Raw genomic sequence first — 284,297 nt, forward strand, 5'->3', positions numbered from 1 at the left:
TTCTGTCTCTGTCAGCTCTGGAGGAAGCTCCTTGTCCTCCATCTTCCCACGGTCAAGAAGCTTCTCAGGTGCAGGGACCCCAGCTCCAAAGGACGCGCTCTGCTCTGGTGCTGCTTTCTTGGTGGTATGAGGTCCCCAACTCCCTGCTTGCTTCCCTTTCCTTTTGTCTCTTGAAATATGAAAGATGGTGCAGGTCACACCCCAGGGAAACTCCCTGACCTGAGTAATGGTGGTGTTACAATCCCACCCTAATCCTCTTAACATAAATTACAATCAAAACAGAGGACAACCACACAATACTGGGAATCATGGCCTAACCAAGTTGATACACAACTTTTGGGGGGAACATAATTCAATCCATGACAGGTCCCAGTGATGGGGGTGGGCCCAAGTTCCGGCAGCAGAAAAAAAAAAAAGCAGCTAATAATAATAATGTTCTTTATTTATTGAGCTCTTACTACATGCCATCATTGACCTGCTTTATTACATTTGATCCTTGCAACCACATGCTAGGAGATAATTTCTAAAGGAGTTAATATATGAAAAGCATTTAGAGCAGTGCCTAGCACAGTGTCAGAGATATATGGATGATATATTATTCTTATTAATGTTATCTTTATTGTTATCTCCAAAGTCACCATCTTGCCATGAGCCCATGGACCAGCTTGGGCTCACTGAGAAGCAGCCCAATGTCTATGCTTGTCAAATGTTGCAAATGTGAATTGCCTGCACTAACCAAGCTTTGTCTAAGTCGAAGCCTCTTGTCCCCTCCCACCAAACAAACTCTTCCCCCAACCACTTTGGACAGATTCCTCATACCCCTCATTTCTACCATCACTAGAGGGCTCCCAGTTTCCTTTCTTCCCTAGCCTCACAAACAAGGCCAATGGAGAAGGGGGAAGGGTTGTTTTTTCCCTGATGTCCAGGGGGTGTGGTAAAAGGTATGCTTGCAGTTCATAAAACAAAGCCCTTCTGCTTCCGTGAGGGGTGGGTGTTGGCAGCTGTATCACTGGCCAGCCAAGAGACTCATGTCAGAACCTGGCCATTTCTGATGAATTACAATGAGGTACTCTTTCTGCAGGAAGAAGGAAAACCATCATTTAAAAGGCGAGGGCTGCTTTTGCTTGGCCAGCTACAATGATAGAGCAAATGCTGCCTTGGGGGACAGGCAGGGAAGATTAGGGGTCTTCACCTACCGAAAGTTACATGAAGGGCATGCCAACAAGTCCCCCGCTCTGTGCCTTATCTTAGGTTGGGTACTAGGACATACAGGTGCGTTGGACACTGTCCCACAAGGAAACAAGCAACTACTAGACAGAGTAAAGATAACAAGTTAGAAATATGCACAAGGAGCTCAGGAGGGAGGAGGGCAACAGGAGCCACAAAGCCAGCATGGGACAGGGAGTATTTCACAGAACAGACAGCAGAAAATGTCTTGAAAGAAGAGTAGGAGTTGACTAGGCAGAGAAAAGGGCTTGCGGTGGGGGTGGAGAAGGCATTCCAGACAAAGGGAACATCATGAGCTAGGGCAAGGAGATGTGTGAAAGTCCAGCATCTCAGGAAATTATGAATTATAAGATCTTGTTAGTGCATGAGGGGATGGTAAGAAGTGGCAGTGGAAAAAAAAAGTTTGGGCCAGACTGTAAATGGTTGTAGATACCATGATAAAGACTATGGACTTCTTTTTTTAAAGGACTGAAGGATTTCAAAAAGTGGAATGCTATGATTCATTGTGTGTTTTAGGAAGCATGGTACATGGGTTTCAGGGGCTGTAAGAATGGAGATAGGGAAATAGTCAATATACTCTTGATATTTCCGGATTAGAGGGAATGAGGGTCTGATCTGACGTCCTGAACTGAGGCTGGGGGGAAAACAAAGGATGCTGAGACATTTTATCTGAGGAATGGGTGAATTAATATGGGGAAATAAAGAAAGTGACCTAGGATCACTCTCAGCATGGTCAACAAGATGAATGATGTCTGAGGACCAACAGAGGCCTAGAGTTTGAAATCAGCTGTCATGTGGGATCTGAAACCCTAGACTGGCAAGAGGTGGGCCATATTCCCCTGCATCCCGCATGGCAACTATATTTCATCTCAACTACCAACTCTGATGGATTGGTAGTGTCTGCTTAAATTACTATTTGAGAAGAATTATAAGACCATATCTAGGCCCAATGGAAAAGAAAGCTGTGACTGATTAGCAACATGTCGTAGGTGCTGGGTCGGAAGGGCAACACATGTGTCTCATACTTGTTTTCCCTGGACTACATGCTCAGGTTCCCCACTGAGAACTACTGAGATGAGTCTTGGGTCTCTCTTGCCATCATTCCAGTTAACAGAGAACAGTGGCTGCACATAGGAGATGGGCAGTTATGGTTGGAAGGACATGAAGATAACAACCTATGTTCTCTGGACTTCCAGTTAGTGGAATCTAGAGGAATGTCAGGCAGTATCTCCATTCCTGGGACTGGGCACCAGACATGGCACTGGTCCTGATATTCTGCATGAGACTCCCATGGAATCTCCCAGACACTGACCAGGTGCTGGAGCCTTAATGATGCCTGATTGTATAGAGGTCATATCAAGAGGTGGAAGTCATAAAAACTGAGAGAGTATTTCAGGTTAGAATTTCTCCATCTGGAATCCATGGATGAGTTTAGGGGGTCTGTAAACAACTTGAAATCATGTGCAAAATGGTATAAGTGTGTGCATTTTTCCTAAAGACAGTCTTTAGTTTTCGCCAATTTCTTAAAGAAATGTATGCTCAAAAAGAGGCTTCAGCCACTGCTCAAAATGAAGAAGAGTAATGAGATATGAGTGGATTCTGCTGGGAGAGGAAGGCAGAGCATCTGTTGTCTCAGTAGGAGTTGAGCCTCCAGGGTATTCCCTGGCTACTCAGTACACTACACTTAGCCTTAAAAAGTGTTCTCCGAAGCTGGGGTGTAAACTTGGGGCCACCTCTTTAGTATTGGAGGCTTGGGAGTCCAGGGAGGCATTTTTCTCAAAGAATCCCTTAGTTTATATTTCTCAAATAGATCCATGTCCAAACACAGCTTCAACCACTGCTCAGGATGAAGGAAGTAATGAAATCTATGATCACATAACCAGAGAGGTTTGTGGGGCCAGCAAAGGTGATAAAACTTGCCCTCACTGAGCTGGGAGCACAGCTAGGCTTGGCCACACCTGAAGGCGTTGCCCATATCAAGAGGATGTAAGGTGGTGAAGATGCTTTGGGCCACTACCTTGGGACCTGGGACTGATAAAACCCCACCCAGTACCGTCAAGTCAATTCCGACTCATAGCAACCCTACAGGACAGAGTAGAACTGCCCCGTAGAGTTTCCAAGGAGCGCCTGGCAGATTCAAACTGCGGACCCTTTGGTTAGCAGCTGTAGCACTTAACCACTCTGCCACCAGGGTTTCCCTGGGACAGATAGAAGCCCCTAAAAACTATCAGGCTTAGTAAATTGTATCTGATGGGAGTTTGAGGGTCTGGCTCAGGGTTGGGATTTGAGATGAGAGACCTGGGTTGTCAGCCCTAGCTCATGGGCTGTGATACATGGAGCTATGTTCCCTCCTTTCAGAGTACCTATGTCTGCCTTGTAAATACACATTAATTGACGTGTTAATTTACTACCTATCTGCTCCATAAAACTGTCAGCTCTAGGAGAGCAAGTACTCTATTTTTGTTCCCCCTATCACCTGGCAGAGTGCTGGACACATAGATTATTTAATAAATATTTGTTGAATGGAAAGATGGATGCATGGATGGAGGGATGGATGGATAGGTGGATGGCTGAACAGATGGATGGGTGGGTGGGTGGATGGATGGGCGGATGGATGGATGGATGGGAGAGCGAAGGTGGTTAATTGTAGAGACAGAATCTTGGTATAAAACTAAATCAAATGCCTCATTGGTTTAGCATTTGAAAAGCAGTATAATCTAGTTACTCAGAAAACAGGCTCTGAAGCTAAATTGCCAAGTTCAAATCTCAGCTCTGCTGCTTATTTAGTGTATGACCTTGGGCAAATATTAAATCTCTCTGTGCCTCAGTTTTTTCATCCCTAAAATAGGGATAAGAATAGTTCCTGCCTCATAGGGTTACTATGAAAATTAAATGAGTTAATACACATAAAATACTTAGAATAGCACCCAATACATAAAAATCACTATGTAATAAATCAAAGAAGCTAAATAAATTGTGCAGAATCTAGGTATAAGGCAAAGGTATGCAGAGGAGCAAGAGAGGCGAAAGCAGAAATAGTGCCTTCAGTGTTATAAGATGGCAGTGGCTTCTCTATGGTGTAGAAGAATCCACCAAAAGTATTGACCAGACCTGGAAAACAGTGATTTTTTTTTTTTTTTTAACAAAGGGGTGAAAGCAGGGTTAGAGGAAGATAAGCTAGTTTTTAGACATGACTGTGAGCATCTGCATGGTGATATCCAGTAGGGGAGCCTGAAGTTCAAGAGGGAGATTTTAATCTGCTCAAGCTTGGTGGGGAACATCAACTCTGCCCTTAGATATGGGGACATGGTGTGAGAAGAAGCCATCCTCAAAATCCTCCCAACCCAGGTGGTCCATACTCCAGTGCTAAGACCGCTGATCTCAGGGCCCTGCTGCTCCCTCCCCAACACCTTGCAGGAACCGTGTCAACCGAGTCTCTGAACTGACCCCAAGAAGCAGCCCCAAGGCTCTCGAGAGAAGTCTACCCTTCAGCTTTTGGGATTGATTATACAGAAAAGGAAATGGGACCCAGAAAACTGAATCCAGACCATTTCAGTCCCTAGTGAATTCTTGAGGCCTGGGATATTTGGGCATCTTTTAGTCCTCCAGGTTTGATGGTGATGGAAGCAACTACCTACTACAGAAGTAAGGACATGGATAGCGTATTACTTTCCCTGCTGTAAAAAAGCACCACGAATTGGGCAATTTATAAGAACAAAGCTTATTGTGTCACAGTCCTGGGGGCTGGTAGTCTGGGTTTAGGGTGCCGGCAGGGCAACGTCCTCTCCAAAGACTCGAGGGGAAGACCCCTTTTTGTCTCTCCCAGCTTCTGGTAGCCCCTGGCATTCCTTGTCTTGCAGCTGTAGCATAACTCTGTCTTCACGTGCCATCTTCTTTCCATCTGTCTCTCTGTTTCTTCCCTCTTTATGTCCCTCTGTGTCTCTTCTCCTCTTTATAAGGACACCACTCGTATTGTATTAGGATCCACCCCACTCTGGTATAACCTCGTGTTAACCAATAACATCTTCAAAGACCCTGTTTCCAAACACATTCACAGTTGTCAGGGGTTAGGACTTCAACATATCTTTTAGGGAGATACAATTCAATCCATAACAGATGGGAAAGGAGGAATGGGGACCCAGGATGCCAAGCTTTGTATATTTTGCCCCACACTATGCTTCCTCTGGCCCATATCCAACCAGGATACCAAATGCCACTTCGCCAACCATCATAAATAACAATAATTATAACCCCTCAAACTACCAGCTGACTTATCCACCTCCCTTGGTTGTCTTGTCAATAGAGAAACAAGCTATGCACCTTGTAAGAAATAATGACTCTGATCTACAGGGCACACTCAGTGCAGGCATATCCATAGTAACTTCTACCCACAAGTCAAATTATGTTGGAATCTGTTACAAATTAAAGACAGCATGTCTCTTTGAAAATGTTCATGTCAACTGCCATTTTGTATCAAGGTGGCAGAGTGAAGACATCATCACAGTGGCAATCTTGATCTTTTTGCTAGTCTCCAGATGTGCCAAAATAAATCCATTTCTTCTAAAATTATCAGAGTGTTGACAGACAGAGAAATACCAAGCTGTCAATTGAAACAGAGAACTTGCTTCAGTTTTCAAGATAAATGCATTCTAAAGAGGCAGTTCTATCATGGAAGTGGTAATGGACTGAGACCCAAAAGACCCAAGTTCTAGTCCTTGGGTTGGTCATCCCCAGTGGTATGGATTTGACCAAGTCATTTCACCCCTGTGGGCTTCAGACATACCATCCGCAAGATGAAGGGCTTGGATTCAATGACATGATGTTGAGATAAATTATAAAATCTGTAATACTTCTCACTTTGCCCCTGTGGAAAACTGGTGGCACAGTGGTTAAGTGCTACAGCTGCTAACCAAGAGATCAGCAGTTCAAATCCACCAGGCGTTCCTTGGAAACTCTATGGGGCAGTTCTACTCTGTCCTGTAGGGTCGCTATGAGTCAAATTCGACTCGATGGCAGTGGGTTTGCCCCTATGTAAGTTCTCTGACTGAGTCATCCTTTTCCTCATTCCCTCCCTCTAAAGTTGATTGGCAGCATAGCAAGCTGATTGGCCCTTTTTCCTCTGGCAGTTTGGGGGAGGTGCCATTTGTTATAAATAAGTGAACAGGGTGGGCAGGGTGGGACAAAGAGAGGGGCATCTGAAGCCCTCAGAGAGCTCAATAGTGGGAAAAGCTCCTCGACTTGTGACTTCTGATCTTCGGCCCTGACTCATTCAAGTAGCCACAACCAAAAAGAGAGGAACAGAGGAGCTGGGGAGATGTGTGTGTATGGAACATCTGGGACTTGAGGGGTTGGGGAGAGCCATTGAGTTGAGAAGCAACAGCAAGTCCCAGGTCAAACTTTAGTGGCCAGCTGATGGGAAGACTGAGTCCCTGGCCAGGGCCTGTTGCTCAACTAAAAATTCAGGGGGCTCAGAGGAGGAGGGGGGCAGTGTGGTTCAGTGATAGAATTCTCACCTTCCACATGGGAGACTCAAGTTTGATTTCCAGCCAGTGCACCTCATGCATAGCTATCCATCTGCCAATGGAGACTTGTGTGTTGCTATGATGCTCAACAGGTTTCATCAGAGCTTCCAGACTATGAGGTACTAGGAAGAAAGGCCTGGCAATTCATATCCAAAAATCAGCCAATGAAAACTCTATAGATCACAACGGTCTGATCCCATTGTGCATGGGATTTCCATGAGTTGGGAGCCAACTCAACAGCAGTTAAACAACAACAGAGGAGGACAAGGATTCCCCACCAACAAACTGCACCCTTAAAGGATGTGAACCACGTCAGGGAATCCCCCTCCTCCCAGGCAGGTCAAAATCATGAGAATTCCTCTGGAAACAGAGTTCTTGGAGGGGCTTCTTAGAGACCAAGCAACAAGGGGGCTTGCAAAGGCTCTTCTTGAACAGGTAGAGAGCTATGGGGGTTAAATAAGTCTGGGGATAAAAGCCTGGAACTGCAGCAATGTCTGGAAAACACGCTCTTCTAGAGCTATCTGTGGTGCTGGTGGCCTCTGCCTGAGGCTGCCCAACTGCCTCCACCTTCAACACCAGCTGTCACGCCCACTCCATGTCCTGCCTGACCTCAGTCAACTCCAGATCCAGATGCCTGCCCTGCTCTGCTTCCTGCCTGACCATGGCTCCCTCCAGCCTCCCTCAATTCATGTCTGGCCTGCCCCGGGCTAACACCTCTGCCAGCTGCCTGCTCAGAAGCATGCAGCTACTTATGTTAACTACTGCCTACGCATGTGGTCTATTTACCCTGGCCTTTCCCATCCTGGCAGCCTGAGTCTCTGCTCAGTTCCTGAGAAAACAGCTGTAGTGTGGTGAATCAGCACAGGGAGGGGCACTGGGCCTTGGCACAGCACCCAGAAGGCCAGGTTGTAAGGCCAGAAGCAAGAGATCCATCCCTTCCCACCCCCACCTCCACAAGTGAACCCTAAACAGAATGGCAGAGCAAGGCTTCCCTGCCAACAGAAACTCACTCCCACACACCAGCCAGCTAGGCAGGAGCCTAGGCCAAGCAGAAATTTCCCCAGAGTCTTTTTATGGCACTATTCCACCCTGCCCCACTTTGCCCCACAAATTCACTGTCTTTAAGGGGCTTGGGAAAGCCTTGTCACCAGCAACCATCAGGTGGCCAGCTGTGGGACAGTGAGTCTCAATTAGGACAGACGTGTACTCCTCCCCTTCCCTATGTCTCAGCTGATGACGTTGACCAAGGCACCAAATGTCTCCGAACTTCGGCTTCCCCATTTGTTGCTCAGAGTGGCCACAGGGCTGTCATGAGATGGTGGACATGAAAGAGCTTAGTAAATCATAGAGAATGGTGCAAAGCGCTTCTGCCATTACTCTCCAAGTCCTGCCCAGGCCTCCACACAGCTCTGAGTCTCGCCAAGGGGATTTCTGGAGGCTGGCTGGGGAAGGAGAAGAACACGTAAGTATTTCTATGTGCCACAGGCTTTCACACATACTGTCTCATTTAATCCTGTGAGACAGGTGTTATGTTATCTCACCATTCTACCAAAGCCGAAAAACCAAACCCATTGCCATGGAGCCAATTCCAACTCATAGCAACCCTATAGGACAGAGTGGAACTGCCCCATAGAGTTTCCAACGAGCACCTAGTGGATTCAAACTGCCAACCTTTTGGTTAGCAAGCCATAGCTCTTAGCCACTACGTCACCAGGGTTTCCCACCATTCTACTAAAAAAAAAAAACCATTCTGCAGATGAGGTTAAATGACTTGCCCAAGGTCACAGGGCTAAGATGCCACCAAACCAGGATTTGAACGCTGTTCTGTGTGGTTCCAAAGCCCACGGGTTTTAATCACTACTCTAACCAGCCTCCCTCTTGCCCAGTTTCTACAGCTCCTTCCATCAGGGCCAGATCTGTTTCCAGAAACCCAGAGAAGGAACCCCACCTCTACTCCTACCTGCCTTAGATCAGACCTCCTGGCTATGCTTCAGTTCTGAGCCAGACCTGCCTTTCCGTTTGCTAAGCTGGCTGGAACTTGGTTTTGGACTAGGGCCCCTGGGAGAGACAGCCTCCCCCCTTCCACAACTGCCTCCATCTCAACCCTCTCCCCCTACCCCAGCCAGACCTCCCTGTTAGCAGGAGTACTGGAGATAGAGCATGTGTTTTCAGGCCAAATGTTCTCCAACATTAGCGAGCATAAGAATTATTAGGGGAACTCAGTGAACATGCAAGGTCATCATCCACAGAAATTCTGAGCCAGCAGATCTATAGTAGGACCCAGAAATCCAAACTTTTAACAAGTTCATTCCAATGGGGTAGCCCACACTGCCCTGGGCACTCAGTTCTGTGGTCTTTTCTATGGGCTGGAAGGTGGCATGGTTGTAGATCCCAAATACTACATCTCTAAGGGGTTTTAAGGAAACCCTGGTGGCATAGTGGTTAAGTGCTATGGCTGCTAACCAAAGGGTCGGCAGTTTGAATCCTCCAGGCGCTCCTCGGAAACTCTATGGGACAGTTCTACTCTGTCCTATAGGGTCGCTATGAGTCGGAATCAACTTGACAGCACTGGGTTTGTGGGTTTTGGAAGGAATTTTAAAGGCTATGCAATTCTCCCTCTCTTCCCCCCACTTTACAGATGAGAAAATTGAGGCATAGGAAGAAAAAGTGACTCCTCCAAGGTCAGACCACTGGTTACTGTAGAGCCAGGACCCGGGCCTGGGGCTGCTGACAGTCAAACCAGCACAATGCCCGCAAAGCCCAGAGAGTGAGGATGGTGAAAGGTGGAACCATGCGAGCCACAGAGCTTTGAGCCACTTAGCTATGGGTCTACAGGATGACTCAGCAGGGGCTGGGACCCTTTCACACTGATTTATGAGATGGTCCCCACTGGAGAACCCCTGGGCTAAGATGCCATTTGTTACTTCCCCAAGGAAGGCCCCAAAATGATGATCACAGCACATGGCTCCCGCCCATGCACACGCCCCCACACACACACGCCCACACACACACACACACACACACACACACACACACACAGCATCTCTCATTAATAACTTCTGAGCCATCTGGTACAACAGCCACCAGGGCTCCCAGACCTGGGCACCAGGTGCAGGGGACGTGACAAGAGGCAGTGCAGGGCTGGGCTCTTTCTGCCAGCAGAAGAGGAATTTGAGCATTACACTGAATTAGAATTTGGAGAAAACACAGGTGCACCCATACTCAGATCAGAAGTGTACAGCTCATTCCACAGCAGAGCAGGCTGCCCAGTAGAACTTCCGGTGGTGGTGGAAGTGTTCTACATCAGCTCTGTCCGATGCTAGAACCACAGGTGGCTACTGGGCCCTGAAATGTGGCTAACGTGATTGAGGAACTAGGTTTTTTTTAAATCTTAATAAATTTACATAGTCACGTGGTGGCGCAGTGGTTAAGAGCTCTGCTGCTAACCAAAAGGTTGGCAGATCATATCCACCAGCCAGTCCTTGGAAACCCTATGTGGCAATTCTACTCTGTCTTACAGGGTTGCTATGAGTCGGAATCGACTTGACCACAACAGGTTCGGCTTGGTTTTTTGGTATGTAGCTCGCAGCTACCGTGTTAGACTTTGCAGGTATAGAGTGCACCGGTGGGATAGATGTGGTTAACAATAAATAGTTAATACTTACATGGAACTATAGATAGGCTAGAACCTGTCCTAAGCCCTTTACATATATTAACTTTTTAATTCTTACAAGAAACTTTTGAGATAGGTACTCTTACTTTCCCCGTTTATTGAATGAGAAAACTGAGGCAGAGAGGTCAAGCAATTTGACCAAGGTCACACAGCTAGTAGACAGTGGAGCTGGGAAAGGGACCCAAGAAGAGCTCAGCTGCTAACCAAAAATTTGGTAGGTTAAACCCACCAGTTGCTCCTTGGAAACCCTATGTGGTAGTTCTACTCTGTCTTATAGGGTCGCTATGAGTCGGAATACACTCAAGGGCAAAAGGTTTGGTTTGGATTTTAGCCTGGTTCCAGAGTCTATCTTCTTAACCACTGCACTACAGTGTCCCTGCTGGCATGCTGCTTTCCTGACTCAGCATCTGGGGCACAGGGTAATATACACATGTGCACATGTATACATACATAAGGTGTGAGCAAGGTAACCTGGGGTGGGGGAGTCAACTCTAAGGGGTTCAGCTCAAACCCTCCCTCAGGGGAACCTCAGTCTAATGAGTCAGACAAAGCTCCAGACCCCATGAATGCAGGCGGCCCAGCCCTAACTTGACTAAAACCTTGTTGGATGACCAAGTCCAACAGCATCCTCTGTAGCTCTAACTCGGCAGAGACATGGCTTCCTAACAACTGAGCTCCCAAGCTGAGAGCAAAAACACAGTTCTGCTCTAGGGAGTCGGGGGCAGCCTAATTTGATAGATGAGACCCCGCCCCCACGGCCTTGGCAAGACTGTGGTCTAATGAATAAAACGCCACTCTTGGGGTTTGGAGTCTTGACTCAGTGAAAGAGCCATGGGTGTCTGAGTGATGGAACAACCTGTCTCATGGGAGAAGCACATCTCTACCCTGGAGCATCTCCCAATCAGATGGAAGAGGCAGTGACACTACAGGAGTTTGAGCTGGGGGTGCCACGAATCTGAAGGGAAGTGCCTACCGAACTCTAGGCTCCCTGACTCCATTTCAGCTGGTCCTAAGACAGTCCTCAGGGCTCCTGGAGCTCCAGGACAACCCTCCCTGAGCTCTCTGAAAGTGAAGGTTTGGAGAAAACGTGGCAGCTCAGACGATCACTCCCACACTCCAGGGTCGGGGAGCCCTGCTACAGCTAATTAGGAAAATGCATTAAGAACACGACTTACAAACGGCCCTGCAGCTCCCCACATCTCATTTGCATTGAGCTGTTGTTACCTTATTGATTATATTAAATTAGGAGATAGACACACCGTCTGCAACACAACAATTATCATCATCAAACCAATTAGTAGCAAATGGGGATGTGGTCCTGTCGCTCCAGCTCTGCACTCGGCTATTTCCAACATTACCAGCCCAGCCTTATGAAATAATTGTCTTTCTATTGAAACAGCAGTAATCAGCAGAAGTCATCCCCAGAGACCCACCTTTCTCCGTGGCTCTGTGTCAGGCTATCTTGTCACATAAGCACAAGCAAAATGATACAACTGTTATCTTGGGGAGCATAAGCCTCAGGAATGAGGCTTTGAGGGTATACACCCCCTGGCCACAGAAATCCTGGATTAATCAGTCACAAAGTTTCATTCACAGACAGGTTCACATAGAAGCCCACCTCCACACACTGTCGCCATCCACGCCATCTCACAACAGGATATACACACAAAACCTGCTCGAGCCTACCCACACACAAGCACACACACACCCTCATGAATTTCATGAGTACACACCCACCAGCTCCGCCTCAAGCAAAGGCACAACAAACTCACACATACTCACCCAAGCCTCAGTCACACACTGTTACACTTTCTACTCAAGCTACATCCAGCACACTCCTGTAACAGCCACACACAACTCTTCCCCCAACACGTACAAACAACCACATGCTAAACAGTCAGACGCAGGCTCGCACACATGACATACACATGCAAACTCACACTGCCAACACACAAATGCCCCAACAACACACAAGTAAGCAAGCAAGGATACAGACTCATACACACATACAGCAGCATGGATAAAATGCACTCATCGTATTCACCCACAGCCACACATGCACACATTCACAACACACTCATGGACACACACCACTTTTAGGAGCACTTTAGACAGGATCCAGGGGTCTGGTAGAAGGACCCCTAAGATCCTTTCCCATCCCAGCTCAGGCACAGAAATCTCATTTTTGTCCACACTGACACGCTGCCACCCCAGGTCTGATCCATCTACTCTCAATGGCCTGGTCTAAAGATCACTGTCAGCTTGGAGGCTCTCTCCCTCAATGGTTTGGGTGGGAGGATACATAAGGGGACAAGGGCAGAAAACCGGATCCTTTGAGTTTTCCTATAAAGAGTAGCCTTTGAAGAGATACTTTGCCATATAGTGTCTTCATTGCCTTGGTGTCTGTTCCTTTCCCCACACAGTTTTAACCCATTTCTAACAGTTGCCATTTACTGAGCACTTATCCTGTGCTGGTCCTGGGGCTATTCACTCATTTCTTCAATAAGTATCTCCTGAGTGCCTTGTGTGGGCTGGATGCTGTTCCCGGCATTGAACAAAAATACAGTTCCTGTTTTTGTGACATTAACAGTCTAGAGGGGAGAGCCAATAACCACTCCATCTATAATATGTCCAAAGCCAGGAGAGAAAAATAAAGTAAAGAGGATTGAGCAGAGGGTGCTGTTTAAGATAAGGGAATTGGAAAAGTTCTCCCCAGTGAGGTGACATTTGAGCAGAGACATACAGGAAGGAGGGGTAAGCTGTGCAAATACCTGGGAGAACAAGGTGCCAGGCAGAGGGAACAACCAGTGCAAAGGGCCTGTGGCAGGCACATACACTCCTGGGAGCGGCAAAGCAGCCAGCATAGCTGCAGAAAGGAACAAGGGAGGTGCAGAGAGGCATTTCCTACCTCAGGTGCATAACCACATTAATCCTCACAGCTCTGTTGTTGTTGGTTGCTGTCAAGTCAGCTCTGACACATGGCAACGCCATGTACAACAGAACAAAACTTTGCCCGGTCCTATGCCATCCTCACGATCTTAGTAGGCTTGGGTCCATTGTTGCAGCCATAGTGTGTTTTGAGCGCCTTCCAACCTAGAGGGCTTACCTTCCAGCACTGTATCAGACAATTTTCTGTTGTAATTCATACTGTTTTCATTGGCTAATTTTCAGAAGTAGATCACCAGGCCTTTCCTCCTAGTCTGTCTTAATCTAGAAGCTCCATTGAAACCCATCCACCATGGGTGACCCTGCTGGTAGCTGAAATACAGGTGGCATAGTTTATAGCATTACAGCAACACGCAAGCCACCACAGTACAACTGACAGGTGGGTGGTGGCACAACTCTGTAGGGTAGGACTACAATGATCTCCAGTTGACAGATGAGAAAACTGAGGCTCAGAGAGGTAGGGTGACAGTGCCAAGTCACACAGCTCTGAAGATACCGAGTAGATACACATCCAGATCTGCCCTCTGCTACCAGCATGCACTCCTCTCCCCTCAGGCTAACCTGTATCGTTAGACAATATAGGTTACTGTTAGGCCTGTTACCATAAAACCACGCTCTAGTTAACACTCCCCGTAGTCATCAAAGTCACAACTGATCTATTAATTCATTGCTAGAGCTTTCATTACACGCGTTATTACAATACACATGATCACGGTCATTAGCGGAGCTTACAGCTACAAACCCCATGAATAACTCATAACTCTTCCCATCACCACTAATGGGCCCTTTGCAGAGTCCCTCACACGTATTCATGGAGCCAGGGAGGGACTCCAGTGGGTGCTGGGGAAACACTCTTCTCACCCATGGGTGGAGCCCCTAAATCTTCTGTTGTCCGCCCCAGCTACCTGCAACTGCCTTTTATCCATCCGGGGAGAAGACCATGGCTCCATCCACCTCAAAACTTTCCTCTTCAGTGTTGGCCTCTGCTGCCTACAGTTGTTTGTTTCACTTGCTTCTTTAGGTTTGAGAGGAAGAGAGGGCAAACAGAACCCTGAACACTGACTGCAGATAATCCATAGTTCAAGTTCCAGTCTTAGGCAAGAAGAAAGGATGCCCTTTAAACAGAAAAGGCAGCTGAGGTTCAGAAACACCCCCAAGACAAGGCTGAAAAGATTGAGAGTAAGAAAAATTTTGTTGTCTGAATCTATGAAGCCAGTACTAAATACAAACATTTTCACGCTTAATCTTCATTATGCATGTTTCACAGATGAAGAAGCTACAGCTCAGAGACATTCAGCCACTTGCTGGGGTCACACTGCTAGTAAGTGGCAGAGCTGAGATTTGAACCCAGGTCGATCTGACATCCAGGCCAAGGTCTTTGCACTAAGTTCCCCTCAGAAGCAGCTTTGCCTGAGTTACCCAGATCAAGGAGGTAAAAGAGGGAATGAGGAGGGTCCCGACCTGTCCAGCTGACTGTCCTGCAGTGAGACATCCCCTGAGCTGTACCCCTCGCCCTGCAGGGGACAGTGCAAAGAGATTCTGCAGGAAGAAAGGAGAAGGAAGAGGGGGTTGGGGAAGAAAGCAAAGGAGGAGTTAAAGGAGAGGAGGAAGGTATAAAGGAGACAAAGAAGGAGGAGTCCCTGCCCACATACCCTGCCAGCCTCATTCCTATCTTTTGCACCTTATCTGCATTTGCTACACCCAGTAAAACCCAGTGCTGTCAAGTCAATTCCGACTCATAGTGACCCTACACATGATCCTTAATTCATATTCTAACACATGGCAAGAATTTGACAGCCCATTTCCCGGATGGAGGAACTGAGATCCAGCTGTTTGTCAAGACCCACTGTGCACCAGGTGCTGCGCATTTAAATCTTCATAGCAACCGTTTTCGCAAATGCTCAGCTCACATGGCTAGTAAGGGAGCAGCCACACAAGACCCTTTCCCCTTTCCCACATACATGTGCTTTCCCATCTCCACGCCTTTGCTTACACAGGCCCCTTTGTCTAAAATTTTCCCCCCACCCCCCGCCAGCCCTTGCCCACTCCCCACTTCATTGTCTGGCAAACTCCTAATCATCCTTCAAGACTTAACTCCAATGTCACCACCTCCCTGAACCCACCCATGACTTTCCCAGGCAACATTAAGTGAATAATGCATAAATGTATAAAAAGTTCATTTCCTCCCCCTCACCAGTCTCAATCCCACCTCCCTGAGGTCAAAAGAGATGGTGCATATCCTTGCATATAATTTTCTAGGCTCATGCAAACACACACACACAAAAAGTGGTCGTTTTTTCTTGTTGTTTCTATTTATTTATTTAATAAAAAATAGGATTCACATTACTCTGAACTTACTTTGTCCACTTAATGTATCATGGACAATCCTCCCAGGCAGTGCATAAATGTAATTCCCTCTACATAGCTGTGAAACCATCTGCAGCATAACTAAGCCAGGAGTCTTTTAACTATTTCCCACCCGATGGACGTTTGGTTGACTCCTTTTCATCACTACAAACGGTTCTGAAATTAATGTCCTTGAATGTTTATACAAGGAGTCCCTGGGTGGAACAGTTGGTTAACCAAATGGCTGGTGGTTCGAACACACCCAGAGGCACCTCAGAAGAAAGGCCTGGTGGCCTGCTTTCAAAAGATGACAGGCTTGAAAACCACCATGGACACACATGGGGTCACCATGAGTCAGGATCAACTCAACACCAACTCGTACTTGTACCCTTATCCTTATGTCCTGATGCTTTTATTACCATTGGATGGATTCCCAAAAGAGGGATTCGTAGATTCAGGGAGTTCACACTTTAAATTTGCATTGCTACGGCTGATTTTGTTCCTAACATTTATAGGAATTCTCGCTCCCCAGTGATGTATGCAAGAGCCCTTTTCCCACACCATGACCAGAACTAGACATTATCCATCTTTTTTTTCACACCAACCAGTGAACGATAGTACCTATCTCATAGAATTGTCATGAGGTTTAAATGAGGCTTAAGTGTCAAATATAGTATCCAGCACATAATAAACCTTTAATAAACATTAGCCACTTACATAACTCTGATGTCACCTCACCTTACTATCATAAATCTATGGAAAGCCTGGGATACATGACGACTTCTAGGTTCAGGCTTTTTTTTTTTTTTTTCAGGTAGACCTGGATTCTAATCTGTAAAATGGGAATGATGACCCCTGCCCTTTCTCCTTCCTCAGGGAGTAACAGAGCTCAAATTAATTCACAAATGTGAAATCACCTTGAAAGCCTTAAGATCTCATGCAGGTGTGGGGAGTTATGACATCAGTTCCACCAACAACCAGGCATGATCTAACCAGATTATGTTAGATTCTGTTAGAGCGTCCAAAAAGAAGCCACTTCCTAGGAGAGCAGGGGCCACGGCCAGAGGCCTTCACAGTCAGAGAAGAGCTAGGAGGTCCCATGATCCTTGGTCCTCAACCCTTCAACCAGACATTCATGCTTCAAGGATCCTCAGGAAAGAGGCAGATGGATAGATATCTGCATGGGGCCATCTAAAGGGCCCCAAAAGAATCTCCTCCTACCCTCAAATGGCCCCTAACCCAGAGACCATTGTCAGCTGCCTGAAACGTCAGCATTAGAGACCTATTCCTCCCTATAGTGCTCCCTGGAGGACTGTCCACTTCTAACTTCAAGTCTTGTTTACCTAACCTTCCCTGAGTGCTTCCTCCGTGCTAGGCACTGTGCCCAGTACTCCATACCCAGAACCTTATGATCAACTCCAGCGGGACACTTTCCAAGGCTGCGCCTCCAGCCCTGACTTCGCTCTGGTGATGTATGCAGAGCCCTTTGCCCACACTGTGGCCAAAACTAGATGCTATCTTTGTTTTCTTGCCAACTGATTGAAAATAGCACCCATCTTCTTCAGACCCACATTCCCATCTGTCTACTAGAAATCTCACCTCAATGTCCCTCAGACACCTTAAACTCAATGAACCCCAACATGAGCTCACCAGCCTCCTCCCTAAGCCTGTCCCTCGCTCCCCCATCTCCAGCCTGGCCTCCCAATCCTCCAGGCCAACACCAAAGCTCAGCATCTACTCACAAAAGAAGGGTCTTACTCTCCCTCACTATTTGCAACCCACCAGTTACTCAGTCTTTTCAATTCGGCTGTCTTAGAATTAGCATATGGCCCAGCAATAAACAGATTTGAAAGCAGGGACTTGAACAGATACTTCTACACCAATGTTCATTGCAGCACTGTTCACACTTGCCAAAAGGTGGAAACAATCCAAATGCCCATCAACAGATGAATGGATAAACAAAATGTGGTCCGTACACATAAGGAAATATTACTCAGCCATAAAGAGAAATGAAGTCCTGATAGATGCTATAACATGGATGAGGCTTGAAAACATTATGCTGAGTGAAATAAGTCAGACACGAAAGAACAAATGATTCCACTTCTATGAAATACCTGGAACAGTCAAACACATAGAGACAAAAGTAGTTTCGTGGTTACGAGGGGCTAAAGGGAAGAGGAAACGGGAGTTATTGCTGAGGAGTACTGAGCTTCTGTTTGGGGTGATGTAAAGCTTTTGGAGATGGATAACGGTGATGGTAGCACAACACGGTAAGTGTAATTAATTTCAATGAATTGCACACTTAGAAATGGTTAGAAAATTTTTGCTATATGTTTTACCACAATAAAATAAAATCTAAGATGTAAAAAATGTATACAAAGAAAACTACAAGAAACTACTGCAAGAAACCAGAAGAGACCTACGTAAGTGGAAAAACATACCTTGCTCATGGATAGGAAGACTTAACATTGTAAAAATGTCTATTTTACCAAAAGCCATCTATAGATACAATGTAATCCCAATCCAAATTCCAACACATTTTTTAACGAGATGGAGAAACAAATTTCCCTTCATATGGAAGGGAAAGAGGCCCCAGATAAGTAAAGCATTACTGAAAAAGAAAAACAAAAGTGGGAGGCCTTACTCTTCCTGATTTTAGAACCTATTATACTGCCACAGTAGTCAGAACAGCCTGGTACTGGTACAACAACAGATACATAGACCAATGGAACAGAATTGAGAATCCAGGCATAAATCCACCCACATATGAGCAGCTGATGTTTGACAAAGGCACCAAAACAGTTAAATGGGGAAAAGACAGTCTCTTTAACAAATGGTGCTGGCATAACTGGATATCCATCGGCAAAAAAATGCAACAAGACCCATACCTCACACCATGCACAAAAACTCACTCAAAATGAATCAAAGACGTAAATATAAAATCTGAAACGATAAAGATCATGGAAGAAAAAATAGGGACAACGCTAGGAGCCCTAATACATGGCATAAACAGTATAGAAAACATTACTAAGAATGCATAAACACCAGAAAAGAAACCAGATAATTGGGAGCTTCTAAAAATCAAACACCTATGCTCATCCAAAGACTTCATCAAAAGAGTAAAAAGATTACCTATAGACTGGGAAAAAGTTTTTAGCTATGATATTTCCAATCAGCATCTGATCTCTAAAATCTACATGATACTGCAAAAACTCAACTGCAAAAAGACAAATAACCCAATTAAAAAATGGGCAAAGGATATGAATAGACACTTCACTAAAGATGACAATCAGGTAGCTAATAGATACATGAGGAAATGCTCACTTTCATTAGCCATTAGAGAAATGCAAATCAAAACTACAATGAGATTCCATCTCCAACAAGGCTGGCATTAATCCAAAAAACACAAAATCATAAATGTTGGAGAGGTTGTGGAGAGACTGGAACACTTATACACTGCTGGTGGGAATGTAAAATGATACAACCACTTTGGAAATCGATTTGGCACTTCCTTAAAAAACTAGAAATAGAACTACCATATGATCCAGCAATCCCACTCCTTGGAATATATCCTAGAGAAATAAGAGCCCTCACACGAATAGATATATGCACACCCATGTTCATTGCAGCACTGTTTACCACAGTAAATAGATGGAAGCAACCAAGGAGCCCATTGACGGATGAATGGATAAATAAGTTACAGTATGTTCACACAATGGAATACTATGCATCAGTAAAGAACAATGATGAATCCGTGAAACATTTCGTAATATGGAGGAATCTAGAAGGCATTACGCTGAGTGAAATTAGTCAGTTGCAAAAGGATAAATATTGTATGAGACCACTATTATAAGAACTCGAGAAATAGTTTAAACAGAGAAGAAAATATTCTTTGATGGTTATGAGAGTGGGGACGGAGGGAGGGAGAGGGGTTTTCACTAATTAAATAATGGACAAGGAATATTTTAGGTGAAGGGAAAGACAACACACAACACAGGAGAGGTCAGCACAACTGGACTAAAGCATAAGCAGAGAAGTTTCCTGAATAAACTGAATACTTCAAAGGCCAGCGTAGCAGGGGCAGGGGTTTGGGAACCATGGTTTCAGGGGACATCTAGGTCTATAGGCATAATAAAATCTATTAAAAAAACATTCTGCATCCCACTTTGGAGAGTGGCACCTGGGGTCTTAAACGTCAGCAAGTGGCCATCTAAGATCCATCAGTTGGTCTCAACCCACCTGGACCAAAGGAGAATGAAGAACACCAAAGACACAAGGTAATTATGAGCCCAAGACACAGAATGGGCCGCATAAGCCACAGACTACCTCAGCCTGAGACCAGAAGAACTAGATGGTGCCTGCTATAACTGATGACTTCCTAACAGGGAACACAACAGAGAACCCCTGAGGGAGCAGGAGAGCAGTGGGATGCAGACCTCAAATTCTCGTTTAAAAAAAAAAAAAAGCAGACTTAATGGGCTGACTGAGACTAGAAGGACCCCAGAGGTCATGTTCCCCAGGCCTTCTGTTAGCCCGGGACAGGAACCATTTCCAAAGCCAACTCTTCAGACAGGGATTGGACTGGACTATAGGATAGAAAATGATACGGGTGAGGAGTAAGCTTCTTGGATCAAGTAGACACAGGAGACTATGTGGGCAGCTCCTGTCTGGAGAGGAGATGAGAGGGCAGAGGGGGCCAGAAGCTGGCCGAATGGCATGGAAATAGAGGGTAGAGAGGAGTGTGCTGTCTCATTAGGGTGAGAGCAACTAGGAGTATATAAAAATCGAGTCGATTCCGTCTCATAGGACAGAGTAGAACTGCCCCATAGAGTTTTCAAGGAGCATACACAGCAAGGTGTATATAAATTTTGGCATGAGAGACTGACTTGATTTGTAAACTTTCACTTAAAGCATGATAAAAATTTTAAAATAAAATCTAAAAAAGAAATAAATGCATTCAGTTGTCTTCTCCACCCAACCAGGGCCAGGGCTGGAATGAAGAGAGTGCCAGCCCTGAGAGTGAATGTCTCCTTAAATTCTGTGCCATGGACTCCTTGCTCCATGCACTCTGGTCCCGGCCCTGGCCCTGGCCCTGGCCCTGCCCTCTATATGAGGTAGCTTAGCTCATCTAGAGCAAAAGCTCTTACTTGTTCTCCCTACCTCCCCACTCCCCCCCTCCAATCATCCTCTTCCCTGCAACCAAATTCATCTTCCCAAGTACAAGCTTTGATCACATCACCCCTGCTCAAGCACCAGGGACTCCCCAACACCTACTGAATTAATTACCAAGCCTTGCACAAGCAACTGTCATAAGGCTCACGGTACACTGAGGCAGACTCTGGATTTCAGATGGTGCAAGGACTCAGCAAGCTTTGCATGGACATGTTGGCCACCACATTGCCACGATCAGCTTCTGTTCCTTCCAGCTCTCTTGACGCAGAGGTAACATCTTACTGGACCATGAATGAGCCTCTGCCACCAGGGCAGTCCACCCATAGGCCACTAAGGGTCTACCCCATGACCTGACACCGAAGGCTCTGTGAAGGCACAGGAGTTATCAAGTGAGCCAATCAGCTGTCTTCTCCCAGAAATTCGAACTAGAAGAATGAAGAGAAGAATGGGTCAGTTGATAGCAGGATAGAAAAAGTAGACACAAGGAATTGAACCTAAGTCCTGTTCAGACAGTGAGAGTCCACCCTCTTCAGCTGCTGAGTACTGGCACCATCTTAAATCCAGAGTCTGCCTCGGTTTACCATGGGTCCCATGGTAGCTGCTCTTGTTGGCTTTCCAGAAGAGTGTCCTTGTTATGCCATTACCACCTCATTTGTATAAGCTAGCTTGAGTGGATCTCTGGTTCTTTGCAATACAGCCCTTCTTAGAGTCTCAGCTGCAAGTAACAGAAAACCCCACAAGCTGGCAAAGATACTGGGAATTGCTTGGAAGAGGACTGGAACTAGAATGTAGAAGGTCACCAGGAGTCAGTCAGTCTCTTCTCCCCTGTCTGCAGTCCACTTGGTCACCGGCCTGGGTAGGACCTGCCCACTTCCAGCCTTCCTGTAGCAGATCTAATCACCCACAGAGACTAACCCTACCTTCTCACAGTCCCAGTTTCCAGTTTCCAGAAAACAGGACCCATTTGGGCAGGCATCCAATCAACCAAGAACCAGGGGACCAGCGCGTGAGGGAGACATGTAGCTGCTGAGTCCATGAATTCACCCCTACCCATGACTATGTCCTCAATGCTTCGGTGGGAACCAGGAGGTTAGGCTCTGCCCTTCCTGACCTTGCAGCTGGGCTCACCCAGGCCTGGTGCTGGATGAGGAAGGCTGAGTCCCACCCAGACCCAAGGCAGGAGACAGCTGTCGGGAGAGGCATGTAAACCCCTGAACAACCACCTCCTGCCACACAGCCCTCAAGCTTGGCTGTGACACACACCCGTGGAGAAAAGGGCATCCAACGCTTCGGTTCAGTTCCAAAAAGCTGGAGACATCTCACACCCACAAATAATAATCATGATTTTCTGTAATTATTATTTGTGTATTTCGCATAATTGTCATAATTATTATCATCAGCCTCCCATCACAGCGTGCTCTCTTTCCATCCTCGGCCCTGAAATCTGATCACATGGGGCACACTTCCCTGCCTCTGACTTCCTCCCAAGAGCAGGTTCTCAGGACTCCCTTCAGCAGATGGGATGGGACACTCCCGAGGGTTCTTCTACAGTCCAGAATATTCCCAGGCCTCCAAGCTAACTCTGTGCTGGGCCTGTGCTCAGTGCTGAGATTGGAGACGGGGGAAATGAGAGAGCCTCTGCCCATGGGGAGCTCACTCGCTCGCTCAAGTAGGAGAAATAAGGCCTCCCTGTTCCCCTCAAGCCAGGGGTGTGCTGGAGCAGGCTCACACCAGCTCAGGAGAGCCGACTGTTAGCATCTCATTTCAGCTCTGCATTCGCTGACATCTCTTTGGTAGCTTGCAGTCAGCCATGCAGGAGTATTTACACCACAGAAATTGGCAAAAAGAGCTTTTTTCCCAGAAAACCAATTGTTGAACATTACCAGCACACACTCAAACCCACCCTCCACAGCATAGCCAGGGTGTTCTTTTAGGATTATATCCACAATAAAGTGACTCCCCTTCCATGACTCCACATGGCCCACAGGTAAACCCCAACTTTTTAAATGTCAGGGCTCCTAAGGCCTGCATGACTGGCCCCAGCCCGCCTCTCTGGCTTCCTCCCTTGCCATCTCCCTACATCCTTCCAGATCTCTCTATGCCCTCGAGCAGTGAGCACCAGGCCTCTCTCTGGCCTGCAGGTTCCACCACACACCATCCCTACTTGAAACACCTTCTCCATCTGCTGCCTTTTCCTGTCCACCCCTCGGGTCTTGGCCTGGACACCACCCCTTTCTGGAAAGACATCAAGGACCCCAACCTTTGCTTGATGCTCCCTGTACCCCTCTCTCACTGCAGCACTTTGTATTTTAATCATGCGTCTACCTGTCTGTTGTTGTTGTTGGCTATCACTGAGTAGGCACCCAGCTCATGCCGACCCCACGCACACTGGAACAAAATGCTGCAGGGTCCTGCACCAACCCCATGATTGGCGGCGGATCGGACTGTTGCATTCCACAGGGTTTCCCTTGGCTGATTTTTGGAAGTAGATCATCAGACCTTTCTTCCTAGTCCATCTTAGTCTAGGAGCTCTGCTGACACCTTTAGCCTCATAGCAACATGCGAGCCACCACCGACAGATGGGTCGTGGCTGCACATGAGGCGCACTGGCCGGGAATCAAACCCAGGTCTCTCACATGGAAGGTGAGAATCCTGTCACTGAGCCACTACTGCCTGGTACCTGTCTGTAGCCCCCACTGAACTACAGGCTCCACAGGGCAAGAAGCAAGTCTAATTCAGCTCCCTCGCTAGGATACATGCCAAGGCTGGGAGCCTCACAGTCCCTCGGAGATCCTACCTCTTTCAAGGCCCTGCCAGGGAACAGATACGAGCCCCCTTTGCCTGGACAACCCCAGACCTCTGTTCCCTCCCAGTCACTTGCGTCTGTAAATCTCCCTTTAGTCTGGGGGAATCCCTCCCTCTCTTTTCACTTTTCTCTCACCTCTCCCACCAGAACATCCCATTTAATCCCCTGGAGAGGCTCCAGCTTTCGGGAAACAAAAGCCAAACAGAGGAGTGTCTTGCAGATGATATCTCTTCCTGCCCAGTCACAAATCTCTCCAGAGGCATGGAAGCTCCGGCAGCTGCCCGTGTAGATGGAGGCATGAAAGAGAAAGCATCAGTATCTTCATCTGACCCTCAGCCCCACCAGAGTGGGAGTGGTCGCTGGAGCCTCTGCTCAGGGCAGACCTCTAGAAGTCAGAGTCTGGACCTGAGATACCAGGCTGGCCTGGGGACATCCCTGAATAGCCCCAGAGTAATCCACAGTTGGGTAGGGACACCAAGCCACCAAGTTGACCGTCACTGTGTGGAGTGCGCTCGAAGTGAGGAGCATTGCTTCTGCCTAGTAAGGGCAGAGCAGGCTTCCCACAAGGACAGATGTGAGCTCTGCCAGGCTGGGGAGGAGGAGAGGGTAAGGGAAGGGGTACTGAGATAGAGAAATAGATAAAGTCAGATGTGAGGGCCTTGAGGAGCCCCTGGGTGGTACAAAAGGCTGAAAGGTGGCGTCTACCCAGAGGTGCATCCAAAGAAAGGCTTGACAATCTGCTTCTGAAAATTAGCCATGGAAAATCCTTCGGAGCAGAGTTTACTCTGACACACGCGGGAGCACCATGAGTCAACTCCATGGTAACTGCAGGGCGGGGGGGGCAGTGGTCTTGGATTCCAGGCCAGGGAACTTGGCCTTCATCCTGTAGGCACTGAGGAGTCACTGAAGGGTTCTAGGTAAGAAGAGACATGCTCAGATCCGAGTGTTAGAAAAAACAGCCTGGCTCAGCGTGGGAAATGGGTAAGAGAAGGAAAATAGGAGAGGGAAGAAACAGGCGACATTGGCTCAGGTGACGGTGGCTTGACTGAAGGCCTAGGGGTAGGGGAGGGAAGAGGACTCTGAACGGGGCTTCCCAGACAGGCCTATGAGGGGCCAGGCGGGCTCTTGGATGGGCAAAGCTCCTATGCAAACCGCTTTCTGACCTCTTACCTAAAGGACCATTTCCTTCAATCCCATAGATGGAACCCTGTTGGCCCGCCAAGGCCAGTATGTTTGGAATAGCAGCAGGGTGGCGCCCACCCCCTCTCAGCTGCAGCCTGAGGCCAGGGACACAGCCAGGGGAGGTGCCCAGGGAGTCCTGCCCAAGGCTGAGCCAACTGTGAAGCTAGGCGGGAGAGCTGAGACCTTGAATCTGTCCCCCAGGAACCTCATTAAAAGGCATGTGTGTGCATACACACACTATACACTACACACAAACAGGCACACCCGATTCATCAGTCCACAAACACATGCACACACCTACCTTACCTGCACTACACAGCTCAGCCAGCCCAAACTAGTTGTTGTCAAGGTGACCTTGACTCATGGCAACCCCATGTGTGTCACAGTAGAACTATGACCCATAGAGCTTTCAATGGCTGACTTTTTGGAAGTAGATTTGCCAGGCCTTTCTTCTGAGGTGCCCCTGGGTGAACTCCAACCTCCAACCTTTCTATTAGCAGCCGAGCACATCTGTACCACCCAGGGATCCCTATCCAATCCAATATTCACTATATAACACCCACCCCATGCCCTCACAAATGGCCACCACCCTCATGAAACCCATTGTCCACTACACCTGAAACAACAGCCAGACAGCACACACACTCAGTCTAGTGCACACCCCACCTGGACCCACACCAACCACACAAAACAACGTACACTCCACGCACACAAACAGCAGATATCCTCCTAAAACACACAAGCAACACCCTCACAGATAAACCCAGCCTGCCCCACCACAGGCACACACACACACACACAGACACACACACAGAGGGAATTCCCACCCCATATACAAAACTCACACCACTGAACCGAGGTGGGGAGTGGGGCTGAAACCCCACCCAAAGTCCGCTACCAAAGCTGTGTGTCCATGGGGCTGTGTCTACCTGGGCAGACATCTGATTCTAACTGAGAAAAAGGCAGTCTATAGGTGTGGCCCTGCAGAGCTGGCTGAAATTCCCAGACAGCATTTGTTGCTGCTGTGTGCCATCGAGTGGATTCTGCCTCATCTCCATTCCCATTGCTGTTAAGTTGATTCCAACTGACAAACAGGCTATAGGACAGAGCAGAACTGCCCCATAGGGTTTCCAAAGCTGAAAATCTTCACAGAAACAGATTGCCTCATCTTTCTCCCATGGAGCAGCTCGTGGGTTCGAACTGCTAACCTATCGGTTAGCAGTGGAGTGCTTAACCACTGAACACCAGGGCTCCTTTGCCATCATAGTGGCCCTGTTTGACAGAGTAGAACTACCCCATAGGGTTGCCTAAGCTACAATCTTTACTAGAACAGATTGCCAGGTCCTTCTCCTGCAGAGCTGCTGAGTGGGTTCGAAGCTCCAATCTTTCGGTTAGCAGCCAAGCACTTAACCATTGCACCACCAGAGCTCTTGATAAAGTCCTGTTTATGGCACAGTGGTTAAGAGCTTGGCTCCTAACCAAAAGGTTGGCAGCTTGAATCCACCAGCCGCTCCTTGGAAACCCTATGGGGCAGTTCTGCTCTGCCCTGTGGGGTTGCTAAGAGCCAGAATAGACTCGAAGTTACCTCCTTAGATTGAGTGACACACCTCCAGTTATAATGACGGAAAAATGCTGACATCAAAGACAACTCTAAATAAGTTAAAAATGTATGTTAGAATCAGTACATGCAATAAATCGCATGTTTTACCATAAGCAGATGCATTGTTTTAACTAACAGAGTATCACTTTGGCCCCCTCCACTAAATAAATGTTGAAAAAAATCTGTAAGGAATATTGACATAAAAGGACATCAATCAGGTCCTTGGGTCTCCATCCGGCCCTGCTTAGCTCAGATCCCTCCTCTGGCCTCTCCAAGATGGTAGGTGGAAGGGAAGGTGGGCCCAACACACTCAGTGGGCCTGTGGTGCCTGGTGCTAGTTGCAGCACCCAGGAGAAGGCTCCCACCAGCAAGACAGGCTGCCCGCCTGGAGACAGGCTGGCTTTCCTGTGCCTGGAGGGGCAGCGGTGGATTTTTCTAAGCGCACACTTGACTCTGTCCACACAGAACCCGCCTGTGAGCGGTCTGTGGGGAGGCTGCACGAGAGCAGCATATCGATCAGACTGGAAGGAGAGAAAGAAAAAGGAAAAATACTACCTTCAAATAGCAGAGCTTCCAATCCATCATTGGCTCCCAAAGTCCCAAGAACAGGAGCACGCGCGGACAAGCCCCAAGACAGCCACACATGTGAGACACAAGTACACTGAGACTAAAGCATGTACAAAGACACATGTGCACACAGACACACGTGCAGGCACAGGGACCACTCACAGGCTGCGGGCAGAGTGACACCAGGTGTACCAACACATACGGGTATTCAGATGCCAGCACAGAGGCAAAAGGACACCCGTCCAGGCAACCAGAACAGGCCCAGAAGTGCCTGAACATGCCTGGAGAGACACATTTCTACGCATGTAGGCACCCAACAAGGAGCCCTGGTGGCATAGTGGTTAAGCACTTGGCTGCTAACTAAAAGGCTAGGGGTTCAAACCCACCAGCTGCTCCACAGGAGAAAGATGTAGCAGTCTGTTTCCAAGAACAGCAATGGTCTGGTTTTTGGCTAGGCACCCAACACCTTTACGCTATAACAAACCCACAGAGACACAATCACGTGTTCATGGCACATGCTATAGCCCGCCCCTTAACTCACCCCCAGGCAGGTGGGGCAGGTCTCTCCTTGGAGCTGTGCCCTGCTCATGAGCTTCTCTCAGCCCCTAGGTGTCCCAGCAGGAGCCAAGGGCCACATCAGACCCACCATTGCGACCTTCAAGGTCATAAGATGTAAATGACTCAGACCTACCCCACAGCAGGGAAAAGAGGACCCTGACATTTGTCAGTTCACTCTCAAATGCCTGCAGCCAGGTCATCCCATGCACACTAGAATCACCAGGGAGATTTCAGAAGCCCAGCCCCACGCCCAGAGATTCTGATTCAGTTGGTCTGGGGTTGCCACCAGGATTTTTTTAGCACTCCCCAGATGACTCTAACGTGCTTCCAGGGTTGAAAATTACTGAAGCAACCATCTGCCTCCGGATCCTACCAGCCCAGGCACCCTGGGTCACAGGCAGGACTGCCCCACCAGACAAATCCCTGAGGGTGTGAAGGTGCCCCTCCTGTTGCCCTTCAGCTCCCTGAGAAAGCCCCTGACATCCTAGGTCTGATCTCCTAAAGACCCATTTCTAAGCGCCAGTTATGCAGAGAACAGAGTAGCAGTGTGGGGCTCGCCTATCCATGCACTGCGGCTGCCCCCTGCTGGAAAGAGCTGGCCATGGCAGCTGCCTCCAGGACCTGCTTCTCTCCAACAGTGCAAGCCCCAGGCTGAGGCATTGGGGTAACCAGGAGCACGGGGTCCTGGAGAGAAGCCCCTTAATCCCCTCCAAGAGTCCCTCAGCCCTCCTGTTCCGCTCCAGCAACCTCTCTGGTCCCAGCTATCTCGGGCCTGGGTGACCACGACAGTCCTTCCCTTGGCTCATTTACTCTGTGGTGGCCAGGAATGCTAACCAGGGTCAGCCAGCCCTGGCAGCTAGGGCCACGGAGATGAATGATGAAGGGAACCCAGGAGGTTTCTCCTGCACCCATTCATCATCCACACAGCTGCCCAAGCCACCTTCCTCAAGCTGACCGTGTCCTTGTCCACTCTGCACAACCCTGCCCTCAGGACAAAGTTCAGGCTCATGGACACGCTGACCAGGCCCCTAACAACCTTGGTACTGCTGCCCAGTGCACAGCCTGGCCCAGTATCCCCAGAAAGCTTTCCACGCTGAGGCTGCCTGGCAAACTTTTACCACTCTTTCATCTTCTGCTCATGTCTCTTCCTCCAGGAAGCCATCCCTAACTTCCTCTCTCCAACCTATTTCCCCTGTTAGTTGCTGCCTTCTTTCTCTTTTTCCTCAGCATTATATACTGTTGTGGATTGAATTGTGTCCCCCAAAAATATGAATTTGAGTCCTAACCCCTATATCTGTGGATAAAGGGGCCCTAAATGGAGCAATGGTTAAGCGCTGGGCTGCTAACCAAACCCACCCGGCAGCTCCATGGGAGAAAGTCCTGACAATCTGCTTCCGTAAAGATAAACCCACTGCCGTCAAGTTGATTCTGACTCAAAGTGACACTATAGGACAAAGTAGACCTGTCCCAGAGGGTTTCCAAGTCGGTAATCTTTACCGAAGCAGATTGCCAGATCTTTCTCCCACGGAGCAGCCGGTGGGTTCAAACTGCCAACCTTTTGGTTAGCAGCCCAGCGCTTTAACCACTGCGTCACAAGGGCTTCTTCCTGTAAAGATTACAGCCCAGAAAACCCCATGCGGCAGTTCTTCTCTGTCACATGGTGTCACTATGAGTTGAAATCAACTCAATGGCACCTAATAACATCAGTACCTGTGGATAGGAGCCTGGGTAGCACAAGCGGTTTTCAGTCAGCTGCTAACTAAAAAGTTGGTGGTTCCAACCCACCCAGCTGCTCCGAGGAAGAAAAGGCCTGGTGATCCACTTCTGTAAAGATTACAACCAAGAAAACCCTATGGAGCAGATCTACTCTGTAACACATGGGGTCACCATAAGTGGCGGGGTAGGGGGGAGTGGGGGGACTGGAAGGCAGCCTCCACCACCCACATGCCTGTGGGTGAAATCTCATTTGGCAATAGGGTTCTTTGTTATGTTAATAAGGCCATTTGGGTGTAGAGTGAGCTCTAAACCTAATCACTAATCACTTGTGAGTTATAAAAAGAGCAGATTAAACACGAAAGCAAGCACAAACGGTGGGGGTGGGGAGAGGGGAGAGAAGGTAGATGCCACGTGGTGAAGATCACCCAGGAAAAAAGTAACATGGGGCCACAGAAGGTGAGACAAGGATGGTCCCCCAGAGCCAACAGACAGAGAGCCTTCCCTAGAGCCAGAAAAAAAAGAAAAAAATCTGTTACCATGGAGTCAAGTCCATCCCTATAGGGCAGAGTAGAACTGCCCCATAGGAATGTAGGAAAACCTCAAGGAGTGGCTGGTGGCTTTGAACTGCTGACCTTTTGGTTAGCAGCCAATCTCTTAACCACTGGGCCACCAGGGCTGCCCCCGGAACTGATGACCTGAATTCAGGCTTCTAGCATTCTAAACTGCGAGGAAATAAATTTCTCTTCTTTAAAGCCACTCCCTTGTGGAATTTCTGTCACAGCAGCACTAAATAACTAAGACACATCTCTTATAATAATGCTGTTTATCTATCTGTCCCCCCATCGGACTGGGAGTTCCCAAGGACAGGGACCAAAGACCTGGAATTGATAAAGGTTTGTAGAGTGAATGAAGCCCTCTCCCACTCTGGCTCCACCACACCAAGGGGCTGAGTCCCTCAGAGAAGCAATTCCTAGAACAAGTAAGAGAAGACTAATTACACTAATAAAGCACTTATTAAGTGCCTGGTGTATAGTCTGTTTCAAGTGCTTTACATAAATTCATTTAACCCTCACAACATCATTATTATCCCCATTTTACAAACGAGATGACTAAGGCACAGAGAGGTTAAGTAACTTGCCCAAACTCACACAGCTGTTAAGTCCAGAGCTGGGAGTCCACGCAGGAGTCAGTTCCAGAGACCACGCTGTTAACCACACTTCCCTTTCAAGAGAAGAAGGATGTTTGGCGGAGATTCCCTGTCCTCTCTGGGCCCAGCCTGCCCCCTCAGCACCTCCTATGGGATACCGGGAGGCTCTTCCCAGGAGAGGCCAAGGCCAGATTCTGTCTCCAGCCGGCAACGCTGCAGCTTCTTTCACTTCCTTCTTAATTTTTCTGACAAGAACAGATGCCACTGCAGCTGACAACCAGCCTGTCAGTGTGAACGGGAAGGCAGATCCAGACCCTCGTTTGTCTGGGAAGAAAATGGAATTGGACAAGGAGGCAGCTGAGCTTTGGGAGACCTGGAGGATCCAAGGTGGTAGCAGGATGGGAGGGCTGCTGATGGGGGCTGAGAATGGGTACAGGGACAGAGTAGGAGGTCCCAGATGGCCAAAGACCCTCTGGACCGACCCCTGCCTCTAGTACTCTCTTCCCTCCTCCCTCCTGCTTCCTTCCTCCTCCCTTACCACCCTCCCATCCTTCCTTCCATCCCCCTTTCCGTCTTCCTTCCCTTCCCCCTTCCTCTCTTCCTTTCTTTTCTTTCTTCCTTCCTCCCTCCTCCCTGCTTTCAGTCCTTCCTTCCTTCTTCCTCCCTCATTTTTTCACTCTCTTTTTTCTTTCCTCCTTTTCCTTCCTCCCTCCCTCTCTCCTTTCCTTCCTTCCTCTCTCCTTCCCTTCCTTCCTTCCTCTTCTCTCCTTCCCTTTCTCCCTTCCTCCATCCAAACTTGGTAAGCAGCTACCACGTACCAGCCTGTGCTGACTCCTGGAAACATAAGGATGAAGGAGTCCCTGCCGCTGCCCTCCAGGAGCTCCCAGTCTGGAGAAACAGGCAGGAACAGACCATCAAAATCCAGCACAGTGAGTGCTAACCGGACCAGATCCCTGAGGCCCAGCTGCCTGGGTTCCAACCAGCCTCCACTACTCTGAGCTGTGTGAACTGCACGGGTTACTCAAGTTCCACATTTGTGAAATGGGATGCTAATAAGACCTGCTTCACTGGGTTAAAAAGAAGAATTAAAGGAGCTAACACACGTAAAGCACTTTGGAACAGTGCCTGCTACGCCCTAAACTCCTTCTACGAATTCCAGGGGGCTCTTTGCTCCTCTGGGTTCCCCTTATTCTGCGTTGTTTCTCACACCCCTCCATAATCCGGAAGTGTCCCTGCTGTCTAACCACTACCCCTCCTGTTGCAAGGCTCTTCTTCACACACAGCAGATGCTGGCGTGCACCACCAGCTCTGGGCTCTATACTCAGCTCACACCCACCCTAAGCCTGTTAGGTGGGGGCCTCGGAGACTCTGAGACCCTGGTCTTGTAAGAGGGTAAGGGTTCTGCATGAGGCAAAAGAGCTCCCTCCCCAAAACCAGGTCTGTCCACCCACCTATCACTCAGGCCCGGGGTGGTGAGTAACACCCCTGTCTGTGAAAAGTTGCCTCACAGCTGGCTTCTTGGCTGGACAGTTCTTCCTGACAGCTGCCCTCAATCTCTCCAGCTGCAGTGCCCAGGGTCCTGTTCTGGCAGAGCAGAGGGCTGCTGGAGTAATCTGCTGGAGGATGTCCTGCCTGACTCAGCCCAGCCCTGCAGCCCTCGTCCCAGGGAGCAAAGTAACAAGACCGAGGCGTCGGGGCACATCTTTGCCTTAGCAAGCCCCAAAGGCCAACGTCAATCTGTGGACTGGGTGTGTTTGAGTGTGTCCTGAGGTGTCAGAGTGCTCCTGTCTGACTGTGCATGACTGTGTGTGCATCTATATGAATCTGCGGGCAGGGAGGGTAACTGTGTGCTTGTGTCTCTGTACTTTGTGCAGTTGTAGCTCACCTGTCTGTGTATAGCTGTGTCTCTGCGTATCCACATGAGTGTGTCTGTGTGTCCCTGGCGACACCAGTGTGGCAGTCCATGTGGTAGGGGGATACCCAGTATGTGTGTCTGTGCCCTGTGTGGTGTGTGTCTGTGAGAGGAGCCCTCTGCATTTGCATCACTGTGTGTGTCTGAGCATCACAGGCCTCCACGGCTCTGCTGGTGATCATGCTGAGGGCATCCATGGGACTGTGTGACATGTCTGAGTATATGCCAGGGCCTGGGTGCCTGGGGAGCTACGTGTGTCCAGGTGTGAATGTATGCGTGCCGCTGTGTGGTAGCATGTATCACTGTGAATGTAGGGTTAAGCATGATGGGTGTGGGCTTGTAAATGTCAGTGTGTCTGTGTCTGTGTGTGACTAGATGCGTAGGTCAGTGCATCGGGGTATTTCTCAATGGGTATCACTGTGACCGTGCCAAGCTAGCCCTGCCCCATCTCAGCCGCACTGACGTGCACCCAGGGGTGGCCTCTTAGTTCAGAGATGCCAGCTCTGAAGAGCCTGACTCCCACCAGCTCCCTGCTCAGCTGCCTTTGCCGGAATCCCACCTGGTCAAATGCCACACCTGACAGGGCACACACATGGGTACACACACTGCAGCCGAGGAGCGGAAGAGCCTAGGAGCCAGCTCCAGCTCCGGCAGAGCTCCCATATGGCCAGCACCTGCCCTGCCCTGCCCTGCCCTCAGCCTGTGCTGTCTGCTGTGTCTCAGCCCCACTTCATCCCCTCTCAGAGGCCCCTCCTACAAGCCCCCCAACTCCTGGAGGAAAAGACTATTTCAGTATTCCCATCTGTGCAATGGGTAACAACTGTTGTTGTTCGCTGCCATTGAGTCAGCCCCAACTCATGGTGACCCCGTGCACAACGAAATAATACACTGCCCAGTCCTGCACCATCCCCACTATCGGTTGCGGATTGGACTGTCGTGATGCACAGGGTTTTCACAGGCTGATTTTCAGAAGTAGATCACCAGGCATTTCTTTCTAGTCTAACTTAGCCTGGAAGCTCCGCTGAAATCTGTTCAGCATCGTAGCAACACACACGCCTCCACTGGTGGCCGCAGGAGGTGCACTGACTGGGATTCAAACCCGGGTCTCCTGTGTGGAAGTCAAGAATTCTACCACTGAACCACCACTGCCACATGGGGTAACAATAAACCCAGAACTCACTGCCGTGGAGTCACTCCGACTCACAGCGACCTCTTACGGGCTTCCAAGGCTGTAAATCTCTACAGAAGCCAACTGCCACATCTTTCTCCTGCGGAGCCTCTGGTGGTTTCAAGCCACTGACTTTCCTAGCAGTCAAGTACTCTAGCCACCACACCACCAGGGCTTCTTTGGAGTAACAATAGTGTTCCATAACTGCTTGCTGTGGGGGTCGTTGTAGTGACCCTTCCTCAGTTCCTAGAGGAGGCCGAGACCTCCTTACCGTCATCAGTATCAGCACTGGTATTGAGCATTGAGCGGCTGCTTTGTGCAGTGCTTTACCTACACTTTTTCATTTCATCCCTGTGCCAACTCTTCCCGACTCCAAGCCCTCCCCTGCTCTAAGCATACGAAGTCACAGAGGCCAGAGCATCAAGCCCAGATTCCATGGTGTGACCTTCAAGGCCCCCACAATCTTGTCCAAAGCAATTTCTCCCGTCTCTCTACCCTCCTTCTGGCCCCTTTCCCATGCTGTTCCCTCAGCCCAAATCCTCCCACCCTCAGATCCAGTAAACTACTACTCATCTTGCAGAACCCAGCAAACGTTGCTTTCTGTGGGGAGTCTTCCCCGATGGCCCTTCCACCTCCTCCAGGAAGCCTTCCCTAATTTTCCCAGAGTTGGCACCTTTGGCCTGAGCTGGATGCCTCTGACAACCACCCCGGAGCCTCGTTACTTCCTTGAGATCAAGGCAGAGTCTGATTCCCTGATGCATCCCCAGCCTGGCACATAGTAGGTGCTCAGCAGTGTTGGCTGCGTGTGTGATGCTTGGTTGGCTGCGGGTAAAGGGGAGCAGGGAAGAGACCCAACTTCCCTTCCCTTCAGCTCACCCAGCTCTGCTCTCCCTCTAGGCTTGTCTATAGGGTCAAGGAGCTTGTCAAATGCACACTGTCTGAAACTGCACCGGACTTCAAGGGGTCCAGGAACAGACCTCTGCTTGTGGCTGAACATCTTCTCCCCCAGACCTGGAGTCCATCCCTGGAACCCTACAACCACTCACCACCCCCCACCAGTGACTCACTGCCTTCACCATCAATGAGGCCGCCCTCAGAAGAGGAGTGAGGAGGCATGCATGGCAGGGGGAGCAAGGGGGACAGGAAAGGAAACCCAGGGCGGGGACAGGGCAGAGGGGCTAGAAAGCAGAAAGGAGCAGGAAAGGGGGAAAGCAGAAGGGGAGGAGAGAAGAGGAGAACTGCTCATGTTTCCTTGTCTTTGCAGGCTGTTACTTCCCTAGCTTACAGTTCCCAGCCCTGCACAGCCCCCAGCCCCTTCCAATTACCGTGATTAGCACTGAGCGAGCTGCCATACTCTATGACTCTCCTCCAAACCAAAAACGCAATGAAAACAATTACCGTCATTACCGCTCTGCCCTCTTCACCACCTTCTGTGAGAATGAGAAGCCAACAGGCCCCAGGGAGTCAGGATTGGCCCCCAGATGCCTCTCCTCCTCTCCCTCCTTGTCCCCTCCCACCACCACCACCACCGCTACTACCACGAGGAGACCAGGAGACCGACCAGCCTGAACTGGACAAGCTGCTAGCAAGGCTGGGAGGCAGCCAGGAAGAGCCCCAGCAGGGCCCCTGAGAGACCCTCTGCACACCCGGAAAAGCTGGGAGCAGACCTCTGGGAAACCGCACAGAGAGGGTTCCCCAGGAACTGCCCCCAAACCCAACATTTCCTGGCCACTGCCATCGTCCCATTCCCCACCCTCAGACAGGACCACCAGGCCTAGTCATCCCTGAGACTTGGCATTGTCCCTCTGTGACTCCTCAGTGGTAGGCCCCCTAATCCCACAGACAGGACCCCCCCCCACAGCACTGTTCTCTCTGACCTCCCAATTTCCCAACAGCCCAGCCCAATGTTCTACCACTACCCAGCTGGGTGACCTTGTCACCTATTGCCTCAGAATTTCAGTTTCTTTGCCAACAAGCGGGCTTTGAAATGTCTGTGGATTAATCCCTTCCGCAGGGGTCACGTGGACGGTTAAATGAGGTAAGCCACAGGAAGCACCTAAAGAGATACTTGGCACACAGTTGTTAGTTGCCCTGGAGTGAATTCGCAGTGCTCCAGGGGGTTTTCAAGGCTGTGACCTTTCAGAAGCAGATTGTCAGGCCCGTCTGCCATGGAGCCTCTGGGTGGCTTTGAACCACCAACCTTTTGTTAGTAGTGGCTGCCTGCTTAACCATTACTGATGATTCTCTTTGATCCTCTCCCAAGCAGAGAATGACTGGGGTAAGGCAGGAGGGTTTGCTGAGGGGGCTGGGGAGGGGGCAAGTCTCTGGGCTGTGATGATTTTGTGCACCGTGACGCCTGTGACCCTGAATCAATGCGACAGCTTCCTAACTGGTCTCCCTGCTTCTGTCTCTGCCTCCCTACCCTTCAGTGTTTTTTTTTTTTTTTTTTCAATGTGTAAGACGTAATGAATCTCTGTAAACATAAGTTAAATCATGTCCCTCCTTTGCTCCAAATCCTGCAATGGGTCTCCTTACCCCCCTCACTCAGAGTAAAAACCTAAGCCCTGCTACCCATCCCCCTCACACAGGCCTCAAACGTATCCAGCACACGCCTGCCTTAGGACCACCTCCTCTATCTGGAAAACTTTTCTGCCAGATGCTCACCTCCTTCAAGACTTTATTCACATGTCATCTTCCCAATGATGCAACCCTTACCAAGCACGGCGCCACACACTCCCAATCCCCCACCCTGCTCTACTTTTTTCTCCTTGTGCATATCACCTTCTAACATGCTTTGGAGTTTACTTATTTATTGTGTTTATTATTTATTATCTAGCCCCCACAAGGGCAGAGATCCTTGTCTATTTTGTCCTGATGTTTTCCCAGAGCCTGGATCAGTGCCTGGCACATAGTAGACACTCAATAAATATTTGTCTAATTAACTGAAGAGCTATAGCTTTAGACAGGGCATTTTGTTTCCTCGGGAAGATCTAGTGGAGCCCATAGAAGGATCAGAACCAATGGAGACATGAGCAAAGCAATGGAAAGTAGTGTTCATCAGGCTGTGCAGGACCAGTCTTCAACAGAGACACCATGTGGCAGAAGAAGAAACAGCAGTCATGGGCTTTCTTCTATGCTTGGTCTTAGAAGTAAGATTGACTTCATTTAAACTGCGTCTGTCACTGGGATTCCTGGTCAACTGAGGCAAAGGGAGGGATCCTAGGCTGGACTTTCTTTTAATAATCAGTTGTGCTTGGCAATTAATTCTAAAAATAAAAGTCTTTTGACTCTATTTATTTTATCCCAAATTGTGGAGCAGTGATACCAAGTTACAGGGAAGGGGAGGAGGAACTTGTTAATTAAAAACTGCAAGTTTCCATCAGGTAAGAGGTGGAGAATTAAATACCCCTTCAGGGAGGGCTCTTAACTTAGTTACACAAGTGTAAAGCAAAGACCCTCCTCTGAAATTGAAATGTGTTTCAGGGAACTCCAATTGCTTAGGAAGTGAGAATGTCAGGTTTCTCTGGAGGCGACCCTGTGGGGTGGAGGGTTAGGGGGAGAGAATGGGAAGCACAGGTTTTGTGTCCGTTCCTGGGTAGGGCCTAAGCGATGGAGGACTCAGTCGAACCCTGGACAGAAAATGATGGGAATATTTCAATAAAAGATTGGGAGACTCCTAGTTCTCAAAAAAGGACTAAATATTATATTATTACAGGACAGTGGTGGTTCAGGGAGGGAATATTCTAGTCTTCCATGTGGGAGACCTGGGTCCGATTGCAGCCAGCACACCTCATGCATAGCCACTGCCCACTTATCAGTGGAGGCTTGTGTGTTGCCATGATGCCAAATAGGTTTCAGTGGAGCTTTTAGACTAAGACTAGGAAGAAGGGCAAAAACCAGGCAACAAAAACCCAATGGATCACAACAGTCCAATCCCCTCGTGCATGGGGTCACCAGGAGTCAGTGGCCAACTAAAGGGTAAAACAACCATATTATTAAGTCTCCAAGTACTAATATGTGTTAATTCTAGGTGTTTGGCACATATATGTTTACGATATGACTCTACCTTACAGGTATGTTTGGAATTTTTATAATTTAAAAAAAAGTAGCAGAAATAAAAAATATCCCAGAAAACAAAAAGATTGGTACAACTCAGAGCTTCAAAGCGTGGCATGGGGGCAGATGTAGGCCATCTTCCTGCCCCACATGGGCCCCTCCAAGTCACTGGCACAGAGTGACTGTTTTTACATGCCCCACTTCACCATGCTGGACCCCAGCATTGGCTCATATTTCTTTTCAGGGCCCATCCATAATGATTTTGAGTCCCCGAAACTCAAACTGAACAAAAAACTCGCCTCTACAAGGACCCTGTCCCTAGTCATTTCTACGTTGAGAAAAATATTCAAAACTTGAAAATAAGGCAAAAGGGAAACTGTGAGTACTCTCCACATCAGGTGCCTCGTCCAAGGAGCCCGCCTAAAAGTCAGCTGACCCTCCAGGGGATATAGCTTTGTTTGACACTCTAATTACTATTGATTAGGGCCCAGACTCTGTAAAGTTAGATGTTCACTTGTAGAAAACTGATAAGGTACAAATGATTTCCAACCAGTAGAGAAAATAAGCCCAAAGGATACGATTTTATTGCCCTATAGGATATTAACCAATTTTATACCGAATTCAGTAATCTTACTCTGTCATGATTTTTTATATGAGCTTCTCCTAACTTCCTTTGAACCAGCTTTGTTCAAAGACTCTCTCATTCCTTAAGAGTTAAGAAATATTTTGATGGTGCTCACTAGGTATTGCAAGAGAATTACTTTTTTAGCATTTTGAGAATTCTGCTTTGGCATCTGAGGACCCTGGAGAGGTGCTCATGTGTTCCACGCACAGTCCTGGTGGCTTGGCTGCTTGTCACCCCACAGTCGCACTGCTTCTTCTCCTGGTCTCCCTCTCTCTCTTCTTTCAGAGTTTGTAAACCGCATGTATGGCTCCTGCACAGTTACTCAGTGTTACCTCGAGGCTCAGAGACTGCAGGCCCGATCCCAGGGCCCCTATTGTATGGGAGAGCACACTCCCCAGGAAAAGACTCTTCAGGCCTCCCCACACCTGAAAACCCCTGTTCAGCCCTGCTCCTACCCCAGACAATGAAACCAGGTCACAGCCACACCAAATTCCGCTTGAAACGCAATATCTAACATCTTGGTTTGTATTCCTGCACTTCAATTTCTTCTTCCAGGGCTCTTAAAAGAAAAACAGGTGGTACTTGCCTTACTTACATAAAGGATCCATCCTGGTAATTTTCTTAAAAGGCAGGGCAGAGGGGGAGGGAGTGTAATTCAAGGTCATCTGTATCTACACCTCCAGAAACCAACATGGAAAGCAACCATCCCCAACTGAGCTTCCTCATTAAGTTAAAAAAGACAAAATGAAAGACCCTCTTCTCCAAATAATCTGCCACAATATTTTATAACTTATTACTGCTACTATAGGAAAAAAGCTTTAAATTTTTATTAGTTTGTATCTGATATCTTACTAAACTGTTTCATTTGCCATAATTAATTGTTTTTAGTTAATCTTATTGGGTTCTGTAGCTATGAAATCATGTCTTTGGCAAATGATAACTTCCTTATAGTTAAATTTTGCAATCATGTTTTCTGTCTTATTACGTTGGCTGTAAGACGTGTTCTTTGTGATGATTAAGACGATGTTGAACTTTTGAACAGCTGTAGGAAAAAAATCATTGGTGGGCAAAGAGGCTACTGACTGAGAACCAAAACAGTCAGTTGCTGTTAAGTCGATTCCAACACGTGGTGACCCCATGTGTGTCAGAGTATAACTGTACTACAGTGGTTTTCAATGGCTGATTTTTTGGACATAGATTGCCAGGCCTTTCTTCTGAGGCATCTCTAAGTGGACTAAACTGCCAACCTTTCGGTTAGCAGCCACATGCGTTAACCATTTGTACCAGCCAGGGATTCTCATTAGTCATTCCAAAAAAAAAACGCTGCCATCAAGTTGATTCCGGCTCTTAGCAACCCTACAGGACAGAGTAGAACTGCCTCATGGCATTTCCAAGGAGCAGCTGGTGGATTCAAACTGTCCTTTTGGTTAGCAGCCATAGCTCTTAACCGCCCCCACTAGGATAGCTATGATTTAAAAAATGGAAAATAACAAATGTGGTGAGGATGTAGAGAAATGGGAACCCTCATCCACTGCTGGTACGAATGCAAAATGGTACGCAAAAAACCAAAACCCACTGCCGTCGAGTCGATTCTGACTCAGAGCGACCCTATAGGACAGAGTAGAACTGCCCCATGGAGTTTCTAAGGAGCACCTGATGGATTTGAACTGCCGACCCCTTGGTTAGCAGCCATAGCACTTACCACTACGCCACCAGGATTTCCAAATGGTACAGCCGCTATGAAAAACATTTTGGCATTCCTCAAAAAGTTAAACATAAAACTACCACAGGACTAAGGAGCCCTGGTAGTTCAGTGGTTAAGCACTCAGCTGCTAACTCTGCAAGAGAAAGGTCCATCACTCTGCTTCCGTAAACATTACAGCTTTGGCCACCCTGTGGGGCAGTTCTACTCTGTCCTATAGGGTCTCTGTGAGTTGAAATCAACTTGATGGCAATGGGCTACCACAGGACCCAGCAATCTCAATCCCAGGTATACCCCAAAAAATTGAAAGTCACTGAGAAAATAGCTTAAAAAACTATCCTATCACTTGAGCGATGGGGTGGTGGCATGGACCAGTATGATGCCTGAAAAGGAAAAGGTACAGAAAAGAGAGATTTTAGATGGTGAATCAGCAATGAAGGTAGAAAACCGAACAGACTCCAGGTCTGGATACTTGAAGCCCACTCATCCACCCAAGGGTGGGCATTGTGGTGCTTTTCCAGCACCCACTTCACCCTTCTCCTGACACACAGCCATTGTTTTAGGGGCAGGGACTTGATTCAGACCTAAGCCAATCATGCCCTGGCATTACCCAATCACATGACTCCACTGGGTCCAATCAGAAGTGAAGTTTAGGAATTTTGTTTTAAGGTTAACCAAAGGGAAGCTTCCTCTTCCTCCCAGAATTTGGAGGAAGAGCCCCAAAGGCCTAAGAGCTGTAGGCAACCAACAGAAAGAAGCTGGCCTGAGCATCAAGGGTAACAAACTCTGGGTCAAACCTGTCCTGAGGTTCATTCTACCCCTGGACTTTCAAATCATCTGAAATACACATTCATTTATTGGTTAAGCCAGTCTGTGGTGGTTCGTCTATTAGTTACTATATAAAGAGTCCCAAGTGATACACCAGGAAATTGACAATATTTTTAATGGACACTATAATTCTCTTACAATGTTTTCATCTGAAAAGAGGTGTGAGGGCGAAAAATAATTAGAATTCTCAGTTTACAAACATTTCCTAAAATGTGAATTCAAGAGAGAAATTAGCAGATATTTCAATTGTCTACTCCATCTCCACATTCTCACACTTAATCTACCTACTCTCTAAACATATTAACATTTTTAAAGAACGCTTTTCCAGTTTACAATGCAACTTCACACATCTCAACTCCTATGCTTCCCACAACAAACAGAAGGGATGGAGGGTAAGAGCAATGCCTCATTTTGCGTGGTATTCTTTCTCTTATATTATCTCATGCAATAGTTCTGTTTCACTCATGCAAGTTCTGGACTCCAGAAAAAAAAAAAAACAAAAAACTGGTGTGCTTGTAGTTCTCTAAGCCCACAGGGAACTCTTTCATATTTCTGTGCCTTCACTAAAGTCCTTTAGTCGGTATTGATCTTCCCTACCTTGTCCACCAGGCGAACTGTTCATACTTAAAAACCCATTTCAGGCAAGGTACAATGGTGTCTCTCCTCCAGGAGATCTGTGCAGGTGGTGCGGTCCTCAAGGGGTGTGTTGCCTTTGCAGGCTTGTCAAGGTCAGCCAGCTGGCTGTTGGAATGGAGTGGGGGGCTCTGGGCAACTGTTTGGTGTTTTGGGGTAAATTTCATCCATCACCAAAAAAAACACCAGCCACTCCACCAGCCCCTTGGCCGTAGGAACCTACTTCAAGCTTGGCCAAATTTTCTCTCTTCGTAGTAGGGAGGGAGAAGTGCCAACATTAGCCTTGACCTCAGGCCTTTTTATTAGTTTTACACTACTGGCCCTCAGGCCAACCCAGTCTTCAGGCTTTCAAAGAGGGCTCAAAGAGACTTATAGATAAACCTCAGACAGGCTTCCAAATTGGTCTCAAAGAGAGCCTTATCAGGATCCTCAGGCCTCGAAGGGGCCTTTGATGGACATGGATCAGGGGCAGACCTGCACCAGGAAGCCCCTTCCTCCAATCTCAGATGTACCTCAAGCACACCTTCCCCAGCTGGAGAGACCAGACCTAGCACCCACTGTCTGCATCCCATGCAGAGGTCTGTCTGGGGCCTAAGGCCCGCAGGATTCATTCTGGGAGTGTGTTTGCGGGTCCATCGGCCTGGTAGGTGAGCTCTAGGGAGGCTCGTGTTGGCCATGGTGACCAGCATGACTTCCTGACTCAGAGCAAGTGGGGCACGCTGCCTCCCCATCTTATTGCTGCTCTGAGGATTCTAGTAACCAGAATGGTCCTTTCCACAGAATCAGGGGTCAGAGAGCAGGGAGGGTGGGGAGAAAGTTGCCCCAGTAGGGGGCAAAAAGGATGGTGGAGGGAGGCAAGTGAAGGGAGCTGCAGAGGTCACCCCAGCCCTTTGCCCCAAAGCTGTGACGTCTGTTTCCTGGGGACTTCCTGGGGGGCTGTGGCACCACGTCCCTCTAATTACAGGACCCAACTGTAACTGTCAGTCTGAAACCCACTTCCTCTGTCCTCAGCACAGTGGGTCTATACACAGTTATCACAAACACACTCCTGCAGTTTCCCAACCTGCTTCTTCTCCAGGGCTCCCCAGCTCAGAGAAGAACCCATCATGGCTCCAGCTCCTCTCTCCCCTCCCCCAGCTGCCATAGGTCACTTTGCCCACCTGGTCTGAAGTCCTCAGCTCAGCCTGGGCTAATGCCACAACCCCCAGCTGGACTCTTCCTCTCCAATCCCTCCTACCAGCCTACAGAATTAGTCTCCCAGAACCTCTGATCATATCCCCTGGTCTAGAACCTCCTATGGTTCCCAGTGCCAACAAGACATGTCAAAGCTCCTTGTCCCACCCTTCACAACCAGCCCCTATTGATGTCTCCAGGTTCAGCTTCCTTCCTTTGGCACACCCTACTTTCTGGTCAGATTTAGCCATATCCATTTCTCACCACCAGACCTTTGCTCCTGCCAGTGCCCTGACCTGGGCTGCCTATTTCTCCAGTGCTATTCACTCTGTTGTTGCTTATCTCACCAAGCCCTTGTCCCCTGGTGATTCCACCTAGGAGTGCCCCTCCCTCCTGGGTCTCCTGTAGCATCTCACCATTTCTACCCCCAGAGCTCATCCTGCACTGGGTGGTAAGCACTAGGTGATTCACTGCAGAGTGGGAGTCCCAGTAACATTGGTTGCCTGAATGAAGTCATTCATTCAGCCAGCTAGTATTTGTTGAGCACCTATGATACTCCTGGCACAGTTTTGGGCCCTGGGAACAGCGGTGATTAAGATGAGGCCCCTGCCTTCATGCTGGAGACTGGAGACTCATATTGTCCCAGTGGTTAGCTACAAGATAGCTGTGCAACTGGACCACCCAGGTGGTCCTGGCTCTACCACCTACCAACTGAGTGATGCTGGGAGCCTGCACTCTGGCCTTTGCAGAGGTCTTAGCTACTTTCGCGGAAGGCTCTCCAGACCCCAGTGTCCAGGGTCCCAGACCTCCAAAGCAGCCATTCCCCAGTTTTCTCATTCCCATCTGAATGCACAGGGCAGGTGTGCACACAGGTACTTGGGCATGGAGTGCATTAGGGTGCATGGGGGGGGCCAACACCTGCACTTACACATGTGCCAGACCAGGTCTTGTGTGCGTACAGCTACTTGGGCATGGGGTACATGGAGTGGGGGCAAAGTCTGCACTTATATATGTGCAAACGGGTACCTGGGCATGGGGTGCATGAGGGGTGTGGGTTCAAGATCTTCTGGGGCCCGGTCCCCTGTACACACAGGTGCTGGGTGGGCCTGGCCATGACCCGCCAGGGTGGCCTCACCAGCTCACCTCCCTAGCCCCCCGTATTGCTGAGTCCCTGTGCACTGTGATCCTTTGTTTAATTTTGCTGAACCCTGAGTACCAACCTTGTGTTAATTGGTTTTACCCAGCCTTTTGTGTCTCCCATTAAATAAGGAAGTGCCACCTATAAAATTTTAATTTTAAAAGCCAACTTGTTTGCTTTATATTGAAACTCCCTGGGCAGCTCCAGCAGAGGGAAATAGACACATTTTCACTTCATTAAAGAAACTTGAGTGAAGATAAAAAAAGAAGCTGAAAATTTTCATTTAAAAACAGAGAGCAAGAATCATTTAAAGAAAATAAATGGAAACGAGGTGCCGCAGAGGGTGGCGGGGACCAAGGCGCTATCTCTGCCCTCCCTGCCCCTCCCTGCAGGGAGACAGCCAGCTTCTAGAAGCGGAGAGTAGGGGCAGGAGCTTGGCTGGCGCCCCCAGAAGGCTGGACCATGGACTTTCCGCACTGGAAAGTGGCCCACGCAGTGTTCTGGAAAGGCCCTGGCTGATGCGAGCTGTTTTCGATCAACTACTAACCAAAAGGTTGGCGTTTGGAACTCACCCAACAACTCAGAAGAAAAGGCCTGGCAATCTGCTTCCACAAAGACTGCTGTTGTTAGGTGCTGTTGGGTCAATTTCAACTCATAGTGACCCCATTTGACAGAGGAGAATTGCCCCCACAGGGTTTTCTAGGCTGTAATATTTACGAGTGCAGATCGCCAGGTCTTTCTCCGGTGGAGCCACCAGGTGGTTTTGCCCCATCAACTTCTCAGTTAGTAGCCAAGCGCTTAACCTTCACTGCCAAGAAAATCCTACGCATCAGTTCTACTCTGTAACACATGGGGGCATCATGAGTTAGGGACCAACTCAATGGCAGCTAACTACAACAGGTGTTCTGGAAGAAGCAGGGTAGAGGGAACCCCACCCCTGGGCCATCAACATCTCTCTCCCCTGAAGGACTAACTGGGTGGTGGTTAAGCTTGCTAGCTCTGAAACTGGACCACCTGGGTGGTCCTGGTCCCACCACTTACCAAATGAGTGATGTTGGGCTAGGGAATAACCATGTTACTTAGCTCAGAGTGTTGTTGGGGGGATTAAGTAGATTCAGACCTCAAAAACACTTCAAACAGGGCCTGGTATGAAGTAAACCCCCCAAAAATCAAACTGCTGACAAGTCAATTCCAACTCATAGTGGCCCTGTAGGACAGGGTTGAACTGCCCCATAGGGTTTCCAAGGCTGAAAATCTTTATGGAAGCAGGCTGCCACATCTTTCTCCCATAGAGCTACTGGTAGGATCGAACCACTGACCTTCTGGTTGGCAAATGAGTGCTTAACCACTGTGAAACCAGGGCTCAGGAGGGGCTTAGGAAAGCCCCATTCCACGTCACTACCCTTGTGGCCCAAATCAATCCATTAAAATTTTATTAAATTCCTTCCAAGGAAAGAAATATAGGACAGTGGTGAAAGTCAACCTCCCCAGGGTTCAAATCCCAGCCCCACCACTTATCAACCGTATGTCCTCGGGCAACCTTCTTCTGGGCCTCTCTCTCTCCATCAATAAAATGAGAATGATAACTGGATCAGCCACATGTGGTCATAAGGAGCCAATAAAATAAACACCGTGGAGTGCCTGGCACAGAGAAAGCCTTAACGAATGAATGGCCGCTTCTCTGCACCAGGCCAGAGAGACAACAGTGAAGGACAAGATCAGGGTCAGAGGCGATTTGGAGGTGGGGAAGGAACGAGCAGAGGGTTCCTTACGTGCCGAACTTCACAGCTGTTGCCCTGGAGTAATTATTAACAGTGCTCTCTTTCATTCTCAAAAACCTCCTGGTTTGGATGATTACGTACTCGGTCGTCCTACTCCAAATCCCCTAGCCCAGTGAGGGGGCGCTCAGAGCTGTCGGGAAAGGTTTCAGGCCATAGTGGTTGTTAGCTGCCATTGAGTCAGCCCTGGACTCATGGCAACCGCATGTACCAAAACTGAACACTGCCCACTTCACCAACCCCATGATCAGTTGCAGATTAGACCATTGTGATCCGCTGGGCTTTCATTGGCTGATTTGCAGAAATAGATTGCCAGGCCTTTCCTAGTCATAGTCTGGAAACGGGGCTGAAACCTGTTCAGCATCATAGCAACACGCAAGCCTCCGCCGACAGACAGACAGTGGTGGTTGTACACGAGGTGCGTTGGCCAGGAATCGAACCCGGGTCTCCCACATGGAAGAGGAGAGATCTACCACTGAATCACCAATGCCTCATTTCAGAGCCTTAGAATTGCCTAACTACTGAATCCTAACCCTGAGCCCTAACCCCACGCTTTGCTCTGGCACAGGAAACTCATGGCCTCAATCAGCATTATAAAGACCTGGGGTGGGGCGAGGCCTCCGGGAAAAGCTGCGGGGGTGCCGGGAAGGTGCTAGGATTTTAATCTGTCACGGTTCCAGGGCCCTATCACTGCCACTTACGCAACCCTTGATCCTTAATTTCCTCTTTTCTACAATGGGAATTAGTAAGAGCGCTGTCTCACCAACAATCGCTGGTGCAAAGATCAAATCAAACAAGCTGATGGATGTGAAAGCATCTTGTAAACTGTAAAGGAACTCGCACCATCTAAAGAATATCATTAGGAGGTCAGTAACAACTGCTCTAGCCATCAAAGCAGAATTCCTAGGCATTGTTCCTGCAGAGGAAACCCTCGTGGCGTAGCAGTTAATATTCGAATCTACCAGGCACTCCTCGGAAACTCTTTGGGTGCAGTTCTACCCTGTCCTATAGACTCACTATGAGTCAGAATCGACATGATAGCAACGGGTTTCGGTGTTCCTGCAGAGAGCAGCCCTGGTGACACAGTGGCTAAGCGCTCTGCTGCTAACCAAAATGTTGGCAGTTTGACCCACCAGCTGCTCCATGGGAGAAAGATGTGGCAGTCGGCTTCCATAAAGATTAAAAAAAAAAAAAAAAAACCCATTGTCTTCAACTCAATTCTGACTCACAGCGACCCTCTAGGACAATGTAGAACTGCCCTGGTTTCCAAAGAGCAGCTGGTAGATTCAAACTGTTGACCTTTGGGGTTAGCAGCCGAGCTCTTAACCACTACACCACCAGGGCTCCTTCATAAGGGTTACAGCCTTGGAAACTCTATGGGGCAGTTCAACTATGAGTTAGAATTGACTTGATGGCAGTGGGTTTGGGTTTTGGGGTTCCTGGAGAGGAGCCCTTCGGTGGTGCACTTACACACTTGGCTGCTAACCAAAAGCCTGGAGGTTCAAGTCCACTCAAAGCCACCTTGGAAAAATGGGCCTGGCGATACACTTCCAAAAAATCAGCCACTGAAAACGCTATGGAGCATAGCTCTACTCTTACCTGCACGGGGTTGTCCTAAGTTTGAACTGACTGGTTTGGGTTGCAGGAAGAGACCACGGAGAGGGCAGAGATGAAGTATAGAAGGCTACAAAGGGGGCGGGGGTGTCTACCCAATACCTTGGCACAAGAAAGTCCCTTAATGCACAGCCCATGTCCTGCAGACGCCGACCCATTTCCTGTGACCAGCTCAGAAGGACACCCCCAACACCTGTCCAGTACACTCTGGTCCTCCTCGGAAACCCCCTGCTCCAGGTCGGAGCATCTGCTGCCCTGCAGCTCCGGAGGTCCGTCCCACCTGTCCACCTATCGGCTGCAACATCTGCTCAGAGGCCTTAAAGGATGTGCTGCCTAACGGGCTACCTCTCAGAAAAGCCCGGAGAGGACATCTTAGATACCGTGGCATCTGTTCTATTCTAGGCTTTTCCAGTGGTTTCCCAAACACTGTACACCAAGGAATCCAAAGAACCCTGGGATTTAATGAGAGGGTGGGACCAAGTGGGTGAAGGTCCAGGCACCTCTCTCTCTAATCAGAGGGGCTCTATATTATATATTGGGTTTCTGTGCAAGGTTTTGCTTGTGCAAAAATTTCCACGGCTAAGGTTTTTTTTTTCCAGAACCACTGTTCTGTTTCTCTTCCCCCTTTCCCTTCCTTCTTGAATGATTCAATCCTAAAACCCTTGCAGTAGAGCAAGGGAGGCATCGCAGGAGGTCAAGCCTCAGGATCCTGTCTCCTCCTCCTGTTGTTGTTAGGTGCCATTGAATTGGTTCTGACTCATACAGACCTCATGCACAACAGAATGAAACACTGTCTGGTCCTGCACCATCCTCACAATTGTTGCTATGTTTGAGCCCATTGTCTCAACCACTGTGTCAATTCATCTCGTCAAAGGTCTTCCTCTTTTTCACTTGCCCTCTACCTTAACAAGCATCATGTCCTTCTCCAGGGACTGGTTCCTCTTGATAACATGTCCGAAGTAAGTAAGACAGTCTCTCCACCCTCGCTTCCAACAAGCACTCTGGCTGTACTTCTTCCAAGACAGACTCGTGGCAGTCTTCTGGTGAAAACAGTCCGTGGTATATTCAATACCCTTCACCAACACCGTAATTCAAAGGCACTAATTCTTCTTTGGTTTTGCTTATTCATTGTCCAGCTTTCGAATGCATATGAGGCGATTGAAAACACCACAGCTTGGGTCAGGCCTCCACAGCTTGGGTCAGGCCTCAGAGTGACATCTTTGCTTTTCAACACTGCAAATTTGCTGCTTCCATGGGTGTTGATTGCGTCTCCTTCTATGGCTGTCCAAATTCTTTCTAAAGTCAAGCTGAGCCAGCCCAAGGAAGACCTGGAGCCCCTTCCCAAGTCAACTGCAGTCATCACATATTAACTGAGTGCTGCGGAGTGCCAACCCACAAGCCAGAAGGAAGCAAGACAAAGATTCTCACCCCAAAGGAGTGCACAGCCTAGCAGGGAGGAGGGACAGGGAGCCTGCCATTGCAGAATTTGAGGAAAGGACCTGGGCAGGGGTGATGGGGGAATGTGGCGGGGAGAGCAGTGCGTGGCCTCTTCTAGGGGCTCAGGAAACACCACAAAGGAGCCCAGCTGAGAGGCGAAGAATGTGCTTGCCATGTGAGGAGGATGGGGACACGGATCATCACACTGACTCTGGGCCTGACTCTGGGCCTCAGTGTCTCCCCCAGCCCATCCTCATCCCCCAGGTTCATCCCATCCCCAAAGGCCACAGCCACCAAGAACCTCACAAGAGACCTTCCAATCCTGGGACCCCAAGATCTACACCCAGGGCACAGACCTCTGCAGACGGACAAGGAGCTTCAGGGGCCCTGTCTCCCTCTCTTAACCCACACCCCACTTCACCTGGAGGCTCTCCTCCACAGGAAGACCCCTCACCTAATTCCCTTTCTGGTGTCTTAGGTCCCTCACAATTAGAAGCTCTGCCTCATGTTTATCTCAAATCCCTCTTGCTTTCCCTATACTTATAAGCAATGGGTAACTGAAGGCCCTTCCACCAATACGGGTGAAAGCTGATGAAATCTCTCCCAGCAGGAAGAGGGGGCAGGAGAGGAAGAAGAGGACTCCAGGTTGGTGAATTGGGGCGGGTCAGTAAATTGAGGGCTGCACCAAGCCCCCCACCCCTCTTTAAGCCAAGGCTCTCTAGTCTGTGCTCCTTTTTCCCCTCCGCAAACCCTAGCCTACATCTTTCTTTCAAACGTCCCTCTCCCCTGCCCATACCCATGTGAAAGCGCCGCCTCATGCACCCTACCTTCTAACACACCTCAGTCTTACTCCCAAAAGGGTCCTTTCAGTACAGAAATCTTACCTAGGACCCATTCTATGTGGTTCCCTGTTTCACCCTCAAAATGGCACAGCCCAGCCTAGAAAACTAACCCCTTGGACCCCATATGACCTTATTTTCCAAGGTGAAGTGGAGAGTAACCTACAATTGGCCTCTCATGCTTCAGACTGTCCCAGAAGAGGTGGAAGTTAGACCCCAGAAAGGACTTCCCTTTGTTCAGGGATGCGGATATGGCTTCCCTGGGTATCCCTTGTCCCCGCAGTTACCAGGAGAGGGCGCCATAGACCCGCCGTGAGACGTGTCTGAGGACCGGTCCGTTCCAGTTGCCCAGGAGTTAGTGGGCGTCTGAGGGACCCTGGGAACACTGGGGCGCCGGGCTGTTGGGAGACCTGTGAGAGGAGCCGGGGCCACCAGGTTAGAAGGGACACGCCCTGCGCCAGCTCGGACAAGGAAAAAGGAGTGGCGTCGCGTTCTGCCTAGTCATTGCCTGCAAAGACTCCTTCACGTCACTTCTGATGTCAGGGCTCAAAAGGCTCCGGGCTCCAGGAAAGGGCGTCACGGAGCCCAGAGGTTATACAACTTCCCCAAGGTCACAATGGAAGTGACTGGCAAAGCAGGGATTCAAACCCAGACCTCAGCACTTCACTGCCCCCCGCCCCCCGCCTGCCCAGTGGGCCCAGTACTGGCTCGCACCGTCTGCAGGTGGCAGGATGGGGGGGAGCATATAACGCCTTTTAAAAACCAAGATTGGGAGCTGGGCCGGCCTTGGCCTAGCTTCCTTCTTTCTCATCTCTAAAATGGTCTTTCATGGTAAGACTTCCTTGGCAGCTTTATAATAAAAAACAGCCTCCTGAAACCACGAACGTTTTTAAATGAATTCGAGTCCCAAATTCCTGGGGGTGGTGTAAATCTTTCAACATGAAAGTTGCACACGAGGGGCGCGTGAGCCCTCCACCGACCTCAGACGCGTGCTCTGGCGCCAAACGAGGACCCTCGCAATCTCAGGAAGCGTCTCCTTTTGAAAGCTCACCCCGTCCTTGTACTCGGAGTGTTTTGAGTTCGGGCCATTATGAGAAATCTCCTTTTGAGGGTGGATATATCTGAATCCAGATGTTGTCCCTGTAGAACAAAAAGCTCCCTCCAAAGACTCTTTATGAAGAAGTAGTTTCTCATCCCTTAAAGGAATCACATCTCTTGATAAGTGGAATTTTTTTTTTTTTCCGGCCAAGAACCTGCGGCTCTGGATTTGTTAAGACTGGTTTAATAGCCTGTCTCCATTCTGTTTCAGATGCACGACCGGCCACAAGGTGCAATGTCACTGTTAATAGATCCCACAGATGGAGCACGGATTCACTCGGGAGTGAATGTTGGACTTTTAAATCTCTTTTACTTATTTAGACATATTTTTTACATTACATTACATTGTAATGGGAAAACTGTAAGATGAAATTTAAAAAACTTCCTGAATCAGGCACTTCATTTTGCTGATTCGAAGTTGGCATTGCTTGAATAACAACTTTAGGGGTAAGAAGGATCATTAAACAAACTTACTGGTTGTAAGATAGTCCCAATTTCAGGAATACTAATTTTTTAACATATTTCTTAAAATAGGGGAAATGTGTATTACATATCTGCCTATAATCTGTGTACGAGGCATTGGTGGCTCGGTGGTAGAATTCTTACCCCCCATTCAGGAGACCCCAGTTGGATTCCCAGCCAACCCACCTCATGTGCAGCGACCACCCGTCTGTTAGGGGAGGCTTTCATGTTGTTATAATGCTGATCGGGTTTCACCACAGCTTCCAGGCTAAGATAGATGAGGAAGAAAGGCCTGGCAATCTACTTTCAAAAAATCAGCCAATGAAAACCCTATTGGATCCCAACAATCTGATCCAAAACCGATCATGGGGGTGGCACAGGGCTGGGCGGCATTTTGTTTCATTATGTGTGGGGTAGCCATGAGCCGGGGCTGACCTGACAGCAGCTCACAACATAATATGTGTGTATACAGTAGTCCACCCCCCTCATCTGAGGTATAGCTTTCCAAGGCTTCAGTTACCCACGGTCAACTGGTCAACTGCAGTCCAAGTATATGAAATGGAAAGTTCCAGCAGCAAACAATTCAAAAGTTTTAAATTGCACACCATTCTGCATAGTGTGATGAAATCTCAAGCCCCCACTCCATTCGGCCCTGGACGTGAATCATCCTTTTGTCCTGCGTATCCACCCTGCATAACTACCCACCTATTAGTCACTTAGTAGCCATCTCCATTATCGGATTGTCTTGGTATCGCAATGCTCATGCTCAAGTGCCATGGATTGAATTATGTCCCCCCAAAATATGTGTCAGCTTGGTTAGGCCATGATTCCCAGGCACTGGCCTCCGTTTTGTGATCATAACTTTCCTATGTGTTGTAATTCTTAATTTCTGCCTGTGGTTAATGAGGCAAGATTAAAGGATTAGGGTGGGATTCCAACACCCTTACTAAAGTCACATCCCTGATCCAATGTAAAGGGAGTTTCTCTGGGGTGTGGCCTGCACCACCTTTTGTCTTACAAGAGATAAAAGAAAAGGGAAGTGAGCAGAGAGGCGGGCACCTATACCACCAAGAAAGCAGCACTGGGAGCAGAGTGCATCCTTTGGACCTGGGTTTCCTGCGTGGAGAAGCTCCTAGGCTAGGTGAAGACTGATGAGAAGGGCCTTCCTCCAGAGCCGACAGAGAGAGAAAGGTTTCCCCTGGAGCTAATGCCCTAAATTTGGACTTCTAGCCTACTAGACTGTGAGAGCGTAAGTTTCTCTTTGTTAAAGCCATCCACTTGTGGTTATTTCTGTTATAGCAGCACTAGATAACTAAGACATCAGGTAACCCTCATTTTACTTAATAATGGCCCCAAAGCAGTAGAGTAGTGGTGCTGGTGATTCAGATATGCCAAAGAGAAGCCATAAAAGTTCAAGGTAACAATTCTTATGATATTTTCAGAAAAGGAGAAAAACACCACATTCACATAACTTTTATTATAGTATATGGTTATAATTGTTCTATTTTAGTATTAGTTATTGTTGTCAATCTCTCATTGTGCCTAATTTATAAGTTAAACTTTATCATAGGTGTATATGTAAAGGAAAAAACATAGTATATGTAAGGTTCGGTACTATCCACAGTTTCAGGCATCCACCGGAGGTCTTGGAACATATCTCTTCCCATGGATAAGGGGGAACTATGTATAGTCAATAAGGATTTTTGTTGAGTCAGATATTTTGGTTGAAATCATCCGAGAGCCCACAGCAGGAATTCCTTCCACATCTCTGATGGGAGGGGAGGTGGTCTAACCTCTCTTTACTTGCACACCACCAGTGATGGGGAACTCACCACCTCTGAAGGTAATTCTTTTCATCGTGGGGCAGTTCTGACAGTCACAGAGTTGGGAGTGTCCGTTTTGCTCTTAAAGCCAGGCAGGGTTATACTACTGATCCTCAGTGTTCTACTCTGGGCCTTGTCTTCCCCAACATCAGTATCCTCATTCCTCACTATTCGTTGCCCTCTACAGATGGAACGCTGGTTTCTTCCTGTCCCCTCCACATCATGACAACCAGAATTGAATACAGCTCTCCAGTTATCAGCTTTCGTTCTTAGCTCTATACCTCTTTAGACGCAGCCTGAGATCATATTTGTTTTGGGAGCTGTCATCTTAAAATAGGATTATACTGAACCTTCAGTCAAAACCCCCAAATCTTTTCATGCAAATTTTTTTAATTTTATATTCATGCTAATTTTATTTTACTTCAGGGGTTTAGTCTATCATTTCATCTGTTTCAGGTGCTTTTGAATCCTGGTTTGACCACTGAAAATACCAGCCCCTTCTTCTAGTTTGGGGTCATCTGCTAACTGAATAAGCACAGCTTCTGTGCCTTTACCCCAGCTGCTGGTGGAAATGTTGAATGGTGATCTTGGTCTAGCCAGCCAGTGCCACTGGGAGCTGTTTCCCCATTTAATAATTAAAGAAGACTGAAAAGATGGCATCTGTTAATAGATCCCATGTACTACACGTCAGACACAATGCCAAGCCCTGTGCAAACATCATGACAGTGAATTCCTCGCACCAGTTCTATGAAGGAGGTATTATTGCCACCATCCCCATTCTGCAGATGGGAAAAACAAGGCTCCCCGCTGCATGTGACTTCCTTTTATAAACCACCACTCAGAAGGGATTAGGATTAGGATCCTCCCAACTCCGACATGATTTCCTGAATTTAACTGATAACATCTGTAAAGAAAAACCCCATTTCCCCAAACAAGGTAACAGTCACCAGCACAGAGGTTTTGGGGGGCACAATTCAATCAACAGCAAACCCAGGGGGTTTTCCCAGGCGATTCATGTCTTTAAATGTACTAGCATCTGTTTCTATTTCTATAATTTAATAAATTAATAATTGCTTATATGTTAATTTTTTAAATAAAGCACCCTGGTGGCGCAATGCTTAAGCACTTGGCTGCTAATCAAAAGGTCAGCTGCTCTTCGGGAGAAATGACCTGGTGATCTGTTCCTGTAAAGATTAAACCAACCAAACCCATTGCCATGGAGTTAGTTCCAACTCCTAGACACCCTATAGGACAGAACAGAACTGCCCCATAGGGTTTCCCAGGCTGTAATCTTTACAGACACAGGCTGCCACATCTTTCTCCCAAAGAGCGACAGGTAGGTTCAAACCGCTGACCTTTCAGTTAGCAGCCAAGCACTTAACCACTGCACCACCGGGGCTCCTGCTATAAAGATTACAGCCTAGGAAACCCTATGGGGCAGTTCTATCCTGCCACATAGTGTCATTATGAGTTCGAATCAACTCAACAGCACACAACAACAATTTTTAAAATGGAACAGTTTGAGATGCTCTGAGTCCTTATCAAACGGGGATTCAGTTTCTCTGTCCTTTTATCACTTGCTCAGCTGAGCACTGTCACCCACTGGGGTAGCTGTGCTTATTAAACAGTTTTACATTATTTTTATTAGTATTAGTACATTTACAGTCTATATTAATAATGGATCACTGATTAAAGACAAAAATTCTAAGAACTTAGATGCTGAAATATAAGTTGATAGGGAAATGTTTTAAATAATTTATTGTTGTTGTTGAGAATATACACAGTAGAACACACAACTCAACAATTTCTACATGTGTAATTCAGTGACATTGATTTTTTCTTCAAGCTATGCAAACATTCTCACCCTCCTTTTCCAAATTATTCCTCCCCCATTTAACATAAACTCACTGCCCCCTAAGCTTCCTAGCTAACCTTTCAAGTTGTTGTCAATTTGATCCCATATAGATAGTTCTTTAAAAGAGCACATGCTCAGGGCAGACATTCTTTACTAACTGAACTAAACTGTTGTTTGGTTTTAAGAAAACTTCAGGGGATACTTTTGGTTTAAGGTTTAAAGATTATCTCAGGGCAATAGCTTCAGGGGTTCATCCAGAAAGTCTGGATTCCATGAGAATTTTAAATTTTGTTTCACATTTTCCCCCTTTTGATCAAGATTATTCTATAGAATCTTTGATCAAAATGTTCCATAGTGGTAGCCAGGCACCATCCAGTTCTTCTGATCTCATGGCAAAGGAGGCAGCTGTTCACGGAGACAATTAGACACACAGACCATTTCCTCTTCAATAGTGTCATGGATTGAATTGTGTCTCCCAAAAATATGTGTCAACTTGGTTAGGCCATGATTCCCAGTATTGTATGGTTGTCCTCCATTTCATGATTGATGTAATTTTCCTATGTGCTGTAAACCCTAATCTCTGCCTGTGGTTAATGAGGCAAAATTAGATTCTGTTAAAGAGGATTAGGGTGGAATATAACACCCTTACTCAGGTCACATCCCTGATCCAATGTAAAGGAAGTTTCCCTGGGGTGTGGCCTGCATCACCTCTTATCTTACAAGAGATAAAAGGAAAGAGAAGTGAGCAGAGAGAGGGGAACTCAAACCACCAAGAAAGCAGCACTGGGAGCAGAGTGCGTCCTTTGGGCCTGAGGTTCCTGTGCAGAGAAGCTCCTAGACCAGGGGAAGATTGATGACAAGGACCTTCCTCCAGAGCCAACAGAGAGAGAATGCCTTCCCCTGGAGCTGACGCCCTGAATCCATACTTCTAGCCTACTAGACTGTGAGAGAACAAATTTCTCTGTGCTAAAGCCATCCACTTGTGGTATTTCTGTTACAGAAGCACTAGATAACCAAGACAGATAGGGAAATTTTTTTCTGAAAATATTTCTGTGAATTCCCCACATATACACACTGCTTACATCTGATTGCAGTTCTCACATGTTATTTGATAAATGCCCACCAGGTACCCATCAGGATAATTAAGTTGGGTCCCATTCCACACCTTAGACCAAAGTTAATTCTAATGGCTGAAAAGCTGTACATAAAAAATGAAGCCGCCACAACATGGATGAACCTGGAAAACAGTATGCTGAGCAAAGTTAATCAGTCACAAAAGGACAAATACTGTGCGATCTCACGTGGAATAAGCAGATGTATAGAAACCAAAGATTATTAGTGGTGACCAAGGGTGCCAGGGAGGGGGAAAGGGGAGTTTTGCCCAGGGACACTGAGTTTATGTTATTGATGGTGGAATAACTTGGAAAAGGGTCGCAAGAATGATGGCACGATTTAAAGAACGTAATCAATGTTACTGAACTGCACATGTAGAAATTGTTGAGACGGCCTGTGTTTTGTTATGTATATTTTTACCACGATTTTTTTTTTTAATGAAGTCATAAATGTGTTAGGAAAAAATTGGGAGAATTTGTATCATAATCTTAGAGTGCAGAAGGCCTTCCACAGTATCACAGTGAACCCAAAAACCATAAAATAAAATGACCCATTTGTCTACATAAAACAGAAACGTCTTTTCCAGTTGAAAAAAAGAAAAAAGAAACTCATATAAAAAATCAAACAACATTTGACTAACAGGAAAAAAATATCCGAAACATATCACAAAGAGCTAATTTCCCTTATCTTTAAAGGGCCCCTACAAATCAATAAGGAAAGAAAGACCAATATAATCCAATAGAAAAATAGGAAATAGATACAAACGACAAATTACCAAAAAAAAAAAAATTTTTTTTTTTTTTGGTAATTACAAAAGCAACACAAATCTGTCTTAAACATATGGAAAAAAAAAAAAAACCCTCCTCACTTATAAGGAAAAATGCAAACTGGACTACAGAGAGACACCACTTTTTACCTATCAGATTGGCAAAGGTCAAAGTGTCCAATGACTGGCCGCCCTGCCCAGGGTGTGGTGACACGGGCCATTCTCAGGGAAGATGCCTGGGGGGAAGGAGGGCGATGGTACAGTCTCTGTGAAGAGTAATCTAGCAATACTGCTTCAAAGACAAACGCTCAGCTACCCTTGGGCCCAGCGAGAGGAATTCACCCTACTATGTATCTGAGCTCTGTATTTATTTGCACAGGTGCAAAGTGGTGAGGGAACAGGAAGTATACACTGCAGTATTGTTTGTAGTAGCTAAAGGCTGGAAACAACCTTAATGTCTGTAAGTCAGAAACTGCCTAAATAAATGACGGTACATCCTTATATGGCATATTCGGCAGAAGGACATGTACCGACCAAGAATTCTCTCCGAGGTTTATTATTAAATAAGAAAAGCAAGGTGTGCAGTTGGGCGCCTAGAGGGCCTCTTGTGTGTAAAAATATAAAGAACCAAAGCAGGATACATATGTGCAAATATTTGCTTGCAGATGCCTGGATTCTATCTGGAAAGACACATAAGGAACTGCTCGCCGTGTTTGTTCCTGGAGAGCAGAGGCACTTTAAGGATCATGGAAAGGAGATGTCTCCACCATAAACACACCTGCGCATTTGAGGCTTTTACGTTGTTTGTGTATCACCTGTTCCCCCCGCCAAAAAAAAAAAAAATCTTATGTAGAACATCAAGATGTCTCTAGTACTTCAAAAACCAAGACTAAAGAGAGAAAATACAGCCATTTTAGCTTTTCATCTTTTGGAAATAACAGCTATTTATACCTGAGATGGGTTATTTGAGGGGATAATATCTTCTCTCTTATCTTTGTTTAGAAACAAAACACAAAGATTGTTTTTAAAATAAATCACAAAAATGAAGCACAAGACACAAGAATTCTGAAGCCCATGTATTGAAAGTATATTTATTTTTTTAATTTATAGAATGTAGTTAAATTTCAATTTATAATAATAATTTCAATATATATATTCAGTCCCCAAACCAAGCCTGACAAATTACTTTTAATTCATTTGTCTGTAAATCTTGCTTTTCCTCAAAAAATTAATTTAAAGTATATTCGATAGTACAAAACCAAAAACTCAGTGCCGTCAAGTCAATTCTGACTCATAGTGACCCTATAGGACAGAGTATAACTGACCCATAGAGTTTCCAAGGAGTGGACTGGTGGATTCGAACTGCCCACCTTTCGGTTAGCAGCTGAGCTCTTAACCGCTGCACCACCAGGGCTCCCATATTAAACAGTAGACATCATTTATTAAATAAAAAGGGTCAAAAGTAAGCTTTAAAAGTAATAAATCTTACTAAATACTGCACTGAATATAAACGTTTAAATACAATCTTTGGGGTCAGGCTCATCTAAAATAAAATAACTTTTCTCAAAATATCTTCTTAATCTTCCAAAAGTCATGAAGTGATATTTTTTTAATAATTTTTATTGTGCCTTAAGTGAAAGTTTACAAATCAAGTCAGTCTGTCATATATAAGCTTATGTACATCTTACTCCATACTCCTACTTACTCTCCCCCTAATGAGTCAGCCCACTCCCTCCTTCCAGTCTCTCCTTTCGTGACAATTTTGCCAGTTTCTAACCCTCTCTACCCTCCCATCTCCCCTCCAGACAGGAGATGCCGACACAGTCTCAAGTGTCCACCTGATACAAGTAGCTCACTCTTCGTCAGCATCTCTCTCCAACCCATTGTCCAGTCCCTTCCATGTCTGATGAGTTGTCTTCGGGAATGGTTCCTGTCCTGGGCCAACAGAAGGTCTGGGGACCATGACCACTGGGGTCCTTCTAGTCTCGGTCAGACCATTAAGTCTGGTCTTTTTATGAGAATTTGGGGTCTGCATCCCACTGATCTCCTGCTCCCTCAGGGGTTCTCTGTTGTGCTCCCTGTCAGGGCAGTCATCGGTTGTGGCCGGGCACCATCTAGCTCTTCTGGTCTCAGGATGATGTAAGTATGAAATGATATTTTTAATTTGAAAAAGGGCTTGCAAGCATCAATCACTGTGAAAGGATTTAAGTGTCCAAACATGAGAAAGGCAACCTAGGTCCACTGTGTATGGTTGTGCAAGTTGTGAGCTATACAACTCCAAACTAGACCAAACCCAGGTCCCGACTTTTCCAAAGTGCCTTAAAAGAAAGAGACAAATGCTCTGGGGGCTCCAGAAGGCTTTCTTGACTGTAATCTTTATGGAAGTACATCACCAGGCCTTTCTTCCGCAGCACCACTGGGTAGTTTCAAATCACCAACCTTTATGTTAGTAGTCAAACGCAAACCGCAGGTACCACCCAGGGACCTTGCACAACTCCAGGAGGTGCCATTCAGATTATAATCCAAGTTGTGCAGCATACCACCTGTACAGCCATTCACAACAGCCCTGTGGCTGCTGAAAAGGTTGGGGGGCCGTAGACAGCTTTTGGGCCAGGGAGAGGAGGTGTCAGAGCTGGGTCACATGGATTGTGAGGCAAGAATCTCATGCTTACGGCCCCGTCTCTCCAGGCTAGCCTCCTTTTTCGGGGCTCTGGCGACAGAATTATTCTAACCTTGCTTCCTCTAAGGTTGGGAGAGGGACCCATCTGCCGGGGCCCACAGTCGCCTCCTCGGCCTGTACAACCCCTAGGCATCTCCTAAAGTCCTCTCCAATCACACAGCAGCTAAGAAGGCAGGCCAAAAGAGGGCATCCCGCTATGCCCCTAATTTTTTCTCTACTCTGACCCTAAACGGAGGAAGAGGTGGTCAGCACCAGAGATGGTGCAGAGGGAGCCAAAACCTAAAAGGCATCCAGGACAGCTGGGCTCTGGATCAGCTCTACCACTGCCTTGCTGTGTGATCCTTGGCAAATCTTTGAGCCTCTCTGGGCTTCTCCCTCCCTATCTGCACAACAAAGAGAATTACTGCCATTTCTTCTCTGCCTCTTGGGAAAATTGATAAATGAGAGAAAAACACATAGCGATGATTTCACTGGGAATACACAGGATTCAAACTTCCAGTTACTATCACTTAAGCATCAGGAATTTGTGGGCTGGGAATCAGGAGGTCATGCGAAGTGGCTGTCAAACCTTGGGCAAGTCTCACGGCTTCTCCATGCCAAACGGCAAAGCTTCAATTAGATCAGGAGTTTGCTGACCTTTTCACCATTCAAAAGGAGCCCCACCCCTGGAATGGGACCATTTCTGCCCAGACCACATGGCCGGGGAATTTCCCAGTACTGTTAGAAAGGGGGAATCAGACAAAGAGTGCTAGAGAGACAGCCAGCAAGTCCACATGGTGTCACGCAATGGCTAAGCAGTGGTAACGAAAGATCGGCGGTTTGAACCTACGAGCCACTTGGCGAGAGAAAGATGTGATAGTCTGCTTCAGTAAAGATTACAGCCTAGAAAACCCTATGGAGGCAGTAGCTCTACTCTGTCCTATAGGATAGCTGTGAGTCAGAATTGACTCAACAGGCACAGGTTTGTTTTTGTTTTTTGTTTTACCACTAAAAGTCTGTTTTATTATTTCCAAACTATCCCTACAGACCTCATGTTTTTATCTCCTAAGCTGTATTTGGATAATTATCACATACTTAATAATTATTAATTACTGTTACCATTAGAGGGTATTTTTGGCTATAAGTGACAAAATTTATGGATTTACATAACCAAAAAAATCTAGACCTGGGAATAGCTTCAGGCAAAGCTTGATCCAGCAGCTGTCACCAAGGATGTATGTTCTTTCAGTCTCTTGGCACTCCCTCCTATGATGTGTCACAAGGTGGCTGCCAAAAGCTCCTGGCATGTTTACGTCCCTCATTTATGATTAACATGAAACAAAGAGTTTGCTGCCTAGTTAGCTCCAAGACAAGACCCAGAATTGAGACTCGTTAATTTGGCTTGCCCTGGGTGGTACAAAAGGTTAATATGCTCGACTGCTAACCAAAAGGTTGGAGGTTAGAGTCTACCCAGGGGCACCTCGGAAGAAAGGCTTGACAATCTACTTTCACAAAATCAGCCATTGAAAATCCTATGGGGGCACAGTTCTACTCTGGTATGAGTTGGAATAAACCCGATCACAACTGCATTCTGGAGCTTGGCCCGACTTGGGTCATGTGCCTTTTCCTGACCAATTATTATAGCTTGGAGGATGAGATATTTTGATTCGCTTAAGCCAATTAGGCCCCACCCCTGGGATGGAATCTTTTCTGCCCAGATCACATGGTTCGGGAATTTCCCAGTACTGTTAGGTTAGGTTAGGTTTGGTTAGGAAGGGGGAATGGGACAAAGAGTGCTGGAGAGACAACCAGCAAGTCCCCTGTGGCACTTTTATTAGCTAATACTATCTCTAGCTGCCCATCAGAACTTTTCACCAGCATTGAGTTACGCACTCATGACCTCCAAGAATTTATGAGGTGCTCACTAAGACCACGCCATCTGTGGGTGACCACACTGACCATGTGAGATCCTGTGCTGGTGACCATGTGAGATGCCATCATCGCAGCCCACAACCACCACCTGATTCTGTAGTCAGACCTGGCCTCATTGCAAGTTCCATCTCTGAACTTCTAGTTCTCCTGCCATCTGGGTCTTCACAGATGGCTCAGTTGAAGACCCCACATAAGCCTCAAGTTCCCTTTCAGCTCCAAGTTCCCAGACTATGATTGCCTTTTCAGGTACAAAGGGACCTTCATGAGCTGGATTTGGCAAAGAGGATTCAACAGAGGTGTGCACAGCCCAAACCACCCCAGCTCACTCATCCACTGACTCACCAAGCACTTACCCACATCCATGCCAGGCCCTGTGCCAGAATGAGACGCAGACCCCATCTTTAAGGAACCAGTCAGGTGGGGAGACAGTCGTGCCCATACACCATTACAGCTCAAATGTAAACCCAGGGAGGAAGGCAGCAGGAGCCCTGGGGACAGGGGTGCCCTCTTCCTGGGCTGGAGGGCATGGCTACCCACTCCAGCTCAGCCCCTAGTCTCCAGGCCTTGAGGAAGACCAGGGACTTCTCTGGCAGCCATGTTATGCTCCCTAGTACAGATTAGGGAGTGTTCAACCCCAAAACTCGGGACCCAACCCCTCTCCTCATCCTCAGGGCTATGCAGAATTCCCTCTGGTCCCTCTTCTGCAATGGCTTTGGGGCAGGGTTGTAGGCAGACTGACTCAACCTTTTGCCCACATTTGGACCTCAACTCTTCCTGGATCTTCTAAAGCAGGTGGATTCACTCATTAAAGGAGTGTGTAGGGAGACCAAAGGGAAACCTTCCACCCAAAATCACTCTCGCCAACACACACCCAAGGTCCCACATTTCAGTTAAGCACTGCACTTACCAGGTGCTCGCCCAGGTAAGCTCCCAGTACCCAGAGCCCCCTTGGGGATCTGATCCCTGTCACTGAGGTGAGAGGGACCACAACCAGACCATGATCGCTTGGTTAAGGAAGTGTTTGCCAGCTTTCTCCACTCTGAAGTTACTATTTTTCTCGTTCCCTGTCCTATTATCTGTTGTTGTTAGCTGCCGTGGCGTCAGCTCCGACCCATGGTGACCCCACGCACGACAGAACTAAACGCTGCCAGTTACTGCACCATCCCCATGATCAGTTTCAGATCAGATCATTGTGATCTATTGACTGATTTTCAGAAGTAGATCTCCAGGCCTTTCTTCCTAGTCCATCTTAGCCTGGAAATTTCCACTGAAACCTGTTCAGCATCATAGCAACACGCAAGCCTCCAGTGAATGATGGGTGGTGGCTGTGCATAAGGTGCGCTGGCCGGAATGGTAGGTGAGAACTCTGCCACCGAACCACCACTGTCCCCATTCTATTATTTGGAAGCAATTAACTAAGCCCAGCCCACACTCAAGTTGGGGGGTGGGCGGTAATTAAACTCCACTTCCTGGGGGGTAATTTTTTTTTTTATTGTACTTTAGGTGAAAGTTTACAGCTCAAGTTAATTTCTCATTCAAAAATTTATATACATATTGCTTTGTGACATTGGTTGTAATCCCCACAATGTGACAGCACACTCCCCCTTTCCATCCCAGGTTCCTTGTGTCCATTCTTCCAGTTCCTGTCCCTTCCTGCCTTCTCATCCTGCTTTTGGACAGGAGCTGCCCATTTGGTCTCTTAAATCTGACTGAACTAAGAAGCACGTTCCTCACGTGTATTATTTTTTGTATTATAGTGGTGTCAATCTTTGTCTGAAGAGTAGGCATTTGGTAATGGTTTCACTTCTGGGTTAACAGAGGGTCCGAGGGCCATAGTTTCAAGGGTCCTCCAGTCTCTGTCAGACCATTAAGTCTGGTCTTCCTACATGAATTTGAATTCTATTCTGCATTTTTCTCCTGCTCTGTCTGGGACTCTCGGTTGTGTTCCCTGTCAGGATGGCCATTTTGGTAGCTGGGCACCATCTAGTTCTTCTGGTCTCAGGCTGGTGGAGTCGCAGTTCATTTGGTCCTTTAGTCCTTTGGGCTAGTATTTTCCTTGTGTCTTTGGTCTTCTGCATCCTCCTTTGCTCCTAGTGGGATGGGACCAATAAATAGATGTATCTTAGATGGTTGCTCGAAAGCTTTTACGACCTCCTGGGGGGTAATTTTTACATATATTATTTGGAATTTTTCTGTAAGGACGATTAGGCTCTTCTCCTCCATTTATTTATTTATTTATTCATTCAATAATATATATCAGCCTGGACTTGTGGAAGGAGCCCTGGTGGCACAGTGGTTAAATGCTCCGCTGCTAACTAAAACTAAAAGGTCAGCAGTTTGAACCCACCAGGTGTTCCTCAGGGGAAAGATGTGGCAGACTGCTTCCATAAAGATTACAGCCTTGGAAACCCTATGGCGGCAGTTCTACTCTGTTCTATAAGGTCGCTATGAGCTGGACTGAATTATGTCCCCCAAAATTTGGCTGAGCCATGATTCCCTGTATTGTGTGGTTGACCTCCATTTTGTGATTATAATTTCATGTTAAAAAGGATTAGGGTGGGATTGTAACACCACCCTTACCCAGGTCACATCCCCAATCCAACCTAAAGGGAGTTTCCCTGGGGTGTGGCCTGCACCAGCTTTTATCGCTCAAGACATAAAAAGGAAAGGTAAGCAAGCAGAGAGTTGGGGACCTCATACCACCAAGAAGGCAGTGTGGGGAGCAGAGCATGGCCTTTGGACCTGAGTTCCTGTGCTGAGATGCTCCCAGAGCAAGGAAAGGCTGATGCATCACAAGGACCTTCCTCCAGAGCTGACAGAGAGAGAAAGCCTTCCCCTGGAGCTGATGCCCTGAATTCAGACTTCTAGCCTGCTGGACTGTAAGAAAATAAATTTCTCTCTGTTGAACCCATCCACTTGCGGTATTTCTGTTACAGCAGCACTAGATGACTAAGACAGTCAACATCAACTCGATGGCAATGGGTTTGGTTTTTTTCAGACTTACAGACATTTGTTTTATGCTTTTGAATTATAATCCAATACTGTATTACCTATTCTCTTGCTCTACGCATTCCAGCTCTGGCCACTGGACGCTCTCTTGACTTCTGTGTCCCTTTGACATGACCCATCCTTTTGTTTTTTGAGCACTTTCTTCCCCTCTGGCACCACAAGACGCTCCAAGCCTATCTTTTCCTGCCTTGGCCCTAGAAGTAGCCATTTCTGCGAGGAAATAACATATTTTTAAAGTAAATCCTCCAGTTGTCTTGTCAATAGCCCAAATGTATTGCGCTGTATTTGAGTATGTGATGAAAAGTTAATTTTTTCAATTATCGTTTAAAACATACCTCCATTTTCGTAGCTCTGCTTTAACAATTATTTAGTAAACCAAGAGTCTCTACACATGGAGAAGCCTGGCCCTTTCTCCACTTCCAAGATCCCTTGTTGAATTTTTCTTTTTTTTTTTAACATACGAAACAGACAATTTTTTTCTGGGATTATACTGGTAGTCATGCTAAAAAATCCTCTTTTTAAAGGGCAATAGGACTTCTGTACTGCACAAAAGCCCACCCTTTGTTTTACAAATAAACACAGGAGAACATCTTTACCTAACTGCATTCATCTGGAAGTAGTACATGAGCACTAAATGATCTCATGGCCTTGTTCAATTTAACTGTTATCTCTACTGCCACTCTGCTAAGGCTCCGGGCAGCCCACCCACCCGCTACTGAAGTGGCTGGACTCCTGTGTCCTTGCCACTGTCAGCCGGAGCTGCCCAGTGGAGCAACTGGAGGCAAAGGTAGTTCCTGCGGCCCTTCCCGCTCCAGCTCCCTCCCTCACCTCCAGGGCTACAGGTCCTGGAGTGCAGCAGACCCCGCCCAAGCTGGCCGGGCAGGTGTGGGCAGGTAGCAAGAGGGTAGGCAGGCTCCAGGACGGAAGTCAGCAAGCCCAGCAGGTGAGACGGGAAGGAAGGAGGGAGACAGGAGGTGCGTGGGCTCTGCACCATTAAGCTCCAGAGGGCACCCAGAGACTGGGGCCAAGGTTTGCAAAATCCAGCTTTAAGTGGAGAAGGGGTTCTCCAGGGCAGCACTGAGTTCTGCAGAAGGGAGTCGGCTTTGCTGGAAGGAGCCGGCCGCCTCATGAGCCGGAAGAGAGTGAGACTGCGGCTAACTCTGGGAGGGCAGGGAGCTGCGTGACTCATCGCCGGTTCCTCCGGCTCCCGCTGGCACAGCGCTGGGCAGCGCGGGGGGGGGGCCCCCGGGAGCAGGGGCGGAGTCCCAGCCCAGACCTGGCCCTACAGGAGGTCCCAGGTGGCAATTACAATACGGCACAGCATGTAGTGACAGAAGCTGGGTGTTGTGGGAACCTGGTGGAGGAAGCGACTCACCACGAGGAGTCTCGGCAGGCCTCAAGGTGGAGGTGACACCATCGAAAAGAAGAATGGAATCGGCTGGGCAGCAGTAGGGAGGGGAGAAGCGAAGGGCACTCCTGGCAGAGGGAGAGGCATGTGCAAAGGGACAGAAGCATCTGCAAGGCACCTGGCCCTGGCCCTGCTGTCTGCAAGTTAACATATTATTACTGGGATTGATATATCATCATTATTGTTAACTTGGACATGCCATTTAGTCACTTAATCTTTTTACTATCCTAAAGGTGGTTACTATTACTACAATGAATAAATGCCTGATGTCACTGAGCTCTCCTCTGTAAGAGGGGCTGTTGTGAAGACCAGAGATACAGTTATGTATAGCGCTCAGCTGGCATGGTGTGACACTTGTGGGGTGCCTAGTGTACAGGGTCTGACACACAGCCGGGGGACTTATGTTCCCTCTCTCCTTGGCCTGCCACCCCTGGGGTTGCTGTGCAGGAGTGGGGGCACAGAAGAGGGGACACTTTGGGGTCTTCAACGATGAGCAAGTAACAAAGCAGGCTAGGTCGAGTCAGGCAAGCCCAGAGGAACAGCATCAGGACCCAGCTACAAACGTGCACTCACTCCTGCCCGGGATCTTCTGTGACCTCCTAGAACCAGCAGTGTAGACCAGCAGTATAGACTAGGAGACGGGCTGCCTTGGAGGGAGCTACGTGAAGTCCACTCCACCAGCTCAGTGACTCTAGGCAAGTCACTTCACCTTTCTGAATCTCTGAGAGTCACTTTTCTCAACTCTACAATTGCATTAAAAGACACACACAAGAACTGAATATCCAAAGCACACTCTTTGTAATAACAACAACACAAAAAACCCAACTAGAAACAACCCAAATATCCAACAACAGGAGCTAGATCACTAACTAGTGGTATATTCACAAAACGGAATACTATTCAATAGTTAAATAAATGAATTCAAGGTACAGGCAACAGAGATGGATTCAAAAAAAATAATGCTGTGTGAAAAAAGGAAGTCATAGAACTATAGAATGATCCCAACTATATACACTAGAAAAAACAAAAAGCACAACTAAAATATCATCTAGAGATCCATACAAAGGTGGTAAAACTAAGAGAAAATCAAGGGAATTATTAGCACAGTTAAGACAAAATTAAGGAAAGTGTCCTTCAGGGTGGGGAGAAGAGGTTGTAACAGTAGAGGTAGAAGGGGAGCGCCCAGAGGACCTCAAAGGTAACGCTACTGGCCAATTTAAGTCATGTGATGGAAACATGAAGTCCCTGGGTGGTGCCAACAGTGAACATATTTACTGCCAACAGAAAAGTTTACAGTTCAAGTCCACCCAGAGACATCTCAGGAGAAAGGCCTGGAGACACACTTCCGAATGATCAGCTACTGAAAACCCTGTGGGGCACAGTTCTGCTCTGACACACTTGGGGTCACCCTGAGTCAGAGTTGATTCACGGTTTAGGGTTTTTTTTGAACGGATACATGGACGTTTTATTATGATTACTGTTATTCGTCAAGCTGTACGTGTGTTGTTGTTCTTAGGTGCCATCGAGTCAGTTCTGACTCATAGCGACCCCATGCACAACAGAAGGAAACACTGCCTGGTCCGGCGCCATCCTCACAACCCTTGTTATGCTTGAGCCCGATGTCGTAGCCACTGTGTCAATCCATCTCATTGAGGGTCTTCCTCTTTTTCGCTGATGCTCTACTTTACCAAGCATGATGTCCAGGGACTGATCCCTCCTGACAACATGACCGAAGTATGTAAGACGAAGTCTCGACATCCTTGCTTCTAAGGAGCATTCTAGTTGGACTTCTTCCAAGACAAATTTGTTTGTTCTTTTGGCACTCCATGGTATATTCAATATTCTTCATCAACACCACAACTCAAAGGTGTCACATACATGTATACAAATTTGGAATATAACACTAATACCTACCTTATAGGAGCCCTGGTAGCACAGTGGTTAAGCACTCAGCTGCTAACCAAGAAGTTAGTGGTTCAACTTTCCCTCCACTCCGCTCCATGGGAGAAAGATGTGGCAGTTTGCTTCTGTAAAGATTTCCAGCCTTGGAGACTCTATGGGGCGGTTCCATTCTATCCCACAGGGTCGCTATGAGTCAGGATCAACTTGATGACAGACAGTTTACCTACCTTATAGGACACATGCCTATGATAAAGGCAGAGATAATGTATGTAAAGTATGGGCACACAGTAAGCACTCAGTTTTGAGTGTTTTGGCTTACTGGGCCTCAGCTTCCCCATCTGCAAAGTGAGCCGGTAGCACCGCAGAGGCTTTGTCCTCTAGCTTGCGGGTTCTGTGTTTTCTTTGTCCTGCCTCACCCCCCACACGGAAGGTCTCTTTGGAGCAGGTGTCAGCCCCCCCCCCCCGCACCAGAAGAGTCTCCCCTTGGTCCTAGGTCACTGGTGGTCACAGACGTGGCACAGGAATGGGAGCTCTCGTTCCCAGTTTTAAGTCTTTCTAGCTGGGGCAACTTAGCCGTTTCTAGATTTGTCTTCTCTTCGGTTAAATGTGTATAATAACCTCTGCCTCCCTCACCTAAGCCCATACGTGGATACTGTGAAGTGCTGTGCATGTGAGGGGCCATGACTGATTGACCTGGGAACTTAAAAGCATCCTGGTGAAGGAGTGGGTGCTGCCTCTGGTGGGGGAGGAAGGGGGAGCCCATGAGTGTTAAGGCAGCATTCTGTGACCACTCACCTGGTGGTTGGTCTAAGTGTAGCTACCTTTGCCTGGTTTTCTCCTCAGTCATTGTGCATCTGCTGGTTGTACCTGTCTTTCTATCTCAGCACTGATTTCACAAAAAGTGTACCTGGCCCTGGGTGTGGTCCCACCTCTGTACACCTGCTTCAGTAAGGGTGTACCTGAATATACCTGCACCAGTCAGGGTGTACCTGTGGAGTGTTCCTGTCTCCATCTGGAAAGTGTCTGTCTGGAGTAACTATGGACTTACCTCTGTGTACCTGATTCACTCAACGTGTACCTGACTGTATCTTTTGTCCGTCAGGATGTACCTGTTAAGTGTTCTTAGGTCTGAATGTACGTGGCTGTACCCGTATTTGTATCAATGTATTTTTTTTTTTTATGACTACGTGCGTATACCTGGCTCTCTATGGCTTACCTCACCCTTACGGCCGGGCTCCTCTCCTAGTCTCCTCGTCTCCCGGGCCTGGAGGCACCGGGAAGGGGCAGCGTCCCGGAGCCCCGACTCCGCCAGCGCCCGACGCGCCCCCACCGGCCGGATTCCGGGCCTGGCCGGGAGCCCTTGGGCCGCGGGGGCGGGGCCAGGAGCCGGGGCGGGGCGGGGGCGGAGCAGGAAGGGGCGGTGGCCGCTCCGCCCCCTCCCTCCCCGCGGATCCCCCGAGCGGCTCTCGCCTCCTTTGCCCGGCTTCCGCGTCACTGTCCTTAACGCCACCTGCCCGCCCACAGTCCGGTATAAAGGCGCCGCCGGCCTCGCCCCCGGGACTCGGCCCCATGGAGACGCCGCGGGCCGCAGCTGGCGCACGGCGGGGTGAGAGCGCGCGGCGGGGAGGGGCGCGGGCCTTGGGGTCTGGTCGGAGGAGGGTGGGGAGGGCTCCAGCTGGGTCCGATTACAGCGAGAGGGACGTAGGGCTCGTCCCCCCGAGGCATATCCGTCCTCAGGAGCCCCTCCAACTTAGCTCAAGTTAGGAGAACCCGGGGAGCGGGGCCGAGGGACGGGCGGGGGAGCCGAGCGCGCGCGGGTCTCGGGGCCAGGACAGCCTTCGCGTCAGCGGCGGCCGGCGGCCAACCAGAGTTTCCCAGCAACTTTTCTCAACGGTGGGTCGCCTCGGAAACTTGCCCGCCCCTGGCCCGGGAGTGCGGCCCTACTGGCCTTGCGCCGCCTGGGCCTGGGCCCTGAGTGCTGTGCGGATAGGCGGAGGCGACGGCCGCAGAGGGGAAGCCCCGGCTTCCGAGCGCACGTCCAACTCTAGGTTTCCAGTGAAGGCTCCGCCCCGCAGCTGTCGGGGCGCGGCGAGGTCCTCTGAGGCCCCCCTAGCCTTTAGGTCCCCAGGGTTGGCGTGGGGGTGGGCGTAGGATAGGAGGTGGAGTCAGACCGACTGAGTTCAAACCCTTGCGCCACCAGTTAACAGCTGGAAGACGGGAGGAAGTTCTTAATGGCCCTGTGCCTCAGTTTCCTTCTCTATATGATGGGAAGAACACCCCCTCTCCCGGAGAGCTTTTGAGAGCACTGCATAAGGTAATACAGAAGGCGGCTCTAATCAGGGCCGTAGGTGGATGCTGCTTCATCGTGTTGGGTGGGGCAGGAGGGGGAGAGGAGGTGGGAGAGAGCACGGTTTCCCACCCCTGACCTTTACGGTTGTCTTGCAGGAGCTGACAGGTGCCTGCCAGGAGTCTGAACTATGAGCGCCCCCTGTGGAGAGAGGCCCGTCAAGGCAGCCAGCCCGGCCATGAGTTTTTGGGAGCCTGGGGACAGCCACAGCTGGCAGGGAACCTCCGGGCTGGCCCAGGAGCCGGCCACTGAGGAGGCATCGGCTGCGGAGCTACAGATGAAGGTGGACTTCTTCCGGAAACTGGGCTACTCATCGACTGAGATCCACAGTGTCCTGCAGAAGCTGGGAGTCCAGGCGGACACCAACACAGTGCTGGGCGAGCTGGTGAAACATGGTCCAGCTGCCGAACGGGAGCACCAGGTCTCATCAGACCCTTGCCCTCAGCTGCCCCTGGTCCCCCGGGGCGGGGGTACCCGCAAGACTGTCACTCTGGAGCCTTCACCCCCTGAAGAGGACAAGGAGAGCAGTGACCTGAGACCTGTGGTCATTGATGGGAGCAATGTAGCCATGAGGTATGTGTCACTTCTGTGGCCAAGACTCATGACTAGCAGCTGGGCATGGTGACCATGTCCTGGCTCTAGGAGTCTGACCTCTTCCCACGGACTGGTCTAGAAGAAGGGAAAGCCCTTTATTGAGGCCCTACTGTGTGCCAGCAGGCTCCCTTAATCTTCTGACATCTTGAGGTGGGTTTGAGAGGAATGTTTACAGATGAGGACATAGGCTCAAAGGCTTGCCTGTGGTTGCACTGCTGGTAAGTGGTGTGGCAAGGATTCGAACCCAGTTCTTTCTGACTCCAGCGGTCACCTTGTGCTGTGGATCTTTCCCTGAGTGCCACAACTCTTCACCGTCTCAATTCCTCTTCTGGATACGAGGCAGTGTAGTGCAGTGGATTAGACTGTGGACTCCAGTGTTAAAATGCCTGGGTTTGAATCCCAGCTTATTTGTGTAAGAGCTGTGTAAACTATAAGCCAGTCACTTAACCTCTCTGAGCCTTATTTCCTCATCTATAAAATGGGCCTAACAGTACTCCCCACTCCCCAGGTGATAGTTGTGAGGAGTGAATGCACAAAGCCTGGTGAGTAGTAAGTGCTCAGTAAACATTATTATTCAGGGCTGGGACTTCTGAGACTGTGTTGTCCCAGACCCGGGCTCCCAGCTGCTGAGGCCTTTGTGGTTGTGACCAGGAGTCACCTTGAGGCTGGATCTGGCTCTGTCACTGGGAGGTGCAGGTGGTGGCCTGAAGCTCTGACTTCAGGTGAGCTGTGACTCAAGTCCTTCTGATTCTGCTGGAACTGCCTAGGAAGGACTGGGCTGTGCCAGGCTACCCAGAGCCAGAGCCAGGACTGGGCCCCAGTACTCCCAGTGCCCCGACACAGGCTGTCACAGGGGGTGGGGTGGGGGCAGAGGACCAGGCCACTGGCCTCAGGGAACCCAGACTTCTGCCTTCACTCCAGGCCCCACCCTCTGGCCCTACTTTCTCCCAGTTTTCTCCAAGGCAGTGGGTGAGTCAGGGCTGGGTGGATCTCTCACAGGGAAGAGTTCCTGTTGGTGTGGTCAGGGAGACCCCAGGCAGGAAGGAACTCACAGGTGGGCTGCCTGAGGTGGCCATGACGTCAGCCTCTGCCCTCCACAGCGCTTGGCCCCTCCCACTCACAGCCTAGCCAGGCAAGTCAGCCTTCTGGCTGGTTCTAGCCCCGCTCCCTGCATTCATGCTGGCAGCCCTCTTGCTGCTGCCTGCCAGTCAGTCTTCCATTTCGGAAATGGGCTGAGATTGAGCAAAGCCAATTCCCATGTGCCAGGGCGGCTGGTCACAACCTGTGCTTTGCGTGTGCCTGGGTCAGGAGTTGGGATGGCACAGTGTCTCCTTCCTTGGGGGTGGGGGGTGAGTCTGGGCTGGAGTAGCTGAGCCCTTGGGGCCACCATGTGCTGTGTGTTTGTATCCTAGCAGGAGGAGGAGGGGCCTGGGAGGGAGGGGCGGGCGGTGGAGGGGGACCAGGGGAGCGGGCCTGAGAGGCTGAGCCGACGGGGCTTTCTGAGCTAGGGCAGTGGCAGGAGGGGAATTCCAGCCTCAAGCTTCCTGTCTGAGCTGCTACTGGGTTCCTGCCCTGCCGCCCCCTCGCCCCTAAGGGCAGGCAGGCCAGCCCCCACCATATGCAAATCGTGGGGAAATTCACCTCTGTTTCCTTCTAAGGGAATTTTTCTCCACTTGCGGGGCCCAACCCCGGCCTCTCTTCTCACCTGGAGAGCCTGGCCCTACCCTGCCCTCTGTCCTGGACCTGGAACGGCTGAGCTGGGTCTCCGCACACTCACACGTCCATACCCGTGCTTGCCTTAGCTGGCTGGGGCCCTGACCTAGTGGGTGGGGGGATGTCAGTTCTCTCTGCCAGCAGGGCTTCCTTTGTTGCAGGGAGAGGGATGAAAGCTAGCTGTAGGGAGGCCTCCAGCCAGGCCCAGGAGAGCAATGTCTGGGCTCCATTCAAGGTACTAAAACCTGTGTTCTACTTCGACCGACTGTAGGGCCCTGTTGACTGCTGAGAGGCTGTTCCAGGGGCTGGTGCTGCTGACAGCAGACTGGTCCCCAGCCAAAGTTTTCAGTGCCTAGAGGCAGTGTACTGCCCTGGAAGCCTTTGACATCCCACTAGGTCCCAAGGCTTGACAATGCTGGCCTAGGATGGGGCAAATGCGTGTACACACATGTGTACCAAGGGAGGCAGGTGGATGCATGTGCCGACTACATACCTGAGACGGGAGCCACGCCAGAGAGGACCGCACCCTCATGGGCTGTGGGGAGACCTAGCAGAAGGCCCAAAGGAGGGCAGTAATGTGATGGGGGAAGCATGGGGAATTGTGACGGCACAGACCAGGGGCCTGACCCCTCCCAGCAAGTTAGGGAAGGCTTCTTGGAGGCGGTGACACTCATATGGGTCCAAAGGAGGACCAAGAGTTTGCCAGGTGCACTATTTCTTCTGTTCCCAGCCTGCCCCTCCGTTAACACTTGTCCTTTTTCAAAGGCAAGTGGGGAAGCTTCTTTCTCCCAAATAAGGAGCCCTGGTGGCTCGGTAGTTAGGTCAGCACTTTGAACCCACCAGCTGCTCAGTGGGAGAAAGATGTGGCAGTCTGCTTCCGTAAAGATTTTAGCCTCGGAAAACCTTATGGGGCAGTACTATTCTCTCTTATAGGGTCACTATGAGTCAAAATTCACTTGATGGCAACAATTTTTTTAAGCATCAGCACTTGTAGTGGTTACGAGCACAGGGTCTGAATTTGCATCTCTGTTCTACCATTACCGTTGTGTGACCTGTTGTGTGACCGTGACAACCTAGTCACCCTCTCTGGACTACAGTTCCCTCTGAAAACAGGGGATGATAGAGTAATACCTTCCTTTGCGTTCTCTGGTTAATAAAATCTACTTTCTGGCTTTGTACCCCCCCAACAAAAAAAAGGGGGAGATATTGATAGTACCCTCCTCATAGGCTTGTTGAAGGTTAAGTGTTAAGCACCCAGAGCAGGGCCTGGCGCCTGGCTCTCAGTGAATGTTAACTTTTATTATGAGCAGGGCCAATGGATGGGAGATCATGCAGGAATAAGCGCTGTCTTGTGGTTGGACTTTGCCTCTCCTCCAGTTTACAGAGACCTTCAGCCCCTGGAGCCCCAGCCTCACCCCTGGACAGTCTCCATGACCCCCAGCTGCCCCGCCTGCCTCTGTAACTTTTCTGGGGCTCCAGCTGTCACCCCCCAAAGCCACCCACAGGATGTGGTCGGCCATGGACTTGTGTCTTTTGCGTAACGTTTATTCTGTTTTATTTACCAAATATGAGAGTCGGAGTTGCTCACCGAGGGGGCGGTGAGGGGGTTGGTCTGCTAGGAAGGGAGCCCCAGCCTGTCCCAAAGACCCTTCCCTGTCACCTGGTGTTACCTGAGAGCCCCAAGCCCTGGTCCGACTAGCACCCTCAGCTCCCAGGAAATCTGGGCTGGAACCTCACTTTGCTGAACTGTCTTTCGTCTCAAGCGAACAGGAGTTTTCTCACTGACACTGTTGTTGTCGTTAGCTGCAGTTGAGTCAGCCCCTGACTTGTAAGGACCCCATGCACTAGCCCTTCCTAATGAAGCTGCAGACTACTAGGCCCATTTTACAGAAACGAGAAACTGAGAGCCAGAGCAACTCAGGGGCACCTAAGGCTCTTTCCTGGATCCAGCCAGATTTGGCTGGGGGGAGGTTGTGGTCATCAGAGCAAGGCAGGGAGGACGTCCCAGCCTCCCCTGCTAGCCGAGTCCCCCAGTGTCTGCTGTCCTCCTGCCATAGGTCATGCCCTCCCTGAGAGGGGTAAAGAGAAGGCGTTTTGGGGAATTGGCAGTCTTGAGAGGAAAATAGCGTCCTTTCACTTTCAAAAGTTGAAGGTTCCAAAGGAGCGCTGCTAGTCTGTCATTTCCTGTTCCTTGTTTCAGGTCGTAATTGCTGGCCCCCTCCCCTTCACTCTCCCCAGGTCCCAGACCCAGGAGGTTTGTGCGAGCACTGAATTTTAATTCAGAACAATATGGTTTCTCTTCAGTTAGCCAGATCGGGTGCTTTCCCCGCCCCCACCCCACAGCACTGCCAGCAAGCGGGCCAGGATCACGGTGGTGCCTCAGTCGGCTCTTGGTGTTGGTGTGAGTCCCCTGTGGTCTCAGCAGCTGCCTGGAGTGGGGTAGGGCAGGGACCATCCCGGTGCCTTTCCCCCACCCCCAGGTGTGTTGCAAGCCTCCTGACCCTCCCCCACTGTGGGGAGCGAGTGCTGCCAGATTCCTGGGTGTTTCCTCACTTTCAGGAGATGGAACCTCAGGGAAAGTCCCTAGCCTGGCCATCCTTGTGAGAACCAGGGCAGGGAACAGGCCTGGGGGCTCCACAGCCAGAGGGTGGTGGGCCAAGCCCCAGGCTCCACCAGGAAGGCCAGCAGGGGCTGGAGTGCTCGCCGCTCCCTTCTACTGCTCAGGCCCAGGGGATGGTTGGCCAGCTGCCCCTGGGGCTGACTTTGTCCCTCTTCTGCCCCCCTAGCCATGGGAACAAGGAGGTCTTCTCCTGCCGGGGCATCCTGCTGGCTGTGAACTGGTTTCTGGAGCGAGGCCACACAGACATCACGGTATTTGTGCCATCCTGGAGGAAGGAACAGCCCCGGCCTGATGTACCCATCACAGGTGAGTGCTCCACTGCCCCAGGAGCCCTGCCCCAAGAGCCCGGGGCTCCCCAGAGAGACCCTTCTAGACCTCACACAGGGACAGGCATTTCCTGTCCCAGCTCTGGCTGTCCTCAGCAACCCTGTTCTAAACAGCAGTCACTGGGGGCACCTTGCCCAGCCTTCTGCCTCCAGCGTGAACAGTCCCCACATCCTCCTCAGCATCCCAGTGCAGGGAGGCTGTATGCATGGTGGTTACCTGTGGGCTCTGGGCAGAGGCTGCTGCCAGCGTTCTGCTTCTGGCTCTGTGACCCTGGATCAGTTACGCAGCCTTGCTCCGAGCCACTTGCTGTCATCAGTAATATAGTGGGGTGGGGTGATTAACAGCTCCTGCCTCACAGGGTGGTTGTGATGATCCCATGAGGAGTACCTGTGAAGTGCTTAGCGGAGTGCCTGGCGCACAGTAAGTGCTCAGTAAATGTTGGCTGTTATCACTGTTTTTACAAGGACCCCTATCCTTCTGGGGTAAAAACAGATCTGGGAGCAGGCTGGCTGGGGCCACCGGCTTCAGGGAAAGTAAACTTTTCCAGTTGGAGTCTAGCAGCCTCTTCCAGGCTAGGCAGGGCAGAGCCACGACACTCCCCGGGCGCGCTTAGGCTGGGGTCCTCCACAGACCCCTGCAGGACAAGGCTGGGTGACAGCAAAAGCCAAGACCACATCTGGCCCAAATAGACCCAGTGGACAATAGGGGATAAGGAAAGGCCCAGCTTCTGCCTTGGGCGCCCTTTCCGAGCAGGAGGTACAGCTCATTGTCAGGTGTTCTGGGTTTTCTGTCAGTAAGGTATCGTGCCCCTGGTGTGTGCAGGGCAAGTGAGGGGCTAGGGTGCAGCCATGGCCTCAGTAGACCTGGCTCCTGCCCTAGTGAACTTAGAGTCAACAATCCCTGGTTCGGGACCCCCTCGGGCCTGGCTCCAGGCTGGACCTGATCTCCACCCCCTCCTCAGACCAGTACATCCTGCGAGAACTGGAGAAGAAGAAGATCCTGGTGTTCACGCCGTCACGGCGCGTGGGTGGCAAGCGGGTGGTGTGCTACGACGACCGCTTCATCGTGAAGCTGGCCTTCGAGTCTGATGGGATCGTGGTGTCCAATGACACTTACCGGGACCTCCAGGGGGAACGGCAGGAGTGGAGGCGCTTCATTGAGGAGCGGCTGCTCATGTACTCCTTCGTCAATGACAAGTACGCACCATCCTGGAGGGCACCTGGTGGGCCTCTGGTCCTGGTGTAACCAGAAATGCCCTGGGGAAGGGGTGGGCTGGGAGGAGCTCTGCGGGGCACCCTCTGGCCCTGGGGGCACTGGCCTTGGATCCCAGCAGCTTCAGGAAAGAGAGAGACATCCACCAGCATAATGAACCAGGGTGGGACCTGGTGGGGCAGGGGGCTGGGGCAGTACCATTGATAACAGGATGTGTTCAGTGGTTCCAAGGCGACCTTCCTAGCTCCCAGCACTAGATCTCTGGTCCAGAAGCCAGTGGGGTTTGGACACAGGCCCTGGATTCAGATATTCGGGTTGCCGGTTGGAGTTCCCAGCATGAGAGTTGCCCTAAAGGTACGCGAGGTCTGGGGCCCGCTGGACTGAGGATGATTCTCCTCCACTACCTTGGAGAGACCCCACTGAGAGCTCAGAACAGTCCCGGGGGCCCTGCTGGGCAGCCACCGGTTTCAGGGGCTGTTCTCCTGTTCTTCCTAGCCAGACTTGCCTTCCAGCCCACGCACCCTCCCCACCCCGACATCTCAGCAATTAGAAATTCCCCTTCATGGCCCCCAACCCATTACGGGCTTTCTCCCTCTGCAGGTTTATGCCCCCCGATGATCCCCTGGGCCGACACGGGCCCAGCCTGGAAAACTTCCTGCGTAAAAAGCCACTCTCCTCTGAGCAGAGGAAGCAGCCATGCCCCTATGGTGAGAGACCCAACTCTACCCTCCTCGCGCTGCCCCTCCCTCTCTCACCTGTCTGCCTGTGCCCGCCCCCCGTTCTTCCTCTCCGGGTCCACCATAGCTGGCTGCCCCAGCCCCACATTTCCGTGCTGCCGCCCTCCCCTCCTGTCCTGTTGCCCCGGAGCTCCCCTGCTCAGAGTCCCTTGTCATTCCTCTTCCAGGGAGGAAATGCACTTACGGGATCAAGTGCCGATTCTTCCACCCAGAGCGGCCAAGTTGCCCTCAGCGCTCCGTGGCTGACGAGCTCCGTGCCAATGCCCGCCTCTCACCTCCCAGGGCCCCGGGCAAGGACAAGAGCGGCCGGCGGCCCTCGCCTTCGCCTCAGCCTGACTCACTGCCTGCAGAGGGTGACCAGTGCAGCACCAGCGGGAAGAAGCTGGGGGCCCGGGCATCCCCAGGGCCCCGCCGGGAGGGTCTGACGCAGACTTTTGCCCCAGCGGGCAGAAGCCTCCCACCTAGTGGGGGCAGTGGTGGAAGCTTCGGGCCCACAGACTGGTTCCCCCAGACCCCAGACTCCCTGCCATACACCTCCCAGGATTGCCTGGACTCAGGGATTGGCTCCCTGGAAAGCCAGATGTCAGAACTGTGGGGCGTTCGCGGAGGAAGTCCTGGGGAGCCAGGCCCCCCTCGGGGTCCATACACTGGCTATGGCCCCTATGGATCTGAGCTCCCAGCCACTCCAGCCTTCCCTGCCTTCGGACGGGCCATGGGTGCTGGCCACTTTAGTGTGCCTGCTGACTACACACCCCCGCCACCCACCTACCCACCTCGAGAGTACTGGTCTGAGCCATACCCACTGCCTCCACCCACCCCAGTCCTACAGGAGCCCCAGGTGCAGGGCCCGGGGGCTGATGGGCGCCCCTGGGGTGGGGCAGGCAGCCTCGCTAAGGAGCGGGCCAGTGTATACACCAAGCTGTGTGGTGTCTTCCCCCCACATCTGGTGGAGGCAGTAATGGGGCGCTTCCCGCAGCTCCTAGACCCCCAGCAGTTGGCGGCCAAGATCCTCTCCTACAAATCCCAGCACCTCAATGGGTAAGCCAGCCCTGGTGGCAGGCAGGGTGGCCATATCCAGCCTCCAGGGGTTGCTGGGCTGGGCTTGGGCAGCCCTGAGGCCCATATTGGCGGCTGGACAGACGGAGGACTAAAGTAGGGAAGGGAACCCACAAACCAAAGATACTGTAGGATTGATTCTGGCCCACGTGGCACCTCTAGCTGTCTGCCCAGTGGGTCAGAAGCGATCACCCTGTTGATACACATTGTATCTCTGTAGTTTAAGGAGACGCTGCCGGTAACGGCCGTCGGTCCGTGGCTGATGCCCAAACCCTCTTTTCTCTCAGAGGCCTGGGCTGGGGGCCCTGTGCACGGCCCCCTACCTCCGCCCCGTCCCTGGGACGCCGGCCTTGGCTGGCTAGTTGGGCACCATGTGCCTGCCCTCTAAGGGCCCCTCCTCTAAGCCAATGAGGCCTCATCCGTGCTCTGCCGGCACGAGGCTTCATGTTAGTAAGCAAAATGCTTCTTAATAACCCACCTCCTGTCCCAATGTGTTCACTTCGCTGCCCCTGTTGGGGGTGAAGGGCCTCTGTCCTCACCCTCTCTTCCTACCCCTTCCTCTGTACTGTCACCTTGCCCTTGCCCAAGGGTGGGGGGATGTGTATATGTGTATACAGGTATAAATGTAAAATACCCTCAGTGGAAAGTCTGTATTTCCCACAGCATATCAATAAAGTAAAACATGAGCCCTTTTGAGCGGTGATCTGTCTTTGTCGTGTTTGGAGGGTTGAGCTGGTCTGGGTGGCGGAAGCTCAGCAGGTGTGCCCCTCTGACCTGCCTTAAGCCCACACCAGCTCTCGGACCCCTTCTCTGGAACATTTCAGGGGCCCACCAAGAGTGCTGTCCGTTTGGGGCACAGGTATCTTTGCTGAGGCCTTGGGCTGGGGCTTGATAGTCAAGAAGAAGGATGTGGCCATTCAAGACAGAAGACACATGGGTGGGGGCGGACGAGCAAAAGTTAGGAAGCAGAAGTGTAAGTAGGCTTCCAGTCCTGTGGCAGGAGCCCAGGAAGGGTCTGTTTCCCTTTTCTGTGCTGTAACAAGACCGGAGGAAGGGGAAACCTGCCTGCAGAGAGATGGTGGCTTCTGGAGCGATGGATTGGATGGAATGTGTGTGGAGGCCTTGGACACTCAGCTCTTGGCCTGTCCTCCCAGCTATTACTGCATTCTAGACTCAGGCCTGCAGACCAGGGGAGTGCTGGGGCAGGAGCAGCCTGGAGAGGCAGCCATGGATGGACACAAGAGGAGGAAGACACGCTTCCGAGCAAGAGGTCAGGGGTCATGGTCCCAAATTCAGGAAATGGCTCTGCCACTGATTATGTCAGCTGCGGCAAGTGACTACCCCCCTCTGGGTCTCAGATTCCTCACCTATGAAATGGTGATAGTCATGGTGCCTACCTCACAGGGCTGTCACATTACATGAGATAGTACCTGTGGAGGCCATGACCCAATCCCTGGCACATAGTAAGTGCTCATTAAGAGGTGGCTGGTGTTACTCTCTGTGGAACGGTGTTTCTACCTCCACACTTCAACCTCATCCAACCTGAGAAGGAAAGAGGCTGCGCAGAAATACGTGTCTCTTCTTTTGCAGATGAAAAAATAAAGTGTGAAAGTTAAGTGAAAAGTTGGGCTGTCAAATGACCCCCACATAAACATCATCAGAAGAGAAAATAGAAAAAAAAATTTTTTTTAATAACTGTATCTTTGAATATCTCACCTAATTTGTCCTTTTTGTTTATGAAGCTTTTATGGCATCTGTATTTTTTTTGGAAACCGCTTTGCCGCAGAACAGCTGTGTGGCATGTTGGGGAAGCTTTTATAGTTGTCTGTATTTTAGAAACTGCTTCCCCAGGTAACAGCTGTGCAGCACGCTGGGGAAGATACCACACAAACGACCCCCTGCACACGGGGCCCCACCTTGTTCTGTACCCTGAACGTCCTGTAGAAGCCTGCACTTACAGCAGGGATCCATGCACAAGCTGGAAATCATTTCAGCCGACTTTAACTCAAAGCCTCCGCCCCCCACCCCATCTGATGCCTCCTCAGGAGGCTTGGTCTGCACAAAGAAATGTTGCCTTATTTATAAAATATTTTTTTCCAATCAAGAACTGTATTCCAGATTAAAATGCTATTATTTATGGCCCCTTGTTTGCTTTATGGAAGCTAAAATACTGGATTGTCCAATTCATTATCAGCTACCTGGCAGTGCTGAGTGACTTGCCCAAGGTTCCTCAGAGGAGACAGACTAGGGCAGGGCCGTCAGGGCTGGTCCCCTGGCCCCACGAACATTGAGGAGGAGAGATACATTCTCAGGCCCCTGCAGGGATGAGAGATGGGGTACCCTCCACCCCACCCTTCACAGCCCTCTTAGGTCTACAACATATTCACAGAGGCATCTTCCAGCACGGTAGCTGAGATGGCCACCACCTCCCCCCGCCACACCTACTCAGCAGCAGGGGCCCCAGCAGCCCCAGCCTACCAAGTTCCCTCTGCCTCTGCACACTGTGGTGAGCATGGAGGCCAGTAGCCTCATGGATGGCCTGGAAGGAGAAGTAGGGAGCTCTCTCACCTCTCTTCCTGTCCCACCAGCCAGATGGCCACAGACCTGGCAGCTCACATTTGCTTCTTGACCATAGCTGAACTCTTGGTCATTTGCTGCTTCTGCTTCCATGTAGGGGCCTACCAGCAGGTGGTTAGTGGGCAGTAGGCCCAGGCTGGCTGTGGTCAATGTCTGGAGGCTGTGACTGGCCCTGTGGTCCACTGACAGGCACTAACAAAGGAAGGCAGAGCCCACGTGGCAGCCCAGGCTAGGCTTGGCTTGGGGTGGGTTGAGTCAGTTCATCCCCAGTCGGCCTGAGCCTGCATCCTGTGCTTTCCCAGCAGATCAAGCCATCCAGAGTTTGGAACCTCCCCTCAAGCCTCTTTCTCAATTTGACTTCTAGGCAGAGCCATTCAGAGGCTGCCAGGCCTAAGGCCCAGGCTGTTTGTCTCCCATGACTGGAGTTTTAACTTGGAATTTCTCCCCCTACGCCTACTCTGCCCGCTGAAGCAGCTTAGGCCGGTAGCATTCAATCCCAGGGCCTCAGTTCCCCCACCTGTAAAGTGGAAACAATGACCCTTGCCTCTCTAGGTTTGACAAGAAGATGTCTCAGTTCACATGGTGACAGCAGAGAGGAGGCAGTCTGGGTTCCAGGGCCACTCACTAGCTGTGTAGCCTGGGCCAGTGTCACACACACCCTCACAAAGCCTCAACTCCCTTGCCAGCCTCCCAAGATGGCTGCCAGGTTCACAGGGGCTCATGTGTGTGCAAGCTGTGAAGGAGAGGGCAACAGGGCTGGAATGTGATCCCTGACACGGAAGCTCAAGCCACTTAGGCGCTGGGCGGGATCAAACTCCGAGTGGCTGCCCTGCTGCTCTTTCCTGCTCTAGTTTTCCTGGTTCCAGGTGCTGAGAAGCTGATGGGGAAACCAGTGAATATGCAAATTCTGGTGTTGTTGGGAAATGATCCTGGGAGCTGACAGAGGCTGGCCTCCTGCTGCCCTTCCTCCACCCCCACCGCCTGTCTCAGCCTGACAGCTCTCACCAGCAGGGGCTGACTCTGGGTTTTCTTGCAAGTCCTGTCTCCCACAACAATTAACCCCGTCTTGGGGTACAGACTGTGGAAGCCAGGACAACTGTGGCCCATTTAACCTCAGGAAACCTCAGGCTTCCCTGGCAGAGGACCAGTCCACACTGCATGAAATTCCCTGTCCTGGACGTCCCCGCCCACACTTCGTCCCCATCTGCCCAGCCCACTTCTGCGGCCTGGGGGAAACCCGGCAGTCCCTAAGGAGCTGAGGTCCTAAGCGAGAAACAGGGGAGCTCTAAGGCTCCAGGGGGCAGCTCTCCCAAGGCCTCCCAGTGCTGCTAACATCCAAACACAGCTGGTCTCCTGCAGGGTCAGAGGGAGTACGGTGGCTGGGAAGACCACTCAGTGCCACAGCTGCCGCTTCCTCCATCTTCCTACCAGCAAAGCTCTCTGCTGGCCCTTCTCTCCTCCCTTATGTCTCCTGGAAAAGCCAGGGTTTGGCACCCTAAAAAGTTTTTTTGTTTACCCAGAAGGAGCCTTGGTGATACAAAGGCTAAGTGCTAGGCTGCTAACAGAAAGGTTAGTGGTTTGTTGAACCCACCCCACTGGGAGCTGAGAAGCTGATGGCGAAACCAGTAAGTATGCAAATGCCGGTGTTGGCTCTGAGGGAGAAAGCCCTGGTGATCCACTCCTGTAAAGATTACAGCAAAAAAAAAAAAAAAAAAAAGCCATTACAGCAAAAAAAAAAAGCCCCATGGGACAGTTCTACTCTGCCACACGGGGTCACCATGAGTCAAAATTGACTCCATGGCACCTAACAACAACCCAGAAGGTCTTACCTTGCAAGACCCATGACCTGAAGGAGGTGCTGGGCAGGCCTCCATCAGAGGCAAAGAAAGTGAAAAAAAAAAACAGGACAGGTATCTAGATATTGGGGGTGGGTGGACATCTGGTCCCCAGGGGCTCCTGCCCCCAAAGGCAGCCGAAGGACTCAGCACTTTTACCCCAATTCTCAAACCTCAGGCTCATTTTTAACCTAGACCATAGCAGAGTGGGTGGAGCAGAGTGGGTGGAGCAGAGGGTGGTGAGTACGAGCCTGTTCTGGGGACCTTCAAGTTCATGGGAAGGGTGTGGGAGATTTGGCTAAAAGAGGCCGGAAGTAGGGCTCCACAGTTAAGGAAACTCAAGACATCCAAGGCCATGGCATGTAAATCCTTCCGGCTAGTTCCTGGAGAGGGGGAGGTTCCAGCTGTCAACCTGGGGTGTGACCTCTTGAAGCTCCTCTCCAGGCAGCTGCTGATGGTCTTAAACTGCTCACCTGTCTAAGAAATGGCTGCAACCATAGAGGGGAGAGAAGGACCAGGCAACTCAGCCCACCCCACACAGAGCTGGGCATATTGCTGAGAGGTCACTGGGAATGGTCCAAAGGCCCTGGTTCTGGCAGCTCTCCGGAGAAGAGCCTCGCTAAAGACCAGGGTGCTCGTGGTGCCCTGCCTGCCACCTGCTGGTACCTCCCGGTACTACTGCCTGTGGAGCAGGGGGGCCTGCTAGTTCCCAGGGCCACCAGCACCGGCAAGGATCTTGTGGATCCGAAAACCAGAATCTAAGGAGAGTAACATGGCAAGTAAAGTGCTAAGGCAAAAGCAGGGAATTCATTCTTAACAGCATTTGTAGGTCCACCCTGGAAAGCAACACCAGAGGTCAAAGCTACACCTTCTACAAAGTTTAAAGCGCCAGAAAATTCCAGCTGTTCTGGGTAACAGATTATCCCAGAAAAGTTCATAGATAGGAACTGGAGAAATAGGAAGGAAAATGAGAAAAAATACAAGTATTCATATTTAAAGTATGGCCTGAAGAATAAAACACAATGATACACCATTTTTTCAACCCTGTCTTGGGCACCATCCTATTGCTGGTGGAAGCATCAGTGAGGGAGGGTCAGCTGCGGCTCCAGGTTACCTAAGGTACATATGCCCTCCGACTCAGCAATCCCACTGCTGAGAATTTATCCTACAGGCACTCATGTGTGCAAAACAATGTGTGTGAGGCTACTCACTGCAACACTGCCTGAAACAGCAAAAGATGGGGAACAACATTACCACCACCAACAGAGGATTGCTTACAGAAATTGTGGTATATGCATGCAAGGGAATATTAAGTAGCCAGTAAAAACGAGGAGGCAGCTGTATACACGGAGCGTTTTCTAAGCTATATTGCTAAAGGAAAGAGGCAAAGGGGAAAAAAAGCAAGGGCCTAACACTGTGGATGGCATGCTACCCTTTTTGTAAACACACACATGTATGCGTGCATATTGTTTACCTATGTACAAAATTCCTCTGGAAGGACACGTGGGGAAACTGGTAGTGGTTGCCTCTGGGAAGAGGAACTGGGTGTCTGAGGGACAGACAGGCTGTTCGCTGAATATACTTCAGTACCATTTGCATGTATGCTATTTGCATGTGTTACTTATTCACATTAATAAGTTCCCCTTGTCGAGATAGAGAGAGGTCATTGGTGGAGGGGTGGAGAGGGTTGTATTGGTCAGGGGTCTTCAAAGTTCATTTCTGTATTCTAACAGTAAGAACTTGCCACATCATATGCACCCCCAACATACATATAATAAGTTGTTAACACACGGTTAACTGCCATGTTTGCAGGTCAAAACGGTCAAATATCAGCAATTTTTTTGTGGGTCGACGTTTTATTTATAAATCTTCTACATGTACTACGGGACCAATATTTATGTACACTGCATAACACATTCAAGACGAGGAGCTAAATAAAGCTAACCTTGAAATTAAGTATAAATCAACCATCTAATATCGGCTTCTCATAACCCATGGGCCCTCTGGCACACCCCCTCCCTTCGGGGACACTGCCCTAATGAATGAGGACCAGCATCCACTCCACCACAGCCCGCTTCAAAGGTGAAAACTTTTATTGGACAAAAGTAGTTTTTTTTTCAAGTGAAAATTTTGTTTCAAGTCATGAAGCTTACCGCTTATCAAATTCAGACACGATGCTGCTAATTTAGATGGATGCTGGAATTCGAATTCTAATCCCTTCTTCTCATCGTCTCTGCATCTCGTGTTCACACCACCATCTAGGCACAGAATGTGACCCCACCCTGGGAGAAATCATGTTTACAAAGAAGCACAACACCCCTCCCTCTCTACTTTACCCAAACCAGTGCAGTGCCACACACTCAGGGCTTCAGACGCGCATTTTCAAGCAAAATAATGCCTCAGTAATTTGGAGTAAGGTTGAAGAGCAGAGGAGGCAAAATAAAAGCAAAGACCAAGTCACAGAATGTTTTGAAACAGCATATTTACTGCTTTCAAGTTTAGGCCATTTAACACTTGTTTTCATTCCCTTATTAGCCACATAGTAAGAAACGTCAAGCATACTCTTTATAGAATACTTACAGAGTACTACATCACCCCAGCACCCAAAGGCTCAACCCTGAAGTTGAAAATAATTCTCATGCCTGCTTCCTACTCTTCAAAACTAGATTTTCTTCTAAGCAAACGGTATAAACTCAATTGTGGGGAGAATGTCTAACCTACTTAATTATCAATTTCTTAAACCACCCGAAAGGCCCTAAGGTCTATGGCCTGTTCAGATCAGTACAACAGCTTTAAAGTCCATTGCTCTCCCAACCGCACTGGCCACGTCCAACTTCATCAAGTCCCTCCCCTTGCCCCAAATGGCTTATTTTTTCCTTTGTGGATTGTTTCGGCTCTCCATCTTCAACTTACAGAATCTGATAGTATTTAGAACATTTTGAGTTTGATTAGAATAAACTAGCTTCTCAGCCCCATGAAACAGTATACTTGAGACTCCTCATGAACCATGGGGCAGGCACAAAGACATTATAAGGCATTTTTTAATGTCTTATAACTACCAAAAGGAGCAAAGGAAGTCCTATTCCCATCTTAGTGATGAGGAGGCTAAAGTACAGAAAAATAAATTCACCCAGATGGCATGAACAAGCTGGTATGGCTCCTCTCAGCCCACCCATTTCCTCCTCTGTCCCTCTGGATTACAGGAAAGGAAAGAAGGGAGGACATATCATGGGAGTCAACTTCTTACAATTAGGCCACAGCTCTTTAAACCAATTCGTTTTCTGTCCTTAAGACATGAAGCAAAGTACTGCACCAAACCAAAGCAACCCAGTGAAGGCATGCCTGGAGGAAGTACCTTCGCAGAGGTCCCAGCAGTCGCCCCAGTTCAGGGATCACTGATGGGCTGCTAAGATGGAGGGACTCAGGCCACACAGCAAACTCTCCCTACAAATGCTATCGATGGGTACTGTAAAGGTAAATGCCACCTCAATTAATGTCTCCCTCCATGTCAGCACAATTGTACTTCTTGGTTGGTAATACACTTGATCAAAGTCATTACCTCAGCCTTGTTCAGAGTCACGCAATTTTAATTTATAACTGAAGGAGTTACAAATATCACAAGGATGGTAGGCAGGGACCCCTTGGTGTTTTCTAAGCCACCCAATGTAGGGAAACTAAGCAATCTCTCAGGACTTGAATATCTCCAGTATTCCTGGCCAACATACAGGAAAATTGGGAGGTCCCCTGATCAATGATTAAACTTTATAGAGAAAAGAAGTATAAGGCAAGCAGCCTGTTTCTAACCAAGATTATATATACACTCGAGTATGTACATACACAGATATACTTTTAAATAATACATCTTTTTAAGAGTACTACTACTATGTCTCTAGCAAATGCCAAACTATGAGAGTCAGAAGTACGTGAAGGTTTTCTGTGTGTTTTCCTAAGAGGTGTCCTACCTCTCCCGACCCAAAAAGAAGACAAAGAAGGGTACAGAACACTTCAGGTTTCCATTGCTGCTTTGTTTTTTTAAAAAAAAAGAATAAATATAAGAAACTGTTTCCCTAAAAAACTCTGACATTGAGTTTTGCTACCAAAGACAGACATCTAAATAGCCAGAGTAAAAAAAAAAAAAAAAAGTTTATTTGAGAACAAGAGTAGTGAAAGCCTTTGCGCAACTGACAAGGCAGACTTGTTTTGACAATGCACTGCCATCCATATTGAGTTCTACTAAGATTATCACAAACGGAACACAGTGTTTCTAACAAAGATATGGGCATAAGTAAAGGACTATGGTTAATTAGAGTCAAAGGGAAGATGAAGCCCTAAACTTATCCCTTAGACTAATTCACAATATAGGATTTAAATCAGTCCCCTACTGCAGTAGCTCCAACTTGGCATCATATCAGATTCCCAGGGAACCTTTGACAGAAAATCCCAAGAACTAGGCTGTACCCTATCCAGTCTCCTGGGAGGGACCCAGGCATTCCAGGATTTTTTTAAGTTTCTCTGGAGATTCCAGGCAGCCAAGGTAAATCACCACTGCTCTAGAGGCATGCAACAATTACTAGTAGGGTCTGGGCCTAATCAACCCCCAGTAAGGAACAGCGGTCTGTGGGACATTTCACTCTGCTCAAGAAATCTGTACAAATCAGCATTTCTGAGCCTTTCCATATGCCTTAGTGATTTTCAAAGCAATATTTAATCAGGTAAATACCAGCAAAGATAGAAGAGATGGAAAAAGAAATTTCCATAAGGCATGATATGAATAAATAAATGGAAAAACAATCTCAGCTTTAAAAGTATAAGAACTCAAAGCCTGTGAAATTTTATTTATACAAAAGAATAAAAATATCTATTTTAAAAAGGACTGATTTAAACTCATGCTTTTCAGCTATTCCTATTCCCTGAACACGAAACTGCTTTCAACTCAGAAAGATTTAAGATAGGTAATTATTAAATAAACAATCTTTACCTTCCCCCTGCAAAAAGACAAAATAGCAAAGTTCTCCTTTTTATTTATGGAAAACCAGAGTATTTTCAGTTAAGAATATTGGCAACTTCACAAAACAGATTATCAGATATGTCAGCAGGAAGGTATGAGCTGTACAATGGCATTATAAAAAGTCCCAAAAGAAAATAAGATGGTAAAAACAATAGAAAAATAATAAAACACAAAGAAAATGCCAGATATTTACAGCCGCCATCTGAAATGCAACTTGTGTTCTATTTTCAGCACACAACAAAGCCAGTGAAGTTTCGGATGCGTATCACAGATGAAGCTGATGCCAGCCACGCTGGGGAGGCGTTCACTCCAAGAAGGGGGAAATGCACAGTTAGCAACTTGCTGGGATTATAACCATGTCTCGGTCTTGCTGCAGTTGTTACTAAAAATGACCCAAAGTAAATGATCCGGCCTGGTCTTATGGAAATGACTTTTTCTGTCACCACATTTCAGAACAAACTAAAGTCACAGGCACTGGGTGGAGGAAAGCAGATGTAGATGGCCACGCAGTCAGATGGGAGATGTTTATCTTTGTGAGGTCGGATAAGGGAAGCAGGGCTCTATAGCCTGGAAGCTTCTGTACTAATGAGTCTTCTAATAGTCCTAAAGAGAGAAAACAAAAGTCCCAGCTTACTCTCAGCAGAACATTGATTTGAACCTAAGAAAACAAATCTGATAAACAGCTCTGCTAGTAGGTTGCTCTACAGCTAACAGTTCTATTTCACGTGTAATGTACCATATAGTGCACATGTGAAAATGGCCTGTCTTCTGAGTCCACAGAGGGAATGGAACATCAGTACTGCCCTTATTAGGCCACCTGAGCTCACCAGTCAATAAAGGCTAGTGGTTTTAACTTATTGTTTAATTGAAGGGAATTTTTCTTCAGTAGAAATGTGTATTATCTCTTTCTCTCTCCCCAACAAGTAAATAACAGCTAAAATAACACCTAAAAGTTAAGGTGGACATTCCAGACGTTAGAACTAGAGTTGTGACCCCAGATGAGCATCGCTCCGCCTCTGAAGACTGGAATGACTTTCTATATAATCTACAAAATCGCCAGCCTCTGTGGAACGGCCTGGCTGATACTTACAGCTCTTGGTTTTTTGTTTAACTTCAGATCAATCCTGTGATAGGAAAGATAAAAGATATTTGCATTTTAGTTTATAGAACAAAGGTCCAAGAGTCAGCTACTGCATAGGGTACAAGCTATAACAAAGACTATTTGGTTAAGTAAGGTTCACGTTCTCCATCAGACTATGCCATATTTAGTTGTTTACCCAGATGTTATTAAGCAAGTATCAGTTTAAAAAATGAGCAGATATTCTTGCCACAAGGCAAACTGAGATGACTCAGAGAGAAATATACAGCAGTTATGAAAGTCATACAAGTTTTTCAAATTATTCCAAAAATTACATGTTACAGGGACTGGATTAAGAGAGCATGCTCTACATTAATGTGTTAGCTCTGTCACTCTATCACCGAGAATTACTGAGACACATGGTGATTAAGATCAGGAAAGAGACTAGGAGTTTGTATTTCTGAATAAGAAACACAAAAGAAATTAAGAGAATTTCAATTTTTAAAACTTTCCAAAACGTCAAAATCTTAAACTATTAACCTCCTTATGAAGCAAAGCCAGAAATCAATTTAAATATGAATTAAAGGTTGTCTATTTAAAAAGAAATTAAGATGCATAAAAGTGAAGTTTACTTAATTTTGCTTAAGTTATTAAATAAAATGTTACCTCCATCACGTTTTTCTGTTTTTAAAAAAAACTTCCCAGCCTAACCTAATATACATACCTACAATTAAACAGATAAACTATGGGTTAGAAAGGTCTCAAAAAGGCATACTGGTGTCTACACACTAAACAACACAGCACAAATACTAATTCAAATCAAACTTACTCAAAGTCATAATCAAACATGCCAGACGGGCTGAGGGGCAGCATTTGAAAGGAAGAAAGCAATAGAAATTAATATACTAATTGAATAAATTAGTCAATTAGCCACCCTAGCAAGATTCATAGAAACAAAATCAGCTTTTAGAATCTTAAGCCATAAAGTTTCAAATATCAAAGCACCAAAGATTCTGTGGTCAGGAGATCCCCTTTCCTCAATGGATTTCATATCAGAAGAACAGATTATGAAAGGAAAAGTTATTTCATTAGACAACTACAGACACCTGGAGTCCTTTTATTAGCTGCCAGATTCAGAGTTAAACTTTTAAAACATTGTAATGAAAAAATATAATTAGAGCATTAGAGGAAACAGAGAAAGACAGGTTTAGTCATACAATGAAAGGTGCTTTGAAGACAGTACTAACAACTCACTGTTAATATACTTTCACTAAAATTAAAGATGACAACACTCTAAGTTTTGAAAAGAGAAAACATTTTGCAACATTTTGCTCAAGTTACATGCTCTAAACATGTCCAGGGAACATGGAGTTCCTTTTCTATGGCATTCATCCTAGGAGCCAAGAGTTGAATGAATGAACTTCAGTGGTAGATCCTGTCCCAGAAACTGAAGAGCTGAGTAACGGTGAACATCACTCTGGTCCCTGTACTGGTGATGACAGTTAACTGTTCAGGTCAGGGCTACACTTAAAGCACACCAAAGTCTGCAGAGCCCCTATTAAAACAAAGGAAAGTGGACATCCACAAGCAGCCCCAAACTTAGGGCTCTGGATGGGGGCAGTACAGAAGAGGAGGCCATCTTGTGCCATGGCTGCTAGCAGATGGTGGTCTGGGCAGACTTCCAAAGTCAACATTAACCTGGAGCATGACACCAGTTCCTTAGCTGGCCCCACACCTTTCAGACTGTAGACAGGTGGTAAAACAAAATGCAAATAGCTACATTTTCCTCCTAGCCCATGTTTGCATGGTAAAGCAGAAAGGAAGCTTAAATTTCAGTATCTCTTATGTAATAGTTTCACTTAAGACACTTAGGAAAGAGTATACATACAATAAGTGTACAAAGCAGGAGTTAGCAAATATTTTCCTTTTAGTCTAACCTACCTTTGTTCACTAAGTCAAAATAGACTGTACCTAGCTAATGAAAAGTTCACAAACCACTTGGAAGAATTCTAGAGCTTGGTGTAGTAAAACCTACAAGAGCGGCTATATGTTATCATTTCAAATTTTTTCTTTAAAGACACTGGGACTTAATTATTGTTCGGATATCATGTAACACATAAGAATTCAGAACACCGTAACCATTTCTGAACTCAAAAAGTTGTTGGTTAGTTTTCACATTCTTGAAGAGGGCAAATTCAAGTTATTCCCTTTGGCTAAAGTAGCATATTTATTTCCACTTTGCTTTGTTCACCACTAAACAGCACCTGGCACACAGTGGGTAATCAAACATTTGTTGAAATAATCTACTACTGACTTTATCTGACTGCATGGGTGTGGCACCTTGGAGCAGAAACAAGTACTGTACTGGGTACAAACTTACAAACAGGTACAAAGAGCTCTACCCCCAACCCTGATCTGCCAGCCCCACTAAGACATGAGTCGGGGGCAAGGAGTTTGGGCCAGACCCAATTCCAGACTAAAGAAGGCAGAAATCCAAGAACCTTAAATGGCACCCTGGTGGCCCTGCAACCTGGCTTTTCTGGAAAGAAGGCAGCATGTGTGCCAAAGACGAAGGGAGGGGACTAGCCAGATATTAAACCAGGGGAGAGACAAAAGGACAGCTATCAAAGCAAGGTCCTGCTTTCCAAAGAGAAAACACCATTTTTGAAAGCAATAACTGACATCAAAGATCTTTATAAATCCTAGTATTTTTCTGGAAGGTGTTATCTTGTAGGGCCAGGAGAGGAAAGGGTATTATGAATTATTTTCCTATGGAAATTCACTAAAAGTCTGTAAGGAGAAAAGTTAAGTTTAAGACCTAACTCCCTTTATCAGTCATCAGCTGATTTATGCCATTAACGAAAATGATGTATTACCTGAAATAAACAATAGTCTATAATAGCAGTCAGTAACAGAAAAAAGTCCCAGAAACGTTCAAGGAATTTTCCCCTACTCTAAGACACTCTGAAATAGGAAAAGCATCATTCCTTAAAAATGACAGAGGAGTAAATTTAACGAAAGCAATACAGAGCATGGCATTTAATTATCTTGAATTCAAAAAAATATCTTTAAGAGTATGCTTCTGTGCTACCATCTGTGAGAAGCCAGCACCAGTCCCATCACAGTAATCGAACAACCTGTGGCCCTACAAAGAAAAAAACCGCATGCGGTTTTTGCTACTTTCACTACTGTATCAAGATCAGCATAGGAACTCTGCTTTGCAGACAAATCTTAAGGAAGCAGCAGTCCTTATTCACTATTTAGAGGAAACAGTTTCTGCAGTCTAAAAAACAACACAGCCATCAATTAGAAAAACTCTTAAAAGAATAAAAGATCAATCAGTTGATGCCAAAGAAGTTCAAACAAGACAGGGTTAATTCCACATTATCCCCACGTGCCATCTCCGCAAAGCTAACAATTTTCATACCTTGGGTACACAAAAGAATAGCCACAGGTTTGTAAGGCAACCAAACCCAGAAGCAAACTGGAGGGCGAATTCCACCCGTTTCTTGCATGCCCCCTTCCACCTCCTCCACGTGCAGATTTCCCATAGGAGCGGAACAAAAGCCACCTATGGGTACCTGGTTTCCATGCCTCCCCAAAGGTCTGAAGCCAGGGCAAGATTCTTTACTCTAAAACCATGCAATACCCTCTCTGTGTACATCTGCATAATTTCCAATTATCTTAGTTAATAGGTCCCAACATTATCATATAAACCCCAAGCAGAGTAAATGCTAAAATCCACTCTGGGCGACACCTGACCTCTCTGTCCACTGATGTCATTTCTATCTCATTACACACTGCAAAGAAACATGGTGGACAATGTTATCTAGGAAGGCACTCTCGTATTTTATAGGCTTTATATTGTTCTTCCAATACCCAAGGTCAGCATATCGCAGAGGCACATAAAAACAGAGAAACCACAAGCAATCAAAAACCTGTACTTAAAAAAGCAAAAAAGGCATAACAGATCAGTTCTCTCCATCCACAAGGGAATGAGAGGAGGCGGGGATCAGGGTTAAGAGCAAAAGACTTTATCCCACTTTGCACCTTTCCTACATGTCTTAGTGGCATTTTTCAAATACAATTACACAGATTCCATTTCCATTTCCCCTTTTTCTCATGTAAAAGGATTCCAAATACACCATATTAAGTAAAGTTTTAATGGAATAAAATTCTTCTGCGCTACAAAGAGTGAGACGGATGTCCTGGAGTCCTCCTTCATGGTTACCCTAACACCCACAATTCCTCCCCCTAAGAGAGAAAAATCAGCCCATTTCTTTTAGACCAAAGGAATTTCTTCCCACCAGCAAGAGAAAGACTTTGCATGTATCCTGAGGCATTTTATTCTAGGAAAGTCACTTTCCAGCAATGGCCATGGACGCTCTGGGGGGCGGTAGCACTGCCACTTACCTGTGCCGGTTTTTATTCTTTCGTTTTTTATGGCTGCTGTGATGACTCCCTGAGGAAGTGGAAGAAGCAGCCTTCTGAGGTTTCACTCCTTGCACAGATCCATCCAGATCCTCGGGGTCCTCCTGGCTGGGCTCATTTTCCTGATTGTGGAAGTCTGGAGATGTATCACTTTCTGTCCCACTTCCTGGCTCCCCTGGAGGGAATAAACACAAGTCCCTGAAAGCATCATCAGTACTCCTCAGGCAACCTGTCCATCAGTCAGGGAAGATTTTTGGAGCACTGCTGTTGTTGTTGTGTGCCATCGAGTCAACCCCGACTCAGAGCGACCACACGAGACAGAGTAGAACTGCCCAACAGGGTTTTCTAGGCTGAAATCTTTATAGAAGCAGATAGCCTGACCTTTCTCCCATGGAGCTGCTAGATTCGAACTGTCAACCTTTCAGTTAACAGCCAAGCGCTTAAGTGTTGAGCCACTAGGGCTCCTCTGATCACTAGTATGTAGAAAAAGACTATTCTCTATCCTCGAAGACCATACATTCTAATTGACAGAGAAAATCAAAGCATCAAAGTTCTTGGCGTTCCTGAAAAACATGTCATCTGTAAAAATTGTGCTCCAACAAATTTTAGAACTTAAAGGAAATGGACAAATTTCTAGAAACACACTGCCTACTTAAACTAACGTAAACTGGGATAGAAAAGCTGAACAGACACATAACAAGAGACTGAAGAGGTAAATAAAAACAAAAATCTCCCAACAATAAAAAAAAAAAAAAAAGATAAAAGACAGATTCACTGGAGAATTCTACCAAACATTCTGAGAAGAGCTCACACCGGTACTACTCAAACTATTTCAGAGCATAGAAAAGGGAGGAATCCTCTCAAATGCATTCTATGAAGCCAGCATAATCCTGATACCAAAGTCACCGCAAAAAAGAAAATTACAGACCAGTATCTCTCATGAATACAGATGCGAAAATTCTCAAAAAAATTATAGCCCATAGAACTCAGCATCATATCAAAAAAATAACACACCATGACCAAGTAGGATTCACACCAGGTATGCAAGGATGAGTCAACATTAGAAAATCAATCACCATAATCCACCACATAAATAGAACAAAAGCAAAGAATCACATGATCGTCTCAATGAATGCGGCAAGGCATTTGATAAAGCCGTTGATGATAAAAACTCTCAATAAAATAGGAATAGAAGGGAAATTCCTCAACATAATAAAGGGCACCTATACAAAACCAACAGCCAACATCATTCTCAATGAGGCGAGGCTGAAAGCATTTCCCATGAGAACGGGAACAAGACAAGAATGCCCTTTATCACCACTCCTATTTAACATTGTACTGAAAGTCCTAGCTAGAGCAATAAGGCAAGAAAAAGAAATAAATGGCATCCATATTCGAAATGAAGAAGTAAAACTATCCCTATTTGCAGATATGATGCTATACAAAGCGAACCCCAAAGATTCCATAAGGAAACTACTGGAAGTAATGGGAAGGTTCAGCAGAGTAGCAGGATACAAGATCAACATACTAACAGCAGCTGGATTCCTATACACCAAGAAAGGGAACTTCAAAAAGGAAATCAGAAAGACAATACCATTTATCATAGCCCCTAAAAAGATAAAATACTTGCTAATAAATCTAGCCAGGGACATAAATGACACAAAGAAAACTATAAAATACTACTGCGAGAAACCAAAAGAGACCTACAGAAATGGAAAAACATGGGCAGGAAGACTCAATATTGTGAAAATGTCAATTCTACCCAAAGCAATCTACACATATCATGCAATCCTGATCCAAATACCAACAGTATTCTTTAACAAGATGGGAAAACTAATCAACTTTCTAAGAAAAGAGAAGAGGACCTGGATAAGCAAAGCATTACTGAAGAAGAAAAACAAAGTAGGAGGCCTCACACTACCTGATCTCACAATCTACTATACAGCCATGGTAGTTAAAACAGCTTGGTACCGGTACCACGACAGACATGCAGACCAATGGGACAGAATCAAAAACGCAGGCATAAATAATCCACCTATGAGTAGGTAATCTCTGACAAAGGACCAAAGTCCATTAAATGGGAAAAGACAGTCTTTTTAACAAACGATGCTGACAAAGCTGGATGTCCATCTGTGACAAAATGAAACAGGACCATACCTTACACAACACACAAAAACTAACTCCCAATGGATCAAAGATCTAAATAGAAAATCTAAAATGATAAAGATCATGGAAGAAAAAATAGGGACAACGCTGTTGTCATTGTCACTGTCGTTAGGTGCCGTCAAGTCGGTTCCAACTTATAGCGACCCTACGTATAACAGAACGAAACACTGCCTGGTCCCGTGCCATGCCCACAATCGTCATTACGCTTGAGCCCATTGTTGCAGCCACTGTGTCAATCCATCTAGTTAAGGGTCTTCCTCTTCTTCATTAACCCTGTACTTTATCAAGCATGATGACCTTCTCCAGGGACGGATCCCTCCTGACAACATGTCCAAAGTATGTAAGACACAGTCACAACCATCCTTGCTTCTAAGGAGCATTCTGGTTGCACTTCTTCCAAGACAGATTTGTTCTTTCGGCAGTCCATGGTATATTTGATATTCTTCGCCAATACCACAATTCAAAGGTGTCAATTCTTCTGTCTTCCTTATTCACTGTCCAGCTTCCGCAAGCACACGATGCGATTGAAAATATCACAGCTTGGGTCAGGCACACCTTAGTCTTCCAGGTGACATTTTTGCTTCTTAACACTTTAAAGAGGTTCTTTGCAGCAGATTTGCCCAATACAATGCACCTTTTGATTTCTTGACTGCTGCTTCCAAGGGTGTTGATTGTAGATCCAAGTAAAATGAAATCCTTGACAACTTCGATCTCTTCCCTATTTATCATGATGTTGCTTATTGGTCCAGCTGTGAGGATTTTTGTTTTCTTTATGTTGAGGGGTAATCCATAACGAAGGCTGTGGTCTTTGATCTTCATCAGTAAGTGTTTCAAGTCCTCTTCACTTTCAGAAAGCAAGGTTGTGTTCTCTGCATATTACAGGTTGTTAAGGAGTCTCCCGCCAATCCTGATGCCCTGTTCTTCTTCATATAGTCCAGCTTCTCAGATTATGTGCTCAGCATACAAACTGAATAAGTATGGTGAAAGGATACAACGCTGACACACACCTTTCCTGACTTTAACCCACTCAGTGTCCCCTTGTTCTGTCTGAACGACTGCCTCTTGATCTATGTACAGGTTCCCCATGAGCACAATTAAGTGTTCTGGAATTCCCATTCTTTGCAACGTTATCCATAATTTGTTATGATCCACACAGTCGAATGCCTTTGCATAGTCAATAAAACACAGGTAAGCATCTTTCTGGTATTCTCTGCTTTTAGCCAAGATCCATCTGACATCAGCAATGATATCCCTGGTTCCATGTCCTCTTCTGAATCCAGCCTGAATTTCTGGCAGTTTCCTGTAGATATAGGCTGTAGCCGCTTTTGAATGATCTTCAGCAAAATGGGACAACACTAGGGGCCCTAATTCTGCCCAAAGCAATCTACAGAAGTGTTTTGATGAGCATAAGTGTTTAAGTTTTAGGAGCTCCCAGTTATCCATCTTATCTTTTGGTGTTTGTGCACTGTTAGTTATGGTTTGTATTGCTTCTTTATGCCATATATTAGGGGCAATGCTGCAAACCATAATTAACAATGCACAAACACCAGAAGATAAACTAGATAACTGGGAGCTCCTAAAACTTAATACTTATACTCATCAAAAGATTTCACACCAATCCAGACATAAATCTATCCAGAGATAAGCAGCTGATATTTGACAAAGGCCCAATGTCAGTTAAATGGGGAAAAGACAGTCTGTTTAACAAATGATGCTGGCATAACTGGATATCCACCTGCAAAAAAACGAAACAAGACCCATACCTCACACCGTGCACAAAAACTAACTCAAAACAGATCAAAGGCCTAAATATAAAATCTAAAACAATAAAGATCACGGAAGAAAAAATAGGGATAACGTTAGGAGCCCTAATACATGGCATAAAGAGTATACAAAACATTACTAACAACACAGAAGAAAAAGTAGATAACTGGGAGCTCCTAAAAATCAAACACCTATGCTCATCCAGAGACTTCACCAAAAGAGTAAAAACACTACCTACAGGCTGGGAATAAGTTTTTAGCTATGACATTTCTGATCAGCGTCTGATCTGTAAAATCTGTATGATACTGCAAAAACTCAACAACAAAAAGACAAATAACCCAGCTAAAAAATGGGAAAAGGATATGAACAGGCATTTTACCAAAGAAGACATCCAGGTACATGATAACAGATACATGAGGAAATGCTCACAATCATTAGCCATTAGAGAAATGCAAATCAAAACTATAATGAGATTCCATCTCACTCCGGCAAGGCTGGCATTAATCCAAAAAACAAAAAATAATAAATGTTGAAGAGGTTGTGGAGAGACTGGAACACTCATACACTGCTGGTGGGAATGTAAAATGGTACAACCACTTTGGGAATCGATTTGGCACTTCCTTAAAAAGCTAGAAATAGAACTACCGTACGACCCAGCAATTCCACTCCTTGGAATATACCCTAAAGAAATAAAAGCCTTCACACAAACAAATATATGCACACCCATAGTGACTGCAGCACTGTTTACAATAGCAAAAGATGGAAGCAACCAAGGTGCCCATCAATGGATGAACAGATAAATAAGTTACGGTATATTCACACAATGGAATACTACGCAATGATCAAGAACAACAATGAATCTGCGAAAATTTCATAACATGGAGGAATCTGGAAGACATTATGCTGGGTGAAATTTTCAGGTGCAAAAGGACAAATATCGTATGAGAACACTATTATAAGAACTGTAGATAAAGTTTAAACATGGAACAAACCTTCTTTGATGGTCATGAGGGTGGGGAGGGAAGGAGAGGAATAGTCACTAACTAGATAAAAAAAAAAAAATTTTTTTAACTAGATGGTAGACAAAAAATTACTTTAGGTGAAGGGCAACATACAACACAGGGGAAGTCAGCATAAGTGGACTAAACCAAAAGCAAAGAAGTTTCCTGAATACAACTAAACACTCCGAAGGCCAGAGTAGCAGAGATGGGTGTCTGGGGACCATGGTTTTAGGGGACATCTAGGTCAGGTGGTATAACAAAATGTATTAAGAAAACATTCTACATCCCACTTGGGTGAGAGGTGTCTGGGGTCTTAAACGCTAGCAAGCAGCCATCTAAGATACAAAAATTGGTCTCAACCTACCTGGAGCAAACGAGAATGAAGAACACCAAAGACATACGGTAAAGATGAGCCCAACAGACAGAAAGAGCCACATAAACCAGAGATTCCATCAGCCTGAGACTGGAAGAACTAGATGGTCCCTGGCTACTACCGATCACTGCCCTGATGGGAACCCAACAGAGAATCCCTGATGGAGCAGGAGAGCAGTGGAATGCAGATCTCAAATTCTCATAAAAAGACCAGGTTTAATGGTCTGCCTGAGACTGCAGGGACCCTGACAGTCATGGCCCCTGGACCCTTCATTAGCCCAAGACTGGTACCATTCCTGAAGCCAACACTACAGACATGGATTGGACGGGACTGTAAGATAGACAATGATACTGGTTGATGAGTGAGCTTCTTGGCTGAAGTGGATACTTGAGTCTATGTGGGCAACTCCTGTGGGATGGTGAGACGAGAAGGAAGAGGGGGACAGGAGCTGGCTGAATGGACACAGGCAAAACAGGGTGGAGAGGGGGGATGTGCTGTCTCATTAGAAGGAGAGCAGCTGGGAATGCATAGCAAGGTGTGTATAACTTTTTGTATAAGAGACTGACTTGATTTGTAAGCTTTCACCTAAAGCACAATAAATAAATTAAAAAAAAAAAAAAAGTCTTCACACCAGAAGAGTAAAAAGAGGACCTAAGGACTGGGAAAAAAAGTTTGGCTATGACATATCCAACAAGGGCCTAATCTCTAAAATCTATAAAATACTTCAACACCTCAACAATAAAAAGACAAATAATCCAATTAAAAAACGGGCAAAGGATCTGAACAGACACTTCACCAAAGACGACATTCAGGCACCTAACAGACACATGAGGAAATGCTCGCAATCATCAACCATTAAAGAAATCCAAATCAAAACTATAATGAGATACCATTGCACTCTGACATTAATGGCACTAATAAAAGAAAATAACAAATGCTGGAGAAGTTGAGGGGGGATTGGAGCTCTTATGTCCATTGGAACTCCAACTCTTATAAGAGTTCCAACGAGAATGTAAAGCGGTACAACCACTATGGAAAACAATACGGCGCCTCCTTAAAAAGCCAGAAATAGAAATACCACATGATCCAGCAATCCGCTCCCAGGAATATGTCCTAGAGAAATAAGAGCCATTACACGAATAGACACATGCACACATGTTCACTGCAGCATTATTCACAATAGCAAAAAAGACGGAAACAACCTAAGTGTCCATCAACAGATGAATGGATAAAAAATTATGGTACATACACCCAATGCAATACTACGCAATGACAGACAATGATGAATCCTCGAAACATCTCACAACATGGATGAGTCTGGAGGACATTATGAGGAGTAAAATAAGTTAATCACAAAAAGAAAAATATTATATAAGATCACTATTATAAAAACTCAAGAAAAGGTCTGCACACACATAAAAAAAACAATCTTTGATGGTTATGGCGGGGTGAGAAGAAAAAATCGCTAACTAGACAGCTGACAAATGTTAACTTTGGTGAAAGGGAAGACAACACACAATATAGGGGAAGTCAGCACAACTTGACCAAGGCAAAGTCATAGAAGCTTATTAGACACATCCAAACACCTTGAGGTGCCAAGGTACTGGGGCTGAGGGCCGATACCCAGGTCATTAGCATAACATAGTTCATAAAGAAAATGTTCTACATCCTACTTTGGTGAGTAGCATCTAGGGTCTTAAGAGCTTAAAAGCAGCCACCTAAGATACATCCACTGGTCCCATCCTGTCTGGAGCAAAGAAGAATGAACAAAACCAAAGACTGTAGGAGAATATTAGTCCAAATGACTTAGGGATCACATGAACCACAGCCTCTACCAGCCTGAGCCCTGAAGAACTATATGGTGCCCGCTACCACCACTGACTACTCTGACAGGGATCACAATAGAGGGCCCTGGACAGAGTGGGAGAAAAACGTAGAACAAAATTCAAATTCACAAAAAAGACCAGACTTACGGGTCTGACAGAGACTGGAGGACCCCCCCAAGACTATGGCCCCTGGACACCCTGTTAACTCAGAACTAAAGCCACTCCTGAAGTCCACATTTCAGCCAAAGATTAGACAGGCCTATAAAACAAACAATAACACACGTGAGGAACGTGCTTCTTAGTTCAATCAAGTATACAAGACCAAATGGGCAACATCTGCCCAAAAGCGAAGGCAGGAAGAGACAGGAAAACTGGACAAATGGACACAAAGACCCTAGGGTCGAAAGGGAAAGGGGGAGAGTGCTGACATATTGTGGGGAGTGCAATCAATGTCACAAAACAATTTATGTATAAATTTTTGAATGAGAAACTAATTTGCACTGTGAACTTTCACCTAAAGCACAATAAAATCTAAAAAAAAGTATCATCTGAAACAGCGTAACCAGAGGCAACAGATCTAAGTGCAGTTGGGAGATGGAAACATACAACTAGGATAACCTCACTGCATAAAGGTTATTTAAACACAGAATACACTAGTGGGATTAATGATCACATTAAAAGCATTACTGAAAACATCAGACAGATTTCCAGGAGGTGAGAGGTGGGAATACTGCCTACGGCTGGCCCTGATTCCTTCCCCAAACCATATAAGAAGCCCGTCTTTCTATCAAGAAAGAGGCCCAACAGGGAGAAGAACTCTATTCCCTTAATTACTCTGAGAAGTCTTAAAAATGTTTTTAAAAAGAAGTAACCGTACTCATCAGCTGGCGCATAGTCTCAATTTTAAAAGGTCACTTAGTTATATTAAATAAATTAAAGCAAGGTCAAAAACAACTTGTATAAATATATTATTTTTAAGGATATAATTACATTTATTTCGGTAAATGTATAATTTTTTTTCCCTGAAAAGAAATTCTTGAAACTATTCAAAGATAAAGATGGGGGAAGACATTCACTTTACTGAACCACTGAAAGTTCCTAAATTTGTACATTATCTGCTTCTAAAAATTGTCTGTAAGTTATGTGGGTAATGGGACCAGATTTCTTCTTTTTATGTCTTAATATTATAAACTGCTGGGAAGAAAGCCCAAACCGAGCAGCACATGGGTCAGAGAAATAAAAGAAAGTCTTCCAAAAAAAAGAAGATAGACTCAGATCTCAAGGGTCATGAAATTTTTTTGTACGTGCACTTCAAAAATGCAACAGAAGAGGGAGCTCTAAGGCTATGAAGCTAGAAAAAGTATACTAACCAATCCTGCCTTTTTAAAGTTCAGGAAAACTCATCTCATATGAAAATCAGCAAAAGCTTTCCAAAAGTTACCACGAAGCTACAATAATCAAGACTGTGTGGTACTAGCCTAAGGATAAACACAGATTAATGGAATAGAACCTATTCCAGAAAATGAAAGTACAAGATCCAGAAATAAGCAGTTACACTTAGGGTCAAGGGTGTCAAGACAATTCAATGGAGAAAAGAACAGTCTTTTCAACAAATTGTGTTGGGACAACTGGAAAGCCACATGCAAAAAAAATGAAGTTGGAGCCCCACCTCACACCATACATAAAAATTAACTCACAATGGATCACAGACCTAAATGTAAGTGTTAAAACTATAAAACTCTTAGAACCAATTGCGTTTCTTAGATACAACAACAAAAGCAAAAGTGACAAAACAAAAAACAGATAAATTGGACTCTATCAAAATATAACATTTTTGTGTACCAAATGATATCACAAAGTCAAAAGACAACTCATGGAATGGGAAAAAATATCTGCAAATCATGTATCTTATAAGGGACTTGTACCCAAAATATATAAAGAACTCTTACAACTCAATAATAAAAAGACAAAAAAAAAAAAATTTTTTAAAAATAGGCTAAGGATTTGAACAGACATTTCTCCAAAGAAGATATACAAACGGCCAATAAGCACAGAAAAAGATGGTCAACATTATTAGTCACTGTTGCCAGGTGCCTTCGAGTCGATCCTGACTCACAGCAACCCTATAGAATAGCGGAGAGCTGCGCCACAGGATTTCCTTGGCTGAAATCTTTATGGGAGCAGATTGCCAGGTCTTTTCTCCCACAGAGCTACCGGTGGGTTCAAACCCCAACCTTTCAGTTAGAGGCCAAGCACTTAACCATTAGGCTACCAGGGCTCCTTCATTAGAGAAATGCAGATCAAAACCACAATACCACTTTACATCCACTGGGATGGCTATTAGAGCCCTGGTGATAGAGTGGTTAAGTGTTCAGCTCCCAACCAAAAGGTCATCAGTTTGAATCCACCAGCCGCTCCTTGGAAACCCTGTGGGGCAGTTTTACTCTGTCCTACAGGGTCATTATGAGTTGGAATGGACTCAATAACAATGAGTTGTTTTTTTTAATATATACGTTTAACAACAATAAAAAAGAATCAGCTGCAAGAGAAAAAAAAAAGACTCTAACTGGCACTGAAGCCATTCCCAAAGACCATCCTTCAGCCAAACCACAGACGGGCCCGTAAAATAAATAATAACGCCTGAGAGGAATGAGCTCCTTAGAACAAGAAATGATACCAGATCGAAAGGGCAACATTTACACAAGGGCAAAGATGAGAAAGCAAGAAGGGGTAGCAATTCACACGCAAGGAAATGGGGACCTAGGATGGAAATCGGGGGAGTGCTGGCACACTGTAGGGGAACACTGTATGTACAAACTATTGAATGGGAACCTAATTTGCTTTGTAAACTTTCATCTAATACACAATTAAAAAAAAAAAAAAGTTGTCTGCAACCTACCCTAAGTAATCTGCAAAAAATAAAATAATAAGAAGGGTATACAGAGAAAAGGTCCTTGGGTGGCACAAACACTTGCACTGAACTACTAACAGAAAGGTTCGTGGTTTGAACCCACCCAGCAGTACCACCAAAGAAAGGCCTGGCAATCTCCTTCCATAAAGACTACACCCAAGAAAACCCTATGGAGCAGTTCTATTCTGTAACACGTGGAGTCGCTGTGAGCTAGAATCGACTCAACAGCAACAGGTTTGATTTTTTGTGGGGTTTATGTTGTAGAGAGCGAGTTAGAAAGCTAATGCATCATATTAGGAACTGGGGGCTCTAGGTAAAGGTTTTCTGCACTCTGAAATTGATCAAAGATGCAATCAGGATGCATCAATAATTACTGGTGATTGGAATGCAAAAGTCAGAAACTAAGAAGAACGACCAATAGTTGGAAAACACAGCCTTGGTGATAGAAAATGATGCCAGAGATCACATGACAGAATTTTGCAAGACCAACAACTTATTCATTGCAAATACTTCTTTTCAACAACATAAACAGCGACTATACACCTAGACCTCGCCAAATGGAATACAAAGGAATCAAATTAACTACCTATGTGGAAAGAGACGATGGAAAAGCTCAATATCATCAGTCAGAAGAAGGCCAGGGGCCAAATGTGGAAGAGACTATCAACTGCTTAAATGCAAGTTCGAGTTGAAGCTGAATAAAATTAGAACAAGTCCACGAGACCCAAGTATGACCTTGAGTATATCCCACATGAATTTAGAGACCATCTCAAGAATAGATTTGACGCAATGAACACTAATGATCGAAGACCAGAGAAGTTGTGGAAGGACATCATACATGAAAGAAGCGAGAGGTCATTAAAAAGAAAGAAAGAAAAGACCAAAATGGATGTCAGAAGAAATTCTGATACTTGTCTGGAATGTCAAATCTCGCCGCCGTCAAGTCGATTCCGACTCATAGTGACCCTAGAGGACAGAGTAGAACTGCCCCATAGAGTTTCCAAGGAGTGCCTGGCAGATTCAAACTGCTGACCTCTTGGTTAGCAGCCGTAGCACTTAACCACTACGCCACCAGGGTTTCCCATGAATGTCAAATAACTAAAACAAATGGAAGAAATGATGAAGTAAAAGGGCTGAATGAAGATTTCAAAGGGTGTCTTGAAAAGACAAAGTAAGGTATTAATAATGAAATGTGCAAAGACTTGGAGTCAGAAAACCAAAAGGGAAATACACGTTCTGCATTTCTCAAGCTGAAAGAACTAAATAAAAAACTCAAGCCTCAAGTTTCAATATCGAAGGATTCTACTGGGAAAAAAACTAAACAACGCAGGAAGCATCAAAAGAAGATGGAAGGAATACACAGAGTTACTATACCAAAAAGAACTGGTCGACATTCAACCATTTCAGGAGGTAGCATATGATCAGGATCTGATGGTACTAAAGGAAGAGGTCCAAGCTGCACAGAAGGCACTGGCATAAAACAAGCCTCCAAGAACTGCTGGAATACCAACTGAGATGTTTCAATAAATGGATACAGAGCTGCAAGTGCTGACTCATCTATGCCAGGAAATTTGGAAGATAGCTTACCTGGCCAACTGACTAGAAAAGATCCCTATTTGTGCCTATTCCAAAGAAAGTGATCCCACCAAATGTGGCAATTATCAAACAACACTATGAATATCACGCACAAGTAAAATTTTGCTGAAGAGCATTCAAAAGCGGTTGCAGCAATATACTGACAGGCAACTGCCAGAAATTCAAGACAGGTTCAGGAAAGGTAATGCAACGAGGGATATCATGGCTGATGTCAGATGGATCCTGGCTGAAAGCAAAGAATACCAGAAAGATGTTTACCTGTGTTTTATTCACTATGCAAAGGCATTCGACTACGTGGATCATAACAAATTATGGATAACATTGCGAAGAACTGCAATTTCAGAACACTTAATTGTGCTCATGAGGAACCTGTACATAGACCGAGAAGCAGTCGTTCGAACAGAACAAGGGGATACTGCGTGGTTTAAAGTCAGGAAAAGTGTGCATTAGGGTTGTAACCTTTCATCATACTTATTCAATCTGTATGCTGAGCAAATAATCTGAAAAGCTGGACTATATGAGGAAAAACAGCGCATCAGGATTGAAGGAAGACTCACTAACAACCTGCATTATGCAGATGACACAACCTTGCCTGCTGAAAGTGAAGAGGACTTGAAGCACTTACTGATGAAAATTAAAGACCACAGCCTTCAGTACAGATAACACCTCAACATAAAGAAAACAACTGGGCCAATATGCAACATCATGATAAATGGAAAAAAGATGGAAGTTGTCAAGGATTTCATTTTACTTAGATCCACAAACAATACCCATGGAAGCAGAGGTCAAGAAATCAAATGACGCGTTGCATTGGACAAATTTGCTGCGAAAGACCTCTCTAATGTGTTGAAAAGCAAAGATGTCACCTTGAAGACTAAGGTACACCTGACACAGGCCATGATATTTTCAATTACCTCACATGCATGCGGAAGCTGGACAATGAATAAGGAAGACTGAAGAAGGATTGATATCTTTGAATTATGGTGTTGGCGAAGAATACTGAATATACCATGGACCACCAGGAGAATGAGCAAATTTGTCTTGGAAGAAGTACAGAAAGAATGCTCCTTAGGAGCAAGGATGATGAGACTACATCTCACATACTTTGGACATGTTATCAGGAGAAATCAGTCCCTGGAGAAGGACATCATGCTTGGTAAAGTAAAGGGTCAGTGAAAAAGAGGAAGGCCCTCAAAGAGATGGATCGACGCAGTGGCTGCAGCAATCGGTTTAAGCATAACAACGATGGTGAGGCTGGCACAGGACCGGGCAGCATTTTTGTTGTTATACACAGGTTCGCTATGAGTCAGAACCAACTCGAGGGCATCAAACAACAACAGGTGAAAGTTATATGGGAGGTAACTGTACTACTCTTGCAGCTTTTCTGTAAGTCTGAAATGGTTTCCAAATAAAAATGGTTTAAAAAAAAAAGCAATCATTTAGAGACACATACTGAAATATATATACAGAAAAAATGGTATGATGTCTGGGACTTGCTTTAAAATAATACAGAGATTAAGGGGGAGAGTGGATGGAGTGTGAATAGGGCAGAACTGGCCATGAGTTGATGGTTTCTGGGGTAGGGTGATAGGTACATACAGCTACTCGCCAAATCAATTCTAACTCATAGCAACCCCATGTGTGTCAGAGTAAAACTGTGCTCCATGAGGTTTTCAATGGTAATTTTTCTGAAGAAGTAGATCACCAGGCCTTTCTTCCAAGGACCTCCAGGTAGACTCAAACCTCCAACCTCTCAGTTAGCAGCAAACAGCATTAACCATTTGTATCACCCAGGGACTCTGATGGGTACCTAGAAGTGTATTATTTTATTCTGTTAAAGGGTTTTAAAAAATGTATTTTTTGCTTATTCACAATGATATCCATAACAAGCCTTCCCAAGCAATGTTTTTCGGAATGTGAATGGCAATAATCTATTTGGAAAGTAATTAGGCTAACAAACAAAACTATACCTATGAAAATCACCCTTCGACACCGTAATGCCACTTCTGGGACACCATCATTCAGAAAGAAAAACTCCATTATGAAAAGGCATACGTGTGCAAAGAAGTTTACTGTACCCCTGTTTACAGTGGGGGAAAAATAGAGACAACGTGAATAGGCACCGACAGAGGAGGACACAACCAGACTGTGAAATATTTTTCAGCTTTTAAAAAGAATGTAAGATGATGACAGTAGCTAACACATACAGTGCCACCGTAAGCCAGGTGCCGTTCCAGGTACTTTGTAAATATTAATACATATAATCCTCACCACAACTCTGCAATTATAACGTCCGGTTTATAGAGGAGGGAACGGAGTCAAGAGAGGCACAGACTTGCACAATGTCACACAGCTAATGAGTGACAGAGTTGGGATTTGAATCCAGATGGTTTGGCTTCAAAATCCATGCTTTTAATCACCACCCTAAGCTGTCTCTCTCTGTATGCACTGAACTGACAAGGATATCTGTAATACAAGAAGTAAAAAACATACCGAGCCATGTGCACAGTCAGATCCAATTTCCAGACAAAGAAATCTCCAACTCTATGTGAGTTGTACGTATATGCATAAGCACTGAGAAAGACGTGTTAGGACAATATCAAGCTATTACACTGGCCCCCTCAGAAAGTTAGGACTAAAGTAGGGCAAGAGATAATCAACCTTTTCATACTATTTCTGAATTCCCTGACTTATGACAATGAGAATGTATTACTTTTCCAGTTAAAAAAAAAAAAAAAAAAAAATCTAATAAAGTACAAAAAGATGAGTCTAAGATGGAGAAGTATGATTAGGACAGTCTTCCTTTCTTCCTTTCCCATGCCCAATCCCAGTGAAAGCAACTGATTTAGGTAAAAAAAAAAAAAAAAAAAATCATCTAAAAAATGCAAATGGTGGAGGCCCTGGCTGGAGAAGGAATAGGCTGAAGGGGGCATAAGGCCACAGAAGCTTTGAATCACAAATAGGATGACGGAAGGGACACAGGATTCACCGAGTTGGGGAGGCTAACAACAAGGTGAGAGGCAGGTCCCTGCAGGGTGCAAACAGTTTGAGCTTCACTGCTAATCTAAAGATTGGTGGTGTGAACCCACCCAGCAGTAACACGGAAGAAAAGGCCTGGTGATCTGCTTCTATTAAAATTACAGCCAAAAAAACCCTATGGAGCAGTTCTACTCTGTAACGCATGGGGTCCCAAGAGTCAGAATCGACTCGGCCGCAACTAACAACAACAACTAAAAACACGGATGGGCAAAACCAACTGTCCACTCATTCTGGACCAGCTGCTATGACAGTGCTGTGTAAATGGACAAGCTGGTCATATTCTAGAAGGAAGACTTTGAGTCATACACAAGTGTACACACAAAGCATTGTAAATCAAATCAAAGCCCTATGAATAAAGAATCCTCCTGTGGACCTGAAGAGGTAACATCGCAGGCACCAAGAAGTCCCAAAGGACTTACATGGACGTTAAGGACCACAGAAGTCAGAGAAGAGTGGATTATTCAGGAAAAGCTTCCTTGAGGGGGTGGAATTTAAACTGGACTTTGAAAAATGAGAAACGAAGCACAAGAAAACAGCACAAGCAAAGACGCAGAGGTGAGAAAACACAAGGTGTACTTGGGACAAAAGGAATCGAACACTATCTCTTAAACAGAGATCTCAGGAAATGAGAGGTGAAATGGAAAGACAGGGTAAGAAGAGTCAAAAGCGTCAGCCTAAGGGACTTCATCTACAGAGACAGTACGAGGTGATGGTTACAAGAATAAGTTTGTTGCTTAACCTTTCTGAGCCTGTTTCCTCATCTGTAAGACAGGAATTCTTTCTCTCACGTGTCAAGTATGTATGTGTATTTCTTATGGGCCACACACTGGGCTAGACACTGCGGCTACAGCAATGGTTCCTACTTTTACGGAGCTTACAATCTGTATCTACCCTCAAGAAGTAGCTTTAATGAGTGTTTGTTCAGTGTCTGGAACACAGTAAGTGTTCAAATCTCAACATACTTGAGACGTAAGGGCATGCACATCAAATTATAAACAAACAGTAAAGACTGCAGTAGAAGTTATTAGCAGGACATAAAAAGGGGAAGCCACTAAGAATTTCTGAACAGAGGAGTGACATCAAACAATGAATATTTATTGAGACCTCTGTGTAAACCTATGTTTTAGGGTTATTAGGCTAGAAGTGGTTTATAAGAGCAGCTGAAGACAGGGAGACTAGATAAAACACTATTAAAATACAAGTGAGGCTGCAAAGTGAGAATGGTTTTCTTCTTTGGCTCATAGAAGCCAGAGAGGAATGACTGCAGAAGGAGCAAATTACAACAATTCCAAATGCAACAGCAAATCAATTAGTAAGTCGTGTAATGTTGCCACCGTGTGAAGATGCTTAAGTTTGTTTCTCATACATGAAAGTAAGCAACTCATTTTTACAGCAAAGAATGTCAAGATTTTGACTATATTTAACAAACCTATAAATGAGACTTTCTCCTTATTAAAAGAAAGGAATGGATATTAAATAGTGTCAAGGTATAATTTGTGACTAATACAAAAGTTTACAAGAGAAAGAGAAGATCTGAGAACGATGCTTCATGCTGTCATTTATTTACTCACTGGAATGAGGTAAATACCGAAGAGAGATTTGGCTTGATGAAAACTTCAGAGAAGTCCAGTAAAATAAACAGTTTTAAAGGAAACATAGCAGATTTAAAAAGAATAGAACCTCTGCAAACTAAAAATAAAACAATTTTCTTTTTTTCAATCAAGAGAAGATTCAATAGTAGATCAGGCGCAGGTGCAAAGATTAGTGAACTGGTATAGAGAAAAAAAATAATTCAAAATGCAGCACAAAGAGAAGAAAAAGATATGGAAGGGTTGGTAAAAGAAATAAAGGATACAGTAAGGTTTAATATACACTTAACTAGAGTATCAGAAGGAGAGAATAGAGAGCGCAGGGGGCAAATGCAGTATCTAAAGAGACAAGAGCTGGCAACTGGTATAACATAGTTTATAAAGAAAATGTTCCACATTCTATTTTGGTGAATAGCATATGGGGTCTTCAAAGCTTGAGAGCAGCCATCTAAGATACTTCACTGGTCTCACCTCATCAGGAGCAAGAGAGAATGAAGAAAATCAAAGATACAAGGGAAAGATTAGTCCAAGGACTAACGGACCACAACTACCAAAGCTTCCACCAGACTGAGTTCAGGAAAACTAGACAGTACCCGGCTACCACCACCAAATGCTCTGACAGTGATTACAATAGAGGGTCCGGGACTGAGCTAGAGAAAAATGTAGAACAAAATTCTGACTCACAAAAAAAGACCAGACTCGCTGGCCTGACAGAGATTGGAGAAACCCTGAGAGTATGGTCCCTGGACACCCTTTTAGCTCAGTAATGAAGTCACTCCTGAGGTTCACCCTTCAGCCAAAGACTGGAAAGGCCCATAAAATAAAACAAGACTAAAGGCGCACACCAGCCCAGGGACAAGGACAATGAGGCAGAAGGGGACAGGAAAGCTGGTAATAGGGAACCCAAGGTTGAGAAGGGAGAGTGTTGACGTATCGTGGGATTGGTAACTAATGTCACAAAACAATATGCATACTAATTGTTTAATAAGCAGATAAGTTTGTTCTGTAAGCCTTCATCTAAAGTACAATTAAAAAAAAAAAAAACCACAAGTGATAAGAGAGGCAGAAAGGGACAAGAGAGAAACATTTTATAAAATGAATACAAACATCTCATTAAAAATGAACTATAACAATGCTTTACATTGAAAATTTACTTTTCAATTTTAAAAAATTCTCCACATCTCATCTTATCCAATGAAGAAGAGTGCCAGTAGAATCCTACTTAATAGTGGTCAGTGCCCCTTCCTAATTTTGACTCAAACTGTGCTAAATGTATTTTCCACATTTAAAAAAAAAAACCATACCCATTGCCATCGAGTCAATTCCAACTCATGGCAACCCTACAGGACAGAGTAGAACTGCCTCACAGAGTTTCCAACGAGTGCCTGGTGGATCTGAACTGCCAATCTTTTGGTTAGCAGCCGTAGCACTTAGCCACTACACCACCATGGTTTCCACATAAGCCAAGTTCAATCCCAATAAGACCAATTGTGCTTTTTCATGATATGGTCAGAATTGTCAGTTTAGCTTGGTAAGATGGGGTGGGTCTGAGAAGCTCACTGTAAGAGCAGCAGGTGTGTGGGTGGGTGGGAACACTATAATGAAAAAAAACGTGTCGTCTAATATACAGCAGAATGTATAATCCAGAATGATGCCACTGGCTATGGTTCTGACAAGCAGTTGTTATCAGGTGGTTGAACCAGAGATAGGAGGATGCCCCATCCAGCCCATGAGCAGATAATAGCAACAGCAGGAAAAAGTCAACACAACACACTCTGTTAGTAGGTAATGGCTCCCTGTCCCCTGCTGAGTCTGGGTTTCAGATATCACCAGAACAGATGGGACCTGACAAAGAGGAGACTGGTCTAGGTAGATATGACAACTGGAAAAGATAGTTAGGACTTATTCCTAATAAAAAGGTAGCGACCAGGTCCCTAGGATTATCAAACAAATCCTGAACCAGTAGAGCAGCAGAGCTGCTCACTCGAGTGTTGCATGGCATCTTGGTTTCCCAGGACTGCCAAAATAAACTACTACAACGCAGGTGGCTTTGAAGAACAGAAATGTATTGTCTCACAGTAAGAGGCTAGGAGTCTGAAATTCAGGGTGTCTGCAGGGTTACACTCCCTCTGTTGGCTCTAGGGGATGGTCCTTCTTTGTCTCTTTCAGTTTCCGGAGCCCCACGGCATTTTCTGGCATCCCTCAGCTTACAGGGGGATCCAGATGTGTCTTCCACCTGTGTGTGACTCTGTTTTCATGTATGCCCTTCTCTCTTATAAAACGCAACTCAGAAGGGATCAGGATTAGACTCCCCTGTACCCCATTATGCTGCATTAACTGATTAAAATCGGGAAAGAAAAACCGTATCTCCCCAAACAAGGTCACATTGCTGTTGGAGGGAGGGTTAGAACTTCAACATATCTTTCGGTGGACACAATTTAATCTGTAAAAAATAAAGAGATAAGAGCTGAGAAATTTTCCAGAACTGAAGAAAAATACCAAGCCACAGTTTCAGAAGTCCAATAAACCCCAGGCCAAATAAATAAAGAGAAATTCATACTTAGACATATCGTAATGAACTGCAGAAAATCAAGACAAAAATAAAATCTTAAAAACGAGTACCCACCATATAAAGGTGGTAGTGGTAGAGGTGGTAACGCAGAGTGCAGGAGAACACTTTAGAAGGGCTCTGACCATCTGAATTCATGAACTCCAGTATTTATGTAAACTCTTGCTTTATTCCAAAAAGAATTCAAGGAAGCTTACTAAGCTTTATATAATTAAACCCAGTGAAATAAATTTTAAATGAGAAAAGCAAGCAAAGGGAACCAGGATAGTATGTGGGGTACCATACTAAGATTCATTTCCAAATGCTTGCTATAAATTCCTATTCACTTGCTATGAGGGAACCATAACTTTGGCTTTAAGCATTTTAGCAGCTATACAAAAAGTCAATTACAAGATTTTCAGTCAATGTCACCCAGTTGTTCAGAGAAAACAGCTATACCTAAAGAAGAGGATAGTTAGCAATGATAACAAATAACAAATGCAACTTCTTCTTACAGTAAATACAGTCCCACACTTTACAGGACCAAAGTATAATTCAGCAAAATCAACTTTATGAGGCAGACCAAAGAAGAGCAAGATGACGCATTCCAGGGGTGTAGCTCAATCCAGAAAGAAAGTTTTGGAGGAATGGATGGCCTGCATGTGCTCCAGAAAATCTTTAATACGTGAGTATTTGTCTCCATCAGGCTTCTGAAGGCAGTGACTTTAAGATCTTTTCCCTGCAAGTCCCCAGGTGCATCTATTCTGTGTGGGTAGTTCCCTACAGAGTGATATGCTAAAGTATGAGCTGAGCGGGGGTAGGATCACAGGCCCTCACGAAAACTGAGGAGTCAGTCAAGGATACCTGCCTGAACAGAAAGCCAGTCCATCTCACGTGAAAGGAGTAAGGTCCGGGATGCCCCTTAACCAGTCTCATTACTCAACAAAGAAGATGACAAAGGTCTACATTCTAGGTGTGGCAATGCAAGTGAAAAGAAGTAAGGTTTAGCTGGGAGTTACAATGAAAGAAAAATAAAATCAACTTGGTATGACTGATTAGGTTGGGGAGAAGGGAGTCAAACATGCCTACAAAGTTTTAAATACGGAGGAGCAGAAGTACTGTAATAGAAAAACTGGGCAGACAAATTTTGAAAGAAAAGAACGGCTTGGCTTTAAACAAAATGTTTGAATTTAAATACCTGCGTGGATATTTCTAGAACAAAATGCACGACTAAAGCTCAAGAAAGAGGTTAGGGAGAGAGCTAGAGATCTGGACATGGAGATGATAATTGAAGTCACTGAATGGTTTTAATTTCCAAATTACCAAAATCCTTTGCCTCAAAGCACTGCTCAGATGCAGTCAAAAGAACTGGATTCCACAACAAGATGTCCCATCTGAAGGAAGGATACAAACAGCACGCTGTATCTCAAAGCGATCCAGTGCAGACAGACAGCATCCAACACAGCCACACAGAGTCTGACGCAGAAAGATCAACATGCAGCTCTCTATCCTGCTGCCAGAAGTCAGAAAAGAATAGACTGTACGGCTTACAGACAGAGAATGACACCCTTTGTCTTCAAAGTAAATACTATCTCCACTCTATAGTTAGGGACGACTAAGAATACTTGGTTTACAGGATCAGAACTGTCTAAGACTCATTTTTAAAATTAGTTCACTGGGCTTTATTAAGTTTGAAGTTTTATATAATAAAAGATTGTTCCAAAAAAATGTTTAAAGAAGTTTGAGGGCAGGGAGGGTATTCCCTAAAAATTCATAAGCCTTCTGAGGGGTGCGGTTCCTGGGTGGCACAGTTTGTCCTAGACTATTAACCTAAAAGTTGACAATTTGAACCCACCCAGCAGCACCATGAAAGAAAAGCCTGGTGGTCTGCTCCCGCAAGGTTTACAGCCAAGAAAACCCTATGGAGCAGTTCTACTCTGAAACACACAGGGTCGCTATGAGTCAGAATCAACTCAACGGTAACGGGTTTATCAGGGGTAAAGACATATCTTTGTGTCTCCGAACAACTAAAGTCAACCTTCGTGTGACATAAAAGGTAGAGCATGGTAGTTTCTTTCTGAAAAGGCAGACATGATTAGACACACTCGAAATGGCTCCTAACCTCTACAAAGAACAGGCGAGGGTATAAGAGACCTAGTTCTCAGATACACAGTCAGACAGGAGTTAAATACAGGGACAGCGGTAGCCTACTGCAGAAAAAGATGGGGCAGTCCGCTTCTGTAAAGATTTACAGCCTTGGAAACCCTACAGGGCAGTTCTACTCCGTCCTATAGGGTCACTAAGAGTCAGAATCGACTCACGACAGCAGCTCTGCTTTGGCAGTAGCTTAAAAACGATGAAAAAAGCAAAAAAATAAACTTACTCTTTTCAATGAGCTGGTCCTGAACTCCCGCCAATGCGCTTACTGCCTAAAAGAAAAAGCCACGGTTACCAGAAAAATTACCACAGGCCTCAGGTGGTCACTCAGAATAAGGGAGGAAGGGAAGGAGAAAACTCACAGAAACTGAACTAAGGTCTTCCTCAACAATGGGCCACAAAAGGATCTACCCCCAACGTCACTTACAGCTGCTGAAGTAACCGAGGATTTACTGAAGAGCCGCTCAGCTTCCTTAAACTTCCGGTTCCTTCGATCATTTTTGCTATTGGAGTTTCTAAAACACACAGAATAAAGTCACTGTAAGCACCAAGCTGTGTCTACGGTTCAAGCTGGGGGTGCCCCAGGACAGGTTTAAGGAACTTTTTTTCCTACTATGTTCCATAAAGCAATTAAGGGCCACTCACACAGAAGAATTATCTTCACGTAGATTTGTTTCTTAGAGTAATATAAAACATTCAGTTCATCTGTTTTCAAAATTAAAAACAGGGAATATGAAATTTTATTTAATAAATAATTACAAAAAATATACATCATTTAACAGAAGGGAAAAGGGGGGGCAGGAAATAAAGCAGAGGGAAGAAGAGCAGGGAAAAGAAAAAGGGATTTAAAAAGACAAAGAATACAGATGAAGATTAACAGAAAACAAACTGGAAAAGAAACATACAACATTTAAAACAAACAGGGAAGAGATTTATAAAGAGGACACACACACACACACACACACAAGTACAGATAGCCCGCCAACTGGGTGAGACACAACATACAGACAGGCAGATACCTAGAAGAGTGGAGACCTACACACACTTACATGCCCTCAGGGGAGAGATGAGACAACCAAGAGATACACCTAGAATTAGAAGGGGGAGGATTCAGACAGACAAAGAGGGAGAAGAGAAGGAAAAGACAGACAGACAAACATACAAGGGAGGGGAGTGGGCTGTAGAGGCAAAGAGATCTATACCTACAATCAGGACAGAGACAGCTGTATCTCCCCAAGCAAGGAAATAAAGAAACAAAGTTACAGTGAGGTGTGGCTCAGAAGTAATAACCTAAACACACTGATATGAATGAATGAAACAGGTGAAGGGGTTGGCAAGAAAGCAAATCGCTTAAGAAGGGAACAGAAAGCAAGTATCAGGAAGAAAAATAAGAGGGGAGGAAACACTAGAAGAACTAGAAGGGTTCAGAAATGTTAACTGAGGTTAACTCTTCCCATTCCGCTTTGCATTGTCGCTAATCATTGTCTCCAACAGCTCAAGTCTATATTCTGAACTCTTTAATGGCTCCATTCTGAATGGAATGAAACATTACTAGGATGGAGTTTATTTACATAAGCAAAGGAGGATCTTGCAACCCCAAATCAAGCTTTACTCTAGGAATCACTAGTTCTAAGTTAAACTTGAGGAGCTGAGGCTAAAATAAACATTGTATTTCTACTACAGTGTTTGTTCTCAAGTCATCCCCAAACATGACAAAATCTGAATGACAATCGGACAACTCTAAGGTCTCCAGAAGGAGCCCTGGTGGCACAACAGTTAAGCACTCAGCTGCTAACCGAAAGGGTGGGAGTTTGAACCCACCCAGCACCTCCGTGGGACGAAGACCTGGTGATATGTTCCCATAAAGATTACAGCCTAGAAAACTCTATGGGGACGTTCTACTCTGTCACATGAGGTCACTGTGAGTTAAAAATCGACTCAAGGGCACCCAATAACAACATGGTCCCTAGAGGAAGCTGTGTAGTACAATTTAGATGAAATAGGGAACTAGGAATTAGGAGACTTGGGTTGTTGTTGTTAGGTGCCATTGACTTGATTCTGGTTCACAGCTTGGGTGCTATTCCGAAACTCACGAGTACCTAGCTGTGTCTCCATACAATACCATTCAACCTCTCAGGCCTCAAGTTTCCTTATCTGGAACAGGTTAGGTTAGGAGATAAGATCGGTCACCACAATTTCGTACTGTGTGTTGGAATTTGCGTTATGCAATCTATATATATTGCTTCATATTTCTTACAAAAATCTAAGAATGTAGGTGGTATTATTCCCATTTTACAAATAAGGAAAAAGGCATAGCAAGTTAAGTAACCTACCAAGTTCACAGCCAGTTAAAGTGGTACAACTGGGAAGAAACACAAGGCAGCCTGACTCCAAAGTCTGTGCAATTAACCTCACAGTCCCTCCCAGCTCTAAAATTCTATGATTTCACTCAGAAACGCTGACATCTATTGAAGCAGAATATGACCTCAGTTTAAAAATGATAACTACCACAGATAAAGAAGTTTGGTGAGTTTCGACTTTTGGTCATTAAAGGATCCACCAGACTCCGGCATCCAGCGGCTGGATATGAGAGAAATAAATGATTTTGTGCGGCGAGCAGAGCATCCCTTCATGTTTAGGTAAGAAATAACCCAAAGAGAGGCTACATTGTAACAAACGGGAATTAATGAGGATTTACCACTTGGCTTGCCCAAAACCTTCTTTATGCTGAATGCCTACAAAGCAACATTTTCCACAGTGTGGTACGTGCACCACCGCAGGACATGAGATCATTTGGTTGGTTCACAAACACTTTTAATATGTATTTATTTGAATGCTTATTATTAAAAATGGCTAGAACTAGTGACATGACACTATTTCTGCAAATAACCTTCATTTTTTAAATTTAAAGGAAAAACTAGGGTTCCTTAGAGAAATGGCTTATACAGGTCTGGGGCACAGAAAGGACAAGGTGAGCCTGAGACATCTTTTTGGGCCAGAAAGCAAGACAGTGCTCAAAGACTAATAGAGTTACGTCAAAGGGACAAAGGAACCAACCTGAAAAGGCTCCCTCTGGCCATGTTTGGGATAAACTAAACATTAAAAAGGATACTGACGGCTGCATTCACTCTGTGAAGTCACCCAGCTTATGATTTGTGCACGTCTCTGTATGTATTTCAAACAAAGGTTTTCTAAAAAACACTGATACGGCAGGCAGAGAGGGGGGGAGAAAGAGAATGAATGAAAGGTAGGGGAAGACAAAAGTAGAAGGCTCTTCTTTCAGAACACCAGTAAGAAAAGTAAAATAAACCACTGAATAAAAATTCTGAGAGAGGAGTATATTCATTCACACTGTCTAAAAGTATAACCTAAAATCTGTTAGCTACAGAGGGGCCAACATCAACTTTTACAACAGAGACATCAAAGGACCACACTTAGCAGCACCCCCAGTGATACAATTTGACAGTATGTGGCTCCTTGGTTAGAAGCTCGGCTGCTAACCAAAAGGTCAGCTATTCAAATCCACCAGCCTCTCCTTGGGAACCCTATGGGGACAGTTTTGCTCTGTCCCATAGGGTTGCTATGAGTCAGAATCGACTCGACAGCATCAGGTTTGGGTTTTTGTTTTGTTTTCCTTTCTTTTACCAAACACCAGAGGAGCCCTGGTGGCTCAGTGGTTAAAAGCTCGGCTGCTAACCAAAGAGGTCAGCAGTTCAAATCCAGCAGCTGCTCCCTGGAAACCCTACGGGGCAGCTCTACTCCGTCCTATAGGGTCACTATGAGTCGGAATCGACTCTACTGCAAGGGATTTGCCTTTTTTTTTTTTTAAACAAGAGGTACACAACATCACCTATATGCAGCATTTTTGCCAAGAATGTTTATGAGTTTCTCATGAGATCACAGTAACAAAAATCCTGAAGGTGGGGCATTCTACAAGACAATGTCATCAAACAAAAACCAAGGGTTAGAGACTCTCCTAAATTAAAACAGACTAAATAGACACAATGACCAAATGGAATGACTAAACACTGACTGGATTCAGGATCTAAACAAAGTAACAATGCATTCGGGGGATGATTGGAAATTTAAATAAAGACGGTGTATGACACTATTAACATAATGTTAATTTTCTAGGTGAGGTAATTGCAGCCAGGTAGGAGAAACAGTCTTAGTCTTAGGCAGTACATGCTGACATACTTATGGGCAAAATACCATGACATCTGTACTGAACTTTCAAATGGTTTAGGAAATAAACAGTGTACGGGGGAGGGAGTGGGTATGATGATAAAGAGGGAGTATGAGGGAGATCTCTGTGGTGATGGAATAGTTCTGTATCTTGATTGTGCTGGTGGTTACACGAATCTACAGAACTATACACACACATTATATCAATGTCAGTTTCTGGTCTTGATATTATAATGTAGCTGCATAAGATGTAACTGCTGGGGGAAACTGGGTGAAGGTACACCAGACCATCCTCTACCATCTTGAAACTTCCTGTGAATCTCCAATTATTTCAAAATAAAAAAAGTTGTTTTAAATTATGTATAGATATGTATTTCAAGCCCTGGTGGCACAGTGGTTAAGAGCTCGACTGCTAACCAAAAGGTCCGCAGTTCTAATCTACTAGCCACTCCTTAGAAACCCTATGGGGCAGTTCTACTCTGTCCTACAGGGTCACTATGAGTCAGAATCAGCTCAATGGGTTTGGCGTTTTGGTACTGGTATGTGTTTATATATGTTACAAAGAGAGAAAAAGCCAATGTGGCAACATGCTAGAATGTAGGTGGAGGGTAGCCAGTGCTTATGTACTATTCTGTCAACTTTTCTATAGATTTGAAAATTTTCGAAAAGTTGGGAAATTTTTAAATAATAATATTATTACATAAATAGTGGTACAGTGTGCACCCAGGTATGGCAAAAGCTGTGAAGGTGGAACTCATGACTGATTAAAACGTGGAAAACACTATTCCCCATGTTGTATTTCATTTACACTGCACACAACCCTGTGCCATAGGCTGGCTTTCTCTGTTTTACAGATGTAGAATCTGTCCAAGGTTACTCAGTGAGGCAGTGAGGCTGAGCCAGAGTTCAAGTCCTGATCTCCTGCCCACAAAGCTACTACCAAGAAACATATAGTCCTAAAAACAAATATTACTAGGGCACATTACAGAACACTACAGCTGCTGACACTCACTTCTGGTTGGTCAGATACCGATCCCAGCCACGAATAATATTGCCATACATCTGAGTGTCTTCCAGGTAGCTTCCTTCAAAAGCATAGATCTGTCTTTCCAAGTTTGCCAGTGTTTCCTGGTAGATGAAAAACAGGGAAATGGATAATGCCTTTTAAAAGCACGCATTAAGTCTGACCAAACCGAAATTTTGATATGAGACTTATAAACCTAAGCTCAACTACAGTAAAACACCCTTGTGGAGAGAAAGAGGATAATGGCAGGGGCAGATTGTTACGGTCTAAGGCAGTCTTGACCTTTTGGGGTAATGGACCACACTGAGAAGAGAATGGAATATACAGACTCTGTCCCCAGAAAAATGCATATACATGCTTAATTCTGCATATACATTAAAGGGTTCATGGAACCCCAGGTGTGAAAAACCCCCGCTGAAGCAGAACATGGGCAGTCTCCTCTCTCAGGCACAAAAGGTATCACCAGAGAGAAGGATGGCTGAAGAGCCTTCTAGCGCCAACGCCTCCCCTCCCCGCAGGCTCTGAAAGGCCGCCAGCCCACTAGGCTGCCAGGACTAGGCTGCCGGTTGCTATGGAAACCTGGAAGGGCAGCTGCAGGTGAGATGAGCCTCCCCCATGCCCAATCCAAAACGCGGGGAGGAGTGTCTTATCCACCAAGGCTCAGGGGACCCTGGATGAATATCACAACTCCCAATTCCCTAGCCGGAGTCTCCCCTCATCTGTCACCTTCCAAACGTTCCCAAACAAACCAAACCCTTGCCCATCAAAAATCCCATCCAACAGATCTACTCCTAGTCCCCAAAAGGTCACACCCCCTATCATCGTCCTAAGGCCAGACTGGGTGTCCTTCCCACATGTGCCTCGTACCCTATCCCCCTCAAAGCCCACGGACAAGCCCGAACCAACCACTCAACAGCCCACCGGCACGCCCGCCCCCCGCTCCTCAAACATCAAGGGGACGCCCGCCCCCCTCGCCCCTCCAAGGGCCACGGACACACCGCGTTCACCCCCAGAGCTCACCGACACTCGCCTTTTCTCGAGTCCCACGCACCCTCCCCCAGCCCCGGCCGCTTCCTTCTTCCACGCCCCCCTCCTTCCTCTTCCCCCTCCCCCTCCCCGGCTTCCGCGCCCCGCCCCCGGGCCCCGAGGCCCGGCCCCGGCGCCCAGCTCCGGACCCGCGCAACCGGGAAATGGAGCCGCCGCAGGCCGCGGAATGCGCAGCTGGGTCCCAGGTCCCGGGACTCGTCCCGCCGCGCTGCGTCCCCGGAGTAACGGCCTGGCGCGGCTGGCCTGGGACCCGGAGGCGGGGGCAGGCGCGAAGCCTCAACCTGGGCGCTCCCGGCCCTAGTCCCTCACCGCCAGCTCCTGCTTCCGCTTCACCAGCTCGGCCAGCTCCCGCCGGGTGTCCGGGATCTGCGGCGGCGCCGCCTTGTTGTGCATCGCCATGTTGGGCAGAGGCGGGCGGCGGCGGCGGCAGCGGCGGCGGCGGCGGCGGCGGCGGGAGGCTGGGGGCGGTCCCTGCGCGCCGCGGCCGGCCCGCGAGGGGGCGCCCGCCGCTGCACTGCGCCTGCGCGCGCGGCTTCCGGAGCCGCGCGCCACGGCGCCGGGTGCTCTGGCCCTGGGGTGCTCTGGCCCTTTGGCGCTCGCAAACCCAGCTTGGAAGGGTCCAGGGGTCCGGGCTTCTTCTGGTCGTTCTCCTAGCCGCAGCTCTACCCGTCAGTTGACAACTGGGGTTTAGAGATACCACAAGGTGACTACGTCCCAAGCCAAACTTAAGTCTGCTCCAGTGTTCCTCACCTTAGTGAATGATTTTCACTCTCCTTCCTGTTGCCAGAATTGGAAACCGGGGTATCATCCTTCCCTTTACCCCCTAATCTGATCCAAAAACCAAGCCCTGTGGACCCTGGAAGAGCTCCCAAATCCACTCACATGTCTATCGCCTCTGCTACCTCCCCATTTCATCCAGGCCCTCCCTATTTTTGACTACATTTTTCCAATAGCCTCCTTACTTCCACTCTTAGCTTCCTTCAATCCATTGTCCACAGTGAGGCCAGGGTGATCTTTCAAAATGGAATCCGATGTCATTCTTGTGGTTAAAATCTTTCAATGGCTGCCCTGTTACCCTTTTAGAGAAACAAGTATTATGTAGGGAGCACAAACTGGAGCCAGAACTACCTGGTTGAAAATCTTACCTGTCCACTCATAAGCTGTGCCACCTCTGGCAGGTAACTAAATTTCACTGTCTCAGCATCCTCATCTGTAAAATGGAGGTAGTAATAGAACATACATAATACAGTACACCACTCATCTGTCAGTGTGTCCTACTGTGGTGGCTTGCTTGTTGCCGTGATGCTGAAAGCTATGCCACTGATATTCAAATACCAGCAGGGTCACCCATGGTGGACAGGTTTCAGCACAGGTTCCAGACTAAGACAGACTAGAAAGAAGGACTTGGCAATCTACTTCTAAAAAAAAACTTTGCCAGTGAAAACCTTATGAATGGGCAAAACATTGTCTGATACAGTGCTGGAAGATGAGCCCCTCAGGTCAGAAGGTACTCAAAATACAACTGGGAAGGTTGCCTCCTCAAAGTAGAGTAAACCTTAATGACCTGGACAGAGTAAAGCTTTCCGGACTTTCATTTGGTGATGTGGCATGACTCAAAGAAGAAACAGCTGCAAACATCCATTAGTAATCGGAACATGAAATGTATGAAGTATGAATCCAGGAAAATTAAAAGTTGTCAGAAATGAAATGGAATGCTTGATGACAGATATCCTAGGGATTGGTGAGCTGAAATGGACTGGTATTGATTATTTGGAATCAGGCAGTCATATGCTCTGCTATGCCAGGAATGACAAATTGAAGCACAGCTTTGCATTCATAATAAAAAAAAAAATTCAAGATCTGTCCTAAAGTACAATGCTGTCAGTGATAGGATAATATCATATGCCTTCAAGAAAGACTAGTTAATATGACTATTACTCAAATTTACACACCAACCATTAATGCCAAAGATGAAAAAATTGAGAATTTTTTCCAACTTCAGCAGTCTGAAATTGATCAAACATACAATCAAGATGCATTGTTACTCATGATTGGAATGTCAAAGTTGGAAACAGAAGGATCAGTAGCTGGAAAATAGGATCTTGGTGATAGAAATGACGCTGGAGATTGCATGATAGAATTTTGCAAGACCAATGACCTATTCATTGGAAATACCTTTTTTCAATAACATAAACAGCAACTATACACCTGGACCTCGCTGTATGAAATACACAGGAATCAAGTCAGCAACATCTGTGGAAAGAGACAATGGGAAATCTCAATATTATCAGTCATAATGAGGACAGGGGCTGATTGCAGAACAGACCATCAATTGCTCATAAACGAGTTCAGTTGAAGCTGAAGAAAATTAAAACAGGTTCATGAAAGCCAAATCCAACCTTGAGGATATCCCACCCAAATTTATAGACCATATCAAGAATAAATTTGAAGCATTGAACACTAATGATCAAAGACCAGACGAATTTGGGATGACATAAAGGACACATGAAGAAAGCAAAAGGTCATTAGAAAGAAAAAATCAAAATGGATGTCAGAAGAGACTCTGAAACTTGCTGTTGAACATCGAGTAGCTAAAGCAAATGGAAGAAATGATGAAGTAAAAGAGCTGAAAAGATTTCTAAGTATTATAATAAAAATGCAAAGACCTGGAGTTAGAAAACCAAAAGGGAAGAACATGCTTGGCACTTCTCAAGCTGAAAGAACTGAAGGAAAAACTGAAGCCTCAAGTTGCTATATTGAAGGATTCTATGGGCAAAATACTGAACAAAACAGGAAGCAGCGAAAGAAGATGGAAGGAATACACAGAGTCACTGTACCAAAAAGCACTGGTTGACATTCAACCATTTCAGGAGGTAGCATATGATCAAGAACCAATGGTATTGAAGGAAGAAGTTCAAGCTGCGCTGAAAGCATTGGTGAAAAACAAGGATCTGGGAACTGACAGAATACAAATTGAGATATTTCACCAAACGGATGCAACGCTGGAAGCACTTGTCTATGCCAAGAAATTTGGAAGACAGCTACCTGGCCAACCAACAGGAAGAGATCCATATTTGTCCCATTGCAAAGAAATGTAATCCAGCAGAATGCATAAATTATCGAACAGTATCATTAATATTACACGCAAGTAAAATTTTGCTGAAGATGATTAAAAAATGGATGCAGCAGTGTATTTACAGGCCGGATTCAGAAGAGGAGGTAAAACAAAAGATGTTGCTGATGTCAGATGGATCTTGGCTGAAAGCAGAGAATACCTGTGTTTTATTCACTATGTCAAGGCATTCAACTGTGTGGATCCTAACCAATTATGGATAACATTGCGAAGAATGGGAATTCCAGAACACTTAATTGTGCACATGCAGAACCTGAACATAGACTAAGAGGCAGTCGTTCAAACAGAATGAGGGGATTCTGCATAGTTCAAAATCAGGAAGGCTGCATGTCAGGGTTGTATCCTTTCATGATATTATTCAACCTGTATGCTGAGCAAATAATCTGAGAAGTATATGAACTATACTGGATTGGATTGGAAGAAGACTTATTAACAACCTGTAATATGCAGAGGACACAACCTTGCGTGCTGAAAGTGAAGGGGACTTAAGCACCTACTGATGAAGATCAAAGACTACAGCCTTCAGTATGGATTACGCTTCCACATAAAGAAAACAAAAATCCTCACAACTGGACCAATAAACAACATCATGACAAACGGAGAAAATATTGAATTTGTCAAGGACTTCATTTTACTTGGATCTACAATCAACACCCATGGAAGGGGCAGTCAAGAAATCAAACAATGATTGTTCACAATAGCAAAAAGATGGAAACAACCTAAGTGCCCGTCAGCAGATGAATGGATAGAATTATGGCACATACACACAATAGAGTACTGTGCAACAATAAAGAACAATGATGAATCTACAAAACATCTCACAACATAGATGAATCTGGAGGGCATTATACTGAGTGAAATAAGTCAATCACAAAAGGACAAATACTGTATGAGGCTGCTATTATAAAGACTCATGAAAAGGTTTACACACAGAAAGAAATGATCTTTATTACTAGGAAGGGAGCCCTGAGGTGGGAAAAACACTAACTAGACAATTAAAAAAATCAAACCCGTTGTAATCGAGTAGATTCCAACTCATAACTACCCTATAGGACAGAGTAGAACTACCCCATAGAGTTTCCAAGAGACACCTGGAGAATTTGAACTGCTGACCTTTTGGTTAACACCCATAGCACTTAACCACCATGCCACCAGGGTTTCCAAAACTAGACAATAGATGAGTGGTAACTTTGGTAGCGGGTAAGACAGTACACAATTCTGGGGAAGTCAGCACAACTTGACCAAAGCAAGGTCTTGGAACCTTCATAGACACATCCAAATCCCCTGAGGGACCAAATTACTGGGCTGAGGGCTGGGGACCACAGTCTTGGGGAACATCAAGCTCAATTGGCATAACAAAGTTTTTAAAGAAAATGTTCTACATTCTACTTTGGTGAGTACCGTCTGGGGTCTTAAAAGCTTGTGAGCAGCCATCTAAGATACTCCACTGGTCTCATCCCATCAGGAGCAAAGGAGAATGAAGAAAACCAAAGACAGAAGGGACCATAACTACCACAGCCTCCACCAGACTGAGTCCAACACAACTAGGTGATGCCCGGCTGCCACCACCGACTGCTCTAGCAGGGATCACAATAGAGGGTCCTGGACAGAGCTGGAGAAAAAAGTAGAACAAAATTCTGACTCACAAGAAAAGACCGGATTTACTGGTCTGACAGAGACTGGAGAAACCCTGAGAATATGGCCCCCAGACACTTTTTGCTCAGTACTAAAGTCACTCCTGAAGGTCACCCTTCAGCCAAAGATTAGACAGGCACACAAAACAAAATGAGACTAAATGGGCACACCAGCCCAGGGGCAAAGATGAGAAGGCAGGAGGGAACAGGATAGCTGGTAATGGGGAACCCAATGTCGAGAAGAAGGGAGTGTTGATATGTCATAGGGTTGGCAATTGAAGTCACAAAACAGTGTGTATTAACTGTTCAATGTGAAACTAACTTGCTCTGTAAAACTTCATCTAAATACAACTCTCTCTCTCTCTCTATATATATATATATACACACACACATAAAGAAAATAAATAAACAACGTACTGCATTGGGCAAATCTGCTGCAAAAGACTAAAGTGTTAAAAAGCAAAGATGTCACTTTGAGGACTAAGGTGTGCCTGACCCAAGCCATGATATTTTCGATTGCCTCATATGCGTGCAAAATCTGAGCAATGGCGAAGGAAGACCAAAGCAGAACTGATGCCTTTGCATTACGGTGTTGGTGAAGAATATTGAATATACTGTGGAATGCCAGAAGAATGAATAAATCTATCTTGGTAGATGTATACCCTGAATGCTCCCCAGGAGCGAGGATGGCGAGCCTTTATCTCCTGTACTTTGGACATGTTATCAGGAGGGACCAGTCCCTGGAGAAGGACATCATACTTGGTAAAGTAGAGCGTCAGTGAGAAAGTGGAAGACCTTCGATGAGATGGATTGATACAGTGGCTGCAGCAGTGGGCTCAAACACAGCAACAATTGTGAGGTTGGTGCAGGACTGGGCAGTGTTTCGTTCTGTTGTGCATAGGGTCTCTATGAATTGGAACCAACTCGATGGCACCCAACAACAACTACCTAAAACAGTTGTGAAGGAGCTCTGGTGGTGCAGTGGTTAAGTGCTCAGCTGGACTGAAAGTTCTGGGGTTCTAACCCACCAGCCACTCCCACTAGCCACTCTGGGGGAGAAAGATGTGGCAGTTTACTTCCATAAAGATTTACAGCCTTGGAAACCGTATCGAGCAATTCTTCTTTGTCCTATAGGGTGGTTGCAAGTTTAAATTGACTCAGTGGCAAAGTGCTAATTTTTATCTTTAAGTCTAGTATCAACTTCGTTTCCATTTGGCCTCTATTTTCTTCTCCAGCCTCAACTCTCTCCATTTTCCAATATCCTACAAGTTCACCACGATGAATATAAGTGGGATTACTTTTTTTTTTCCTTGTTTGGGATCTTTAGTTTTTTAGAATCTGTTGACTTGTACCCTTCATCAGTTCTGGGAAATTTTCAGTCATTTTTCTTCAGACATGCCTTAGCCTGATTTTCTCTTTCTAGAATTCAAATTAAACATAAGAATTATTTTTTACTCTTAGCAAAATAGGAATAGAAGGAAAAGTCCTCAACATAATAATGGGCATTTATACAAAGCCAACAGGCCAACATCATCCTAAATGGAGAGAGTCTGAAAGCATTCCCTTTGAAATCGGGAACCAGACAAGGATGCCCTTATCACCACTCTTATTCAACATTGTGCTGGAGGTCCTAGCCAGAGCAATTAGGCTAGATAAAGAAATAAAGGGCATCCAGATTGGCAAGGAAGAAGTCAAAGTATCTCTATTTGCAGATGACATGATCTTATACACAGAAAACCCTAAAGAACCCTCAAGAAAACTACTGAAACTAATAAAAGAGTTCACCAGAGTATCAGGATACAAGATTAACATACAAAAATCAGTTGGATTCCTCTACACCAACAAAAAGAACATCGAAGAGGAAATCACTAAATCCATACCATTTACAGTAGCCCCCAAGAAGGTAAAATACTTAAGAATAAATCTTACCAGAGACTTAAAAGACCTAGACAAGGAAAACTACAAGACACTATTGCAAGAAACCAAAAGAGACCTACATAAATGGAAAAACATACCTTGCTTATGGATAGGAAGACTTAACATTGTAAAAATGTCTATTCTACCAGAAGCAATCTATATACACAATGCAATTCTGATCCAAACTCCAACGACATTTTTTTTAATGAGCTGGAGAAACAAATCCCCAACTTCATATGTAAGGGAAAGAGGCCCCGGATAAGTAAAGCATAACTGAAAAAGAAGAACAAAGCAGGAGGCCTCACTCTACCTGATTTTAGAACCTATTATACCGCCAGAGTAGTCAAAACAACGTGGTACTGGTACAACAACAGATACATAGACCAATGGAACAGAACTGAGAATCCAGACATAAGTCCATCCACATATGAACAGCTGATATTTGACAAAGGCCCCAAAACAGTTAAATGGGGAAAAGACAGTCTCTTTAACAAATGGTGCTGGCATAACTGGATATCCATTGGCAAAAAAATGAAACAAGACCCATACCTCACACCATGCACAAAAACTCACTCAAAATGGATCAAAGACCTAAATATAAAATCTGAAACGATAAAGATCATGGAAGAAAAAATAGGGACAATGCTAGGAGCCCTAATACATGGCATAAACAGTATAGAAAACATTACTAACAATGCAGACACACCAGAAGAGAAATTAGACAATTTGGAGCTCCTAAAAATCAAATACCTATGCTCATCCAAAGACTTCACCAAAAGAGTAAAAAGATTACCTACAGACTGGGAAAAAGTTTTTAGCTATGATATTTCTGATCAGCATCTGATCTCTAAAATCTACATGATACTGCAGAAATTCAACCACAAAAAGACAACCCAATTTAAAAAATGGGCAAAGGATATGAACAGGCACTTCATTGAAGAAGACATTCGGGTAGCTAACAGATACATGAGGAAATGCTCACGATCATTAGCCGTTAGAGAAATGCAAATCAAAACTACAATGAGATTGCATCTCACTCCAACGAGGCTGGCATTAATCCAAAAAACACAAAATCATAAATGTTGGAGAGGTTGTAGAGAGACTGGAATACTTATACACTGCTGGTGGGAATGTAAAATGGTACAACCACTTCGGAAATCGATTTGGCGCTTCCTTAAAAAACTAGAAATAGAACTACCATACTATCCAGCAATCCCACTCCTTGGAATATATCCTAGAGAAATAAGAGCCTTTACATGAACAGATATATGCACACCCATGTTCATTGCAGCACTGTTTACAATAGCAAAAAGATGGAACCAACCAAGGTGCCCATCAACGGATGCATGGATAAATAAATTATGGTATGTTCACATGATGGAATACTATGCCTCAATAAAGAACAATGATGAATCTGTGGAACATTTCATAACATGCAGGAATCTGGAAGGCATTATGCTGAGTGAAATTAGTCAGTTGCAAAAGGACAAACATTGTGTGAGACCACTATTACAAGAACTCAAGAAGTAGTTTAAACAGAGAAGAGTTATGAGAGTGGGGAGGTAGGGAGGGAGAGGGGTATTCACCAATTAGATAGTAGACAAGAAATATTTTAGGTGAAGGGAAAGACAACACACAACACAGGAGAGGTCAGCACAACTGGTCTAAACCAAAAGCACAGAAGTCTCCTGAATGAACTGAATGTTTTGAAGGCTTGCATAGCAGGGGCCGGGACTTCAGGGGACATCTAGGTTAATTGCCATAATCTATGAAGAAAATATTCTGCATCCCGCTTTGGAGAGTGGCACCTGGGGTCTTAAACGCTAGCAAGTGGCCATCTAAGATGCATCAATTGGTCTCAACCCATCTGGACCAAAGGAGAACGAAGAACACCAAAGACACAAGGTAATTATGAGCCCAAGAGACAGAAAGGGCCACATAAACCAGAGATTACATCAGCCTGAGACCAGAAGAATTAGATGGTGTCTGGCTACAAATGATGACTGCCCTGGCAGGGAACACGACAGAGAACCCTTGAGGGAGCAGGAGAACAGTGGGATGCAGACCTCAAATCCTTGTAAAAAGACCAGACTTAATGGTCTGACTGAGACTAGAAGGACCCCGGAGGTCACGGTCCCCAGACCTTCTGTTAGCCCAAGAGAGGAACCATTCCCAAAGCCAACTCTTCATACAGGAATTGGACTGGACTATGGGATAGAAAATGATAGTGGTGAAGAGTGAGCTTCTTGGATCAAGTAGACACATCAATCTATGTAGGCATCTCCTGTCTGGAGGGGAGATGAGAGGGCAGAGAGGGTCAGAAGCTGGCTGAATGGACACAAAAATAGAGTGGAGAGGAGCGTGCTGTCTCACTTAGGGGGAGAGCAACTAGGAGTATATGGCAAGGTGTGTATAAATTTTTGTATGAGAGACTTGGTTTGTAAACTTTCACTTAAAGCACAATTAAAAAAAAAAAAAAAAAACCTAGTGCCATCGAGTCAATTCCGACTCATAGTGACCCTGTAAGACAGAGTAGAACTGCCCCATAGAGTTTCCAAGGAGCACCTGGTGGATTCAAACTGCTGACCCTTTGGTTAGCAGCTGTAGCACTTAACCATTACGCCACCAGGGTTTCCAATAAAAAAAAGAGAAAAAAAATTATTTTTTACTCACTGTATTTTTTTTCTCTCTCTCTCTGTGCTATATTCTGGATAATTTCCTTTGTTGATTTTGTGTCTTGCGACCTTTCTAAGCTCCCTTATTAAGTCTAGGGAGTATTTCATAATTCCTTTGGATTTTTTAATGTAATCATGTCATCTGTTAACAGGGACAGTTTTATTTATCCCTTTCTAATCTGTATGCTTTTTATTTCCTTTCCAGGTTTTTTTTTGCCTTATTGTGCTGGCTGAGACTTCTTTCTAGTACTATGTTGAATAAGAGTGGTAAAAGTAGACACCTGTTTTTGTTTTTGTTTTTGTTTTGTCCTTCTTCCCAATCTGAAGGGGAAAGCATTCAGGCTTTAACCATTATGATGTTATGTTCTTTGTAGACACGCTTTATCAAATTGAGGTTTCCCTCTATTCTTAGTTTGCTGAGAGTTTTTATCATGAATGGGTGTTGTGAAGGGTAGGAGTAGTTGTCCCATCAGAACCTGTCTAACTTCAGGGGTGAAAATGACGAGGGTCGAGATCACCCTGATTCCCATGAGGTAGAGGTCAAACACACCTCCGCTCTCCAACCTTTTTACCAATTCTGACACCAGGCATCCCACCTGCACCACCCTCTATGTCTCTTCTGGGTTCAGTGACAGTTTACTGGTTAAGTGGTTTATTAAGGAAGTAACAGGGTACAACTCAGCACAAGGATCAATAGGCTAAATCTCAGAATCAGGGCCAGGAAGCAACATCTTCCTTCTTCAGGGCAGGACAGCTCTCTTTGCTCTTCTGGGCTATGCAAGCAAGCAGGCCCTTCTCTCTGCTCTTAGTCCTCTGGGCTGTGCAGCCCTCCTCTCAGCCCTCTGAGGACAGGCTCCTCTTGACCCTGCTGTCTGTCACCACTTACTCCGCTACAGAGCACTTCCCGGGCCTGTCACTCTTCAGTGTTATGGTCCTTGTTAGGAGGTTCCTTGCCTCTTCTCTCTTCTTTCTTCCTTCTGCTTCTGTCTGCCTCCTCTCTGAAAAGCCTGTGGGATTGGCTACATATATACACAAACTCCTCATCAATTTCAAGGCATGGCCCTCCCATCAGGGCCACGAACTGACCAATCCCCTCTCAGTAGACCGCAGACACTTCATTTGCATAGTAGGCTGTATTTTCATCTGCACGATCTATAGTCATTTCATTTGCATAGTATATTGGCCAATCCCTGCAAGGTGCATACCAATCGCAGGGCAGACAGCAGCCCACGACCAAACAAAAAGTATCAAATCACAGGTTGTTTAGGGCTTATCAGAAAACATAATAAACCCTCTAGGGTAGAAAACTAGGGCAAAGGTAACTCCTCAGGGCTTTGGGGAAAAAAATCTCTCAAGTTGTTTTTCCAAAGAAGCAAAAGGCCACATAAAGGAACTCATTTCACCACAGTTGTTGAATTTTGTCAAATGTTTTTTCTGTATCAGTTGACATGATCATGTGATTTTTTTTAAGTCTATTGATTTTGATGGATTACATAGATTCATTTTCAAGTATTGAACCAGCTTTGCATACTTGGAATAAACCCATTTGGGCATGTTGTATAATTATTTTTACATATTATTGGATTTGATTTGCTAATAATTTGTTGAAGATTTTTGAATCTATATTCACAAACAATACTGGTCTGTAGTTTTTTTGTGTGTGTGCTGTCCTCATCTGGTTTTGGTTATCAAAGTAATACTGGCCTCATAAAATGAATTGGGAAGTGTTCTCTGCTTTTTTATAGAATTTCTATAGAATCGGTGCTAATTCTTAAAATGTTTGGTATAATTCTCCAGTAAAACCATTTGGGCCTGAGAATTTCTTTTGGAAAGCTTTTTAATTACAAATGCCATTTCTTTTAATAGTATAGAGCTATTCAGATGATCTTTTTCATATCAGGTGATTTTTGAGGAATTGGTTCATTTTATCATGTTGTTAAATTTATGTGCGTGGATAGTTTCTTTTGATCTATCTTCCTGTTCACTAATTCTCCCTGAAGGTGTATCTAAAATGCTTTTAAACTCGTCCATTGATGGGTTTACAATTATTTTTCATTTCTAAAAGTTCTAGTTGACCTTTTAAATAATTTCCCATTTTACTTGTTCCATTTTTTGCTCCCTGTGGGTATTTTTAAGTTTGTCATTATTTCTTTGTAAATAGTAACCATGAACATTTCATAGTGTTTGTCTTATAATTCTAGTATCTAAAGTCTTTGAGAAGCAGTTTCTGTTATTTTTTATTGGTTCTGACCTATGGTACATTGTTTTGTGTGCTTTGACTACTAACCCAAAGGTGGGCGGTTTGAACCCACCCAGCAACACCACAGAAGAAAGGCCTAGTGGTCTGCTTCCATAAAGATTACAGCTAAGAAAATCCTATGGAACAGTTCTATTCTAATATTTGGGGCTGACACACATCATGAGAAAAGACTGAAGCTGTCGAGGATTTCATTTTACTTGTATCCACAATCAACACCCATGGAAGCAGCAGTCGAGGAATCAAAAGACACATTGCATTGGGCAAATCTTCTGCAAAGGACTTTATAAAGTATTGAATAGCAAAGATGTCACCTTGAAGACTAAGGTGCGCCTGACACAAGCCATGTTATTTTCAATCACATCACATGCATGTGAAAGCTGGACAATGAATAAGGAAGACCAAATGAGAATTGACACCTTTGAATTGTGGTGTTGTCGAAGAATATTGAATATACCATGGACTGCCAAAAGAACGAACAAATCTGTCTTGGAAGAAGTACAGCCAGAATGCTCCTTAGAAACAAGGATGGCGAGAATGCGTCTTACATACTTTGGACATGTTGTCAGGAAGGATCAGTCTCTGGAGGACATCATGCTTAGTAAAGTACAGAGTCAGCAAAAAAGAGGAAGACCCTCAACGAGATGGATCGACACAGTGACTGCAATGATGGGCTCACGCGTAACAACGATTACAGGGATGGCACAGGACCAGGCGGTGTTTCATTCTATGGTACACAGGGTCACTATGAGTCGGAACCAACTGGATGGCACCTAACACCATAGCAAGTCAGAATCAACTCGCTGGCAACAGGTTTAGCATACTAAGCTGACGGAGTAGAACTGCTCCATGGGGTTTTCTTGGCTATAATCTTTCTCCTGCGGAGCCGCTCGGTGGGTTCAAACCACCAACCTTTAGATGAGTGGTCAAACGCGTAACCATTTGCACCACCAGGGCTCCTTTTATGAATGGTAGAGGTAGGATTTTTAAAAAAGTTTTATTGAAATATAACTCACATACCATACGATTCACTCATTTAAGTGCACTAAATTATTTTTAGTATATTCACAGGGTTGTGCAACCATCACCACAATCTAATTTTAGAACATTTTTATTCTCACTAAAAGGAACCCTGTACCCAACAGCAGTCAATCACCAAACACGAGCAAATATGCTCAAACACATGTTGTGCATCTTTTTAGAGGCAGGGTTTTGAACCAGGTAGTTCTGGCTTGTGTTCTTCAGAGTAAATGTGAATAATCAATATCTTAATTAAGAGTTTAATAGATACACTGGAAACTTTACCCAAGAGACCAAATGAAGTTTTAAATTCCAAAACTTTAATTGAAATTGAATAGCTTTTCCACTTGATATAAACCCACATACCCAGGAACACTGTGGACTCAGGACATTATTTCATAAGCAGGCATTTCTGGTATGTTGTTTGTCACATTTAGGCTCTGATTAACATATCACTTCATTCTTCAGATCCAGAACTAATTTCCACAAAGGGTAGGATGTTAAAAAATATAACCATCTGTGCACCATATCAAACGATAATCAACTAGAAGTATAAATAAGTCCTAAGCTTTTTAAAGCCATGTTATATCCTATACTGGCATACATATTACAAATTAAAGAAAAAATCTTATCTGAACTATTTTCTGCTTTCACTTTAGTATCACCAGGATACGGTAAAAGTATGTGAAAGTTACATCCCTCATTGGACCTAATGAGCTGCCCTTTGTCAACGTCAGAAAGAGGAACTAGAAGATGACTACGAGGCTTACTCGGAAAATCTGAAGATTCTGTCCCGTATCTCAACAGACCCGCGGACTACCAAAGACTTGGCAGAGGGGAGCATAGGAAAGGGCTGTTTTGCAGTTCGCTTGGTTTTAACAGTGACGATTTGCAAATAAGCCAGCCAGGGTAGACAGAAGGTGTAGAAGGAAGAAGTCGCAAATAGCTAGATGAACAAGAGTTTCTAAACAGAATGAAGCCTTAGGATTGTGTCACCTTCAAATGGGAAATCTGCTGGTGATATCTCCCTTTGGAGATGGGTGGTGTCTTATCTTTGACCCTCTTCTTCTTCCAAAAAGGGAGGGGGGAGGGAGGGAAACACCTTTCTAGATGTTTGTCATGAAGAATCTTTTAATCCAGGACGATATTCCTCCACTAAAGCAAAAGCTGATTATGCAGTTGGGAACTTTTATTGAAAAATGTAGAGTGGCCATATATCACAGTACCCACCAGGATGGTGGTTGACGCCAAGTCCCAGGCCACCAGGAAGCAGTTGTAATAGCACGAACTGAACAAGGATGCCCTGGAGGGAGATGTTAGATAGAAAGAGTTCATCAAAACTGTATCCACTTTTTGGATATGCACCTGTGTAATATGTGATCTATGGCACACACAGCAGTTATAGTGGTCAACACAGAGCAAAATGGGAGGGGAAAGGCTAATCATCCTTACGTTTTTGCACCTTCCCTTCACCTTACCTTACATCTAATTGACCTTATTAGTGTTTGCTCTTCAAAGGGGACCTTTTAAGTTCATCTATTAGTCTGCTGTCCCCTTCCACACTAATCAATATGTAGCCATGAGTACATGTGGGCATATGAGACCATAATGTAAAAACAATGAAGACAATCTATAGTATCATAAGTTTCAACCGCTGAAGAATAATTAGTTGCAGCACTGACTGAGTTACATCATCTCTTCTTTCTCCTCCTCTCTCCCACCACCTGAGGGTGAAATGGAAGGGACAAGGATAAAGTGGTATGAGGCCAACCATGTACCTCTGCCCCAAGCTCTGACTCTTCCGGGAAGGAAAAACGCTTCATTGCCAATTCAGAACGCACTGCTGCTTCAACATGACCAACACTCACTCACCTAGATAGAAAAATCTGGACTTCAGTGTAGGTGCCAGTTCTAGCTTCACTATTCCTGGTCTCTCCTCATGATATCCTATATCATCACCTATTTTTACCTCAAAAATATTGATACGAAGACTCCTTTAGCAGCAAAGAGATCTATTAACACAAGGTCCTGTATGCTAGGAAAGTATTACCCTTGAAATGGGGCTATATTTACAAATTTTATTATTTTTTCCCAAAAATACATATAAATGAAAACCTGCTCTTCAAACGCAGGGAGGCCTTGGCCTATAATGTAGTATTACATTTACATCACAAAACATTCTCATATGAAAAACAGTATGCAGCTCTTTCATACAAATTTATATGCAGACACACACAATACATATGTAAGTAGATAATACTTTTCTACTTACACATACTCCTCTGGTAGAAAAGTAGGAAACTGGGCAACTGCCCTGCTTTCCAGCCTCGGGAAGATAAATACAACCTCTCTGAACATTTTTTCCAAAGATGAAACATGTAAAATACACGACCTCTTTTGGACATATACACATGTTGTTAGAATCGAGCAAGGACCCTGTCTGATAAGTGACACTGTACTTCTCAAAGAAAAAAAGATTAACATTTGAATAAAAATGTAAAGTTGAAGAACAAATAAGATGATCAAACTGTTTATGTACATGCTCCACAGAGGATCAGGAGTCCTCGCCCAGGAACAGGTCCATGAACCATTTCAGCCTCTCGTGACATTAAATCAGCACCTGCTGGCAGTAGTCATGATCTTCCTATCCAGTCATATGCTTAAGCCGGCTCCAAAAAGCAACTTTTTATCAGTCTGTATGAGGTCGTGTGGTAAATTCCCATCTCCCCCCAAAAAATTAAGTGCAAAATCAACTTCTATGACTCAAGAGCTCAACCAGGTCAAAGCTTTGGTATATACTGGAGGCTGTCTGGGCAATAACCAAAGCTTCAGGAGTTTGCTCCCAAAACAAAGCAGAACAAAAACAAAACCTGGTCCACAAAGCTTAACCAACTATATAAATAAAGTAACTGTACAAAGAGAACAAGCCACAACTCCCCCTTTAACCAAGGGTTTAGTTTCCTAGGCTGCAGTTTTAAAAGCACCAACTAAAACCACAACGCTTCTACTAAAACACGATGTGTTGTAATTGGTGAGACTGTTCCGAAAACAAATGCCCACAGGCATGGATGTGGCTGACACGCCACAGAAAAAAGCTGAACCAAACGTAATTCGGTTTTCTTAAATTGGAACACAAGCTGGTCAGCAACAGAGGAAAGACTTAAGGCAATAAGAGGCATTACAGAGAGCACCAAGGTGCTCTCTGAGTCAATCCCAAAGTCTTCCAAGAAGGAAAAGGTCTCTCAATAGTTTGAGTCATTTCTTAGTTTGCTAGCTGTCGGACACTTCCTCTTCCTCCTCGTCATCTTCGTCTTCTTTCCTGTCTACTTCAGAAGTGTCAGAGGACTCATGAAGCAAGACATACTCTCTGCTACTGAACCCAAATTTAAGCACATCCTTTTCTTTCAGTTCATAGTAACGCTGTGGCTCAATGCGCTTGTTGTTTAAGAAGGTTCCATTGCCTGAGCCAAGGTCAATGATGTAGGGCTTCACCCTTCGGCCAACTGTCCCATCAGCACGGGTATACTCCACCAGCCTAGCAGAGATAAAGGAGAGCATGTAAGCAAAATCCTGTCTCAGATCACCCAGCCTCTCTAAAGTTCTTTGCTAACACAGCCTAAATGATATAATAAGCTGGCCTAACACAATTCAAGTTAAAATTCTAGGAAATCAAGGCAAAAGAACACCCTTGGATCAGGAAGCCAGAAGGGAGTTTAGATATTCTTAGCAGAAAAAGTTAGACCTGGCCACTGAGGGAAAAAATCCATTGCAGATCAAAAGTTTGAAATGCAGAATCAAAACCAGACCCCGGAGTTCTGATCTGAAGCCAAGGCTTCTTGCCATGGTTAAGAAAATACACTTTTTATGTTGCTTAAAATCAATTTTCATCTATACCTCAATATATTTTAGGTCCTGTTCAAATAAGAGAATACAGTACACTTGGACTTTTGAGTCAAGGGAGCTGGACTTGAGCCACAGTTCTACTATGGTGATCAATTATTAGGCAAGTCACTTGTCTTTACTGAGTTTCAGTTTTCTCATCTGTCAAATGGGTATATTAACACCTGTCCTATCCACTTCACGGGACTGCTGTGAGGACCAAATAACGGTTGTACTATGCAAACTATCAAGATTCAGATTCAGCTAACACATATGCCAGGTGTTTTCAGTTACATTCCCATTTAACCCCCATAACAACCCTGTGAGGTAGGTGGAAACTGAGGCCCAGAGAGGGGCCTGCCCAAGGTCAAATACCTGCTAAGTGGCAGTGGCAGGAGTTAAAATCTGAGCTTCTAAAAGCAAGTCTAATGCTCTTATACAAATGTAAGGGATTATTCAAAGAAAAGTCAATTAGGTTAGTAGTACTCGATGAATATCAGATAGGTGGGATCTGGGATTCTCAGCATGTAGATGTACACAAATCCTAGTAATCCTAACCGAGACATTTCAGCTTCTTTCTGCACATATATACTTACCGATACTGAAATACTGCATGCTGCTTAGAACAAGAGGGATGGTCAATAGGAATGTCTGCGATCCGGCGGTGCCGACCCAGGAGGTAGGCGCTCTGTCGATGGATGTACATGACTGGAAGCACCTCATCATTCTTAAAGGGGTAGAGACGCCACCGTTTCTTTGGGATACGGGCTTCTGGGGGTTCGCTATATTTAATGACTACACCCCGGAAGGTGTTGGTGTCCTCAAGAAGTGCCCCAGAGAGTTCAAAGCTTGGCTTTTCTTTAACGGGAGCCTCTTTTTCTTTATTGTTGCTGCTAGGTCGAGGAACCAACTCCTGAGACTCATTATCATTGCCACTAACTTCATTCTTCTGGCGATGTTCCCGCCGTCTAGCATTATAAAATTCCCTCTCTGCTTCCTGAGCCTGCAAATTCTGAATGTCTCGATCCCGTCCCTGAGCCTGGCCACTCCCAGGCCTTTCATTAGAGGTCCTCCTCTGGTGGGAATGGCCTCGGTGTCTCTCTCGGTCACTATTCCTAGCTCGCCTGTGTTCCTGTTCTGATAGTTCCCGATGCTGCCGATCCTCCCGTCCTTTCCGGGGGTGATCTTCACGTTCCTAAAATTCCAACAGACTCAGTCAGTAAGAGGCAGCCCACCGCCTATCCACACGTTACACCCAAAGCTTCATTTGTGATTTGGACTTTGGCACTGAAAACAAATTTCCTCACAGGAATAGGGTTATCTGTGGTGGTTATGTTCCTTTGCCAGGCCACAAAGACTGTGTAATCAACAATGCTATTCAACTGTAGCTCTAACAGTACAAGCCCATGTTCAGAGTGCTAAAACAAGGGATTATCTGCTACAGAAAAGAGAAAGAAAAAAATTAATCCTTTCCCTTTCAGAACAAAGGCAGCTTTAGGCACACTTAAGGGGAAGACTACACTGAAAACAGAACTAACAGAGGGAGCTAAGTAGTCATGTATATTATAAACATAGGAAGGGGGAAAAAATCTAGCTTTCCTTTATGCCAACAATGAAAACATAATAATTTTAAAAGATCCCACTTCAACAGCAACAAAAATTATTCAATACCTAGGAACAAGAAATACAAAAAACATTTAAGAAAACTGTAAAAATTTTACTAATAGACTTTTTTTAAAGACTTAAAGACACGGAGGAATGCTTACCCTCACTAACAACCAAAGCATCAATTTTAAAAGAAATATAAATTTTCTCTTCTCAAAGTAACAAAATTTAAAAAAGATCAATAATATACAGTAGCAAAAAAGGTACAGGAAGATGGATATTCTCAGCCACTGCTGGTACAGGTGTAAATTGGTACAGCCTATTTGGGGCAATTTGGCAATATTTAATAAAAATTTAATGAATCAGTAATCCCACTTATAGGAATCTAGCCTACAAATATACTGGCAAAATTCAGAAAGACGTGTGTACAATATGATGTTTACTAGAATCCTGTTGTAATAACAAAATTGCAAACAACCTAAGGTCTCTTAATAGTAGAATGGTTAAATAAGTTATTGTACATTTATACAAAGAGATACTTTGTTAAAAAGAATGCGATAACAACATAAAAAGTTACCCAAAATAAACTTTCACTTAAAACGCAATAAAAATTAAAAAAAGAACTTATTAAAAACAAAAATAAAAAAAATAAAGTTATCCAAAATAAGTTGTTAAGTGGAGAGAGGAAAGTAGAGGGGGGCAAGTTTCACAATACATACAAAAATTTCTACCTTTACCATTAAGGCAAACCAGATACTCTGAGGGGTCCCCCTGCTATAATTCAACTAAATAAAACAAATCTCTAAGGGGAAAAAAAGATAAACTAAACATATGCTCATTAAAGCTCACTAGACACGTAAGAAAACAAGCCACTGTGAATCAGAGGCAGCAGACACAGCTCTTTTAGATTTAGACTCCCAAGGGCTTCTTCAGACATTGGGTCTTAGATACAGAATAAGGACATCTGTATATAAAAATGTTTAGATATAAAGGTTAAAAATTTGACAACATGCAACAGGCAATGACAAAATAACCAGATGCTATATGACCGGGAGACAGACAACCTGACAAAGTACACATCATCATCTATGCTTATGCTTGGAGGGAACAAAAAACAAAAAAAAAACCTGAATCTGACCAAGACTCTAGATCTATCAATTTATAGGAAATACAAGGGCCATAGGAATACGTTAAATGATTCCATAGGGATGCAAGTTATGAATATTATAAGGAAAAAGAAACGGAAATCTATCTACAGACAAAAAGATTTAAGAGAAGCATCAACCAATCACAATTTGTAAACCTTATTTTGGTCCTGACTTGAAAAGATAAATTTATATAAAAATTATAAGCTGATCACAGAAATTAGGTATTTAATGATGTTAGGCAATCATTATTAAAAAATTTAGGTGGGATAATGGATTTGTGGCTATGTTTTAAAAAATAATCCTTAAGATCCCACTTCAACAGCAACAAAAATTAACCCCTCCCTCTTCTTCCTGCCATACACAGGGGTTAAGAGGGGGGCTGCTTACTCAGAGTAAGACCCAATTTCTCTGGACTTTCTTACCTCAGAGACTACAGTGTTATCAAGAGGGAATCTCAGACATCCACCCCTCCCTATCCCAAAACATTTTCAAGCTTGCCACCACTATCCGCCTTGAGTTCACCAGGACTAATCTCATTATGCCCTTTATTCCCGATTAAATGAGTCATCACAAGAAGCCAGACTCCAGGTCATCACCCCCACCTCTCTGTACTCTCATCCTCATAAGGCTCTGTACATCCACTATTCTGTCCCTATCCTTCTTCAACTGCTGAAAGCATTTTACCATGCTCTCTGAAGTGGAAAGTTCAAAATATACACTCTCAGCCTTTCCCCTGATCGTTTCCTCAACTTTTGTACCAACAGAACCCTCACTCTGCCCTGATGACACTGCTTCCTTGAAGCACTCTGAAATGGTGGCTGTTTTTCCCCACAGCTCCCCCACTCCCATCCTTGGTCCTGGACATGAGGCAGGTACCCTCCCTGGTTCTCATACCCAATTCTAAAATGCTCTCCAAGCCTTCCTTGTTCCCTAAAAAGCCCTACTTTTGAATTCATATAAGACCACCATCACCCACTACTCTTATTAATGCTGTTATCTAACAACCCTAAAATCATCTGCCCTCATTTCTTGCCAATTTTACTTCTAACTCAAGCTGCTCTCTCCACCATTACTCTTGGTAATTTCAGTAGCACCCAGGAAGTCCTTCCAACATGCTGGCCTCTCTATCTTTTTGAGTTCCTCTCTCCCAAACATCTTATCTGTACTCCTTTCACCTCATCTACCCACTCTCACGGTTTTGCATACGTAAACCTTTTCATGACCAATAACTGTAACTCCTCAATTTCAATCGACCCTCTTTCTGATCACCATTTATCTTCCAGTTCACATTTTACTTCAACTTCTACAATTCTTCTAACTCCAGTAAGACATTCAGTCCTTTGCACAGTCCCTCAGTCTCTTAATGGTCTCTCTTCCCTTCTTGTGTAACTCGAATTCCATGGTCAAGCAGTGTGATCATCCCTCTGCGCACACATTCGAATCCCGTGCCCCTCCGTCATTCTGTTGTACTTGCTTGGCAAAACCACAACCTGCAATAAGCGGCTGAACGTAGCTGGAGAAAAGCACCAGACATTCTTACTGGTCCGACCTTAAGTGGATGCCCGTAAGTCTCCTTAATGGTGCCCAGCAATCACCCTGCATTCACTCGCCCACTCCCCCAGATAACTGTTTCAACATTCTCTCTCCTCAAACCTCCAACAAGTTCATCCCCCTCCTCCTTAACTCAGTCAGAGGGTCTTCCACATCTACCCACCTATGAACATCTGCACCAATATACTCTGCCTTTCCTTCCCGTGACCATAAAAGAACTATCTGTGCTTTTGCCTAAAGCTAGTTTTCACACCTGGGAACTTGATTCCATACCCTCACTGAGAATACTAATCTAGCCAATTCTCCCCTCTCCCCTGAACAATCTACCTCCCCCTCTCTACTGGGTCACTCCCATCAGCACAGGAACACACTCTTCTCTAGATTCCACTTCCCATGCCAGCTTCTATCACGTCTTTACTCTCCTTTGCAGTAAAACTCCTCAAAAAAGTTTTTTTTTTTTTTTTTTTTAAATCATTGTCTCCAATTCCTCTCCTCCCCCTCTTCTCCTTCCCTTCTCATCAGGTTTTCACCCCTATTGCTGTTATCTGCCATCAAGTTGATTCCAACCCTTGGCAACCCCATGTGTGCAGAGTAGAACTACTCCATAGGGTTTCCAAGGCCTTTCATAAGCAGATCGCCAGGCCTCTGAGTAGGTTTGAACTGCCAACCTTTTGGCTAGTAGGTAAACATTTGAGAAGCCCAGAGTGACCCCTATACTCCATTAAAATTGCTGGTCAAGGTCACCAATGATCTCCACATTGCTAAATCCAATGACAAATTCTCAGTCTTCATTTTACTTGACCGGCAGGGGCATCTGACAGAGTCAGTCATTCTGTCCTCAACACACTTCCTTCTCTTGGCTTTCAAGTCACCAGACTCTTGCTTTTCCCCAGTCTTTTTTATTGACTGCCCCTCTTCTCCCTGATTTCTTTACACTAGCTTGCCTCTGGGTTCAGTCCTAGTTCTGCTCACCTTTTATTTATACTCTTTTCCTTTGTAACTTACCTAATCCTTATGCTTCAAATATATCTAAATATAGAAAAGACCCAGATGTCTCTCCCGAATGCCACAGCCCCCCCAATATTTCCACTTGGATATCTAATAGACATCTCAAACGTAGCATGCCCGGAACAGCTTAAAAAAAAAATCAATTTTATGGGGGTATAAGTTATATACAATAAAGTGTACCCATTTCAGGTGTACATTTTGATGAGTTCTGACAAATTTATATACCCACAGAACTACAACCACATCAAGATATAGAACATTTCCATCACCCAGAACTAAAACTGAGTTTTTAAACATCCCCTAGAACCTATTCTTCCCACATACTTTCCCATTTCAGTTAAAGGCAACTCCACCTGTCCAGATGCTCAGGCCCAAAACCTTGGAGACAACCCTTTCGTTTTATCCCTATATCCAAATTCTAAACTTACAAGTATTCACCCTGCAAAATTAATAAACTATAGGTAGAAAATTACATAACCAGATAACCCAAAATAATCAAAACTTCAATCCGTGCCCTGGGTTTTGTCTGAGTTAAGCAGTCCAGGGTATATAATACCATCCCTTTTTAAATTAAAAACTTCTGCATGGAACACACACACGCACACACACAAAATACCAAAACATCAAGAAAAAAAGTGAACGTTAAGTGTAAAAGAAGCTTGTAGTATAAACATCAAGTTATTGTAGTAGTTACCCTGGGGAAGGAGGTTTTTTTGGGGGGAAAGGAGGGGGTGTGCAATTTTGGGGATAATGAAAAGAACAACCATATACTTCATACACCATATTCTCATTTTTTAAAATTTTACATACTTCTATGTTATTACAATGGGCACGCAATTAATACTTCCCTTTTGCTTGAGTCATTTCCAAGTTTCCAGCTGATTAACACACAGAAAGTAGCTTTTTAAGAGAACTTGGAGTAGAGAGGAAAGCTAAAATAAACAAGACATCCCAAAGTAATAACAACAGAAAAGTTCCATGCTGAAAGACCCAGGATTTATTATAAAATGCTGCTTCAGAAGCCAAAGGTAAAGAGTTGCAAGTTACCCGTTAGAAAAACTGAAGTGGTTTGAGAGGCTCAGTCTGGGCGCTGTGAATTCTGAGGAGGACAAAGTCCCTGACCAACCCATATGGCAGAATATCAAGACTGTCCTCCTGCTTTACATCTTCAGGATGCTAGAAAGCTGGCCTGTAGTCTCCCAAATTCAACGGAAAATCCATTTTCTTAATGCCAGTATCTCTACTCAAACTCTGTAATATAGGGTTTCTTTAAAAAGAAGGCTGAATACTCTCTCCCCCTCAGATTAAGAACAAGGCAAGGGTGTCTGCTCATGGCTCTTATTCAGCATTGTGCCAGAAGTTTTAGCCTGTGCAATAAGGCAAGAAAAGGGGGGAAAAATGGCATACGGATAGAAACGATGAAATAAAACTGTCCCTATTTGCAGATGCCATGATTGTCTAAGTGGAAATCCCTTGTAACCTACAAAAAAACTCCTAGACATAAAAAACAATATTTCTATATACTAACAGTGAGCAGACAGACACTAAAATTAAAAATACAATACCATTTATAATCACTCAAAAAAAAATCTTAGGTACAAATCTAACAAAAAACATGTATAGGACTTAAATGCTGAAAGCTATAAATGCTGATGAAAGATGAAAAAAGACCTAATAAATGGAAAGACACTATATTCACGGACAGGAAGACTCAACATAGTAAAAATGTCAATATGCCCCAAATTGATACACAGGGTTTAACACAATTTCTATCAAAATCTCAGCAAGATTTTTTTAAATATATATAAACAAGATTGTTCTAAAATGTAGAAAGGCAAAGGAATCAGAATAGTTAAAACTCTTGAAAAAAAATAAAATGAAAGGAATCAGTTTAACCAATTTCAAGACTTATAATATCATTACAGTAATCAAGAGTGTGTAGAACTGGTGAAAGGACAGACACAAAGATCAATGAAATAGAGAGTGCAGAGATAAACTCACACAAATACGCCGAGTAGATATTTAACAAAGCAGCAAAAGCAATTCAACAGGGGAAAGACAGCCTTTTCAACAAATGCTGCTAGAGCAAGTGGATATCCATTGGAAAAACAAAAAAAAACCTTGCCTAGTTCCACACCTTATATAAAAATGAACTGAAAATGGATCATGGACTTGAATGTAAAATGTAAAGCTATAAAGATTATGGAAATGAACACAGGAGAAAAACATTTGGGACTTAGGGCTGGCAAAAATTTTAGACATGACACCAAAAGCACAACCCACAAAAGGAAAAATGGAATAAGCTGGGCTTCATCAAAATTAAAAACTTTTGCTCTGCGAAGGACTCTGTTAAGAGAATGAAAAAGCAAGATACAGACTGGGAGAAGAAATCTGCAAACTACATACCCAACAAAGGACTAGTATGCAGAATATACAAAGAACTCTCAAAATTCAATAGTCAAAAAAAAAAAAAACATACACGACCCACTTAGAAAATGGACAAAAAACACGAAGAGATATCGTACCAAAAAGATATACAGACTGCAAATAAGCACATGAAAAGTTGTTCAACACGATTAGCCATTAGGGAAATGCAAATTAAAATCACAATGAGACATCACTACACACCTACCAGAACAGCTAAAATAAAACCCAGTGACAACACCAAATGCTGGCAAGGATGCAGTGAAACAGGATTACTCATATGCTGTTAAATGGTACAGCCATTCTAGAAACATCTGGCGGCTTCTTAAAAAATTAAACATACAAGTACCATATGACCCAGCAATTACACTCCTGTATCCGAATGTGGGTATAGTAACTTTATTCATAATAATCAAACACTGGTTAAACTGTGATAAATCCAAAACAGAATACTGCTTAGCAATAAAAAGGAATGAACCACTGACAGACGTTAACACCTGGAATCTCCAGGGAATTTTGCTGAATTAAAAAAGCCAATGCCACAATATCATATACTGTATGATTCCATTTATATACCATTCTTGAAATGACAAAATTATAGAAATGAAGAACAAATTAGAGGTGGCAAAGTGGTTAAGAGGTACGTCTGCTAACCAAAAGGTCAGCAGTTCGAATCCACCAGGTGCTCCTTGGAAACCCTATGGGGCAGTTCTACTGTCCTACAGGGTTGCTATGAGTTGGAATCGACTGTCCAGCAATGGGTTTGGTTTTCTCAGGGGCAAGGAGGGAGGGGAAGTACATGTGGCTACAAAAGGTAACACAAGGATTTTTGTGGTGATAGAAATGTTCTCTATCTTGGCTTTATCAATATTTTGGCTATAATGTACTATACTTCTGCAGGATGTTACACTGGGAGGAAACAGGGTAAAGAGTACACCTCTCTGTATTATTTCTTACAAATACATGTGGATCTACGGTTATCTCAAAATAAAAAGATTAAAAAAAAAAGAAGATTCTCCTTTCCCCCAGTTTTTAGAAAAGCTCTTTGCAGCTGCAGGTGAACATACACTTTAACTATGATGAGAAAAGGCTAAAGATTTGGACCTAGTACCAAAACACCCCGATCCAACTTACCTGCTTCACTTTGACTGTTGAGTGGTGAGGACTTCGGTTTCTCTTACCCCGTGGAGACTTGCTTCTTCTCCCTGAGGACTTGCTTTTCTTTTTGGCTGGGGACCTTTTCAGAGCATGGTACACTCAGGATTTTATCTCAACATCCCTTCCCCCATATAAATTAGCTTCAAGTATCGGACTTGCCTACCAACAGAAACACCACACCTGTGACAGAAACTAGGCATCAGAGGCTTTACCTTCCTAGGAATAACACCTCCCTTGAGTTCCAGACCAACATACGTAATGGCCTACCGAGCTTTATCAATTATGTAACAAAACTCTTTAACTCCCAACCCCCCAACCTTCCTCTCCCAGTCTTTGTCATCTTCGTAACTAGTAGTATCCAGCCTCTTCCACAAACCAAAAACCTAAAAGTCACCCTTCATTCTTTATTCCCTCACCACTAACACCTCCCCTCACCACCACTATACACACGCAATTACATTCAATCCATCAGCAAGTCCTGTGGCTCTATCTCCTCTCTCCCTCGCCACATTCCTACCACCCTCTCTATTGATCACTACACTCCATCATCACTGGCCTTTTTTCCATGTCTAAAACAATCATTGCACGTATTGTTTCTTCTGCCTGGATCATTCTCATCATTCAGGTCTGGGCTCAAATGGCATCTCTTCAGAGAAGCCTTCTCCCACTTTTCCCCAAACTCTCACTATCATATTACTGTACTGTTTTAACCTATCCCTAATACTTATTACTAACTAAAACTATTTTATTTATTTGCTTGTTATCGTCTGTTCCTCAGTTAGAAGACATCAATTCCATCAGGATAAAGACCATTCTTCCTGTTCACCCTTGTGGTCCCAATAGCTAGAACAGTCTTTGGCACATGAACAACAACCTGTTGCTGGAGAGTCGATTCTGACTAGTGGCAACCCTACAGGACAGAGCACAACCGCCCCACAGAATTTTCAAGGCTGTAATCTTTACGGAAGCAGGCTGCCACATCTTTCTCCCACGGAGCAGCTGGTGAGTTCAAACTGCTGGCCTTTCTGTTAGCAGCCCACCTCTTAACCACCGTCCCACCAGGGCTCCTTCTTTGGCACAGGTTGTTGTTAGGTGTCACTGAGTTGGTTCTGACTCACAGCGACCCTATGTACAAAAGAACAAAACACTACCATCCTCACAATTATTTCTATGCTTGAGCCCCTCATCGAGGGTCTTCCTTTTTTTCTGCGGACCCTCTACTTTACCAAGCATAATGTCCTTCTCCAGGGACTGGTTCCTCCTGATAACATACCCGAAGTATGTGAGACAAATTTCTCGCCATCCTCGCTTCCAAGGAGCACTCTGGCAGTACTTTTTCCAAGACAGACAGCAGTCCAAGACAGTTTTGGTTTGAGGAAGAGGGCGGATAGTGCCAATTACGAAGATGACACACAGTAAGTGCTAAACAAGGTTGAACGAATGAGTAAATGAGTCTACCAAAAGGCAGTATTTTTTCAGTTTCTATCAGTTAGACTTCCTAGATCCTCCTTGGGGAAACCTTTTGGAAAGAGAACGCCCATACCTGGCTTGGCAACCAGACGGGAAAAATCTTTCATTTTAATTGAACAAACAACGCTATCTACTAGGCCATGCTCTGCTAGGTGTTGGGAACAGAGATGAAGGGGCGGAGCTCTGTCCACTACGTGCTTAACGCTCAGCTATTATGCCATCGGAGGTGCAGGAGTAAACCTTTAACGCAGTCACTCCCATCGCTTCCAGGGTTAAGTTCAAGTTGCTGAGTCCAGCACCCAAGGTCTGTTTCTGACACTAGCCCGTATTTCTATCTCAATGAACAGACCTAAGGTCAACCTCAAGCTGCTCCCCACTTACCGGCTGCCTCCGCGGGCTCGGTTACCGCGGTGACTAGGGCGGCTGGGCTCGCCGGCCGGCGAGGACTGGCTGTGGCCAGAGTCAGGGCGGCGGTGGGCGGGAGGGACGGTTTCCGGGCTGAGGCGCTCCTGCTTCACCACCACCGTCGCCGCCGCCACCATGTCCCCGTCTCGGTGCCTTCGCCTGCTTCCCCGTTCCCGCTCGCTTTTCACCTCCTTCATCCCGCGATCCTGGCTGAGGAAAAGAACAAGTCCGTTGAGCTCCGCTCACTGAAGGAAATGACGTACTTGACCCGTTGACTTCCGTTTCCGGGTTACGTGCTCTCCCAGAAACCCTCGCGGCGGAGGCCCTGAGCACGTGACAGCCGCTCTCTAGGGGGCGGAACCGTAGCGACTGGCTCAGACGGCGGGAGTTTTAAGTTTCAAAAACAAATAGCTGGAAAAAGCTACACTCTTAAGGCTGTTGCCACGTTATTAGTAATTAAAAACACAGATACAACCTAAATGTCCAGCAGTATGGAATTGTTTAGCCAACTGATGGCATGTTATGTCGCCATTAGCAGTGTTATTTACAAACTGTATGGCAAATGGAGCCCTGGTGGTGCAGTGGTTAAGAACTCGGCTACTAACCAAAAGGGAGACGTTGGAATCCACCAGCGGCAATTTGGAAACCCTATGGTGCAGTTCTAGTCTGTCCTATGAGTCTAGCCTAGTCGCCATGAGAGGAATGACTCCACGGCAACTTTTTTTTTTTAATATGGCAACTGGGAAAAAAAAACAGTCTTGTTTAAACGAAAAAAAGCAGGATACAAAATTGTGCGTGAACTGATTACATTTACGTTTAGAAACGTGAAGAAAAAAAAGGAAATGTAGTCGTAGTTGACCGTGAGCAAATCACTATTTTTCCTTTATTTCCGGAATTTTCTGCAATACTGTCATTTCTCAGTTTAATTTAAAAAAACTAGATAAAAAACTAGGAATCTTCACAGGCTTTCCTTTGGGAATCATCCTCAACCCTTCAATGAGGAGTCAGGAATGACTTCCATTTTGCAGGTGACAAAACTGAGGCTCAGCGAAGGTGACATGCCCATTCAAATCGCGAGCAAGGAGCGGCGCAGGGACTCGAACCCACACTTTTCCTGCTTCCAAGAGACCCGGAGCGACCTGCTGAACAGAAGACCCAAAAAGCCAAGCGCTAAGAGAGCCTTTCTTGAACGCTGCGCGGGGAAGAAAACTGGCGCTCCGCTGGCCCCGCCCCCCGAAGCCCCGCCCAGAACATGCAGCTGGCCGAGGAGGTTTCCATGGTGACGGGAAACAAGGCCCAGACAAGAGGGCCAATTCTGGGCTACTACCCCCCGCGGCCGCCATGATTCCCCCCGCAGACTCGCTGCTCAAATACGACACCCCGGTGTTGGTGAGCCGGAACACAGAGAAACGGAGCCCCAAAGTAAGGACGGGTCTCGGGGCGGGGCAGGGGGGGGTGGGCGGGGAAGAGAATGGAAGGGGAAGCTCCGATGGGGAAGGACAGGTCCCTGCTTTGAGGGTTGAGAAACCGGAGGGACAGGGGATTGGGATGGGGGGGGAGGAAGGGAGAGGGCACAAGAAGCCCAGATGTTAGGGGTGACCCTAAAGGGCAGATTTAGGGTGAGGAAGGAAGTCACAAGGACGTGGATGGAGCTCACTCTTTCATGGTAGCTGGGTCCAAGCAGAGATGAAGTAGTGATTTCCCCATCACTGGAGGTATGAAGGAAATTCTGGTGGTGCAGTGGTTAAGTGCAATGGCTGCTAACCAAAAGGTCGGCAGTTTGAATCCACTAGGCGCTCCTTGGAAACTCTACGGGGCAATTCTCTGTCCTGTAAGGTCGCTATGAGTTGGAATCTACTCCACAGCAACAGGTTTGGTTTTGGTTTTAGAGGTATGAAAACAGGACTGAGCACCATTGCCAGAAACGTTGTTCAGGAGAACACAAGCATTTGGTTGGGGTGGGACCAGAAGCTTTTCATGGCCTCCTTCAGCTCTGAGACATGACTTCTGCTAAGACAAGGTGAAAGTGAGCTGGGAGTAGGGAAGCAATGAGCAGGAGACACAATCCAGGGGGCTGGTACATGTGGATCTGAGTGCCTAACTCACTGGCGCCCTAACCTGCTACTTCTTCTCAGGCTCGGCCACTAAAAGTCAGCCCCCAGCAGCCTGGACCTTCGGGTCCAGTCCCACAGCCACCAAAGACCAAGGTTCCTTCAACTTCCTGTGTCCCAGACCCTACAAAGCAGGCAGAAGAAATCTTGAATGCCATCCTGCCCCCAAGGTAAAAAAAAAAAGTGGGAGCAGGGGCTGGAGAAGACCTAGGTTTTTGGATCCCAGAACTTGGGAATGTGCAGAGATGCACCATACCTCTGTTCCTGGGTAGGGGTCCCCCCTACCAACCCACCAGCATTCCAGAGCTCCTCCAGCTTGCAGGTGACTGGGTCCTGGGAGGGTGAAGGGAGACCTCTTCTCTGTCTACCCTCACTCTGAGTGTTCTCACTCAGTCTTATGGTTTTAAATACCATCTATATGGTGATGAATGGTGGTGCAGTGGTTAAGCGCTCGGCCGCTAACCTAAAGATTGGCAGTTTGAACCCACCAGCCACTCTTCGGAAGATATGGCAATCTGCTTCTGTAACGATTTACAGCCTCTGTCCTGTAGGGTCCCTGTGAGTCGACCTACTTGACAGCAGTGGGCTTTTGGTTTGGTTATATGCTGATGAGGAGTCCTTGGGTGGTCCAAGGGGTTAATGGCCTTGGCTGCTAACCAAAAGGTTGGAGGTTGAGTCTACCCAGAGGCACTGCAGAAGAAAGGCCTGACGATCTACTTCTGAAAGACCAGCTATTGAAAACCCTGTGGAGCACAGCTGTACTCTGATACATAGGGGGTCGCCTTGGGTCAGGTTAACTCAACAGCAACTGGTGGAGGCAGTGGATGTGCTGGTAAGGCCTTGGTGGTTCAGTGGTGGAATTCTCACCTCCCACGTGGGAGACCTGGGTTCGGTTCCCAGCCAGTGCACCTCGTGTGCAACCACCACCCATCTGTCAGTGGTGTCTTGTGTGTGGCTATGATGCTGAACAGGTTTCAGTGAAGCTTCCAGACCATGATGGACTAGGAAGAAAGATCTGATGATCTACTTCCGGAAAGCAGCCAGCGAAACCCCGTGGATCACAACGGTCCAGTCTGCAGCTGATCATGCGGATGGTATAGGACCAGGCAGCGTTTAGTTCTGCTGTGCACGGAGTTGCCATGAGTTGGGGGGTGACTCCACGGCAGCCTACGACAACAGCAATATGCCGAGAACTCCCACATGTGTATTTCCAGCCCTGTTTTCCCCTTAAACTTCAGACCCACATATTCTGCTACTTCCTCATTATCTTCACGAAGATGTCCAATAGACATCTCAAACTCAACACGTTTGAATTAAGTCGCAATTTCTCCCTCCCTCTACTTGCTCATCCCCAGTTTTCTCCTTCTCAGTGAACTGTAACTCCTTTACTACCCGCTCAGGCCACCTTTCATTCCTCTTCTTCTCTCACACTGCATGTCTGGTCCTTCATCAAATTCTCTGGCTCCACCTTCAAATTATATCCCAAATCCAACCACTTTCACTACCTCTGCCTCCACCATTTTGTTCCAAGTCACTGTTTCTCACCTGTGGTAGCACATTGGCCTCCTAACTGGAAACCTTGCTTCCACTCTCTGCCCTTACAGTCTGTTCTCCATCCTTAAATCATAAGTCAGATCAGGCCAGTCTTCTGTCAGAAGCCCCCTAATGTCACTTAGACTAAAATCCAAAGTCCTTACCATGGCCTTGCCACGGCTTGAAAGACCTGGCATGATCTGGCCCATGATACATCAACCTTATCTTATTGTTCACTGTGCTCAAGCCACATGGCCTCCACTTGCTGTTTCTTTGTGTCTTTTTTTGGTGGCAATATAACAATCAAACATATATCCATTCAGTTTCTACATGTATAGTTCAATGATATTGGTTACATATTTCACATTGTATCACAGTTCTCACTGTCTCTACCCATATTATTTTATCACCGTTAATTTAGACTCCCTGCCTCTTCCAAGTTCTCATCTGTACTTTACATCAACATATCAACTTGAACACTTGCAGATACTTCTTTATAAGAGGACAGTGCTCAAGGCAATCATTCTTTATTAACTGAGCTGAGCGGTTGTTTAGTTTAATGATGGCTTCATGGGGTAGTTTTAGTTCAAGGTTTAAAGATTACTTCCAGGCAATAGATTTAGGGCAGTCTCAACGGATTCAGTAAATCTGGTTTCCATATGAATTAAAAGTTCTCTTCCATGCTTGTCTTCCTTTTGATTAGGATCCACTTATTGGATCCTTGATCAAAATGTTCAGTGATGGTAGCTGGGCACCACCCATTTTTTCTGGTCTCATGGGAAAGAGGTAGTAGTAGTTCACGGAGGCAACTGGACCTGTAGTCCAATTACTTCACTGATTTCTGGATCTCCTTCTTCCCCTGCTGCTCCAGGCGAATAGAGACCAATTGTGTGGCCACTTGCACTCCACTTAATGTTTCTGAAACACCTCCATCACTCTCCCACCTCAGGGCCTTGCCTTACATTGCTATTCTCACTCCCATGGATGCTCTTCTTCTGATATCCCCACAATTCCCTCCATTTCTTTACTTGGGTCTTGCTCAAATGTCATTTCCTTAATGAGGCCTTCCTTGAGTAATTCTGTATAAAAGAGCACCCCCCCCCAACATGATCTCTTACCCTGCTTTATTCTTCTGCAGCCATATTTATCACCACCTGACATACAACCATTGGTTCATGGTCTGTCCCTCCTTCCCCCACTGCTAGAATATAAGCTCCATGAGAACAGAGATTTGGCTATATCCTTAGTGCATGCAAAGTCAGCATTCAGAAAATATTTGTTGAATGAAAGAATAAACTTGGGACCCTTAGCACACCAGAAGGCAAGCCATTTCAATCGTAGGTGTCATTTCCTTCAACGTATTTCCTGCAAAAACAATCACCTTTGGCTTGAGAAAGATGAACCTCAGCAAATCTCTTCTAGTGATAATTGCTAATAGATAAAGCATCTCTGAATTTTTTCAGAAGTTTCTGGAAAAGTTTGATTCCCCCTATAGAAGTTAGGTTTACAAGCCACTTGCTGGGTCAGGTGTTCACATCCACCCAGAGCTCTTCCATGATCACCAAGACATGAGATGAGGCAGAGAGATGAGTACCAGCAATTAAGTGCTTCCATCCACAAGTGACACACAACACTTCTGCTTCACCTTTTGTTGGCGAAATCAAATCACACGGCCATGTCAGACCTCAGGGGGGATGTATAGTCATCCTGTGTCCTGAAAGAAGAGAAGAACTAGACATCACCAAACACTAGTATTGTGTGCCATAGTTAAAGAGGCAGCACTGGACTCCAAGTCCAAATCTCTTTGAGTTCAAAATCCATGTCCTCATCCCATGAGGCAGATCTGGAAGCCTACATGTATCCTTTTTAGGCATACAGATTTTGGACCCCTGCAGTGGGCTTCTATCTTTGCAGGTGGAGTGCTCTAGTTTGGGAATAAATATCAACTTTTTTGTTTTATTATGCTGTGTCCTCTCTCAATTCAGTACATGAGCTATTCATTGCTTACCATAAGCCAGACATTACGCTACGTATGTGCTAAGGAATTAGTCAATATTCAACCATTTCAAGAGGTGACCTTTGTTTCCTGAAGCCTGTTTCAGGGGTGTGTGTGCATGTGCGTGTGTGTGTGTGTGTGCGCACATGCATTTGTGTGTATACAGGATCATGAAGTAACCTTTAATTTTTACTGTAGATCACAGTCAAAAGGTCTGAAAGCTACGGCTGTGGCCACAGGGAACCCTTGAAGAGATTTCATCAAGAGAGGGTCCCCATCCAATCTGTACTCTGGAAAGGGCACTTTAGTACGGAGTGGCTGGAGGGAGGACTATCAGTCAGGTCCAGAGGGGATGAGGTTTTGAGCAGTACTGGAGCAAGGCCACCCAAATTTGGAGGACTCATTCAGCCCATGCTGATGAGGGCCCCTCTGGCTCACAGAGGTCAGCAAGGTGGCCAGGCCACTGCCACGCAGTCTGAGCTTTCCGATGAGACTGATACCCAGGCAGCCAAAGGCATGCCCAGAGTGAGGCCAGCATACATGTGAAGTGTGACTGGGGGGAGGCAGGCCGAGCCGTCTGAGCGCGACCTTCAAACACTGTGCCTTTTCAACTCTTTTTAAGGTGATATGTCGATGGCACAGTTTTTAAGGCCGTGATGAAAAGCTGCTGTTGGTGTCGTCAGTTGCTGTGGAGTTGATTCTGACTCATGGTGACCCCATGTGTGGTTAGTACACCTGCTGCATGGGGCTTTAAGGCTGTGACCTTTCAGAAGCAGATCATCAGGCCTGTCTTCCAAGGGGCCTCTGGGTGGGTTCACACCACCAACTTTTCAGCTAGGAGTCAAGTGCTAGCTGTCAAGTGACTGATGAAGAGGACAAACAGTAAAAGAGAGCCTGTGATCTCCTCAGAGGCCAAAGGAGGGGGTGATTTTCCAGTTGATTTCCTTCCATCAGTGGCACGGAAGTCCTCTCCCCATGGTGGGTTCACTCGCAGGCTCTCCTGATTCCAGAGTCTGGCCATGCCTCTGGCACAAGGCTCATTGTGGGGGACCTCATGCAGGCACACACCTTCAAGCACCGCCCACCCCTGCTCCCCCAGTACTCACGTTTGCCCCTCCTGGTTTGCACAGTGTCTGTGGTGTCCTGAATCTCTCACCTCACAAGCCAGTGCGAATTCCCACTGAGCCTCCTGTTCACATCAAGCAACAGTGCCCATAAATCTGTCCTCAGCACGAGGAGGGTATGATCTGGAAGAGTGGCTGAGGATTTCATGGAGGGGCCTTGAGAAATGGAGATTGGCCACCCACCCAGCCAGTGTGGGGCAGCAGCATAATGGGTGTGGCTTTGGAGCTACACACCCTCCAAGGGAGATCCTGGTGGGTCCCCTCCCTCCTGTGCAGGCACACTGCTCAAAGGGCCTCTCTGCTCTTGTCCCGAGGGCCCCCTCAGGTCAGCGGGTTTCACTCAGCCAGGCTGTGTCTGTGCCGCAGGGAGTGGGTGGAAGACACTCAGCTATGGATCCAGCAAGTGTCCAGCACCCCCAGCACCAGGATGGATGTGGTGCATCTCCAGGAGCAGCTGGACCTGAAGCTGCAACAGCGGCAGGCCCGGGAGACAGGCATCTGCCCTGTCCGCAGGGAGCTCTACTCACAGTGCTTTGGTGAGTGGACTGGGCAGGGGGCGGGGCGGGTGCCCTCCACACCTTACTGCCTCCTTGCCTTCTGCTTCAGCACAGATCTAAACTGAGTATCCATGTGCTGAAGCCTTCCCCTCTTGGAATCATCTCTTCCTCCTGTGTCTGACCCACTCAGGAACTGCTAAATGTGCCCTCTTCCCTTCCCAGCCCCACCTCTGCTATCAGTTCCCTGCCTGCCAGTTACTGTCTTCTGGAAACCTGGGTTCTTCACCCCTTAGCAGATTTTGGAGTAAGATCTTTTGGGTGGAAAAACATATACATACACTCCATTTTAAATCTTTGTTTTTTTCAAAGTTCTTGTAATAAGCATGTGTTAATGTCTTAATCAGAAAAATAAAGGTTCTGTATTACATACATTTGGCCCTCAGTCCAGAAAAATATTGCAGGATAATTTGTTGTTAACAGACGAAGTGATTTAAGATCTACCTTCTCAAGGGCTGGCATCAGTGGCTGTCCCCCAGCCCAGTCTCACAGGCCTGTGGCCTCTGCCCTGCAATCTACCTCCCAAGCCACAGGCATTTAGTCAGTTGGCTTCCCTGAGTCTGACTATGGCTGGCCCTATAGGTCAGTATTTACGGACGAGAAGGGTGGGCAAGCTATGTTGTTGGTAGTGGTTGCCGTCAACTTGATTCTGATTCATGGCAACCCCACGTGTACAGAGTAGAACTGCACTCCATAGGATTTTCAAGGCTGTGACCTTTCAGAAGTAGATTGCCAGGTGTGTCTTCCAAGGTGCCTCTAGGTGGGTTTGAACCTTCAACCTTTTGGCTAGTAGTCAAGCACTTACCCATTTGCACTACTCAGGGACTCCTGAGGGCAAGCTCTTGTTGTTAGGTGCCATCGAACCAGTTCTGACTCATAGTGACCCTGTGTACAACAGAATGAAACATACAATGGTTGCTATGTTTGAGCTCATTGTTGCAGCCGCTATGTCAGTCCATCTCATTGAGGGTATTTCTTTTTCACTGATCCTCTGCTTTACCAAGCATGCTGTCCTTCTCCAGAGACTGGTCCCGCCTGATAACATGTCCAAAGTACGTGAGACGAAGTCTAGCCACCCTCACTTCTAAGAAGCATTCTGACTGTACTTCTTCCAAAACAAACTTGTTCATTCTTTGGGTAGTCCATAGTGTATACTCAGTATTCTTCGCCAACACTATAATTCAAATGCATCAGTTCTTCTTCAGTCTTCCTTACCCATTGTTCAGCTTTCACATACATATGAGGTGATTGAAAATACCATGGCTTGGGTCAGACCGTAGTCCTCAAAGTGCTTCTTTGCTTTTTAACACTTTAAAGAGGTTTTTTTGCAGCAGATTTGTCCAGTGCAGTACATCGTTTAATGTCTTGACTGCTGCTTCCATGGGCATTGATTGTGGATCCAAGTAAAATGAAATCCTTAACAGCTTCAATATTTTCTCTATTTACCATGAGGTAGCTTATTGGTTCAGTTGTGATGTTTTTTGTTTTATATTGAGGTGTAATCCACACTGAAAACTGTGATCTTTGATCTTCATCAGTAAGTGTTTTAAGTGCTCTTCACTTTCAGCAAGCAAGATTGTGTCATTTGCGTATCACAGGTTGTTAATGAGTCTTCTTCCAGTCCTGATGCCTTGTTGTTCATATAGTCCAGCTTCTCACGTTATTTGCTCAGCACACAAACTGAATAAGTCTGGTGAAAGGATACAACCCTGACACACACCTTTCCTGATTTTGAACCACACAGTATTCCATTGTTCTATTCCAACGACTACCTCTTAATCTATGTACAGGTTCTGCATGTGCACAATTAAGTGTCTGGAATTTCCATTCTTTGCAATGTTATCCATAATTTGTTATGATCTACACAGTTGAATGCCTTTGCATATTCAATAAAACACAGGTAAACATCTTTCTGGTATTCTGTTTTCAGCCAGGATCCATCTGACATCAGCAATGATATCCCTTGTTCCACATCCTCTTCTGAATCTGGCTTGAATTTCTGGCAGTTCCCTGTCGATATACTGCTACAACCATCTTTGAATGCCCTTCAGCAAAATTTTACTTGCGTGTGGTATTAATGATATTGTTCGATAATTTCCACATTCTGTTGGATCACCTTTCTTTGGAATGGGCACAAATACAGATAGCTGTCCTCCAAATTTCTTGGCATAGACAAGTGAGCAGTTCCAGCATTGCATCTATTCATTGCAACATCTCAATTGGTATTCCATCAGTTCCTGGAGTCTTGTTTTTCGCCCATGCCTTCACTATCATCAGGTCTTCATGCTACCTCCTGAAACGCTTGAATGTTGACCAGTTCATTCTGGTACAGTGACTCTGTGTATTCCTTCCATCTTCTTTTGATGCTTCCTGCATCGTTCAGTATTTTGCCCATAAAAACAAAAACCCATTTTGCCCATAGAATCCTTCAATATTGCATCTTGAGGCTCAAATTTTTTCTTCTCTTCTTTCAGCTTGAGAAATGCTGTGTGTGTTCTTCCCTTTTGATTTTCTAACTCCAGATGTTTGCACGTTTCATTGTAGCACTTTATCTTTTTGAGCCGCCCCCAAAATCTTCTGTTCGGCTCTTTTACTTCATTATTTCTTCCATTCGCTTTGGCTACTCTACATTCAAGAGCAGGTTTGAGAGTCTCTTCTGACATCCATTTTGGTCCTTTCTTTCTTTCCTGTCTTTTTAATTACCATTTTCTCTCTTCATGTATGATGTCCTTGGTGTTGTATCACATCTTGTCTGGTCTTTGGTCATTAGTGTTCAATGTGTCAAATCTATTCTTGAGATGGTCTCCAAATTCAGGTGGGATATACTCAAGGTCGTACTTTGGCTCTCATGGACTCGTTTTAATTTTCTTTGGCTTCGACTTCAACGTGCATATGAGCAATTGATGGTCGGTTCTGTAGTCAGTTCTTAGCCTTGTTCTGACTAATGATACTGAACTTCTCTGTCGTCTCTTTCTACAGATGTAGTCGATTTGATTCCAGTATATTTCATCCAGTGATGTCCTTGTGTATAGTCACCATTTACATTGTTGAAAAGGGTGTTTCCAATGAATATGTCATTGGTTTTGCAAAATTCTATCATGTGATCTCTGGCGTCTTTTCTGTCACCAAGATCACATACTCCAGCTACTGTGATCCTCCTTCATTTCTAACTTTTGCATTCCATTCACCAGTAATTATCAATGCATCTCGATTGCATGTTTGATCGATTTTAGACTGTAGGAGTTGATAAAAACTTCAATTTCTTCATCTTTGGCATTAGTGGTTGGTACGTAAATTTGAATAATAGTCATATTAACTGGTCTTTCTTGTAGGCATACAGATATTATCCTATCACTGACAGCATTGTACTTCAGGATAGATCTTGAAATGTTCTTTTTGACAATGAATGCAATGCCATTTCCTTTCAGTTTGTCATTCCCAGCATAATAGACCATATAATTGTGTGATTCAGAATGTCCAATACCAGTCCATTTAAGCTCACTAATGCCTGTGATATTGATCTTCAAGCGTTTCATTTCATTTTTGATGACTTTCAATTTTCCCGGATTCATACTTTGTGCATTCCATGTTCAGATTATTAATGGATGTTTGCAGTTGTTTCTTGTCATTTTAAATCCTGCCACATCAGCAAATGAAGGTCCCAAAAGCTTTACTCTATCCACGTCATTAAGGTCGACTCTACTTTGAGGAGGCAGCTCTTTCCCAGTCATATTTTGAGTGCCTTCCAACTTGAGGAGCTCATCTTCTGGCACTACATCTGACAATGTTTTGCTGCTATTCGGGTAAGGTTTTCACTGGCAGATGTTTTTCAACTTAGATCACCTTAGTCTGGAAGCTCCGATGAAACCTGTCCACCTGAGTGACCCTGCTCTTATTTGAAATACTAGTGGCCTAGCTTCCAGAATCTCAGCAACACTGAAGCCACCACAGTACAACAAACTGACAGACAAGTGGTGGGGGCAAATTCTCTAGACCTGCTTTGTCCAGCCCTAGACCAGTCTAGTCAGGGGCACCTAGGATTTCCCAGATGATTTGGAAGAGCCACCGTCTTCAAACCAAAAAAAGGCAAATTTCTCTGAATAGCACCCAGTTTCTGCCTGAGGGTGGAAGGGGAGGGGCCCACTGCTGCAAACAAACCTGGGGCTCCTGTCTCCCTCTGCCCTGGCCAAACTGGGCTGGCTCACAGCTGCTCCCAAGGGCCAAGTGCAGAGGAGTGGCTGCATGGCTCAGCTCCTTGGGCCACTGAAGGCACCCTCCCTGAGGACCTTTCCTGAAATGTTATCTTCAAGTGAAGAGGACACACCCTCCATAAAGTCCCTCCCAGTAGAAAGGTGGCCTGCAGTAGATGTGGTGTAGTTCCCTCTCGCCTAGCTGCTCTGATCTGGCTGTGTTTGCATTGGAAGATGAGCTGATCCGCGAGGTCACCATTAACTGTGCTGAGCGGGGACTGCTGCTGCTGCGAGTCAGGGACGAGATCCGCATGACCATTGCTGCCTACCAGACCTTGTACGAGAGCAGCGTGGCGTTCGGCATGAGGAAGGCGCTGCAGGCTGAGCAGGGGAAGTCAGACATGGAGAGGAAAGTGAGTGGGATTCACCAGGAGCCCTTGGCCCTCTGTGACATCAATTTCAGGGCCACATGGTAGTCATCCCAGTCCTAAATTCTGTCCTAGGGTCCTCTCTTGACATTCATGACCCTTGGACCTGCGTCAGCTCAGGGAGGGCCCCTTGGTGTAATATAATGGCCACCATAGTCATAGCAGCTGCATCTTCCATCAGCGTTCCATGCTGGTCACTGATGTCCCACTGGGTGGCAGTACAGACCCTGGCAACATCTTGGTTTGGACATCTGTGCCCCAAGTCCCCTCACCCGGTTACTCACGCCACCCTGTCCACTTGGCAGCATCCCAGGATGACTGGGGCCTTCTGTCCTCAGATTGCAGAATTAGAAACTGAAAAGAGAGATTTGGAGAGGCAAGTGAACGAGCAGAAGGCAAAATGTGAGGCCATCGAGAAGCGGGAGAATGAGAGGCGACAGGTGGAGGAGAAGAAGCACAATGAGGAGATTCAATTCCTAAAGCGGACGAATCAGCAGCTGAAGGTAATCAATGCTCAGGCCCAGGTGAAAAGTGCTCCTTTCCGCTTCCTCCCTAACCCCCTCCCCCGTGCAGGCCAAGCCTGGATTCCTTCTCCCACTTACAGCTTTTAAACATTTGTCCACATGTGCTGCCGAGGAGTAAAGGAAGTTTTTTTGAGGGAAGGGAGGTTAGGATTCATTACCCAGCTTTTCCAATCATCTGGCTCTGGGTGGAGGCTCTAGTGTCACTCTGAATCCCCACGGTACCTCACTTTAGCTCTCCAGCGTAGGACTTTTTCCTTGGGAAGAAAGTCGCCCATTCTCAGGACAAAAAAGTGGCTCTTCTTCCCCATCACGGCTGGTCTTTTGGAGTCTTCCCCGAGTGGGCTGGATCTCCCCAGCGGGCTTTCGTGGAAGTGCCTTCCTGCTGACGGTCCCTCAGAGGCAATGTGTTTGAGGCATAAAAAAAAAAGGCTGGGAGAAATAAAAAATTGTTGGGCGGGCAGGGAAGGCCCTTTGACAGGGAGGAACCCTTTCAAGTCAGAAACCCCCAGGTGTGTGTGTGGTCGGAGGAACCTTATTGCCAGCAGCGTAATTTGATTCAACTGAGGTGATGGGAGGGAGGGGGATTGGTGAAAAGGGCTGGGCAGGAAACCAGGCCATAGGCCCCTACAACTCCAGCCTGTCTGGTTCAAAGGCTCTCAAAGGATGAGTCCCAGACCAGCATCCTCATCACTTGGCAACTTTTAGCAAAAACGTTCTTGAGCCCACACCAAGAATTCAGAAATGTTGGGTTTGGGGCCCAGCAATCTGTTTTAACAAGGCTTTAGGTGATTCCATGCTCACTAAAGCTCGAGGATCACTGTTCTAGATAGGAACTCCATGGACATTCAGTGGTTTCCCCATGGCCCCGGCCAGGAGCCCCTGGATGTCTCTCCTGCCCCTCACTGCCAAAGACCCAGGCCTATGGAAAGCTTACATTCTTGGTATTGGCAGGCTTTTTGGTTCTAAAACCAAGAAGGCAGAGCATTTGAGATAAAGGGTTTGTATTAACTGCTAGATGACAGGTTTTTTGTTGCTGAGAAGTTAAAACTTTCACAGCCAGATGCAAATCTGTTTACTTAGCAGCCTCTGAAGCTGCTTCCCTTACCTGCCATAGTTCTTTATCATAAGCCCCAGAGTTCCTGCTCTAGTATTAGCGGCAACAGCAAAGCAGACTACCTTAGCACTTTTCTAACATTTACAAGTAGGCTTGTAATCCCCAGGGTAAAGGATTCTTTAGAAGTGAGCTATTTTTATTGGATCAAAGCTGCACTGCAAATAAAGCAGTGTTTGCAGTCCCCAGGACAGACCTACTTAAAGATACATCTACTCACTAGGATAGTAAATTATTTTCCTGGCTGCCAGAGGAACAGTCAATAACTCCCAAGTGTCTTGAGCTTTACATACAAGATGGACAGTTCCCTACTCACTGGTAGCAATTTTCTCTAATTGGGTGTCAGGTTGTCTCACTGACTGAAAATCTGCTGTTTCTCAAACCTCTTGTCCCAGCAGAGCTCCCAGGATCCCAAACCAAACAGCAGACATATTCAGGCCTGAAATCTGAGCCATGAAAAACCACTATTTCAGCGACTTTTATTCAATTTCCTTTTCAGTGCTTTATATTATACACTGAGCTGTTATTGTATGGAAACCAGGGCAGCTCTGGTTTCTCCTAATGTAGCAAGACGGTACGCCAAGCCAGAAACCAGCTAATCTAGAAAATATGGAGTGGGGAATGAAGGGGGAGAAGAAAAAAGAAAAAAAAAAAAACCTTGGAGTGGCAGCATTTGGATTATCCTTCCCCAAGATTTTATCACCTCTCAGCTATTTGTGTTAGTTAGGCTGCAGGTTTCAAATATTAACGGAGTTTGTTTTTGTTTTTCAGGCCCAACTGGAAGGCATTATTGCTCCAAAGAAGTGATAATTTCCATATGGGTCTCACCATCATAAGCCTTTTGTAATAAAAAGCTGGTTTCATGAGTGAACAAGCCATACCCACCCCCGCTCACCACCCCGTTTCTGTCAGACACTTACATGATAGGGTTACATTTTTGAGGAACTGAGAGGGCTAATTCAAGTGTCTATGTGCCAATGGACTCCCAGGGGGCGAGGCAGCTCTACCTTCCCTTTCACTAGCACTGGTGAATGGCTGCAGCTGTCAAACCTCAGAACAACTGCATTATGGTCTTAGAAATGCCAAGTGTTATAAAGGAACACAATTCTCTTCTTGCATATTTTTGTATAATTTAATAAACAACTTTTTGAATGTTACTGCTTGTTATGCTTGAATTTTCTGTGTTTATGTTTCTGTCCCTCTGAGTCACTGGTCTTCTTTTTGTTCCTGTTCCTATTTTTCACGTTGTGTGTTTCATAGTAGCGTACACCAACTTTTCTGGAGTGCTGCTGCCGTGCTGCTCGCCTCCGCTGTGAAAAAAATGGCAAAAAACAAAGCCGGTCAAACACTGCAGGTCGTGAACAGGCCCCTGTATTTCTCTTCCCTGTGCTTCGCTTCTCATGCTGTGTCCACGGCTATTTGAAGCAGTGCAAACACCTCCCCGACCTAAGTTTACCTTTCAGTAAACTCCAAGTTACAGATGTCATTTGGTCCAACCCTCATCCAATGCTTGAATGCTTTCTACAACATTCCTGACAAGTGCTCCTCTGGGCTAAGGCTGAACACTTCCATTAACAAACCACTTCCTCTGAGGGCCCACCCCAGCTCTGAACTTGAGCTCCAGCTACCAAGCTGTTCTTCATAAATCAGTGATCTGTCTGCCTATATATTTCTTTCCATTTGGGTGTCATTTCCCTGGGCCCACACAAACCAGACTGACTCTTGTAGATGATGGGCCACATATTTGAAGATTGTGATCATGAGCTCTGAAAACGTAAGACATGAGCTCAAGGACCTTCCCTTGAAGCCAGCCACCTCTTGATCCTCGTTTAAAAGATGAGTTAAGTCACTTGGGACTCGGGCTTCTGGGATTCAGCTCTTTAGACCAGTAGCTTCAGAAAGAGTAGGTCTTGAGAACCGGGTTTCTCTCTGCTTTCTATACCTGGGTGGAGAGTAAGATGGAAAACACTTACTTCCTTAGACGTAAGCATCCGGCGAGTTTTATTTGAATGTTCCTCTTCTCTCTGTGCCTTTCTCTTCTTTCCCTTCTTGGTAGGTGCTAGAAACAAATACAAACAGAAAGGAAACAGGAGTTTTCAGTTCAAAATTTATCTGCAGACCCACCCTGGGGCTGTAAGGTTAATAATGGTATCTCTTTTAAGAGGAAATGTCCTTGAATTGACAATTTAATCCCAAGAAATGTACAGGATGGGAAGTGGACAATCCAATTTGTATTATACATAGTATGTGGAACGAGGGTAATCTGCCAATATGATAAATATCCGCATGGATACCGATAGTAAAAAAGATAATACGAAGATTAAACTCAGATTTTCCAAAGTTCTAAAGACGCACAGTGATTTAAATGAATGCTACCTTTATCTTCCACATCTTCTTGTTCTTCAGATTTTGCGAAGACCTTTTCACTTAGGCCCTTGGATATTCTGCAACAGAAAGGCAAAGTAAGGGAGGTGTCCAACATTCCCCTCAACTGCCCAAAGCACAAGCTGCTGTGGAGATAGCAACAACCCGGCTGGTTAAAGAACCCCCACTCCTCTTTATCACAGTGATCCCCCACCGGCAGAAGTCAATGCCCCACAGCGTCTGCAGCTCCAAGGGCATTTATAAAAACTGAGCAGCTAAGCTTACCGTACTTCAGGAAGCTGCATGTCACAAACCTTACAGACTACAGGCAGTCCCTGGGTTATGAACGTCTGACTTAAACAACTCATACTTGCCTTTTAATGTTCTATAAATTTGTTCTCACTTTGAAATAACTGAACCAACCCCTACTCGCAACAAATTCATCACAGTCACCTTCACCTGCTGCACCTGCAGCTTTTAAAGCATTGAAAAGCTTCGAGCCTTTTCTTGCACTAATGTAAGGCTAAATAAGAATTGTATGCACCTGTTCCAACTTGCCTACAATTTTTTAAAGACACTTAGGAATGGATCTCATGGGTCTCATTTGTAACCCAGGGACTGCCTATACTCTCTTTTCAGAAGGCAATAACCCCCCTGTAAATGCAGGAGCCCTGGTAGTGCAATGGTCAAGTGCTCAGCTGCTAACTAAAAGGTCTGCACTTCAAACCCACCAGTGGCTCTGCAAGAGAAAAGATCTGCTCCCGCAAAGCTTACAGCCTAGGAAAACCTACGGGGCAGTTCCGCTCTGTCCTATGGGTCGTTAAGAGTCGGAATCGACTCGGCGGCACTCAGCAACAACAAATACTGCTCCAATACTCATGTCAGCTTTCTGGGAAAGGAAGGAACAAACTGCAATTCATGAAAAAATTAAAACACTACCTGACTGCTGAAAACTTTTTAGCTTTGGCTTTGTTTAAAAACTTCTGATACTTAGCAATCTTTTCATCCAGGGCTTTAATAACTGCTTTGGTGTCGTTTTCCACATGTTCTTCCTGGGACTCCTGGCAAGACTCTTCCTCCTGGTCCCCTTGCTGCTCCTGCTCCTCCCCCTCTTCTGCAGAAAAGCTCTCAGGTTCTTCATCAGTATCTGACATCTCCAAAGGAACCAGGTCGTCCCCAGAAAACTGGGGTGCAACGTTGATTTTGCCGAAGTTCTGCCGAACCCGTGCAAGGATCTGCTGCATTTCCAAGTTAGCGCCACAGGGATCGTTCTCTCCTTTTTCCTTCTCAGTGACAGATTCTGACTTTTCAACCTCAGAGCCCGTGTTTTCCTCTTCTGGGTTGTTCTGGGTTGTTTCTGTGGTAGCTTCCAAAGACGAGGAGAAGGATGGAAGCTATTAAGGCCAAAAAGAAGGGAAGAGAAGGGAGAAAAGGAATCAGAAAATAAAGACTCAACTTCTAAACTCCTATCTTGCTCTCAAATGAAGCATTCCTCTTCTTAGGACTAAGGGAAAGTACAGAAAATACCCACCTTCGAGTTGTATCATCAAACTATTCTAAGTCAATGTGCATTAAATTCAGTATTAAAGGATCGAGGAATATATCTACAGTTTCAAAGGATGAGCCAACTATAATAGTACTTGACTATTAAAAACCATTAAAAGCAATCAACTGTTTCATGTAGATAGTAAGATTCCCTGCACCTTCGTTTACTATTGTAAGGAATAGGGGGAGAGTATAATTCAGTTGTTAAAATAAGCACATGTAAAGTTAGCACTTGCAACTACATAGAAATGAAAGTCAAGTTGAATGGCAGGAATTAAAACAGCACTAGTTTAGAAAATGAAAAGGACCAAGGTTAGTGTTCGAGGAGGCATCTTGTGGGAAGGGTATAATGTAAAAGGAGAGGGACTTCTTGAGAGAGGAGACTTCAGAACGAGCACTCTGAAAAGACCAGCTATTTTAGATAATGGTGCGAAGACAAGCACGTGCCAAGCTTTACACTGGTGCTTCACAGGCATAAACAGCATTTCATCCTTGCAACGGACTCACAGACCTTAAGTCATTTTCCAAAATCAAGAGTGACAGGCAAAGTGCTAAATAAACCAAGCATCCATAAAATTCAGGGAATTGTACAGAGAATTTGTGAGTACATTTGAACATTTTCCTGGTGAGGCAATCTTTGGCTTTTAGAGTCTCAAAGAGGTATCTAACCCTCCCTCAAAAAAGATGAGAATCACAGAGAGGGGTACACAATAGTTCTCAAGAATCATCTGAATTAATTATCTAAACTTAATTACTAGATATGGAGGAAGGGTTAAAAATAACTCCACCGTTGCCATACAGGGTCATAAGAGAGCAGTGACAGGCTCCCAGATAAGATCTTTTCATATCATATTAGTACATCAGACCTAGATGCTTGGGAACTCAAAACCCTCCAATGGCTTCCCACTGCACCACGTTTCCCCTTGTCTGTCACATTCCAGCCCCGGTGGCTTCCTTCCGGTACTCTGAACACATCAAGCACAGTTCCGCCCCAGGTGCTCCGGGTGTGCTCTTCCTTCGCCTGGAATGCTCTCACCTGAGGATGTCCACGTGGTCCTGCCTCACATCCTGAACGTTCTCCTCAAATGTCACTTCTCCAGGGGCCTTCCCTGACCAGCCCAAAAGTACTGCACTGTCTCCCTCAAACCCTTAACCTGGCTTCCTCACAGCACTCAATACTTCCTGACATTCTATATTTATGTTTACTGTCCGTCTCCGCCACTGGAATGTAAGTCCACAAGGGTAGGGACTTGTCTGCTTTGCTCGCTGCAGTGCCTTCAGGACCTAGAAGAGTACCTGGCACGTAGGAGATGCTCATTACATTTTTACTGAATGAATGAAGCACTGAATGAGTGACTTAACACAGAAGGTGGGAGAGGAGATTTTTTGTTTGGTGGTTTGGGGTGGTTTGGGAGGCAATGGGAGAAAATTGATTGTCAATTTCAAGTATGCTGATTCTGAAATGCTGGACAAAATATTCATCTGGAAATATCTAGCTGACAACCAAAGCTCTAGGAACGAAAGCTCAGGAAGAGGAAGCCAGAGCCATATAAAACCAAAAGATATTAGCATAGAAGTGAAACCAGAAGCCATCTCTTCAAAAGAACAGAAAAGCAAAGTGCTAAAGATAAGTCCTTTTGGAAGTCCACTGCTAGGGTAAGTTGAACAGAACAAGAAGCTTCTCAACTCTGCCTAGAAACCCCAAATCTAAAACTCCTTTCCCTGAGTATCGACTGCATTGAATTACAAGGTTTTTTTTTTTTTTTTTTGCCTTTTCTTGTCTTTTCATGTAAGTGAAGTCATATAATACTTGTCTTTTTGTGATTGGCTTATTTGGCTCAGCACGATGTCTTTGAGCTCCACCCATATGTAGCATGTATCCAGACTTCATTTCTCCTACTGGCTGAGTAGTATTCCATTGTATGTATGTACCTCATTTTGTTTATCCATTCATCTGTTGATGGGCATTTAGGCCGTTTCCATTTTATAGCTACTGTGAACAGTGCTGCAACGAACACTGGTATAGGTCTCTTTTTTTTTAGAGTCTCTGCTTTCAAATCTTCTGGGTGAATACCTAAGAGTAGAATTCCTAGGTCACATGGTAGTTCTATTTTTAGTTTTTTGAGGAACTGTCACAGTTTTCCACAACGGCTGTACAATTTTGCAGTCCCACCAGCAATGGATAAGGGTTCCAATTTCCCCACATCTTCACCAACATTTGTCTTATTATTTTTTTAATCTTAACCATCCTAAACCAAGCCAAACTTGTTGTCGTTGAGTTGATTCCAACTCATAGTGACTCTACAGGACAAAGCAGAACTGCCCCATACTGTTTCCAAGGGCTGCCTGATGGATTCAAACTGCTGACCTTTTGGTTAGCAGCTGTAGCTCTTAACCACTATGCCATCAGGGTGTAGCTATCCTAGAGGGAGTGAAATGGTGTATCATTGTGGTTTTGATTTGCACTTCTCTGATGGCTAATGATGCTGAGCATCTTGTCATGTGTTTGGTGGCCATCTGAATGTCCTCTGATGAAATGTCTATTCTCAAGTCCTTTGCCCGTTTTATGACTAGGTTGTCTTTTTATTGTTGTCGAAGTTTTATATATATTTTGATTAGGTTCTTGTTGGATACATGGTTTATGAAGATATTTGTCCAACTGACAGCTTTTCACTTTTTTGGTAGTCTTTTGATGAACAAGTTTTTAATTTTTATGAGGTTCCATTTATTTATTTTGACTTTTGCTGTTTGTGATTTTGTTTTATATTAGACAATCCACTGTTGAAAGCTAAGCCTGACAGCGTTGCCCCTGCTTGTTCTTCCAGAATTTTATGGTTTTAGTTTGCACATTGAGGTCCTTAATTCATTTTGAATGTTTTTGTGTATGGTGTGAGGCATGGATCCTGTTTCATTTTTCTACATGTGGAAATTCAATTTTCCCAGCACCATTTATTGAAGAGACTCTTCTTCCCCCACCAAATGGACTTAGCACCCCTGTCAAAAGTCAGTTGACTATAAGTGTATGGGTTTATTTCAGGACCCTCAATTCAGTTCCATTGTTCTAGGTCTATCGTTATACCAGTACCAGGCTGTTTTGATTACTGTAGCTATCTATGTTTTTAAATCAGGATGTGTGAGTCCTACTTTGTTCTTCTCTTTCAACGTTGTTTTAGTTATTTGGGGCCTCTTGCCATTCTATATAAAGTTGAGGATTGGTTTTCCTGTTTCTGTAGAGAAGGCTGTTGGAATTTGATTGGGATTGCATTAAATTTACAGATCACTGTGGATAATATTGACATCTTAACAATAATAAGTCTTCCACTCTATGAACATGGAACACTTTCCATTTATTTAAGTCTTCTTTAATCTCTTTCTGGGGAGAAACATGTGGCAGGCTGCTTTCCTAGAGATTCATACCTTGGAAACCGTATGGGATTGCTAGGAGTCTAAATCAGCTCTACGGCAGCAGGTTTTGGGTTTAATCTCTTTCAGCAGTGTTTCACAGTTTTCATCGCGTAAGTCCTTCACGTCCCTGGTTAGATTTATTCCTAGGTATTTTATTTTCTTAGATGCTATTGTAAATTGTCTCCCTAATTTCTCTTTCAGATTTCTCATTGCTAGTTCTTGTTTGTTGATCTTGTACCCTGCAACTTTGCTAAATTCTTCTATTAGCTCTAGTTTTCGCATGTACCCTGAGATTTCTACATATAGGATCTATTATCCACAAATAGAGATTCTTCTTTTCCAATCTGGATATCTTTTCTTTTTCTTGACTTATTGCTACGGCTAGGACCACTAATACTGAATAGAAGTGGTGAGAGCAGGCACCCTTGTCTTGTTCCTGATTTCAAGGGGAAAGCTATCAGTCTTTCTCCATTAAGTATAATGTTAGCTATTGGCTTTTCACATATGCCCTGAATCATACTTGGAATTTTCTTTCTATTCCAATCTTCTGCAGGGTTTTCATCAAGAAAAAGTATTGGATTTTATCCAATGCTTTTTCTGCATCCAGAGATGATCATGTGGACCTTTTCCTTTGTTCTACTGATGTAGTATATTATGTTGACTGATTTTTTAGTACAGAACCATCCCTACATTCCTGTAATAAATCCCACTTGGTGGTGACATATGAGTCTTATAATATGCTGTTGGATTTTGTACACTAGTATTTTGTTGAGGATTTCTCCATCTATATTCATAAGAGATATTGGCCTGGAGTTTTCTTGTGGTGTCTTTGTCAGTTTGGTATCAGGGTTATGTTTGCTTCATAAAACGAATTTGGGAGTATTCCTTCTTTAGCTATCTTTTGGAAGAGTTTAAACAGTACTGGTTTCAATTCTTCTCTAAGTTTTTGGTACAAGTCCCCATTGAGGCCATCTGGCCTAGGACTTTATTTTTTGGGAGGTTTTTGATCACAGATCTGACCTCTTAACTTGTTACAGGTCTTTTGAGACTTTCTATTTCCTCTTGAGTCAGTTTGGGTAGGCTGTGTGCTTCTAAGATTATTGCTGTAACTTTCCCTCTGAGTACTACTGTTTTCACTGCATCCCTGAGTTTTGGTATGTTGTGCTCTCATTTTCATTTGACTCTAAGAAATTTGTGATTTCTTCTTTGACCCATTGGTCGTTTAATAGTGTGTTGTTTCATTTCCATGTTTGTGTCTTTTCCAGGTTTTTTTCTTTTACTACTGATTTCTAGCTTCACTCTGTTGTGGTCAGAGGAAGTATTTTGAATGATTTCAATCTTTTTAAATTTATCAAGACTTGCTTTGTGACCTAAATTGTGGCCTATCCTAGAGAATGATCCGTGTGCACTGGGATAGAATGTATACTGTGGTGTTTTGAGGTGGAGTGTTCTATACATAGGGGAAGTCCTGGTGGTGCAGTGGTTAAAGTGCTCAGCTGCTAATCTAAAGATCTGCGGTTCAAGCCCACCAGCTGAGAGATGTGGTAGTCTGCTTCCGTAAAGATTTACATCCTTGGAAACCCTACGGGACAGTTCTACTCTGTCCTACAGGGTCGTTATGAGATGGAATTGACTTGATGGCAGTGGGTTTGGTTTTGGTTCTATATATGTTTACTGAGGCTAGTTGGTTCATAGAGTCATTCAGATCCTGTTTCCTTTTAGATATTCTATTGAACACAAGCTTCTTGAAAGCAAGAGTTATGTTTTTCATTTCTCTCTTCCCTGTGCCTGGCACACAGTTGATTCTAATAATGTCTGTTAAACAAAAGAATCTTGGGAAGGCTTGCTTTTTAAGCATAAGACAAGTGACACAGGTAGCAGAAGAGCATTTACGTTTAATGAGCCTTGTTCTTCTAAGTCCCCAAAGACTGGTATTAATGCTTGGAGTTCTAGCATACATCTATTTATTAGTCTCCACCCCCGCAAAAGGTCATGGCAATGGCACCTGGAATGAGAGACACTACAGCTGAAATTCCTTCAATCATGGAAGAAGGTGTTCCATAAAGGGAGGCAATCAAAGGACACTACCTCTAGGTCAGTAACCATGTTTCCCAAGAGATGGGTCCACTCTCTGCCAGTCATTGAGGATCATCTTCTTACCTGGGGGGCTGCCGAGGCTTCTGCATTGGGTGGCTTGACAAAGAAAGGAATCCGGCCCCTCTGCCAGTCATTGAGGACCATCTTACTCACAGTCTGCAAGTCTGGCTCGCCACCCTGCAATGCCATAGAAATGCTCCAAATTAAAGTCAAAGAACAAAATCATCTCCCGGTTTGGAAGCATTTCAGTTTTCCCAGCTATTCCTCATTGCCTGCTAGACAATTTCATACTGCATACAGAGTACATATAGAAAAGGTCCACACCACATACACACTGCCTGCAAGAAGCCACTCTTAACAGCATGTACGTGACAGTTTAAATTCTCACAGATCCTGGTGCACCTTTAATAGCTTCCCGGTCCGGAAAGCTAGCTTCTCAACGAAGTCCTCGGCATTCTCCCAAGAATCAATCTTATATGTCTTGCTGATATATTCTGGCTTTGCTCGTTCAAGTACAGCACCAATGTGGTCTTCGGGAGTCTTAACTTTTTCAACTTGAACCTAGATATTAACAGGAAATTTCTTGCTTGCAAACTTTATTATGGAAGCAGTGACGTTCCCAGTGTTTTTTGTAACCACATTTGAAAATCGATTTCAACACCACAGGGCAAGTGGAGCCTGGCGGGAGCCATCTCTGAGGTGGCTAGACGTGGTCGGTTGAAAGGAGCACCACCAAGAGTCAACTATAGCAGTGGGAGCCCAGAACTCAGCTTTAATCCCAGTTCACCACGAACTAACTGTGGCTTTCACAAACAGTTTAAGTTTGGAATGCTTCATGTTACTCACTTGCAGAAATGGTTAAAAGCCTGCCAATGCCAGGACACAAACAGAATCGAATAGTTTAAGAAAAAAGGGGAGGAATGTGCACAGGATGTATAGCCAGAAGCACTGGTTAAAGTTAAGTGGAACCATTTAAAGTTTTCGGTCGTATTCAGAAACAAGTGAGGAAATGACTGGGTTCCAAAATGACTCAACCCATAAACCCACGAAGATGAATTATCACTAAACATAAACAGGCCCTGCTTCCCTTTGGATCCCGTGTGTAAACTAAAAACTCTTTTGTGGGATGATATTGACCAGATATGCCCATGGTTTCACGAACTCCTCAAACAGGACTACGTGAAATGGAACGGCTGCCCTGGTCAGCATCATATTCCTAAAGTTTGGTCAGACAGGCTGACCCCAAGCTGCCTTCTGAATGAGTAAAAAGCAAAGGTAGCCAGGATTCCCCACAGTACACTTCCCCCAAAAGGCAAACAAAGGACCTATCAGAATCGTAATACTCACAACTCCCTTCAGCACAATGTCTGTCTCTGAGTCCTCGGAGGGGTAAACCACACCTGGACAATCAATTAGGAATATCCGACGCATCAAGGTAATATACTGCCAGACCTGAAGACAGAAAAATGTCAAAGACTTCCCTTTGTCAAGTACTGAGAGTCTAAGTTCACAACCCCTGATGCTCCTGCATGTATCTAGAAAGGAGAGGAGGTGAGAGTCACAGAAAAGTAACCTGCTCAGTAACTGAGCTATTAACCCTCTCTTCTATTTGCACCAGCATGAGACACTTCCACTAAGTAAAAAATACAGTTTCCATTGGCTAAGAGTCTAAAAATAACGCAGAAGCATGATTCCAACTAGCATTGTGCAACAATGCCTAGTAAACCTTTCTCTGGTTTTTAAAAGTACTCTTGGAAGCTTAGTACTCAATTTGGCCTCTCTTCTTCCAAGCAGAACCATGCTGCTCCCCAAACACTCTGTGTTCCAGGGTGTGACCCCCAATGGTCAGAATCTACTCTAAGGTTGAGTTTTCCTTCTAAACCCAGGCATCAAATATCCCTGTGTTAGTTTTGTTTGATAAACAAGTAAAAAGTGACAACAATTTAAAACGGACTTAAATACGAATTTTTTTTTTTTTTAAATACGAACAGCCTTTACTAAGTCATACCAAATCCACACTGGCATACACAGTACTCTTAGTCTCATCAAAGTGGGCAGACACAGTTCTGGTACATTCCAAACTACTACGTGGAAACCTAAACTCTCAATGGTGGTCTTCGATCAAGAGAAGAAGGTGTAAATCTTCATGTGCTAAACAATCACCCTCCCTGAAAATAAAATATGCAGAATAAGGCCCCCTGAAGCCAGACATACCTTGGTTTCACCTGCAATGGGGGCTACGTTGCAAACTTTCTTGGAGCGCAACGTGTTTATCACAGAGCTCTTGCCAACATTTGGATAGCCAATGAACCCAACGCTGATCTGTTTTTTGTCAGTGTGCAACTGTTCAAAAAAAGAATACACAGCATACGTGCAGTCACGAACAGCCCCTCAGACAAACAGGTTGTGTTACTTTGTTAATAAAGAATACAGTGCAAAACTGAGACCACAATTTGATTTGAAGCCTAGACACATGCCACCTACATCGTCTGAGTAAGCTGGATACATATCATCATTAATAAAGCAGAGGTGAGTCATTTCCTTGGTCATCATGTGAAATTACCTTTGAATGTTTTAAGGTTGAAAGTATGTAAGTCGAGAAACAAAGAAAGAAACAGCTTGTTAGTCATCAATTCAGAAGAACACCATCCACTGATAAAACGTCTTCAGGGAAGAAAACCTTACAGATTCAACAACTGACAATCCCATGACCTACTCCAATGACTCCCTTTCTTTGCACAATACATTTTGTATTTTCATTGCCAAAAATAAACAACAAAGGAAAAAAAAAAAAAACTCAGAAGTTAAGACTGCTGGGTGAAAGTCTCAAGGAGGCAGAGCTCAGTTTGTTATCAAGAGGAGAATCTATAAATAAATGAATGGGCCCTTCCGATTAAAGATGGTCTATTGAACATATATGCTTACCTCACCCCCTCCCCAAGCTCCACTAGAATGACAGCAGTGAGGGTTAACACATATAAACCCACAGGTCAAAGAACAAGTTGGAAATGAGACAGCAAGACTTAACCTGTGATGCTAACAAAATACTAGAAGCTAAAAAGTAGTATCTGGCTTGGCCCACGATAAAATATGAAAGCTAAGTGGCTGCAAAGGTAGAAATACTGAAAACTAAAATAAATAAATAGATAAAAATAATGCCAAACAATCACAAAAAGCCTCAGGACTTGGTGGTACCAGATACCTGTGAGGGCAGGGCTGAAAACCAGAGGGCTGGCTGCAAGTCCCGGTAAACAGCCACACGTCTACCCTCTCTCCTTTAGCATGGGCACACAACTTCCCTACCCAGAAGGAGAGCAGAGCCTTGGGTCCCCTCCCCTCCTCTTATACGGCTCACTCTTTACTTTTGATGAAATGTATCTTCTCAAATCCTCCCAATAAATGGATCTGGGAGATAATGTTCTTTAAAACGCTGCATGTTTCAAAAGGAACCCAAGATTTAGAATAGTAGCTGCTGAACGCAGTTGTTCTCAGAGTGATTAAGTGGAAGTGTAAATAGTGAACTGTAAGGGCCCCAGCCCCTTACTCCCACTGAGTTCCCAGAGGTCTGGTAGCTGGGCTTAGGTGCCGCCAGAGGCTAGAGGCTAGAAGAGTCCTTTCTGGGGAGAAACACAGGCCCAAGAGAAAAGACAGACAGATGCTGTTATCTAGAGTGTCCGCCAACAAAATAGTTGGGTCCCTATCCAATCACCCTACAGTGAAGTCTATCAGTCAACAAGCCCATCCCCATGCATAAAACTTTTACCAGCTTTTCAGTGCCTCACCCTTAAATATGAATGGAGAGCCAAGAACAGCCAGACATTTGAGTGTGACTTGAAAAGAAAAATAGAAAAACAAAGAAAGTTGGAGGAAACAAAGTCAATGTCAGGGGAGAGAAAAATTTCGAAATATCACTCTCAATAACATTCTCGGAGAGACAGAGAGAATACTGCATCCACGAAACAAGAATAGGATGTGAGGAGGGGTAGGACAATTCAGAGTAAAAGAAAGGGCTTCCAGAAATTAAAAGTGATAGGCAAAATAAATTGTGTGACAGAACAGCTGGAAGATCAAGTCAAGGAAATTGCCCAGAAAGTAGAGCAAAGTGTCGTATATATACTAAAAAGAAAACAAAGGAGGTAAAGCCCAATTCCTGAAAGACAACAGAGATAAAAGAAAAAAAAAAAATCCATTGCCATCGAGTCAATTCCGACTCACAGCAACCCTACAGGACAGAGCAGAGCTGCCCCATACAGTTTCTAAGGAGCGCCTGGTGGATTTGACCTGCTGGCCTTTTGGTTAGCAGCTGTAGCTCTTAACCACTACACTACCAGGGAGATGATGGTAGGGAGGAGGAAATTTCAAAGAGATAATCTGAGACAGTATCACAATAAAAGTCCCATCGGAGGCCTAGTTCACTGAACAATAAAAGACCCACCTCAAGGTACATCACTGTGAAATTTTAAAACAGGGATTAAAACCAAAAAAAAAAAAGGTCACAGCCAAAAAAGCTGAGGAATCAGGAAGGCCTCAGACTGCTCAACAGCAACGTCAGAAGCCAGAAGACGATGCAGTGGTGCCTTCAACATTCTGAGGAAAAATGATTTTCAACCCAAAGTTCTACATTTGGCCAAGCATCACCAAGTGTGAAGGCAGAATAAAGACGTTTTCAGAATGCAAGTTCTACAAAAATGTTCCTTTCAAGCACCCCTTCTCAGAAACTTCTGGGAAGTATGTCTCACGAAAAGGAAGGAGTAAACCAAGAAAGAGGAAGAAAAGAGACCCAATAAAGAAGGATCCAACACAGGGAAGCAGCCACGGGCATCCCAAGATGCTGGGGAAGGGGAGTCCCTAAAAGGTGACTCGGCAGCAGGCCTTGAGAGCCGCCCATCCAGACGGGAAGTAGAGGACGACGGGCTCATCACTGAAGCGGACTGACCGCCTGATGTGTCTGAACATTCTGTGAGTTCCCACACTGCCAGAGAATTTGGGGATACATCAGTGATAGGTACAAATTAAACAAAACCAATTAATGCCTCAGAAAAGAGAAGATTTGATGAGAAAGGAATTATAATCCTAGCACACTGTGTGGATGGGATGTGAGTAGTATTTTACTCAGTCATAATATAAACACTGAATGAACAATAATTTAACTAAAGATTGTTATATGATGATACAAGGAGAACAGATGGAGTGGGAAGAACATGTGGAGGAAGAGTGGCTTGTAAGAAAGGTACCTCTTCATTTGCCATAGCAGGAACTTAACAAATACCCAAAACTGGGGGGAAAAAATCAAAGATAAAATCGTAAGCATGCATTTAAACTACGGAGGAAATAACAGAAGTAACAGTGAAAAGCTGAAAGTGTTTGCTTCTGGGAAGTAGGGAAGGATGGGCCAAGGAACATGTGCCTTTTGTTAGAAGCCAGGTAGAATTTATCAAATAAGGACACAAATTCCAAATTACAGGTACAGGACGGGAAGCTCTGAGAACACTTAATAGGGTGATCTGGTCTCAGAGCTTCCCTGAGGAACTGACACCTGACCAGGGATCTGGAGCTTGAGTCTTGGCAGGGCACTCCCCAGGCAGAGGGGATGGGAACTGCACAGGCCCTGAGGGAGAAGGAACCACGGCAGGCCTTGGAAACACAAGGGACTGGGGGGGTGCGGCGAATACCGCAGAATGGGAAGCAATGGGTAAAGGTGGAGCTACAAAACGTTTCAGAATCCTTTCTAATCCTGACACACTCTGAGTTTTTACATCTCTACAGCACATTTTTCAATACCAAGAAGATCTGGGGGGTGAAGTTGGTACCTTTCCGACACACAGTGGGAAGAGGAATTCTCACACAAAGCCACAGCCACACAACCCCAGGAGGAACAGATCGAGTCTGAATACCTTTCCAAACTGCCGTAAGAGCTGAATAAATGCTCCTTTGCCAAAGGGGTTAGTAAGACTTGCATGGAAAGCAAGTGTCGGATAATCCTGGGAGAGGACAGCAACCCAACGTTTCTAAAGACAAAAAAGAAAAGATGCCGGTAAATGGCAACTTGTTTATTTACAATACAGAGAAGAATTGAAGCTTGAATTACAGAACTGCTTTGCAAATACACAGTTGTCTAAGGAAAATGTTAGCTATCATTCTCTGAGATGTTTTTCCAAGTATGACAGTTAATGCTTTGTCTTTGTTTTATAAATGCAAAACAATATTCCAAAAATGCCTTCATTGCTAGCTAAATGCAATTATCTTGACATAATGTAAAACAGACCAGTGGCTGTGGCAGCTGTCTCCTTCTGAAGGGGCACACCATCACTCATCCTCTGGGGGCACTGCAGCTGTCCCATTAGAAACCGTCAACAGATAAAAAGTGCCTCTCTCTCCCCAGCATCAACAAAGCACACTTTGATTTTGTTTTCAATGAGAACACTCCAATGACTCAAAACAATCTCAAGAGTGCAGCACTGTGACTAATGCCCCGAATCCTAGAAACCATGAAACTGATTTATGAACTAATAATTCAAAGTCAACACTAGCTGACTGGCCTCAGTTGTCTGTTTGGGATTAGGAGCTATACTTACTGTTGCCCAGGTTGGAACAAGGTCACATTTGTTAAGAACAAAAATAAGGTGTTTCCAGGGTTTTTCCTTTTTCAAGTAAGCCTCGATGTGAGGGGAACGGGTACCCACTGGATCTCTAGCATCAAGAACTTGAACTACAACATCTGAGGAATCTATCACCTGCAAATTCAAAGAGGCAAAAATGGTTTGCTCTAGAATAAAAACAAAATGAAAAGAGGGATGACATTTAAGGGAACCTGGGAAAAATATCTAGAGACGACTTCAAAAGTCTTCTGAGTAGAGTAGCTTGTAGCCAATCTCATGGCCCAGTGATCAGAATTCACGGGTTTTTCAACCTGTGGGTATTTAAAACATGCCACATTTCAAATAGGAAAACTAGCTTAGAGGAAACCCATCTTACTTCACGACTGCTATGCTTTATCGAACGGAATCATTTACTTCTTAAACTTCTAAGAGTTTCTACCGTTACAGGCTGTGTATTTTACAGAAAACTAATTTAGTTTGCCTTCATGATACTAGTTTCCTTTATTATGTTACTGTTTAATTATGTGACTTGCTTGAATGTCTTTGTTCCCAAGAATATTACTAGCCTGTGAACCTAAAATCTAGGTAGTTAAAGATCACTGGATGAGAACTCAGGATAACAAAGCCTCTTCCACTAACAAGCAAGGCAAGCTTGGGTAAGGTATTCAACCTTTCTAGACAGGCTTTCTCATCTTTAAAATTAGAGGGCTGGAGTCAGTAACTTAAACGTTTTCATGAGGTTTTAACTATGTATACATCTAAATAGGAATATCATTTTAGCAGGTAATCTAAAGAAACATTGACAGAAAATGTGAGTATATAGAAGGTTGTTGTTATTATACAAGGTATCTTTACAATGCAGTTACCTAGCACATTAGTAGTATGCACACAGCTACATCAGCCCTGGTTTCTTTGGGGGGGCCGGGATGGGATGGGCAGGGGAGTCTATACTCTACCTGACAGAGCTTCAATAAATCCCAATCAGTTTCTCAGACAAGACCATGAAAGCCAAAGGCACCACTCAATGAGAGAGAATTTAAGAGTCTTACCTTGTAGAGCTCACCCCATATTCTTTTGGATTGTCCCTTTTTATATATCTCTTCTTGGGCTTCATTTCTAAATAAGAAAGCACCCAAATGAGTAACTGAAGTACTATAAAAATTAAAACAATGCTTTAGGGAAAAGTCAACCATGTACCAAAAGGGGGAAAAAAAAACCCATTGCCATCAAGTCGATTCTGACTCAGAGTGACCCTATAGGACAGCGTAGAACTACCCCATAGGGTTTCGAAGGAGGGCCTGGTGGATTCGAACCGCTGACCCTTTGGTTAGCAACTGTAGTTTTTAACCACCAAAAGAAAGGGGTATCAAAAACACAGAGGGACTGAAAACAAACTGAATTTAAAGAGTAAATGTGATTAGACAATACAACAGAGAAATGTGAAATGGAATTGGCAGGACCTGAACAATAACCTAGGTTCTTGGTGGCACAAAGTTTGTGCTCAACTACTAACCTAAAGGTTGGTCGTTTCAACCCACCCAGCAACGCTGCGCAAGAAAGGCCTGACAATATGCTTTCTCCCATTACTTACCACACCTTTTGGAGGAGTAAAAAATTCAAATCAGCAGAAGGTTGAAAAGGCAACTAGAAAGTCCAAATAATTCTAAGAATAAATGAACTGACTCCTTTTTTGCTTGGCCTCAGATGGCTTGACATTGTCTCTGAGGACCAAAGCTTGAGAGGGGCAGACAACCTCAACGAAGTAATACAGCTGCAGTCAGTGGACGATGCCTCTTTACAGAGATGACAAAACTCTGGTTCATTGAAAAGACCAGTGAGGGATAATGGGACTCTCTAGCACTGCTAGGGGGAAACGAAATTGGCTAAGCCCTACTGCTGACAACGTGCAGTTACATATCAAAGGGCATGTATATCCTTCAACACTGTAACTTCCCCTCAGAGGACGTTTCACCCTCACGCTGTTTATCTATACACAGCATAAATGGCCAATAATGGACTGGCTACAACAAAATATTAAACATTATATTGTTATTGGTTATTTACTGACATGGAAATATATTCTTAATAATTTAAGAAAATGTATTGAAGTAAAAGGCAAGTTAAAATTCTTAAGGTATTATATTTGTAGAACAAAATAAGCATAAGGAAGACTTAGAAGGATATATACCAGGGACTGATTCTTAACCTTCTTGTGGGTTTGGACCCCTATGAGAATATGTTAAGGTTATCCTTTCTCTACCCAGCCCCCTGGATGCAATTCAAAACAAAAATAAAAACAACGACCAATACCCACCACCTTTATGCATATACATAAACTTCTCAGATTCTCTTCAGGGGGTCACAGAAACCTGAAATCCAAGAGCCACCTACTGGTACAGAGACTTCCAGTTACGGACACCATGATATTCCCAGGGTGTTAATGATGCCCTTAATTAACACGGGTAGTAGGATTATGAGTTTTTACTTTCTTTCTGTTGCATTTTCCAATTTCACTATATTTTCTAATTCGTCTATAATATAATACAACTTGTTGCCATCGAGATGACTCTGACTCATAGGAACCCTATAGGACAGAGAAGAACTGCCCCACAGGATTTCCAAGGAGCAGCTCGTAGATTCAAATTGCCGACCTTTTGGTTAGCAGCTGTAGCTCTTAACCACTGCGCCACCAGGGCTCCGTATAATGGAATGCTGTTACAATGAAGAAGAAACTGTTATTATTTTTTATTTGGGCTATGAAGAGACAGAGCTATAAAAGGCCTACTATAAAAACACATGGCAAACCAACCACCTGAAATCCTTTTCGGTCTGGGCCAATGTTATCAGCGCTTCTGGTCGGTCTAAGGAAGCAGGATCACTATCTATGAGTTCAATCACTGAGCTTCACGCAGGCAAAATAAGTTTAAAGAAAATATTTTGTTGTGGGACAGTAAATGAGAAGCTGTGCATAAACTTTAAAACCGCACCTCACACCAGTGTCCTCAGCCACCAAGTCACGATCCTTGCCCTGGTCATAGCTCTCCGTGGACGTTTCAGCATTTTCCATAAGAGACTGCATATCACTCGCAAATAAATTTGGTCGCTTCCTCTGTGACTTAGGGCCAAATGTCGTCTCAAAACTTTCAGTGTCAAGAATGTGCACTTTTGAATTCTAAAGAGAAAGTAGAATTACAGGTAATGTTAAGGGAGGCAGCGTTGGGAATAAAACAGGAAGTTAAAAAGCTACTTTTAGTTTTCCAAAGTTCAACCCATACCAAAATCTATAAAAACAGGGACTTAGCCTAGTTTCAATTCAGAAACACTTACTGAAATGGCGTAAGCACTTGTTCCCCTATTCTGAAGTTCTGTTAGCGTCCTTGGGCGAACACAAAAGTAATGCAAATAATCAAAGCAAACATGAATAGCTGTGTACGACTTGCCAAAAACTCTATTTTATTTCAGTCATCATAAACTTTAGTCAAATGTAATTAAGGCTACAATGATGAAAATTAACTTATCTTTTCTGATCACTTTTTTGAGCTTTCAAACAAGTGCATAAAATTCGCCAAATTCACAGATTGTGTCAAGGACAGTCATACTCAAATTTATGTTTTTTTTTTTAACCAACTGTAAATGCCAACTTTTTCTTGGAAGTTAATTTCTTTCATGGCTAAAAGGAATTGCTTGTTTTGTAAGATGCGTTTTAGTTTCAGATAACATAATTTAGGTAACGTTTTTATTAAATGCACATGGAAAGTCTTCAGATGAAAAACATCTAGCAAAAGTCCAAAGTAATAGTTGAGATGTGATAAAAGGAATCTGATACTAACTAGAACTTGATGTGCCTATAATGGAGTTACGGGCATAGGAATTTTTGAAGCAGGATTAAAGTCAAAGTCTGAGTTAGGATCTATCACGTAACAGAATGTTAACAGCCGGCAGAGACTATCCTCAAAAAAAAGCATTCTTGGCCCCTCAGAACAAGTTCCTTTGTAAGCACCAGCTACTAATACTAAACAGGATGATGGAGCGCCACTGTGGCTTCTGATCTTAACAGAGACCCCCGCTTCGCATATCTAAAGGTCCTGAAGTTAACACTGTCTCCTCAGGTTCTCTCGCTACCCATCGTCAAGGGACTGTCCCCAAACAGAGTTGCATTTTACATGGGAATTAGGTTATAATGTCACTGGATAAAATCAAACATGATCAAAATTATCCTTGAAAACCCCTTAAATAAACTACAGTATACATGGTTGTGTGTATATAATCCTATACACTGATACATATAAGGCAGTAATACCCAGTATATAACAAAGTACATATACAAAATGTTACAGGATTTTTACTCTATCGCCATAGAAGTATAGTAACTATAATATGCATTTAGCTGAATGTGCAAAAGTTAAAAGCATGTCTGATTTGATTCCACTGCACAGAGCAATCTCAGAATTCGATTTTATAACGACTGGGAGATATCACACTACAATAAAACAGGTTAAGGTTTTTATCAAGGCCAAAACAGAAAACTTGCCAATTACCCTGAATACCTTTCTGCATCACAATACAAGCTGACTGCTGCAACTGCAGATGCTGCATGTGACATCAGAGATTTAAGCACTGGATTTTATAAGCAATGAACAACTCCGAGGGGCAACAAAGCAATAAATCCGTAATAGAACCTCTCTGTTCTTCCCATAAACAGGATTCAATAGTTTGTTAAAAGATGGCTTTAGGGAGAACAGACAAAGAGAACAAGGGAAATAAGCAGCTTGTCTGTGGTTCATGAATTACACTCATGTGTTTCCCTGAAAGAAAAACAGTCATTCCACTAATAGGTGCCATTCTTCCAGTCCATCATAAAACAAAGCATAATTGACAAAGCCTGAGGCAATAACCAGGCATTAGTTTTTATTCCGTTCTTCAAGTAAACACTTTTCTTTGAACTGTTTAGTACATGTATGCTTCTCAATGTTCTCTTGCCCTCCTTATGCTGGAACTAAAGCTCATGTCCTCACTACATTTCTGGGAATTATTATTCAATGCAAGTAAAATCATGCGCACAAACATTAGACCATTTTTTCGGTTCTGTGTGAACCTCACTCCACTCAAGTCAGGTTCAGTTCTTACTATACTTCAAACTTCAACAATCTACAACCAGTCTGAATAGCACCCTTCCCTTCAGCTAAAAAGAAATTTCCAAGGCCTCACAAAAGCTGAAAAGTACACCCTCTCCTCACTTAATATGGTTAGGCTCTAAATAACAGGTTGTTACGTGAAATCGGCGTTACGTGAAAATGGATGACGGACAACCACGTCAGCTGACAAAATGGAGGATGACTACATCATTACACAACGGCCAAATTACATCATTACATAACTGCCAAGCCACTGAGAACCATGGCTGAGCCAAGCTGACATATAACCTTAACCATCACAGTTAGCATTTCTCTCACCTCGCACCTCAGTGTTCATTACTGCCAGATGTATGCTGTTAACACACAGAACAGTCCGGTGGTAGATTTTTCACTATTGTCGTAAATGCAAAATGTTGAACAAAGCGATAGTTGGTAAGTGAGGAGAAGGTGTATGCAACACCAAAGGTCTCCTACCCACCCAATCCTAATTCTACGTTCTTCCAAAGTTTGATGAATTACCACTTAAGGAAACAAGTTCTCCTACCAAAAACTAAAAATGAAAAATATATTACCAATAACTTTATCTATTTAAGGAGCCCTGGTGGCACAGTGGTTACAAAGCGTTCAGCTGCTAATAAAAAGGTTGGCGGTTCAAAACTACCAACTGCTCTGCAGGACAAAATGTGTCGGTAAGCTTCTGTAAAGATTTACAGCCCTAGAAATCCTATGGGGGCAGTTCTATTCTGTTCTATAGGGTCACTACGAGTTGGAATCGACTCAATGGCAGTGGGTTTGATTTTGGTTTGGTGGTGCAATGGTTAAGCGGTTGGCTGCTAACCAAAAGGCTGGCAGTTCGAACGCACCCAGCCTCTCTGAGGGAGGAAGACCTGGCAATCTGCTCCTATAAAGACTGTAGCCTAGAAAACCCTATAGGGTAGTTCTACTCTGTCACATGGGGTTGCTATGAGCTGAAAATCCACTCAACAGCATCTAATAACGACAACAGTATTACCTATTTGGCCCCTGGGTGTTGAGAAAAGTTTTTTTTTTTTTTTTAATTTCATTGTGCTTTAGGTGAAAGTTTATAGCTCAAGTTAATCTCTCATTCAAAAATTTATACACATATTGCTTTGTGACATTAGTTGCAATCCCCAAAATGTAACAGCATGGCCCTCTTTCCCCCGCCCAGGTTCCTTGTGACCATTCATCCAATGTCTGTCCCTTCCTGCCTTCTCATCATTTTTGGACAGGAGTTACCCATTTGGTCTTGTATATTTCATTAAACTAAGAAGCTTGTTCCTCATGTGTGTTATTTTTTTTATTTATAGGCCTATCTAATCTTTGTCGAAAAAGTGGGCTTCAGGAATGATTTCAATTCTGGGTTAGCAGAGTGTCTGGGGGCCGTAGTCTCAGGGGTTGCTCCAGGCCAGTAAGTCTGGTCTTTCTTCGTGCATTTGCATTCTGTTCTACCTTTTTCTCCTGTTCTGTCTGGGACTCAGTAGTGGTGGCTGGGTACCATCTAGTTCTGGTTGTTGAGAACAGTTTGTGCTCGACTACTAACCGTAAGGTTGGCAATCAGGACTCACCCAGGGTACCACGAAGGAAACACTTGGCAATCTACTTTCATAAAGATTACAGCCAAGAAAACCCTCAGTTCTACTCTGTAACACACGGAGTCACATCAACTCGATGGCAATGGGTTTATTATTATCTATTTAGCTCTTACTATGTGGCATACTATGTGCTCACTTCATGCCAACCGCTTCACAGACATTTAATCCATGTCAAATCACCCCATGAGGTGCGTTACCTCTGCTTTACAGTTGGGGAAATTAAGGCTCACAGAGAAACCTAACAAGCTACAGGAAGGGATGGAGCAAAACTCCCGCTTTATCCACGATGCTACTGTACCTTCGACAAAATGAGATCCACGCTAAAGGTAAGACCCCTTAACAAAGGTTCAAAAGAGAAGTCTCAGAAAGTTATTCAACAACTGCACTAAAGCCACTATTCTCTAAGAAAAGACAAAAGAAAAATATGTTAGGGAGGGAAGTGTGACCAAGAAATTCCACCACCAGGGGCACCCTACATCTTACATGAGGCCGGATTCGATCATGGAGAAGAGACATTGGTAACTTGCTTTGCTTCATGACAACTTTGTAGGGATCCCTCATAACTGTATCCATTTCCTCTTGAAATTTTTGTAACGATGACTGCTTAATCACACGCGTGTTTCCTGTTTTACAAATAAAGGATGCTGTCATTTAGTAAGTAACTCATTTTTACTTGTCTATCCATGTTCACAATGACATGGTGAAAGGTAGATTTCAAATCACTCTCACTCCCCCAAACACCTGATCATTCATCCCTTATAGACATTTTCAAACTTAAAAGAGACAGAGGCGGGGGTGGGGGGGAACTGCCTCTCCCGCACTCGTACAGTATGGCCTAATCCAGCAACCCAGACACACAAAAGGTTTCAATAGTTTTCCAAGCCCAATTTCCTGACTGGATGAAACTGAAAAATAAACATCCCTGAATAGAACTGAGATTTGACAAATGTCCTACTTCCTGTTAGATCTGGCAGAGAAATATGCAGCCAATCACTGCTCATCAGTAGTATGGACAGAGAATCCTGAAGCGCAGTAACTCTGTTCAACAGTTACACTATTTTCAGGGTTAAGGGGGCTTGAAGGAACTATTCAATTAACCAAAAACCCAAGCAAAGGAGCAAAATAAAGCCCTTATAACACTACCCAGGGGATACCATTTAAGTTCGAGATCCTGAAGGATGCATTCAGTTAAATAGCACATTGTAGCGAACGTCAGGGGGAAGAAGAAGAAGAGGAGGAGGGGTGTGTGGTGCTGGTGATGATGGTGATGATGGTGATGATGATAGCAGCTAATGCTTTCAGTGCACTCACTATTTGCTAGGCACTATTCTAAGTACTTTACATATATTAACTCATTTAATTACTATAATAGTCCTGTGAGATAAGTACTATTTTCCTCCTCATTTTAGAAATGAGGAACCTGATGAACAGACAGACTTTTAATAACTTGCTTGTGACCGCACAAATGGCAGAACTAGGATTCAAATCCAGGCAGTCTGGATCTGGAGTCAGAGCTCCTAGACACCATTATAAATGCTTCTCTAAAGAATTTTCTTTGGCACTTTTCTGTGATGCAGTATCCTAGGGAGTATCACACTCATGAAAAGATGCAAAAGATATTCAAAAGGAGTTGCCATTTGTCTCCAAGATCAAAGGTCAGCAGCAGGTAAACAACGGAGTCTGACCATCTGAAGAGCCCAAGCACCTAGCAGTGGCTAAGGGAAAGGTCAAAAGCCAAGACTGAAATAAAGGTTGAGTTTCTAAAGGAACAAGTGATGACCCCCTGTGATTCTGGAGACAGTCTATTCACTTGTGAGAAGGACCCACAATGAGGCCTTTAATTGTCACTCAGTTCAAACACAACCCAATTAAGAAAAAGGTTTGAGAAACTTCAGGCTAATGAACTTACTCTGCTAGGTAAGGGCACAAGCTCACCTGCAACGCCGCCTCTCAAACAGCAATCTCTCCAGGCAAGCAGAAATTAAGAGATTACAGTCCCATGGCCTGTTAATGCGAGTCACTAAGGATGCTCTCATCTTGTTAAGAGGGTTCACTTAAGATCAACCACCATGAGCTCGCTTCAAAAAAGAGATTACCTATGAAGTCCGTCACTACTAGTTTTCTAAACACTTCGCACAGCTACTTTTCTCAAATAATCCTTGTTGAGTTCTACTCACCAAAAACTGCTCTTAAAAAAAGCCAAAAAACTCGTCTCTCAGACACCTGAGCACTCTATCCTTTCCCATGGTGCGCACATTTTGTAAAGCAACAATAACAGGGCGCTAGTTGTTTAATGAGAAACTATTTGCTCTGTAAACCTTCATCTAAAGTACAAAACATATCTATATATACACATGCACACACACATATATATAAATAAAAAAGGAAAAAAATAAATAACAGGACACGATACTCACCAAACCACTTGATATTCGGCTCCACTCTGGCCACTGTGCCAGAAGCCACTGTTGATTGGTATTGCAGGGGCTTAATCACTTTACCACGACTGTTTCTAAATCGAGGAAATAACAGATTTTGGTTGACGACAGAAGACTGGCAACAGGAAAGTTTGGTTTACAGAGTACCCTTTCCATCAAAAGGACCTCTTCTTTTCTTTTTTGGTTTTAAACGATCGTGCAATAGATTTCAGTGAACAAAAAATACTTCTACATTTGAAACAGATTGCCCAAAAGCCATTTAACCTCTTGCAACAGAGCACATAATGGTTTCCGCTAGATGAATAGCAAGCAGTGCTGATGTTTAAAAATCTGTTTACTGTTTGTTTGCTTTAAAAAAATAAAATCACGTCCTTGAGTTTTTTTTGGTAATGATTTGAAGGCTGGTTTAAATAAATTTTAAGTAGAGGGTAATTTATGCTGGAACTCAAAATTCTAAATCAAACTGCAAAGTAGGTGACAAAGGCAGATTCAGTTCATTGGCGCTTGTGTTTTAGACACATCTTTTAGAATGGATGAAGAATCTAATTGCCAGACAAATTAAGGCCAGCTAATAAAACGCCACACTCAGCAAGTTCCTGTGGTAGAGGCTGCCTCAGCAGAACCCAGAGATGTGATGAATTTCTAAGTGCCAGAATGCTGTGATCTAAAGTTTGGCATTAAAAGAACAAGTCTTCTGGCTGCCTTTGTACCTACAGTCCTACATATTCATTGTTAAAGAAAACCCAATTTCTATCCGAAGGCTATCTAACTCAGACTGTGGCACTGGTGGAGGCTGAGGCTGTGAGAATGAAACATCTAACTGTTGTGGAGTATTTCGACACAATCACTATTTCACCAGCCACTCCCATGGCCTTAATCTTAAATGAACAGTTTATGATAACAATACCTATAGAAAAATTTTACGGTAGATATTTGAAAACATCCTACTTCTATTTGGGAAAAGTGCGGGTGGGAATATCAAAGGGTTAATAGGTCTCAGTTACAAGTGAAGAGCATGAAGGAAAGACAAGATGGCGGTGTCTGGTGCTCACCTGCGCTCCTTTTGCCTGTACATATTCAGGCGCCGGATTGTGGCCCGGTCCCTCATGTTTTGACCTCCTGCTCCCTGTACTCGATCTAGGAGGCAAAAGCAGACAACACACTATTTGACAACCAACAATTTTAAGTACGGTCACTGCTCAAAACGCACAAACCAGCTCACTCAAACTAGGCAAGCTGCTACCTTACCACAAAATCTCTATTTCCTCCTTATTCTGCTCCAACAAAATTATTATTATTTGAAGCTACATGGTCAAACAAAGCTATCTCCATCTTTGATGTTCGTTCAATGGGATTGTGTTTGATAACGATAACAGCTGATATTTTTTGAGCACTAATTATGGCACCATGTTGCCCACATTATAGACATTGTTTTATTTAATCTATACAATAATCTTATAAAGAGAGATACACTATCCCCATTCTTCAGACTCAAAAACCGAGGCACTGCAGTCGGGTAACTTGCCCAAGTTCGCACAGCTACTAAGTGACAGAGCCAGAATTTGAACCCCACCAGTCGGTCACCATCTGTGCTCTTAACCACTAAGTCACATACTTGTGTCTCAGTTTATCAAATACTGAGGGCCTAGTACATGCAATGCACCATGTAGACTACAACTTTGTGGTACATAAGTGTAGGAAACGTTTCATTTTGGTTGAATCAATTGTAAAATAGGTAGTAATTCTTGCTTTATATCTGAGAGAGAGAGACCAAACTAAACCCGTTGCCGTCGATTCCAACTCACAGCGACCCTATGTGACAGAGCAGAACTGCCCTGTAGGGTTTCCAAGGAGCTGCTGGTGGATATGAACTGCCGGACTTTGGTTAGCAGCCTGAGCTCTTAACCACTGTGTGACCAGGGCTCCCAGAAAGAGAGTGGAAGACTAACAAACAAGGTAATATTAACCTAGCTTCTTATTTTGGGAGCCCTTCAAATCCCATCTACCCCTGAAGTGGTATAGTTCAGCAGGCTGAAATGACAGAAAGACTAGTGGCTCTACGACTCACCAACTGTGTCAACTGCAACAAGACACTTTCCCTCTTTTGGCTCAGTCTCCTCAGCTATAAAATTATGATCTCTAAGAGCCTTTCAAAGGGACTCCCTGGGTGGTGTAAATGGTGAAGCACTCAACTACTAGCAGAAAGGGCAGTCTGAACCAGCCAGAGCCACTTCTGAGGACAGGCCTGGCCATCTGCTTCTGAAAGGTCACAGCCTTGAAAACCCTATGGACCAGTTCTACTCTGGAGGGCAACTAACAACAACAACAACGGCTTTTTAAGGTTTAACAGTCTAAGATTCCACTCTACGAAAATTGAATAATTTGTTAACAACCAGGGAAAACACTCAACATGCATTAAAGTCGTCAAAAACCTTTAAATCACATTTTAAATGAAAGTTTTATTGACTAAACCCAAATGGAAGGGACTCCCCACGAAGGCCATCTTGCTCATCCTCTAGGTGGAATCTCACCAAAGCGGATACACATTCCCAAAGACATCTTTATTGAAATGACCGTATTTATTCTATGGTTTTCTATGCATTTTACTAGATGGGATGATTCCAAGGGCCAAATCTGTAATTCCTTTCTCATTTAAATGATCAAAACTAAGGTGGCAGGTGACGTGGTATCCAGTGTAAAAGGCTCGCTGCGTCGGCCCACACCACTTTGAAGCTGACCTTATCTAATTTACGTAGCACATTCTTCAAGGGGAAAGCTGGAATAATATAAGACCGAAATCTGTTGTGGGCGGGGGGGGGGGGGGGGCTTCAACACCTGACCTAACTAACACAGAAGCACAGGAGGGCAAGTTTAACTGCGCCTTTGCCTTTCAACTCAGAACTTCCTAGTCTTTGGCTCTCTTAACTCGAGAGGCCCTAAGGCTGCCGGGCCTGGGTGTTCACTTTCCCCCTTTAGACCAGGTGCCTGGGCCTTGCCCTCCAGGCGAAAAAGATGTCAGCCTCCTCACTGCCGCCGGGTGAAGGAACTACCCCAAATGTCGCACTCCTTTCCCTTCTCATCGTCAACAGCCACTCAGTTCAAGATTCCTCCAAGCAACGCCACCAGGTTCCCCTCCTCCCCCTCGGTCCCCTCAGAGTCCTCCCTCCAGGCTTCCTTCAAGCTCCACCCTCGGCGAGCCCCGCCGTCTGTACCGGGGTTTGTGCTGGCCTTGGAGGGGTTGATGGTGCTCCGTCCTTTGTACTTGGGCTTCACCATCTTGCCGGCGGAATCTGGGCCGGAGCCGGGTCTAAGCGCTACGTCTGCCTAACGTCGGGTAAAAGAGATCAGAACTTCCCAGGATGGGCCGAAGCGACCCGCGTGAACCACTCCAGACCACGTGTCCCCGGGCTACGTCACTTCCGCTCGCGCCATTCCCCTTCTTTGCGCGACAACCTGCAAACGCGCAACGCGCGCCGCCGCACTCCTGGCTCCGCCCCCGCCTCACGCGCACAGCGTAGAGCCGCGGCCCTTCTCTCTCCCTAGCAACCGCCAAGCTGCCCCTCCATAGCAACCGCGTAGTTACCCTGGACGCGCGGCCATGAGCTCCTAGTTAGGTCCACCCCGCAACAAAGAAGCTTCTTCCCAGGTCAATGGCGAAGCTTAAGCTTAATTATCTTCCAGAAGTGACGACTACACAGCAGCCAAATAACAATCAGATCGTGCCACCCTTCTTGAAACTCCAATAGTCTATCACCATTCAGAATTACGAAGGAAAGAGAGAGAGAGGAAGGGAGGGAGAAAGGAAGAAATGTAAACTCTCTGTCATCCCTACAAGATTCTGCATGATTCGGCCCTGCCGATTTATCTGACCTCATTTGTACCTCTCTGTCTCTGGCTATTCTGACATTTACACTTGATGTTGCTTCTGTCTCAATCACTGTTTGCCTGAATCTTTGCATAGCTGGTTGCTTCTGGTCATTCAGTTCTCAGCTTAAATGTCACCTACTGGTAGAGTTGCCAGATATAGCAAATAAAAATATAAAATGCCCAGTTAAATTTGAATTTCAGATAAACAACAATTTTTTTAGTATAAGTATGTCCTAAATATTGCAGGGGACATACTTATACTTAAAAAAAAATTGTTGTTTATCTGAAATTCACATTTAATTGGGAATCCTGTATTTTATCTAGCAACCTACTCCTAAAAGTCTTTCCTGCCTAATCTGTTTAGTCAGCCACCCCTCCCCCATCCTCCTGCAGTTATTCTTTGACATTGTTCTGTTTTATTTACTTCGTGGCACTGATCACTAGCTGAGATGAGTTATTTTATTTACAAGTTTATAGGCTGCTTCTCCCAAGCTAGAATATACGTCCTTTGAGAGCAGGACCTTGTAAGCTTGTTCACCAGGCTGTGTCCCCAGGTCTTAGAACAGCACCTGAAACATAGTAAGAATTCAATAAATATTTATTGAATGAAGGAATGAATAAATGGAAATGCCCCTTGCCCTAAAGGGGAAGGGCGCGGTAAAACCAGTGGTTTCTACTTGCCAAAATAAAGTCTCTAGATGCCAGTGTTTCAACCAAGAATCCCTGCCTTCTTTTTTGGTACCTCAGGTTGTCAGGAAATAGCCAACGCTGTGCCCTGAGGGTAGGCCAAAGAAGAGACGGTTAGGCAGGAGGAAGGGTGGATTCAGGCCTGTGGTGTAGCTCATTCCTTAAAAATAAACAACTCGTTATAAAGTGAGGGAGGAATGATTGAGTCTTTATTTCTCTGAGTTTGAAACAAACAAACCCAAAATCACTCTTTTTAGAGCAAAAACAGGCCACATCCTAGACATGAGCTGGAAATGCCTTCTTTGCCTTGAGTCTCACTTTTATTGCCCCAAGGGCAAGTATCACGGGATTAAGCACAATTTTGCTAGGAAGCCCCTGACCCTGACATGGTGTCCTAGGGAATCTTCATGAACGGGTTGGAAACAACTTCATGCTCTGTGAGGATCCCAAGATACCCCCTTCAGCCTCACACTGTCATGTTGGTCCCCCAAAACAAGGGTACAATAACCCACTCCCAGAGAGACGAATAGGTTAATGTATTTCTGATGCCTCGACTTGGTGCAAACCAGAATAAACACAAATGGTAAAAATCAGTCCATGAGCTCATTCAGGCTTTGATCAGAGACATAATTTCATTATGAAATTTTGAATCAGGCTGTTGTGAAGTCTTGCCAAGGAGTTTCATTTTCCCAGATGATATGGTGGGTTGTTTCTCTCCTGTTTTCATACTCTGCTTGCATCTATCATACAACCTTCCCATCTATTTTTATAATCTGAGCTATCAATTCTTTTATAGCAGCATTTGACGATCCCTGCAATGAACCTCAGTTCTACCAGCAGATAATAAGCCTGGTCAAGGTAGGTAAAGTTAAAGTTATTGGTTTGGTCTGCCTGTGCTGCTTACCTCAACTGTGATACGGTGACTATTTTCACTCTCCTTCCTGATGTCATGGTGACCAGAAGAGGCAAGACATCTCCCCCAGCCTAATTCCTCAGCTTTAAAACAGACACAATAATCTGACTACCCTGAAAGACTGCAGGAGTGGTCACATGAATTATGGTATATGAAAACATGGCAGACATGGTATGCACATGCAGATGGAAGTTATTCTTTCCCTTCAGACCCATGGTTAGTTCCCCAGAATCTTGCTTCTAGTAACCACAGGGGTATATGAATTCAAAGACAGGCTGGGAAGGCCACCTTTCTGAAACAGCCTTGAGCCATGTTCATATGGCAAAGAATTGACTGGTGCTTTCATGGGAAGGAGAGAATTTTTTTTTATATATAATTTTTATTGTGCTTTAAGTGAAAGTTTACAAATCAAGTCAGTCTCTCACACAAAAACTTATATACACCTTGCTACATACTCCCAATTACTCTCCCCGTAATGATACAGCCTACTCCCTCCCTCCATTCTTTTTGTATCCATTTTGCCAGCTTCTAACCCCCTCTACCCTCTCATCTCCCCTCTACGCAGGAGATACCAACATAGTCTCAAGTGTCCACCTGATCCAAGAAGCTCACTCCTCACCAGCATCGCTCTCCAGCCCATTGTCCAGTCCAATCCATGTCTGAAGAGTTGGCTTTGGGAATGGTTCCTGTCCTGGGCCAACAGAAGGTCTGGGGACCATGACCACTGGGGTCCCTCTAATCTCAGTCCGACCATTAAGTCTGGTCTTGTTATGAGAATTTGGGGTCTGCATCCCACTGCTCTCCTGCTCCCTCAGGGGTTCTCTGTTGTGTTCCCTGTCAGGACAGTCATCGGTTGTAGCCGGGCACCATCTAGTTCTTCTGGCCTCAGGATGATGTAGTCTCTGGTTCATGTGGCCCTTTCTGTCTCACGGGCTCGTAATTACATTGTGTCCTTGGTGTTCTTCATTCTCAGGAAGGAGAGAATTTTGACCTCGCTTCATTCTTCATTCTGTAAAACCTTTGTCACTGGAGTCTAATGGGCAAGCAGCAGCATTTTTCAAGGTGTGGTCTGAGGACCACCACCAGCATCAGAGTCACCTGGGAAGCTTGTTAACAATACAGACTCCTGGGCTGTACCCCTGAGCTACCAAAAGCAGACCCTCTGGGAGTGATGCCCAGAGAAGCTACATTTTAACAAGTTCCCCCAAGTGATTCTTACATACACAAACGTTTGAGATTTTCGGAAAAACAAAGCCTTTTCCAAATGTCATCCTGAGGCTGGCTGATGAGCGGGCCAGAAAGGCAGCGCTAGAAGATCCAGCTGCTTTCCCACCTATTTTAAATCCTCTTGTTTTTCTCAGCAGACCCGGGGTGAGGGAGGCTGCGACAGTATCTACTGCACTCTGAAAATATATGTCTTGGCTCTGCCCCAAATGCCTTGATATTTATGCTGCAGCTGGAGGGTCATTATCCTTTGCCGAAGCTCCATTGTAAGACCATTAGCTCTTAATTAGTGCCAGCTTGTTGGTTTATACTTCCCAGTTGAACTGAGAGCGGAGACTCCTCTGTTCATTCTCCTTGAGTCTCTCAGGCCAGTCCATGATGAATTGACCCCTGCCTGCTGGGGCCAAGCTGGGCCCCTGGAGTGGCTGCCACTCAATGTGAAACCATTCCTAGTCCCCAAGCAGAAGGCTCTGAGGCCCTGGAAGAACAGAGAAGGACTCAGAATAAGTTTTCAGGATTGTTGTTTTGTTTTGTTTGTAGAAGACAAAAAAGAAATTCTTTGGTTATAAAATCTTAACAGTTTACAAGAAAATATAAGAAAAATGCTATTGTTGCTGTTGTTAGTTGCTGTCAAGTTGGCTCCGACTCATGGTGACCCTATGTATAACAGAACGAAACGTTGCCCGATTCTGTGCCCTCTCCATGATCATTGGTATGTTTGAGCCCATTGTTGTGGCTGTTGGGTCAATTCATCACATTGAGGGTTTCCCCTGATCCTCTACTAACCATGCGAGGACACTGAGCTCTCCTGATGACATGTACAAAGAAGGCAAGCCAAAGTCTCACCATCCTCACTTCTAAGGAGCATCCTGGTTGTACCTGTTCTAAGACTGATTTGTTTGTTCTTCGGGAAATCCATGGTATATTCTGTATTCTTCACCAACACCACAATTTGAATGCATCAATTTTTCTTCTGTCTTGCTTTTTCACTGTCCAGCTTTCGCATGCATATGAGGCAATTGAAAAGACCAGGCTCGGGTCAGGTGACATCTTTGCTTTTTAAAACTTAAAAGAAGTCTTTTGCAGCAGATTTACCCAAATGCAATACATCATTTGACTTCTTGACTGCTGCTTCCACGAACATAAGAAAAATAAATAAGTTGTATTAAATGGGAGCTTCATGGGCCAAATTGCCCTCAATTTTGAGTCTAGGATACCAATGTTTTTCCAGGTCACTGGGAAGCTTTTGGCACAGCGGTTAAGAGTTCAGCTGCTAACCAAAAGGTCGGCAGTTCAAATCCACCAGCTGCTCCTTGGAAACCCTGTGAGGCAGTTCTGTTCTGTCCTGTAAGATCGATATGAGTTGGAATTGACTCGATGGCAATGGGTTTGGTTTTGGGTTTTAGGGAAGAAGTGTTGGGCAAAGATATAGCAAACTGGTGAGCTGGCTGGCTATGAAAAGTGGCTAAGAAGTTCACCTCTGGGGACCCCAAGAAACTTCTTTTCACGGATGATGTATCTGGTCACCACTTCTAAATGGGGAAAAATATAGTCTATATTAGTCTTGGCATTCGTCTCATTGCTGAATAAGAAGCTCTTCAAAAAGATTTCTAGATTAAGCTTTGGAAAAATAACTAGCAGTGTTTTGCTCCTTTGTATCACCAAATCCCTCAGCATATTCTTCTTAAGAAAACCTGACAAGCAATTTTATGAGATGCTATTAATGGCCTCTAATTTTCAGCCTGGTTTAGATAACTCAAGATTGCTGGCTACGTCCTGAGAAATGGATGCAGAACACACGCTGATGTGGGAAGTTAAAGTATAATTCCAAATTGTAGATAATTGTTTAAGCTCCAAGGAGTTGGAAGGCCCATACTAAGTGATCTCCCCAGAATCAGTGTGTTTCCTATTATATTTGATATCTATCTGTCCAATGATCCTTTTGATTTTTAAGCTGTTAGACTAAATCTTTTCATAATTCTTTACCCCTTCATCGCTACCCTCCTCTCCCCTTTTCCTTAAGAAAACACTTTTTTAAAATGTTAACCAGGTCCCTTGTATTGTTTCCAGAAGCAGAATGTCACTTTAAAGAATCCCAAAAGTCAGCTCATGAAACCAGTGAGTCAAGAGTGCTCTGACTGTCAGTGGGTCAGCCTTGCTCTAGGGGCAGCCTCTGCACAGCAAAACACTGAGGTTGTCTCTGACATCCTCCATCCCTTCTGCTCCCTTGGTAGTCTAGTCTAGACTAAGAACAAAATCTTATTTCCAAAGTAGAGATTCAGGCTGAGGTGTGGAAGAAAGGTGGGATGAATATCTTTTCAAGCAGAGGAGGAAGAACTGGTCAAAGCCTTGATTTATGGAAACTTTTAAAGCCCTGAGTAGAAAAAGACAAGTCTACCACACCCTCATTTCAGGAAAAAGCAGTCCTTCCAACTCACTGCGTAACCCAGAGTGGAAGAATCTTCTAGATGCTGTAAATGTCTGAGGGACTTTAGATTTTTCAGTTTTTTCTTCCAGCTAGAGCTAGGCAAATCCCCAGGGTACCTGACCATTGTGCCTAGGTCCTGGAGATTTAACCCCAAAGAAAAGGCATCAACCACATAAATAGCTTATCTCCTAGAGCAAGGGCAGGCAAACTACAGCCCGAGGGCCACATCTGACCTGCTGCTTGTTTTTTGTATGGTCTACAAGCTAAGAATGGTGTTTGCATTTTTTAAATAGGTGAAAAAAAATCAAGAGAATATTTTGTGATACACGAAAATTATATGAAATTCACATTTCAGTGTCCATATATATTTATTGGAACACAGGCACGTCATTTATCTACATATTGCTTATGGCTGCTTTTGCGCTACAAATGGAGTGATGAGTAGCTGTGACAGACACCTTGTACCCTGCAGAAGCCTGTTTTACTAGCTTTCCGACCCCTGTCCTAGGGCTCCTGCATATGTTCTATGCATTGAATGGGTACGGAAGTGATTATTTGCTGACTATTTGCCATTGATTGCTTTCTGCAAGTGAACATTACCAATACAGAGACACTTTCATTTTTTCTGCCTTGAGGACTCAAATAAGGTGGTCCAGAGTGAACCCAGGCTACACATCCAAGTGTAAACCAATCATTGCAGAATTGATTCCACATCATGGCAACACCATATGTATCAGAGTACAACTGTACTCCATAGGGTTTTTGATGGCTGATTTTTCCAGAAGTAGGTCACCAGACCTTTCTTCTGAGGCATCTCTGGGTGGACTCGAACCTCCGACCTTTCGGTTATCAGCTGAGTGCAGTAACTGTCCATACTGCCCAGGGACTCATCTGAGTGTAGCTGATGCTTTAGTGGGCCAGCAGGGGGCTCCCTGGAAAGGTTTAAATTTCAGGGAGGGGGCAGAGAGAACCTGTGGTGAAGGAGAAAAAGGGGTCTTGAGGGTAGCTGCATTGGTCTGTCAGGCCCCTAGCCAAGCCCTGGGATTTTTCTCTGAGGCCAAAGGAGAAAGGAGCTTCTGACAGAAGTCCAAAGAGCCCCTTTGTCCTTAGTCTTTGTGAAACCAGCTTTGGTGACTTTGTAATACATAATACAAAGTAGAGAAGAGAGAGTGTATGCTTTGCACAACATGGTTCTGGTGCATTAGGGTCTTCAGGGGCTGCAGCTGGGGTGGGCAGCTTCAGAAGCATCCCGAGGCAGCCCCTGTGCTGTGTTGGCACACTCACTGAGGGCATTAGAAGCTGCGGTGGTAGTGGCCAGAGGACACCGATACGGGGGGCTAGAGTGCAGAGGTAGGGCCTGGTGGATGTCTGTGAGGACTCTGTTATTTGTGAACATATGTGATTCATCTCCTGGGAACCCCCACTTCCCGCCAGTAAATGAGTGAGACTCTGAATAGGCTAAATATCATGGTACAGAAGGTGGGGAAACAGATATGCAAAATGTGAGTTTTCACACAGCTAGTCAGTGGTGAAGACAAGCTACTTGAGTTCAAATCCTAGCTCTACCACTTATTAGCTGTGTGCCCTTGGTCTCATCCCTTAACCTCTTTATCGCCAGTGTCCTCGTCTGTAAAACAGACATAATAATGGTATCTACCACACAGGGAAGGAGCCCCAGTGCAGCAATGGTTAAGTGTTCAGCTGCTAACTGAAAGGTTGGCAGCTCAAACCCACCCAGGGCCCTGTGGGAGAAGAGACCTGGTGATATGCTCCCATAAAGTTTATAGCTTAGGGGACCCTACGGGGTAGTTCTATTCTACCATGTGAGGTTACTATGAGTCAAAAATTGACTCGATAGCACCTAGAAACAGCTACCACTACCGTACAGGGCTATGTTTGAGGATTAAATAAGGTAACGCAAATAAAGAGCTTAGGCAATGTAAGCACTGTGTAAATGTCTGCCATTATTATTATGTCTCCAACTGTACCCACAGGCTTGTGAGACTTAGGAAAGGACAGGCAATGCAATAATTAATTTGACAGTCCCTGCTCTCAAGAGCTCACCTTTGGCTGGAGGCACAGACAGAAGAGCTGATAAAAAACGTACGGACAGTCCATAGGAATGTAGATAAAGCACTGCGGGTTCAGTGGTAGAATTCTCACCTTCCGTACTGAACACCCAGTGTGCCTCAGGCACGGCTACACCTGTACGTCAGTGGAGGCTTGCATGTTGCTACGATGCTGAACAGGTTTCAGTGGAGCTTCCAGGCTAAGAGGAGGAAGGAAGGCCTGGCGAGCTACTTCCAAAAATCAGCTAATGAAAACCCGATGGGTCACAACAGTCTGATTAGCAACCTACTGTTCCATTGTGCATGGGGTCACCATGAGTCAGGGACCAACTTGACAGCAGCTGACAACAACAAGAAACATAGAGGAGGAAGAAACAATCAGTGAGAAGGTTCCTTCACGGAGGAAGAGTAATTGGATCTGGGTATGAAATACGAGTAGGAGATCTATAGGTGAGAAAGAGCATGGGGAAGCACATTTGAGAGAGAGGGAACAGCGTGGAGAGGCACTGAAATCTGAAAGTTCGTTCATGTCGGGTGCCAGTGAGTAATTCTAAGTAGAAGACTAGATGAGTTAGTAAATGCGAGTGGCAGGTGGCGACCCTGGAAAGTTGGGTGGTCACAACCAGTTGTGGTCAAATGACAAAAAGATCGAGGTCACTAATGCCCCAGTGAACTTTGGTGCTCACCTTATTTTTCCTCCCAGAAAGAGAAAGGAGTAAGAACTACCAGTAACTATGATCTCCAAGGACTATGTGAGAACAAACCCATTCAAGCAGGACCTTTTCATTCATTCTTTTTTTTTTTTTCATTCAACAAACATCTAGCCAGTGATAACCAAAGACAAAAGCAATTGGTCAAAGATAGAGGGAAACTATTACCAAGGCAATCTATGGCTATGAAGAGCCTGTGGCTACACACCAAAAGCAAAGCAGAAAGAGGAAGACCAAGGGTAGTAATGGGAGGGGCCAGTGAAGGCTCTGGGAGAGCAGAAGAGCCAAAGCCGGAGTATGTGGAAAGGAATCAGGAGGGACCAGACCAGTGAAGCAGGTTTGGAAAAAAAGAGAGGGAAACGGGAGAAGGGTAAGCCACGGGAATGCAATGAGAATGTGTTTGTGAGAAATTGAGGTGCAATGTCTGTGGACATTTTGGTTTGGTGGTAGGAAATCAATTGTAAATACATGTGGTAGGCAAATACCTCCTCCAATAAAATACCTTGTGAGAATGCGAGGGCATGTGAGAAATCAAGCACAGTCTATCAGCAATGGCCCTGCCCTTGGGAGACAGGCCAAGTATATATTCAAGGCAGTTGTAGCCAGACTCTCGGAGCCCCGGGGGCACATCCGAAGTCTGAGCCAGATGGCTTATGTGTATCTTGACCTGGCACGAGCAGCTGCTGAGTCGTTATCAGGCTTTTCTGTCCAAAGTGGGGAGGCACTCTTTCCTCCCTCCAGGCTGAGTCTAGCCCTTGAGGTGGCTGGGTAGGCTGTGATTCCACCCAGGTGCCACAGAGAGGTGGCTCCAGCTTCACGCCTATCCCAGGGTGCCGCTCACTTGGGGCTGTCTTTGCCCTTGGCTCTCGATCCCGTGGTGTATCAGATCAAGTGAGTCAAGAAAAGTCCAAAGCCCTTTAAGATGTGGCCTCCTGCCCCAGGCAGTGAAGAGACCAGAAATGAAACACTAGTTCACGTCAGGAGCCATTATCTCAATGCAAAGCCCTGTGAGAGAATTATAATCGTCCCACCAGTTGTTACCAGTTGTAGGCAAGTCAATTCCTATTCCTGGCCACCCCATGCGTGTCACAGCGGAATTGTGCTCCATAGGGTTTTCAGTGGCTGGTGTTTTGGAAGTAGATCACCAAGGCTTTCTTCCAAGGCACCTCTGGGCCAACTCGAACCTTTCAGTTAGTAGTTAAGCGTATTAACTGTTTGACTCTCAAATCAAGCTTGCTTTTCACTTGGCCTTGACACCAAATCCTCCCCCTTTGAATTCACCAGAATGAGACAGTGGAGTTCAACTGCCCAAATGGCCACCCTCAGGCCTGGGACCAGCAGAGCCAGAGCTCCCTGGCCCACCAACCCTGCCACCCAGCCTCTTTCCATCTCAGTGTCTTGCTCCCAGCTTCCAAGCCTTGAGAGGACACTTCTCATGGTCCCCGGGATTGTGACACCCTCATCATCACCATCTTTGCCAAGTGAGCCTTCCAGAGCTGGCCTGGGAGAGCACTTCTGTTTGTTCCTTGAAATGCCAGCTAATTTGGCAGGCTTGGATCTGGTCTGGCTGTTCCAGCATCACCTAACCTCCTTCCCTGCCCCCAAATCCCTGTCCCTCCTCCTCCTGTTCTCCTGCCCTGGAGGCTGCCAACTTATTCCTTTTGGAGATGAACTCATTGTTGACTTTAACTCACTTCGATGTTTCCCAGGGAAGCATGCTGGCAGGAAGCCCACCCCAGCTCCTTGAAGAAGACAGCCCGGCCAGTGCCAAGACTGGGTGCCAGGGGCCTTGGAACTGCCAAAATGCCTCCCATTTTATGGACAGGCCTGGCTTGGCCTGAAGGCATTCCAAGTATTTAATCAGCAGCCCATGGTACGTATTGGGTTGCAGAGGTAGCCCCCAGAAGTCAGCCCTTTCAGGAGACAAAGCTCAGCCAGAGGAAGGAGCTAGCCTTCTCTGTGGATCAGCCTGATGCGCAGCCGATGGAAAAAGTGCACCCCAATAACAATAATCAATAATCAAAGGCTGGCAGTCGCTGTGGCCTGGCCTGGCCTGGGGTGGGGGGTGGCTAAGGGCTTGCCTTTGCCCTCTTTCCCACAGCAAACTGAGTCCAGCCAGGAATCCATCTCGCCGCCTCCCTGCACCAAGCTCGAGGAGGGTGAACAGGCGAGGGAGGAACCATTTTTCACATACTTTCTCTTTCAAAATGTAGCTCTGTTTCGCAATTTCCTACTTAAGTTCTGGAAGGCTCTAGGGCAGAACCCAAGCCACCTTCTTCAGCCACTGGCCTCAGTCTCTTACCTTCCTCACCATCAACCTGCTAGGTTAGGGTGTCTGCGAAAGGTAGGGGTCCACATTTCCTAGCTCTCCCACTATCCCCATCAGTGCCTGCTCATTCAAGGGTCTATTTGGTGCAGGACTCTGTTGATGCTGAAAGAGCCTCAACCAAGTCTTCAGCCAAGACCCGTTTGTTCTTCACAGAGTGTTGGCTCTTTCCCTTGGGAGAGCCAGGAGGTATGCCACACCACAGCAGGTGCACCCAGCTCTGGTATGCTCACATCTCAGCAACCCCTGAGGCATCTACTCTTCAGATCTTCTCTACTCCCCTATTACTAGGCTTTTGTTTGGGCTCACTTCTGCTAGCCAGACAGACCTCCAGTCCCTTCACCAAGAATGGATTCAGTCCTTCAAAATGGAAACTGTTTTCACTGTTTTTCCTTCTACTTTACCACCTTTCACCAGGGTTTACACCTGTTTTCCATTTAAATCTGGTCTGGACTACGGCTGGAGGAGTCAGGGAGAAAAGCCAGCACCTGGGTTACTGGCCCTGTGTCAGGGACATGTGTCAGGGCCCAGGAAGCTGAGCCTTTCCTAAATTTCCTCTCAGGCCTCCTAAACCAAACCAAACAAACCAGAGGGAAAAAACCACTTAAAGAAACAAACCCAGAAAACAAAACCCCATCACCCAAAATATTGAAATGGAAAACAAATCCATTCTCTGGAGACTTGGTGTGAACCACACCAGAGCTGGAACTGGGTAAAGTGGCCAGAAATGTGTTAGTTAGTCCGGGCAAGTCTGTGACCCTGAGGAGGAAAAAACTAACATTTGCCAAATAACAACGTGGGCAGATAACAGCCGCATGCAAATCACGTGCTGTTGTTGCCTGAACCTGGGCAAAGGGGTTGGGCGCCTCCACATGGACTCCCTGCCTCTGGCACTTGCTCATTTTGACATGCACAAAGTGTGATTTCTGGATCAACTCTGGGCTGCCTTCCGCCCTCATGGTCTCTGGCTTCAGGTGGGATATGTCTAAAGCTGTGAGTAGTCTCCGTCCCCTCTTCCCACCTTGAAGTTCGCCTCCACTCCAAAAAAAAAAAAACATTCTTAGGCTTGAAAGGACAGAGTGAGAGAGATGGAAGTAGGTGGTATTAGCCTCTGTTAAGTCAGCCCCCGACTCCTAGCGACCCCATGCACAATAGAACGACACTCTACGCCAGCCCCGTGATCGGTTGCAGATCTCACTGCTGTGCTCCATGGGGTTTTCATTAACTGATTTTTGGAAGTAGATCTCCAGGCCTTTCTTCCTAGCCTGTCTTAGTCTGGAAGTTCCACTGAAACCTGTTCCGTATCATAGCCATACACAAGCCTCCACTGACAGACGGGTGGTGACTGCCCATGAGGTGCATTGGCTGGGATCAAACCCAGGTGTCCAGGGTGGAAGGCAAGAATTCTACTGCTGAACGACCACTGTCCCCAAAGGTCAACGCATTGCTGTTGAGTAGATTCCAACTCATAGCGACCCTATAGGACAGAGTGGAATTGCCCCACAGGGTTTCCAAGGACTGGCTAGTGGACTTGAACTGCTAACCTTTTGGTTAGCAGCCAAGCTTGTAACCACTGTGCCACCAGGGCTCCGAGGTGGGGCTAATTGTTCTCAGGGATGCACTGGGATCTCACCTGGAAGCCGCCAAAGTGTCAGCATCAGGGAAAACACCCTTCCACCAATAATTTTGCAGATAAAGAAGCTGAGGTATCAGGTGTGCCTCAGTGGACTCGGGACTCCTGAAGGTCATATTAGGTTCCTTCTCTTTACCTGCCTAGAGCCTCAGGGGCTTAGAAGGCTCAAGGAGGTGACACAGAGAATCTTGTTCTCTGAGCTTTTGAACCTCAGAGCATCACCTAGGTAATAAAGGAGATACAGGAGGAGCCACCCCCTTCTCTGACGTTGCTAATATTCTGGAATTTTGTTACTGATGTTGTTCTTTTAGAGGGTATCTTAATGGAGGTGCTTCTCAAACTTTTGTACGTGAATTCTATGTGTGAATGGGACTTTAATATGTACAGGAATTCAACATGTGAATGAGACTTTAATCTGTACGGGGATTCAACACGTGAATGGGACTTTAATCTGTACGGGGATTCAACATGTGAACGGGACTTTAATCTGTACGGGGATTCAACATGTGAACGGGACTTTAATCTGTACGGGGATTCAACATGTGAACGGGACTTTAATCTGTACGGGGATTCAACATGTGAATGGGACTTTAATCTGTATGGGGATTCAACATGTGAATGGGACTTTAATCTGTACGGGAATTCTTTTGGGCATCTTGTTACAAGGCAGATTCAAGTGCATTAGGTGGAGGTGGGGCCTGAGAGTCTGCATTTTTAGCACGTTTCCAGATGATGTGGCTACAACTTTTGAGAAGCGAGGGCTTAAGGATCTGGAAGATTGGGACAAATCAGAGCCAGAGATAGCCAAGACATATAAGGATTGAGGAGTGAAGCCCAGGAGAAGAGAGACAGAAACACAGAGAAACAATGGCACACATAAATGGAGTGAGACGCTGAGGTGGAAACAGAAAAGGACAAGGGGACAAAATGAGGGACAGAAAGTCAGAGAAGCAGAGAGAGGCGAAGACAGAGAGGCCAAACATAAAGAGAGACTGAGTCCAGCCAGAACAAAGACAGAGCCAGAGGGACAAAGATGTACCCAGAGTCAGGGACAGGACGCAAAGTGAGGAGCTAGGGGGAGAGGAGAAGCAGAGCTGACCATGGGCAGCCAGTGACCATGCCCTGGTTCCAACACAGGCTCCAAGTCCTGACCAGTAGTGAAGGCGATCACAGGTGTGGGTGGAACAGGACCTGCAGAGTGGCAGGCACACCAACCAGCCTCCCACACCTGCACCACCCTCTCCTTGCTCCTGGAGAGCTGCCCCTCCTCCTGGTTGAGGCCCACTTCTAACCTCGCCGTGGTAGCCATCCCTCTTGTGCTCCTGCCATCTTCTCAGGAACCTTCTACTACTGATTTCCCTTCTCTCTCCTATGTAGTCAACCTCCTTCCCTCAACTAGACCCTTCCCAGGAGGTTTTAAACATGCCCCAGTCTTCTATATCTTAAAAAAAAAAAAAAAAAAAAAGGAAGATTTTCTCTTGACACTACATCTTTCTCTAGCCCCTGTCCTATTTATCTCCTCCTTTTCACAGCCAACCTTCCTGAAGGGATTGCCTATGCTGATTTCTACCGTCATTGTTTCCCAAAGCAGCTCTCACTAAGGTTATTACTGGCACACATGTAGCTAACTCCAATGGTCATTTTCCAGTCCTCACTTTACATCTCTTAGCAGCTTTTGAACCTCTTGATCTCTCCCTCCTTCTGGCTAGCTCCTGGGACATCATACTCCCCCTGGTTTCCCTCTTATCTCTCTGCCTGCTCCTCCTCTGACTCCTTCGCCAACTCATCTTCCATGATCTGATTTTTATGTTTGGAGGGCTTCAGAGCCCTCTTTGACTACGACTCTCTTTTTAGTCCATCTTTCCCAAACCCACAGCCTCAGTTATTTTCTCTACACCAGTTTATATTCCAGCCCAGACTTCCCTATGTGCACTAGACCTGTACTTGTGTTTATGCAATGTCTGCTCACCATCTTCACCAGGATGCCTCCAGCTCAACATGGTCAAAACCAAATTTATATTCTCCCCTCTTGCTTTTCATCTCAGTAAACTGCATCACCATCTGGTTGTTTGAGCCAGATATAGGGACATCGTTCTTGACACCTCCTTCTCCTTCGCGCCCCTCTTCCATATCCAGTTTATCACCCAATTCTGTCAACTTTATCCCCCAAGATACCTTTGACTTTGTCTAGTTCTCTCCATTCCCGCTACAGTGAAACCTGTGAGAGTCGGAATTCGACGGGACTGCCTTATCTTTATGTGTCTCACAAGTTTTCTGTCTTTGGCAGGGTGCAGTCTCACCTTTTCTAGCACTCATTTTAGTGGAAAATATATGAATTTTCCTTCTCTGACAGGTTTCCACCTTACACGGGTTCTTGCTTTCGCAGGTTTTATTGTACTACTCTCTATTCCAAGCTTCCAACACCTCTCACCCAGATGCAGCAAAGTCCTTCTCACCAGCCTCCCTTTAATTTGTTCCCCACACTACAGCCACTGTGGTCTTTGCAAAATGCAAATCTGGTCGTGTTAGCCCCTGCTTTAAACACCTCAACAGCCTCCCTTGGCTCTGAGAATAAAGACCAAACTTCAGGGATCTTTCTGGCTCATCTTGCCACATTTGCCCTCTGGGCTTTTCAGCTATGCTGACCTTCTTACATTTCCTCAAACACCAAACTCCTTTCTGCCACAGGACATTTGCACATGCTATTCCCTCTGTACAGAACTATGTTGTCCAGCACAGTAGACATTAGTCACATGTGGCAATCGAGTACTTGAAATGTGGCTAGTGCAACTTCAGAACTGAATAAATGGTTAATGTTATTTAATTTTAATTAATTAACATTTAAATTTTTAAAAAACCCAGATATCCAATTCAGATATTGGAAAACTGTTAAATATACTTGGAACAAGTTGAGTACGTCAATCTCCTTTTGCAATTCTAATTTTTTTGAAACCTACATACGGATCAGGTGTTTCTGGTCAAAATTAATCTCTTAATTGATATGTGCTATGTGTGAACATGTGTAAACATACACAGTATGTTAAAGACATGGTTCAAAAAATAGAGTATGTGAAAGATCTCATTAATTTTTATATTGATTATATGTTAAAAGATAATATTTTGCATATATTTGGTTAGATAAAAATATAATTAAAATTAGCTAGAACATTTTAAATTATTTATGTAGCTCACTCACATTCTACATCCATGGGACAGCACTGGTCTAGAACACCATTCCTCCTTTGTCCTAGCTCCTCCTCATCCTTTAGAGCTTGGCTCAAACATCACCTCCTCTCCAAAGGCTCCCTGAGATAAAGTCTGATTTTCATTCACTTTCATAGCTATGTGTATGTGCTAGTGGTTGCCTGCTCTTGACTCTGCCCATTTATAATTATACATTTGTTTGTATGATTACCCCATTTCCACCTGTCTCCCCCACCAACCTCTATGCTCTGCGCAAGCAGGGCTCAGGTCAGTGCAGCTCCCACTGGGAACCAAACACCTAGTCCAGAGCCTGGCATACAAAGGCTGCCAGTGGACACCAGATTGCCACAAGAGGTCATTCCATCCCCTGCCCTGCCTTTGGTAGGACTGTCCCCAACCCATCTCAGAGAGCCAGAGGATCCCCATGCCCTAAGAGTGCCACCATATCCCTTCAGTGTATAGATTCTACCTCTTCCAGACGGAAAGCCCTCCTTTATAGTGGCCCAGAATCCCTCAGATCACAAGGTGGCTTAGGCCCTCTTTTTCCATCCTTAGATGGAAGCTTGTTGTTGTTAGGAGCCATTGACAATTTTGGCTCGTATTGACCTCGCGTGACAGAGTAGAGCTGCCCTATAGGGCTTCCTAGGCTTTAATCTTTATGGGAGCAGATCACCAGGTCTTTTCTTCCACAAAGTGGATGGGGGGTTCAAACCACTGACCTTTCGCTTAGTAGCCGGGTGCTTAACCATTGTGCGCTACCAGGCCTCCTTTTGATGGAAGCTTCAAAACAAAACCCAAACCCATTGCTGTGGAGTTGGTTCCAACTCATAGCAACCCTGTAGGACAGAGTAGAACTGCCCCATACCATTTCCAGGGAACAGCTGGTGGATTCAAACTGCCAACCTTTTGGGTTAGCAGCCGAGCTCTCAACCATTGTGCCACCTAGAGGTAATTCGTTAGGGCAGTGCTTCTCAAACTTTGATGTGCACGACATCTTGTTAAAATGCAGACTCTGCTTCATTAGGTCTAGGATGGAACCTGAGGGTCTCATTTGTAACAAGCTCCCCGGTAAAAACGTCACTGCTAATCCACAGATTAGCATATGTGCCCCACCAATCCCTGCACCTGAAAAGGAATGTGGTACCTATGGCTACTGCTGTCTTTTTTTTTTTTTTTTAATTTGAAATAAACCTTTAAGCAGTTTTCAGAGTCAGGTCAGCCCTGGTATGTACCATGGATATGTAACATACACTCTCCAATGATAAAGTCACACAGTTAGAGATGCTGAGCAGGGTCGGGAGAAGGCTTCTCCTGGGTCCCCAGCAGTCCTCAAGCTTTGGCTCCTGTCTGCCACACCAGCTGATCCCATCAGCTCCTCCAGAAGGCACCCACTCTGCCACGCTTCGGCCTGGGCACTGGGAAATGTTCTCTCTCTTGTGTCTACCGGGAACATTTTAAACCAAGCAAGTGCTGCTGGGCCCTCTGCCCCTCCCCTCCCCTCACTTTTTCACACGGTGATGTCCCAGGGATAGAAATTTCTTCCAGTGGTTTGGAGAGAGGGCATGTGTGTGTGCACATGTGTACATGTATGTATGGTTGTACATTTGGATGTATGTGCGTGTGTGTATATGTTGTTGTATATTTGGATATGGGGTTTGCACGCTTGTGTGTGTGCATGCATGTATGTGTGGAGTGTATGTGTATGCGTTGTCCCAGTTGCTCCAGTTCAGTAAAGCTTTCATCACACAGAGCAGTTCTGGACTGTTTCTGCATGGGCCTGGAGGCTGAACACCATCCCTAGGTGGGCCCCGCAGACGTGACCGGCCCCACTGTCCCTTGATGCTGCTGCTGTTGCTGCCCCTTGCGTTTCCTGGAGCCAGTGCCCACCTCCTTGCTCTCCTTCCTGTTCAGATTCCTGTTGGCATTCTCCCGCCGGCCCTGGCCTCCCTTCCTCCTCTTCTGCCCTGCAACCCCAACAGAAGGAAGAATCAACAAAGGGCGTCCTGCCGAAAGCAGCGAGGCCCTAGGCATGGCCAAGGGCCCCAGGAGGGGGGTGGTGAGGAAGCTGGGGGGAACAGGGAGGATGCCTGGAGATGCTCCTTTAGATAGTCAGGGTCACCTCAAGGCCTCCTCTGTCCAGCAGCACTTCCAAGGATCCTGCAACAGGAGTATGGAGAGGGGGTCCTAAGACCCTTTCACCGTACAACCGTCAAGTTCACACCAGACACCCTCCTCTTCCTCATGTCCTCCTCAGACCTTGATCCCAGTAGGCCAACAGCACTTCCCAGGAGTTTAGCACAGCTCTCAGGACAGGCAGGACAGCCTCTGCTCCTCCACCTCCCACCAGCCACCTCCATTTGGGGCCAGGCAAGGAGCCACAGCCACCTCATTGCCAACTGCAGGCTGTGTGGCCTTGGTCAAATCAGTATACCTCTCTGGGTCTCAGCACTCCCTCCTGTATCCCCATCTAACCTCCAAGGGCCCTTCTAGCCCCACCTCTGCTGACTCAGAGAAATAGGGAACTGGGGGGATATTGACCACAGAGTCTTTCAGAGTTTGGGGCACTGCTGTCTGCCAGGACAAGCACATGACTTGGCCAGAAAGGGGTCCTCGGTTGGGGACTCCCCATCCCGGGCTTCTCTTCCATCAATAGGAGCCCTGCTCTGAGGCCCTCTCCTGGGCAGGAGGCAGAGGTGGTCTGGTCCCTGTGTCTGGTGCCTGACCCCTGACCCCTAAGGGGTGGAGGCTGCAGCTCACCCTCAGGACACGGTGTCCTCTGCACTGTGCACCTGCGGGTCTCCTTGGTGTCGGAGCAGACGGCGTAGTCCCCCGTGGGGGCGTGGAGCACCCTCCGCGTCCGCTCCTCGGATCCCCTCCGGAAACCACAGAGCTTCTTCTTCTTGGAGCACGGCCCCCATGGGGACCACTCACTCATTTCACATTGTGCTGGCAGGATGGGAGGGAAGAGGAAGAAGGGGTCACATCTCCTCGCCTGGCCCAGAACACCCAAGGGGAGCCTTTTTCCCATTTGCTCTTGGCCTGGGCCTCAGGCTGGAGGCACCTTTGGCCCAAAAACCAGAAAACCAAACCAGTTGCCATTGAGTGAATTCTGACTCACGGAGACCCCATTTGTGTTAGATTAGAACTGTGCTCCACAGGGTTTTCAAGGCTGCGACCTTTTGGAAGCAGATCACCAGGCCTGTCTTCCAAGGCACCTCTGGGTGGGCTCTAACTGACAACCTTTCAGTTAGTAGTCAAGCACTTAACCTCAGCCTGGAGGCATGTTTAGCCCAAAAATCAAAAAACCAAACCATTTGCCGTTGAGTAGATTCTGACTCATGATGACCCGGCCCACAGCCTCCCTGACCAGACCCCCTCCTGGTTCACCCCTTGGATCCTGGACCTCTGCCCACAGCGCCTCGTGCCTTACCAGGGCTGCTGCACTCCATGGTGCCGTTGGCAGCTGCAGAACCCTCAGGACAGGCCGGGTAGCAGCGGCCCTTGTGCAAGTACAAGCTCTCCTTACACTTGGTGCAAAAGTTGTGGCTGAAGCAAGCTTCGCAGTGCTCAATCTTGCACTCTGAGGAGAGGACCAGATTGGGGCCCGGGCTGAGCATGGGACAGGCGTTTCCCTCATCCCTATGCCCAACACCCACCCATGCTCCCTACATGGAGGGCAGGCCTGGAGTCTCCATCACAGTAGAGGAGCCTTGGGAGGGAAAGGGAAAGAAGAGCAGAGAAAGCAGGCTGAAGTGGCCACTCTTGGGGGCTAGCTGGGACCTCCTGCTGTGGTCAGCCAACACTAATGCAAACGCCACCCCAGGCTCTAGAACCCAAGGTGAGGCCCATGATCGGTTTCGGAGGAGGAGGAGGGCAGGGCCTCTGGGGACTGGTAGGGGAGGGAGGAGGAGTGTCACAGCATCTCACGGCATCCCAGAGGTGAACTGAGGCACACGACGACCCCCAACAGTGACAGTACATCTCCCCTTCCCCCACCGCTGGGCATCTACAGCATCTCAAACTCTGGTTCTCCTCCTGCTCAGAGGAGGGGAGCAATCCCAGGGCAAATTCCTCCACTTCTACAAGGCTGAGTTCCAGGAACCAGCTTGGTTGGACTCCTGGATCCCTCCCTGATCCCCTCCTGCCAGCTCTCCCTCCTCTTGGGAAATGGGGCGGGAGGGGGGGCTGTGCAAGGGTTGGCTGGAAGCAGGCAGGACCTTTTACTGTCTCTCTCTCTTCCCAGATTGTGGGTGGGGTTGCCTTCCTCCCCATCTCTGGCACCTGAAGCCCAGGCTGCCAGTTTCCCAGAAGCTGGCACTGTCAGGAACTCCCTACCTCAAACACCCTGAGGACCAAGAGGACAGCTCAGGATCCCACCTCCATACTCACAAGCTCCTCATTCCCAATCCCACCCTCCTCTGTGCCTCCTAGCTTCTGTGGCTTTACTCTGTGTCACCTGCCTCCCTCCATCTCTCCCTGATGCTCTGATTCTTGGGTTTGGTTGCAGGTAAAATAAGAACAATAAGCAGCCACCATTTATTGAGTGTCAGACACAAAGAGCTCAGAACAATCCTAGGGGTCAACACTAATACTCCCATTTTAAACAAGAGGCTTTGAGAGATTGAGACATGCCAAAGGTCACACAATGAATAAGCAGCAGAGTTGAGATTACAACTCAAGTCTCCTGGTCTTGGGCAGTCATTTGGGGAAATGATGTTATCAGCCTTGGTGCTATCAGCTATAAGAAGGGTACCATAACTTTTATCCTGTCTCTCTCCAAAGGTTGTTGTGAGGCTCCAATGGTATAGAGCTGGGAATGTGTTCTGAAGTCCAAGGCACTGAGCACGTGGGAAGGGGGCTTGGCATGGTTCACCCAAGTGTGTTCACTGCATGTCGTTCACTGCTGCAGCTACTGAGACGGGAATGGAGAGATGACAGCTCGCGCTGTATGTGAGGAGCTGGCACAAGTAGAGGAGAGCAGAAGCCAAGTGAGGAGACTGGTGGGAGAAGAGGGTGGAAAAGCAGGCAGGGACCAGACTGAGCAGGACCAACTCAGTGTGGAGCCAGCAGTGGTTTGTAAGCTGAAGCATGATGAGACTGGCTATGTATCCCAGATATATCCTTCTGGCTGCAGTGTGGAGGGCGGGTCAAGGGGACAAGTGAACAGGCTATTGCTATGATCCGGGAGAGAGGTGATGGGAGCCTGGTAATACAGTGACAGTGAGGACGGAAAGGAGATGGAGCAGGCACAAACCAGGATCAGATGTGCGTGGGGGTGACACAAGTGAGAGGCTGGCTCTCAAGTCTGTGGCTGTGGTGGCAGGTTGGGGTACAGAAAGGCTCCTGTGGGAATACAGGTAAGTGCAGATTTAGAGGGAAGAAATGGGGGTTCTGATATAGACACAATGAGTTGGAAGTGTGGGTGGATATCTGGGGAGATGTCTGGCTGGGAGCTGGATACCTAAATCAGGAGCTCAGGTTGCCCGGTGCAGGGAGCCTCATCTTCCTTCTCTGCATCCCTTCTACCCCTCCCACAGACACCAACAGCTCAAAGCACATGCCCCCGTGCCTGGAGCCTCTATACCCCTCCCCGGCCCTGCCCACACTCACTGATGCACTTGTTCATGTCAGGGTTGCGGGCATCGAAGTATCCAGGTGGACAGGACGGCAAGCAGACGCCCACCTGGCGGATGTCGTTCCTCTCCAGCAGGATAAACAGCTTGGGCGAGCACTTAAGGCAGCCGTTGACCTCAGAACAGAGCTCACAGCCCTTGGCACAGGCCTGGTTCCCCTCAGCACTGACTGCAGGGTAGAGCAAGGGTGAGGAGGAGGGCATAGGAGAGACCCCATCCTTTCCAGGCTCCCACAAAGGTGGGAAGGGAGTATACTAGAGCTTCATTTGATCACGCTGGCCTTCTCGGAAAGCACAGGCCAGGCCAGCAGCTCTCTGCAAGGCTGCTTTATACATCTGCCCAGTATCCTCTCTCTCAAGATGCCTGGAGCAAGAGCTTCCATCCATTCCACCTGCCACCCTAGCTCCAGGCACAACGAAAGCTCACCTCCAGGCTTGCCCCACCAGCCCCAGAGAAGCAGCTGAAGCTGAGTCCTTCCTGGAACTTCCCGGTCCCCTCCCCAGAGAAAGCAAAGTTCAGTTCAGGTAGGGAAAGAGAGTTTTTTCCTTGAGAAAATTTTAAGGACAAGAAGAAAATGTGTTAACCTGTCTGAGAAAAGGACCACCTGCCCAGAAAAAAAAAAAGCAAAACCAAACCTGTTGCCGTCGAGTGGATTCTGACTCATAGCAACCCTATAGAACAGAGTAGAACTGTTCCACAGAGTTTCCAAGGAACACCTGGTGGATTCAAACTGCTGACCTTTTGGTTAGCAGCCATAGCACTTAACCACTATGCCACCAGGGTTTCCCACCTGCCCAGGGACAGGAAAATACCTGGAATAATGTATGGTTACATCAGTGATTCCCAACTGGGGATGATTTTGGCCCCAGGGACATTTGGCAATGTCTAGGGATTAGTGACATTGATTGTTAACAACTAGGGGGACGTACTACTGGCATCTAAGGGGTTGCTGCTAAATATCCTTTAATGCACAAAATAGCCCCTCACAACAAGAATTATCTGCTCCAAAATGTCAATGGTGCTGAGGTTGAGAAATCCTGGCTTAGAAGCAGCCCTTGGGCGCAGTGTCATCTCCAGCCCCAGCACCAAGTCTCAGCACCAAGCCTCAGGCCTTTGGATCTTGTTTTCTCGTTCACTCGTTCAACCAGTGCTCACCTAGCCCCTCTCATGGACCAAGTGTAGCACGAGCATTAGGGATAGAAGAAAAGAAGCCCAGCCTCTCTGTAGAGGAACTGATCTTCCTGTGGAGGAGGCAGACCTGCAAATAGGTAAATGCTGACAGCCACCAGGCCAAGCAATAGTGGACCCATAAGAAGAGAGGAAAAGGCTTAACAAAGAAGGTGCCATTTAAGCCAACTCTTAAACAATTAATAGAGTTGTGAGTTCTTAAGCAGAGATAAAGGCCTTCCAAGGAGCAGGACCATAGAGATGTAAAACAACCCAATTTTCCATGGCAGGCATTTGGAGGTAGGATGGGGAGGGGAGTAAGGTATCTGATAAGGTATCTGATCTTGAAGAGCCGTGTTTGTTACTCTCCTAAGGAGCTTAGGAGTCTCTGTGAGGTGCAAAGGGTTAAGTAGCTCAGCTGCTAACTCAAAGGTTGGAGGTTTGAAAGGCCTGGCGATCTGTTTCCAAAAAAATCAGCCATTGTTTAATGAGGAAAACTCAAGCCAGAAAGATGAAAGCAAAGAATAGAAAAAAAGAAGAGGAAAAGCTTAGTCAAGAGAACCAGAGAAAGACGCTGCATTTCATAATTAAAGCCCAAACTCCTTTCTTATCTTGATCATGCTAATAAATATAATTTATCAGTAAAAGCAAAAAACTCTATCGAGTACAGTTCTACTCCAACACACATGGTGTTGTGATGAGTTGGAGTCAACTTGAGGGAGCTCTGACTTCATCCTATCAGGCAGCATTTCCCAAAGAGTGTTCCTTGGAATACGGTTCTTCCAAACCTTAATAGGACGATCGGCATCCGGCAAAGCAGGAACCACTGGGTCACACAAACCTAAGCTGGATTCTTTGCTGCAGCGTTTCTCCCAGCTTTTATGAGGCTTCTGTACAAAATGAACTTCCAAGAGAAGGACCAAAAAACAAAAACAAAACCAAACCCTTTGTTGTCAAGTGGATTCCAACTCATAGTGACCCTATAGGACAGGGTAGAACTCTCCCCACAAGGTTTCCAAGGCTGTAATCCTCATGAACGCAGACTGCCACATCTTTCTCCCACAGAGCGGCTGGTGGGTTTAAGCCACGGACCTTTTGGTTAGCACCCGAGTGCTTTAACCCTGTGCCACCAGGTCTCCCTAGAGAGAGACAGAGTGAGCTGCATTTCCCAAACATTTTGGTCACAGAACTCTTGTTCTGCAGAGTTTTTCTAAGGTCCTGTATCTCTCAAAGGTGTTTCGACAACAGGGAAACATTGGAAGCTTTTAAGCAGGAGAGAGAACTGGTTGGATTTTCATATTGGAAAGATCCCTCTGGCTGCCAGCCTGGAGACCAGAGACCAAGGATACTTTGGGAGGAAGGTGAGGTGATCATACAGGTACGAAAGGTGAGAAAGCCTTAAAGTTCTGCTCAGCGTAGACAGAGAAAAAGACAGATTTGAGAGATGTTTAAGGAATACAATCAATAGGCCATGTTGGCCAACAGGAGGAGGAGTATGGGTGGGAAGGAGTCTGGGTGATTCCCAGGTTTCTGGCCTAGAGGATGGGTGATTGGTGGGACCAGTCACTAAAGGAAGCCCTTGGGAAGAGGAGAGAGTTGGAAGGAAAGGAGGGAAGGGGCGTGGTTACAAACCACTTAGAACTAGGTCGCTGCAGTGCTGGACACAGAGATCTGGGGGAGTCAGAATAGAGGGGGCAGAGGTGGTGCAGCATAGTGGACTCAGACCTCAGGCCAGAGTCAGCTGGACCTGGGGCTGAACCCCAGCCCGTGAGCCCCTGCAAAACACTGGACCTTGTGTACCTCCGTTTCCTCAACTGAAAAGGGGAGATAAGAGAGCACTCTGAGGGACTGTTGTGGGGAGTAAATGCTCTAGGAATGATTTCTAATTTCAGAACAGGAGAACCAGTAAGAGTACAGGTGAGCAATAGAAGGAAGGAGGAGAAAAACAAATACAACAACAATAGTAGTAGTAGTTTATGACTAAATGTCAAACACTTACTAGGTGGCAGGCACTGTTCTCAGCGCTTTACAAGAATTAACTCCTTTAATCCTTACAACAACCACACGGTACCCTGGGCTACAACCCCAGGTACCAAAAACCAAACTCACTGCCATGAGGTTGATTCCAACTCATGGTAACCCCATGAGTTACTGCATAGAACTGGCTGTAATCTTTACAGAAGCAAATCACCAGGACTTTCTTTCTTACGAGCCAACCTTTAGGCTAATAGTCAAGCGCAAACTGTCCACACCACTCAGGTAGGTACCGTTATTATTATCCTCAATTTGACAGTTGAGCAAATAGAGGGGTTAAACTTCTTGACTGAGGTTTCACAACGAGTATGTCTTCTAGGTCAAGGGAACAAAGTGTATGAAGGCCAGGGGGAGGTTGATACTAGGTGGCAGGGGGCCTGAAAATATGGCTCAAATGATTATTTTTAAATACAGAATTTATCTGTAGAGAGTCAATGTTATGATTTAGTTCGTCAATAAAGAATTAATATCTTTCTTGCTGATTTAGTCATTGTAAGAACAAAAATACTCCAAACGTTGTTTTAAAGCTATAAAAGAGTTTTTTTTGTTCTTGTTTTTATCGTGCCTTAAGTGAAAGTTTACAAATCTAGTCAGTCTCTTATACAAAAATTTATATACACCTTGCTATATACTCCTAATTGCTCTCCCCTTAATGAGACAGCCGGCTCCTTCCCTCCATTCTCTTTTGATGTCCATTCCTCCAACTTCTCACTGCCTCTGCTCTCTCATCTCCCCTCCAGATAGGAGATGCCAACATAGTCTCAAGTGTCTACTTCATCCAAGAAGCTCATTTTTCACCAACATCTTTTTCTATCCCATTGTCCAGTCCAATCCCTGTCTGAAGACTTGGCTTTGGGAATGGTTCCTGTCTTGGGCTAACAGAAGGTCTGGGGACCATGACCACCAGGGTCCTTCTAGTCTCAGTCAGACCATTAAGTCTGGGCTTTTTACAAGAATTTGGGGTCTGCATCCCACTGCTCTCCTGCTCCCTCAGGGGTTCTCTGTTGCGTTCCCTGTTAGGGCAGTCATTGGTTGTAGCTGGGCACCATCTAGTTCTTCAGGTCTCAAGCTGATGTAGCCTCTGGTTTATGTGGCCCTTTCTGTCTCTTGGGCTCATAATTACCTTGTGTCCTTGGTGTTCTTCATTTCCCTTTGCTCTACGTGGGTTGAAACCAATTGATGCATCTTAGATGGCTGCTTGCTAGCGTTTAAGACCCCAGATGCCACTCTCCAAAGTGGGATGCAGAATGTTTTCTTAATAGATTTTATTATGCCAATTGACTTAGATATCCCCTGAAACCATGGTCCCCAAACCCCCCGCCCCTGCTACACTGCCCTTCGAAGCATTCAGTTTATTCAGGAAACTTCTGTGCTTTTGGTTTAGTCCAGTTGTGCTGACCTCTCCTGTATTGTGTGTTGTCTTTCCCTTCACCTGAAGTAGTTCTTATCTACTCTGTAGTGGATACTCCTCTCCCTCCTTCCCTCCCTCCCCTCTCATAACATCAAAGAATATTCTCTTCTCTGTTTAAACTACTTCTCGAGTTCTTATAATAGTGGTCTTATATGATATTTGACCTTTTGCAACTGACTAATTTCACTCAGCATGATGCCTTCCAGATTCCTCCATGTTATGAAATGTTTCACAGATTCATCACTGTTCTTTATCGCTGCATAGTATTCCATTGTGTGAATATACCATAATGTATTTATTCATTCATCCACTGATGGGCACCTTGGTTGCTTCCATCTTTTTGCTATTGTAAACAGTGCTGCAATGAACATGGGTGTGCATATATCTGTTCATGTAAAGGCTCTTATTTCTTTGGGATATATTCCAAGGAGTGGGATTGCTGGGTCGTATGGTAATTCTATTTCTAGCTTTTTAAGGAAGTGCCAAATCGATTCCCAAAGTGGTTGTACCATTTTACATTCCCACCAGCAGTGTATAAGTGTTCCAGTCTCTCCACAACCTCTCCAACATTTATGATTTTGTGTTTTTTGGATTAATGCCAGCCTTGTTGGAGTGAGATGGAATCTCATTGTAGTTTTGATTTGCATTTCTCTAATGGCTAATGATCGTGAGCATTTCCTGATGTATCTGTTAGCTGCTTGAATGTCTTCTTCAGTGAAGTATCTGTTCATATCTTTTGCCCATTTTTTAATTTGATTATTTGTCTTTTTGTAATTGAGTTTTTGCAGTGTCATGTAGATTTTAGAGATCAGATGATGATTGGAAATATCATAGCTAACAACATTTTTCCAGTCTGTAGGTAGTCTTTTTACTCTTTTGATGAAGTCTTTGGATGAGCATAGGTGTTTGATTTTTAGGAGCTCCCAGTTATCTAGTTTTTCTTCTGCATTGTTAGTAATGTTTTGTATACTGTTTATGCCATGTATTAGGGCTCCTAACATTGTCCCTATTTTTTCTTCCATGATCTTTATCATTTTAGATTTTATATTTAGGTCTTTGATCCATTTTGAGTGAGTTTTTGTGCATGGTGTGAGGTATGGTTCTTTTTCCATTTTTCTGCAGATGGATATCCAGTTATGCCAGCACCATTTGTTATAGAGACTGTCTTTTCCCCATTTAACTGATTTGGGGCCCTTGTCAAATATCAACTGCTCATATGTGGATGGATTTATGTCTGGATTCTCAATTCTGTTCCATTGGTCTATGTATCTGTTGTTGTACCAGTACCAGGCTGTTTTGACTACTGTGGCGGTATAATAGGTTCTAAAATCAGGTAGAGTGAGGCCTCCCACTTTGTTCTTCTTTTTCAGTAATGCTTTACTTATCTGGGGCCTCTTTCCCTTCCATATGAAGTTGGGGATTTGTTTCTCCATCTCGTTAAAGAATGTCATTGGAATTTGGATCAGAATCGCATTAAATCTATAGATGGCTTTTGGTAGAACAGACATTTTTACGATGTTAAGTCTTCCTGTCCATGAGCAAGGTATGTTTTTCCGCTTATGTAGGTCTCTTTTGGTTTCTTGCAGAAGTGTTTTGTAGTTTTCTTTGTATAAGTCTTTTACATCTCTGGTAAGATTTATTCCTAAGTATTTTATCTTCTTGGGGGCTACTGTAAATGGTATTGATTTAGTGATTTCCTCTTTGATGTTCTTTTTGTTGGTGTAGAGGAATCCAACTGATTTTTGTATGTTTATCTTGTATCCTGACACTCTGCTGAACTCTTCTATTAGCTTCAGTAGTTTTCTTGAGGGTTGTTTAGGGTTTTCTGTGTATAAGATCATGTCATCTGCAAATAGAGATACTTTTACTTCTTCCTTACCAATCTGGATGCCCTTTATTTCTTTATCTAGCCTAATTGCTCTGGCTAGGACCTCCAGCACAATGTTCAATAAGAGTAGTGATAAAGGGCATCCTTGCCTGGTTGCTGATCTCAAGGGGAGTGCTTTCGGACTCTCTCCATTTAGGATGATGTTGGCTATTGGCTTTGTATAAATGCCCATTATTATGTTGAGGAATTTTCCTTCTATTCCTATTTTGCTGAACGTTTTTATCGTGAATTGGTGTTGAACTTCATCAAATGCCTTTTCTGCATCAATTGATAAAATCATGTGATTATTGCCTTTTGTTTTATTTATATGATGGCTTACATTAATTGTTTTTTGAGTATTGAACTATCCCTGCATAAAAAAAAATGTGATTATTGCCTTTTGTTTTATTTATATGATGGCTTACATTAATTGTTTTTTGAGTATTGAACTATCCCTGCATACCTGGTATGAATCCCACTTGGTCATGGTGAATTATTTTTTTGATATGTTGTTGAATTCTATTGGCTAGAATTTTGTTGAGGATTTTTGCATTTAAGTTCATGAGGGATATAGGTCTGTAATTTTCTTTTTTTGTGGTGTCTTTACCTGGTTTTGGCATCAGGGATATGCAGGCTTCATAGAATGAGTTTGGGAGTATTCCGTCCTTTTCTATGCTCTGAAATACCTTTAGTAGTAGTGGTGTTAAATTGTCTCTGAAAGTTTGGTAGAACTCTGCAGTGAAGCCCTTGGGGCCAATGGTTTTGTTTGTTGGGAGTTTTCTGATTACCTTTTCAATCTCTTCTTTTGTTGTGGGTCTATTTAGTTGTTCTACCTCTGTGTTAGTTTAGGTAGTTAGTGTGTTCCTAGGAATTCATCCATTTCTTCTAGGTTTTCAGATTTGTTAGAGTACAGTTTTTTATAGTAATCTGATATGATTCTTTTAATTTCAGCTGGGTCTGTTGTAATATCGCCCATCTCAGTTCTTATTTGGGTTATTTGCTTCCTCTCCTGTTTTTCTTTTGTCAGTTTGGTCAATGGTTTATTAATTTTGTTAATTTTTTCAGAGAACCAGCTTTTGGTCTGGTGAATTCTTTCTATTGCTTTTCTGTTTTCTATTTCATTTAATTCTGCTCTTGTTTTTATTATGTGCTTTTTTTCTGGTGCCTGAGGGTTTCTTTTGTTGCCCTCTTTCTATTTGTTCAAGTTATAGGGATAATTCTTTGATTTTGGCTCTTTCTTCTTTTTGTATGTGAGCATTTATTGATATAAATTAACCTCTGAGCACTGCTTCTGCTGTGTCCCTAAGGTTCTGACAGGAAGTATTTTCATTGTGATTGGATTCTATGAATTTCTTTGTTCCATCCTTAATGTCTTCTATGATCCAGTCTTTTTTGAGCAGCATATTGTTCAGTTTCCAAGTATTTGATTTCTTTTCCCTGCTTTTTCTGTTGTTGATTTCTACTTTTATGTCCTTATGCTCAGAGAAGATGCTTTGTAATATTTCAGTGTTTTGGATTCTGAATAAGGGAGTTCTTGAGATTATTCTTCTACTTGGGACCTTTATTCAACTGTATTACAATTAATAAGTCCTTGTAGATTTTAGGCACCACTTCCATTTCAGAGATATTAAATCCTCTATTATTCATACTGTTTTTACTTAATTCATTGTTGAAATGAATGCTCCCTCTAGGTTTGTGTCTTAGTTGCAGTAACTAAAGAGATCCAAGTGCCCCATTTGCTGGCCTCTACAGCTATGTTAAGGAGCCCAGAGCCCAGAGAACCCACCAGCAGTTCGACAGGGAGAAAAGACCCAGAGATCTGCTCCCATAAAGTCTAGGAAACCCTATGGGGCCATTCTACTCTGTCCTATAGGGTCTCTATGAGTTGGAATCGACTCGATGGCACACAACAATAGCTGTATTCCCACACTCATTTGTTCCTACATTTGCACCTTTGTTAACGTCAGATTTGCAAAAAGGTCTTCTCAGGATCCCACTGCCCACCTCCCACTCAACCAGCAACCCATCTCTGTATGCAGTTTTCTTCTGAGCTATCAATGACGTGGGCAGAGACTGCATGGTGCACTTGGGGCTGGGACATTAGTTCAGCATGGCTAGAGCATGGAAAGACTGGTCAGAGACGAATCTGGAGAGTGAAGCAGGGGCCAGACGAGGAAGGGTCTTGAACCCACATAAAGAGGTTCAGAGATTATCCTAAAGGCAACAAGGAACCATAAGCAGGGATGGGGCTAAAATGGAAGACAGCGTTGGAATTCCATTTTAGAAAGATCACTCTAGCATGAAGAATGGATGATGGCGAAGTAAAAGTGGAAGCCGGGAGACCCTTTAGGGGGTAGCTGAAGAACCCCAGGTTAGAAGTTGTTATAGATTGAATTATGTCACCATAGAGTTTCCACAGGCGTGGCTGGTGGATTCAAACTGCCGACCTCTTGGTTAGCAGCCATAGCTCTTAACCCCTATGCCACCAGGGTTTCCAAGGTTAGTAGTTGTTACAGACTGAATCATGTCTCCCAAAAGGACATGTTGAAGTCTTAACCCCTGTACCTATGAACATGACCTTGTTTGGAAATAGGGTCTTTGAAGATGTTGTTGTGTGCCACTGAGTTGATTCCAGCTCCTAGGATTCCTACAGGACAGAGTAGAACTGCCCCAGAGGGTTTACTAGGCTGTAATCTTTACAGGAGCAGATTGCTGAGTGTTTTCTCCCCTGAAGTGAGTGATGGATTCAAACTACCAACCTTTTTCAGTTAGCAGTTGAGCACTTAACCATTGCACCACCAGGGCTCCTTCTGAAGATGTTAAGATCCTTTAACATGAGGTCATACCAGAGTAGGGTGGGTCCTAATCTCATGTGAATGGTGTCCTTAGAGAAGAGAAGAGAGGACAGCCATGTGACATGAGGATGAGCTAGGCATCAGCTGTCAGCCAAGGAACACCTGGGGTTATCAGCAGCTCCAGACAGGAAAGGATCTTGAGATTAGTCTTCAGAGATTATGGCCTTGCCAATGCCTTGATTTTGGACTCTTAGCCTCCAGAAGTATGAGACAATAAGTTCCTTTTCACATAAGTCATCCAATTTGTGGTACTTTGGTCTGGCAGCCTTAAGACATGAATATACCAATGATGGAGCTGAGCTAAGAAGTGGCCATGAGAATGGAAAGGAGTAGACCCACGTAGGATACTCAGGTGAAGAAGGACATGAGGGTGAGGGAGAGAGAAAGCACAGTCAAGGATGACTTTGAGCTGTTGGGTTTATATAACAGGGTGGCTGTGGGGCCTTCACTGAAAGAGGGACCACAGGAGGAAGAGCAGGTTGGGTGGGGAAAATGACAAGTAGTTAAATTTTAGATATGTTGAGTTTTCTGTTTCTGTGGGACACCCAGAGTCCCTGAGTGGTGAAAAGGTTAACACACTCAGCTGCTAACATAAAGGTTGAAGGTTCAAGTCCACGCAGAGGCACCTTGGAAGAAAGACCTGGGGATCTACTTTTGAAAAATCAGCTATTGAAAACCCTATGGAACACAGTTCTACTCTGACACACATGGAGTGACACACACTCTGACCCCATGAGTTGGGGTCAACTTGATGGTAACTGATACTGGTTGGTGGGACATCTGAGGAGGGCATCTATTAGGCAGTTGAACACATGGGTCTGGAACTCAAGGGAAACATCTTGGGTAGAGATAGAGACACAGTCCTCAACATGAAAATAGTCATCAAAGCCATGGAGGCCCATGGGATGGCAAGGAGGCTGGGTATCAAAGAGTGACAGAATAGGAAGTAAACCTTTAAGGGGAAGGACAGAAGAGGATGGGCCAAGTAAGAGGTCAAGAAAGAGGGGCCAGCCAGGAAGGGGCTGCTCAAGAGCATATCACACCATGGTAGAAGCCAAGAGAAGAATACATTTAATGGAGAGATGGCTAACATGTCCAATGCTGCTGGATGCCATGTGAGAAATTAGCAACCAACAGCTTCATGGGGGTGGTGCGGTGGAGAGCAGATGGCAGTGGTCAGGGAGTAAAAGGGAGGTGAGGAAGCAGAGAGAGGATGTAAAGCCAACTCATTCGAGGAAACTCGGCATCAGTCAGTGGGAGCTATCCCAAGTAGTCAAATCCCTGGGAGGGGAAGTACATCCCTAGAAAGAAGGTGTGCTGGTAAGAAAACTAAGGGTCACCCCTGAGCAACACCTGTGCTTAACAGATGAGTGGAGGAAGAAAGGTGGAAGAGAAAGAGAGAGAGATCTGCAGGCTGGGGCAGGGAAGAGGCCAAGGTTAGCAAACCCTGAATCAAATCTTAGAGACTTGGCTATTAAGAGGTGATCAGGTGACCCTGAGAAAGGCAGTCTTGGTGGTGTGTCAAGGATTGAATTGTATCCCCCCAAAATGTGTGTTAACTTGGCTAGGTCATGATTCCCAGTATTGTGTGATTGTCCACTATTTTGTGATCTGATGTGATTTTTCTATGTGTTGTAAATCTTACCTCTATGATGTTAACGAGGCAATCTTAGAAGCAGTTATGTTAATGAGACAGGATTCAATCTATAAGATTAGGCTGTATCTTGAGTCGATCTCTTTTAAGATATAAAAAAGAGAAGCAAGCTGAGGGACAGGAAGACCTCATGCCACCAAGGATAAAGAATCAGGAAGGGAGCACATCCTTCGGACCAGAGGTTCCTGCACTGAGAAGCTCCTAGATCAGGGGAAAACTGATGATAAGGACCTTCCCCCAGAGCTGACAGAGAGAGAAAGCCTTCCCCTGGGGCTGGCACCCTGAATTCAGACTTCTAGCCTCCCAGACTGTGGGAGAATAAATTTCTCTTGTTAAAGCCACCCACTTGTAGTGTTTGTGTTATAACAGCACTAGATTACTAAGACATGGAGTGATGAGGATGGGAGCCAAACTCAGCCGACTGGGTGAGTGAAAGGGAAGAAGGTGGGGATAAAACAAAGCGAGGACAGAGAGAGTCAGAGACCACAGAGATAGAAAGGAGAGAGCTGCTGGGGGCCAGGAACGTGATTACAAGACTGGAGGCAAGGTACATTGATGGAGTGAAGACCCCAAAGATAGAGGGTCAAGATATAGAGCCCAGATGGTGGGATTGGCCGTAGTTAGAGGGAGAGTCCAAAGCCTGCGGTCAGGGGCAAGGAGCTGAGAGAGCTGAGCTCTGAGAGGGGTTTGGGGCTTTGGAAGGGACAGAGGGGCTTAGTGATGGGCAAGGGTCAGGGAGGGACACCCAGTTCAGTGAGCAAAGGGAGAGAATCCAAAAAGTCTTGTCAGCTTAGCAAGGCAATGGGCGGGCAGTGAGAGGATGGAAAGCCAGAGGGAATGGGGGACTCTGTGCGTGGGGCTCAACAATGGGGACGCGGCCTTGAATAGAGGGTCCAAGGGAGAGATGGTGGGTGTTTGGTAGGTGCATAAAGACTCAAAGGGAAAAATAGAGGTTTGTTCATTCCATCGACATTTACTGCACACCTTGCATGTGCCCAGAACTGCTAGAAGTTGTGGATAAGAAGGTATAGCCACAAAGGCCATCTAGAGATGAGGAAGCAGCGCTGGTCAATGGAGTGATGGAGGGCACTCCCAGACCCAGCAGGAGGAACAGCCGGTGCAAAGGCTCTGAGGCACGGAGCATCCTGGAGAGTCTACGTGTCATGGATTGAATTGTGTCCCCCAAAAGTATCTGTCAACTTAGCTGGGCCATGAGTCCCAGTATTGTGTGATTGTCCACCATTTTATGGGATTTCCCTGTGTGTTGTAAATCCTATCACTATGAGGAAATGAGATGGAATAGTGGCAGTTATATGAGATATATGAGATTAGATACTGTCTTAAGCCAATCTCTTTCAGATACAAAAGAGAGAAGCGAGCAGAGATAGACAGAAGGACCTCATGCCACCAAGAAAGCAGTGCCGGGAACAGAGCACATCCTTTAGACCCAGGGTCCCTGCACAGAGAAGCTCCTAGCCCTGGGGAAAATTGATGAGAAGGCTGACAGAGAAAGCCTTCCCCTGGAGCCAATGCCCTGAATTTGGACTTTTGGCCTACTTTACTGTGAAGAAATAAATTTCTCTTTGTTAAAGCCATCCACTTGTGGTATTTCTGTTATAGTAGCACTGGATAACTAAGACACCACAGAATGGAAAGATAGGGCTTTGTCTACTGGTGAGAAAAGAGCCACCAAAGGGCTCTAAGCAGGGGAGTGACATGACCTGACTGACAGTTAAGAAAGTTCATTTGGGCCGCTGTGCTGAGGACGAGAGGCAGATGTGTGGGACAGGCAGCCTTGTAGGAGGGAGATGGGACCTCCTTCTCAACTTCTTCACAGAACTCCTCACCCTGCTCTGCCCTTCCCACCTCCCACTGCTCCCAAGCACTCTGCTTCCCTAACTCCAGCCCACTCCACTGAGCCAGGAAGACGGGCTGTGCTCTCAATTCCTCTATCCCGCCTTCATCCTCAGGGGCCTCACTTCTCCTATATCCCCAACTTCCTAATCTCCAGGGATCTTTCCGAGTGTCATATCCCTGCCTAAAATCCATCAGTGGCTTCCTGTCACCTACAGAATTAAGACTCAGCTCCTCTGCCTGCCCTAAAAGGCTTCCATGAGCTGATCCTACCAGTATTAACCCCCACTGTCCCCAAGCAAGATCAAACTATTATTGTTTCTCTGGGAACTATTTCACACTTCTGTGCCTTTGGTTAAGCTGGTCCTTCTGCCTGAAAATTCTCCGCCTCCTTCTGAGCCTGGTTAACTCCTTTAAGCCTCTGAATAAAAGCTGCCTCCTCCATGAACCCTTCCCTGATCTCGCCTCCCTGCAAAGCCTGCACGGAGTGTTTTCAGGGTTTCAACACCTTCAGTGCTCGAATCCATCATGGTAGACATCACCTCGTACCTGTAAATACGTCTTTTTCTCTCACTAGAAAGAGCTTCAGAGGGCAGAGCCCATCTTATTTTTGACTAGGAGACCAGTGAGGGGGTGAAGCTCCACAAGAGGGAGAGGGCTCTACCAGCATGTAGGGGAGAGGATGTGGTGAGACAGGTTCAGGGAGGTGGGGTGTGTGGACAGAGCTCACTGAGCTTTCATAAGGTTTGGGGAGTGGTACTGGATATGGAATGGAGGGGTTGGATTAGGCCAGGTCAGTGGGGAGGTGTCAAGAAATTTTCCATGACCCAAAGGAGTGATAACCTTGTTTTGGGTGGTAGTAACTAGCCTCAGAGAGACTAGATTTGGTCAGAGACCTGAGTTTAGTTGTCAGGACAGGCAACAGTGAAAAGGGGCCTTACTAAGGCTATGGACCCTCCCAGGAGATGTATCTCTTCTCCTGGCTTCCTGGTGACCCGGGTAGTCTCCTGTATGTTCAACAAGCCCTAGGCACGCCCCTGGGAAGATCCAGGGTTCTCTAACTCAACCATGAGATTGGTTTGTTGTTAGCTGCTGTCGAGTTGGCCCTTGACTCACAATGACCCTATAAACAACGGAACAAAATGGTCCGGTTGCAGAGCGAACGGTTATGATTTTTGGAAGTAGATTTCCAGACCTTTCTTCTAGTCTGTCTTAGTCTGGAAGCTCTGCTGAAACCTGTTCGTCAAGCAGCACACAAGCCTCCCCTGACAGATGGGCGGTGGCTGTACATGAGGTCCACTGGCTGGGAACTGAACCCGGGTCTCCCACATGGAAGGCAAGAACCACCACTGGTGCCCCCTGAGCTTAGTATAGACCTTCGGTTTTTCTCTCCTGGGCCATAATAGCCTTTTTACTGGTCTTTTTGCCTCCTGCCACCAATCCCTGTGACCAGGCCATGCCACTGGCCTGATTAAAACCTCTTAGTGGCTCCTGGATCCCACATATCAAGTCAGGTCAAGTCCAGATCCCTCAGCCTAGCAAGTATAGAGAGCTTGATGACCTCTACCATCTGCTTTAATTTCCCCAACGCCTTTTCCTCAGCCCCGGCAGCTTTCATTACTCTAGGCTCATGTCTCTTGTTTTAGCAGCAGAATGCTGCTTTTCAAAAGAAAAGATCACCAATATATAAAGCAGCTGCTCCATTTAAAGCCCAGGGCTCCCCAGAATTGGTTAATCAATAATTTTTCCAGCAACTCCTAACTATAGTCCATTTGCTGAACGAACATTCCCACGGCTTTGGATGCACTATTCCCTCTGCCTGGAATACCCTCCTCCTTCTACCTTGCTAGGAGATCACCCACTCATCCTTCAAAACACAACTCAGAAGTCACCCCCTCTGGGCTTGCACAGGCCCTCAGGTTCCTCCTGCCGCCACGTTCATCACATTAGACTGAAATTGCCTCTTTCCCCCCTTGGCCACAGGCTCCCCAAGATTCATCTCTGGGATCCAGGGCCAGGCTCTGTAGGTTCTCAGTGACCCAAGGAATGAGTGAGGGCTCAGGGGTCAGAGAGAACTGTAAGGGTGGTCAGTGCCGGAGGGGATGGAGGCTCCAGATGGAGGGTGGGGGCAGTGAGGAGGGCAAGATAGGGGGCCTCGGCTTCTGGAGGAGTCAGAGCTCGGTGAAGGTGTGGGGAAAGGACTGAGTGGGGGAGCCCAGAGACCAGACAGGAGAAAGGTCTCTGTAAGGAGATGGAAGACTCAATGGCGGGATAGGGAGGGGGCAAGAACTCAGCAAGGGGTGGGAACTAGGTGGGCAAAGGTGTTCCTGAAGGCTTAGTGAGCAGGGTGGGGCATGGTGAATGAAGAGGGAGCTCAGATGGGGGCGATCCTCAATGAGCACAGGAGGACACCTTGCTGGGTTCGTAACTCATAGCTAAAGAGATGTTCTTCCAATTTGCTCTATAAACTTTCACCTAAAGCACAATAAGAATGCAATAAAGAGATGTTCTTTGCTCAACTTCTTCTCCCCCTCCATGCAGGGAGCCCATCACTCAGCTGTTTCTGAGCTGAGAACTAGTCCAGGGCTCAGGTCAGAACTCTGTTGGTGGCTTCTGGGACCCTACAGACATGTAGCTGTTGGATGTTGGGCAGAGCCTACAGGCTGAGGCCCACATACCCAGCAAGCCCACCTCTGCCCTGCCCAGTCCTTCGCATGGTTGGGGGTCGGGGGAGGCCAGAGCAGCCAGCACAGGTGGCTCCATCTTCTTTCTTCCCTTCACTGCTCCACAGAAAACCCTGGGGCAAAATGGTTCATACTCTCTTTATATAACAACAATACACATCCCTGGGTCTATACAGAGTTTGGTATTTTACAAAAGGTTTTAATAGACAGAAAGAGAGAGCAAGCGGTTGGGAGCAAGATTGGGCACGCACAAGCTCTAGTGGTGCAATGGTTAAGCACTTGGCTACAAACCCTAAGGTCGGTGGTTTGAACCCAGCAGCCACTCCACAGGAGAAAAGACCTGGCAATCTGCTCCTGGAAAGACTACAGCCTAGGAAAGCCTATGGGGCAGTTCTACTGTCATACAGGGTTGCTAGGAGCTGGAGTCAACTCAACAGCACACAACAACATACATATATATGTCTCTTACCTGATGTAAGCCTTACTATATTCCTATACAGTTATACTTTCAGCTTTATGATTATGCTTCTTGTGATTATTATTTAATAAATATGGCCTACCAGCATTTTTTTTTTTTTTTTTCCAGCATATACTTCATCCCTCCCTGAGCCTCGATCCCTTTTGGACCTTCACTGCACCCCTAACTCTTTGCTCACACCACACCCTCAAATCTCAAAGTGCATCTGCTGCTGACATGCTCGTAGTTTATGTGCTGCCCAGGCTGTTGGATGTGACCGTATCAAAAGTGGGCGCGTCCAAGGTGCTGCGTCAGGTTGGCTACTTCGGTGGCCTTGCTGGAACCAGGCCCTTTCTGATGGCTAGCCTCATACTTTGTTTTTTGCATAACAGACTTGAACCCAGGTCCTCTGACCCCTGGGTTAGGTGTATGTGTGGCTCTGCATGTGTGAGTGTGAGTGAGTGTGACCACAAGTGTGTGTCACGTGAGTGCTGAGCGGATCCCCTCAGTATCTCTCCCATTCTCTCATCTCAGAAATAGAGGAGACTGATTAAAAACTGCTAAACCGCATCTGGCTCATGGAGTCCAAAATACTGGCCACAGCAGATGAGACGGGACGAAAATCAAGGCCTTGCTGCTAATTAAACCTAACCGTCTCTAATTGTTTGTTAAGCCAGGGATTTTCAGCTTCACCAATTCTCTGAGCTTCTCTCTGGGCTGAGTTCTGGCTTTGACCGCTCCAGTGGGGACTCAACCAAAACCTACTGCCTTTCAATGTTACCGGTAGGCCTTGGTCCAGAGGGAAAGGCCTAAAAAGTGAAGCAAGAGGTAGTTCAGCCAGACTTAAGGCAGAACTTCCTGCCCGCGGAAGTGATATCTCTTTACAGGGGATGCTGAGAGAGACAAAGCTTGGGGAACTAGAGCCTTGAGTTTGTAGCCCAGGCCCCCAGCCCACTCCCCAGCCAGCCACTCACTGCACTGGCCTAGTTTCACCTTACGACAGTGGGCTGGGAGACTCATCACTGGAGCCATCGAGCACAGGCCAGAGGGCCTTATGTCAGGAGTGCCTAGGTTGGGATTTTGTGAGGGACAGGGATTGGGGTGGGAACAGGTTAATCTTGAACTCTGTCAAGCTCTGTTTTCAAGGAAACTGGGCTCACAGGAATTAGGAGACCTGGGTTCTAATATTGGCTGTGTGTCCTGAGCCTTATTTCTTCCCTCTTTCTTTGCCCCAGTTTCCTCATCTGTACAATGACAGGATTTAATTTTTTTTTTTTTAAGCTGTGAGAACCCTTTCTTCCATGTCATCACATGGAAGCTCATTACTGAAAGCAGGTAAAACAAAGCTGCTCTGGTTTAAGGCTGGAAGGCCAACCCCCGCCCCCACTGCAGCTCCCTGGATCTCACTGGACATCATTTCCATAGCACAGGATGGAGGGTCCTGAGGCCGCCCTGCTCCACTGTTCCTGCCGTATGATCTGAGCAGTGAAGTCTTGCTGCCCCCTGCCCAGCCATGCAGAGTTCCCAGCCCAGGGGTCCAGGGCTGTACTTCAGCCACCCCTAAAGGAAGCAGCCCTGGCCACCCTCCGCTGACAGTGAGGGGGAAACCGGGCATGCTGGGCACGGGGCACCAGGTGGCAAGCATTGCCATGGACACCACACAATACTGGTATTATGTCAAAGGGCACAGTCCACAACTGGATCCTCACAAGAGAGGGGTTAATCTAGAAAGCAGAGAGTCTACAAAGGGGATAACAGACAAAGTGAGTAATATCAGCAAGTCAATCCACAAACCAGTACATCCACTGAGTCATCTATAAAACTAACAGACAAAGTAGAAATCTGAAGCTGGTCATCACGGAATAAGACTAAAAGGCACTCAGGTCCCCAGGCAGCCCCCTCCCACCCCCAAGGTCAGCAGCAGTCCAGCCCCACCCCGTTACTCACTCCGCCTCTGCCTCTTCCCCTTGATCCCCCGGCTCCCAGCGCTGAGATGCATCCAGCTCAGAACCAGGGCCACCACACACAGCCCAAGCCGCATAGTCACTTGCCAGCTCCGGGCCCCTGGGAGGAGGGGTGGTCTCTGGTGGGTGGACAGCGCAGGGCTCTCGCACTAACACCTCCGGGGCTGGGTCAGCAGCAGGAGGCCCAGGTCTGGGCCCAATCCCAAATCCACCATAATCTCAGCTGGGGACAGATGGGGTGTGGGGAGCCCAGTTCTCCATCAGCCCATAGGGAGGTCTGGAGAGCTTTCTTCAAAGACACCTCAGGGTGTCACATGGGAGAATGCCTTGTCACTTCAGCAGCCACCACTCCAAAAACTAACCTGTGGGGGGAATAGAGAGAAGGATCAATGCTGCAGTGCTATGGGGTCCCCCCAATCTATGCTTCCTGCCCTCCCCTTGTGGCCCCCCTCCCCCGAAAGTGTGTGAACTCAGTGTCTGGACATTACAAGTTACGCCCCTAGCACCCCTGCAGAAAGAAATGTGCTCCTTTTCCTCTTTTGCACAATTTTCTAGGCTGAGACTGGGAGCCAGCCACCTGACCAGATCCATGTGGTGAACACTCAAACCAAAACTTGTGGATCACTGGTGAATTCTCAATAATGGGAGCCTGCTGGGCCCACCCCCATATAACCTCGGCCAGTTCTGACTGGAAGTCCTTCTTTAAGTCTACTCTACAGGCCTCATGCTGCAGTAAAATTCTCTCTCTTCAAGAGGAGCTTTCTCTGGCCTTCTCTGAGTGATCACCCAGCCTTCTCTTCTCAGTACTGAGTCACCCCTGCGCCTTTCACCTGTCCTGGAGCTACAGCAGTGGTCCCTGGTAAGCTGGCAGACTCTGCGTGGCTCTCTGGACTTGGCAAGAGGAAAGGAAGTAAGGCTTCCCCTGACCACAGAAACTCTGACACAGCAGGCTTGGCGGGCCGGGCTTTTGTCAGAGGATAAAAGAGGCAGCGATGCCCGCCCTGGCCAGAGACACAGAGAATGAGGATAATCCCATAGCCCAGCGAGAGCCAGGTCTCTGGACCCGCTGGCCAGCCAGGATGATGGGCACAGCAGGAGCGGGTCCCTCCCCCAATGAGATGTGTCTGGGAAGTTGGACGCCTGAGCCTTGGAGCCCAACCTGGGAGTTGGGATGAAGACCCCGTTTTACACTCATCCAAACTCACCGGGCCACATACTCATGATCTGACGCCTCCAATGCGGTCCCAGCAGAGGCTTCCCACACATCAACCCACATGCTTTTACAACACACCCCCAAGCCCACACAGGACAGGAGACCTCCCCACAGGGAAACAGTTAGCCTCCAGGTCTGTAGCACGGGAACCTACACCTATAGGAAAGCATCCACGGGCTGTGTGATTTTGGACACGTCATTTAACCTCTCTGAGCCTCAGTGTCCTCACCTATAAAATGGGGATAAATATGCCAAATTCCACAGGATTGCTCTGAGTCATATACGCTCTGGCTTACAAAGAAGAAATCTAAAATGCTGGAATTGGGGTGCCTCAACCCACCCCCATCCCAATCCTTTTCCCTCTAGGCTCCCCAGGGCCCAGCCCACCCCCCCCACCCCCCCCTCTCAGCCTGGCCCCAGTCAAGCCCACCTGCAGGGGAGATAAATCATTATCCCACAGGGGAGTTCAGCACCTCCTCCTTGGCCTCTCCCACTGGCTTTGAAGGCCAGACACACTCAAGTGGTTAAGCTGCCTGTGAGAAGTGTTTACACGAGGCTGATGGATCCCACCTGGTTCTGCAGCCGGAGCCAGTGGAGATGCCCCCAGCCACCCCAAATGCCCCGTCAGCTGCCAACCCCCTACACACCCCTCCAGTACACCCTGCATGACCTGCCAAAGCTTCCCATCCTCCCCAGCCCCCAATACACACTTCCATCACCCACAAATTGTGGACATCCAGCCAAGTTTCTCAAACTGGGATCTTTGGCCCCAAGGATGTAGCCTCAGAGGTCTGTCTCGCATGGTGGTTAAGGGCATAAACTTCAGAGACAGACTGCCTGGCTTTGAACACTGGCTCTGCTAGTTATTAGCTGTATTTTCTATGACCAAGGCTTCATTTTGTGTCTACATTCCAATGGTCATCTAAAAGCAACATAAACATTTTCTGCAATCGTCTGATTACCAACCTTAATACTGAGAACTGTTACGCAATTTCCATATTTGCATTTATCTTTATGGTTGATTGCCTTGCCATCCAAGTGATCACTCAAAATGATAGGGTTTGCCTTTAAGTGCAGCGTTTCTCAAACTGAGGTTTGAGGAGCCCCTGGAAGGCACATTCTCAGGGTTCTGTTGAGTCCTTACATTTGACCAACACTGGAGAAGAAAACCCATCAAGCACATCTGGTGTCAAGTCCTGGGACTGTGAGATTTTGGTCTCACTGTGTGACCAGCCTCCCTGGGGCCCTTGGGGCAGAAAAGGTTTCCTATTCATTTTGCTCCCCTCGTGCCCATTGGGCATGGCGCCTGGCACATCAGGGTTAGTGCTCAGCAAATGTTAGCTTCCTTTCCCTCCCTCCCTCCCTCCCCCTCTAACCCCCTTCCCTCTCATCCTCCCCCCTGCTATTCTCCCGTTCTTAGCTTTCAGCACTGCCTACAGTCACCCAGTCCTTGCCAGCAAAGAGCTGACCCACTCCCACTTGAATCTCCATGGAACCACAAGCTCAGCTGGAAAAGGGGAAGGAGGATCCAGGTCTGAATGTCACTGGAGCCAATGGCACTGACCTCCCTTACCCCTGGGATGAGAAGAGTTTCAAAGGCTTTTTAAAAAATACATAAGAGAACCAATCCTGAAAAGGAGCTAACGGTTTCTCTCTACTGGGGGGTACAAGCAACAAACCTGAGTGAAGCTGGATTCTGAAGTGGCAAACTGGAGGGCAAATGCCCCATCTAAAGGGCCTGATTGCTGACAGGCAGGAAAAAAATGGCTCATTACTGCCAGATCTTCTGATTTTTTAGGAAACAAAAGTTGAAAAATCAGAATTTTATGGTAAAGCTGATTTTAAATGCTGGACAGGTCTCTGACTAGGAATCCTAAGGTACCAAGCCCCAGAGGCCACAGGACCCTGCCTCAGAGGCTCCACCTCCCCCAGTTCCCCCCTACCCCCCACACACCCACATAAGGGCTAGGGCTGAGGGAGGGGATAGGAGCTGGTGCCTTCTTTTAAACAGTCTGCCTCATTCCTCTTGCTCCCTGTCTGATTTCCTTTGGGCCTTGGGCTCTATGGCACCAGGGCTCATTTTTGGAGGCCCAGGACTCTGCACAGAGTGGGGACTGGGAGGCACTGGCAGTGATCAAGGCCTCAGGCGTTGGTGGGGATGAGGAAGGGGTGAGAGATTCACATTCCTGTGGTGCCTCACACCACCTGCCAGGTGCTAAGCCCTCCTCTATTCCTCCAACTCTAGAAGGAAAGTAGAATCATCCTGCCTTACAGAGGGAGTAACCTGGCTGTGAGAGGGCCAGGATCTTGGGGTTACAGACCTAGTCAGTGGCCAGTGGGTTTGGTCCCCAGGACTGGGTGTCTGAAGGGTAGGGCAAGAAGCAGGGAGCTGGGGGATGTGGGGCCTGACTGGCCTTAGGGAAGGGACCCGTGGAGGTGGGGAAGGAGTTAGCAAAGAGACAGAGCTGGGAAGGGAGACCGAGGAGGAGGCCCCACGTGCTAGGTGGTCGGGGGAGGGGAAAACACACGGTGGGCGAGGGACACAGCTGGGGGTGAAGCTGAGGGCGGGGCCTCAGTCCCAGCAGCAGGCTGGAGTAGCTTTCACCTTCTGGCCCGCAACACTACCGGGATAAATTGGTATTCTGTCGAGGGCTGGGTAGGACCCAAAAATGTAAACCATCCCGATACATTCTCATTAGCCCTTCCCGGGACCGGCTACGGGCTGGAGTGTTTGGCCGCCGGGTTGGCGGGCGGGTAGGGGAAGAATTGCTGGGCGGGGGGCGGGATCAAGTATGCGCCCGCCTGACCTGTCGGGATTAGCTTGTCGGCCAGAGCCAAACCAGGTGCTCGGGCGCCCCCAACACCAAGGGCACTCCCCTTCGTCACCGCCCCGGAGCGCGCAAATTCTTCCCTCCCCACTATCCTGGAGGCCCAACAGGTGTCGGGGGAGGGGAGGCGGACCTGAATCCCCCTCCGGCTACCCTCCAAGATCCAACAGAGTCGCCCAGGTCACGAGAGGACCCCTAGCCCCAAGCACCCACAGCCAGAATCCGTCCTTGCCCTCTAAGATTAGTCTGGGAGCCCCGGGCCAGCACAGGGCCCACCTCTCCGCAACCAAGCCATACCATCCGTTCCGGAGCGTCCCAACCCGCGGGTCAGGGAGCCGCGCCACCTCGCAGCGCACCCTGGGCCGCAGCGCACGCCTCCTGCCACGTCGGACCCGGGCCCAGGCTGCGGGACTGGGGTGGGGGAACCAGGGGCCGTGGGTCTGCGGGGAATCCGAGGCTGTAGGACCAGTGATCAAGGGCTCCTGGAATGGGAGGAGGATGAATAGGGCTGGTGGGCTTGGGGAATTCAGAGCTGGGAGTGGGGACGATCGCCGGGGACTGCGAGGTTGGGGGACTCATGGCAGCAAAGGGGAGGGAGCTTGAGAGATGACGGGGGCAGCAGGACCTACAAGAGGGGGGCTCAGGAGGTGCCCTCTCCTGCCTTCGCTGACCGGAGAGCAGTCGGACTACCCTTCCTCTCTCTGTGTCCCCCTGCACCCAGCTCGGCCAAGCCTCGACGGGAGGGCCCAAGGCAGCCTAGGTCCCAGGAAAGGGGCGCTAGGAAGGAGAACAGGGCAGCTAAGAGGGGACTCACCTCTGTGCTGCCAGCCGCGGTGGGGGCAGGCCCGAGAGGGGCGAGGGCGCGGCCCGCTCACCCGCTTGCCGCACGACTGTTCTGGGCGCCCGGCTTGCCTGCGCTCCTCCCGCCGGTTCCCAAGTTGCTCAATCTGCGGGCGGCTCACGCCCTCCGGGGCCTGAGCCCCACCCGGCGTATGGGTCCTCTGGGGAGGCCGGGTCTGGCCCTCGCTCTCCGCAGCACGCGAGTCGCAGTGTCCGATTCTGGCGCTCCGGGCTGGGCTCTGCGCCTCGCTCTCCGTGCTCTCCGTCGCGCCTCCGCTGGGCCGGAGCTCGCGGCTGGGAGAGGGGCCAGTCCACTGCTCGCACGAGGGAGGGAATCCCCCCCTTTCCAGTCCCACCCCCGAGCCGGCCCCCCTTCCCGGGATCCGCAGCAAAAAACGGACTGGAGCACCGGGCCTGGGAGTCCGCAGCCCCCTCCCGCACTCCTGTGTCCGCAGCCCCGGCGTTGCGCTCTGAGCGCTGGGCCCGCCGAAGGTCAAGCCTTCTGGACGCTGGCGCAGGCCCTCTGCCCTACTCCCTGCACTCTGGGGGTTCGCTCCGCACATCTTGGGTCAGAACAGGGCTGGGGGCTCTCGCGAAGTCTCAGTTTCCCCGTCAGGAACCTGGAAAATGCCAAGGAACAGGCTCAGCAGGACCTTGTGGTCCTGGCCACGCCCTCCTCCCCTTCTGGGTCAAGTCTTCCTCGCATCTTCCCAGCTCTGAGGCTCTTAAGATTCTGAGCGCTCAGGTGAGGACAACGCCAGAGGCAGCTGGTGTAGGACAGTGACGAAGATTTTGGAATGAAACTTGGATTCAAATCCGTGCTCCATCACTTACCAGCTGTGTCGCCGTGCCTGAATTACTTAATCTCTCTGAATTTAAGGTTTCTCATCTGTTTTGAGGGTTCTGTGAGATGAAGGATGTAAGCACTTAATAAATGATAGGGGCTTCATTAATGTTTGTGGAATGAGTCTTGAAGGGTGCAGACACCTGCAGTGACCCTGAAGGAGGGAGGGAGTGAGAAAAAGGGGAAGGGAAAAAGACTCACTTCTTAGGGTGGCAAACAGCTGCTCTCCATCTTCACTTCAGCGTGGGTAAAGGAAAATGGGCTAAAACTGTCCTTAGCCGGAGTTAAGTTAAAGCAAAAAAGATGTATTGATGGGGGGGAGGTAATCAAGACAGGCTGTGGAGGCTCCTCAGGAGAGAAGGGGAGAGCCCTGACCATTGGAACAAGGGCTGAGATCTTTTACTGTGACAGGGGAATGGATGGAATGATCCCTGACATGTTCTGATGACCAGGGGGTAGGGATGGTGGCTGGCCAGAGAAAGTGGAATAGTTGGGCCCTAAACGCCCAGTGTCTGGGCTCATTCAGCCAGAGGGTTTCTAAGTTCAGAGAAGGCAAACAGCTATTTCCGAGTGGGTCCTGGGCCCCCTCCAGCCCCCTCTCCAGCCCCTTCCATCTTCCGTCTGCCCTAGTCTTCCCTGTGTTTCACCAGCCCCTGGCGCTGCTCCGTGCCTAATCAAACAGCCCAAAATGCCGAAAACTCAATGTTTATTTTATTTTATTTTTTTACACACTTGCATAACTCCCTGACAAGCCACGCCAGGCGTTGGGCTTTTTGTTTGGTTTTATTTTGTTGCATTTAGAAAAAAAGAGGGAGAGAGAGAGAGAGAAGAAGGAATAACACAAACCACCCAGCCCCAAAAGCTGTCTTAGGTCAGGCAGTGGGCTCGGGTTTCCTGCCTGAGGAAAGGTCTGTGGGAATTGGGGGCCTAGCTACTAGGCTCAGGAATGAGTGTGAAAGGGAAGAAAGGCACCTGGGTCAGAGCAGATAATGAATTAGAACCATGTGACAATAATGAGTAAATAATAAAGAGCATTACTTGTGCACCTAATATATGCCCAGCCCTGTGTGAGGCGCTTTGCATACATTGTTACTTAATTTCATAACCATTTTGTTAGTTTTTCTTTCTTTTCCTCTTTGTCTTTCCTTTACAAATGTAAATTCTGAGCCTCAGAGAGGTCAAGTGAATTGCTTAGAGACACACTACCTGTGAGTGGCTAGCCCAGCTCCAGTTACGCCAAACGACTGGTGCTTTCCCCAAAAGAGCTGTGTTGCCCTGAGTTTGCTATGCTGTTCATTCGGCAGTTATTGTTGTTGTTAGCTGTCATCAAGTAGGCCCTGGCTCATGGCAACCCTATGTGTTGCAGAGTGCAACTGCTCCATTGAGTTGTCTTGGTTCTTTTTTACAGAAGCAGTTTGCCAGGCCTTTCTTCTGTGGAGCTGCTGTGCGGTTTCAAACAGCCAACCTTTAGGTTAGCAGCCCATCACAAACCACTTGCACCACCTAGGATCCTCGCATTCTGCATAGAAATGCCCTTTTCTCTGACCCTTCTCTAATCGTCCTTCAAATCACCCACACAAAGCTTTTCCCGGCTGCCTCACAGGTCAGTCTCCAGACCTCTGTAAACCTGTCCATCATTCATCCCTGACCTGGGATCGTCTCCCCCACTGCACGCGAGCTTCCCAAGGGTAGAAACTGTGTCTGATTCATCCTTATGGCCCAGCACCCAGCATGGCCCCCACCATCAAGAAGGTGCTTAATCAATGTTTGGTGAACTGAACACCCAGGGGGCAAGGGCTGTTCCTTTTTTAGGTCCTGCAAACTTATTTAAATGATGTCTCAGGTCATTGTCACCGCTTACCCAGACCAAGATCATCATTCTCATTGGAAGACCCAAGGTCAGTGAGCCCAGGCCAGGGTAGCATCTCTTAGAAATTTGCAAAGTTCCTTCATGCTGCTCTTTACCAGGCAAGAGCTGTTTTACGACATACATTATCACTGTAGCAGGATACTTTTGGCTACAAGTTATAGAAAAAAAAGTTATAGAAGGCTAACTCAAAATGGCTTGGACAATAAGGTGATTTATTATCTCATGTATCAAGGAGGGCTGAGGTAGGAGTGATCTAGCAGCTCGACAATCTCAAGTTCTTTCCTATCTTCTCATTCTACCATCTTGAGTGTCTTGGCTACTGCCCTCATGATCCCAAGATGGCTACACCAACCCCAGGCACACATCCTTACCCACGAAGTCTAGAACAACGGTAGCTGTCTCTTGTTAAGAATTAATTAGGTCATGTGTCCATAAAGAACCAGTCACAGAAAAGGTGCCACAAAGATTGGTTTAGAAGTCAGGATTTACCTGAATTACTTGGGGGAGGGTTCACGGACAAAAGTAGAACTCTGTCAGCACTTGTTAGATGCCATCAAGACAATTCTTACTTACAGTGACCCCATGTGACAGAGTAGAACTACCCCATACAGCTTCCTAGGCTGTAATCGTTACGAAAGTGGATATGCCAGGTCTTTCTCCTACGGAGCCGCTGGGTAGGTTTGAGCAGCGATCCTTTTGATAAGCACCCAAGTGCTTAACCATTGCACCAGCCCTGAAGGAGGAAAAATGGGCTGTTGGGTAGGCAGCTAACAGTGACTGTGATTATCACTGTTACTTCAGGAAAAGCTGACCTTTTTATTGTCAATTTACCACAGACTTCCCTGAAAACCCTAGTCTCGGTGACCCTGTTGTCCTTTGAGATCTTGTCATTCTTTCTTTCATGGAGATAATATAGAATAGTGGCTAAGTGCATGGATTCTAGAATTATCCCTGTCTGAGTTCAAAGCCCATCTCTACCACTGACCAGCTTAATGTTCTTGGACAAGTCACTTCACTTTTCCAAGCCTCAGTTTCTTCATCTATAAAATGGTTATAGTAATATACCTACCCCTCACCAAGGTTCTTAACCCGTAAACCAAACCCATTTCTGTCAAGTTGATTCTGACTCATAGGGACCCTATAGGACAGGGTAGAACTGCCCCATAGGGTTTCCAAGGGGCAGCTGGTGGATTCAAACTGTCAACCTTTTGGTTAGCAGCCATAGCTCTTAACCACTACACCACCAGGGCTTCACCAAGGTTCTTAGGGGAATAATATAAAATAATGCATTTAAAGAGCTTAACACAGTGCTAGGAATTATAGTAAGCACCTAGTACATGCTGGTCTTCATTATTATTAGCTAAAAATTTGTCTTTTCATTCATTAAATATTAACTGAGTGCTCTGCATCGCAGGCACCAGGCTGGCAGTGGAGGATGGGCAATGAATGGCACACTGTCTTCCTAGGGAGTTCCTGGTCTAGTGAGGGAGGCAGACTCCTCAGATGAGGTGGGGGAGGTAGAGTGAGAGCACAAAGGAAGGCATGATTAAGACTCCTGGATGAAGTTAAAGAAGGCTTCCCTGAGGAGGAGATGGAAGCTGAAAAAGGCATTTCAGGCAGAGGGAATAGCATGTGCAAAGACCCAGAGGCCTGATGCATAGTAGTGCCCATAAGTAGTTCTGCTTTGTGGTGATTTCGGATGAGATAGGTGGTATCATGGAGTGAATTATATCCCCCCAAAAAATGTGTGTATCAATTTGGCTGGGCCATGATTCCCAGTATTGTGCGGTTGTCCTCCATTTTGTGATGGTAATTTAATGTTAAAGAGGATTAGGGTGGGATTGTAACTAAGGTCACATCCCTGACCCAACAATGTAAAGAGAGTTTCCCTGGGGTGTGGCCTGCACCATCTTTTATCTTAGGAGAGATAAAAGGAAAGGGAAGCAGGCAGAGTTGGGAACCTCATACAACCAAGAAAGCAGTGGCAGGAGCAGCGCGTGTCCTTTGGACCTGAGGTTCCTGCACTGAGATGCTCCCAGACCAGGGGAAGACTGATGACAAGGACCTTCCTCCAGGGGCGACAGAGAGAGAACGCCTTCCCTTGGAGCCGGCACCCTGAATTCAAACTTCTAGCCTACTGGACTGTGAAAGAATAAACTTCTCTTTGTTGAAGCCATCCACTTGTGGTTTTCTGTTATAGCAGCACTAGATGACTAAGACAGCTGGGGAGGAGGGCAGCAGACAACGTGGAAGACCCTTCCGAACGTGCCTTGTCTGCCAGATTAAATAGCAGGAACTTTACCTTGAAGGCAATGGCAGCCCCTGAAAGGTTTATAAGGTTGGTGAGAGATAGGATTAGGTTGTGCTTTAGAAGGAGCACCTGGCAGCTTTTGTAAAGGCTGGATTAAAGGGGAGAGACTGGAGGGGGTGAGGAGCCCCAATGAGAGATGATGAGGTAGATCATTCCCAAGGATGCTATTCTGGTCTTCCCCTTCTTCCTTCTCTCTCAACCTCCCTTCCAGATGCCCTCAGGAAGCCCAGTGGCACCATAAACACACACTGTCAGATCCCCCACCTTGTAACTGAGCTGACTCCCCCATCACATCCACACTGCATCCCTCGCCCAGCGGGCTCTGGCAAAAACCATTCAACCTCCCACGGGACCATGCGACATCAGCCTTGTTCTTGCCCCTCCCCCCATCTCCCTGACCATTCCTTCACCATCTGTAGATGCTCCTGCTGCTTGGCCATTCTTGCTGTTCTACCTCCCTCCTCTCCTTACCTGGATTATCTCCCAGGTGTCCTGTTGTGCCTTCTTCGCCCACACAGTACTTTGACATCTATATCAAGGTCCTTTTCTCCAGCTCAGGTTCAAGTAGCATCTTAGGAGACCTCCTTCTCCATGTCAGTGCCACACCCAACACCTCCTTGACCTCCTGGACAGTGTCAATATTCATGTCCACCCCACTTTAGCCTTCTAGTCGCATGGCCACTCCCTCTGGACCTCACCCAGACTGCTCTACCCCTGAAATCATAGGCTGTAAGACCCCGAGGCCCCCACACCCCACCAGAACCTCTTCTTGCTCTGGCTCTCTTCCTTCCTCCTAATTCAGGTTTTTGACATTTTGATTATCAGTAATGATTTCTATGCTGGCCTTGTCTCAACATCTCAACTGCCCGCACAAACTCTCCATCTTCTCCTGCTCACTTCTCCTGGAGAGTCGCAGCTTCATGGGATGGTGTCTCTGCAAATCCATAGCCAGCCTCAAGTGGGCCCTAGGCCACTGGTGCTGATGGCCCTGCAGGCTCCCACTCTCCAACCTCTCAAGTCACCCAGACCCCACTTTCCTCACTCCCAGCCTTAGCCAAGACTGCCCTTCTTCAGTTTCCTGTTCCAAAAAGTAAACTCTTGATCCCCACCCCCCAAGAACCTCTTTCTCCCCAGATTCTCCCCTTCTTGGTAAACAACAATGAATTCAAGAAAGCAGGAAACTGGGAGTCATTTTTCATTCCTGCCTCTCTCACCTCCCAGCTCCCCTGCATTGGCAAACTCTGTTTAGTCTGTCTCTGGAACATTTCTCAAGTCTATCTACCACTCACCTCACTGCTACTGAGTTAAGCCATCTTCACCGCTTACCTGGACTATTCTAAGAGTGGCTTTACAGGTTCTCCTGCTTCTGTTCTATCCTTCCACCAAAACATGCTTCAAACAGTAGCAAGAATAAATTTTAAAATTAAAAAAAATTTAGAGCAGATCCCATCACTCACTTCCCTGCTTAGACTTTCCAGTGATTTTCCATCGTACTTAGAATCAAATCCAAACACCATCCCTTATAAGGTCACAAACCTCCAGCTTCTTATATCGCCTCTCTCTCTCAGCTCCAGCCTTACTGGGCTTCTTTCAGTTCTTTGAAATTCTTTCAATTCTCTTTCTCCTCTCAGGTCCTTTGTACAGGCCCTCTGCTGGCTTGTCCTTCCCACGGCTCTTCACATGGGCAGCTTCTTTTCTTCCTTTCGATCTTGACTTAAACGTTAGAAGGGCCTTTTCTGACCTCAACATCCAAGTTGTTGTTAGTTGCCATTGAGTCAGCTCCGACCCATGCACAATAGAATGAAATGTTGCCTGGTCCTGTACCATCTTCACTTCTTGGTATGCTCAAGTCCATTTTTGGAGCTACTATGTATTTTGAGTGTCTTCCAACCTAGGGAGCTCATCTTCCAGTACTATATTGGATGGTGTTCTGTTGTGATCCATAGGCTTTTCAGTGGCTAATTTTCGGAAGAAGAAGGTTACCAGGTTTTTCTTCCTAGTCTGTCTTAGTCTGGAAGCTTCACTGAAACCTGTCCACCATGGATGACCTGGCATTTGAAATACTAGTGGTACAGCTTTCAGGAAAAGGAAGAAACGATAAAGTAAAAGAGCTGAACAGAAAATTTCAAAGGGTGGCTTGAGAAGACAAAGTAAAGTATTATAATGAAATGTGCAAAGACCTGGAGTTAGAAAACCAAAAGGGAAGAACACACTTGGCATTTCTCAAACTGAAACACCTTAAGAAAAACTTCAAGCCTCGAGTTGCAATATTGAAGGATTCTACAGGCAAAAAAATTGAACACTGCAGGAAGCGTCAAAAGAAGATGGAAGGAATACACAATCACTGTACCAAAAAGAATTGGTCGATGTTCATCCATTTCAGGAGGTAGCTTATGATCAAGAATCAATGGTACTGAAGGAAGAAGTCCAAGCTGCACTGAAGGCATTAACAAAAAACAAGGCTCCAGGAATTGACAGAATACCAATTGAGCTGTTTCCACAAACAGATGCAATGCTGGAAGCACTCACTTGTCTATGCCAAGCAATTTGGAATACGGTTACCTAGTCAACTGACCAGAAGAGATCCACACTTGTGCCCATTCTAAGCAAAGGTGATCCAACAGAAAGCAGAAATTATCGAACTAAATCATTAATACTACATGCAAGTGCAAATTTACTAAAGATAATCCAAAAAACGGTTGCAGCAGCACATCAACAGGGAACTGCCAGAAATTCAAGCCATGTTCAGAAGAGGACATGGAACAAAAAGTATCATTGCTCATGTCAGATGGACCTTTGCTGAAACCAGAGAATACCAGAAAGATGTTTACCTGTGTTTTATCGACTATGCAAAGGCATTTGACTGTGTGGATCTTAACAAATCAAGGATAACATTGTAAAGAATGCAAATTCCAGAACACTCAATTGTGCTCATGAGGACCCTGTCCATAGACCAAGAGGCAATCATTGGAACAGAACGAGGGGTTACTGTGTGGTTTAAAATCCGGAAAAGTGTGCATCAGGGCTGTGTCCTTTCATTATACTTATTCAATCTGCATGCCGAGCAAATAACCCCAGAAGCTGGCCTATATGAAGAAGAACGCAGCACTAGGACCGGTGGTAGACTCATTAACAACCTGCGTTATGCAGATGACACAACCTTGCTTGCTGAAAGTGAAGAGGACTTGAAGCACTTACTGCTGAAGATCAAAGACCACAGCCTTCAGTATAGATTACACCTCAACATAAAGAAAACAAAAGTCCTCACAACTGGACCAATGAGCAACATCATGATAAATAGAGAAAAGACTGAAGTTGTCAAGGATTTCATTTTATTTGGATCCACAATCAGCATCCATGGAAGCAGCTGTCAAGAAATGAAACGACATATTACATTGGCAAATCTGCTGCAAAAGACCTCTTTAAAGTGCTAAAAAAGTAGTCACTTTGAGGACTAAGGTGCACCTGACCCAAGCCGTAGTATTTTCATTGCCTCATATGCATGGGAAAACTAGACAATGAATAAGGGAGACTGAAGAAGAATTGACGCCTTTGAATTATGGTATTGGCAAAGAATGTTGAACATACCATGGACTGCCAGAAGAACAGAGCCCTGGTGGTGGAGTGGTTAAGCAATTGGCTGCTAACCAAAAAAGGTCTGTGGTTCGAATTCACCAGCCACTCCTTGGAAACCCTATGAGGGAAGTTCTACTCCGTTATATAGGGTCACTATGAGTCAGAATGGACTCAATGGCAACAGGTTGGCTAGAAGAACAAACATATCTGTCTTGGAAGAGGTACAGCCAGAATGATCCTTAGAAGCCAGGATGACGAGACTTCGTTTCACGTACTTTGGAATGTTATCAGAGGAACCAATCCCTGGAGAAGGACATCATGCTTGGTAAAGTAGAGGGTCAGCAAAAAAGAGAAAGACCCTCGTTGAGGTGGGTTGACACAGTGGCTGCAACAATGGGCTCAGACAGCAATGATTGAGAGGATAGTGCAGGAATGGGTAGTGTTTCATTCTGTTGTACATAGGGTTGCTATGAGTTGGAAGTGACTCAACAGCACCTGACAACAACAACGTAGCTTCCAGTACCATAGCAACATGCACACCACCACAGTATGACAAACCAATAGATGGCTGTGGCTCCATCTAAGTAGTTTCCCCTATTATTCTTAATCGTAGCTTCTGTTTCAGTCATCTAGTGCTGCTATAACAGAAATACCACAAGTGGATGGCTTTAACAAAATTAAATCTATTCTCTCACAGTCTAGTAGGCTGAATTCAGGGCTCCAGCTCCAGAGGAAGGCTTTCTCTCTCTCAGCTCTGGAGGAAGGTCCTTGTCATCAAACTCCCCATGGTCGAGGTGCTTCTCAGCACAGGGACCCCAGGTCCAAAGGACGCACTATGCTCCTGGTGCTTTTTTCTTGGTGGTATGAGGTCCCCATGTCTCTCTGCCCGCTTCTCCCTTTTATATTTCGAAAGAGATTGGTTCAAGAAACAATCCAATCTTGTAGATTGAGTCCTGCCTTATTAACATAACTGCCTCTAATCCCACCTCATCAGCATCATAGAGATAGGATTTATAACACATTGGAAAATCACATCAGTTGACAAAATGGTGGACAATCACACAATACTAGAAATCATTGTCTAGCCAAATGGATATGCACAAATTTGGGGGACACAATTCAGCCCATAACATCTTCCTTTCTATTTTATTATACATTGTATTTTGTAGACATCTGTTTGCTTGCTGCCTTGTTTATTTCTGTCTCTCCAACTAAACTCAACGTCCTAGTAGTTGCATGTAGAAGGGCCTTTTCTTTCCACAGTCCTCATTCTCCCTACATGATCCATTGCTAAGGTTACAACCCCTTGATCACCAAATTCTGTAGCTCCTTCACCTTTCTCCTTCTCTATCTGTCCGCAGCTCTTGACATGCCCTCCCTTTGGGGATGCTTCTCTCCACTGTTCTGTTCCTGTTCCTTGTCCCTCTGCCTACCTCTCCTTCCAGCCCTTAACTGTGGACAATCCTAAGGCTATTCCCAGCCCTCTCCCCATCTCTTCAACCATGGGCTAATATAAGTAAGAAGCACAGTGCCAGGCAGGTAGTGTTAACTATATGTTAACTACAAACTCTCCAACTCTTTCCCCTAGTGAGATCATTCCCACAGATCTAAACATGTTGGGCCTGAGAGTCAGGAAACCCAGGTTCTAGTTCTGGGACTGCTGCTTGCTGGCTAGATGACCTTACCCAAGTTCTTTGACATCTCTAAGTTGGAAGTCTTTCGCATCTTAAGAAACAGCACCTCCAGTCCTCAGTTGCTCAAGCTAAAACCCCAACAGTCATCCTTAGTTGCCATCTTTCCTTTACTCCCCACATCTGATCAGTCCATCAAAGAGTTGTTTTCACTTCTGCGTCCATGCATTGGGCTCCATATCCTCTACTGTCATCCTGGTCCAAGGGTGACCATCGCCTGCCGGGTGAGGCCTCAGACTCTTTGCTGGTCTCCCACCTTCTCCCTTTGCCCCTGCAATCTGTTGCAGCCAGACTGATTTTTTTTTTTTTTAATGTAAAGCAGATTCTTGGCTCAAGTAGACCCATGAGACTGTGGGCAACTCCGTCTGGAGGCGAGATGAGAAGGCAGAGGGGGACAGAAGCTAGTTGAATGGATATGGGGAATATAGGGAGGAGAGGAGGAATGTGCAGTCTCATTAGGGCGAGAGCAGCTAGGACAATCCCAAGGCTAATCCCAGCCCTCTTCCCCTCTCTTCAACCATGGGCTGATATAAATAAAAAGCACAATGCCAGGCAGATAGTGTTAACTAAACTTTAACTACAAAATTCTCAAACTCTTTTCCCTAGTGAGATCATTCTCACAAGGTGTGTATAACTTTTTGTACAAGAGACTAACTTGATTTGTAAACTTTCACTCAAAGTACAATAAATAAATATTTAAAAAATGTAAAGCCGATCATGGCACTTGTATAAGTTTCCTATTGCTGCCAGAACAAATTACAACACGTTTAGTGGTTTCAAACAATGTGAATTTATTATCTTACATTTCTAGAGGTCAGAAGTCTAAAATAAGTCATCAGGGCTGCATTCCTTTTGGAGGATCTTCAGGGAGAATCCATTTCCTTGAGTTTTCCAGCTTCTAGAGGCTGCTCACACTCCTTGGCTCATGGCCCCTTCCTTGTATCTCTTTGACCTCTGCTTCTTTGACCTCTCCTCACCTCTCCTCCTCTGACTCTCATCCTCCTAAAACCAAAACCAAACCCAATAGCATCGAGTCGATTCCAACTCATAGTCACCCTATAGGGCAGAGTAGAACTGCCCCATAGAGTTTCCAAGGAGAACCTTGTAGATTCCAACTGCCAACCCTTGGGTTAACAGCTATAGCACTTAACCACTATGCCACCAGGGTTCCCCTGATCCTCCTGCCTTCCTCTTATAAGGACCTTTGTGATTATATTGGGCCTGCCTAGATAATCCAGGATAATCTCTCCATCTCAAGGTCCTTATCTTAATCACTTCTGCAAAGTTCCTTTTGCCATGTAAGGTAACTGGTTAGTTTCCTAGGTCTGCTGTAACAAATTACCACAAACTGGATGATTTAAAACATAGAAATGTATTCCCTCACAGTTTTATGGGCTAGAAGTCCAAAATCAAACCGTCAGCAAGGACATGCTTACTCTGAAGACTTTAGGGAAGAATGCTTCCTTGCCTCTTCCTACCTTCCAGTGGTTGCCAGCAATCCTTGGCATTCTTTGGCTTGTAGCGTCATCACTCCAGCTTCTGCCTCCATCTTCACAAGGCCTTCTTCTCCTTGTGTATGCCTCTGTGTCCTTCACATGGCCTTCTCAGAAAGACACCAGCCCTTGGGTTTAGAGTCCACCCTAACCCAGCATGACCTCATCAAAGACCCTATTTCCAAATAAAGTCACATTCTGAGGTTCCGAGTGGACATGAATTTGTGGGGGATACCATTCAACCCACTACAGTCACATATTCACAGGTCCCAGGGATTTGGTGTAGACATCTTTAGGGGGGCATTATTCTGCCTATTTTTTTTTTATTCTGCCTATCACAGCACTCTTAAAACCTTTCAGTGGTTCCCCACTGCACTTAGAATAAAAGCAAAACATCTCACCCACAAAACCCTCAGTAACCCACCCCTGCTCGCCCACTCCACCCCCTCTGGCCTCCTCACTATTCCTTCAGTGCAACACGCCCAATCCTGCCTTAAACTCTTTCACTTGCTTTTCCTTCTGTCTTGAATGCTGTTGTCATGGATTGAATTGTGTCCCCCCAAAAATATGTGTCAACTTGGTTAGGCCATGATTCCCAGTATTGTGTGGTTGTCCTCCATTTTGTGATTATAATTTCATGTTGAGAGGATTAGGGTGGGATTGTAACACCACCCTTACTCAGGTCACCTCCCTGATCCAATGTAAAAGGAGTTTCCCTGAGTTGTGGCCTGCACCACCTTTTATCTCTCAAGAGATAAAAGGAAACAAGCTAGCAGAGAGTGGGGGAAATCCTACCACCAAGAAAGCAGCACCGGGAGCAGAGTGCGTCCTTTGGACCTGGGGTCCCTGCACCTGAGAAGCTCCTAAAGCATGGGAAGACTGAGGACAAGGGCCTTCCTCCACAGCTGACTGAGAGAGAAGGCCTTCCCTTGGAGCTGATGCCTTGAATTTGGACCTTTGGCCTACTTTACTGTGAGGAAATAAATTTCTCTTTGTTAAAGCCATCCACTTGTGGTATTTCTGTTATAGCAACACTAGATAGACTAAGACAGCTTTTCTTCTGGATCTGCCCATGGTCAGCTCCTTCTTGTCATTTAGGTCTTAGCTCCAGTGTCACATCCTCAGAGAGGCCTTCTTTTGTCGAAAGTAGCCTTGGTAGTAGATCACCTTGTATTATTTTCTTCATAACTTTATCTCTACCTGCTGTTTTCTTGTTTGTTTGTTTTCTGTCTCCCCTGTAAGAATATAGGCATCTTCAAAGCTAGGATCTTTTCTTTCCTGCATACCCAACACTGGAGCTCAACCAGCATTTGTTGAATCAGTCAGTGGGCCTCAGCTTCCTTGTTTTTCCATAGGTATAATGAATGATACCTCTCGTCTCATCAGCAAGGAGCCCTGGTGGCACAGTGATTAAGTATTCAGCTGCTTACTAAAAAGTTGGCAGTTGGAACCCACTAGCCACTCCGCAGGAGAAAGATGTGGCAGTCTGCTTCTGTAAAGATTACAGCCTTGGAAAGCCTATGGGGTAGTTCTACTCTGTCTTATAAGGTCACTATGAATGGTAATCGGCTTGATAGCAGTGGGATGGGTCTCATCAGGTGAGGATTAAATAGCTACCGTTTTTAGTGGCCAGTAATGAACTAAGCATGACCCTAGGAACTCGACACTTAAGATATGATGTTCATGTCTTGGTTCAGGGTCATTTGGTTTCAAGAAGCGGAAACCCTCTCAAGCCGGCTCAAGAAAAAGGAGGTTTATTGTAAGGATACAGCAGACCATCTAGTAAGCACCCAAAGACAGGAAACAAAATGCAGGAGGGATGGGCTACTTCCTGGAAATGGAAGAGATCTGGTCATCACTCTTCTCCCTCTATGGGGCCACATGGTCCCTTATCACTACTCCTCTTTGTGCAGCTGTCTTCTCTTTGAAGACTTGCTTTTTCTGCTTACACATGGCCACTCATGGCCCAAGAAAACCATGGGCCTCAATTCTCTGACCTTATGACGTGGCTTCATCATAGTCATCTACTTCCATCCCTCAGAGTCCCAAGCCCCATTGCAGAGAGCAGGAATCCAGTTGGGCCAGATTAAGTCTGGTGCAGACCCTCGGTGCAATCATCTGTGAGGCGAGATGATGAGGTCATGAGCATGTTGGCTGCCTAGGTGCATGCCTTCAGGAGGAATTGTGCATGGGGAACAACTCCAAAGAAAGGAGCGTGACTGGGCAGGCATCCCAAAACATATCTGCTATTTGCAAAGCATCCACCACGTAGTACACTCTTAACAAACGTTAGTTCCTTCTCCTTTTTCCAACCACCTTTCCATTCTACGAGTCCATGGTTAATATATACAAACACACACATTTATACCAGTTACCATCAAGTTGATTCTGACTCATGGTGACCCCAGATGTTTCAGTTTAGAACTATGCTCCATAGGGTTTCAATGGCTGTGACCTTTCAGCAGTAGATCACCAGGCCTTTTTTCCAAGGTGCCTCTGAGTGGTTTCAAACTGCCAACCTTTCAGTTAGTAGCTGAGCACTTAACTGTTTGTGCCACCCAGGGACTGTATATATCTCTAGCTTGGTTCTCTTATCCTCACACCTGTCAACACTTTAAGCTACCTGCAGTATAATTACATGTGTATCCTGCCATCTCTTCAAATTCAACTTATAAATAGACTACTCTTGCTCCAGAAAATATCTCATCTCCCTATTTTTTTCTCTCTCTGACACAAGCTTGACCTCTTCCAGGCATCCCAGCTTGGAACCCCTGGGTCTTCACTCGTCTGCTGTCATGGATTGAATTATGTCCCCCCCAAAATGTATGTATCAGTTGGGCTGGGCCATGATTCCTGGTATTGTGTGATTTTCCTATATGTTGTAAACCTTGCCTCTATGATGTGAATGAGGGAGGATGGGCAGCAGCTGTGTCAGTGAGGTAGGACTCAACCTACAGGATTGGATTGTGTCTTGAGGCAATTGCTTGAGATATAAAAGATAGAAGCAGGCAGAGAGACAGGGGGACCTCACATCACCAAGAAAGCTGTGCCGGGAGCAGAGCAGGTCCTTTAGACCTGGGGTCCCTGTGCTGAGAATCTCCTAGTCCGGCAGAAGATTGATGAGAAGGCCCACAGAGAGAAAGACTTCCCCGGGAGCTGACAACCTTAATTTGGACTTCTAGCCTACTTTACTGTGAGAAAATAAACTTCTCTTTGTTAAAGCCATCCACGTGTGGTATTTCTGTTATAGCAGCACTAGATGACTAAGATAACTGTTTGGGGGCCTTAGAAGTGGTCCTGTGCCCCCTTATCCTCTCTCCTCAAATTTAATCTTCTCACCGATTCTTGTATTGATCAACAGAGCATTACTGAGTGCACTAGCCCATGGTGCAAAAGAGCAAAGTGGTCAATACCAGAGCTTTGGCGTCAGACAAACTTGGGTTCAACTCCCAACTCTGCCTATTAATTTTGTGACCTCGGCAAGTCTCTTGAACTTGTTAAGCCTCACTATCCTCATGTGTAAAGTGGTGATGGGAGTCCCTGGATGGCTCAAATAGTTAACTGCTCAACTACTAGCCAAAACGTTGGCGATTCAAAACCACCCAGAGGTCCCTCGGAAGACAAGTCTGGTGATCTGCTTCCAAAAGGTCACAGTTATTGAAAATCGTGTGGAGCAGTTCTACTTTGCACACGTGGGGTCACCATGAGTAGGAATCAACTCAACAGGAACTAACAACAACAGAACAGTGGTAATTATAGTTCCTGCCTTACAGGATTGACGTTACGGTTGACAATGCATGTAAAGTATGCATGTACACATTTGCTTGTTTATTTGTTTATTGATTGGTTAATCAGGTGCCAGTGATGTGCCAGGAAAACAAAGATAGATAAGACGTAGTCCCTAACTTCAAAACACCTGAAGTTTCTTGACAAGTTTGTGCCACTCACTGCAATAACCTTCTGACTCCCTGCCTGACAAGGCCCCTCTGGGAATACATTAGCCAATAATTATATTATATAGCATTCATTATATAGAACTAATTTTTAGTTATAAGAGCAACTTGTGATTATTTAGAAAACATAGAAGAGAATTAGAGTCACCCTTAATCCCCTGCCTCCTGGCTTGTGGTAGAATTCTTTCCTTCCTTCCAGCTATGCTGCTTTGCAGGATTATATCATACATCACATTCACTTTGTAGCCATTGCTCTTTTGCAAGTATTTGGATATGTCACCGTCATGGTTAAGGTTGTGTATCAACTTGGCTGGGCCATGATTCTCAGTGGTTTGGCAGTTACGATGTAGTTTGGCAGCTATGTAATGATATAATCACTTCCATGAGATCTGATATAATGTAATCACTTCCATAATGCTATGAGCAGCCAATCAGTTGAAAGGGCTTTTCCTTGGGGGTGTGGCCTGTATCCAATATATGTGGACTTTCTGGCAAAGCTCATAGGCTTTTTCTTGCTCTGGATTCTGCCTCTGGCTCCTGGTTCATCTGACCGCCAGTTCTCGGGACTTGAGCTAGCCACCAATCTTGGGATTTGTTAGCCTCTGGAGCCCGTGAAGAAACCCTGGTGGCGTAGTGGTTAAGAGCTATGGCTGCTAACCGAACGGTCAGCAGTTCAAATCCACCAGGTGCTCCTTGGAAACCCTATGGGGCAGTTCTACGCTATTCTATAGGGTCCCTATGAGTCAGAATCGACTCGATGGCAATGGGTTTGGTTTTTTCTTTTTTTTTTTTTTGGCAGCCTGTGAACCAGTGGCCTGTCAACTTACCTGCTGATTTTGGATTCATCAGCCCCTGCAGCTACATGGATCAAGATAAACCTTCAGCCTGACCCGCAGGCTTGGGACTTTCCAGCCTCTACAACCGCATGAACCATCTCCTTGATATAAATCTCTCTCTATATATAAATATATATGCATACATGCTTCACTGGTTTTGCTTCCCTAGAGAACCCAGCCTAAGACAGTCATTAGGAAGCTTTGAAGTACCATTTTGAATGTATTCTATAGGTGACATGGTGGATTTAACAACATACATTTATCTCCTTTATTACAGACATGGGTAGTTGTTCCTGGGTTTTCCCCCAATGATAAATAATGCCCTATAGACATCTTTATTTAATAGGCTCTGCCACCGACTGAGCACTCATTTTGTGGTTAGTTGCCCTTGTTGCCATTAAGTCAGTTTCAACTTATGGCAATTTTATCTGTAACAGAACAAAACATTGCCCAGTACTACGCCATCTTCATGATCATTGGTATATTTGAGTCCATGCGTGATCCACAAGGTTTTCATGGGCTAATTTTCAGAAGTGGATCACCAGACCTGTCTTCCTTGTCTGTCTAAGTCTGGAAGCTCTGCTGAAACCTGTCTGCCATAGGTGACCCTGCTGATATTTGGAATACCAGCGGTATAGTTTCTATAGCAACACACAAGCCACCACAGTACGCCACACTGACAATGGGTGGTGGGAGCACTCATTTTAGGCCTCACCTTTCATAGCTGTTGTTTCACTTAGTGCTCATAACAATGCTGGGATTCTTATTCCCATCGTAAAGACAAGGAAACAGACGACTGAGCCGACTCAGCAGCTCACGAAAGGTGGTACAGCCACTAACTGCAGACTGTGTTTGGATCCACGTCTATGTGAACCACTACCCCGCTCAGTCCTGGCTGTTAGTGCCATACTCTCTATTTCTTTTTGCGTTGCTGGTGTGAGTGCTTTTAAAGTTCTTCATTCATATTACCAGCGTGCTTCCCAGCACCTAGAACAGTACCTGTCACACAGTATGTGCCTGATAAATGATGAATCGATGAATGAAAAACATGGCAGTATAAGAAGTTGCCTTTTTCACTATGATATCATCTGTACTGGATATTCTTATTTAAAAAAAACTCTGCTAATTTGATAAACAGAAATGTTACCATTGCTTTAATTTGCATTTCTTTGATTATTAATAAGATAGAATATGTCTACCACTAAACATTTGTAATTTCTCTCCTGTGAATTACATATTCATATCGTTTGTCCATTAATTTACTGGGGTCTTTGTGGGCTTTTCCCTTTATATTGTATAAGCTCATTATATGGCAAGAATATTAGTTATTTGCTTGTTGATTCATTGTGACTCCCCCAGGCTGCTGTTTTCCCTTTACTGGGGTTGTGTTATTTAGTCCCTGAGTTTGGATCCACTCTCCTGGTTACACCATGAGTCTCATTTGCAGCTCAGACTCTTCCTTCTAGATCCTTCTCAGGGGCCTGAGCACAAAGCAGTTTATAAGAAGTCATTCTTTAGGACACACGACATTGAGTGTGCTTTGTGGACACACTCGCGTCTGTATTATAACAGGTCACCCTGCAGGGAAGGTATTACCTTTTCCATTTTGCAGATGAGGAAACTCGGAGAAGTTAAGTGACTTGCCCATGAGCACATGAATTTTACGTGGCCAAGCCTGGGTTTGAATCCAAATCATCCAACTCTATATCCTGTGCTTCCTCCATCACGCCAGTTGCTGGAGAGAAAGCCCAGGTCAGTAGCTGGCAGATGGTACAGACCTCAACTCCCTTTTTCTTCCTAAGTGGGACTCACAGCCTCTGTGTGAATGTGTGTGTGCGTGTGCTGGGCAGAGTGTTGCGTGCGATGATGGAGGGAACAAAATAAGGAAGCAGGTCGGGTTGAGAATGGACTATGGGAGGCCTTGAGTGCCAGGCCAGAGTGCGAGGCTTTATTCTGTAAATGGCAGGATACTCAGACTCTCCACTCATGTCCTGTGCCCTCCCAGAAAACAAGGGCCAACCCTGCCCCGAAAGCAAGATCCATGACTAGAAAGCCTGAGACTCATGGCCCATGAGGTGGCAGAAAAGCCTTGAGAAGCAATTGTCCATCAGGTTTTTTCCACCTCACAGACCCAGAGAAACAAGGGGACTTGCCCAAGGTCATGTTGCAGTTTAGGGATTAGAACCCAGCTGTCCCAACTCCCAGCTGAAGACCCCGTCTTCGAATCACACAGCCTCTCTGAGCCAATCCAGAGTGGCTATAAGGAGAACGGGGTGAAGCTCACATTCAGTCGCTCACTCATTTCACTTACTCAAAAGAATGAACAAATCTGTCTAGGAAGAAGTACAACCAGAATGCTCCTTAGAAGCAAAGATGGGGAGACTGCGTCTCACATACTTTGGACATGTTATCAGGAGGGCTCAGTCTCTGGAGAAGGACATCATCAAAAAACAGAAAGACCCTCAACAAGACTGATTGACACAGTGGCTGCAACATATGGGCTCAAAGAGCAACAATTGTGAGGCTGGTGCAGGACAGGGCAGTGTTTCATTCTGTTGTGCATAGGGTCGCTATGAGTTGGAATCAACTCGATGGCACCTAACAACAACAATTAATGTTTATTAAGCACTTACTATATACCAGGTTTTCACTGGCTAGTTCTTTTCAGACGTAGACCGCTGGGTCCTTCTTCCTAGTCTGTCTTAGTCTGGAAGCTCAGCTAACACCTGTCTACCATGGGTGACCTTGCTGGTGTTTGAATACCGGTGGCATAGCTCCCAACATCATAGCAGCACACAAGTCCTCACAGTACAGCAAACTGACAGATGTGTTGTACGTAGGGTGGCTGTGAGTCGAATCAAATTGACAGCACCTAACGACAACAACATATACCAGGTTCTGGAGCCCCTGGCCTGTTAACTGAAAGGTGGGGATTTTGAGTCCACCCAGAGGGTCCTCAGAAGAAAGGCCTAGTGTCCTGCTTCCGAAAAAATCAGCTACTGAAAACCCTATGGAGCCGAGTTCTACTCTGACACACATGGGGTTGCCATGAATCAGAATTGAGTCAACAGCAACTGGTTAGTGGTTATGTACCAGGCTCTAAGCTGAAAGAAGACAAAATCTAGACGACAGTGATAAACAAGACAGACTTGGTCCCAGCCCTTGGGGGCCAGATCAGTGGAGGAGAGGAGAGGGACAGCAAATGCAGCAATGACAGTCCAGAGGAATGATGCTCCCTTGGGCTGTACTGGGGCAGTGGGATCCTGAGCAGAGGTGGGCAAGCCCCACATTCCTGGAGAAAGTGACCTCAGCTGGGACCAGAAGAATGCAAGCTGGTTAAGCCGGGAATGGGAAGGAAAGGTCCGATATCGACAGTAAGAGCACGCGGAGAGCTCTAGAGGTTAAAGGTAAGTCGTCATCAGAGACGTGAAGGAAGGAAGAGATGGCGGAGGAGCAGACACAGTGAGGCGGGAGTGATGAAGGAGGGGCTGCTGAGGAGGGCCTGAAAGCTGTGTGCAGGAGTCGGCTCTTCTTATTGAGGGCAGTTAGGAACACCCTTCTTATTAGTGGGGGTGCTAAGCGGTCAGACTTCTGTGAAAGACAGGTCACCCTCACTGCCATGTGGGGGACAGATTGGAGGGGACAGCACGCAGGCAAGGGTGCCGGAGAGTGACAGGTGCCATGGGCAGTAGAGAGAGGGCTTGGTCCTGGGGTCCCCTGGAGACCAAGCTGGAGAGCTGCCCTGGCCTGGCGTGAAGATGGCTGAGTCACAGTTTACAAGCATGTGCGTGCCGGCCCCTCTTCCCGCCTGCCCGCCCCAGACAGGAGTTAGCAGAGCAGGCCGCACAGCTAATTAGGTTCAGGTGCTCGGCCCCCTGGACTTTGTGCGGAGGAGGCGGGCAGTGGAGGCCCCCACACCCTGCAGAGTCAGCTCTCTGATCAGTTCAGGGCCCTGAGCTCAGGTTGGGGAAAGGGGGGTATTGGTGGAGGGGCAAGGTGGATGAGGAGGAAGAGAAGGGGGAAAGGAGTGCCTTGCTGGGACTGAATCTGTTCATTGTGCCGTGTGTCTGTGGATCTGGGTGTGCTTGTCAGTTGTGTGTGTGTGTGTGTGTGTGTGTGTATCTGTCTGCTATCAGTGATATGAGTCTGTGCCCATGTGGATGTGGGCCTGTGTCAGCATGTGTATCTGTGCCCATTGGCACATATGAATATGTGTGTGTGTGTCTGTGTGTGTGAGTCCATGGTTATGGGAGTGTGCTTGCATCAGTGTGTATGTTGTGTGCTTGTGCATATCTGAGTGTGTATGTGATCTTACTTAACTCCTTGGTCTGATCAGTTCCCCTCTTTTGGGAGGGCTGAGGAGAGTGAGAATTTGTTGACCAGTAGCCTCACTTCCTGGGTCACCAAGCTTGTCTCCACCCCCAGCAGTCCCTCTATGATGCCCTCCCAGACTGAAAGCAGACTTCTTCCAGCTTCTTTGTCCAGCTTCCCCAGGACCCTGTTTTGTCTGTGAAGAGTCAGGCCCCGAGGTGGGGCAGGCCAGGGTCCTTGAGGCAGAAGCAAATCAGGCTCACACGTATACACGTACATCTAACACATGCATATGTGCAAGTATGTGTGCACACATGTGCACACTATGCATAAGTGCAAATATGCACATCCATGTCCTCTGGGCACTGGCTCAACAGAGGCAGAAAGAGTCAAATAGGGTACAGGGTGTGCAAGAGGCCTGGTGCCCTGTCCTGTGTCTAGCATCCTGCATCCTGTATCCGGTTCATATGCAGTGGGGGTGCACAGGGCCTGGCAAAGAGGCAGATTTCTGTCCACAGAGTGTACACGAGTGCCCTCACGGGTACACTGAGGCACAAGAACACATAAGATCTTCTGTGCTTGTCCATGTGACTGTGTGGATAATCACCCCATCACATGACACTCATGCCCAGGCACCTCCCCACATATCCAGAGCAGCTGTGGTTGTCTGGGTCTGCTCATGAGTACAGTGGACAGAGCAAGGGCTGTACAGCCAGGCAGGCCCAGTTCTGCCATTAATTGTCTATGTGACCTTGGGCAAGTCACTTAACCTCTCTGAGCCTCAGGTGAAGATAATTTAAAACAGATGATAATCGTGCCTACCTCACAGAGCTATGATGAAAATTACAGATACAAATTCATTCATTCAACAGACATTTACTGAGTGCCTACTAAGTGCTAAAGGAGCCCTGGTGGTGCATTGGTTAAAGTGCTTGATTACTAACCAAAACATCAGCAGTTCAGACACACCAGCTGCTCCACAGGAGAAAGATGTGGCAATCCAATTCCGTAATAATTACAGTCTTGGAAACCCCATGGGGGCAGTTCTACTTTGTCCTATAGGGTCGATATGAGTCAGAATCTACTCAACAGCAATGGGTTACCATGTGCCAGGCACTGCCCTAGGCACTGAGGATCAACCGTAGATAAAACTGAGAAAAATCTCCGCCTACGTGGAGTTTACATTCTGGCACATACATACTGTTATGGATTGAATTGTATCCCCTCAAAAAAAATGTGTTGTGAAATAAGGGGCAAAAAAAAAAGAAAATATGTGTTGTAAATCCTAACCCCTATACCAACTACACCCCTTGTCATAGAGTCAATTCCAACTTATAGTGACCCTATAGGACAGAGTAGAACCACCTGCCCCCCAGGGTTTCCAAGGCTGTCATCTTTAAGGAAGTAGGACTGCCACATCTTTCTCCTGCAGAGCAGCTGGTGGGTTTGAACCATTGACTTTCTGGTTAGCAGCCAAGAGTTTAACCAATGCACCACCCAGGGCTCCTTCCTAATCCCTATACATGTGAATATAATCCCATCTGGGAATAGGGTTTCTTTGTTATGTTAATGAGGCCATAACATGTAGGGTGTGTCTTAAACCAGTAGCCTCTGAGATATAAAAAGAGCAGATTAGGCTCAGAGAAGGCAGCACAAATGGAGGTGAAGATACACACCATATGAAGATCACCAAGGAAACAAGGAACAAAAGCTGAGAAGAGACAAGGACCTTCCCCCAGAGCTGACAGAGAGAGAAAAATTTCCGTAGAGACAGCACCCTGAATTCAGTCTTCTAGCCTCCTAAACCGTGAGAAAATAAATTTCTGTTTGTTAAAGCCACCCCCTTGTGGTATTTCTGTTATAGCGGCACTAAGAACCTAAGACATGTACTAACATACGCATTGCCCTCATGCCATGCCTGGCACACAATGAGCGCCCAATAAATGCTAACTTCTTACCCTCTCCTCCCATCTGATACTCTTCCTGGATGAGGAACCAGGCAGGGCCCCATCTCCTCTCCCCCTCTCCTCCCTCTGCAGTTCACGACTCCAGAATAACTTGCAGAAGCCTCCAGCTCCTCCTTGAAGGGTAGGAAGATGGTGGGTGCATGGCTACAAACACTGCGGATGTGCGATAATTAAAAGCATAGCTGTAGCAAGTGCTGCCCTTGGCCTTGGGGTAAGAGGGGAAAAAGGTTTTATGTACTCATGGCCCCTCTTGTAGCTGGAAGAAGATCCCTGTGGGAGGACACTGGGCAGATCCAAGCTTTGCCATCACACCACCGTCACCGTCACCATCACCTATGATCAAGGGACCACCTCTCCCCCCGGCCACCCCACACACCACCAGAGGCCTCTAGTCCTTAGGATACAGGGGTTTGACAGGAAAACTGGAAGATCCTGGAGTTGTTCTCAAGAGGGAAGGCAAAAGGGTGGTGTCTGACCTTGGGGAGATGCCATCCATCCTTACCCAGACAGGACTCCCCCACTGAGGTGGAGGCTCAGTGAGGAGTCTTTGCTGAAGGAGGGACTTCCCAAGGGCTGCAGCCTGCCCTGGAGTAGGGACAGGCCACCTGTCCCCAGGACTGAGTCAACAAATGTTCACTACGCACCCCTTAGTGGCCACTCTCTCCATGGGTCCTCACCACAAAATCTATATTCCACATGGTTTTCAGGGGAGAAAGGGAAGCTCACAGAAGTTACATACTTTGCCCAAATCACAGAGCAAGGCAGCTACTGAGAGGACCTGAGGTTAGGTGTGTTCTATCTGACTCCAAGCCCAGGGACATAGGAAGGAGGAGAGGCCACTTGGCCTAAGAGCAAAAAGCATATCAGGGGAGGGGAGAGGAGGGAAGCTGGGGAGGCTCTGGGAAGTGGGGCTCTGACTCAGGCCCCCAACACACACATACTGAGCTGGCTGACAGGAAAAGGGGTTCCCCAGCTGCTCCAGGGCTTATCTCTGGGGGGAGCTAATACAAAGAAAATCCCTCCCCCCATCTGTTCTGGGGATCCTAGGGTGGGGGAAATAGGACTGTGACTCACAGACAGCTGGAGGGTCAGTTGGTCGTACCAGGTGCTTGGCATCTGAGGGAGGCATGGTGAGTCCTTCAGGACACTTCTTATTCACTGGTTCTCATGAGCTTCTCAGCCCCCACAGCAGTCTGTCCTACTAGGGGGCTCAGGGGGCCTAGTGGAGGGGTCAGCTGAGCCCCCTGGAGCACCCCAGGCAGAAGAGGTCCCAGTTTGTCTGACTGAGTCATGATGGAAACCACCTGTGGCTGGTGGGAACTGAGGGTGGGTTGAGGGCAGTGAGAGGTGTATTCTTGTTCCCAAGTTCATGGCTCAGGTCTGGGTCCTGGGGTTGGTGCACAGGAGGTGCCACTCAATGAACTATCTAGGCAGAGAAATAATCACCCTGGCCTTTCTCTCCACTGACTCTCCCCTTCCCCCAGAGCCTCCCCCTTTTCATCCAGAGTTCCTCCAGAAGTGGGGTGAAGTGGGGAGGATTCCTAAAGGCACTGCCAGGCCCTAGAAGAGGTGCTTATCATCCCCACCCTCCCCAGCCCAGACCCCCAGAGATGGGTGGGCATGGTCCCCCTACCATCACTGCTTCCAGCCTGCCCAGAAGCCAGAAAGTGGTTGGCTTCCTCCTGTACCCCCCACTAGCATGTCTGGCCCTGATCCCTATGAACCTAGGCCCCCACCCTTGTCCCCAGCCCCTCTGCTGGTCATTCCAGCATGTGGAGCTATGTGTGAATGTGTGAATGAGCTGAGAAAAACAGGGTGAAGTGAACGCATGCACCATGGATCTGTGTGTGTAAGCGTGTAGGTGAGCGGGTGTTACAGAGTATGTACCTGGGAGGTTTGGCTTTCACTTATGTGTGCCTTTGTTCACATATGCATGTGTTGGATGGGTTGCTGAACACGTATGCATGCGCACCTGTGTACATATGTGTGCATAGGCCAAGAGTCACAGAACCTCAAGGTTCCCAGGGACTCTAGAGCTCTTTTAATTCCACCCTGTACCTTTGCATTTAATGTAGAATCAAATACGTATGTGTGCGTGTGTGTGTGTGTGTATGTGAGGGTGGCTATCTCGCAATCACCAGCCTTCTGGAGCACCAGCTCCCTACCAGGCACCATGCCAGGTACTTAACACATGAGGTTTTAACCAGCACGATAGTCCTGTGAGGCAAGGAAAGTGATGAACCCACTCCATAAACAAGGAAACTGAAGCTCAGAGATTTGGGCAAGGTCACATGACTCAGAAGGCTCAGAGTCTAGACTGGAATCCAAGACTTGATCCCAGGCCACCCTGTGGTGCTGTGATGCTCATGTGTGGGCGTGCCTCCTTGAGGGTGTTCAGGTGGTGGAGGACCTGGTGTGGGGAGGTGGCGTGAGGCCCCATGGGGGGCTGGCGTCAAGAGTGGCACAGGTATGAGGGCGTGGGTGTTAGGGTGTGCACTCAGGTGAGTATGTAGATTTGGTAGATCAGGGTTTGAGCGTGCACATGGAAGCCGTGGCAAGCGTGGGAATGTGCGGACCAGCAAGTGTGTGTGTTGTCTGGGTGTGGAGGAGGACGAGGGGTGCAGGGTGAGGATCTGCAGGGGGTGAGGGGAAAGAGAGGAAGTGGAAGCACAAGTCGGTGTGCGGGTGTGCGTCTGAGTGGGGTGTGGGAAACGCATCGGGTTCTCTCCTTTTTTCTTTCTCTTCTCTGACTTCAACCAGGAACAGATGTCTGAGCAGGCTGACGAATTGGAAACATCTGAAACAACTGTCGGCGCTGAAGTATAATAAATAGACCTTTCATCACATTTCCCGGAAGGGGGTCGCTGGGGACAGGCTCCAGGGAGCACTTAGAGGGGCTGGGGTTAAGAGTGACCCAAGGATGGGTGGGTGGAAGGACAGACTGACCTTCCCTTCTCTCAGGAAGGACAGACTGCCCTGGGAGAACAGGAAGACAGGCTTGCCCCCAGCCCCTCCTAGTGTTCACAGGCCTTACTTTTACTATCTGTGCAGTGGGATTGGTGTTCATTCTGGGATCTGAGACCTGACATCTTGGGAAGAAGTATTTTTTTTCTTGGAAACAGGCTGAAAGTTGGCCCAACAATGGCCATCACCTGGCCCTGAGCATCCCCAGGCAGACATATCATGGCCCTCACCCCCTGCCTTTGCCTCCTGGTCCTGGCCTCTGCACCCTGCCCCCAATATATCCACACAAGTCTTCTTGGGCCCCAGAGCTTGCCTGACTTAAATTTTCCAAAGGAAGACACATTGTCCTCCTTCCTGCCCCCAGATGTGTTGGTTTGAAGAGTCTGGTAAGAAAATTACGGCTGGGGGTGGCACAGCAGACGGGGGCCTGGAGAAGGGAGCTCTGCTGGGTGTTGGACATGGGGTGTCCAGGCAGGCCTCACCCCACCCCTCATCATGGCCTCGTCCCAGGCCCACATCTGCCACAGCTGCAGAGGCATGCTCCTGAGGACGGCCAGGGAGCAGAGGGGCCTCGTTCTGACAGGAGCCAGATGCAGTGCCCAGGAATTCCAGGGAGGGGGAGATGAGCAGAGGTGGGCCCTGCAAGTGGGTGAGGGAGGAGGTCAGGCCACAAGGCTCAGGATGGGTGAGGGTGTTCCAGAAATTGGGCTCCAAGGACTTTGATCATAGAGACCCCAGGGCTTGCATGTCAGAGGAGAGGGTCTCAGGCCTTGTCCCCAGACTACTAGGACACGCCTGGCCCTTTGTTTGGGGACAGTCCATGGTAGCAGGGGAGAAAAAAAATACCCCTAAACCTCCAAAGCCAGATGAAAGAGAAGATAGAAGGTCTTGACTCTACCACTGACCCAACAGCTGTGAAACCTTGGCCACCTTACGCAAGGTGCTGAACCTCAGTGTTCCTCTCTGTGAAATGGGGGTGTGTTAGCTCCAACTCTCAATGTTGCTACAAAGAATCCATGGGATGAAACGTAAGTACCTGCTGCAGGAGCTAGTAAGTGACCAATGCTCCATTCAACAAATATCCACCTACAGCTTATTATAGGCTAGACCTAGACCTAGACATCCTGCCCTCCAAGCCTTTGCACATTCTATTCCCTCTGCCTGAGACATCATTCCTCCCCCTTTTCACCTGTCTACTCCTACTCACCCTTCAGGTCTCACCTTGAACAGCTCCGCCTCAGGAGACCTGTTCCTGATCCAGAACCTAGGTAAGGGCCTCCTTCCTTGTTCTCCCCTAAAATCCTGCCTTCCCCCATCACAACAGCCATCATTCATGGTTGTGATCACTTGATCTAGAATGATGCCCCAGCCCCCAGACTCTGAGCTTGTTGAGGGTCGGCGCGTGTCCCCAGCATCTCTCAGCATCTGCTGGTGTTGCTCTTGTTTTTTAAGCTAACACTGACATGGCACTTACTTTGTGCAGGTGGTGCTCCATGACCTTTACACATGATAACTCACCTAATCTTCCCAAAGGGAGAGGTGCTTCCTTTCATGAGGAAGACACTATTATTATCCATACTTTGTTGTTCTTTGTGATTCCGACCCATGACCTTATGCGACAGAGTAGAACTGCCCCATAGGGTTTTCTAGGCTGTAATCTTTACGGAGGCAGGTCACCAGGTCTTTCTCCCATGGAGCTGCTGGGTGTGTTCAAACCACCAACTTTTTGGTTAGCAGCTGGCTGCTTAACCTCAGCAGGGCTTCTATCCATGTTTTAGAGAGGATAATAAATTGTCCCAGGTTATGCCATTAACGATGAATGAATGAATGAACAAATGAAAGGACAGACATAAAAGAAGCTCACTGACTAGTGAGAGAGGCACGTAATTGCTTCTAATAAAGTGATGTGTCCATGCCCTGGGGGAGCCCAGAGGAATGGCTCCAACCCAGGAACCAATGGGAGTAAATTTTTGGAGCCTATGTGACCTAGAGCTTAGGCCTCAGGCCCTGAGAGAGGCAAGTCTTATTCCAGCTCATTCTCAAGGTGCCACTCTGGTCTCTCTAGCCCCGGATGGGATGGGGCCTCTCTGCTCCTTTGCACAACTCAGGCCTTTCTGGTTCCCTCTCTCAAAGCCGAGGACTCCCTCAAGAAGGCATTCCGTCTAGCCTGGGGGGCCACAACAGCCATCCTGAGGCTGTTGTTTACCCTGTCTGCTGAGGGCACCATTGGACAAATCGGCTGGGCCTCTTGCATCTCCTCCTTGTGTTTAAGTAAACAAATAAAACGAATGTTCTCAGCTTGGACAGGACAAGGTGTTCTCCCTAATCTAAGCCAAGGCTTCTCTTTGGAAAGGACTCCTAGGAATCTTCCTGCCCTCCCACCCTCAAGCCCCTTCCCTTTGAGAGCCAGGCTTGGGCTCCACCACCTGAGGTTTCGAGTCACCAGAGGTGGTCTCCAAAGGGCCAGGTCAACAAGGCCCATCTGCAGCATGCAGAAGAACAAAAGTCAGTAGCCTTGGGAACTCCTTGACCAGAGGCATCCTGGGCCTTGCACCCAGTACCAAGGGCTGGCTCTCTCCTTGGGTGATATGGCAGCAGCTGGGGAAGGCCAGCGGAGGGTCTGCCCAGGCAGGGGCTGGACAAGTTGCACTTTCAGTGTCCCTCCCAGCACTGGAACCCTAGAGTCCTTTGCATGTAATGTTGCCCTGAAAATGAGGGTGCACATAAGTGTGTCCACCACAGTGTGCCTAGGCCACGTAGGTGAGTGTTAATGCGTGTCTGTGAGTGTGCACAGCGGCAAGTGCATGCCTGAATGTGCTTACGCCGTGTGTGTGAGTGTGCAAGTGACTCTAAGTGCCTGTATAAACAGTGTGGCTGTCTCTGTGTGTGCATGGGTGTGAGTACATGGCATTTGTATGTGACTGCAAATACAGACACCTGTGTGTCAGTGTATCTCGTGCATGTGTACATGTCAGAACCGGGAGTATCTCACATGGGGCTCTGTGTGGCCTTGTGACCGTGACAGTGTGTTTGTGTGTGGTGGGAAGTGATGGGGAGCTTTGGCGGCCTGACATTCACACCCTGCCTGTCCCTGGCAGTCCCTGCCTCGCTCAGGGCCTGGCTCAGACTCTGAGACAGAATTTCGGAACATTTGCCAAGGCGGCATCCCGGCCCTTCATAGTCACCCAGAGAGATGGCTGGGTGGGGAGGAAACCAAAGCCTTCGGAGGCTCCTGTGGGCCTAACTCAGTTACACGCTCATTACACAGCTCCTCCGCTGTGAGCCCAAAGTTGCTGGGCCCAGGGCGGGGTGCAGCATGCCCCACCCCACCCGCTCTGCCACCCCCATGCTGTTCTCCTGCTGGGTATAGGGCAAGGCCGAGAGAGGAACCTAGTCCTGGAAGACCTAGCCCTCAGGGAGTCCCAGTCAGAGGGGAGGTGACTGGAGGAGGTTTGGTTTGAATGGCTGATCTATCCCCCGGGGAAGCAGAGAAAGGCAGCGTGGCCTGGGCTGTCTGAGGAAACCTGCCTCTTGCCCCTTCTGGGCTGGCCCTTGGGGAAGCCTGGGGGCACAGCTGTCTCCAGATGTGCTAGCAGTCACCCCAGGAAGGCAGAGAGGCCTGATTGATCTCCCCCTCACACGAGATGCGCAGTTACTCACACCCCACAAACCTTCACAATTAGATGTGTGGTTTGAAGAACCCCACGCCAGCCTAATGAGAAGCACATTGTCTCCCGAGGTGCTGGGGGAGAGGCGAGGGCAGCCCAGGCAGCCGGCCTCCCGAGCAAGGGCCTCCAAGCTTAGGGAGAAGCAGGCCCGCCAGTCCCTCAGACACCCCCTCCAGCCCTCCAGTCTCTCTTCCCCTACACCGGGGTCCCCAGGCTTTCTCCTTCCCTCCTGGGGGGTCATTTGGGAGCCAGATGTGGAGCTCCAGTCTCTGCAAGGGAGGGGAATGGAGGAGAGAGGGAGAATGGCCTTCAGAGTCAAACAGCCATAGACACTGGAATTTGGGCTCCACTAACTGCGCATGAGCTGTGGGATCTTGGGCTTCTTGCCGAGCCTCAGTGCCAACACCCGCATACCCAGCGGTGGCCCCGAAGATTAAAGGAAATCACACAGCACCCGTGGAGCAGGGCCTGGCAGGCCTCCGTGCTCCGTGCTCCCACACGTGGAGGCCCTACGGGGGTACACCCCAGAAGCCAGTTGCTGCTGAGTCGACTCAGGCTCATGGTGACCCCCATGTGTGTAAGAGTAAAGCTGGGCTCCTTAGGGTTTTCACTGGCCGACTTTTTGGAATTACATCACCAGCCCTTTCTTCCAAGGCACTTCTGGGTAGAGTTGGACTTCCAACCTTTCGGTTAGAAGCCAAAGGCATTAACTGTTTGAACCATTCAGAAACTCCTAACATGGACTTTGGAGTCAAGCTGCCTTGGGTTTCACTCAAATTTACACCACCCAGGGACTCCTATAGGTGTATACCCAAAATCAAAAAAACCAAACCCATTGCGGACGATTCTGATTCATAGTAACCGTACAGGACGCAGTAGAACTGCCCCATAGGGTTTCCAAGGGGCGGCTGGTGGATTTGAACAAATCTTTTAGTTAATAGCCAAGCTCTTTAACCACTGTACCACCAGGGCTCCACTGAGAGATAAAGGAGGGGAAAAAAATCAAAGAGGAATGTCTTAGCTAATGAGGAAGAGCAAATGCAGCAGCCAGCCCTGTGGGTGGAGGGAGAGCATGGTGCTGAGCGTAGGGATTCTGTGGGGTTCCAGCTCTGCCACTGATGTTCTGTAGGGCCATGGGCAGGTCCCGGGCCCTCACTACTCTCTGCCATAAAATAAGGCCCTTCCCTTTCCAGTGGAGAGTGGAGGAGAAGCTGCAGGGCTGGAGCCAACTGGCTGGGTTCAGCTCCCAGCTCCACATTACCAGGTGTGACCTCTGACCAGCCACTCACCTCTCCAGACCACTGTTTTCTGCTTTGTAAAATGGAGAGGATAATTGTCCTACCTAGCCCATGGAAGAAAGGCCTGGCAATCTAGTTCCAAAAATCAGCCAGTGAAAACTCTATGGATCACCATGGTCCAATGCACAACTGATCAAGAAGATTCCTTTGGTTGCGTTGTGCATGGGGTTATCATGAGTTGGGGCCGACCTGATGGCAGCTAACAATAACAACACCCACCTCATTGTGGGGTCGTGGGAGTTAAATGACAGGTAAGTGTTTGGGATTGTGCTTGGCACATCATAAACTTCCAAAGAAATTTCTCTTTTTCTCTCAATCTATTTAAGATGATCTGATATTTACTGACCTAATCACTTCACATACTGTGGTGCAGTGGGTTTGCTTTTATGTGGCCTTTCTGGCCCTGGGTTAGTGTTTTTGTTAGGTGCCATCCAGTTGGTTCCAACTCATGGCGACTATGTACAACAGGCCAAAATGCTGCCTGGTCCTGTGCCATCCTTAAAATTGTTGCTATGCTTGAGCCTTTGTTGCTGCCACTGTGTCATTTCATCTCATCGAGAGTCTTCCTCTTTTTCACTGACCCTCTACTTTACCAAGTGTGATGTCCTTCTCCAGGGACTGGTCCTTCCTGATAACATGTCCAAAATACATGAGACAAAGTCTCGCCATTCTCACTTCTAAGGAGCACTGTAGCTGTACTTTTTCCAAGACAGATGTATTCATTCTTCTGTTAGTTCATGGAATATTCAATATTCTTCACCAACACCGTAATTCAAATGCACCAATTCTTCTTCAGTCTTCCTTATTTGCTGTCCTGCTTTCGCATACATGAGGCAATTGAAAATAACATAGTTTGAGTCAGACACATCTTAGTCTTCGAAGTGACATCTTTGCTTTTGAACACTTTAAAAAGGTCTTTTGCAGTGAATTTCCCCAATGCAAAGCATTGTTTGATTTCTCAACTGCTGCTTCCATGGGCATTGATTGTGGATCCAAGTAAAACGAAATCTTCTACAACTTCAGTATTTTTTCATTTTCTCATGATGTTGCTCATCGGTCCAGTTGTGAGAATTTTTGTTTTCTTCACGTTGAGGTGTAATCCATACTGAAGGCTGAGGTCTTTGATCTTCATCAGTAAGTGTTTCAAGTCCTCTTCATTTTCAGCAAACAAGGTTGCGTCGTCTGCATATCACAGGTTGTTAATGAGCCTTCCTCCAATCCTGATTCCTTGTTCTTCATATAGTCTAGCTTCTCGGATTATTTGCTCAGCATACAGATTGAATAAGTGGCGAAAGATACAACCGTGATGCACACCCTTCCTGACTTTAAACCACTCATTAGTCCCTTGTTCTGTTCCAACGACTGACTCTTGATCTATATACAGGTTCCACATGAGCACAATTAAGTGTTCTGGGATTCCCATTCTTCACAATGTTATCCATAATTTGTTATGATCCACACAGTTGAATGGCTTAGCATAGTCAATAAAACACAGGTAAACATCTTTCTGGTATGCTCTGCTTTCAGCCGAGATTCATCCGACATCAGCAATGATATCCCTCATTCCACGTCCTCTTCTGTTCCAGCTGATATTTCTGGAAGTTCCCTGTCAATGTACTTCTGCAACCGCTTTTGAATTATACTTCAGCAAAATTTTACTTGAGTGTGATATTAATGACATTGTTCAGTAATTTCTCTATTCTGTTGAATTGCCTATCTTTAGAATGGGCACAAATATGGATCTCTTCCAATCGATTGGCCAGGTAGCTGTCTTCTGAATGTCTTGGCATAGATGAGTGAGAGCTTCCAGCGTTGCATCCATTTGTTGAAACATCTCAGTTGGTATTCCATCAATTCCTAGAGACTTGTTTTTTGCCAATGCCTTCAGTGCAGCTTGGACTTCTTTCAATACCATAAGTTCTTGACATATGCTACCTCCTGAAATGGTTGAACATTGATGGATTTTTTTTGGTACAGTGACTCTGTGTATCCCTTCCATCTTGTTTTGATGCTTCCTGCATCGTTCTATATTTTCCCCCATAGAATCCTCCAATACTGCAACTCGAGGCTTGAATTTTTTCTTCAGTTCTTTCAGTATGAGAAATGTGGAGTGTGTTCTTCCCTTTTGGTTTTGTAATTCACCAAAATGATTGGTTGGGCTGCAATCTGCTAAAGGATTGGTCAGTATGCTATCTGCATAAGCGGTTTGCAAGGGATTGCAATACACCTATACACGGATTGCTATGCACCTATTCATGGATTGACTGGTGGGGGCCGGCAGGGGGGTTGCCGCCCAGTAGTTGGCCTTTACCAGATTGGTTGGGGAAGCCCTGATCAGTATGCCTTTACCAGGATTGGCTGCCCCACCCCCCAGTGACTGATAAACATGTGAAGGCTCAGATGGGGCTTCCTGATCCACGAGAAACAAGACAGCAGATTTTTGGGACACGGGACCCTGCACTGAGAACCTCCTAGAAGAGCTCTAATACAGGTCAAGGGCTGTAACACTGAGCTGGTAATACTGAAGACTAAGAGAAATGGCAGCAAGCACAGCAGGGCCAAGAGGCAAAGAAATTGTTGCAGCAGTGCAAGTGGCGAGAACTACTAGACCAACAGACTGTGGCAGTGGGCAGAGTCAGCCAATGGGATCAACAGCAGCAGTGGGCAGAATCAGCCCACACAGTGGAGTTGGGCACCTCTGGGCATACACAGTACAGGGGTTGCCCATAAAACAGTTTTGCCTCAAGAGCTATTGTAATGCTGGCCTAACACTGGCCCTGGCCCAGGGTTGTCCCAAAGCTGCTGTTTGGGAGCTTGACCAGCAAGCACAGGGGGCCAGGCCCAGCTACAGAGAGAGAGACTGACAACAAACACAGCCGTGCCATATGTGACCTGACCTGACACCACACCTGCTAATACCTGGACCATGGCGTGCCAGCCCATTGACACAGAAATAAAGAAAATAACCCATTGCCATCGAGTTGATTCCGACTTAAAAAAACCCTATAGGACAGAGTAGAACTGCCCCCTAGGGTTTCTAAGGAGCACCTGGTTGATTTGAACTGGCAACCTTTTGGTCAGTAGCTATAGCTCTTAACCACTACTCCACCAGGATTTCCAACACAGAAATATACGTGGATAATTTGGGAAGGGTGAGCAGATCCTTTAGACATAAGTGGGTTCCTCCCCTACAATGCTAAGTGGGGTGCTCATAAGGGTGGAGGGGTCTGGTACACCTAAATCTGTTCCTGTTGTTTACTATTTGCTTTCTGTAAGTAATCTGTTCTTGTTGTTTAATGTTCACCTTCTACAAATAATAATAATAATGGCTTTCAGATGCCAATACTGTGTGTCTTGTGTGTAGGACTCAATCAGATTGGATAGCAGAGTCCTCATCCCAGCAGTCTCATGATTGTTGGGGATTTAGAGTACAACCTGTTTACATGCACATATGCGTACATGTACACACACACAGCACACATGCTTGTTGTTAGGTGCCATCAAATTGGGTTCTGACTCATAGCAACCCCGTACAACAGAACAAAACACTGCCAGGTCCTGTACCATCCTCACAATCATTGCTATGCTTGAGCCCATTGTTGCAGCCACTGTGTCGATCCATCTCTCGAAGGGTCTTCCTTTTATTCACTGACCCTGTACTTTACCAAGCATGATGTTCTTCTCCAGGGACTGGTCCTTCCTGATAACATGTACGAAGTATGTGAGACCAAGTCTAGTTGTCCTCCCTTCTAAGGAGTATCCTGGCTGTACTTCTTCCGAGACAGGTTTGACAGCACCCATACAATATCCTATTTAACCTTAAAAAAAAAAAAACCTCTATGTCCAAATGTCCATCAGCTGGTGAATGGATAAACAACATGTGGTACATCCATATGATGGAATACCACTCAGCAATAAAAACGAACAAAGCACTGACACTTGCTACAGCATGGATGACTTCAAATGATTACACTAAGTGAGAAAAGCCAGATGCAATCAACTACATGCCACGTGATTCCATTTATATGAACTGTCCAGAAAAGGCAAATCTACAGAGACATAAAGTAGATTAATGTTTGTCTGGGGCTGGGGTGGGAATGGAGAGTGACTGAAGATGGCCACGAGGAATCTTTCTGGGCTGATGGAAATATTCTAAAATTGGATTGTGGTGATGGTTACACAATTGTAAATATACTAAAGGTCATTGATTTGAACACTTAAAATGGGAGACTTTTACAAATGAATTTTATACCTCAATAAAGCTGTTTTTTTTAAAAAAAATCCCTGTAAGCCCTAAAACTATTGCCCTAAGAAACCATTTCAAACTGGAACTGAAGCCATCCTGGGAGGATTGAACGGTATTCCTCAAAAATGTGTGTCAACTTGGCTAGTTCATGATTCCCAGTATTGTGTGATTGTTCACCATTTTGTCACCTGATGTGATTTTCCTATGTGTTGTAAATTCTGTCTCTATGATGTTAATGAGGTGGAATTATTTGCAGTTATGTTAATGAGGCAGGACTCAATCTACAAGATTAGGTTGTATTTTAAGTCAATCTCTCTTAAGATATAAAAGAGAGAAGTGAGCAGAGAGACACGGGGACCTCATACAACCAAGAAAGCAGTGCTGGGAGCAGAGCATGTTCTTTGGACCCAGGGTTCCTGCTCTGAGAAACTCTTACATCAGGGGAAGATTGATGACAAGGACCTTCCCCCAGAGTAGCAGAGAAAGAGAGAGAGAACGTTCCCCTGGAGCTGGTTCCCTAAATGTGGACTTCTAGCCTCCTAGACTGTGAGAGAATAAACTTCTCTTTGTTAAAGACATCCACTCATGGTATTTCTGTTATAGCAGCACTAGATAACTAAGACAGCCACCTTTCAGCCAAATAATAGATTGTCCTATAAAATAAACAGTAACACTTATGAAGAATGTGCGCCTTAAGAATGAAGAACACCAAAGACACAAGGTAATTATGAGCCTAAGAGACAGAAAGGGCCACATAAACCAGAGACTACATTGGCCTGAGACCAGAAGAACTAGATGGTGCTCAGCTACAACCGATGACTGCCCTGACAGGGAACAGAACAGAGAACCCCTGAGGGAGCAGGAGAGCAGTGGGATGCAGACCTCAAATTCTCATAAAAAGACCAGACTTAATGGTCTGACTGAGACTAGAAGGACCCTGGAGGTCATGGTCCCCAGACCTTCTGTTAGTCCAAGACAGGAACCATTCCCAAAGCCAACTCTTCAGACAGGGATTGGACTGGACCATGGGATAGAAAATGATACTGGTGAGGAGTGAGCTTCTTGGATCAAGTAGACACATGAGAATATGTGGGCAGCTCCTGTCTGGAGAGGGGATAAGAGGGCAGAGGGAGTCAGAAGCTGGCTGAATGGACACGAAAATAGAGAGTGGAGGGAAGGGCTTCTGACGCTCCCAGTCATGGCAGCAGATGCTTCACCAGGCACTGGGGGCTCTCTGCCATTGTCCCCTCCCACTCTCTCGCTATATACACATACCACACGCGACATATATATAAAGCCATGTTTAGAGCACCTATGAAACCCCCAAGCTTTTCCCTCAGTATTTCACAGACATTATTTCTACACTTCACAATGACCTTGCTGTTGTTGGTTACTGTTGAGTCAATTCTGACTCATGGAGGCTACGAGTGTGCAGAGTAGAACTGGTCCATAGGCTTTTCAAAGCTGTGACTTTTCAGAAGCAGATCACCAGGCCTGTCTTCTGAGGCCCCTCTGGGTGAGTTCGAGCAGCCAATGTTTCAGCTGGTGGTCGAGTGCTTAACTGTTTGCACCACCCAGGGACCCATGGTGATACTACAAAGAATTATTATTTCCATTTTACAGATGAGGAAACTGAGACTCAAGTAGATGAAGTAGTTTGTCCAAGGCCACACTACTAGGTACAAGGTCTGACCTTAAAGGCAGCTCAAAGTCCAAAGCCTCCCTTCTTCCCGCTACCCCAAGCTGCCCTGAACCTCTTATTTCTGTGCCTCTCTGGCTCTACATCCATCTCTTTCTGTCTCTGTCTTCCCAGTTCCCTCTTCTATCCATCTGTCTTTGTCTCTCTTTGCTGCCTCTGTCTCTCAGCCTCTGTCTCTCTCTGTCTCTTCATGTCTCTGTTTCTAACTCATTTATTTTTTAATAACCACAATAATGAGAAAAGCTCCTTCCCGACCCTCCTGGGGAGGGAGACAAAAGGAGGGGAGCCCAGGGAAGAGGGGGAGGGATAACCTCCCCTCTTGCTCCTGAGAAATTTAATAAAGGGCCTGAGAAAGTGCTGGACTCCGCTGCCGGCCAGTACCCTGGGAAAGGGGGCGGCCCCCTCCCCCACTACAGACATCGGCCTGGGTCAGGGGAGGGAATGTCTCCGTGCTGGGCCCCCCTTCTCCAGCTCACAGGCTTTATCTCTCCCCTCCCTGCTGGTGGGAGCAATTTCCCTGGCTAATCCGCCCCTGAATATGGTCCATACCAGACTCCCTCCCCTTGACCCAGACCTGCGGGCTTTCCCAGGAGAGCAACCCAGAGGGGAGAATCAATCACAGAACCGAAGCCTCTGGCTCACAGGAGGTCAGGCCGTCCAGCCCCCTGCCTTCTGCTGTGTCCAGGCCAGCTCTCCACCAGGTTGTGTCCAGCCCCCACCAACATCTGGCAAGAGAGGGCTGACCTGCCCACCCCCACCCTGGACCGATGAGCATCTGATGCCAGAAGGCTCAGCTGGCTCCAAGGCCCTGTCCAAATGTATCCCCTAGCCCCTGACTGGAGAGAGCCCAGGATCCCAGGTGGGAGAAGTCTCAGCCCTCCTGCCTGTGTTCTTGAGGACAGCATTGGCCAAGACAGAGCAGGCTGATGGGATGTCCCTCAGCCTCACCTCACCCTCCAAGGGAGGCAGCGGTCCCCAGAGGGGCTTAGTACGTCGGAGCTGGAAGAACCCCCGGCCCAACTTCTTCATGTAACTTTTAAGGGAGTGAAAGCTGCTGTTTCTAGGCAAGAAGGCGGGGGGGGGGGGGGAGGTGCAGGCAGGGGGCATCCAGGGGCCAAAGAAAGGAAGCCTGGCTGCTTCTGTGCAGCTGAAATTGATCAACAGTGAGGTGCAGTGCAACTGGTGAGATGGAGCTGATTCATCAGCCAGGACGTTGAAGCCAAGGCAGATGGTGCAGGTGGGCAAATCAGTTCCCTACCCAGAAATGTTCTCCAGGTTCCCACCTGCCAGGAGAAGTGGGGGCCCTGAGGCTAGCTACCCAATCATAGACATTCTGCTGCTCCCAGGCATCTGGACAGCTTCCCCCATGTCAGGAAAGCACACGCTGGCAGAGCCAACTGTCTCTCCTACCTGACCAGGAACTGGAGGGAAGAGCTGGAGAGGTGGGGCCTGGGAATGAGTATCCAGTCACTCATTCATTTGCTTCACTGTGGAGGCCAGGCCGGGTGCTGAGTCTCAGAGACACAGGGAGAGTAATAATAATAATAATAGCCCCTTCTTTAGTGGGTTATGAAGTGCCAGGTACTGTGTAAATGGATTATCTCACTAGATCGTCACAGCAATGAAATGTGCTATTTTCACTTTAAAAATGCAAAATTTAGAGGTACAGAGAGGTTAGGTCACTTGTCTAAGGTCACATAGCCAGTTAAGAAGAGAGCCACAATTCAGACCTTAGCATGGCTGACTCCAGGGCCTGGACCACACTGGCTTACCTAGAGATTACCCAGATCCCCTTCCCCTCTCAAGAAGCTCACAGACCAGAGAAGATATGAAACAGGGCTGGGACTCTGGCGGGGGCAGGTACAAGGGGTGGGAGCCAAGGGATAGTGGGTTTCAGGGCCTGAGCTAGGACTGACTCCTACTTCATCAAAAATGGGAGGGCAGACCAGTGATCTCACAGGCACTGCCGACAGATCCCGGCTGCTAACAGCTCTGCTCAAATTAAATACAGCTGCCTGCATCCGCAGTGCCCAGTGGGCAGCCAGAAACAGCCAGCACTCCTGCACACCTGGGCTGATGAGCTGGGCCTGCCTTTCACTGGTCCCCTTGCCTCGGGCCATGGCAGAGGAAGAGAGAAGGGCCAAGAGATGCGACAGGGAGACAAACACGTTCCCAGCTCCCACTGGATTCAGCTCTGTGCCAGGGCCTGCACTGGGCATTGTGGAGGTGTGAGATGAGGCTGGCGGGGCAGGTGCCTGCCCTACCTGGAGGAGCCAGTGATCGGGTGTCCTAGAGCCTTCTTGGGGAGCTGGGCCATGAGAAGTGGATGCTGAAGGGGACACAGACAGGCCAACCCCCGACAGACCGGGTTTCCAAAGGCCTCCCTTGGGCCGTAGGACAATGCAGTGAGGGAAGGCCTGGCTACTTTCTTTTCTAAATCTGTAGGAAGGTAGATGGGAAGCAAATGCCAGAAAAGTGAATTATTTCCCAAATGTACCCCCTGACACACTATTGGAAAAGCACCTTTGTGCCTCTTTAAGACCCTTCCTTGTACTTCTCAGATTCCCTTGATCCTCCAATCCCTCAAGACAGGGATTATAATCTCCATTTTTCAAAGAACCTGAGACTCAGAGAGGTAAAGAGCTTTTCCTGAAGACACACAGTGGTAAGGAGTGGTTCTCAGAAGCTGTGTCTCCCAGCCACTTGTCCAGTGTGTGAGGACCCCTCGTACAGCTAGATCTGGTGACCTGTGGGAGCTGAGCTGGCTCTGAGTCCCTCTCTCCCGCTGCGGGCAGCCGCAGGTGGATGGACATGGCTTCCACCTTGAGCTTAGCACTAGTCCTTCGGCAGCTGGCTGGCCAGCGGAGGCTCTTTGGGACACGTGTTTCCACTTTCACTGGAGCTGGGAACTAATAGCAGAAAAACCTGTGAAGCTGCTAATGGGATAATGGAGAAAGTATTTATTTATTTTTCAGCAGAGGCCTGTGAGGCTCTGGGGCAGGCCCAGTGTGAGGCCACGGAGGCGGGAGGTCAGCCTGCTGTTAACAGGGATTAAGCAGACATCATAGAATGAGGGGGTTTCTGGAGCAGAAGCTGGAGGCTGGGCCTGGTCGGATGCTCTCAAAGCCAGTTCCTCCTGAAGAGAGGCAGGCTAGGCCCGAGGACTCAAGTCACTCCTATGTAGGAGGGGTCCTGCTGGGAGTTTCCCCCTACACCTGCTTCCTGCCATCCTGCCCATGGTGCTGGCTCCTGAGAGGCCATCAAATCAGTCTCCTGCCTCCAAGCAGTGTGTTCCCAGGAGCCTCCTAAGGCCCTTGAGGAAAGTCTGGGTACCTTTCTTTCCATGAGCAGCTTCAGATGGAGAAGGTAGTTCCTATTACTCCTTCAACTGGAGCCGAGACCGTCCCCAGGACGCCAGTTCTATTTGAGAAATGCCTTCTTCAAGAGCAAGGCGCGATGGGTCTAACTTCCCCCAGCCCCACTGTTGAACTAGTTGACAAAATCTTTCCAGCCGATAACACTGCCCTTGGATCTTCCAGTCCTGGCTCGTTTAAAGGGAGCCACACTAAGCTGGGGGGCAAGAAGTCCCTTAGATAGAGGTGAAGCATTCCACAGACTTCCGGGCTGTGGATTTGGAGTAGTGGCCTCACAGGCATGGGGGAGGCTGAGCAGGCAGGACCAAAGCCCCTCACCCCAGCTCCAACCACAGCAGCTCTGCCTTGATTTGTTTTATATATTGACATTCTACCTCAGGTTTCTCTCCAAAATACTAAGGTGTCTACTACTTAAAATTAAAAAAAATTAAAATTTTGCCCCTCCCCACTCCATGCAGAGGAAATAATTCAGGGGTCAGAGAGAAGGGATTTGCCCAAGGTTACACAAAGCTAAGATTTGACTGCAAGTTACCTGCCTTCTGATCCAGAGCTGGTCTCACCACAATCTGCTGGAGTAACCAATGTCACCTGAGGAAAACCAGAGAGGGACTAGAGACGCTGCTCTGTAAGGGGTAGAGGGGTGGGAAGAAGGAAGGCTTGAGTTGGCGTCCCCAGGGCCCTCATGAAGAAGTTGTTTCATCTCTCTAGGCCCAGCACAGTGCATAACAGGTGACAGTGTACATTGGGTGAGGGCAGCAATGACCACCCCCCTGCAGTCGGACTGTGGGTTTCTTGGCTTTGGGGCTGGCCCAGACTGAAAATGGGGCCCCTCCTTCCTGCAGAGCAGCCCCCCCTGAAGGTAACTAGTCCTGCCCTACATGTGAGGGCCTGTCTGCCCAGGCCAGGCTGAGTTTCTCCTCTCAATAATAGCCCAGTAAAGGAAAGGCTAAGGCCCTGGAGACTCCACCCTGGCTCTACTCCCCCCCACCCCCACCTCCTGGTTGGTATTCCAGGATTCCTGGTGCCCCACATCATGTGCCTAGCTGGCATCTGCCAAGCTTGGGGAGACCCGGCTGCCCATGGCTTAAGGGCTCACCTCTCTGCATTGCCAGTGCCTCTCCACCAGGAGAGCTCTTAAGATTCCAGTCAGATGCAGGCCTGCTTCGCCAAACCCTCCTCACCACAACTACATTCTATTTCCTTGGGAACATGTGCTTGACATTTGTCGGTTCCATTTCCAACCCACCCCCTCATCCGCACTTACTTTCCTGTTCTGGTCCCTCCTGCAGTCTCTTCCTCGGGGGAACAAGAAGAAAGCATTTAGGGAGGACGCTGGTCTGCCTCCACACTGCCCGGCAGGCAGAAATCAGACTTAAGTTATTCCTGGAGATTTAGGCAGACACAGGGAAGAACTTCCTGACCCACAGGGGCTTAGAAACTAGAACAGGAGCCAGATGAAGACAATGAAATAGTTTGCCCTAGAGTTATTCCATTGAGGGTGGAAGGAGGTCTGGAGGGGCTGTCCAAGGCAGACGTGGGTCTCCTCTTAGAGGCCTTAGCCCTAAGTCTGGCCACAGGCCCGAAGTGCGTGCTTCATCCCTTTGTCTGACAAATGTTTATTGAGCATCTACTCTGTGCCAGGCATCATGCTAGCTTCTGGAGAAGAGCAGTGAATAAGAGACACAATGCTGGCTCATCTTCAGTCATGACCAAGTAAGCAGGCAACTTCAAGATGGTATGGGGTTAGCACTGTGAAAAAGAAGCAGGTACTAAGGACAGGACACCTTACCCAGTCTAGGAGGGAAGTAGGAAAGATTTCCTTTGGAAAGAGACTGGGAAAAGGCGGAAGGTGGTGAACAGAGGAAGCTGCTGTGCTCTTAGATCATTGGAAAAAGATGTCGCCCAGTTCCTGCACCCCATTCAGGCACACCCAGAAGTTAGCTGGGGTGGGATAAAGGAGCCTTTTCTGTTTCATTAGTGTTTTTTTTTTTAAAAATGGGTAGCCCCACCATTACTGAAATCTATAGGAGAATTCTACAGGAGGATTCTGATCAAAAGGGAGAAAATGCAGAATTTCAAATTCCCATGGAATCCAGACTTTCTGGGGCTACTGAAGCTGGATGAACCTCCAAAACTACTGCCCTGAGATAAACTTTAAACCTAAAACCAAAAATATCCTCTGAAGTCTTCCTTAGCCCAAACAATAATTTAGCTGAACTAGTAAAGAATGTCTGCCTTGAACATGGTGCTCTTTTAAGAACTAGCTATATGGGATCAGGAAGCCCTGGTGGCATAGTGGTTAAGTGCTATGGCTGCTAACCAAAAGGAAGGCAGTTTGAATCCACCAGGCGCTCCTTGGAAACTCTGTGGGGCAGTTCTACTGTGTCCTATAGGGTCACTATGAGTTGGAATCGACTCAACGGCACTGGGTTTGGTTTGGTTTTTTTATATGGGATCAAAGCGACAAGAGCAATTCAAAAGATTAGACAGAAAACTTAGGGGGCAGTGAGTTTATGTTAATGGGGGGAACAATTTGGAAAAGGAGGGTGAGAACTTAGAGTGTAATCAACGTCACTGAATTGTATGTGTAGAAATTGTAGAATTGGTGTCTGTTTTGCTGTGTATATCCTCAACAATAGCAAAAAAAAAAAAAGCCCAGTGAAGGGGAAAATGAAATCACCAGGTCATATGAACAAGCAATAACCTGGACAGGCATTTCTCTCAGCTCTATGGTTTCAGCCCAGTGCTCGGCACATGGTAAATATTTGTTAAAGGAACAAAATATTTGGTCAGTCTGGTACTCAGTCCTTCCAATGACCCTCTTTCTCCTTCCAAACTGCGATCTGTCTCAGTTTAGAATCCTACCAGGACAGGATTAACCCCTAAACCAGCCCAAGTAATATGCAAGGGAGTAAAAACAATGATGGCTAACATTAACTGAGTGCTTGTCAAGTGCCCAGCAATGCTGTGATCACTTTACACAAGTTACCTTGTTTAATCCTTGCCACCACTGTATGAGATGGGCCTACCATGATCTCATTGTACAGATGAGGAAATTGCAATTATGGACCTCACCCAAGGTCACACAGCTAGGACAAAGATAAAAAAAAAAGAGTATTTTCTGTCTATGGGGTGGAGTCCCTGCCCGACGCAAATGGTTTATGCTCTTGCCTGCTAACCAAAAAGTTGGAGGTTTGAGTCCACACAGAGGTGCCTTGGAAGAAAGTCCTGGTGATTTAATTCCAAAAAAATCACCCACTGAAAACCCTATGGAGTCACAGTTCCTCAAAAAGCTTATAATAGAACTACCGTACGACCTAGCAATTCCACTCCTGGGTATATACCCAAAAAACTTGAAAACAGAGACTTGTACACCAAAGCTCACTGAAGCACTATTCACAATAGCCAAAAGGTGGAAACAACCTGAATTTCCACCAACAGATGAACAGGTAGACAAAATGTGGTCCTTACCTACAATGAAATACTACTCATCCAATAGGAGAAACAAAGTCTTGATACATGCTATAATATGGATGGAGTTTAGGACCTTATGGTGAGTGAAACAAGTCAATCACAAAAGGACAAATATTGTATGACCTCACTTATATAAAAAGACAGGAAAAATATAGAGACCAGAGTTTATCCCTGGTTACCAGGGACAGAAGGGAGGGGAAAAAAGAGGTTAACAGTGATGGAAAAATTGCACTGATAAAGGGTAGGGTTGCAAAGCTGATTATCGTAATTGCTGTCAATAAGTTGTATGCCTGTAAAAAGGTGAATCAGCAAAAGTCGTGTGATAGATATTTTACAAGAACGACCAAAAAAAAAAAAAAAAGTAGCTGCTTAGGCTGCTTATGTACAACCAAAATTCTCATGGGATTTGTTTCCTGGGTTTGGAGGCTTAACTGGCCTAGTAACATGTTTGATGCTTCTGTTTTACCTCCTAGTTCTTTGCATAGTGCCTGCAAGTGGCCATCCAAGGCACAGCAGTTGGTCTCTATTTGCCTGGAGCAGCAGAGGAAGGAGGATAGTCAGGAATAAGAGGATATGGAATGTGTAGCTAATTGCCTCCAAGGACAACTGCCTCCTTTGCTGTGAGACCAGAAGAAATGGATGGTGGCCAGCTACCATTACAGAACATTTTGATTAAAGATTCTATAGAAGAATCCTGATCAAAAGGGGGAAAGTGCAGAACAGAACTTCAAAATCTCATGGAATCCAGATTTCCTGGATCCTTAGAGGCTGCATGAACCCCTGAAACTATTGACCTGAGGTAAAAGTTAAACCTTTAATCAAAAACATCCCCTGAAGTCTTCTTAAAACTAATAGTTTAGCTTGACTAGTAAAAAAATCTCTGACTCGAGCATTATGCTATTTTAAGAACTATCTATCTGGGATCGAAGTGACAAAAGCAACTTGAAAATTAGGAAATTTAAGGGGCAGTGAGTTTATGTTAATGGGAGAAGAACAGCTCAGAAAAGGAGTGAGAATGGTTGCACAACTCAAAGAATGTAATCAATGTCACTAAACTGTACATGGAGAAATGGTTGAATTGATGTATGTTTTGCTGTGTATATTCTCAACAACAAAATAAAATTAAAAAAAATCTTCACATTCCTTTCCATATTTTCAATGTGATTTATCTGCTAACTTATTGTGTAATCTTTGTGGATGCCATTTTGAAACTCACAAGTAACTTCTGAGAACGGATTAATAAAGGTATATGGAGGAAAAAAAAAAAAAAACCCATAGAGCACAGTTCTACTCTGACACACACCAAGTAGGAATCAAGTCCATGGCAACTGGTTTAATTGGCCTACTGGTTGTCAGGCACCTTGGGTGCCTTTAATTCTTAGGCTAATTAAGAGAAGCAGGTATCATCCCCTTTTGTAGATGAGGAAACCAAAGCCCAGAAAGTTAAGTAACTTGTCTAGCCTGGAAGCTGCTCCTCTAGAATTTGGCTCCCAATGCAATACTCTCTCACTTCTGCACCCTATTAGCTCCCTGGGACCTCTTCCAAACTGGGGTGCAAACAGCTGCCCCTGGTGAACTCTGGGAAGGAAGCAGCTCCAGGAGGGGAGCTGGCCTGGTGACTGGCCGGCCAGATTTTTGTTCCATCCAGGGTGGACAGTTTGGCTGCTGTATGAAAGGCTGAGCAGAGCTCCAAGATGGAACTTATTCCCATTAAACAATTGCAAATGTCAGGCAACACAGCTTGGGAGCTCCTTGCGCACGCACCCTGGAGGCTAGAGGCCAGGCCGCTCATAATGAGCATGCCAGCTGACCTCATGGTTACTCCTAATGCAATTATAGTCCACAAGGAGACAGAGGGTTTCAGTGCAGAGTCTGAGCAACGTGCTCTCCTGGGGACATGGCAGCCCCTCCTGCCTGAGAGATGGTGCTGGGACAGAGGGTGTTGTTCTAATTAATCGAATGAGATCTGTTCCAATGCAGATGGATGAAGAAATTACCTGCAGATGTGACTATGAAGAGCCATTTTAACTGTCTGTGCTGTCACGAAGGCTCAGGGAGGCAGAGCCACTTGCAGCAGGGTTCATTCCATCCAGCCTCCTGTCTCCAAGCAGGGTAGACCTGTGCCAGCCTAGGTTGATGAGTGATTGCTAACTCTCTTGGGTCTCCCTCTGTCTGTGCTTCTTGGATCTGGATCGTCCAGAGGCCCAGGTAGTGGGGAGGAACTCCCTAGGGGTCCTGGCTAATGGCCTGGTGGAGGGCTTCTGCAGGGGCACTCGGGAAGCAAGCAACAAGTGGTCCTCAGTGCACATTCCTGAGGAGCTGAGTTCTTATGCACGTGCACTGCAAAGTGCCCCTTCACCACATCTTTGCATCACTTTGCTTATTTTTTAATCATATAAAGCTAAGTAACACTTTTTTTTTTTTTTTAATTAAAAAGACAACTGTTCCCCCATTGAAGACACAGGATCCTTGAGAACACTGATTGATGGATCCATTCATTTCAGCACCCACAAGGCTGTGAACTCTGCTCCTTACTGGAACGTAACAGAGGATTCAGGCCTGGCCCGTGTCCTGAAGGAACTCACAGTCCAGGGAAAGGAGATGGTCAGGTAAACAGCTGGTTACCCAAAGTGTGATAGGCTGTTATACCAGAGTATGCGGTACTATGGGGACTCAGATGTAAGAGGTGGCTTGGTCTGGGTGGTCAGGGAAGACCTATCAGAGGAGGTAATGTTTAAACTGAGCCCTGAAGTTAGGTTCCCAGCTGGGTAAGGGGAGAAGGTCATATCTGTCAGGAGAACCCCTACCAACAAAGGCATAGAGGCAGAGGGGAGCACATTGGGCCTGGGCCAAAGAAGACTCGAGAGGAGCGTTAGGAGATGGAGGAGGTTGACAGGTTAATGAGGGGTCTTGAACAACATGCTGAAGAGTGTGGTTCTTTTCCTGGAGACTCTGGGAATCTTTGAAAGACATTAGGAATAAGAGGATGACAGTTGGATTTACATTTTAAAGCAACCCTCTTGGCAGAGGGCAGGCTGGAAGGAGAGAGCCTGGAGGTAAAGCCCAGTAGGAAGCTATTGCAATAGTTGAGGCAGTGCGAAAGGAAAGAACAGATTTGTGAAACAATTGGACAGTACCACCACCTTGGGCACTGATAGGCTGAAGAGGCAAAAAAGAGAGAGGAGTCAAGAACAATCCAAATGTTTTCGGAGTTGGATCTGGATGAATGGTGAGAGATAGGGATTCCATGTGGAGGAGGAGGGTCCTGCTCAAGGCATGGCTGTGGACAGGGCTCAGGGAACCAAGGCTTCTGGGTTCTGCCCTGGCTGCTTTCAGAAGTTTTGAGAGAGCCCCTTCTCTCAGCATCTGTTTCCCCATATCAAGTCAGAACATTAGCACCCACCCCCTCTTCCATCCATTTCCTCCCAATATGGAGAAGATAATTGGGAAACATTTGGGGAAGGTATGGGGATCTCTTGAGGGAAGTCACTGCTTAAAACCAGCCTAGTTGGCATTTTCTGAGCCCACCAAGTCCACTATGGGTGAGAGGTAGAAAAGTCCCAAGCCCAGGCTTTCCACTGGGCCCAGCGGCATGTCTACATGTGGCACTAGATCTCTAACCATAGTAAAAACAGTGATTTTGGCATTTGCAGATTCAGATTGTCATGGTTGGAAGGGAGTGGCTAGGAAAAGTGCTTCACTCCTGACTTACGTGTTCTGACACGGGACCATCTCTACTACTGGGGTCAGGACAAAATTGCGTCCCCACCCACCTCTGCTCTTCTCAGCCAAAGCAAATGCAATTCCACTCTAGCCTAGATGGAAAGGCTTATCAAACCCACATGAGAGGAAGTAAAATCAGAGCACCTCCTACCCCATGTGGTACTTTTGTGCAGAATGAGCAAGAGGACCCCTCTGGTAGACTCAGCCCTGGAACTGATCCCACACACACACCTGTCTCCCACCTACCCACCCCCACTGTGGGTCCTGACACGAAACTTTCCTAACTTTCAGGTTTAGTTTCCTTTGTCTCAATTCCCAACAACTACCCCACTCTCCTGTTAACAGGCCTTCCCACCCATACCCTGACCCCCAGTCCTGCCTCTGGGATCATCTGTGCCTATCCAGGACAGGGTGACAAATAGTCCAAGTCAGCTTCATCATCCAATATCCTCAGTGATGGTTCCAAGCCTTCCTCTCTTTAAGCTGTCCACCCTCCCCAATCCCTCCCCAGTAAATGATCTTGTCTCCTACCTGCCATCCAGACGACACTCCCTCCACTTCCTAGCCTCCCACAAACTCACTGGAACAGTTCTCATCCTTCTGTGCCCCATCCTGAGACAGCCTTTCCACCTGTGTTCTGGGACTTGGTGCCATCAACCATCCTCTCTCATATCCACCATCTCCTACCCCTTCACCTACGAAACAGGTTCATGTCTCTTCCATCATAAACATCCTCCCCAGATCGCCTTCAAGCTACTATCTTCTTCTTCCTTCCCTCTTTAAACTCTTTCTACATGTCTCATTTCCACATCCTTGTCTTTTTTCACTTCTTAACCCACTGCAAACTTGCTTCTGCCCCCTCCGCCTCCAAAAATCTACTCTTACTGAGGTCATAGCCTCAATGGTCCATCCTCACCCTATGTGACCCCTTGCACACTTATCACCCAGGCCTTTCCTTCCTTCTTGAAACTGTCTCCTTCCTTGGCTCCTGACCTCCAATACCTTCTGGTTCTTCTCTGACTTCTCTAACATCTCCTTGGGCCATGCCATAAAAATTGAGATTTTCCAGCAAGCTCCTCAATGCTTTCTCTTCTCTCTGCACACATTCTCCCAAAGCTGTGATTATCGCTCTAGTCCTGACTTCTCTAGCTATCTCCAATCCCAACTATCCAGAAGCCAGTGATGGGTGAGTGGTGGAAGTGAAACAGAGAGTAGCAACAACCTCCCATCCCCAGTGTGTCTCACGAGCACCTCAAATTCAACAGGTCCAGAACACCTCTCATATTCTATATTCTATCACCCATCCTAAAACTCATTCTGGCTCCTGCGTCCCCTACCTCTGTAAATGGCCAGCAACATGGAGCCATCCTCCCTTACTCCCTACATACAATTAATCACCAGGTCCTGTTGATTCCACCTTCCAAATATCTCTGGAATTGGCTTCTATCTCCACTGCCATTGCCCTGATTCAATCTCTTATCTCACAACTGGATAGCCTGCCAGTCTTCCTCTGCCTGAAATAGCCCTCCCTCCAGATCATGGCATGCCTGGTCTTTGCCTTCCCTCCAATACCCTCTACCCCCTCATTCCTTTCCCATTTGACTCTCATCACCCTGCCTTTCTGCTCTTTCCTGGACAAAAGAATGTGGTTTCCATCTCAGAACCCTTGGAAGGCTTGTCCACCAGATCAGCAGTTCTCAAACTTATTGGTCTCAAGATTCTATTACACTCTTAAAAATTGAGGACCCCAAAGAGCTTCTGTTTATGTTCATGTGTATGATATTGATCAATATTTACCAAAATAGAAGTCTAATTTGAGCAATGTTTAAAAGACTAGACTACTCAAGCACATCCATTAACTGTCAGAGCACTATGTCACCACATGTCACAGAGATCTGAAAACTCCACTGTACACTCATGAGAGAATGAGACTGAAAAAGTATTAAAGGCAAATAATGTCTTAGTATTATAAAAAGTTCTGCCCTTGTGGATTGCCTGAGAGGATCTTGGGGTCCCCAGACAACGCTTTGAGAACTGCTGCACCATGTAGTCACTCACCTTACTCTTTCACTTCATTTAGGCTTCAGTGCAAATGTCATCTCCTCAGGAAGCCTTCTCTGTCCCTCTCATCCCCTCCCCAAGTCATTTATCCATGCCATTTGTTGTCATTGCTATTAGGTGCTGCTGGAGTCAATTTCAACTCATAGCAACCCCATGTGAAAGAGCAGAACTGCCCCAGAGGGTTTTCTAGGCTGTAATCTGTACGGGGAAACCCTGGTGGCGTAGTGGTTAAGTGCTACGGCTGCTAACCAAAAGGTCAGCAGTTCGAATCGAATCCAGGCGCTCCTTAGAAACTCTTGGGGCAGTTCTACTCTGTCCTATCAGGTAGCTATGAGTCGGAATCGATTCAACGGCAGTGGCAGTGGGTTTGGATGGGTTAATCTCTACGGGGGCAGATCAACAAGTCTTTCTCCTAGATGGGTCTGAATCACCAGCTTTTTGGTTGGCAGGGGAGTGCTTAACTGTTGTGCCACTACGGATCCTTATCTATGCCATTACTACTTCTGTTTTCTTTATAGCTCTCATTACCATCTGAAACAATCTTGTCTTAGTCATTTAGTGCTGCTATAACAGAAATACCACAAATGGATGGCTTTAACAAACAGAAATTTATCTTCTCACATTCAAGCAGGCTAGAAGTCCAAATTCAGGGCGTCAGCTCCAGGGGGAAGGCTTTCTCTCTCTGTCAGCTCTGGAGGAAGGTCCTTCTCATCAATCTTCCCTAGGACTAGGAGCTTCTCTGTGCAGGAGCCCCAGTCCAAAGGACATGCTCTGTTCCTGGTGCTTCTTTCTTAGTGGTATGAAGGTCCCTCTCTATGCTTGCTTCCCTTTCCTTTTATCTCTTGTAACATAAAAGTTGGTGCAGGCCGCACTCCAGGGAAACTCCCCTTACACTGGATCAGGGATGTAACCTTAGTAAGGGTTACAATCTCACCCTAATCCTCTTTAACATAAAATTACGATCAAAAAATGGAGGACAACCATACAACGCTGGGAATCATGGCCTAACCAAGTTGACACATATTTGGGGAGGACACAATTCAATCCATGACATTTATTTTCTTGCTTGTTTATTTTGTTTTCTCCCACTAGAATACAAGTTCCACGAGAGCCGGAATCACAACTCTGGTTCACCTTGGAGCCCAGTATAATGCCTGGCATAGCAGACACTCAAAAAACGATTTTTAAATGAATGAACTGTAATAAAAGCAG

General features: G+C 46.2%; 6 protein-coding genes across 13 annotated transcripts; 2 read left to right on the forward strand and 4 right to left on the reverse strand.

The window, feature by feature from the left end:
* Positions 1 to 68,860: 68,860 nt before the first annotated feature.
* On the forward strand, positions 68,861 to 78,699 carry ZC3H12A (zinc finger CCCH-type containing 12A). Of its 3 annotated transcripts, XM_049878795.1 has the most exons (7): positions 68,861 to 68,998; positions 69,593 to 69,706; positions 69,838 to 70,312; positions 74,833 to 74,972; positions 75,955 to 76,189; positions 76,806 to 76,912; positions 77,110 to 78,699. In XM_049878795.1, exons 3-7 carry the CDS (start codon positions 69,870 to 69,872, stop codon positions 77,982 to 77,984), a joined length of 1,800 nt encoding a protein of 599 aa, XP_049734752.1. In that variant the 5' UTR covers positions 68,861 to 68,998; positions 69,593 to 69,706; positions 69,838 to 69,869; the 3' UTR covers positions 77,985 to 78,699. The 3 variants fall into 3 exon arrangements, with proteins under 3 accessions (XP_049734752.1, XP_049734750.1, XP_049734749.1); XM_049878793.1 differs by lacking the exon at positions 69,593 to 69,706; XM_049878792.1 differs by lacking the exon at positions 68,861 to 68,998 and having other exon boundaries at positions 69,074 to 69,706.
* An 8,715-nt stretch (positions 78,700 to 87,414) lies between these two features.
* MEAF6 (MYST/Esa1 associated factor 6) lies at positions 87,415 to 120,614 on the reverse strand. The gene is made up of 7 exons (XM_049878796.1): positions 120,463 to 120,614; positions 119,095 to 119,210; positions 114,325 to 114,412; positions 114,124 to 114,169; positions 92,910 to 93,102; positions 88,509 to 88,542; positions 87,415 to 88,021 (listed from the first exon to the last, which is right to left on the reverse strand). Exons 1-7 carry the CDS (start codon positions 120,550 to 120,552, stop codon positions 88,013 to 88,015), a joined length of 576 nt encoding a protein of 191 aa, XP_049734753.1. The 5' UTR covers positions 120,553 to 120,614; the 3' UTR covers positions 87,415 to 88,012.
* A 12,278-nt stretch (positions 120,615 to 132,892) lies between these two features.
* SNIP1 (Smad nuclear interacting protein 1) lies at positions 132,893 to 147,683 on the reverse strand. The gene is made up of 4 exons (XM_049878797.1): positions 147,414 to 147,683; positions 145,539 to 145,641; positions 137,265 to 137,863; positions 132,893 to 136,324 (listed from the first exon to the last, which is right to left on the reverse strand). The coding sequence occupies exons 1-4, from the start codon at positions 147,632 to 147,634 to the stop codon at positions 136,060 to 136,062; spliced, it is 1,188 nt and encodes a 395-aa protein (XP_049734754.1). The 5' UTR covers positions 147,635 to 147,683; the 3' UTR covers positions 132,893 to 136,059.
* Positions 147,684 to 148,724: 1,041 nt separating this feature from the next.
* DNALI1 (dynein axonemal light intermediate chain 1) lies at positions 148,725 to 162,120 on the forward strand. Of its 2 annotated transcripts, none has more exons than XM_049878800.1 (6): positions 148,725 to 148,859; positions 149,573 to 149,718; positions 154,568 to 154,737; positions 159,180 to 159,358; positions 159,679 to 159,876; positions 161,780 to 162,120. In XM_049878800.1, exons 1-6 carry the CDS (start codon positions 148,779 to 148,781, stop codon positions 161,813 to 161,815), a joined length of 810 nt encoding a protein of 269 aa, XP_049734757.1. In that variant the 5' UTR covers positions 148,725 to 148,778; the 3' UTR covers positions 161,816 to 162,120. The 2 variants fall into 2 exon arrangements, with proteins under 2 accessions (XP_049734757.1, XP_049734758.1); XM_049878801.1 differs by having other exon boundaries at positions 159,712 to 159,876.
* GNL2 (G protein nucleolar 2) lies at positions 162,104 to 189,628 on the reverse strand. Of its 4 annotated transcripts, XM_049878798.1 has the most exons (17): positions 189,417 to 189,628; positions 187,257 to 187,341; positions 186,184 to 186,278; positions 184,250 to 184,389; positions 180,006 to 180,190; positions 178,068 to 178,134; positions 177,255 to 177,329; positions 176,995 to 177,153; positions 176,314 to 176,427; positions 172,634 to 172,762; positions 171,767 to 171,871; positions 170,822 to 170,980; positions 170,483 to 170,596; positions 164,312 to 164,766; positions 163,385 to 163,452; positions 162,982 to 163,067; positions 162,104 to 162,318 (listed from the first exon to the last, which is right to left on the reverse strand). In XM_049878798.1, the coding sequence occupies exons 1-17, from the start codon at positions 189,478 to 189,480 to the stop codon at positions 162,163 to 162,165; spliced, it is 2,256 nt and encodes a 751-aa protein (XP_049734755.1). In that variant the 5' UTR covers positions 189,481 to 189,628; the 3' UTR covers positions 162,104 to 162,162. The 4 variants fall into 4 exon arrangements, 2 of the variants coding, with proteins under 2 accessions (XP_049734755.1, XP_049734756.1); XM_049878799.1 differs by lacking the exon at positions 177,255 to 177,329 and having other exon boundaries at positions 189,417 to 189,627; XR_007516593.1 differs by lacking the exons at positions 162,104 to 162,318; positions 162,982 to 163,067 and adding an exon at positions 164,164 to 164,261 and having other exon boundaries at positions 164,363 to 164,766.
* Positions 189,629 to 193,652: 4,024 nt separating this feature from the next.
* RSPO1 (R-spondin 1) lies at positions 193,653 to 234,012 on the reverse strand. Of its 2 annotated transcripts, XM_049878804.1 has the most exons (7): positions 233,701 to 234,012; positions 228,829 to 229,207; positions 210,876 to 211,067; positions 208,696 to 208,845; positions 208,023 to 208,211; positions 207,153 to 207,229; positions 193,653 to 194,427 (listed from the first exon to the last, which is right to left on the reverse strand). In XM_049878804.1, the coding sequence occupies exons 2-7, from the start codon at positions 228,920 to 228,922 to the stop codon at positions 194,419 to 194,421; spliced, it is 711 nt and encodes a 236-aa protein (XP_049734761.1). In that variant the 5' UTR covers positions 228,923 to 229,207; positions 233,701 to 234,012; the 3' UTR covers positions 193,653 to 194,418. The 2 variants fall into 2 exon arrangements, with proteins under 2 accessions (XP_049734761.1, XP_049734760.1); XM_049878803.1 differs by lacking the exon at positions 193,653 to 194,427 and having other exon boundaries at positions 205,192 to 207,229.
* Positions 234,013 to 284,297: the final 50,285 nt, after the last annotated feature.

This window comes from Elephas maximus, chromosome 3, assembly GCF_024166365.1.
Source record: "Elephas maximus indicus isolate mEleMax1 chromosome 3, mEleMax1 primary haplotype, whole genome shotgun sequence".
Taxonomy (NCBI): Eukaryota; Metazoa; Chordata; class Mammalia; order Proboscidea; family Elephantidae; genus Elephas; species Elephas maximus.

Coding starts and splice junctions, on each gene's coding strand:
- ZC3H12A (XM_049878795.1), top strand. CDS start 69,870: ATGAGCGCCCCCTGTGGAGAGAGGCCCGTCAAGGCAGCCAGCCCGGCC. Junction 70,313..74,832: donor GGGAGCAATGTAGCCATGAG/GTATGTGTCACT, acceptor CTGCCCCCCTAG/CCATGGGAACAAGGAGGTCT. Junction 76,190..76,805: donor TACTCCTTCGTCAATGACAA/GTACGCACCATC, acceptor CTCCCTCTGCAG/GTTTATGCCCCCCGATGATC.
- RSPO1 (XM_049878803.1), bottom strand. CDS start 228,922: ATGCGGCTTGGGCTGTGTGTGGTGGCCCTGGTTCTGAGCTGGATGCAT. Junction 208,212..208,695: donor CATGGAGTGCAGCAGCCCTG/GTAAGGCACGAG, acceptor CCATCCTGCCAG/CACAATGTGAAATGAGTGAG. Junction 207,230..208,022: donor GAGGACACCGTGTCCTGAGG/GTGAGCTGCAGC, acceptor TTGGGGTTGCAG/GGCAGAAGAGGAGGAAGGGA.
- GNL2 (XM_049878798.1), bottom strand. CDS start 189,480: ATGGTGAAGCCCAAGTACAAAGGACGGAGCACCATCAACCCCTCCAAG. Junction 171,872..172,633: donor CCATTGCAGGTGAAACCAAG/GTATGTCTGGCT, acceptor TTCTGTCTTCAG/GTCTGGCAGTATATTACCTT. Junction 163,453..164,311: donor AAAAAGTTTTCAGCAGTCAG/GTAGTGTTTTAA, acceptor TTTCTGTTGCAG/AATATCCAAGGGCCTAAGTG.
- SNIP1 (XM_049878797.1), bottom strand. CDS start 147,634: ATGAAGGAGGTGAAAAGCGAGCGGGAACGGGGAAGCAGGCGAAGGCAC. Junction 145,642..147,413: donor CGAGCCCGCGGAGGCAGCCG/GTAAGTGGGGAG, acceptor TGCTCTGAAAAG/GTCCCCAGCCAAAAAGAAAA. Junction 136,325..137,264: donor CATGCAGTATTTCAGTATCG/GTAAGTATATAT, acceptor TATCTCTGCTAG/GCTGGTGGAGTATACCCGTG.
- DNALI1 (XM_049878800.1), top strand. CDS start 148,779: ATGATTCCCCCCGCAGACTCGCTGCTCAAATACGACACCCCGGTGTTG. Junction 154,738..159,179: donor GCTCTACTCACAGTGCTTTG/GTGAGTGGACTG, acceptor TTGCATTGGAAG/ATGAGCTGATCCGCGAGGTC. Junction 159,877..161,779: donor GGACGAATCAGCAGCTGAAG/GTAATCAATGCT, acceptor TTTGTTTTTCAG/GCCCAACTGGAAGGCATTAT.
- MEAF6 (XM_049878796.1), bottom strand. CDS start 120,552: ATGGCGATGCACAACAAGGCGGCGCCGCCGCAGATCCCGGACACCCGG. Junction 114,413..119,094: donor CGGTATCTGACCAACCAGAA/GTGAGTGTCAGC, acceptor TGTGTGTTTTAG/AAACTCCAATAGCAAAAATG. Junction 93,103..114,123: donor GGACCAGCTCATTGAAAAGA/GTAAGTTTATTT, acceptor TATTCCCTCCAG/GGGAGCCAGGAAGTGGGACA.